Raw genomic sequence first — 246,699 nt, 5'->3', positions numbered from 1 at the left:
CTCAGCATTGTTGCAATTTTCATGGAAATAAGTAATCCCAACAATCCGTCCATGGAAAACAACTATGTGGTAATTACCACATAAAAAGTTTACTGCATGTGGCAATAACCGGCTTCCGTAATATAACATGTCGCCTCCTTCAATACGGGGCCCACAACATTTCAATCATCCCTCGTATTTTGATTCCCTTGACTTTAATAAACTTGACTGCCATTCACCATAGCATACAATAGCATTTATCATGTCCATATGCATACTGTCCAATCAGAAATCATTTAAGATGATAACATATTTAACCCCTCAAAGCACTGAAGGTGAATTAAGGTCTTTCATTTAAGTCCTTCATAACATCATCCTTTTGGTTAAATATCACGAATGTCATCATCTTGGTTACTGTGAGGATGCTTAGAATCAAGATTTAACATGTGACCTTGGAAGTGGGTCAAGGTCATTCCACTGAACAATCTTGATATACCTTCATTCCAGCATTCTACACACAAGATACTAATTGACCTTGGAAATGGGTCAAGGTATTTCCAATGAACAAACACGACATACCTTAATTCCGGTATTCTACACATGAAATATTCTGGTGACCTTGAAAATGGGTAAAGGTCATTTCATTGGGCAAAATATGCTAATCCTTATATTCCAGTATTCAAGTCACAAAATATCATGACCAAAAGCTTTCATTGTTTTAACAGTTACACATTAGACACGAAAAGATGATATTTGTAAATATTTTTATTGTAACTACAAGAATTTATTACATAAAACAGATTCCCATGAGCAATAGTCATGGAACAAACAAATCATTCATATTTTTGATAGGAAATTTATCAATTCAAAACTTAATTGTTTTCTGGCAACATTCAAAAGAGCCGATATTTTCAAATACATTGCCAATTAGAAAATACATATATAGGCACACCAGAAAAGAAATAAAATAAGCACGGACTCAATACGTCTTTATGGAATGTTAAATTTATCACAGTTATCACTATGTGAGTTGATTCTATATTTGATAGAGAATCAATATTTTGCTTACAGTAAAAACACGTGTTATTTTGGGAGGTATTTTTTGTGGCTGAAAATACTGGAAAAAAACTTTTATCGTTATGTTTTGCACATGAAAAAATTTGACCAAAAAACCATGTCCAGAAGGTCCCGAAATTGATGTTTGAAAATGAAAACTAAGATTATAACAAAACTTTGTTTGAAATTATTCTAGTAAATACTTAATGGTTAAAATGATTTGATAATTTAGTGTTTATAGTTAGCTTTAAAGAAAATAGCAAAATTACGTCTTCTTTATTTTCTTTGCATGTATATTAAACTCATCCGCAGCCAATGCTGATATTAGGATTTATCTAATATCTTCAAGCTTAGTTAATAAAATAGCATATGAAATATTTTTAAATGATCACTTTATCCTTTTAAAGTGGAAGCTAATTAATGTAGTATTTTATTGAACACTTCCCTAAACACAAAACAAACTTTCTATAAATGTTTAACCATGATCTTTCCTTATTCATTCCGAAAAAGAAAAAGAAAAAACCAAAAAAACCAAAAAAACAAGAGATCTTATATATACCGGTCATTCACAGGGATTTGGTAACAATACCCTGCCCCAGAGTCTGGTGTAAGTATTATACAACATACACATGGACTGGGTGGTTGGAAATTTTTGCCAAGTCCCTGTGATATACAGAACCAATCCCGATTTTATACTTCTACCATCTGTTTCATATAATTTGTTCAAATCATTCTTTTTTTACAGCAGTTTTATACACCATTGTATAGAATGTATCATATATATATATATGTGTGTGTAAACATATTGCTATAATATCTTTTTAAATTATGCATCAACAAACAACTTCAATATATCAAACATATATAGATTTTAGCATCACATTGAATGGGTGAATCCCAAAGAGACAGCATTTCGTATTGCATAGAACACATTTTAGAAAGCACTTATTACTTAGTATCACAGTCCGTTTTTCTGAAAGTTATTTATCTTATTTGAAAGGAATTTTCACCAAAACCAATACAGTAATATGTATGAGAATTAAACATTTTCTGATAGTGTAAGTCATAGGACATCAATAACCCAATAATGGATATCCTTCTTAAGAGTTATATGTAAATTATATCATTGTATTCATGAATAATACAGTTCATGAATATTCAATACTATAAATATTCATAAGATAGACATAATTTACAAGCACTCAATTTAATCAAATAATCAAAATTTATGTTAATATTATGAAGGATTTGGAAAATTTGAACCAAGATACCTGAATCTAAACAGAAAATGGACGCAGTGAATAGAAAGTAATGCTCTGATTGGTCAATTCAAAATCAAAATATATCTTTTTTTTAACAGATGCAACACAATGCAGTAGTGTATTTGGCATTCCGGCCAGTTGAGCTGAATACAATGTACATCGTAGAATTATTAGCCAAGCATAAAAATGTACCTTAATTTGTATGGAAAAGAATACATTAAGTTCATCAATGAATATAAATGATAATGTGAAATAAATGGAATGGATTAATTATACAAAAAAATTTGCTCCCACAAGTACACGTGTCCCACCCCTCCTTATCTGAGATCGAGAGTCATGTATGATTGCGTACATGAATTTACACATAAATGAATCCATGATATATGAGTAAAACTTTTTCATTGTTCATGATATTTGAAATTTAATTAGTCTGAGAACAAAGAGCCACAGCGGCGGTCTAAAAATGTTATTTTCTTTCGTTTGAAAATTTCAACAAGAACAATTTCCCCCATGCAAATTTTAAAAGGTAGGCAAGCAAGCATGCATGGCTATATTATGCAAACAGATATACTCAAGAAATGATCAGATTTCAAAGAGAGAAGAGGTAAAACATCCCAGACTCAACTGATAAGGACAGTTAATTAATCACTGATTAATATAAGATATCTCACAGCTAACACTTGGTTATATACCCTTGGTAAGTTAGGTTTGTTTTGTTTAACGTCCTATTAACAGCCAGGGTCATTTAAGGACGTACCAGGTTTTGGAGGTGGAAGAAAGCCGGAGTACCCGGAGAAAAACCACCGGCCGACGGTCAGTACCTGGCAACTGCCCCACGTAGGTTTCGAACTCGCAACTCAGAGGTGGAGGGCTAGTGATAAAGTGTCGAGACACCTTAACTACTCGGCCACCGCGGCCCCATGGTAAGCCAATCCATTGTTCCACCAATCAAAGTACAGTTGTGAAAATCGACAATGCTCCATGATAAACAAAAACACTCTAGCCTGTGGAGACCGATCACAAACTGTGGTAAGGATGAGCTTTTAATAATGGGATCCTTCAGCAAAACTTTGGTATATTTGTACAAAATCTCATTTCGCCATCCAAGTAAGAATAAAATTTTGGAATGAATTATTCATCATAAGACAGAACAAGAGATCCCAGAGGGATCTTGGTGCCCACATTGAATGGTCTTTATAGGTTCCATGTCAGATTGATCTTCTCTCTTTTCAAACAAGGGGAACCTATATATATGAAATTTGAGATTTAGCGATAATGGCCGTCTGCCCGGCCATGTTGTTTTTAGACTAGTCCCAAAATTCAATATGAGGGATCCAGGGGAACCTACATATAAAATTTGAGAAAGATCCCTTCAGTACTTTCTGAGAAATAGTGATAACAAACTTCATTGGTCAAAATCGAAGACGGCTGCCTGTCGGCCATGTTGTTTTCTGACCAGTTCCAAAATGAAATATGCATAACTAGGCACCAAGGGGAACCTACATATAAAATTTGAGAAAGGTCCCTTCAGTACTTTCTGAGAAAAAGTGATAACAAACTTCAATTGTCAAAATCCAAGATGGCTGAAATTACATACCAACTTTCACCAACATACTTTGAATCACGTCTGAGAAAAGTGCAAAAACTGAGTGGATGGACAGCCAGACAGACAGACAGACAGACAGTGAGGACTCTATAGTCACCCCGGTTTCACGAGTAGGGGACTAATAAAGAATTGTCTAATCAGATCAATTTATCCCACCCTCAAAACATTCTTAGCAAGACTTCTGCTTAAATATAAATATATTTACATTTTCCGAATATTATATTGTCAATACAAATAAACATACCTAATCCCATAAAATATTTGCTAACTACATAAGAAAAATCCTAGTAGAAATGGGCAAGATCATTAATCTCAACAGATACAACAGCAATAAAAAGATTATTCAATAGAGCACTTTTTATACTGGTAGTGTATAAATTTTGCAAATAAAAAATATAAAAATAAACAAATTGAAATGTGATAATCTCTATTCAAATGGCATATAAAAATTAAATTAGAGTATTCTCAAACCTACATTACTTAAAGAGGCTTACCTGCAGACGGACCGGTAAACGGCACATCTCCAATCACTAAATAAACTTCAGTACACGTTTCTATGTGACAAAATTAGAGGCTTTCCGACTTTATTTCTTGAAAACAATTACAGAATATGTTTTTAAAAGACGTTTTAAAACTCAACCTGAGAGGGAAATGCATGGAATAAAACGACAAATCTTCTTTGTAAATCGCCGCTGCCTTTGAAGTTATCACTGTGCGGCACTGTGCACGTGCTTGTTTCTTTGATGTGTCAATCAAATTAGACTTATTGCGGGTTGCGATTAAATAAATAATATTTAAAATGAGGTTTTAATATCACTTTTCAGCGTTTTATAAGGAAAATAAAATGAAAAACTCAACAATTCCAACAATCTGTCATGTGTAAAAAATCTTTTTCTATTAGCCAATTTTTCTGATCTCTCTGTGGGCAAGCCTCTTTAAAAATAAAAAATAAACCAATAAAATGACAAAAATATTTCATTTAAGATGTGACCATTGGTTTCTTTTTCTTTTCTCTCTTTGATAATTTTTTTTATGTCTGCATGATAAAGATTATATCAACCGTGCAATATACAAACAGATCATTGAACAAGAGGCTCAGAGGGTCTGTATCGCTCACATGGTTGAACATACAAACAGATCTTGGAAAAAACTCAGATCTTTTACTTCAAAATTAATTACAATGATACATAAAATGTGTTGAAAATTTTCCATGAGAAAAAAATTCTCCGTTTTCAATCCATCTATGAAGATTACAAGCGTACAGGACAATAACTGATGCCTGTATTATTTCAAGAGGACTGATATTGGCAATGGCAGTTGTTCAATCCTTTGGTACCATTATGTCTCGTAAAATGAAATTGATCAAAATGAATTACAGTCAAACTTCGATGTTCCAAGTTCAAGGGACTAACAGAAAAACTTCAAAACAGCAGGGCTTCAAATTATTCATGGTTGACAATAGATGGATGTTTTCTTGATAATGACCATAGCTGTTAATGTTACATTTCCTCGGTGTCTTCCTGTAGATCATCGCCTGTCAGGCTCACATCGAAACGTTTAGTTAATTTACCCCAAACCCATAAAAATACTTTTCATCAATTATACCTAAGCTTTTTTTAATCAAACAAACTATGTATCTGTTACAAAACACTTATATCACATTTAACAGATAAAGCAAAAGTACAATGCACACTTACGTTAACGTTTTTCTGCTAAAGACACGTGTGTTTGTGTTATGTGCATATAAAATACAGAATGCCGATCAGTTGGAGAATGTATGATTGAATGACAAATAACCGATTCACATGGATATTTATGTATAAGTTTGAAATGTGACACTTTGAATATGAGTGAAGACAACGCTAATTGTTTTTGTTTAAAATTGATCTGCTTGTTTTACTGTTCCTGAAATTCAATCACCAACCGCTGATTTCAATGGCGGCGGAGATCATCTGAAAGAGGACTACCGGTATGGTTTACCGGAGTGATTAAATGCCATGGCTTCTAAATACACTATTTATCTATCAGTTTAGTCTGACTATTAATTAACCCCATGATCGGAAGTGACAACGCACGCTATCGTTATCCCTATTGTCAGTCATGGCATTTGTGGGAGGGGTGTGAAATCTTGCCGCGAGGGTCACGACAAACACCTGTCCAGTGGTCAGTACAGGTAAATTTTTTGTTCGAATCATGAGATGTCAGTTACCTATAATATCCTAGCTAACGGGCCATAAAAAAAGTTTGATACAATGAAAACTTCGATTTATAAAAAATCAAATCATACATTGGTTCATTAATAGCGTTATATGGTGAGGAAATTCAAGACCAAGCAAAAATGTTAAAACAGCGAGAAATTTGAATCAACGAAGTTCGAATCATCGAGGTTTGACTGTAGGTTTTTTAGCTTCATTCAGATCACATGTTTCTATGGCTTCGGGGTAAGGTAGATGGGTACAACATTAGCCAGGTCAACGAAATCTGGACGTTTGTACACGTTCTGGTTCTTGAGGTTGGTCATTTTGAGAACCCAGGCCTCTGTAGACGGGAGCTGATTTGGAGAGATGCTTGGGAAGGCGATGTCGATGGTTCCGTTGACCGACTTGATATACTTAAGTTCTTTTCCTGGGACACCGAGCATCTCGATGACCGTGCTGGTCTGGGTGACTGGGGCCAACAGCTGGAGGGTGTTATTGGTGGGCCAGGAAAGGACGATGGCGTATACAGCAGTTATGTTCACCGTCTTTTTCATAGTGTACCTAAGGAAAACGGAAAAGATTATTAACTACAACCTGTACGTGTCATTGAAAAACAATACTAATAGAATCATTCACCCCCTTGGGGGTTAGACAAGGATTTCTTCCATACTTCACAGGGTTATCCGGCGGTTGCTAGGGAAAAGATTAATCTATCTTACACAGGGTGGGTAAAGACAGCCGACACACGCTTTATGATGCTGCTCACAATAACGTAATGTCATCATTTTACATTGAGTAACCAAGTCGTAAATGATGATGTCATAAATTTTGAAGCACATTTCAAGGAGCATTGAAGATGGAGTGATGAAAAACATTCTTAAAACCATACGTTTGGTCGCAAGTATGTGAGAAAATAATTAATCATGTGTCTGTTCCGCGAATAACAATAATATCTTAAACCTCGTGTAAGAGTTTGGCTGGCGAGCACTCGTTAAGCCTCGTGCTGACTGGCCAAACTCTTACACTTGGGTTGAGATATCCCTGTCCACGGAACAGACCCATGATAGATTCTATTAATCTCCATCCAAGGGAGAAGATTCTTAAGTTGCAAAACATGAGGCTTTCTGAGTGATTATTTTCTCTTATGTTTACCCTCTTATGTATCTAATTTGGATGTTACATCTATGCAAGGAAATGTTGACGTGGCATGATTGAAATTGTCAACAAGACGTAAAATGAAGACTTGACAAGTAGTGCAGGACAAGCCAAGACAGATATAAGTGTTGAAGGAATGAAAAGCAATCCAATCCTATTGTGCCCCGCCTCCTTGTTCTTGCTATGGAACTAATCAGGTCAGTCTACGATTGGAAAGAGTAAGTCTATCTAGACTGGGCCAGAAAATGTAGGTCTATCTGGGCCAGAAAATGTAGGTCTATCTGGGCCAGAAAATGGAAGGTTAGTCTAAGATTGGAAAGAGTAAGTCGATCTAGACTGGGCCAGAAAATGTAGGTCTATCTGGGCCAGAAAATGTAGGTCTATCTGGGCCAGAAAATGTAGGTCTATCTGGGCCAGAAAATGTAGGTCTATCTGGGCCAGAAAATGTAGGTCTATCTGGGCCAGAAAAGGTAGGTCTATCTGGGCCAGAAAATGGAAGGTCAGTCTATGATTGGAAAGAGTAAGTCTATCTAGACTGGACCAGAAAATGGAAGGTTAGTCTAAGATTGGAAAGAGTAAGTCAATCTGGACCAGAAAAAGGTACGATACAAGTAGAGGAAATGTCTGTCTGGGCCAGGTAAAGGTAGGTCAGTCTAAGATTGGGAAGAGTAAGTCTGTCTGGGCCAGAAAATGGAAGGTTAGTCTAAGATACAAGTAGAAGAAATGTCTGTATGGGCCAGAAAAAGGTTCCATAGGTCAGTCTAAGATTGGGAAGAGTAAGTCTGAATGGGCCAAGAAAAGGAAGGTTAGACTAAAATAGACTGACATGATGTGAATGAATTGATGATGTGACGTCGTATAATTGCATGGTGCCAATTTTTGTGAGAGTCTGACTGCAGTTCTATGCCAACATTCTTAAATCAAATAAAATATACTGATTTGTCAGCAAAGATTGCTAGTTTGGGATTTCCATAACTTCTTTTGAAAAATTTTTACGTTGCAAATAACATAATTTCACTACAGGTAAGTGATCACTGGAGACTTTACCTGTGAACCAATTTGGCGTCTGTCAGACGTTGTCACAGTTATGTGACTTTTTTAATTAATCCCTAGGGGTCAATTAGTGTCACTGACCACAGCTTTCATACTCTTTGTTGAGTCTGTATATTGGACAACACATAAGACTTATATACAGCACTAGATTTTGTCAAAAGTGCCGGTTTTGCATCCATGTTGGCGCATTTGTCGTAGAATTTTTCCGCTGATTGATTATGTAAAAACACCATTGATGATTGGAATTGATATCCTTTTTTCTGTTGTTAATCGATTCTCACTGATCAACAGTATCACACTAGTGTAAAAGGATGCTAAACATCACTGTGTATAATTGGTTGTCATGACAACCAAGCTAAAACCAAAAGCTTTGATTGGTTAAAATTCAATTATTGGTCGATTTTCACTAAATTTGGTGTACAGTTCTAACAGGGATACCAAACATCACTGTATAGGCTTTGTTGCCATGACAACCATGCTGAAGCAAATGACAACCTCTTATTGGTTAAAATTTATATATTGCCCTATTTCAGCTAAATTTTATATGTAGGTGAATAAGCTACAGGTATTCAAATAAATATTGGCCTCCGATTGGTTGAAATTTAGATATTGTTGGAAAAGGGTGGATTTCATTAAAGTTTGCAAAAGAATGGTTTGTGTGCTTGTACAGTGTTTTAATTTTCTATTTGACACTTATCTATGGGGTTATTAGATATCTTCAGGATGACAGTTTTAGTTGCCTGTGTTAAGTTGTATACTCATGGCATTTGAAAACAAGATATTCTACATTTTTTATACTTTCTTTATTAAAATTCTTTAAATTAACATTATTATAGTGAAATATATTATCATATAACAATTACTTTCAATTTTCTTTTGGTTAAAGTAAACATCAAAATAATCTTTATGTTCCACTTGCTAATATCTTTTATTTGTTGATGCATAATTATGTTGTGGGGATCTCGACTGCTTCAAAAATATAAACCAGAAACAAAGTCAAGATTCGACATAACTGTATTCAAAGAAACTAGAGTCACTTGGGAGGGGTAAAGACCCCAGGGCCTATTTTTACATCAGGATTGTGTTTATCTCTTAAGCTTGATGCCCAGGCTAATATGATTATGGGGTCGGGATCTGAATGGCTTCAAAGATACCATGGTATGGCATAATTAAGCTCACCTGATCCAAAAACAGCCTTTGCACTATGTTTATTATATAAAGAATATTTCAGACTCACCAGACGCCAAGCGTAGCATTATCCTGTTGTGTGTGCCAGGGTTTAGATTTATAGATGGCTTCTCCATTTATCTTCATCCAGGCTCCAAAGCCTCTAAGCCTTTCTTCGAATATAGGGATGATTCGGCCGTCAGCATTTGGACCCACATTCATCAGTAAGTTTCCTCCACAGCTTATCAGGATTAATGGTCAAAGTTCAAAGGTCAAAACATGTATATCAGAACAATTTTTATACAATGGTTTTGGTTAGGTTAATAAGAAAGCAATATATAACTAAGATTATATTTCAAAATGAGAGTAACACAGAGTGGATCAACCACATGCTATAAAGTGTTATTATATAATCTCATGCATTGAAATAAGATTCACATTTCCTTATAAATTGTAGCTATCACCATTCAATACAAAATCAAGCGTTTAATTTTCGAACAGTTAAGATTATAAGAATAATAATTGCAAACAATTTTATGAGTTGATTATAAAGTCTACAAAATTTCTAAGAAATTGGTTGAAAATTGTAGGATGAGATATTAACAAAAGTTCATGACAAATGACCAGACAACACCGTATCATGATACTCCCATCAAATTTGGCAGCCATAAAAAAAAGATCTTTCAATTTGAATTTACTGAAAGGACAATGCATTATGTACATTAAAAAGTTTACATCATTTACAATTGCTTTTGTTTGACAACTGTTTTTAAGTTAAATTAACTCCAATATAATTAAGCTCATAACTGATTTATCTCGCAAATAAAAAGGAGCAAGTGGTATTTAAGGACTTATGTCAAGTTGAAAACAGAAAAATACTTACCTAACAGTTTCCGCCAAGAAAGTCAGGATTTCATGCAGAGAAAGGATGTCACCTGATACAATATCGCGACGATGTGTCCAAGCGTTTCTATCTATGGTCATTGCATTTTCCCACTTGTGAGGCAAAACCTTTCCTATTGATTTAAAACAATGAAGAAGTTAGTAATAATATTTACAATGACAGTCCAATAGAAAGAAATGAACAGTGAATATGGTATCTATATTCTATTAATACAGTCAAACTTCGATGTTTCGAAGTTCAAGGGACTAACAGAAAAACTTCGAAACAGCGGGACTTCGAATTATTCATGGTTGACAATAGATCGATGTTTTCTTGATTTTGACCAAAGCTGTTAATGTTACATTTCCTCGGTGTCTTTGTGTTGATCGTCGCCTGTCAGGCTCAGATCGAAAAGTTTAGTTGATTTACCCCAAACACATAAAAATACTTTTCATCAATTATACCTAAGCATTTTTTAATCAAACAAACTATGTATCTGTTACAAATCACTTATACCCGTCTAATAGATCAAACAAAAGTACAATGCACACTTACGTTAACATTTTTCTGCTAAAGACACATGTGTTTACGTTATGTGCATATAAAATACGGAATGCTGATCAGTTGGAGAATGCATGATTGAATGACAAATAATCGATTTACGTGGATATTTGTGTATAAGTTTGAAACACGACACTTTGAATACAAGAGGCCCAATGGGCCTGTATCGCTAACCTGGCTCTACAGCAACTTTGAAGTTGATTGAGGTCATTTCTAAATATACTATATTGATTACCTCTTTATTCAAATATCATTTTAAGCTAGTTTTATTCACATTAAAAATTTTCTAGTCCTTCATTCCAGCATTCTATTGGCCTAATATCAGGTCTTGGAGGCTCTTGGCTATCGCAAAATTATTGTTTACAGATTTAAGCCGATTTCACCCCTGTGACCTTGAATGTAGGTCAAGGTCATTTATTTGAACAAAATTGGTAGCCCTTCACCCCAGCATGCTACAGGCCCAATATCAAGTCCCTGGGCCTCTTGGTTATTGAGAAGAAGTCGTTTGAAGATTATAGCCTATTTGACCCATGTGACCTTGAATAAAGGTCAAGGTCATTTATTTGAACAAACTTTGTAGCCCTTCACCCCAGCATGCTACAGGCCCAATATCAAGTCCCTGGGCCTCTTGGTTATTGAGAAGAAGTCGTTTGAAGATTATAGCCTATTTGACCCATGTGACCTTAAATGAAGGCCAAGGTCATTTATTTGAACAAACTTTGTAGCCCTTCACCCCAGCATGCTACATGCCCAATATCAAGTCCCTGGGCCTTTTGGTTATTGAGAAGAAGTTGTTTGAATGAAAAAGTTGACGGCGGACGGACGGGCAGGTGAGCTAATAAGTGAAGACATCGCTAATTGTTTTTGTTTAAAATTGATCTGCTTGTTTTACTGTTCCGTAAAATTTACCCACAAACCGCTCATTTCAATGGCGGCGGAGATCATCAAAGACCACTACCGGTGCAGCATGGTATTTTGAATCATGGTGAAATGACCCGGGGGTCAAAATACCATTATGGTGAAATGACCCCGGGGTCAAAATACCATTATGGTAAAATGACCCCCCTCATGGTGAAGTGACCCCCCCTTTCCCCGCTCATTCCCTTCCACTACTTTTACAATACTTTGATATATCTTTTTTACCAAAATTTTATAACAAGTTTACTTCACAAAAAATATAGTATTTACAATCTTAGATTTTGGTAGATCATTGCAAAAGCTGGGGCAGGTTTGGGTCACTTTACCATGACCGTAATGAAATACTTTTTTAAAAAACCTCAATTCCTTAAACTATACATTAAAACAAAACTAAATTGGTCTAAGATAAGTTTTTGATGTGATCATGTAAGGGGGAGGGAGGGGGGGTCACTTTACCATGGCCATTTTTGTGATTGCCTTTTTTTCACAAAAATATTTTTTTAAAAATTCAATTCCTTAAACTATCTATCATAACAAAACAAGATTTGTCTAAGAGAAGTTTTTGATGTGATCATGTATGTGTGATATGGTAGTGTAATAAGTAAAATTGATCAATATATATTAATCAATTTTACTTACTACGCTACTATATCCATAATGAAATAAAATATTTTACCCTTTTTTCTTAATAAACCTTAATTCCTTAATCTATACATTATAACAAATCTAAATTGGCCTGAGATAATTGATATTGATGTGAGTTATATAAGGAAGGGGGGTCGCTTTCCCCCACTCCTCACAGGACTCACACTAACATCACTTGTTGTTATAATGTTAACATCCAAACATTTTGTAGATGCTTTATGTTCTCACATATAGATTGATTAATTAATTGAAATAGATTAATGAAAACTTTGGTTAAATAAGTATTATTCTATACATCAGATCATGAAGTATCAACAGCATTGTATTGGGGTAGATCATTTCAAGTTGTGGCAGGTCTATACATTAACAGCAACATTATTTGGATGGCTATGGTAAAGTGACCCCCTCCCCCTCCATCAAGAAATAGTTTTTTGCCAAATCTTTCAGTAGTTTACTTCAATTGATTAACTGAATTAATTTTTAATTTAGAACATAAAAATCAACACAATATAAAATATTGTTAACTTTGTAGGTGTGTGTGGAGGGGGGGGGGGGGGGGGGGGGAGGTCACTTTACCATGGCCATTGTAAAGTGACCCCCCCCCCCCCCCCCCCCCCCCCCCAGCATAAATGACTCATCAAAATCAGACCAATTTTGTTGTTGTTGAAATTTATAGAATTTATATTGATGTATACTGATAAAGGTTTTGTGAAAATAAGTCCCTTACCATTACCAAAATTAATGATAAAAAAGTTTTATTTCTCCATTGATGTTCTCCATCAACTATTCACCTATATTTCACTCTATAGTCAACCTACCCATCGAAATTTGTACTTTTTATAATAATACAATATTGTTTTAATGAAAATATGTTAAATGATATATGAAAATCATGTTTTTAGTGACTCTAATATGGGGGGATCACTTTACCATGGGGGGGGGAGGGGGGGGGGGGGGTCATTTTACCATACTACACCGGTATGGTATACCGGAGTGATTAAATGTCATGGCTTCTAAATACGTCATTTATTTATCAATTTAGTCTGATTGTTAATTAACCCCATGATCGGAAGTGACAACGCACGCTATCGTTATCCCTATTGTCAGTCAGGGCATTTGTGGGAGGGGTGTGAAATCCTGCCGCAGGGGTTACGACAAACTCCTGTCAAGTGGTCAGTACAGGTTTAATTTTTTGTTCGAATCATGAGATGTCAATTACCCATAAAATCACAGCTAACGGGCCATGAAAAAAGTTTGATACATCGAAAACTTTGATTTGTAAAAATTTGAATCATACATAGGTCCGTTAGTAGCGTTATTTAGTGATGAAATTCGGGACCAAGCAAAAAGTTCCATACAGCGAGAAATTCGATTCAACGAAGTTCGAATCATTGAGGTTTGACTGTATATGAGAATATGGTAAATAACTTCACTCAAAGTAGAAGGTGAACATATTATTGCAGCAAAATAAAATAGCATTTTTAGGAGATGGGAGAAATGTGTGGGAGGAAATGTGTTGTAGGGGGTATCTTGTGTGGTAGGGTATCGTGTGGGGTAGGGGGGGTATCATGTGGGGTAGGGGGTATCTTGTGTGGTAGAGTATCGTGTGTGGTAGGGGGTATCGTGTGTGGTTGGGTATCGTATGTGGTAGGGTATCGTGTGTGGTAGGGTATCGTGTGTGGTAGAGTATCGTGTGTGGTAGGGGGTATCGTGTGGGGTAGGGGGGGTATCGTGTGGGGTAGGGGGTATCGTGTGGGGTAGGGGTATCGTGTGGGGTAGGGGTATCGTGTGGGGTAGGGGTATCGTGTGTGGTAGGGTATCGTGTGTGGTAGGGTATCGAGTGTGGTAGGGGGGTATCGTGTGGGGTAGGGGTATCGTGTATGGTAGGGTATTGAGTGTGGTAGTGGGTATCGTGTGTGGTAGGGGGGTATCGTATGGGGTAGGGGGTATCGAGTGCGGTAGGGGGGTATCGTGTGGGGTAGGGGGTATCGAGTGCGGTAGGGGGTATCGTGTGTGGTAGGGGGTATCGAGTGTGGTAGGGGGTATCGAGTGTGGTAGGGGGTATCGAGTGTGGTAGGGGGTATCGTGTGTGGTAGGGGGGTATCGTATGGGGTAGGGGGTATCGTGTCGGGTAGGGGGTATCGTGTGTGGTTGGGTATCGTGTGTGGTAGGGGGTATCGTGTGTGGTTGGGTATCGTATGTGGTAGGGTATCGTGTGTGGTAGGGTATCGTGTGTGGTACATATATGTAGAGTATCGTGTGTGGTAGGGGGTATCGTGTGGGGTAGGGGGGTATCGTGTGGGGTAGGGGGGTATCGTGTGGGGTAGGGGGTATCGTGTGTGGTTGGGTATCGTATGTGGTAGGGTATCGTGTGTGATAGGGTATCGTGTGTGGTAGGGGGTATCGTGTGGGGTAGGGGGTATCGTGTGGGGTAGGGGTATCGTGTGTGGTAGGGGGTATCGTGTGTGGTAGGGTATCTTGTTGGGTAAGGGGTATCGTGTGGTAGTGGGTATCGTGTGTGGTAGGGGGTATTGTGTGTGGTAGAGTATCGTGTGGGGTATGGGGTATCGTGTGTGGTAGAGTATCGTGTGGGGTAGGGGGTATCGTGTGTGGTAGAGTATCGTGTGTGGTAGGGGGTATCGTGTGTGGTTGGGTATCGTATGTGGTAGGGTATCGTGTGTGGTAGGGTATCATGTGTGGTACATATATGTAGAGTATCGTGTGGGGTAGGGGGGTATCGTGTGGGGTAGGGGGTATCGTGTGTGGTTGGGTATCGTGTGTGGTAGAGTATCGTGTGTGGTAGGGGGTATCGTGTGGGGTAGGGTTTCGTGTGTGGTAGGGGGTATAGTGTGGAGTAGGGGTATCTTGTGTGGTAGAGTATCTTGTGTGGTAGGGTATCGTGTATCATTGGGAAGGGACATTTGAGTGCAGATATCACATGTTTAAGGAAGGAGGTAGGGGGTATTGTGTGGCGTAGGGTATTGTGTGTGGTAGGGGGGTATTGTGTGTGGTAGTGGGTATCATGTGTGGTAGGGGGGTATTGTGTGTGGTAGTGGGTATCGTGTGTGGTAGGGGGTATTGTGTGTGGTAGTGGGTATCGTGTGTGGTAGGGGGCTATCGTGTGTGGTAGGGGGGTATCATGTGTGGTAGGGTATCGTGTGTGGTAGGGGGTATCATGTGTGGTAGGGGGTATCGTGTGTGGTAGGGGGGCATACATGTCAACCTCTGAAACCTCCAATGAGGGAGATCTCCCTCATTCCACATCTAAAATCAGGGTGATGTCCTCATGGGCATGCGCAGATGTAAATTACCTCGGGCTACATTTTGATATTTAAATTTGACAACAATGGTTAATTGTAAAGAATAACGATAATAAAAAAAAAAATAGAAGAAAAAAAAATAATTAAAAAAAAAAATGTTTTCAGAAATTTCATAGAAAGGAACTGTATTTAGTGAATTATATTATTAATGATGTAGTCACTTGAAATTTGCAACCAGTATACAAAGCAACTACTTATCTCCTAATTTTTTTTTTTTTTTCCATTATTTTGTTCTGAAATATTTCTAAATGTATCAAATTATCTCCCTTCCTTTCTCAAATAATAATTACACAGTAATTTATTTCTTTTTGTTTTACTAGTAGTTCTATTATGACATAAAACAAACTTCTTAAAAAGTCTTTTTATTTTTTTCTGACCCAAATTGAAATCCGGATTTTTGTGGCAGTTTATGACTTTATATTAGTATTGACCAATTAAAGATGGCGGCAGTACAAACGCTGGTATTATTAGCTTTCATGTGAGTAAATCTTGTTGGCAGATATTATCAGTGTTTGTTCTTGAAGTGATGTATCCTGGTTGTAATCACAAAATTAACTGACCATGTCAAATGAAGCCAAATACAGTTGTAATGTATACACCGGTCGGCACGCATGCATGATGACGGATGAGTGGTGACCGACTCCCCTCTCCCACCAAGCCCTAGGCCAGGGCAGCTACACAGGTGGTGGGGTTGTTTTGATTACATAATCAGTTTAGGGTCGAAGTGTCTGAGATTTCCGGGGTTTTATGAGGGATGACTGCTCAAATCCGGGAGAAATTTGTACCAAATCGGGATTTAGGGGAAATTTAATTGATTTTCCGGGCACTTCCAGCGTAATCCGGGAAGGTTGACACCTATGGGGGGGGTATTGTGTGTGGTAGTGGGTATCGTGTGTGGTAGTGGGTATCGTGTGTGGTAGTGGGTATCGTGTGTGGTAGTGGGTATCGTGTGTGGTAGTGGGTATCGTGTGTGGTAGGGGGTATCGTGTGTGGCAGAGGGTATCGTGTGTAGTAGGGGGGGGGTATCGTGAGGGGTAGGGGGTATCGTGTGTGGTAGGGTATCGTATGTGGTAGGAAATCGTGTGGGGTAGGATGTATCATGTGTGGTAGGGGGTATAGTGTGTGGTAGGGGGTATAGTGTGTGGTAGGGGGTATTGTGTGTGGTAGAGTATCGTGTGGGGTAGGGGGTATCGTGTGTGGTAGAGTATCGTGTGGGGTAGGGGGTATCGTGTGTGGTAGAGTATCGTGTGTGGTAGGGGGTATCGTGTGTGGTTGGGTATCGTATGTGGTAGGGTATCGTGTGTGGTAGGGTATCATGTGTGGTACATATATGTAGAGTATCGTGTGGGGTAGGGGGGTATCGTGTGGGGTAGGGGGTATCGTGTGTGGTTGGGTATCGTGTGTGGTAGAGTATCGTGTGTGGTAGGGGGTATCGTGTGGGGTAGGGTATCGTGTGTGGTAGGGGGTATTGTGTGTGGTAGGGGGGTATCGTGTGTGGTAGGGGGTATTGTGTTTGGTAGGGGGGTATTGTGTTTGGTAGGGGGTATCGTGTGTGGTAGGGGGTATCGTGTGTGGTAGGGGGGTATCGTGTGTGGTAGGGGGGTATCGTGTGTGGTGGGGGGAATCGTGTGGGGTAGGGGGTTTGTGTGTGGTAGAGTATCGTGTGTGGTAGGGTATCATGTGGGGTAGGGGGTATCATGTGGGGTAGGGGATATCGTGTGTGGTAGGGTGTTTGTGTGTGGTAGAGTATCGTGTGTGGTAGGGGGTATCTTGTTGGGTAGGGGGTATTGTGTGTGGTAGGGGGTTTCGTGTGTGGTAGGGGGTATCATGTATGGTAGAGTACAGTGTGTGGTAGGGGTTATCGTGTGTGGTAGGGTATCTTGTTGGGTAAGGGGTATTGTGTGGCGTAGGGTATCATGTGTGGTAGGGTATCATGTGTGGTACGGGGTATCATGTGCGGTAGGGGGTATCGTGTGTGGTAGTGGGTATCGTGTGTGATAGTGGGTATCGTGTGTGGTAGGGGGTATCGTGGGTGGCAGAGGGTATCGTGTGTAGTAGGGGGGGTATCGTGAGGGGTAGGGGGTATCGTGTGTGGTAGGGTATCGTATGTGGTAGGAAATCGTGTGGGGTAGGATGTATCATGTGTGGTAGGGGGTATAGTGTGTGGTAGGGGGTATAGTGTGTGGTAGGGGGTATAGTGTGTGGTAGGGGGTATAGTGCGTGTTAGGGTTTCGTGTGTGGTAGGGGGTATAGTGTGTGGTAGGGTTTCGTGTGTGGTAGGGGGTATAGTGTGTGGTAGGGGGTATAGTGTGTGGTAGGGTTTCGTGTGTGGTAGGGGTATCGTGTGTGGTAGGGGGTAAAGTGTGGGGTAGGGGTATTTTGTGTGGCAGGGTATCGTGTGGGGTAGAGGTGTGTGAGATAATGTTTGTGGGGGATGGAGGAGGTGTGTGGGATGACGTTTGTGTAGGATGGAGGAGGTGTGTGGGATGACGTTTGTTGGGGGAGGAAGGAGGGTTGTGGGATGATGTTTGTGGGGGAGGAAGGAGGTGTGTGAGATGATGTTTGTGGGGGACGGAGGAGGTGTGTGAGATGATGTTTGTGGGGGAGGAAGGAGGTGTGTGGGATGATGTTTTTGGGGGAGGAAGGAGGTGTGTGAGATGACGTTTGTTGGGGGAGGAAGGAGGTGTGTGAGATGATGTTTGTGGGGGAGGAAGGAGGTGTGTGGGATGATGTTTGTGGGGAGGAAGGAGGTGTGTGAGATGATGTTTGTCGGGGGGGAGGAAGGAGGTGTGTGAGATGATGTTTGTGGGGGGAGGAAGGAGGTGTGTGAAATGATGTTTGTGGGGGAGGAAGGAGGTGGGTGAGATGATGTTTGTGGGGGAGGAAGGAGGTGTGTGGATGATGTTTGTGGGGGAGGAAGGAGGTGTGTGGGATGATGTTTGTGGGGGAGGAAGGAGGTGTGTGAGATGATGTTTGAGGGGGAGGAAGGAGGTGTGTGAAATGATGTTTGTGGGGGAAGGAGGAGGTGTGTGAGATGATGTTTATGGGGGAGGAAGGAGGTGTGTGAGATGATGTTTGTGGGGCAGGAAGGAGGTGTGTGGGATGATGTTTGTGGGGGAGGAAGGAGGTGTGTGAAATGATGTTTGTGGGGAGGAAGGAGGTGTGTGAGATGATGTTTGTGATGAGATGATGTTTGTGGGGGAGGAAGGAGGTGTGTGGAATGATGTTTGTGGGGGAGGAAGGAGGTGTGTCAGATGATGTTTGTGGGGGAGGAAGGAGGTGGTCAGATGATGTTTGTGGGGGAGGAAGGAGGTGTGTGAGATGATGTTTATGGGGAGGAAGGAGGTGTGTGAAATGATGTTTGTGGGGGAGGAAGGAGGTGTGTCAGATGATGTTTGTGGGGAGGAAGGAGGTGTGTGAGATGATGTTTATGGGGGAGGAAGGAGGTGTGTGAGATGATGTTTGTGGGGGAGGAAGGAGGTGTGTGAGATGATGTTTGTGGGGAGGAAGGAGGTGTGTGAGATGATGTTTATGGGGGAGGAAGGAGGTGTGTGAGATGATGTTTGTGGGGAGGAAGGAGGTGTGTGAGATGATGTTTGTGGGGCGGAGAGGTGATGGATGATGTTTGTGGGAGGAAGGGTGTGTGAGATGATGTTTGTGGGGAGGAAGGAGGTGTGTGAGATGATGTTTGTGGGGCAGGAAGGAGGTGTGTGGGATGATGTTTGTGGGGGAGGAAGGAGGGTGTGTGAGATGATGTTTGTGGGGGAGGAAGGAGGTGTGTGAGATAATGTTTGTGGGGCAGGAAGGAGGAGGTGTGTGAGATGATGTTTGTGGGGAGGAAGGAGGTGTGTGAGATGATGTTTGTGGGGAGGAAGGAGGTGTGTGAGATGATGTTTGTGGGGGGGGGGGGGGGGGAGGAAGGAGGTGTGTGGGATGATGTTTGTGGGGGAGGAAGGAGGTGTGTGGGATGATGTTTGTGGGGGAGGAAGGAGGTGTGTGAGATGATGTTTGTGGGGGAGGAAGGAGGTGTGTGAGATGATGTTTGTGGGGGAGGAAGGAGGTGTGTGAGATGATGTTTGTGGGGGAGGAAGGAGGTGTGTGGAATGATGTTTGTGGGGGAGGAAGGAGGTGTGTGGGATGATGTTTGTGGGGGAGGAAGGAGGTGTGTGAGATGATGTTTGTGGGGAGGAAGGAGGTGTGTGAGATGATGTTTGTGGGGGAGGAAGGAGGTGTGTGAGATGATGTTTGTGGGGAGGAAGGAGGTGTGTGGAATGATGTTTGTGGGGAGGAAGGAGGTGTGTGAGATGATGTTTGTGGGGGAGGAAGGAGGTGTGTGAGATGATGTTTGTGGGGGAGGAAGGAGGTGTGTGGAATGATGTTTGTGGGGAGGAAGAAGGTGTGTGAGATGATGTTTGTGGGGGAGGAAGGAGGTGTATGAGATGATGTTTGTGGGGGAGGAAGGAGGTGTGTGAGATGATGTTTGTGGGGTTTGGAGGTCGTGTGTGGGAGGAACAGAGAATGTATCTTTACCAGGATTGTACTTGTCTTTGCAGTTCCAGTAGCCGCCATGTTTACAGGCTAGTCCTGATCCCCATCTGTCATTGGTCACAATGTAATCTTTTACGGGGCTACAAAAAAAAACAAATACATTATTGCTATGAAACCAATCAAAATCTCCATCTGACAAAGTGAGCTATAAACATGAACAAGAGGCCCATGGGCCTAAACGGTCATCTGACAAACACTTACAGCAGGAACACACCCCTCAATCAAGCATCATTACCATAAATTGTCTATACGCAGCCAGTTATATTTCAGATCAAATTTGGTTTTTATCCATTTTGGCTTAAGGAGAAGTAGCATCTTAAAACAAAATTTCATCCAAGTTCCTATTTTTGGGCCATGCCCCCCTCTCCCCATGGGTCAGACCAGCCTCATTTATATCAATTAGGATTGCCCTTCCATAATGATTTTTCATACGAAATACAGTATGGTTGTAATGAATTAAGGCATTAAGGAGGAGTAGCATTTAAAAGCAATATTTAAACTAATTTTTTATTTTGGTGGCCCGTCCTTCTTTCCCCAGGGGTTAGACCCGGCTCATTGATATAAATCAAGATTGCTGTCTTCTTATGATGTTTCAAACCAAATTTGGATTGTAATCTATTAAGGCATTAAGAAAGAGTAGGGTTTTAAAGCAAAATTTTGGCTAAGTTCCCCTATTGGGGCCTTGCCCCTCTGTCCCAAGGGGGTACACCAGCCTAGTTTATATCAATTATGGTTGCCCTCCCCAATGATTTTTCACACTAAATTAGGTAGCAATCCGCTTTGGGGTTAAGGAGTAGCATTTTGAAAGTAAAAGTCTAACGGTGCACATCGGACGACAATGGACAGAGCACAATGACTATAGGTCATCCTGACCCTTTGGATCAGATGACCTGAAAATAAAACATATTTTAACTTTTAAAACTGAAGCCATACATGTATATACATTTGTATAATAAAATGTAAATCATATTCATCGCACTTATGGATAAAGGTCATTAAATAAATCCTCTACACCCTGAAATGTAGATTACTGTGGTATATCAACAAAATTTCCTCTGTCAATAAAAACAATTTGCTATTCTTGATAAATTTTCTCTGCAAGTTCTCAAATTACCTTTTCAAAATTAGCAATATGGAAAAAATTAAATTTTTTACCTTTCGTTGTACAACCAAGCTAAAAATTGGGTGGAATTCCAGTAAGTGTCTGGTGCCATCCAGTCTCCGTCGGACCACAGGATCTCAGGTTTGTAATTATTGATAAGTTCATAAAGCTCTGGCATGGTCTTAGTCTGCAGTAATAAAAACACCACCTTTAACTTGAAGATTTCTTTTAATGTTATAGTCAAACCAGAATGACCTCTCGCTTGACCTTTTCGTGGAATATTCAAAGTGGGTAGTTCCATTTGTACACAGGTGTGGTAACAAAACATATTGATTAGGAATACTACTGTGTCCAGCAGGGTGCTGTTTTGGACCATTCATTTTTGTTACAATTTTATATTGACAACACAGGGATTGTATGATTTATTTTTGATGCATGGTTTAATTTTACACATACTCAAATGTGATCAATTGTTCACAAGTTAACAGTTTTGTCGCTAAATATAGACCAGTATAAATACAAATTATGCAGCTGATGACAAGGTTTGTTACATTATAAACAACTAACAGATATATACATGTATATATACACAAAGCACCTATTTCCCCCAAATGACTATATATAGACTCGTCTGTAATCAATATGCTAATCAAAGTTCAACACGACAGGTCATTCTGGTCAGACTTTATATTTATTCAAAAAGTAAATCAATATGTATGCCTGGTAATAAGCCCATGCATTACAGTTCAGTAGATATGCCATGTACAGTTCATGCTATTTTGTTGCCTTCTTGAAATACTAATAACTGTTTTAAGCTACAGGTACCCTTGTTTTCAATTCCAAGAATATTCTTATGGATATTTTATTTTAAATGAATGCCAATCTGACTGTATGAAGCATAACTGCAGCAGAGCATCATAAAATCCAAATATCTTCTTAGCCTGCACAGATAGAAGGATGAATGGACAAACAGATAAGCCTACATGTCTTTCTCTATTTTGATACCCACTGCCAACTCCTTCAGGGAGAAAAACTTAAAGACATTACTCAACTTGTCCTTAATTACAATTTAAGTTCCGTCATCCTGAGTGTAAGATTTAAGCATTAGATTCTAGGGAGGGTATATTTGTGAACCATTTTTAGCTTACTTTTAAAAATAAAATCAAAATTACATAATTTATATAACCTGTCAATTATGATTAAGATTTTACTTATATTAATTGATTTGTTGTCGTTTGATACACAAATAAATCCTGTCGCTAGGTGGGAGAGGAGTAAGCTTACATAGAATCATCATTGCGTTTGATGGGTATGCTGACATGAAGGAGACAGAAATTGAAGAGTTTGATTGAACATGACTAAACAGAAAGGCAATAGCATAATATGAAGACCTTGAAAGGTCTTAGCATAAAAAGATGGGGGCTTATTTGAGGACAGCCTCACAGGGGCTAACAGGGGATAAATACGGTACACTAAAACATGTACAGGATACATCAGTATGTCATAATCCAAGGTTTCTATTACAAAATTAAATGTTACCATGACAAATTCCTGAGTACGGTAATGATTTTGTTGATCTTGCAGGAAGAGTGGATTGTAAAACTCAAAAAGGGAATGGTAAACCCCAAAGTGGAGGTCTTTCTTCTTCCTCACAGCAGCAGCGAGCTCTCCTATTGGAAAACAAAATGTATTGATGATAGCCTTCAACTTTAACTCACAAATATCAGGAGCGACTGAAATTTTTTTAAGTTGACATTGTATATATATATATATATATAATTTTAAAACAAAAAAAATTAACAACGTTCTCTTAGCGCTTTCTCTCCATCTTGGGAGTTCTTCAGAGAGATTCTAGTGCTTTCTCTCCAGAGGAACCTCTCTGAAGAACTCCCAAGATGTATAGCAATTAAATATACTTAATAATTAATGTAATACCATATTTTACCTAGTATAGGCATGCACACCCCATTCTATTTAAAGGAAATAGTACGGGTATATGATATTGAAGTCCATAGAAATACCGTATAGCCAGTTATTTTCTGGGTTAAAAAAATGTGAGATTCTCATTTAAAGTGAAATAATTTAATAATAACGAATCAAAATTTTATGACTCGGCTAAAGGGATATCTAATTTTCACAAATATTGCTCCAAATTTTTAACATTTCAATACATGATTCTGTCTCCAATGTCTTATAATTTCATAGATTATATTTTCGCTAATGAATTGATTGGTCCCAGCATCCTAATCATCATATCCGTGGAAATTAACCGGCTATGTATAGGGCACCTTGCTTTACTTCCTCCAAAGAATAAAAAAACTTTTGATGTTGATGCAGAGAAGCAAAATAAATACCGAGTTTCAAAGAAATTTTTCTTCCTTTTTTTGCCAACCCAGATTTTGAGTTTGTTTTAAATTTTGAAAGTGCATTTTGTGGTTATTAGGTCATATTTGATCATTTGATTTATTGTTTTTTTGGGTATTATTATACAATTGGTGCAAGATATATGCGAGTGAATTTTGGGAGGCTGCGGTAAGTTTGTGTTTGTCTCCTTGTGAAAACGCAGAACTGATACAGACTATATATAGTGCTACCTCACTGAAGCATGCTGCTGAAGACACCCAGCAGGACACCCCACCTGGTCACATTATTCTAACAACGGGAAAAGCAGGTGTAGCAATGTGCTGCATGTACTGTTTTTAAAGACTTTGATATGTCACGGCCAGGGGACAGAACTATATTCCATATTAATTATTGGAGATAAATAACTTGTTCAGTCAGAGCAGAAAACATACCTATACATTATAACTTAATTTTCGATAGTGATATCAACTGTATTATAGCGTAAATTCATCTTACCCAGTAAATCTCTCTTTGGCCCAATGTCACCAGCGTTCCAGTTCCAGGAATGGTTAGATGGCCACATTGTGAAACCTTCATGGTGTTTTGTTACAAGAACAACATACCTGCAAAGTTAACGAACCATACTAGACTATAGTACAAATTTACTTCATCTTTAAAGTTTGTTTTGGGTGTAAGAGTCTTCACAACACCCAAGTTTACTTGAGGAACTGATGCCTAGAAGTATAAGTATCAAAGACAGAAGGCACCGAAAAAAAAACAAAAAAATATATAAAGGCTTTAAGTGTTGTAATTGAGGCAGAAGATCCTAGTGTTGGGTAATTGGTTGAACACGCCAACCGATGATCGGTTGTAATCGGATGATCTTGGTAACCGATTATAGGATTATAATCGGTTGTTATTGATTAGTCTGTTTGAAATTAAAAATGCAAACAAAATTGAACCAGAGAAGGCAACTGGCACTTACTTATTCATTTGCTATTTATATCTATGGGACAAAGAATGTACAATGCCAGTAAAACATCCTATTGAAATTTAAAATTATCAAACGAGTGTTTATAAAACTTGACAAGTTTATTATGACTAGAAAATACACACATGATTGCAGCTTGTAAGTTAACACAATACAGTTGTACTAAGTTAGCACTTATTATCACTTAAGCCAAATTAATAAGGTTTTGTTTTGTTTTGATGTAACATACTGCGTGTATATACATGTAAATAAATATGTTTCAGTAATATCATGGTTCACTGAGTTATGAGTATCAACTAGACAACTACATTGCCTCAATGATTTTTCAATACTGAAGGGCTTAAAGATTAGAGCCAAAGATGCCCAACTCATACTGGTGAATAAAGAATATTGAATTTTAATTGAATAGTGTCTTAAGAAATATAATTAGTTAACAATGAGAATAAAAATTCTGATGGCATTATATGTATATAAACATAGGGACCCGATTGATCGATTATACAAAACATGATCGATGATCGTAATCGGTAGACAATAATCAACCGTTAATCGATCATTCCCGATCATCGACACATCACTAGAAGATCCATTTTGATTTCTGCAATAAATCCCTTACATACATATGCATTTAGAAGACATGTACAGAAAGTCTGTGATTCTGCACATGGAACCTCTTTAATTGGTATCCTGCATCACCATCCAGTGAATCAAAGTACTGAAAGTACTGTAGGAGGCGTTAGTCAGATGTAAAAGGAGATATTTGAAATAAAGCAAGAATACAAATTAAACTGATATCAACATGACTAAACATTTCCACTTAAGTGTGTCAAACCAACCGGACATAATGGTTTTCACAGTCCTGATGAATGTAATGGTTTAGACTGTTCCGATGTACATAATGGTTTTAACCATCTTAAAGTTTCAAACCTACTTCTAAAAGTAGTTAAACATTTCTTATTTCAATCAAACCTTTACTTAAGAAGTCAAACATTTTATGTTTTTTCAAATCAACTTCTACTTAGGTACATGTCATTAACATTCATACTTTAAACCATCTTTTATACTTAAGTAGTTCAAAATTTGCATTAATGTATTTAAAACAAACTTATATTTTATAGGCCTGGGTATTAGAAAGGTCGAAACAATATGATACGCATTTCGATAAGTTATAACAATACACGATATGTATTGAAAATACAGGGAGTGTCTGCTACTTTTTTTGTTGAAAGTGTGCAATGTCTTTCAATATCTTGTAAACAAAATTGTTTATTCCTTTCTATTTTGATCTTAGAATAATATCAAAATTAGCTTTTAAAAATTATTACACTTTTTTTTCAACAATTCTCATTTTTAAGGACAATTATTTCAAAATTAGATATCAATTCCATCTATTTTAATAGATCCAATGTCAATATTAACAATAAACTGTGATTTGTAATTTGTTGCTTTTTAATTTACCACCAAGATGTAGATAATAGCCTAGTAGCTATAGGTACTGTATATAAATATACAGCGTTTTACATGCAAAATATTGAAGAAAACTTTCATATTTGATATCAATTCAATATGATTGTATAAGTCCCTTGGGGTGGGGAAAGAACCCTGGGCCTATTTTTACATCAGGATTGTGTTCATCTCTTGGTGTCCAGCCATTGTGGAGTTGGGATCTGAATGGTTTCACAGATAAAACAAGAGGCCCAGAGGGCCTGTATCGCTCACCTGGTTTTATGAGATATGAAACAAGAATGATGCTTAAGTTTATTTGTCGCTGGTATTTCTATGTCAATATATCATAAGCATTTTATATGGGTACATGTACATTGGTTTATTGTTATTCTAAAAATGTCAATTTAGCGAAATTGACCTCTTTTGGTCCCATCCTTCAGCCCCTGGAGGTTAACCCTTACATTCGTACAATTTTGAATACCCACCCCATAACCATGCTACCATACAAATGTAGGTTTTATACCAAATTGTGAAATTAATCCATGAAATGAAATTGACTTTGGGTACAACCCCATAGGGATTGCTACCACACCAATGTGAGTTATATCCATAACTTAGTTTCAGAGAAACCAATTGACCCCTTTTGACCCTGCACCCCTGGGGGTCAACCCCACCATTTTTACAATTTTGAATCCCTACCCAAAAGGATGCTACCAGTCAAGTATGAGCTATATCGATTGCTTAGTTTCAGAGAAAAAGTTGTTTATGTCAATTAAGCCAAATTGACCCCTTTTGAACCAACAATTGAATTGCAATTTATTGATAATTTTTAATTTTGGCAAGAAAACATTCTTTAAAGGGCATGTCTGCATCATTTTTAATAATTTGCCCTTGAAACTTCGCACACACCTTCATAAGAGCCGGTTCTTTAAAATGTGAATGAAGGTCAAGGTCAGAGATAAACTCAATATTTGTAGCCAGTCACACATGTTACATGTATCTGTTTGCCAAATATCCAGCCTTCATGTGTATGTGCATGCAGTTTTGGGTCATTTTTTAATTTAGGTAGGAATTTCTTTTTAAAAGTGCCATATCTGCGTTATTTTGATTATTTGACCTTGATACATTGCACACACCTTTAAAACGGCTGATTCTTTAAAATGTGACCCAAATTAATAATTTTGAAAGAACTTTGAATTTTTTTCATCATTTGACCTCCATGACATTGAATGAAGGTCAAGGTCAAATATAAATATAACATTTGTAGCCAGCCATACGTTATCGATGCGCCAAACATCAAGCCTTCATGTATATGTGTATATAGATAAAAGAGCAGAAACCTTTATCCTGCAATTTTGGATTATTTTTTAATTTTGGCTGGAGAAAATAGCTTTATGATTCTTTTCCAAGTGCCATATCTTTCTGCTATATTTTTTATCTGATGACAATAAAATATGCACATTCTGTTTCAGTGGACTATGTTCTTTCATATGAAATGAAAAAAATAATCAATTTGAGATTTTTATTTTTGACATTTGAACCCATCACAAGTCGTTGGCCTTGACATTCTCTGACAATATGTCATTGAGAAAAGTTTGCCCTAACCACGTGCTAACCAATTTCCAATGAAAATGAAACAAATTATGCTAAAATATGTGTGATATGTTTCCTATATAAACTATAGTAAAATGTCCTCTACCCAGGGAGAATGCGACACATAGGGGGCCATGAAATTAACAATTTTGATAAAACAGCTTAAGAACCTTTTGTACACCATTCTGCGATATCTTGGTCTTAAGAAGAAGACCGACGCATGACGACAGATCAAATTATAATGGTGTATATTAAGAGCTGAATGTCACTCTGAACAAATTTTATTATATTATCAGGCAGTCAGCCTAAATGTATGTTTCATACTTACCATATTAGAAGTTTGATGTTTTGTACGATATATATATATATATACTTAATTTTTACACATACATTAAAGGAGTTAGCTACTTTCATCAATTAAGATGTTTTTTCTAGAGTTCACTAGGCCGGATGAAATATGATCATGAGCAATCCGTATGGTCAATATGAGATTTGAGAAAATGCCTCTCGTAGGTCAACCACTCATGATCACTCAACTTCTTTTTGTAGGAGTCAATATTATATGTGCGAGAATTAAACTCTCGCGATGTCTGTTGCACATAAGTACAAAGAAATACAATATCACTTAAGCCGAAAAAATTCCCTCTTAAGTAGCAATAACACATAATAGTCAAAAACCCTAATATATGTGATCAGTGATAAGAAACAGTACTTATAAGCATTTTTGGCAATTTATCCTGAAACAGCCTTCCATATTTGACATCCCACAGATTGTTGCTTGTATATATATATAGTTTTAAAGGTCAACATTGGAAAATACCTAAATGGTTATACATGAATTCATAATAAATAGAATTATTGACAAAAAAGTTTCATTTATTTTCACACTTTCTGGAGACCGATAAGGAGATTGATGATTATTTTAAGGGATTTGTTCGTGACATGAAAATCAAACATTTTTAATTAAATTTCAAAAGCAAATATAGATTTATTTTGAAAGTTATGAGGAATATTGATATTTGAAAAAGTCTTATATTATATGGATTTGATATATATATCGATTGCCAATAGATATACATGTATTTATCATTTTACATGAAAACAACAAAAAGTTACACATGAAAACAACAAAAAGTTGTACTAATAGGTTAAAATGCAATTGGTATACATTTTGTTAATCTACAATTACTTTGTATTGTTTAAATATTCTATGTAATACAAACATTTCACAGCTTGGTGCATACAAATGTATATATATATATATTACATGAAAACATTTGAAAAGGTTGAATTGTGAGCTAAATAATATATAGGGAAATATAACGAAAACGAAAGTGAGAGATTGTGACGTCACAACTCGTAGGTGATTGTAATATGGCAGGCGTAAACGCCTCCATAAAAAGGAATTATTCAGTTACAAAGAAGCCCATGGGACCTTATAAAGCTCACCTGAGATTTCAATTTTTTCTGTCAATTTGACATCTTGACCCCACCCATCAGCCCCTTGTGGGGTCAGTCGATCAGGCCAACATTTACATACCGTATTTGACCTAATAAGGGCGCAGGGCGCGGGTAATTGACAGTGGGGGCGCCCTTATTAAGATTAGTTATTCTGAAGTTTTATGAAACAGACTATACCTTATAGCAGAATACCCAAGGTTGTGGAAACAGTAAAATATTCAGTCATAAAAATATTTCAGATGAAGATATCTAATCATTATCATATATTAAGCTTAAACATCATTTGATAATTATCAATACAACACTATATGATCAACACTTACACCATGATATTATTGTAAGTGTCTCACAAACAAATGTTTTAGATAAGCCATCTCTGTATTCTATAGTTTCTGGTTATATATATAGATTCTATGCCAATCATAAACTAGAAATATAGGTTGTTTTATCTAATTAAAATAATTTCACATTGAAATATCTGTTTTTAATGTTTCTGTAACAAACCTAAACAAATATATCATGTCATTAGTTTATGCTTTTATCATTGATTACAAATTGGTTATATCTCAAATCTTTCTTGGCACAAGTGTACTTAAATGTACCCAGTTTTTTACGCATGAAAATTAAAGCACACATATTTGTTTAGGCATGATGTAACATATATATTGATGCAATGTAACGTTAGCCTTGTATAATGCCAAACAATATTCGCATACAAACTATGTATTTGTAAATCAAATGGGCCAGAAATGCCTGCATATTATAATTATTCATGCGTGAATTTATAGTGAGCCTTTCAATGAAGGGGAGGAAACTCGCATATACATTAGCGAGTTCCTGAAATACAGAATAAAATGCAAATCATATATACTTGGCCCCAGAATCTTCAAAGATGTCGGCCCAGTAGTCTGGGTCGTAGAGGGAAGCGTGGAAGTCTGGAGCAAAGTCTGCATATGTGAAGCTGGGTGGGTAGTTGTCTTCCATGAATTCCACATACGATTTCTCCCTGTTATGCCAATAATACCAGAACCAAGCTGACTTGTATGCGGGGACGGAGAAAACACCCCAATGCAGAAATATTCCCACTTTCGCTTCGTCAAACCACGGTGGCAGCGGTCTGGAATCTAGGGAAGCCCAGTTCGGTTCATACTTTACAGCAACAGAGGCTGTTACTGCAAAAAGTATACAGACCAAACCAACACAGCCTCCTGGGGACTCCATTTTGTTTATTGTCACGAGATGCACATCGACGTCTCATATGTGTTTGTTTAAGCTATGCCTTTTAAGCGTATTAACGATTTAGATTTGATATGCGGACAAACCGGCTCGTAAGTTTTTAACAGCGTGTTCCATTTAACGGAACGTTCCGGTTGTGCCAACTAGGAACGGGTTCGCTAAATGGTACATGACGTTCCAATCACGTTCTGCGCACGCGAAATCCAACATGGCGGACATAATAATGATTGCGTCAGCGTCCTATACGTTTTTGTCGTTTTTCAACGAGGACGATGACGATACTGTAGAAACAGCAGCGGCGGTTTGTAATATAAGAAACGAACGTACCCGAATTTCTTTTTATGTACTGACCATTGTCAAATATTATGATGAACAGGAGTTTCATTATCATTTCCGAATGACCAGGAGTTGTTTGAATTTCATTTTTTTTAAATTTCATTTTTTTTTTAATTTCATTTTTTTTTTATTTAGAGCAAGGGTACGTAATTTCGCACAGTACGTAAATTCGCACACCTGACATTTTTTTGCGTTTTTCCTCCAAGTGGTCGAGGGCTGTGTTTTTTTGTTTACATGTTGACTAATGCCAACCTTTAGTGGAACATTTGCCGTTTTAAGTACATATTTTCAGATTTAGTTCGTTTTGAAAACAAATTTTAACTGATACGACTCTCGTCCGATAAAATGGATACCGGATGATTAAATATTTTATTTAAAATAATCCCAATTGTTGATTGGCATGTGAATTTGCAAATATTTAAGGAAAATATCATTTAATCAGATTATAAACAAAACTTATTACAAATCCACCAAGTATAACTAATAACAGCGCTGACCTGCAGACACCCCGTCATTTTCACCGCCTTGTTTACATTACCTCCGTAGGGAGCGGTCATTATTTAAAGCAAAAATGGCGGTAAATTGACACTTTCCAATTTTACATTATTTTGTTTTTAAAGATATTTTTAATCATGGCATTGGGCTTAATCTTAGTTTAGGATGTTGTTTGTCTACAAAATGGCTGAAAACTATTTTTACCAACAAAATTAAAGAAGTTAGATGGGTGTGCGAAATTACGTTCCCGATCGTCTTCAAACCCAGCAATAAACACAAGTTAACAACAGCTCCCTTGCGCAGTGATACGTGTGCGCATATCAGGTTGCACACTTGTATGTTACGAAGCATTTGTACATCTAACAATGTGAGGTATTCTTTCTTGATTTGAAATTGATTTGATGGAAATGTATTTAAATACATACCGAAAGTGTGCGAAATTACGTACCCCCACTCTATAAATCTGCTGGCATGATAAATGCTGCAATCAAGCATATTCAAAGTTTCAAAATTTCAACAAAGATGTACAGCCAGAATGATATGCGATTAACTAACAAATAGATTATTATCACTACTGTGTTAGACTTCCGACCCTATCAGACACTATCCAGCATATCTGATTGTCCCTGGATGTTTTGAAATCTTAATAGATCTTATTCATGGCACTGGTAAAGTGCCGGTCTATCATGAGCAGGGCCGCAGACCGTTTCGATGTCACTGTCAGTAGTATCGCCAGGACTAAGGCGCGAGTCATCATCGCCATAATGGAATATGATGAAGGAGTTCATCGTCTGGCCAACTGGCAAATAACACACAATCTACCTTTTACGATGCCATCTACTTTCACTTTTGAACTTGATAGAATATAATACAGTCAAACTTCGTTAACTCGTACTCGGATAACTCGAAAACCCCGTTCAACTCGAAGTATTACTCCGGTTCCGGCAAAAATCCTTTTTCTTAGTAATAAAAACTCTGATAATTCGAAAAACTCGGTTATTCCGAAGTAAAATATTGGTCGCGATATTATAAAACCTATGTAAAATGTACCGGTTATCCCGAAGTTGAAAACATCATTTTCAATTTTAAACAAAATGTGTCAACAAAATACTCATCGTACATTTGTACGTCTTGGTTAAATTGTTTACGATTTCGTGCACGGGAAATATCCAGTTTTTGTTTCGTTTTGTTATTAAATTACCTTTAACATATCTATTTTTACTGTAAAACCCGTCTTTTTTAAGATCCAACAGTATTGATGTTGACAAACAGAACTTACATAATCCCTTTGATGATTAAAGCAGTGCGATAATTATACCCAAGTTACACCCAAGCTGGCGCCTCTGTACAGCTGTCTAGGTTACCATGTGCGTTCAGGCGGAACTATCCGACACACCTGAAATCACAACTATGGCCGGGTAACGTGTGAATTAATTCCAGGACTTCGTTTATGATCGAACTATGATAAACTGCATTTCCTGCTGCTACTGCACTTGTCAACACGTGATCTGTGCCGATACATTTGTGTATGTATTATTTGCCGCAGACTTCGTATATTGTTTTTTTTTTATGATTTTTAACGATAATATAATTTTTGTACCACGACAGAAATTATTTAAATAGATTTTAAAGTGATGAAATTTTGTGTTAATCTTCTCGTCTTTCACTCACTTAGAAATGGCATGTCGGACCCGCCTCCCAATCACAAATATACTGGCTTACTGGATTTCAAAACGATATGATAGTATTGTATCATATATAATTTACTTTTTAGAAATGTCGTGTCTAGCATAAATAATAAATACGATTTTTTATAATTAGTATTTGGAATCAAATAGGCGTGTTTCTGTTAAGGATGCGTTTTTATGCAGAGATGTAAATGATTTTTATAGATATAATATACCAACACGTCTACCTTGAAACTCGGTTAACTGGAAGACTCGGATAACTCGAAGTTTTTCACGATCCCGACGACTTCGAGTTAACGAGGTTTGACTATAGTTTAAAATGGTCATTTAAATCTACTTACGCGGCACAACGCCGCAAAATAGGCCACAGTACATAGTCCTCGTCCTCCTATGCCGTTTCAGTCAATTCAAAACAATGCGGGTTGAAAGTTCACAAGAGCGATAACTCCTGCAGGTGCATTCGATCGACACAATATTACTAGGTAAACCTTGTCACATTCAAATTCGATGTAGCTATTAACAATTCCAGTTTAATTACCGGCAAGTGTTTCGACAGACTTTTTTTGAATCATCTGGATATCAGCAAAATCGTTAAGGAAGAAAATGATAGTAAATACAATAATAGAACATTCTGTTGTAAACGGTCTAATATTGTTTTTTAAGACTGGCCAAATCCAAAGACTCGCCCCGTTTCTTCAAATATCTGGTTTCATATTTCAATATACAATATCATTATTTAATTTACTAAATGTTAGTTTGATCAGAAATAAAACTATCAACAAGTCATTCCTAAATGCCTCAGATTAAAAAGAAATGGTTTTGGCTAATGATCATTCCAACGGTGGTTATAAAAACGTTATACATAAACGTTTATGTAGGTGTTGAACATCACTGCTCCAACATTGTGATTGGAAGTTTCTGATAGATACAGTAGCATCGCCAAACATGTCGAGAAGTAAAAAGTATTAATAAGCCATGATATTTAGAGATCTGAGGTATGTTTGTCTTCTCCCCTTAAAAATACCTTTCATTATATTTCACATTTAAATTAAATTTCAAGGAACTCGACGACAGATGGTCCAGGAAAAGTTCAAGAGGAAACATGTTTTATTTTAGAAATGCTTAATTTAAATAGACAGAAATATTGGTCCATTAGTACACGTGTATATGTATAGTCAGACTACCTTTGGAGGCAGAGGAGTAAGATCTATTCTCTGACCCGTGCTTTAGCCCTGGACAGGACTGACCAGTACAGCATGTATGCATGTGCAGATGCATGTATGTATGTATGCATGTATGATATATACACTTTAATGAAGTATCCACCAAAGAAGAGAAAAAGATTAATTTTATTACCCCTATTATCAATGAAGCCAGATTATTTCTAATCTGCCATCAATCTGTACAAAGGGACGAAATGTACCGAAACATGTTTTATTTTAGAAATGCTTAATCTAAATAGACAGAAATATTGATCCATTAGTACACGTGTATATGTATAGTCAGACTACCTTGGAGTCAGAGTAACAACATCTATGCTCTGTCTCCGAATAAAACTGCATTCATTTATACGTGTGTCCAGACCTTTCATTTTCAACACCACATCATTCATCTATAAGGTGAATGCTTTTCCCGGAGATGTTGGTGCCATTGACGGGACGCACATTTCCATAGCTGAGCCAAGCATTCATAAAACCTCTTACTTCAACAGCAAAAAAAATCTATAGTGCTACAGGTACAAAAACATTTTTTTTAAATAATGCTTTATTCATACCAGATTAAAAGAACTTTCTTTCAGTTCGGCGTTTACGTATCTTTTTTTCTAATCAAAAGTTGCTTGGGTATTCATTTTCAACGAGGTTCAATGATACGAACATGTTTTTAACCCAAATACATAAAAGAAATGAAACATGAACACCTGCTTTTAATGTACATTTTATATCTGTACAGACAGTGGTTGACCATATAGGATGGCCAGGCTCTGTACATGACGCCAGGGTTTACAAGACAGGCGCGGTTGGACCCAATGAGGATTCAATGTAACTTGGAAATTACCGTTAACATTGCATCTTTGACCCATATATATATACATATAAGTATATCTACTGTTCTGTGTGGCAAGTGCGTATGCGTGTTTTGGGTAGCCACACGCATGCATGTCGCACGCACGGCGGGCCGTCCTAAAATTGTACCTTTGCTGTTAATAGGACGTTAAACAAAATAAACCAAACCAAACTGTTCGGTGCACTTGTGTCGGCTTGTGTCAAGATGAAGATGTGGACTGCTTCGAAAATGACAACTTTAATCTATACATGAATAGGGCACAAGTAATATAAAATAAGATAAATTTTCTTTGATAATTTTACTTTTATGCCAAAATTATATGTGATGTTTTACAATAAACAGGATACGAATGAATTTAAAATGTTATACCAATATCAATATGTCTACAGCAATTATTCATCAGCACAAAACAGGTGTAGATAAATATATGTGTTGGCTGATGCACATACATGGTACCAAGTTTACAAATGCAATTGTATTGTGACAAGACTCGCTAAACTGGTAATTTAAGACACAATATGTTAATACCAAATATGTGTATGTTTTTTCGTATAAAAAAATGCCACAATTTCCATTTTTTGGCACCAACCAATGTAAGTGATTTGAAATTCTCCATTTCTTACAGGTATAACTTACATTAAAACCAAGCAAAAGACCAGTCTGTTGCTATCTACAACGTTAGCCTAGTTAACGTTAACGTCATTGTGTTGAACGAAACCGTCTGCGCAGGAACGTCGTCTACTCGATATCAAATCAATAACTTATGGATACTTTTAGGCATTTGTGATTCATTTGACACACAGTGGACTGAAAGTATTATAAATTTTGATCATTATTTTCACACGCTTTCATTTCTCCCGTGTTTGTTGACAAAAAACGCACTTCGCCCGGATATAGCCTAAAGAATAGAGGCGTAAAATCCGGCAAAATAATAACGATTTACGTCGTTGAGTTCGCCATGAAAGCTGAGAATACCTTAAATATTATGCAACATGTACTAATGCAAATTCATCGTTTTCTGTTGAAATTCGACTCAAAGATCTTTCAACGGCGGCCATATTGGTTCCAACATGGAACCCTCAAATGAAACGTGCCAGACGAACCGGTTCGTTCCAGCGGAACGTCGCATTCCATTTACCGGAACGGCCGGTTCGAACTGGAACAACCGGAACGTTCCGCTAAATGGAACACGCTGTAAATGTAATAGTTTCAAACATATCTTGACGGACCTGCAAATGTTAATACAGACCTTGGAAGTCTTCGCCAAGGCTCGTCTGAAAACAATATAAAAGGTCCGTCTTTATTTCATAAACGAAGTGTACACCGGTCCAACTGGTCCATGCCATAATAAAAATTTGATAGGCCTATATATTTAATTTTTTCCAAAGAGTTGAATTTGGATCTAATATGGTTACATCAGTTTCCTTATTAATAGATACATTAACCAGAGTAGATGCGACATGAACTATCTGATATTCCACTCGAAATAGCTTTTTGAATCTTCAATTGGTTGTTTGTCATTGTTAGATCTGTGTTTTTATTTTCTTGTTTTATCTTATTGATTTTATTTATTGCTAATTGTCACTTGCTATATTTGTAACTGAACTATATCGATCAACACGAATCTGAAGGTTTCTGATGCTTAACTGCCCATTCAAAAATCTTATATGGGCTCGTTCCATTATTGTTTGTATCAGAGGGGCGTAAATTAGGCTATATATGTGTGTGTGTGATCTAGTGATTTCAAACTGGTTTATTTTCCATAGGAACGTGTGTCAAACCCTATGATTTATAGAAGTATGGCCGAAATATATAGGCAAATTAACACGTGACCCCAGTGATTACACAAGTGCCATGGCTTATTAGCGCGCTGTGCGTTGTGAACGATTATGAAGTTAATAAGTAATATTTACATTTACACTGCAGCCCCACTATATAGAGAATACATGGTCAGTGTCTTAAAATATAAGCTGTATTTTTGGCGAGGGTAAAGAAAGACAAAAGTGGCGAGCCTTGGCGAGCCACTTTTGTCTTTCTGTCCCGAGCCAAAAATACAACTTATATTTTAAGACACTGACCATGTATTCTATTTATCCTGCAACAGTCATAAAAATACTCATAAAAATAATCATTTTGAAGTGAAACGGTGTCAAAAATGATAGAAATATGTTCGCCTTTTAAATGTAGTTTCACTTTGAAGTAGGTCAGTCGAACTGACGCACGTGCAAAGATTCCAAAATACAGCTGTTTTCCGTCACTGCCGTATACAACAAAAATATATACGGTGGGTGTATTCCGACAATGCGGTGGCAGTTGCAGGATAAATAGAGAATACATGGTCAGTGTCTTAAAATATAAGCTGTATTTTGGCGAGGGTAAAGAAAGACAAAAGTGGCGAGCCTTGGCGAGTCACTTTTGTCTTTCTGTCCCGAGCCAAAAATACAGCTTATATTTTAAGACACTGACTATGTATTCTATTTATCCTGCAACAGTCATGAAAATAATGATCAAAAATAATCATTTTGAAGCGAAACGGTGTCAAAAATGACAGAAATATGTTCGCCTTTTAAACGTAGTTTCACTTTGAAGTAGGTCAGTCGAACTGACGCACGTGCTAAGATTCCAAAATACAGCTGTTTTCCGTCACTGCCGTATACAGCAAAAATATATACGGTGGGTGTATTCCGACAATGCGGTGGCAGTTGCAGGATAAATAACTTTACCATGCTCACTTGGAAGTTATGGACTATGACGTCATTATTATAGTAACGTCATAATTGTAACGTCGGCGATAACGAAAGATGGCTGTTGAAAAGGCTGGTCAGTCTTTGATATTGTACATCAATCTAATTAAAATTAGACTTGTAATTTCCGTTCCTCTACGATACACTGCCATACAAGATCTAACGACGCCCCGTAGGAGGTCATCTCAGCATGACCTTTGAGCTCAGCCAATCAGTGCGTCGCCTATGAAATTTTCGGTGTGATTTCATTCTTCGGAAGTATAAATACTTACGTAACGTTCCCGAGGTATTCCGATGGTCGATAGCAACGTTAAACAACATGGCTTCACCCACTCCACCTCACCTCACCGAGAATACTTCAACAGATTTACATTTTTTAAGTAGTCTGGTGAAATTTTGCGTATTTCAAATCAAGCGCTGATTTGAGTCTTCAATACTAAGGAGACGCAACCGAAGACTCGTATAAGGCTGTTTGTCATTGGTTGACTGATGACGTCATTGAACAATTAACATTGGCTTATATTCAAATCTCAAAGGTCATGCTGAGATGACCTCCTACGGGGCGTCGTTAGATCTTGTATTGCAGTGTATCGTAGAGGAACGGAAATTACAAATCTAATTTTAATTAGATTGTATTGTACATGTAATACTATTTGTGTTGATACTGTGCATGTACACTGTAATACTATTTCGTGTATTGATACTGTTAATGTAATACTATTTCGTGTGTTGATACTGTACATGTAATACTATTTCGTGTGTTGATACTGTACATGTAATACTATTTCGTGTGATGATACTGTACATGTAATACTATTTCGTGTGATTATACTGTACATGTAATACTATTTCGTGTGTTGATTCTGTACATGTAATATTATATCGCGTTTCGATACTGTACATGTAATACTATTTCCCGTGTTGATTCTGTACATGTAATACTATTTCCCGTGTTGATTTTGTACATGTAATACTTTTTCGTGTGTTGATACTGTACATGTAATATTATATCGCGTTTCGATACTGTACATGTAATACTATTTCGTGTGTTGATTCTGTACATGTAATACTATTTCGTGTGTTGATACTGTACATGTAATACTATTTCCCGTGTTGATTCTGTACATGTAATACTATTTCGTGTGTTGATTCTGTACATGTAATACTATTTCGTGTGTTGATACTGTACATGTAATACTATTTGTGTGTTGATACTGTACATGTAATATTATATCGCGTTTCGATACTGTACATGTAATACTATTTCGTGTGTTGATACTGTACATGTAATACTATTTCGTGTGTTACTGTACATGTAATACTATTTCCCGTGTTGATTCTGTACATGTAATACTATTTCCCGTGTTGATTCTGTACATGTAATACTATTTGTGTGTTGATATTGTACATGTAATACTATTTCGTGTGTTGATACTGTACATGTAATACTATTTCGTCTGTTGATACTGTACATGTAATACTATTTCGTGTGTTGATATTGTACATGTAATACTATTTCGTGTGTTGATACTGTACATGTAATACTATTTCGTGTGTTGATACTGTACATGTAATACTATTTCGTGTGTTGATATTGTACATGTAATACTATTTCGTGTGTTGATACTGTACATGTAATACTATTTCGTGTGTTGATACTGTACATATAATACTATTTCGTGTGTTGATACTGTACATATAATACTATTTCGTGTGTTGACACTGTACATGTAATACTATTTCGTGTGTTGATACTGTACATGTAATACTATTTCGTGTGTTGATACTGTACATGTAATACTATTTCGTGTGTTACTGTACATGTAATACTATTTCCCGTGTTGATTCTGTACATGTAATACTATTTCCCGTGTTGATTCTGTACATGTAATACTATTTGTGTGTTGATATTGTACATGTAATACTATTTCGTGTGTTGATACTGTACATGTAATACTATTTCGTCTGTTGATACTGTACATGTAATACTATTTCGTGTGTTGATATTGTACATGTAATACTATTTCGTGTGTTGATACTGTACATGTAATACTATTTCGTGTGTTGATACTGTACATGTAATACTATTTCGTGTGTTGATATTGTACATGTAATACTATTTCGTGTGTTGATACTGTACATGTAATACTATTTCGTGTGTTGATACTGTACATGTAATACTATTTCGTGTGTTGATACTGTACATATAATACTATTTCGTGTGTTGATACTGTACATATAATACTATTTCGTGTGTTGACACTGTACATGTAATACTATTTCCCGTGTTGATTCTGTACATGTAATATTATATCGCGTTTCGATAGTGTACATGTAATACTATTTCGTGTGTTGATATTGTACATGTAATACTATTTCGCGTATTTTCTAATCGTGACGAATTAAAATCACATAGGAAATGACATATTTTATTGAAATTTAATTACAAAAGAATGGGCCACAACTTATATAACAGCCATTCCATATACTGTACAAAATATACACACATTTTAACATTTACTAGAATTGCCGAATCACAAAACGAAAGTAAAAAAAAAAAAAAATTAAAAATGATTAAAAATAGAATACATAGCTATAGAATTACTCAACGTTTAAATATTTGTGACTAGAAGCAAAATTTGCAACAACTTTAAAATAGCACGTTTAAAGAAGTTATGCACCTGAGCTTTATTTGAAAACAAGGTTGGATAGTATTGCAACAGCAATACAAAGTCCCCTGCCTGACCCAGGAGTGCAACTATTTATTTCCCATTTTTTAAACTACCCGTTATACTGATAACGTATACCAAGTTTCGTTAAAATGGGAGTAGTACTTTAGGATTGTCCGGACACGCCTCAACCATGCAATGAGAAGTCGGCGGCCATTTTGATTTTTTTTTCTTTTTTTTCGAAAAGAAAAATTGGGATGCACAACTACATGTTATACTGATCACGTATACCAAGTTTCGTTGAAATTGGAGTAGTACTTTAGGAGTTGTCCGGACAAGCCTCAAACAATGAGAAGTCGGCGGCCATTTTGAAAATTGGTTTTTCAGAAAAAATGTAGGATGCAAAACTACATGTTATACTGATCATGAATACCAAGTTTCGTTAAAATCGGAGTAATACTTTAGGAGGAGTTGTCCGGACAAGCCTCAACCAATGAGAAGCCGGCAGCCATTTTGAAAAATCAATTTAAAAAAGAACAAGAGATCCCAGAGGGATCTTGGCGCCCACCATTGAATGTTCTTCATAGGTTCCATGTCAGATTGATCTTTTCTCTACTTTTCTCTTCTTCTAAGTCTTACTAATCTGTGTAAATTCAGAAGAAACCTCTAGTACTTTTCAAACAAGTGAAACCTATATATAAAATTTAAGATTTAGGCACCAAGTGGAACCTATATATGGAATTTGAGAAAGATTCTTTCAGTACTTTCTGAGAAATAGCGATAACAAACTTCAATTGTCAAAATCCAAGATGGCTGCATGTCGGCCATGTTGTTTTCTGATTGGTCTCAAAATGCAATATGCATAACAAGGCACCAAGGGGAACCCACATATGAAATTTGAGAAAGATCCCTTCAGTGCTTTCTCAGAAATAGCGATAACAAACTTCAATGGTCAAAATCCATGATGGCTACCTGTCGGCCATGTTGTTTTCCGATCAGTCCCAAAATGCAATATGCATAACTAGGCACCAAAGGAACCCTACATATGAAATTTGAGAAAGATCCCTTCAGTACTTTCTGAGGATTAGCGATAACAAGAATTGTTTACGGACGGACGGACGGACGACGGACCACGAACGCAGGGCGATTTGAATAGCCCACCATCTGATGATGGTGGGCTAAAAATGTGGGATGCACAACTACATGTTATACTGATCATGTATACCAAGTTTCATTAAAATCGGAGTAGTACTTTAGGGGGAGTTGTCCGGACAAGCATCAACCAATATATTATATACACATGCGGATCATGTGGACCTTACGCCAACGTTGTTTTACAGTTCATGCTAACATGTTTATTTCTTATGTTGTTTAAAAACAAAATTTTGGGTTACATTTTGATCAGCATTTAAGCGTTTACCTATTTCATTAAGAAAATGATTAATTGTTCTTTACCTTAAGATGTATAACTGATGGGGATTTTACCTCTTCTTGTAATTAAAGAAAGTTAGCATATACACTATATTTATTGAATATCTTTATTGTGAAGAAAAATGTTTATAAAAAATAATTATTTTTTTGATGATTCGCAAATAAACCTATAATTTTTTGAAAAACATCCACAAGTAGATATTAAATATGGGTAGTGTTAGATGCTAATTACAGGTAGGTGAGGCAGAGGAGCCTGGCACAGCATGCTATAAATGGACCCCTGGGGGGTAATTGGGGACTTGACAAAACTATGGACAGGTGTTAAAACAGGCACACCTGGTCCTCATCTAATACATATATATATATATACTGTAGGTAACGTGTTATGGAGGTCCATATGGTGGTGGTGAGGTGGAGTTTGGGTCCTGGAGCCCAGGTGGTCATGACAACAGGTATGTCCTGAGAGTACCAATTATACATACAGGTACTTTTCGTGTAGATATTATATGTCTCTTAAGAACATAAATGAGAATACATGAAACTTCTGATTCTTGATTTTTGATTATATACCATGTAATGATTTCATGGTTGAATTAACAGATATTAGTGAAGTAACAATACATTGAATTTAAAAAAAAAAATTGTCTGATAAAATAATAAATATTAAAATATAATGTACATATACAGTGTACTTGAGAAAAAAATCTACAAAGAACCATCAAGGCCTAATTAAGGCAGAATTAATCATTAATATAAAATGTATATTAATTACATCTAAAAAAGAAATAAATGAAAAGCATCAAAATTTTGAAATCAGCAAGATAAACCTTAATTTTACACTACAATGAAATCTTTAAAAAAAACCATATAATGATAAAAAAAGCCACTACAAATCCAATTGATAGAGTTTTAATTCCTCTTGTGATAATAACTGCAACCAATCTTATTTTGAGGTAATATTAGATAAAATTTTATCAAATAAGGCAGTCAATTTACACAGGTCTGTATATATGGTATCTAACACAGGTGTCCAGTGGCACTGCCCATTACCTGTATAGGGGAATTTGTGGTCACACCTGACTGGACGTAGTGCACTACTAGTTTACCTGTAGCTTAAATGTAATGCACTACTAGTTTAAACGTAGTGCACTAGGAGTGCACTAGGATGTAAAGGTTAGCTTATACTCAACTGGATATACATTATGACCGAGGGTTTGGAATCTAGCTCCAGGTCCCTGTGGTACAGCGGGCAAAATAATGGTCAACATTGCTTTGATTCAACATCCCAGTCTACATTTACGTATATTTTCCATAAATTCTTCCCAATTTTCTATTCCACAGTTACACGTACTTTTTTGTTTTAAGATAATGCATTACCCGTGTGAATATCATGGACGGTAAACAAGCATAATCAGATAATCGGGAACTTTCGGTAATTTCCGTAAACAATATAACGTTTACGGAAAATAACGAAACTGCCACCCAAATCCACAAATATCTCTGATGAATTCTTACATGTAAGCCATGCAATTATATTGTTCATGCTTCATATCTGCACGTGTACATGTCATAATTATTCTCACATAGTGGCCATCTAGCAGCCATGTTGAAGCACCCATTCTTGTTGAAATTCGGCATTACAAAAGATGAAAAAAATGCTGAAGGGATTTCAGTGTAAAATATTTGTAAATCCTTGGAATACAAAGAAGGTTGAAAAGTACTGATAAAATAAATTATTGAAGCTGTAGATAAGAACATTTCCTCGAAACAAAGAAAAAAAATTCTTGTCATCTATCAAATATGTAAAGAATTCGGAACCATCCCGAAATATTTCGATGGCTACACACAGAAATGAATAATATGCAATCATAGAAAAGAAGTGAAATTCACATGAAAGAAAGACCAAAGCAGTAAAAAAATGCAGAAAGAAAGACAAAAGCAGTAAAAAATGCGGAAAGAAAGACAAAAGCAGTGAAAAATGCAGTTTCTTATTTTGGTATACAATATAACTGTATTTGTATCTATAATACGCGTAGATCAAGTTTCCCATGCCCCTTTGTGACACACCCACACATACGCCATACCGTCTCATCCCCACCACAAATACACAGAAACATCATATAGTAACTGAATGAAAATGTTGGAAAAGGTCGAATTGTTGACAGAATCGGCCGAGATGTTGACAGAATCGGCCGAGATGTTTACAGAATCGGTTGAGATGTTTACAGAAGTTGCCAAATTGTTGACAGAATCGGCCGAGATGTTTACAGAATCGGTTGAGATGTTTACAGAAGTTGCCAAATTGTTGACGGAATCGGCAGAGATGTTGACAGAATTTGCCGAGATGTTGACAGAATTTGCCGAGATGTTGACAGAATCGGCTGAGATGTTGACGGAATTTGCCGAAATGGTAAAGACCAACTCCGCGAAGTATCTGAATAAAAAACTGTTGACGATATTGGCCGAAATGTTGACGGAATTGACCGAGTTGTTGACGGAATTGACCGAGTTGTTGACGGAATTGACCGAGTTGTTGAGGAACTGGTCGGGATGTTGCGATTGAAGCAAAATGGTGAACATTTCTCGCTATAGTACATGTACATGTAAATCATTTCCGCCACAATACAAATAGTATTTAGCTTGAGGAAGGACCTTAAAGTTCTATTAACATCCAGGGTCATTTAAGAACGTGTCTGGTTTTGGAGATGGAGACCACTCCGGCCTACGGTCAGTACCTGGCAACTGCCCCACGTAGGTTTCGAACTCGCAACCGCGGCCCCCTCGGCAGTGTCTGTTTAAGTGGATCTCGACGCCTGTCATTAAGGTGTAACGAATATTTCTGATATCTTGAATATATATAGATATTAAAAGTATCAGCTTAACAATTTATTCCGAGTCCGAGACTTCTATCCAGAATTTCTTGTCCAGTAATCGAGATAGTCCTAGATCTCCTCACTTCCGGGGCTCCGACATCTGTCCGTTGAAGCTGGGAACAAATAAATAGAATAAATCGTTATTTTATTTATTTATCAAAGAGCAAAGCACAGTTAAACAAGAAACGAGGGCGGAAGGCTATAAAAAAATCCTCATCCGAAAAATGGGGGGAGGGGGTCCTGACCCCCAGAACACCCACCCATCCACCCTGGATCCGCTCTAGTGGGAACGATGGATTTGTATACAGCCGTCTAATACCAAAGATAATAAACATTCTCCAGAAATAACCGTTAGAAAATAACTGTTATGGGACTAGCCAGAACGTTTATGTTCTTTGAAAGCCTTAAAAGTAATCCGTCAGAAAATTTCCGCAGAAAATACGGAGGGACGGAGTATCTATTTATACAAAGGGCAATAACTCCAAAAATGATGGTCAGATAAAATAACTGTTATTCAGTTTGTCGAAAACAACATAAAGGTATTAAATTCAGTTTGGATATTCATTGTTTTTCAAATTTGTGGTGTTGAATATCTAGGAATCGTTATTCAAAATGTTAAGAGAACACTGTACAGCCAAATTCAAAATGAAGGGCCCTAACTCCCAAAATGAAAATTACGATTCTCTAACTTGTCCGTGTTCTCACGTTAACAATGCTGACGTTTCCATAGAAGTGTTTATGTGTATGACGTAATTGTGAGTTATTTTAACATTACAAAGCCAATCAAATCAACATCCTTTCTTCATTTAACATTAATTTACGGAATGAACTCTTGACTAGCGAACGTGACCCACTCCCGTTGATTTCGTGTTTAAGAAGAATAACACGTGAAAACAACTTCTGTGTGCAAATGAATATATATCATAGAGAGATAGACATACCACTGTAACCAAATCGATAGATAAAACCCCAAGACTTGATATTTTTACAGTTTATGTACAAGTATTTGGACTTATCCTCATGTGTGTATCACAGGGACTTGGTATCTTTATAATATATTCGTATTTGGACTAACCCTACTGTTTATCACAGGACTTTATATTTTTACAGTCTGTTTATTTGGATTTATCTTAATGTTTGTACCACTGGGACTTGATGTTTTTCCAGTCGGTTTATTTGGACTTATCTTAATGTTTGTACCACAGGGACTTGATATTTTTTCCAGTCTGTTTATTTGGACTTATCTTAATGTTTGTACCACAGGGACTTGATGTTTTCCAGTCTGTTTATTTCTCTTAATGTCATTACCACAGGGACTTGATATATTTTCCAGTCTGTTTATTTATCTTAATGTTTGTACCACAGGGACTTGATATTTGTCCAGTCTGTTTATTTGGACTTATCTTAATGTTTGTACCACAGGGACTTGATATATTTTACAGTCTGTTTATTTATCTTAATGTTTGTACCACAGGGACTTGATATTTTTTCCAGTCTGTTTATTTCTTTTAATGTTTGTACCACAGGGACTTGATATATTTTCCAGTCTGTTTATTTATCTTAATGTTTGTACCACAGGGACTTGATATTTGTCCAGTCTGTTTATTTGGACTTATCTTAATGTTTGTACCACAGGGACTTGATATTTTTTCCAGTCTGTTTATTTATCTTAATGTTTGTACCACAGGGACTTGATATATTTTCCAGTCTGTTTATTTGGACTTATCTTAATGTTTGTACCACAGGGACTTGATATTTTTTCCAGTCTGTTTATTTGGACTTATCTTAATGTTTGTACTACAGGGACTTGATATTTTTTCCAGTCTGTTTATTTGGTCTTATCTTAATGTTTGTACCACAGGGATTTGATATTTTTTCCAGTCTGTTTATATGGACTTATCTTAATGTTTGTACCACAGGGACTTGATATTTTTTCCAGTCTGTTTATTTGGACTTATCTTAATGTTTGTACCACAGGGACTTGATATATTTTACAGTCTGTTTATTTGGACTTATCTTAATGTTTGTACCACAGGGACTTGATATATTTTACAGTCTGTTTATTTCTCTTAATGTTTGTACCACAGGGACTTGATATATTTTACAGTCTGTTTATTTATCTTTATGTTTGTACCACAGGGACTTGATATATTTTACAGTCTGTTTATTTATCTTAATGTTTGTACCACAGGGACTCGATATATTTTCCAGTCTGTTTATTTGGACTTATCTTAATGTTTGTACCACAGGGACTTGATATATTTTCCAGTCTGTTTATTTATCTTAATGTTTGCACCACAGGGACTTGATATATTTTCCAGTCTGTTTATTTGGACTTATCTTAATGTTTGTACCACAGGGACTTGATATATTTTCCAGTCTGTTTATTTATCTTAATGTTTGCACCACAGGGACTTGATATTTTACAGTCTGTTTATTTGGACTTATCTTAATGTTTGTACCACAGGGACTTGATATATTTTCCAGTCTGTTTATTTGGACTTATCTTAATGTTTGTACCACAGGGACTTGATATTTTTTCCAGTCTGTTTATTTATCTTAATGTTTGTACCACAGGGACTTGATATTTTTTCCAGTCTTATCCTTACGTATCCTTACATTGTGTTTCTCGGGGACAAAAGACTTGTTACAAATCTAGATCTACATGTTGTATATTTGGACCTATCCTAGTGTATACAGCATTTTCATTAAAATGCCACATTTAACTGCGTTTACAAGAATATGACTCCAACATACATGTACATATACTTAGACTGCCCCTGTCTCTATAGAATATTGAAATTATAAATAAAATTGAGCTGTATGATTTTGTCCCTCCCTAAGTTTGAAACTAGGGGCAGATAATCTAGTATTAGAATTTAGCTTGACGAGCTTAGGTTTAACATATACTGTGCACAGCAAAATCTCTGATCCCTGTCGATAACATAAAACACATTTCCTTCACACCTATACCAAAATCTCTCCCAGAATACATTGCGGTTATACTCGTCATGAAGGATAACCGCAATGCACTCTGGGAAAGATTGGTCTATACCACAATTTACTTCCCCATCCCAACCCATAGGACCTTGGCACGAACCCCCGGTCCACGGTCCAAGTATCTAAAATATCTACTATATAAGTAGGAACAATATCTAATATGATAATTAACTGTGCTGTACACACCATACCGATTATACTTACTCGTATCATATGTTAAAAAGCATCCAAATCCATCATTTTTCACACCCTGGTGATTTGTATTACTGTAATGAGAAGCTTAAATACGGAGAGTTTGTTCTATATTGCAACACCCTAAAATATCCACTGTTATCAAATTAAAGATTTTTTGGTTTGTTTTTGTTTAACGTCCTATTAACAGCCAGGGTCATTTAAGGACGTGCCAGGTTTTGGAGGTGGAGGAAAGCCGGAGTACCCGGAGAAAAACCACCGGCCTACGGTCAGTACCTGGCAACTGCCCCACGTAGGTTTCGAACTCGCAACCCAGAGGTGGAGGGCTAGTGATAAAGTGTCGGGACACCTTAACCACTCGGCCACCGCGGCCCCAAATTAAAGACAGAGTAAAATGTTATGCCCTGAACAAAATTAATTGAAAATGACATTTGACCTTTAAATGAAGGTCACAGCAGACCGATTAGTTCAGACTATTTACATAACAGACATCTAGGAAACTATGGTGACTGATTTCTCGCATTGGGGTGCAGGCGCTATGGCGTGCTGGTGTGGTAAAATGTCGTTTTGGTGCGCGTGTTAGCGTTTTGGGGCGCGTGTTAGCGCTTTGGCGCCTTGTCGCAGTTTTAAAACGCGACAAGACGACATTTTCTCTCTTAAATCTCGCTTTGGCGCAGTTTTAAAACGCGGCCAAAGCCAACATGAGATGGCCGTAATCATTTCACCATAAGAAACTGATCCAACACACACGCATACACACACACCTCACACACACACACACTCTGGCACGCCCGCCAACCTCTATAGTGACTCATGCATTGAAATCACGAATACATATATTATTGTATCTATTACACAATATATGACGTATTTTACCGTGTCCTAAATTCTGACACAGGAAATTCTGCTTTCGATTTCTCCACATTCACTCTTATAAAGATCTCGGTTATCAAGGCCAAGATGGATGCTGCGGCGTAGTACTAACAAGAGGCCAAGGGCCTCGTAGCTCTCTGGACGTTGATTTGAAATCCAGCTTGTTTGTATATACAGTTACGTGCCAATTTTAGTCTTTCAATTTTTTTTAAATTTTGCTATATATTCTTTGTATTTTCAACTTTTTCAATGAATTTTCCTGACTTTGAGTATTGATCGTTTTAAATGAAATTTTGTACTCTTATAGAGAATTGTTTCCTGTTTCATCTCATAATATTTTCAGTTTTCCTATGTATGTGACTAGAGAAATCATATACATTTATAAGTCACCAAAGGTCACAGGTCAAATTGGTCATCAATATATATAGTATCAATGCGACATGCTTTCAGCTGGCACATTATCAATACATAATACAAATCATCAATATATATGCATATGACTATAATCAATTAGAAACCTATACTCTCTCCAAATTTGATTGAAATTATCACAAGTTTTCTTATATTTACCATATTTACACAAGGTACACTTTATACCCAAAACACATTTGTCAACAGTTATCAGTGATTTAAAGCTGTACACTGGGTAATGGGACAGATTTCATTACTAAGTAATAGCTCTGGAGATGGGGCTCCATTCCCATGCTTTCAAGAAATTAAGTTAATATAAACAATTGGAACTACTAAGAATACATAGTAATGTTTCATATCAGTGTTTGCCAGGGACGTATACACTGTAGCAGACGACATAATGTGTATAAAGTAACACGCACAGCAGCAAATTTTTGCAGCGGCACAGGGATACGTGTGTTTCAGCGAATTATTATATACACATAACAGTGGGTTGATACAGGAACTTTGCCTCATAACTCCTCAGAATATCGTTCGGCATGTCCCTGTGACACCGAGTATGTCCAAAATGACACCGTAAATTGACGATTACTCGAAAATGAAAACATTTAACAACTCAAATTTCTTGTCAAATCTAGTTCGTGTCGACCCCAATCATGTGTCTTGAAATCCATTCTGACAGTCCCACTGTTTCTGATATCCTCTGTCCACAAAATCTTAATAATTCTACTTCCGGCAAAAACATGAGAATGACTGCGTAAGCTCTCCTGGACTCCGTCCAGAGAGCTAAAAAAAGTAACCCCGTCATGAATATCTTGGCTAAAGGTCAGTATACAGACCAGTTTCCTGTACAGCTAGTAACGTTGAACAGCCAGATCAAGTCATATGCTTTATCTCTCTAGACAATATAGTGTGTAGCAAAGTTTAAGAATATACGTGGAAAATAAATAAAGAAAAGATTCAGTTAAATACGATTAACATATCCTCTTAATATTTCTGAAGAAAAAAAAAGTAAAAAAAAAAAGATTTACCCAACTCTAACCGTCAAGAAAGTTTGGAGTATTTTATGCTTTGTTTGATAAAATTTCCCCACAATCAGTGCCCATGATCCATCAAATTTATTACGTCGTTTGATAAAACTAAAAAAAGGAAAATATTTAAAAAGAAAGAGAAAGAAAAAAGAAAACCTACCTTTTGAGAACCTCCTCTAAATGCGACGCATTTTGCACATGGTACTTTCCCATCACATTTGCGATGTTTCTCTGTGATGAGCCACGAAGATAGAGTCCAATCGAGAGGATGATGAGACATACAGTTACCATTGACAACAGGACCACAATGTAGGTCAGCATATCACAGGGATCTGAAAAAAAATATTCTGCCTCAATTCAATGGAAACAAGAAATATCTTTAAACAAGAAATATCTTTAAAAAAAGATAAACGGCATAGTTTTAATGCTGGTGGTTATAATGTAAAACTACTGGTGAAATAAATTAACGAACTACACTGTAATTAATAAATGCGCAGTTTCAGCACGTATAACAAAATTATATCAATTTGAATCATTTTGGTGATAATAAGACTGGAAATGTGTCATTTGAATAGATGCATTCACTTATTCAGCTTGCATTCAATTCAAAAGGGACATCACGGTAAAAACGTTGCAATTTTCACTGAATGTACGCGTTTTGTTGCGTTCCAATGTTCACAGTCAATCCCTATGTCCAGCTTGACCACTCGATTTAGTTGGGAATCCCCCTCTAAATTTAGCGCGGAAAATATTTTTAGATCGTTACGTGACTGTTTTGAAGTCGTGGCAACACAAACACACGATAGTTTACAAGGCGATATCTATATTCCATCTGGGTTAGTTGGATAACGATATTATACACAGTGGTTTAAATGTTAAATAACACGTTCTGTAAATATTAAATCTGAATCGATGACACAAAGGCTTGTAGCAGTAAAGCAATGCATATTTCAGGGAGAACAGGGATTTCCTCGAGAGGGTAGGCGGTGACCTAGATTTTCGATCTTATAAGGCCGAGGGACGATTTTTTTTCAAATTAAGCATGCGATTGTAATACAATAATTTACTCGTCTATAATGAAACATTTGAATTAGAAATATCATAATCATGTCCACAAGTACCTGTGGTATATATGTCTCTGCTTTAACTTTTCGTTTTTAACTGTATATCTGCATTTTGCATTGACCGCTACATTGACCAATCACATACTTCATCTTGGCCAGAACGCCACCTGTCGCGTCATATCCGGGGCCAAAAGAAAATTAGACGGCTATGCCGAAAAACGGCATAGTTTTAATGCTGGTAGTTATAATGTAAAACTACTGGTGAAATAAGTTAACGAACTACATTGTAATTAATAAATGCGCAGTTTCAGCACGGATAACAAAATTATATCAGTTTGAATCATTTTTGGTGATAATAAAACTGCAAATGTGTCATTTGAATAGATGCATCAAAAGGGACATCACGGTAAAAACGTTGCAATTTTCACTGAATGTACGCGTTTTGTTCCTTTGCAGTTATGATTCTGTGCTGTCCCAATGTTGACTACATTGACCAATCACATACTTCATCTTGACCAGTAACGCCACCTGTCGCGTCATATCCGGGGCCAAAACAAAATTAGACGGCTATGCCGAATAACAAATTTTGACTTCCTCTATAGGGTCGGGTTCCTCTTCTTGTTTCAGTTACTCTATTTCTCCTTATGTCATATCTCTGCCACCCTAGCCCTTGGTAGGGGAAGGGGAAGGGGGAGGGTTTGGGTTGTCAGACGATGATATATTTACATAGATATAAATTAACCTGTGACTTGAAATACACTATTGATGTCATCAAGGTATTAACGTATTTCCCACTTTGATGACAAATTATCATACCGTGATGTATTCTGACCTGATATTTCATATCGACATTTTTCGGCATAGCCGTATAATATTCTTTTGGCCCCGGATATGACGCGACAGATGGCGTTACTGGTCAAGATGAAGTATGTGATTGGTCAATGTAGCATTCGATGCAAAATACAGATATGCAGTTAAAAACGAAACACAGTTAAGACTGAATATTCAAATGACACATTAATAAAACCCTATCCTGATTTAAATGCAGTCTTATTATCACCAAAAATGATTCAAACTGACATATAATTGTGTTGTCCGTGCTGAAACTGCGCATCTATCAATTAGTTCATCAATTTATTTCACCAGCAGTTTTACATTTTAACCACCAGCATTAAAACTATGCCGTTTAACTTTTTAAAAGATATTTCTTGTTCAAAATGATATTGCTTAAGAAGCGTCCGTAAGGGTGGGAAGTTATGCAAAATCCCTCTAGTTCGAGCATGACCAACCGTAAAACAACATATTTGTACCTTTACAAGCATCCAAGAGGTCTTCGCATCCAAGACGACAACTCCTGTCAGTGGCACAGAATAGATTCTTTCCACAAGGAGCGAATACTTCGTCACAGGCGGCCATTGTTTCTGTTTTAACTAAATCTAAACTGGACTCCACAGTCTCCTCTGCGCTATATGATGTAAAGTGTTACGTGTGATCTAAATATAGATATCCTGTGTTTTCCCTTTCGCTAAAAATAACTCCTTGTAATATTGAAGTAGATAAAAGTAATTATTATGCAAGAGACATAGTAAGTGGCCAGATCATCTGCTATCTAGGGCATACACGTCTAGTCCGAGTTTCCTCTGGCAAATAATATCCGATAGAAAAAGAGCCGTCCAGCGGCCTCTATGGTGTCAGGGCCAGAGGAAACTCGGGCTATAACAAGTCATATGTTTAAATAAGTGCAGATACAACAATGCTTTCTTATTTTGTAAGTACACAAGCTTATGATATCAAAAAAAATGTAGAACACTGTAAATCACGATACCAGAGTACATCGTGCATACAAACTTAGCATTCGAGCACAGGGTCTAGGCGCAGACCTACAAGACAAAAAATAATTGTCAGATACAAAAAAAATGGGTCATACACGGAGAGGCTATTTTTTTTATCTGATAATTATTTTTTTTTTTTTGTGTGTGTGTGACGTAGGTCGGCGCCTACCCCCACGGCCATGAGTAAATTAAAGCTACAAACTAATTTGTCGGGTAGGGTTAAAAATGATGTAAATATATTTAGTAACCAGGGCTGTTCGTGGTCGTCATAGTTACAAACTGAGTTGATATTTTGCTGTTTGATTTTCAATGTTATGATGGCTACATATAATAGTCAAGTCATTGTCAAGATGTGGAGTTAAATAACAACAGTAATAGCCTCATTGTCAAGATGTACAGTTAAATAACAACAATAATAGCCTCATTGTCAAGATGTGAAGTTGAATAACGATATTAAGAATGAAATTATCTATAGAAAGCGAAAGTAAGAAAATGTCTACGCTATAATTGTCACCATTGTTTCTTAGAACTGCTGAATTAATAGAGTTTGACGCAACCCAAGTCACACGACTTTTATGTAAATAGATAATGTAACGTTCCTCATTGGTTGGTTCGACACATTTTCTAATGAAAGATCTTAGTTTTTAAATACCTAAATGTAAGAACACACTTTTGCTGTTATAAGGAAAGCTGAATTTTTGTTTGTTTATATTGAAACTAAAGCCAACATTTTTAGCGCGAACTGATCGGACAATGTTTGTTAACAGAAAGAGAACATCGTCACTGACACTATAAAGGATCTAGGATCGGACAGTGTTTGTTGACAGAGAGAACATCGTCACTTATAAAGGATCTAGGGATCGGACAATGTTTGTTGACAGAGAGAACATCGTCACTTATAAAGGATCTAGGGATCGGACAGTGTTTGTTGACAAAGAGAACATCGTCACTAATAAAGGATCTAGGGATCGGACAATGTTTGTTGACAGAGAGAACATCGTCACTTATAAAGGATCTAGGATCGGACAGTGTTTGTTGACAGAGAGAACATCGTCACTTATAAAGGATCTAGGATCGGACAATGTTTGTTGACAGAGAGAACATCGTCACTTATAAAGGATCTAGGGATCGGACAATGTTTGTTGACAAAGAGAACATCGTCACTTATAAAGGATCTAGGGATCGGACAGTGTTTGTTGACAGAGAGAACATCGTCACTTATAAAGGATCTAGGATCGGACAATGTTTGTTGACAGAGAGAACATCGTCACTTATAAAGGATCTAGGATCGGACAATGTTCGTTGACAGAGAGAACATCGTCACTTATAAACAATCTAGGGATCGGACAATGTTTGTTGACAGAGAGAACATCGTCACTTATAAAGGATCTAGGATCGGACAATGTTCGTTGACAGAGAGAACATCGTCACTTATAAACAATATAGGGATCGGACAATGTTTGTTGACAGAGAGAACATCGTCACTTATAAAGGATCTAGGATCGGACAATGTTCGTTGACAGAGAGAACATCGTCACTTATAAACAATATAGGGATCGGACAATGTTTGTTGACAGAGAGAACATCGTCACTTATAAAGGATCTAGGGATCGGACAGTGTTTGTTGACAGAGAGAACATCGTCACTTATAAAGGATCTAGGATCGGACAATGTTTGTTGACAGAGAGAACATCGTCACTTATAAAGGATCTAGGGATCGGACAGTGTTTGTTGACAGAGAGAACATCGTCACTTATAAAGGATCTAGGGATCGGGCAATGTTTGTTGACAGAGAGAACACCGTCACTTATAAAGGATCTAGGAATCGGACAATATTTGTTGACAGAGAGAACATCGTCACTTATAAAGGATCTAGGATCGGACAATGTTTGTTGACAGAGAGAACACCGTCACTTATAAAGGATCTAGGATCGGACAATGTTTGTTGACAGAGAGAACATCGTCACTTATAAACAATCTAGGGATCGGACAATGTTTGTTGACAGAGAGAACATCGTCACTTATAAAGGATCTAGGATCGGACAATGTTTGTTGACAGAGAGAACATCGTCACTTATAAAGGATCTAGGATCGGACAATGTTTGTTGACAGAGAGAACACCGTCACTTATAAAGGATCTAGGATCGGACAATGTTTGTTGACAGAGAGAACATCGTCACTTATAAAGGATCTAGGATCGGACAGTGTTTGTTGACAGAGAGAACAACATCGTCACTTATAAAGGATCTAGGGATCGCACCATAGAGTTAATTTTTCTAGGCCATAGAAACGTGTCAGGTCCCTGTGGTTCTACCAGACTTTAGAACAGACATGACAGGGCGGTACATACGATGACATGATGAGGATAATACAGACGATGACATGATGAGGGTGATACATACGATGACATGATGAGGTGATACAGACAATGACATGATGAGGTGATACAGACGATGACATGATGAGGTGATACAGACGATGACATGATGAGGTGATACAGACGATGACATGAAGAGGGCTATACAGACGATGACATGAAGAGGAAAATACAGACAATGACATGATGAGGGTGATACATACGATGATATGAAAGGGTGATACATACGATGACATGATGAGGTGATACAGGCGATGACATGAAAGGGTGATACAGACGATGACGTATACACCTGACTATGCCTGTGAAGTATGGAGTACTCATAATGCTTTGGAAGTTGAAAAGGTACATTTAGAATTTTGTAAAAACTTACTGGGCGTTAAAAAATCTACCTGTAACGCTATGATTTATATCGAACTTGGGCGACTCCCACTGAAGAATATGCAACTTAATAGAATGTTAAAATTTTGGTTTAAATTGTTGAATTCTGATAATTGTATACTAAGAGAGGCTTACAACTTGCTCTACATGGAAATTGAGAAAGAGAATCCAAAACAGAATTGGCTCTTGCATGTGAAGCACAAATTATTTGAACTTGGATTTGGATATACGTGTATATGGTTACGTCAGTTGCCTTCTGATTTTGTTTATATGCCTATTATAAAAGAAAGAATTAATGACCAGGCCTCTCAGACATTGTTTAACTCATTACATATGTCGAGTAAATGTGATCTATACAAACATATGGTTAATAAAGTAACACTGCAATTCTACCTCACCAAATCATTACCAAGTCAATTGAGAAAAATGATAACAAAACTGAGACTTTCAGCACACAATCTAGCTATAGAATCAGGAAGGTATAGGAATATTCCCAGGTGTCATAGGTATTGCATTAACTGTAATTCTTTAGAAGTTGAGGATGAATTTCATTTTTTACTCGTATGTCAAAAATATTCAACTCTTAGAGGAAAATATATAAAGAAATATTTTTGGAAAAAACCTTCAGTCTTCAAAGTATTAGAATTACTGAACACAAATAGTCTTAAAGAATTGAATTTGCTAGGAAGATTTATCAAAGAAGCTTTTAGTTGCAGAATTGTGTAAATATACTCGGTTTGTGTAGGTGTTGAGTTTTGATGTAACACGTTATTGCATAATAGTGTGCTTATACATTGTTGAACCTCCCGGTGTCCGTCTGTCGTGTTTATCAAATGGTATTATCTGATACTTTGTTTTCCATGTCTCTCTGACTGACTGTTATAAAAGTTCTCCTAGAATCCTTATTCTGTAACAGTGTATTATAATTAGTATCAATTCTGTGATTGGGCGCAGCCCTTGTAAGATTAAGTGGTTACAATGTATTTTTTTTTTTTTTTTTTTTTTTTTGCTGATGTTGCCAGTAGACAATATGGTTGATTAATATTCCTCATAATATAGTACATATGTCGGTTAATCGGTTTCCGTATTTAATTATAATAAGTCAATTACGTTTTGTAATTTTATTATAATACATGTTGTATTCATATATATATATATACATATATAAATACATGTATATTAATTTATGTACTGATGGGTCATAGACCTAAAGTCAATAAATGAATTGAATTGAATTGAATTGACTAGCTACCTGTGTGCGGTGACGTATACGCCTGACTAGTTACCTGTGTGGTGACGTATACACCTGACTAGTTACCTGTGTGGTGACGTATACACCTGACTAATTACCTGTGTGTGGTGACGTATACACCAGACTAGTTACCTGTGTGGTGACGTATACACCAGACTAGTTACCTGTGTGGTGACTATACACCTGACTAATTACCTGTGCGTGGTGACGTATACACCAGACTAGTTACCTGTGTGTTGTGACGTATACACCTGACTAGTTACCTGTACATGGTGACATATACACCTGACTAGTTACCTGTTTGGTGACGTATACACCTGACTAGTTACCTGTGTGTGGTGACGTATACACCTGATTAGTTACCTGTATGTTGTGACGTATACACCTGACTAGTTACCTGTGTGGTGAGGTATACACCAGACTAGTTACCTGTGTGTGGTGACGTATACACCAGACTAGTTACCTGTGTGTGGTGACGTATACACCAGACTAGTGACCTGTTTGTGGTGACGTGTACACCAGACTAGTTACCTGTGTATGGTGACGTATACACCAGACTAGTTACCTATGAGTGGTGACGTATACACCTGACTAGTTACCTGTGTGTGGTGACGTGTACACCAATACACGCATTCACTTGTGACCCTTCATTCCTTTTTATGTTATTATTCATCACACATTTGTTGTTTGGATAGATTGATAGTTGAGAGAGAAAAATGCCAGCAAAACTATGTCATTGTAATTTTGAACGAATGTGACAAGGATTATTTAAATGCATATACATTTGTATTAAGTCCAGTTTTTCCGAGAAAAGCAATGTATTTCCCGTTTACTTTGACAAATTCAAAGAGCAGGGATTTAGATAATTGTTTGAGTTTCGTTTCCATTAGTACCATTTCCGACATTCGCTTACATGCAGCTTGCTTTCCTAAAATCGATTAATCATCTTTTTTCACGAAATAAACACTTGACAGATGCTTACGTATCATCTACTTAAGTAATCATGTGACAACATCCCATTCTTTTGATTGGACGGAGACGCAATGCATGATGGACTAGCAGGCGTTGTCATATGGCCTTTATAACCATCGACTCGACGTGATTCGCGCACAGCGTTCAAAGTTGTTCAGAAGACACACACGCACCAGGCCTTTCCAGTTTCGAAACAAGAGCCACCTCTGTCGGTACGCCCAGGAGCTAGAGAGACTGTGAAGTCGGTTTCGAAGACCTTACTGTAAGTAAAAATATTGAGATTCGGTTTCTGGTGAATTTTTCGTAAAATCTAAATTCAATTATATTCAAGGTTCACAAATATATTCGTAATATACATATATATAGTCATAAAGTTGTCTTCCTTCGTCATTTGTGTTACTATATCATATATCAAATATTTAGACCTATGTATCATATGCGCTGTGTTGGCGATCCGAAGATATGCATTTGAATTTCCTGTCGTAGTTGTACTTGATGAATATTTGTAATATGTGTACAATTCGCATCCGTGTACGTAAATACATTGCGACCAGGTATTCATATAATCTAATTGACGACTTCCACAATGATCATGTTAGAATATCGGGCCGACCATTACTGCGCCATTGAAACGTTCTTTTTTAAGAACGCCGATGTGGCGCAGCGGTATAGGCTGCGGATATTTCTGGCTAGGCGATTGGATGCCGTAGATCGTGAGTTCGAGGCCCGGTCAGGGTGCAAGTCAAAAAGCTGTCTTCCTTCGTCATTTGTGTTACTAAGTTATATATGTATTTATTAGCACAATGTATCATATACAATATGTTTCGTGATCCGAAGATATAGATTTGAATTTACTGTCGTAGCTGTAACGAGAGAAATATACTTGATATGTATATCAACTACATTTCTTTCATTATTCTTGTTCACAACACTAAGTTTGTAAAACTTGCGGTCATCAAATATTGCACAAAAATAAATGTCCACCGAATATGATACACTAGCATTTGCAAGTATTGCGCGAACTTCATTACCGCGAACTAATTTCGGCTGTGACAACCGCGAAATACGCGAGAGGCAGTGTGTAATCAGTGTGGTCTGTATGTAAGGAAGGCTATGTGGGGGAGTGTCTGTGTAAGGAAGGCTGTGTGGGGGAGTGTCTGTGTAAGGAAGGCTGTGTAAAGCTTATGAGTGGATGACCAGCAGCTACCTAGCTGTTATGGACTTTACTGGTCGGTATCCCACAGGCGGAGGGAATCCTGTTTTGGTTACAGGATTTTAAATTTTTTTATAAAAATAAACTGGATGAAATATATTAAATAAAATCGACAAATTATACTCGATTCAGAGTTGTCCCTACATAACTGATATCTCACTATATTATATATTATATGAATGATGTTAACATGTATATACTCATTGTTACTAAATGGAGAGAACTTACATAGGCTATGCCTGTTGTTCAATCCTTTTTCTTTCAGAAATATCTTCTTTGAGAAATAAAATTTGTTGAAATGAAAGTGTGGGGGAGGGTCTGTGTGTAAGGAAGGCTGTGTAGGGGAGGGTCTGTGTGTAAGGAAGGCTGTGTGGGGGAGTGTCTGTGTGTAAGGAAGGCTATGTGGGGGAGTGTCTGTATAAGGAAGGCTGTGTGGGGGAGTGTCTGTGTAAGGAAGGCTGTGTGGGGGAGTGTCTGTATAAGGAAGGCTGTGTGGGGGAGTGTCTGTGTAAGGAAGGCTGTGTGGGGGAGGGTCTGTGTGTAAGGAAGGCTATGTGGGGGAGTGTCTGTGTAAGGAAGGCTGTGTAGGGGAGGGTCCGTGTGTAAGGAAGGGTGTGTGGGGGAGGGTCTGTGTGTAAGGAAGGCTATGTGGGGAAGGTCAGTGTGAGGAAGGCTGTGTGGGGGAGGGTGTGTGTGTAAGGAAGGCTATGTGGGGGAGGGTGTGTGTGTAAGGAAGGCTATGTGGGGGAGGTCAGTGTGAGGAAGGTTCTGTGTGTAAGGAAGGGTGTGTGGGGGAGGTCAGTGTGAGGAAGGCTGTGTAGGGGAGGGTCTGTGTGTAAGGAAGGGTGTGTGGGGGAGGGTCTGTGTGTAAGGAAGGCTGTGTGGGGGAGGGTCTGTGTGTAAGGAAGGCTATGTGGGGGAGGTCAGTGTGAGGAAGGCTGTGTGGGGGAGGGTGTGTGTGTAAGGAAGGCTATGTGGGGGAGGTCAGTGTGAGGAAGGTACTGTGTGTAAGGAAGGCTGTGTAGGGGAGGGTCTGTGTGTTAGGAAGGCTATGTGAGGGAGGTCAGTGTGAGGAAGGTTCTGTGTGTAAGGAAGGATGTAGGCGAGGGAGAATCTGTTTATTTCTTTGAACACGCTAGTTTAGACCTATATTGATACTTTCCTTTCCATTCAGATAGTGCATTGCTTTGTTTTGTTGTTGTTTTCTATTGAACGGTAACGACACACTAAATGTACAAATATTTGTGTTGAGTCCGTTTGTTTAAAATTCAAAGAATTAAAACAAACTAACTTCATTACTAATATTTATGAATTACTGTGTATTACCGTCCTTTTGTGGTGAAGTAGTCTAGTTAGCTTCATCAAACATCAATTATCGATGAACCGAAAACAGCACCCCCCAAACCGCAGTACCGGGATTAAGGAAGTGTGTGCTACATCATAGATTTTTGGCGTCAGCAATTGTAACGCCATTTTTGGTATATATGAAGTCTCATTGTCCTGTTTTCATAACGTTATATACGGACAAGCACCCCGGCCTTTAATGACCTCAAGTACCTGCTACGTCCGTGCCATCGTCGCTGTGCTCCAATTTTGCAATTGTTTATGTTCTCTGAAATTTTAAAATCAAGTGTTTAGCTTTTCCTGTTTTTCAATAAATACACGATCGATTGAATGTTCTGATACGAATTACAAACAGAACGGAAGTGACGTAGGGGATGAGACTTATCACATGGGTGGCTATTCAAATTGCCAACACACAATCCTTGGCATCGCTGTTCACTTGGTCCCTATAGTGTCTCCACTCAATTCTAAGTCAGATCCGGAAAACAAAATAGCCGAGAAATCTGTGTAAGAAAAGGTCTGTGTTTAAGGGAGGCTGTGTGTTAGGAAGGGTCTCAGTGTTAGGAAGTGTGTGTGTGTTAGGAAGGGCCTCTGTGTGAGGAAGGGGGGGGGGGGGGGGGGGGGGGGGGTTGATGAAGGATCTATATGTAAGGAATGGTCTCTGTGTGTAAGGCAGACTGAGTGTAAGGAAGGGTGCGTATATAAGGAGACTACGTGTGTAAGCAGGGGATGTGGCAGGGAGGGTCTGTGTGGGGGAGGGTCTGTGTGTAAGGAAGGCTATGAGGGGGAGGTCAGTGTGAGGAAGGTTCTGTGTGTAAAGAAGGATGTACATTTGTAGGCGAGGGAGAATCTGTTTATTTCTTTGAACACGCTAGTTTAGACCTATATTGATACTTTCCTTTCCATTCAGATAGTGCATTGCTTTGTTTTGTTGTTGTTTTCTATTGAACGGTAACGACACACTAAATGTACAAATATTTGTGTTGAGTCCGTTTGTTTAAAATTCAAAGAATTAAAACAAACTAACTTCATTACTAATATTTATGAATTACTGTGTATTACCGTCCTTTTGTGGTGAAGTAGTCTAGTTAGCTTCATCAAACATCAATTATCGATGAACCGAAAACAGCACTCCCCAAACCGCAGTACCGGGATTAAGGAAGTGTGTGCTACATCATAGATTTTTGGCGTCAGCAATTGTAACGCCATTTTTGGTATATATGAAGTCTCATTGTCCTGTTTTCATAACGTTATATACGGACAAGCACCCCGGTCATTAATGACCTCAAGTACCTGCTACGTCCGTGCCATCGTCGCTGTGCTCCAATTTTGCAATTGTTTATGTTCTCTGAAATTTTAAAATCAAGTGTTTAGCTTTTCCTGTTTTTCAATAAATACACGATCGATTGAATGTTCTGATACGAATTACAAACAGAACGGAAGTGACGTAGGGGATGAGACTTATCACATGGGTGGCTGTTCAAATAGCCAACACACAATCCTTGGCATCGCTGTTCACTTGGTCCCTATAGTGTCTCCACTCAATTCTAAGTCAGATCCGGAAAACAAAATAGCCGAGAAATCTGTGTAAGAAAAGATCTGTGTTTAAGGGAGGCTGTGTGTTAGGAAGGGCCTCTGTGTGTGTGTGTGTCTGAGTATTACGGTCTATTTGAAGTAAAATAGTCTAGTCAGCTTCATCAAGCATCAATCAATGATAAGCCGAAAACAGTTCTGCCCAAACCGCACTATCGGGATCAGGGAAGTGTGTGCTACGTCATAGATTTTTGATGTCAGCAATTGTAACGTCATTTTTGGTAATGTAAAATTTGGCCAGGAAAGGGTTAGTCCGCAACAAGTTTGTCCAACATAAAAATCACCGCCCTTGTATATCAATCTACCGAGTTAAAAGCAATTTTAGATTTTGACATGAGTGATTCTCCTTCCTGATAAGTTTCATCCCATACGTCACTTCCGTTCTATTCATGAAATTCGATCGATCGTATATTTATTGAAAAACAGGAAAAGCTGAACACTTGATTTAAAATTACGGGCAAAATGAACAATTGCACAGTTGGAGCACAGCGACGATGGCACGGACGTAGCAGGTACTTGAGGTCATTAAAGGGGTGCTTGTGCATAACGTTATGAAAACAGGATAATGAGACTTAATATATACAGTCACACATCACAACATCAAGGTCTACACCTGAACAGCTCCCATGATGGGGTGAAAGCGGTTATTTGTGTCTGTGTATCTTTAAATAATTATCACCACATTTTGTCGTTCTATAAAGGAAATAGATTTAAACGTTGAACAGAAAAAATCACTTACAAGTCATCAGGGAGTTTCCATTGCCAAAACAGGAACCCGAATAAATCTGGTCTACACTCAGGTATCAAAGACCTTGATCATTCAAATACAAAAAAAATCCTATAAAATATTGTGATCATTTGGCATCTACTTTTTTAATTACACCTTGTCAGCCAACTATCACGAGATGGTGGGCTTTTCAAATCGCCTACGTCGTCCGTCCGTCCGTCCTGCCGTCCGTGAACAATCCTGTCATAATTATTTCTTCACAAGTACTTGAAAGTTGTTTTTTCTCTCTCAAACTTTATATGTAGGTTTTCCTTAGTCGCTAGTTGTACCAATTTGATTTAGAGTCTGATCCAGAAAACAAAATTTCTGACAGTTGAAATTTAGTATTGCTATGTCCCACAGGGATTTGGCACAAATTCACAAACCTCGGTCCATATATATCATACGGTCCGTAGGTAGGGACTTCGTGTCAGGTCCCTGTGCTGTTTCCTAAGTCCCAGAAAATTCTACTTAGCTCTCTGTTAGAAGAATTCATACGCAGGTTCCCCTTGTTTCAAACTGTATATGGACGTTTCCCTTGGAACTTAATTGTGCTTATTTGATCTGGAATCTGACCCAGAAAACAAAATTGACTGACAGTTGAAAATCATTGCTATTTAAACTACATGTATTTCTAATTCAAACAAAATTCTTCTTACGTTTAGATCTCTCTTGTATTTCATATTCTTGTTTTTAAACCATTTAAGTAGAGAAAATATATCAGACTTACAAAGAACCAATAAAGAACATTCAATGGTGGGCGCCAAGATCTCTCTTAGATCTCTTGTATGTCATGTTGCCTTTTAGCGGAAAAATGTTTATCACAGTACTTTTATATCAAACAGGCAGTACCTCCCCATCTCTCAAAGGACATCAATTTTCAACAAGAAGCCAGGGAACGGAGCATATTTGCTTTATTTCAAAGACTCCAATAAGCCGTGTCTGTAAGTATTGTGTCAAAATCTTTCTTTTTTTTTCTTTCTTTCTTTCTTTCTTTTTAGTCTCTTTCTCTAGCGTAAAGGTCCCATTCAATACAATAATTATATTTTGTTTCTTTTATCATCCCGGAAACAGCCATTCAGCTGGTAGCTATTCACTGTACAGTATACGAAAGATCGTCATATCCAGATCATTTATGGTAAAATGTCTTGACCATGGACACAGAACCTCCACATTTGTACAACTCCGTATCGAGGCCAATACAAAATAATTTGTACATGTACAACATATTATCTTGTACGTAGAAGATATCATCTTGTATGTACAACTAATTATCTTGTACGTAAAACTTATCATTTTGTATGTATAATTCATTATAATTTCTCCTGTCCGTGGGCTGACCGGTGTTCCTTATTTAGAAAAATAGTTTGGAGAAACCTTGACCCATTTTTGATGTTGTTAAATGGTAATTGTTTATTCGATAGAGAGTACATTTATTTTGGTCGGCCCTATACGAACGTTTTGATATCAATAACGACAGAACAGACAAGTAAATTGTCGAATTTTCGAGGCAATCTGCCCCTTTATCAAGACACAGGTAAATTACATACGGTCACATATAGACATATATATATATACGTATAACTTATCGAATATAATGTAGATGTTTGATATTAATTCTGACATTTCTTTGTTATACAGATACAGCAGAGGATTAACAACAGTCGCCACCTTTCAATCTTTTCCCCACAATTTTACATATATCTGTAACCATGGCAAACCGCGCACAAATAGTTATAAGGGAAAAAGGGCAGATAAAATGTGATGTACACAAAGATAACAATGTTATTTTTGTGTGCAAAACGTGTAATGTATTAATATGCACAACATGTAGCCTTACAAACCATAAAGCTCACTTCGACAGCTTCTGTGAGCTGTCGAAAATCAAAAATGAAAAAACAAATATTATAATGGACTTTATTAATGACACAGAAAACGTAAATATTCCAAAACTGAACGAGGAAATAACTTCATCTCGAACAAAATTATCTTCGTGTAAAACTGAGTACGAAAAACGTCGTAAAAACGTCATCGATAATAATGTGAAATGTAAAGAGGAATTAGATCAAATTACAGCACAGTACGTATCGATTTATAATAAGATGGAGGTGGCGGACACGGACCTCATCCAGACACACATCACAGACATGGAGAGGAGGTTGGATACTTTGAATAAACTCTCAACAGAATATAAACAGACTCTCCAGACAGGAACCGAAGTACTCGTGTACGACTCGGTATCAGAAATCCTGGAACTGGATTCCGTTATCCCACCGACACCTAACATAGACATGGCAGAATTTACTCCGGGAATAGACAGACAAAGTCATCTTAAACAGGCCCTCGGCAACATGAAACTCCCAACCGACCATCTCCAGGCAGGGTCAGCATCTGGTGGTCACTCCGACCAACGTCCAGTAGTCCGACCAAAAGAGTCTACAGAGGCTGGTCAAGCGTCCACTAGAGCACTCCGGTACAAACTTCGTGATCGTCCTAAGGTCAAATATCAGTTCTCATACCCGGATGACATCACAACGATCTGTCCTACATCTGATGGACGTGCGTGGCTGTGTGACTGGGGCTCCGACACAGTAAAGCTCATTAAAAAGAAAGGTCAGGTCATACAGACGATACGACACAATAGTAGGATACAGGGCATCAGTCTGGACCCCACCACAGGCCGTCTGTGGTTCTGTTGTTGGGATGAGAGGTCTATCTCTGAAGTATCTTCATTATTTACACCAGTCACGAGGTTTACTATAGAGGATTACCCAGCCCGTCTGTGTGTGACCAGGGAGGGACGGGTAGTGGTGGGTACAGAGGGTATACAGGAGTACAAGGTGATGATATACACTGTAGACGGCCAGGTGTTACATACACACATTGTGGAGGGGTCAGGGACGGGGGTAGTACAGTCAATATCACAATGTAGTGTTACAGGTAACATAGCTGTAGTGAGTAGTAAACATATCAGTGGGGACTACACTCCAGACAACTACAGGCGTCACATCATTGTGTACAACCCAACACTCCAGCCTCTGGTCCATTACCGGGGGGAGGGGATAGAGGCCCGGGTGGAGGGAATGCAGGTACAGAAGTCAGTCACACCAGACAAGTTTGATCCAATCACAGTTGTATATGACAGTAAGGGTAATATTGTTATTGCTGACGAGACAAGGGACACAATAGAACTGATAAGTGGAGCAGGGAAGTACATAAAAACACTTCACACAAACAATAAGAGACAGGGAGTAGTAGGTATACAGAAGGGTGATGTGTTGTGGTCACGCTTAGAGTTAGATACAGGAAGGCCGGGACTCAAACTCCTCAAGTATTATAGTGACTGAGTGACTCAACCTTGAGTGAGGATACAGACAATTTATATCAGTGGACTTATACAACATAAACTTTATATTTTATCATCATGGTCGACATTTCCCTCTGATGGATTCTGTCAACAATGTTAGAATGTGTGGACATTTTTCTTTCACTGAACTGTTGTTCCCATCATATGAATGTGATATTCATTATTGATTTAAAAACAATGTTTTATTTTAATTACGGACTAAGATGTGTTTATCTAAGTCCGTGATTTATAGTAAATGTATCAATGCACATTTATCTGACCGTGGGTTTGGAAATTCATGCCGGTTTCATATCAACCCTGAAATCAACATCTCTGTATCTGATTGAGGTGTATAACCTGACTTCCCTACCTCCTCCAGTGGATCGTCCAAAGCCTGTTTTACCCACAAAATACTTGGGATAACCCAAACAATTTTTTTTTTTTTTTTTGTAATAAACTAATTATAACAGACATATGACGGGTGACCTAACAAGGAGTCAAACGTACCATTGTTACTTTATAAATTTATAAATCACCACCCTGTCTAGTCATGTTGTGTACAAATCATTTGTAGATATCAATCATTGTTTTTTATGTAATAAAAGTTAATGAATTGTTAATTGGTGTCGTTTTTTTATCATTTTAACAAACTGACCTGACTGTTTCATCGTTTCCAATCGCAAAGCCAGGGTTTCTGACGGTTCTTCTTTGACCATACATGTGGTTATAACGATGACAATGACAAGATTTTATAAAGTGCAAAAAATGTTACGAAAGCCGATATTAGCTGGTCACTTAATTAAAAGTGTACCGGCCGGTTCTGGCTATGGTACACACTTATGTTATTTTGCTCTTAAAAGTATTACACTTTTAGATGGTACATATTTGACTGCTTTTTATACCAATTATGTATTGCGCCACAACATTTTATGTTAATACATTTGCCTTCTTTTGCTGTTAAAAGTGCATGTACCGTAATATACGGTATCTCGCGGCCGAGAATGACCACGGGACACTTTTTACCACAAAATGATCAACATTTCGTATACAAATGTGTCCCTGTTAAAATTTGTACCATAGTCGAAACCGGCCGGTACACTTTTGACCAAAGACTCGGAGTAATTTAAATTTGTACCATTGTCGAAACCGGTCGGTACACTTTTGAACAGAAAATAAGTTAAATATATGTACCGCAAATGAGTTACGCGGCACATTTTTAATTGAAAAAGTATTAAAATGTGTACCATGGTCGGTATAAGTCGGTCAGCGTAAAAAGGTGTTTAAAGTGTCCGGCCGATATCGTCCGGGAAACTGCTTTTCACCATTTTTTGCAATATACTGACTCTTCAAAGTACACATAGACTTCACAATTATCAGGTCCATGTGAGACGGACGGCCGGACGGACAACGTCATACTGTGACACATCCGTCAAATTTTGACGGGCGTATAAAATAATTAACTCGTACTGAAGATATTTAGACCACAGGGACTTGGGAATTTGTTTAGATATTTAGACCACGGGGACCTGGGGATTTGTTAGATATTTAGACAACAAGGACCTGGGAATTTGTTAGATATTTAGACCACAGGGACTTGGGAATTTGTTAGATAGTGAGACCACAGGGACCTGGGAATTTGTTTGATAGTAAGACCACAGGGACCTGGGAATTTGTTTAGATATTTAGACCACAGGGACCTGGCAATTTGTTAAGATATTTAGACCACAGGGACCTGGGAATTTGTTAGAAAGTAAGACCACAGGGACCTGGGAATTTGTTTGATAGTAAGACCACAGGCACATGGGAATTTGTTAGATAGTAAGACCACAGGGACCTGGGAATTTGTTAGATATTTAGACCACAGGGACCTGGGAATTTGTTCGATAGTAAGACAACAGGGACCTGAGAATTTGTTTGATAGTAAGACCACAGGGACCTGGAAATTTGTTAGATATTTAGACCACAGGGACCTGGGAATTTGTTAGATATTTAGACCACAGGCACCTGGGAATCCGTTCGATAGTAAGACCACAGGCACCTGGGAATTTGTTTGATATTAAGACCACAGGGACCTGGGAATTTGTTAGACAGTAAGACCACAGGGACCTGGGAATTTGTTATATATTTAGACCACAGGGACCTGGGAATTTGTTATATATTTAGACCACAGGGACCTGGGAATTTGTTAGACAGTAAGACCACAGGGACCTAGGAATTTGTTATATATTTAGACCACAGGGACCTGGGAATTTGTTAGATATTTAGACCACAGGGACCTGGGAATTTGTTAGATATTTAGACCACAGGGACCTGGGAATTTGTTCGATAGTAAGACAACAGGGACCTGAGAATTTGTTTGATAGTAAGACCACAGGGACCTGGAAATTTGTTAGATATTTAGACCACAGGGACCTGGGAATTTGTTAGATATTTAGACCACAGGCACCTGGGAATCCGTTCGATAGTAAGACCACAGGCACCTGGGAATTTGTTTGATATTAAGACCACAGGGACCTGGGAATTTGTTAGACAGTAAGACCACAGGGACCTGGGAATTTGTTATATATTTAGACCACAGGGACCTGGGAATTTGTTATATATTTAGACCACAGGGACCTGGGAATTTGTTAGACAGTAAGACCACAGGGACCTAGGAATTTGTTATATATTTAGACCACAGGGACCTGGGAATTTGTTAGATATTTAGACCACAGGGACCTGGGAATTTGTTAGATATTTAGACCACAGGGACCTGGGAATTTGTTCGATAGTAAGACAACAGGGACCTGAGAATTTGTTTGATAGTAAGACCACAGGGACCTGGAAATTTGTTAGATATTTAGACCACAGGCACCTGGGAATCCGTTCGATAGTAAGACCACGGGGACCTGGGAATTTGTTAGATATTTAGAACACAGGGACCTGGGAATTTGTTAGACAGTAATACCACAGGGACCTGGGAATTTGTTAGATATTTAGACCACAGGGACCTGGGAATTTGTTAGATATTTAGAACACAGGGACCTGGAAATTTGTTAGATATTTAGACCACAGGGACCTGGGAATTTGTTAGATATTTAGAACACAGGGGCCTGGAAATTTGTCAGATAGTAAGACCACATAACCTGGGAATTTGTTAGATAGTAAGACCACAGGGACCTTGGGAATTTGTTTGATATAGGACCACAGGGACCTGGGAATTTGTTAGATATTTAGAACACAGGGACCTGAGAATTTGTTAGATAGTAAGACCACAGGACCTGGGAATTTGTTTGATATTAAGACCACAGACACCTAGGGAATTGTTACATGTAATTTTTTATTTTATTTTTTTTTTTTTGGGGGGGGGGGGGGGGTCATGATTAATATTCGGTAAAAAAAACGAGGAGTGTCATGTTTACCGAATTTTAATCTGGCCCCCAAAACGTCTGAAAAATATGCTATACACACTAGGGAATGTCCGATTACACAAATATGTAACAAATTCTCGGGTCCCTGATATTAAGACTTGTTATCGGCGGTATCCTTGCATTTTGTATCTGTAATGCGTAAACCATGATGACCTATGACCTATACCAGGAGTCTCTAACACTGTTAACATCATCATCAAACTTTATTTCCTCCCAAAGGAGATAAGTGGAATACAACAAAATCGACAGAAAAAAAAAAGTAATATCAAAATAAGTGAAGAGTTCATTTAGCGCGCTTTCCATGAGTAGCTACTATGTAGCTTACTCACTATCGCGTACTTGCATCAGAATCAGGGCGAGAATAAGCGCGTGACGCTAACAACGAATCGAGCCGCCTTCATAAGGAAGCGATTCCTGCAAATATCATCATCAAATGGAATGTTCTTACTAGCGCCTAGTAGGACTTGAACAAATGATGCGTTGTTCTCGCATGTCACGATGTTGAAAACACGTGGGCCAAAATTGTTCAGAATATCTTGTAGGAAACGTTCACGTGATTCCCTGAAGTGGGGGCAGATGGAGCTGCTATGCACGATGACATCGCTGAAGGGCTGGTTGCACAAGACACACACTGCACTAACATGGCTTGAGGTCAATGTTGCACATAACGATTGAATTATCTGGGTGTCTGGTAGAGATTCTGCGACTTGCCACATAACGTAAGGACCATATGAGCAGTGGCACGCACGAAACAACTCAAAATCGCGATCAGATGCCATGCGATCCTGTGAGGCTTTGTTTTCGGTACTAGATATAGCCGCCTTTACTAGACGTTTCCATTGCCGTTTCGGAGGAAAGACGTAGGTTTGAGTATATGTAACAAGGTACGGAAATAGTTTATATCTCTGGAGCACATTGGTTATATCTGGGAAGTACCCGTTGGCGCGAGGGCATCCAGGTTTGAAGGCATGCGCACTCAGAAACGAATATAGTCGCGCTAAGAAAATCCTTTTAACCAGAAAAGAGCAGTCAAGGGAGATAACTTTCTGTAAGAAGCACAGCTTTCTCCTGTCAATTTCCGCAGATATTCTAAATAAACCAAGCATTGGTTCTACCATATCCGATCTGGCCCGCCGATGAACACAGAGAATAAGTTTGGTAATATCACTTACGGTAAGGTTTAACCAATGTTCACATCCGTAAAGAATAGACGGCAAAACGACTTTCTTATATAAGCTGGCCTTGATAAGAGGATTAATGGCGGTAGATGGGCAAATGCCAATTATCGAGTGGAGTGTTCTTCTTCCTTTGTCACACGCAGTTTGTACTCTTTCCATGTTGGACATCGTAGATGAGATTATTGTCCCAAGGTGAACCTGGGATACAGCTGTCTCTATGCTGTCAGAACCAAGCCTCCAGGCAAAGTTCGGGCGGATCGGAATAAAGTTACCAACTACAACAATTTTACATTTCGAGTTATTAAATTCGAATTTCCACTTTTCACTATAAGTCTGACATATATCCAGGAGTCTTTGAAGAGCTAGAGGTGACGTACTTATCAACGTAATGTCGTCGGCAAGAGTCGGATTACCAGTATTGAGAATCGCAACATTCGCACCGTTTTGACTATTTTCTAGAAGATCAAGAAGATTGTCTATGAATGACTGGTATAAAAACGTAGATAATACACCGCCTTGCCTAACACCAGATCCAACATAAAACCACTGTAACGTCATGCCATGCCACGTCACAGCACTCATCATGTCCGTGTAGGAGTCTCGTATGGTGTTAAAGAGATTACCAGTGATTCCGAGAACGTGAATTTTGTGGAGAAGTCCAGCGTGCCAAACAGTGTCAAAAGCCTTTTTGATATCCAAAAATGCTATAAAAACTTTACTATTCAGTTCAAGATTATGATGGATAGTTTCTTGCAGGGCATATGTGGCAGATGAACATCCTAGGGATTTTCTGAAGCCGTTACTACTTTTTGAGCTGACTCCTCCCTCCCAACCGTAATTGTTCATTTTAAAGAAATTAAACTATATTTCCTCTATTGGGCCCCACCCCTCTCAACCAAGGGGAGCCACAGTATCTGTGTATACCAATCGGTCGGGGAAATTTCCGAGTGTTACCGGAAATTTCCCCGAAATGTTACGATTGCTGTGTATTGTAATGTCTTGTGCATTGGATCTCTTTTGCCAAACAATGGTCCAGGCCAAATTTCACTTCCTCCACAAATTATTCTTCTCTCCAAGACGGTTTAAATGGATAATCCATCTACAGAAAAAATAAGATATTAAAAGTACTATAAATACAAAACAAGAAATATCTTTAAAAAAAATAAACGGCATAGTTTTAATGCTGGTGGTTATAATGTAAAACTACTGGTGAAATAAATTAATGAACTACATTTTAATTAATAAATACGCAGTTTCAGCACGGATAACACAATTATATCAGTTTGAATCATTTTTGGTGATAATAAGACTGCAAATGTGTCATTTGAATAGATGCATCCTCTTGTTCAGCTTGCATTCAATTTAAAAGAGACATCACGGTAAAAACGTTGCATTTTTCACTGAATGTACGCGTTTTGTTCCTTTCCAGTTATGTTTCTGTGCTGTCCCAATGTTCACAGTCAATCCCTATGTCCAGCTTGACCACTCGATTTAGTTGGGAATCCCCCTCTTAATTTAGCGCGGAAATTATTTTTAAATCATTACGTACCTTTTTTGAAATCGTGGCAACACAAATAGACGATAGTTTACAAGGCGATATCTATATTCCATCTGGGTTAGTTGGATAACGATAGTATACAGTGGTTTAAATGTTAAATAACATGTTCTGTATATATTACGGCACACATATTTATGTGTAAATAAGTGTAAACACTGTCCATATAGTATAGTGACAGTAGCGATATACTGGTACAGACTGTGTAAATATTACAGAGCTTGTGGAACTATTACCGAGTTTGTGTTAATATAACCGAGTTTGTGTAAATTTTACCGAGATTGTCATGACCTACTATCAAACAATCAAGCAGAATACGAGCGGCGTCCGTATTACTGCTGTTTTCATGTTTGAACTGTTACAATCTATTGTACTGCTTCCAAAGTTTAATTCTAGGATTGTGTTTGACCCATTTTCCTATTATTCTCTTCATTGCGGAAGCTGTTATCGTTTCCAACCGCAGTCGATTCACATTGGAAGCCATTTTTGTTTCCATGTGTTTAGTTTGTTGTGCACCTGCGTTTATCGTATATATGTCACAAAATTTGCATATTCAGAGTGATAACCTTTTAATAATTGATAATTGATGTTTTTATGTACATACATCATCAAATTCGAATGGTTATTGTTCAGAAGGTTATATGATAGAAAATACAAAATAAATATTGGTTTACCGTGATATCCCTCCAACTTTGTTTCGTTTTTAACTGTATATCTGCATTTTGCATTGACCGCTACATTGACCAATCACGTACTTCATCTTGACCAGAAACGCCACCTGTCGCGTCATAACCGGGGCCAAAAAACAATTTAAACATAGTTGATCTGACGTCTTCGTCCATTATAGAAATTGTCAGTTAAAAATTTATGAGAATTCCTATGTGCAAAGGGAGACAACTCCAACAAAAAAAGCGAGATACAAATTTCAAATTATACCGAAGAAATTATACACATTCAAAGTAAAAAAAATGATGTAGCAAGCGGCACCGAAAAAGAGTTAATTCTGAGAATTTGCTTTGTGCTAAGGGCCATAACTCAAGCGAAACAAATGTTTTGAACATCTATTGCTATAAAAATGACTTGTACAGACACTGTGTAGAGCTAGCAGTAAAGATATGACTTGTACAGACGTTTTGTAGATCTAGCAGTGTATATATGACTTGTATAGACGTTGTATATATCTATCAGTATAGATATGACTTGTACATATTTCATATTGAATTTTATGAAATTTGTTGTAATATAAACATTATTGGACATTTTACATTTGCCATAATTTTGGATTTTTTCGTCATCTAATTTCTCTTTGTAAAAAATGTTACACTTACAAATTATTTAATTACATCTCAACCAGCTGTCTGTCTTTTGAAAGTGATATGTATAATTCCCCTTTTCTCATTGTTATCGGATTAAACCGCGCAATATGTATGTACATTTTCCTTTTGATGTTAATTGAGTTAATTAACTGGTCTGGCCAGGTATGACACCTAGCCTCGGACAAAGGACAATTAAGCTTATTATCTCACCTGTCTGAAATGTGACCATCTGAGTACTAAAATGCCACCTGTCAATCATTTGTATTAACTCTAGCTTAAATACTATATGTAAGGTTTTGTAAAGTTAATTAGAACCTAGAGTTCGGACTGTACGGGTCGATTTTCGGATATTCCGTAAATCGCCTGCCGACTCCTAGAAAGTTTAGTGTAATAAATACTATATCTTGGACCGTATTTTAACATCTTTGGATTTTATATATATTCTACAAAAATATTACAACGACGGGGAAAATCGTTGTGATAAATTGGTGCGAGAAACCGGAGTAACTTGCCACATTAATCAAGTCAAGTTACGTACAAGATTCCTGGAACCTCTACTGCCAAGCAATATTCCCCCAAACAAGAGAAGAAACCGATCATCGGAATCACACGGAACTGGAACTACACCAAGACTGTGTTCGTCATATTTTAGAACTTTCCAGAATAACGTTATAACAGTAAGTCAGGATGACATCGTGTTATAGGTGTGGTAGACACTTTAACTCTAACCACCTGATACACTGTCCTGCAAAAGGATGTTACTGTTTTCTTTGTGGAAATGTTGGACATTTTTCAAGAATGTGTTTTGCACGGAGCAGACAATACAGCACAAATTGTGTTACATGATCGTTTTCTTGGACCAGGCAGCGTCCACAAACGTATCGACGTTCTGTTCCTGTCCGCATATCTTCGGACAGCGAGTCTGAGGTGCAGGTAACGCATCAGAAAAGGAACAAATCTTCCTCTTAACGGCGACGAGATTCCGAAAGGCTCAGGAAATTCCGAGACACGAAACAAGTACTTTCTGTTTTACCATTTTATTATATTTCTGCCGATGAATTTGACAACGAATTTCCGAAAGAATCTTCCTTCACACATCAGATTACCAATTTCAAATCAAAACTTGTACGTGCAAAGTCAACAATTTCAACTATTTCTGTAAAGTGCGCGAAGCTTGAAGAAACAAACAGAATTCTAGAAGAGGAATGTAGGCGTTTAAAAAGTGTCACCATCAACAATTACGTGTCCCAAATAAAAGAACTTGAAAAAGCTTTAGATAATAGAAAGAAAATAATGAAGAGCAAGGACGAGACAATAAACAGCCTTCACATAACAGCCAAAGAAAAGGAACAAACAAGTAGACAGATATCAAATTTAAAATCGAGGATTTCGGAGAAGGACGAGCAAGTCAAACAGAAACAACGGGTGATTTTGAGCCTACAAAATCAGCTTAGTGGATATCATGGTCAAACACAAAATAACAATTCACGACAACAACGATCGCGCATATCTTTGGATCATCGAACAGTTAACTTCCGGCCGAACTTTAGACATCAAGTAGTGGACAGCTAAGATAGATTTTAAACAAGTCGCGGGAAGCGACTTTACAGGAGCCGGATGGATATTTCATATTGAATTTTATGAAATTTGTTGTAATATAAACATTATTGGACATTTTACATTTGCCATAATTTTGGATTTTTTCGTCATCTAATTTCTCTTTGTAAAAAAGTTACACTTACAAATTATTTAATTACATCTCAACCAGCTGTCTGTCTTTTGAAAGTGATATGTATAATTCCCCTTTTCTCATTGTTATCGGATTAAACCGCGCAATATGTATGTACATTTTCCTTTTGATGTTAATTGAGTTAATTAACTGGTCTGGCCAGGTATGACACCTAGCCTCGGACAAAGGACAATTAAGCTTATTATCTCACCTGTCTGAAATGTGACCATCCGAGTACTAAAATACCACCTGTCAATCATTTGTATTAACTCTAGCTTAAATACTATGTGTAAGGTTTTGTAAAATAATTAGAACCTAGAGTTCGGACTGTACGGGTCGATTTTCGGATATTCCGCAAATCGCCTGCCGACTCCTAGAAAGTTTAGTGTAATAAATACTATATCTTGGACCGTATTTTAACATCTTTGGATTTTATATATATTCTACAAAAATATTACAACGACGGGAAAAATCGGTGTGATACATACGTTGTGTAGATCTAGCAGTGTATATATGACTTGTACAGACGATATCTCGATCTAGCAGTGTATATATGACTTGTACAGACGTTGTGTAGACCTAGCAGTATAGCTATGACTTGTACAGACGTTGTATATATCTATCAGTATAGATATGACTTGTACAGACGTTGTATAAATCTATCAGTATAGATATGACTTGTACAGACGTTGTATAAATCTAGCAGTGTATATATGACTTGTACAGACGTTGTATATATCTATCAGTAAATATATGACTTGTACAGACGGTGTGTAGATCTATCAGTATAGATATGACTTGTACAGACGTTGTATATATCTATCAGTAAATATATTACTTGTACAGACGGTGTGTAGATCTATCAGTATAGATATGACTTGTACAGACGTTGTATATATCTATCAGTAAAGATATGACTTGTACAGACGTTGTATAGATCTAGCAGTGTATATATGAATTGTACAGACGGTGTGTAGACCTATCAGTATATATATGAATTGTACAGACGGTGTGTAGACCTATCAGTATATATATGAATTGTACAGACGGTGTGTAGATCTAGCAGTATACATGTAGATATGACTTGTACAGACGGTGTGTAGACCTAGCAGTATATATATGTCTTGTACAGACGGTGTATATCTGTTTTTTATTTTGTTCGAACTTTTGCCTTAAATATGGTAGATGTTGTTTGATATTTTCTACATTAACAAACATCCAAAATTGTATCTTCTCTTTCTTTTTAAATTTCGAAATGAAAAAAATTGCATCTTAAATAATTTCTGGTTTGCCCTGTCACATCATTCTGAATGTTAATTTCTGTCATACTTCACTACTATATTGATAATAAGACAGAGATTATCGATTAGGGAGGATCAACCCAAAAAGTTTATCTAGACTTCATGAAAGCATTTGACACTCTTCCACATCTACATCTTATAACCAAATTAAAGACATACGGACTACCAGCAGAAATCAGTAAATGGGTTCAAAGTTTCTTAAAGAGGCTTACCCGCAGACGGACCGGTAAACGGCACATCTCCGATCACTAAATAAACTTCAGTACACGTTTCTATGTGACAAAATTAGAGGCTTTCCGACTTTATTTCTTGAAAACAATTACAGAATATGTATTTAAAAGACGTTTTAAAACTCAACCTGATAGGGAAATGTATGGAATATAACGGCAAATCTTCTTTGTAAATCGCTGCTACCTTTGAAGTTATCACTGTGCGGCACTGTGCACGTGCTTGTTTCTTTGATGTGTCAATCAAATTAGACTTATTGCGGGTTGCGATTAAATAAATAATATTTAAAAATGAGGTTTTAATATCACTTTTCAGCGTTTTATAAAGAAAATGAAATGAAAAACTCAACAATTCCAACAATCTGTCATGTGTAAAAAAATCTTTTTCTATTAGCCAATTTTTCTGATCTCTCTGCGGGCAAGCCTCTTTAAGATACCGGAAACAGCGTGTATCAGTAAGCGGGAAATTATCCAATTTGATGGAGGTAATACGTGGAATCCCCCAGGGAAGCGTCTTAGGGCCATCCCTTTTTTTTATTGAACATCAACGACCTTCCGGAATCTCTTAACGCAAAAACATAACTTTTTTTGCAGATGATACAAAAATTACAATAGTAATGATAACTCAAATCTACAAGCAGATCTAGATTAGCGCCAAAAATGGTCAGATAATGTGGTTTTGTTTTTGTTTGACGTCCTATTGGGGAGCACGAGAGGAGAAATGGAGTGAAGCTTAGACATATTTGTTAACACCAAACCCTGTAATTTTTGTAGGACGGAGGAGTTCCAGACCTTTCTATATATATGTCTATATGCGGTCTTGGACTTATAAACGTGCTTGGCACCTATTATTCGAGTATAAAAATTCACGGTAGGACATCACGTGACATACAAATTAACAAATGAAGGATACAATGAAGCTGTCACTGAGGGTTTGTTAATTCCAAACAATAACAAGATAACAAGAGGACATAGTCTGCCACTACTAAAAAGGAGAAGTAGACTAAATTTAAGAAATATTCTTTCAGTGAGCGGGTTCTTAACCATTGGAACTATCTTCCTAATGTTGTCGTTACGTGATGTTAATTTTCTACACCTTAATGTTCGGCAAACATCGTGGATGTATGATATACATATATATGTATACTGAAATAATTGCCAATGGCATGTATGCGTGGTGTTTGTTTGCGCAGCATCAATTTAATTGCTTTTCATAGCTTCATTTAAGTGTTAAGGGAATTTGATGGGGAAGTAATCAATCATTGTCAAACGATTATATGAATGAGACACAGGGAAGTCTTTTCAGGTTTTGGTTTGGTTTATTTTGTTTAACGTCCTATTAACAGCCAGGGTCATTTAAGGACGTGCCAGGTTTCGGAGGTGGAGGAAAGCCGGAGTTCCCGGTGAAAAACCACCAGCCTACGGTCATTACTAGGCGAATGCCCGACGTGGTTTCGAACTCGCGACCCAGAGGTGGCGGGCTAGTTATAAAGTGTCGGGACATCTTAACCACTCGGCAACCGCGGCCCCATTATTTATTTCAGATTTCCATATAAGGACGTAAACAAAGATTACGGTCATTAACAAGTGTACAGATTACATATCTATCCTTTTTTTTTTATATATATATTCGCTGAGTTGGATTTTTTTTTCAAAGAAAAAAAAAATCATTCTACTGAGACAATTTAGCATGGTATGACACATACTATGATATACTATATATACAAAACAGTAACACAAATGACGAAGGAAGATAACTTTCAAGTATGACTAGTGCCCTGACCGGGCCTCGAACTCACCATCTACGGCACCAAATCGCCTAGTAAGAAATACCTTATGACATGACATGAACATATTGAAAGTCGTCTATTAGATGATTAGAATGCCTGGAGGGCAATGTATTTATACACACATAGATGCGAATCGTACACATATTACAAATATTCATCACAGTAGAGACCTGCCAGAATGACCTGTCGTGTTGAACTTTGATTAACATATTGATTACAGACGAGTCTATAGTCATATACATGTACATATGTATATATGTTAGTTGTTTATAATGTAATAAACCTTATCATCAGCTACATCATTTGTATTTATACTGGTCTATATTAAGCGACAAAACTGTTAGCATGTGAATAATTGATCACATAGTTACTTGAAAACGTGTAAACCATGCATCAAAAATAAATGATACCATCACTGTGTTGTCAATATAAAATTGTAATAAAAACGAATGATCCAAAACAGCACCCTGCTGGACACAGTAGTATTCCTAATCAATATGTTTTGGTAACACACATGTGCACAAATGCAACTACCCATTTTGAATGTTCCTCGAAAAGGTCAACACGACAGGTCATTCTGGTTTGACTATACAATTACAACAGGAAATTAAATTGTATATCTTCGGGTCACCAACACATAGTGCATATGATACATAGTGCTAATAATTAGATATAGAACATTGTAACACAACTGACGAAAGAAGACAACTTTATTTTCCTTAGCCACTGCATCACTTCTCATAGGAAAAACTCAACTCTTGTATAAATAAATTTGCTTATATTTATTGGTAACTAGCGATAGGTATACGCCGACACATTTTACAAATACTCGAACTCGTACACTCATTCACACATTACAACATCATGTATGTACTATAGACCTCAAATTCCCCACTGTGAAAATCATAAGAATTATGAAATGCAATACATATATTTTACCAATTAATCCTGTATACATGTATGCCATCTTATATAAAATAAGCAATGACTTGGTCTCGGATATTATTTGCGTATACACGTGTGTCGCCTCTGGTCTACCCTCGCTCAATGACACACGTTATACCTAACACTATCAACTGCACGTGCAAATACCATGACGCCACCTATGAGAAAACTCGCAACCTAAGGGAAAATAATTTCCGTCTAATTCGCTCCGCTCAAACCACGGAAATTTTTTGACTCGTGCTCTGACCCACAGGCGCTTGCATAGAAATTATGATTTATTATTATGAATTATAAATATATGACGGTATGTGTACTCTGTAAAATACAAGGTTGGAAACTCCGCCACGAGCGAAACGACACACCACCATACTTTAATCGACAAATACACATTTATTCAAACTGACACGGCGCATACTATATATTACCGACATCTAAAAACATTCATCTTTAACCTACCGTGTCACTCGATACGAATTGTTACATCCAAAACACTATAATCCGTGAAAACATCGCCGAATTCCTCCAACAAAACACCATTTTTCAAACTGCTCCTTCAGCCTGTCCAGATTCTTCATTTACATACGGGTTGAAAGGTCACGTGTTTATATAATCTACTGTCAACAGGTGCACTTTTGGGGGTCATCTCGGCATACTTTATTTTACAGGTGCATGTACAGGACGTCGCTTGTGAGATCACGGACTAATTAGATAGCATGTTTTAATGCCAGTGATGAGATCGTCCTTTTCTTTTCTTCAACTGCATCATTTCGGTAGTTATTGAAACTTCGCTTTGAAATCGAAAGATTGCATGTAACGGTGCTCAATAACTTGTTCAAGACAGGGCCGGGGCATTGTACATATACCATGAACTAGCAGTATCGGTTGAATTTTTTCGAAGCTGTTCAAATTTGGATGGGGTAATAGCTGATAGTTGTTTGATATTTTATTTTCAAATTGAACTTGTCATCTATTTAGGGTTATGCTTATCTTAAATTTAAAAAATGGACCATTACATGACTAGTTAAAAATATATAGACCACACACAAAACCGGTAAGAATAAGAGGTTTAATTTTCTAGGCCTTGTTGAATATTGACTGTAGTTTTGAAATCAGCAGTTTGCAACCGTCGATTCATTATATTGGCTTTAAGAGATTGCTTTCCTTTTTATCTAATAATTTAATTTTGTATGAAACACGCATTTTCATTGGCTGAAATAATTTTGTTATACCTCCATAACAAAATTTTTGACGTTGCGAAATGTAACGTCATTTTTGATTGGCTGATGACGTTGCGTAATAATTTATCACAGAAAAGAGTTCGCCAAAGAAAGTGAAATATCTTGGTGTGTATAAGACGAAATTAAATTATAAGAATTAACATTAATTATTTTTTCTGTTATACAGTCATAACATAAAAAAACTGGAGTGTACTCTCTTCATAAACCGCTTCGCGGTTTATTTAGAGTACACTCCAGTTTTTTCTGTTATGACTGTATAACAGAAAAATAATTGATGTTAATCCTTGAATAATATAACTACTAGTTATACCTTTTAAAAAACCTTATCTTTCTCATTTCAACTCAGTTTCTTTATTCTGTAAGCCCTTCAGCCAGCTTAATTATTATTAAAGTAGCGTTGGATGCTTACACACTCAATTACACTTATTCAGCTAATTCATCAATACCTTATATATTATATACGCGATGTAAAGTGGAATTACATAGATAATCAGTATTACGAAGAATACCGCGTTAAATTCTTTGACATTGTTGACACTAAGCGGCAAAATGGTATCAAGTTTATGAAAATCGAAATCAAGTAAGCAAATAATAGGGTTTCAAAAATTTTAATAAAAAAGGGTTCAAAATAAAATTAAACTCATCCTCAATATTTTGATAATCATACAATCTATATGCAAGTCCCGAGTCTTGTATGTACTCATAAAATTTTGATGGAGCTCGAAAAATTTCTGTGAAATATTAAATCTAACATTGTGGGACTCATGAAAATGAATTAATGATGGATCACTGATCACAACGTACAAATCGTTTGACAAATCTGAAGCATGATATTTGATGATTTGACGACGACATGATATTTGTAAAAATTTGTGGAAATAAATGAACAGGTCTGAAGAAAGCAATGTTGGTACACAAGTATACGTTCCAGTAACCTGATGGCAGCCTTATTCGTGATACGTCAGATGTAGGACATTTTGATGTGAAGATATCAAGGTATGAGAACTGGGACGTGACGGTTGGACTGTCAGGAAGTTTGTACCTGAATACTCCAATTTTGTAACAGGAGAGGGGAAAATGTAGCGGCCAGACCGGGGTTCGAACCCGGGACCTCCGAACACTAGCCGGATGCTCTACCAATTGAGCTACCTGGTCACCGATGATCGACCCAGTCCAGTCCCGCCACACACCTCCCTCCTTTTTTTTCAAGTCTTCGCCCCCGAAGACACACGTACGAGACCCTTATACCACCACCGTGGGTATTTTAGTTGGGCGCCAATTTTGTAACATACTCCTGTGGAGGCATGACCAGTTTCTGCAAATTGTTTTTCTCTGCCTTCCGGACTTTGGTCGGGTTGACCACTATTTGCTGATCCTACCTGGCCAATGGCATACTTGAGATAACTACGCCTGTCTTGGCCAGTAGGAAACTCCACGTTACCTACCATAGGTGTCTTCGAAATGTCAATGTCTATGACTTGCATTTCTGATACCGACTCATACACAAGTACAGCAGTACCTGCTTGGAGAGTCGTTATATATTCTGATGATAGTTTTTCCAATGTGTCTAACCTCTCTTCGAGGTTTGTGATGTGTGTCTGCATGAGGTCTTTGGATGTCCCCATCATATTGTCACAGATCACCAAGTAATCCTCTGTTATTTTGTCTAAGTCTAATTTGCACTGATCACGCTGTTCCTTTATTAGTTCCGACAGTTTTTTTGTATTCATGTTGACAATTTTGAAGCTCTTCTATTTCCTCATTTAATTTCGGTATCTGGACACCAACTGTGTTGTTAACAAGATAGTGTAATTTCTTTTTCTGATCTTTTGTAATTCGGTTAATTTCAAGAAAACTGTGTGATTTGTGTGCGGTGGTAGAACACTCACCACACGAGAGTACCTGACAGTCTTTACATAAAAATGACACCTCATTTCTCCTATGGCTGGCACACTTACTGCCACCTTTCAGCCTGATCGGATACTGTCCCCGATGAATGGATCTATCAAATTGCTTTGACATGCCAGTGCTTTGTATGAAGTTGCACATGTCTACCTCGGTTACGCTTGGCACATGGAGAACTTGTGTGTACCTGTGTAAGAGGAATATCAAAATAGCATCAATAATGAATAAAATGTGTTAAAGTTCTACTGCTCCTGTTTAAATCTTTTACTAGACAGTGATATGGTACCCGATTGAGGAGGAATTCAGTCTAAATACAAAGTAAAAATTGATTTAAGATGCCCAGACGACCTTCATCGCTCAGCTCTCATGCAGTTAAGTCATAACCCCATTTCTATCTACCTCTCAGGACGATGAAAGAAAGTTCAGCTTTGTGTATCAATCAATGCTGATTCATTTGAAATCACTTATCTTTAATAACTAGGCTTGATTTATGATTCTTAACCTCAATCCTATGCCTTTGGGGACAAACGGGGTTGAGGATAAGCTGGATGTAAAACACAGATGACTAATACCTTTTAATTTTGAACTTTGAGTCTTCTTTCCTTAATAATGCTTTCAAGACTAAATACAAAAGGTATCAAAATTCATCCTTTCATCATCTGAGCATAATCTGCTTTTCTCGGTCCAGCCGTCTGCAACCATGGAAGCCAGGCGCTGTGTAGTATATAATATTCAGAATCCTTCATTCAATACTGGTCCAGACTAAATTTGATTAAAATGTTATTAGTTTTTCACGACTATGAATCTCGCCAGTATTTGCGTATCAGGTGAGCTAAAACATTCAAACCAAAATAAAATAGAACATTAAAAGAAACTCTATTTTGGCCTTTGGTCTTCTGCCTGGAGGTGATTCTTCCAATGGAGGTGGGATGCCGAGGTTTCGTTGGGCAGTCGATGTGGAGGGCACTTCGGATCATCGGTATCACAGGGCCAGAGAGGAGACAACTTATAGGACACCTGGGCAGGGAAGCAGAGCTGGCATCTATGTGGCTGTGGGGGAAGAGAAACGACAAGTGGACAGAAAAGACTGATCATTTAGACCAAGATAGTGAGATATATATAGTGCATAAAGACAGTGAGGAAAGACTGTGAATGAAGACCAAGACAGCGAAGTGACTTGATCACCCCAGTCGGCGCACCTCTGGAGATTGTAGTGGACAGCGCCGAAACGACCTAGAAAAGAGGATCCACCTGAAGACGGAATCATGAAGCATCTAATCCAGCAAGATGTGTACAGGTAATTGGCCTTTGGCCTTCTGCCTGGAGGTGATTATCTTTTTACCATTTCACATGAGTTTATATGAAAAATGAGAGAAAAAGTACGGGACCAGGTATTGGTTGACTTGGGCTAGGATTGTGGTTTGATTTAGTAAAGTATTGTTTAACGTTCAATCAACAACTAAGGCCATTTAAGGACCACCACAGAACCCAAAATCATTTCTTACAGCGCCTAATGCTTTGCTTAGGGCAGTGTCAAGGGTATATTCAAAAGAAGAAAGTTGTTTAGAAAGTAGGGAAAATATATGATCCCGAATTCAGTTGTCTCTTACGATCATGCAATGGTGGCATTTAGAACCAGGAAGACTTAAATGAGCAAGAGGCAACATGACCAATTAGTAACGAGGTTTTGGCGGTTACTTCGATTTTATATTGAAGTGCCACGCCATATCTCAATAGAGGTATAACGCTAAAACGTATATAGAAATATATGGAAGTATATAGAAATGACGAATAGCGATTTCATAATTTAGCAGAATGTTCTCAGCACGAAAGGAGCTGAAAGAAATAACGTATATTCATTTACAGTTTTTTTACTGATCGAACATTTTATAACAGACACAAAACAAATAATTTTCATTTAAATGTTTATTTAATAATTTAAATATTATCTAACCTTATCGAAATCATGTAGTCGTGGAAGTGGCATGACCTGTGACCGGTTCCACGGTGGTCACTTTAGGTTTTCTGAAGTGTCTGCATATCTCGCTTACTTCTTTTCGAAAACGTTCGTTTCCAATATAATATACCACAGCATTCAGAGAATAGCTCGTGTTCTGTAGTAGTTGAGAACAAGGCATTATCAACAGCATATTTTTCACAGGCATCAAGCTTCCTTAGATTGACGTGATTGGTAAAATGACAACGAGTGGGAATACACAAAGCAGGAATATCGCCGTAACAGTCATGACAAGCTTTGTCGTCCTCAATTCTCTAGACTGTGCTGGAGTCAGTGTTCCAGTAGAATTGTGTCTAGAACGAAACCTCCGTAACAACAAAATAACTAGTGTCAAATTACAAACGAGTACACCACCAATAGGCAGAGCGAAATAAACAAACACGGCAATCTCATACAGTACATCATATACTTTCTGGTCTAGCAATGTTTGTGGTAACTGCATTAGATATTGAACTTCATCTTCAGTCCTCTTGTTTAAAAGTACGAACTTGGGTTCCATGGCAAATGGGACGAGAGTCAGTGGAGCGATGATAGCGATAACGATGATGTATACCATTCCAACTCTTTTTGTGAAAAGAATTTTCATCCTGTGTGGCCACGCAACACTCACGATTCTCTCGATACTGATGAAGAGCAGCATCAAATTGGAATAATGTTTTGGAAGTCTTGTTATGGCATTAAGTATGGCGAAGTAATCGCCCTGGTTCCATCTCACGAAAATTTGAACACTCGCTATAGCTAATGGAATGGCACCAAGTAACGTAAGAAAGTCAAATACAGCTAAAGCATTCAATATCAAATGTGTTGCCGTAGTGGACGTTCGAACTTTTTTGCTGAAAAAGCGAATACTTAATAAAGTTCCAGGAATACCGCCGATAGCCACAAGGAAAACAGGAATGAATAGAAAGCTAAATGAAGCTAAAGGCGTGTCTTCCTCCAGGGAACTATTGGACGAGATGTTGGAGTAATTTACCATTATGTCTCCAGTTCGGAAAGCACTAAAAGTATAACACGTTTCAAGATCAACTCTAGAATGTGGAGCAAGTTTTTGCTCTTGAATATATACCTGATGTTCAATCAACATACATACGTTGCATCATTGATACGATCAGACGTTGAACAGTGCATATAAAGATCCAATGGTATATTCTTTTGTATTTTTACGGTACCTGTAAAGTAAAATCTAATCCGTCTAGTAGCACGGAAGATACATTTTCAATACAATTGATTAAAGCCAGCATCTATTGTGTCGTCGGAATCACAATCGATTCATCTTAATTGAAACGTACTTTTATATCATACAAGATAAGTTTCTATCCGGGCTTCCATTGCCATATATTCTATAGATGCCCACGCCATGGTTTTACATATATTGATGCAAAACGTCCAATGTTTAACTGATAGTTTCTCGAATTGTAACCGCAGAAATATCAATTTTCTATGGAATAACCCGATAAATGAAAGCATTTAATTTTGAGCAATTTATTTTAACCATTAAAATAATAATTTGTATTTTTATCATAGTTTGAATTCAAGAAAAAGAAGATCAATAAGTTCGTTAAAGCTAACCACACTCTGAACATCGTGTTTCTCATTTAAATGACAATATCTCAGTTAACTTTAATTCTTTGTTAAACTGAAGCTAATTGGATCAAGCAAAGCAATCCAAGTTCACTGACAGAAGGAACAATCTTCGTGATCAACAAGACGGATTTATGGTAACGATTTACTTTGCATGACTACTTGTCTGTACAGTCATAATCTTCTGATGAATCAGGAATGATACCTGTTTCAGGTCGATTTTCCATACACAGTGTTAAAAAATCCGATATTTCATCAGTGCTGTAAATATGACTTTTCCGTGTGAGTTAGCCCACCTATAGTGCGTCCATACACAATTCTTCAGATCGTTTTTCAGCTAGCTTACATGACAATTCTAGAATAGGGATGAGATAGTGCTATCTGGTTGTAACTGGTGTCATTTAGTATTTCACCAGATAGGGTACAGGAGGGGGTACGGTATTGTTTTATAGCCAATCGGCAATTTGAGTAGTTTAGGGCCAAACACCACCAGATAAGAAAGACGTTCATAGGAAGAAACACATCAAACTGAAACTAAAATGTCAAAAGGTAAAAATCACTGATGTCAAACATATATTTCTAGTACACATTGATAATCATCAGATATATGCAGAAATGTATCGAATAATCAGATCATAGAAAGTTTAAAAGGGGATTTCAAGAGCGAACGTGTACTTACTTCATGTCGCGCATCTTCTTTACCGCAATTTCATCAGGTTCGTTATCAGTAGTTTAAAATCGGAACAAATGACAATTTTGTTCAGACTGTTATCGAAACATCACACTGTTAAATGAAAAAACACCGACAATTATGTATTCCAACGCTCTACTGTTGTCGCCAACTCCAGACAACAGCTAACAATGTCGACAGGGAGGAAAGTGATATCCAAGTCGTTTTTTTCACATTTCCGATGTCTTATGACATCATTAACAGCCACATGTATTGTCAGATATACCAATCTTTTAACACTAAACTATTGGTTTTTTTTTTATATAGACCCCAATAATCATATTTAAAACTAAAATAATCGGGACGAAATGGTCATTCGTCAAATCCTACTAATTTTACCAATGCAACCGCCTGTGGGTTCTTCCACCCTTATTAGAAAATTGAGATTTAACCAATGATTCAATTTTCAATCTCAGTAGTTTTTCTAATCGAAAGTAAATCGGAGACGTCCGTAGGAAGTTTCATGAAAAAAGGTACATTTGAGTTGAACGCAGTTTTGCGCACGGGCAGGCAACATGGGTACGGGCCTGGAAAACACCGTGTGTCAACCCCTGGTAATCCATTCATCTATCCATTAGTTAGGGGTAGACCATGTTGCAGTCATGCAGGCATTTCTTCGTACCGAGATAAGGTATGTTTGTATGATGTCGATTTTATAGTGTTATCTCACAGAGGCATACTTATTACCAAAGTCATCCAGCAGGACACCCCACCCGGTCATATTATGCTGAAAACTGGCGAACCAGTCGTCCCATTCCCATAAGGCTGAGCAGGAGTAGCAATTACCATTAGACTCTGGTATGTCTCGGCATGGGAATAGAACCCAAAGCATTCATCACAGGGGCGAACGCTCAACTAGAGGCCAAAAATAAGGCAGTGTCAAGGGAAACATAAAGAAGAATTGAGTTGGCAGAAAGAAAAGGGAAAAAAAGAAGAAAATTCCATTTTGCAGTGTCAGCGGCAACATTAGGAAGAAGAAACAAGGGAGAAGATAAACACCCAAGTGTGGTCTCCTCTTTTGTTTCCATGCAATGGAGTCAGCAGGTACACTTTACGATCTACCTGCAGGGCATTGCTTAGCATTGTATAACGTCTTATCAACAGCTATGGTCATTCAAGAACGGAATCCCCTATGTGGAATGGGTGGTTCTTGCTTAAATGATACTATAACATGGAGGCAGAATGAGCATGCTGCAGCCACCTAAAACGGAAATACACTCTCCAAATTGATGTATATCGCACATATGAGACCATCCTTAAATTACCATAGTCTTCGATAGCATGCTTTGACAATACATAACTGAACAAAACTCCGCTGCAGGAAAAGCCTTTCCTTTAGCTAAATCGGTAGATAGGGCAGTTTGACAAGCTGGGGGCTGATTTCCGGATGGGACTAATAAGGCGAGGTGCTTTGAATGGTGCTACAACTGAGAAGATATAATTGTGATACTAGAATGGTCTTGTAAATGGTTAATACATACATGGTGGTCCTCTTACCTTCTTCACAAACTCGCCGAAATTTAGAGGCGTCCTGACAAAATGGGTATGCTAAGTTTGAACAGGTGCTAGTCGGCAAATGACGCGTCCTTGGTGAGACATCACTGCATTCCAGGTAGATTTTGTATACCTCTTTCACGCACTATCTAATATTAAAAAAAGTCTTAGCTCTAGAGTTGTGTCAGCAGTTATGGTCCGTTTCATATATGTAGTTTACCTGGTTTTAACCACTGTTATTCTACATTACCTGGTTTACACTTTCATAAATAGCATAGCTACACAACCTTTGAAACAGTCTTTTTGTAATGCATTTTAACCGATGGTTACATGCTATTTTATTCGATAAACTATACAGAAAACAGCAATGTGATATCTAAAATACTGCAGCAATCTGTGGTTCTGGTTGATAAGTACTAACGTGAGTAGACTTGACTTTATCACAACCAGTGTAGGAAATATTTATTTCAGAATGAAACTGAATGTCAAATATTGAGAAGAATGCTACAAGTGATTGAAATGATACGCTGTCATTTTCACTGTGATTCATACTGTATAGATGTTTAAGGTTCTTTCTTTATCAGTGTTGCTTATTTAACAATTAAACGCTTGGTAACGGGCGTCATTCTATTTATCTGTCACCCAGATTGCATTGATCTTTCCAATAAATACAATTTACCAAGCCTTTAATTGTTATATTTACATCAAGATACGTTAAACTTCACTTTCTCTTTGCTAAATCTGGGGTTAAAATTCAGCTATTCCCCTGTTAGTTCAATTGAAAGAACGGCACATGTGAAATCGTTTTCATTGTAGTGCTTGGTTTGCATTCAAATTCATGTGTAATACAAAGCCTCGGCGTGGCTATGATCAACACAGCACAAAAATGACGTCATATATACGCAATAGTTCTAAGTCGAAATCCTTGCTAGGTTCGATACAACCGCAATGCATTGACAAACATTTTTTGACGCTGACGGAAGTGACGTCATGTGATATGGGCTGCATTTAAACACAGGAGTAATGGGAGACTGTCACACAGAATGTAAATATAGGAAAATCAATACCAGCGCATATAAAGGGGCTTTTTAACATAATATCATAGTGCTATGGATATCAATCATGTATATCTATCTACATGTGTGTGTTTATTTCATCAATATGCTTAATTTCATAGTAAAAGTGTGTTGTTAGGTATGTATTGTTTTGTTTAACGGCTTATCGATAATTTGAGACATTTAGGATCAAACAACACCAGACAAAAGGGAATGCACAGAAAGACGACGCTAACTATTTGATAAGATAACTTTAATAATATCAAACGAACTGAAGGCAACACACGTTTTATTGCATTTTTGTCAGTGAAATACAGAAAATCATCAATCTAATAAAACTTTTATTTTCACTGCAGCGATGACCAGTGAAGATATCAGATTTTGCAGTGAAAATATATAGTGGATATTGAATGGTTTCCCGTTTAATTAAGCATTGAACTGCTTTCATTTGGAAGTTATGGGTTGATGAATGCCAACTGGACAAAGGCAAATTTAATGAAGCGCGCTAGCTCAATGCTTATATTTACATTTGACAACGAATTTGAAAGACTATATCCAGGTATTTTACTCTGATAATGAATAAACAAATTAGAATTGTCAAAGACGGAACAGCCTTTTCAACAGCCATCTTTCGTTATCGCCGACGTTACAATTATGACGTCACTATAATAATGACGTCATAATAAAGATTTGGAAGTTATGGACTCATAACTTCCAAGTGAGCTTGGTAAAGTTATAATAGTGGGGATGCAATGTAAATGTAAATATTATACCATATATTTCACGATACGAGAAACCATTCAATTTTCTTTTTATTGCATTTCATAAACTTAACAAAATCAAAAACATCGAAAAATTAATTATATAGTGTCAAAAAGTGCATGAGTTAGTAATGACGTCATCTCTTTGTGACGTTACTCCACGTCAACTTGACGGCGCCATTTTGAAAGGACTGATAAACGCAATATTTAAGAGTTTTCTGCTGTTATAGGAGAATCTGTGCATGAATAACTAACATCAAGTGAGAATTTTGTCAAAAACTAGTCTGAAAATTTCAGAAATAATGCAAGTAACCCATTTATCTATCACGATCTAAGTTTCAACGAGGTGAAAACAAAGGTACGCTCTGATTGATCAACCTAGTCATGAACATTGTATACTTCGCTGTCCCCATTGCATGGTCGTAAAAGGCGACTTAATTAGGGATCTTATCTTTTCTTTCTTCTTCCTAATGTCTCCCTTGACAACGCCTCACGTTTTGCCTATAATTGAGCGTTCGCCCTTGTGAGGAACGTTTTGGGTTCTGTCCCCTGGCCGAGACATACCAGTCTTTAATAATGGTAGTTGTTACTCCTCCTTAGCTCAGGTCTGAGTTAAAATAAATTTAAAAATTTATAAATAAATTGAAATAAATCTGGATTTAACACTGGCGTTGACTGGTAAGCATTTAACACTGTCGTTGACTGGTGTGGATTTAAAAATTTATAAATAAAGTTAAAATGAATTTAAAAAATTATAAATAAATTGAAATAAATCTGGATTTAACACTGGCGTTGACTGGTGTGCATTTAACACTGGTGTTGACTGGTGTGCAGTTTACACTGATGTAGACATACCAGTCTACACCGGTTTTAAATGACACCGGTTAAGCAATGCCTAACCAAAGCAATTAAACGAGTGTGGAGATGGAACTCAGAAAAGTGTGGAATAAATTAGTGTATAACATTTTAACAAAGACGTCAGGAAGGTAAGGTAGGCAAGACAGATATTGTATGACACCTCGTGTGTGAGCTCATTAATCGAAGAACTGAACTCGACATCACTTGGAGGGGTTAGAGAGCTAGAGATGTTTTTGACCATCAACGGACTTCTTGCATAATGAACTGATAAAATGATCGGTACTTACGGAGTATGCATTTGAAAAACCAGTAAACATTTGTATCCAAAGGTCAACAGGTGTGAGAAAAAACTCAAGTAATGTAGATTTCGCTACTAACCGTCATCTTTCAGGTATTATGTATGGTCGACTTGGACAATTAGAATTACAACATAGACAAACATTGTCATCGCCAATCAGATTCTTGGACGAGGAAGCCATATTGGATTCCGGATTATGTGGTTTAATGTGTAAACCAACATAAATCTATAATGTAGCGTCCTTGTCAGAAAATTGACTCAGTAGCTGTAAGAACATGTTCTCACTCAAAGTCCGTCACATTTTTAAATTTCATGTTTCTAATTTATTCAAAATTGAAACTTCTTCCCTCGCCTTTATGTTTGTTTTGATAATGTATTCAAAATTGTAATTTCTTCCTTCGCCTATTATCATGTTTGTTTAGTTTTCTATATAAAAAAGGGAATTGATATTGTAGCATCCCCTTCCAACCAAAATAAACATACATTTTTTTTTATTTTTTTTTTTGCACAAAAAGAGCGCAATATTCTCGCGTATGTACATTTTGGACTTTAATTCCTTTTTGTAAACCTAGGACTACGGAGACTACCAATAGAACATACAAATGTACAAGCTATCGTATTTGCTTCTTAGGCCCTTATGAAACTCCATCTTTACAGTGATGAAACAGTTCTAAAGTTGGTTCCATTCAAGTTGTACGTAGACTAAACCCAAATAGCCTAAATAGGTGGATTTGACTGTTAAATCATCAGATCAGAGTGGTTTAAGTTGGTAGTTGTGACTGAACCGGCCAAGGATGGAAGTAAAATGACCCGATTGGTCTTACAAAAAAATACAGACATGCAAAAGAAATCGAAATGGAAAAAAACAAAACCATAAAACAATGGATTAACAAGGACGTAATAAAGATTCCCATGGCGACCTTAACATACTGCAAAAAGAATAGGACAATGTGAGTTGTATGGAAAGCCGGTACGAAAGGCTAAATGTGAAATTTGGTTTAAGGTAGACCGACCCTTCGGGTTTCCTCTGATAGATCTCCTTAATTTTATTTTTATTTCAATGTTAATTATGCTCTTATCACAAAAGCCACATAAAAAAACATATGTCACCACGTTCGCTTTACTACCAGGGCCACATAAAGATACGTATTAATTAATAACTGAACCATATTTTTAAGGATTTTGCTAGATTTTATCTTTCCCCGATAATATTCACCTAAAGCACAAAAAGAAGTTTATATCCTATTTATATCATCAGTATGAGCAATATAATTCATAATTTTTTGATGTGTTTGCTTGTTTTTGTTTAACGTCCTATTAACAGTCAGGGTCATTTCAGGACGTGCCAGGTTTTGGAGGTGGAGGAAAGCCGGGGTACCCCAAGAAAAATCACCGGCCTACGATCAGTACCTGGCAACTGCCCCATGTAGGTTTTGATCTCGCAACCCAGAGGTGGAGGGCTAGTGATAAAGTGTCGGGACACCTTAACAACTCGGCCAGATTATTTACATTTTTTGTGACCGAGAATCAGTCCCCAATACATCTTACCACAAAGTAACTTATCAAATGTATCATGCTCAAAACGTGATTTTCTACATATAAACTACACTAATTTTACCCCCACCTTAAGCCTTTTCCATCTATGAAAGCCATATAATTCACAATTTTGGTTGACCTTTTGCTTCGAAAGGTTTGACCTTGAAAATAAGTTCATAAAAATACGAGGAATGTTTAGTCCGTCCGTCTATCTACACTTTTCCATACTGACACTTCATACTTGGGACAAAGGTTCACCTAAATAAAACAGTGTGTCGCATGCCAAAACTAGGTCACTCTGACCTACATTGTGACCTTTGACCTGCATCAAAGACAGGCTTTACTACTATTGTGATTGAGCCTATATACACACAAAAATTGTCTTACATGTATGTTTGTAATACTGTAGATATTCAGTTTCCATATAGTATGATCCTGATACATCTGTATGCACATTTAAGGTGTAAAATTTGGTTTTAAATACAATTTACCAGATTCGGTTATCAAATATTTCTAATTCAGGAAGCAGTATCAAAATAATACGTTTAAATTGGTAAAATACCAAATTCAAATAAGTTGTACTACCAGTTCACATAAGCACGATTGAATTTACACCCAAGAATGGGTGACAATTAACATTGACCACATTGCCTCTTTGAATTTTTCGCGTTCACATCCGAATCCCCATATAAAATTACCAGCATTACTCCATACCACCAAATAATAAACAGGTGTCACCAGATCCAATTTCTTGGTAATAGGACACCACTCATCAGTAAATATCCATCAGATTTATTAATCATCTGTGAATTCTTGGCATATAACTCGCTGAATTGGTCTTTTATACTTAAACTTGACCCCCTTAATAGTTTGAAAACGGGTAGTTTATATGAGGAAGCACCAAAGCACACTGACAGCATGCCATATACCTACTGTCAAAATATTTTGATTCCTTAATTTTTACCCCCCCAAAAAAAAAAAAATTCCGAGTAAGCACACCACGCCCAATATGAGCACTACATGAAAAACATGTTTATTAGTCCTGAACATTTAAAGAAAAATATTCACCTCTAGACTATATCAGCAATAGTAAGAGTATGGGCTAATGGTTTTTCCTATAAATACTAACCAGAAGCAGACGTCTGTGTCTGAAGTTAAGTTATTGGATGGAAACAAAGTTTGCATTTATAGTAATAGTGACATTGACCTCGAAACTCAAAAATAAATCCTAAGCAAAGAGTGTATGTTTAAGGTCACGGTTAGCCATAATAAGTCCAGGTGCGGATCCAGGAATTTGAAAGGGGGTTGGGGTGTCGTCCAGTAATTTATTTGCGAGGGGTCTGCGGGCCAAAATTTCGGAAAATCAAATGATTATAGCAAATTTTGCAATCTTTCGGTGATACGATTTTCGATAAGCGGGTAACCTGGCGGTAAACCCAGAGGAAAACCTACGGTCAGTACCTGGCAACAGCCCCACGTAGGTTTCAAACTCGTAACCCAGTGGTGGAGGGCTAGTGATAAAGTGCCGGAACACCTTAACCACACAACCACCATTCTATATTGTTACACTTAGTGACCTTGACCTTTGGACCCAAAAGGAAATCCCAAGCAAACACTCAAAATAAGAAAGCAATGTACACGTCTGGAGTAAAAGAGTTTGATCGATTCTAATTATTGTCCAGAAATTGTAACAAAGATGGACCGAGTTACAAGACAGCAGCATTACAATATTCCCTTCCGGTTATCGATCGGGGCGAGATAAATTCAGTTCTGACAAAGAATGGGTAGGAAAGATATCAAACAACACTATCATCATAAAAATTGCTTTGTAACTTGCTGTATTCAACATAGACAACCCAAGAAACCACTTCTCACCGTCTTTTGAACCATAAGTAAACATGGGCATTATAAAAATGGGTTACTAAGCATATATCATACATTTCTTACTAATGTCAAAATCCCTTCGTGGTATGAATACAGTGGACACTTAAAAAAAAAAAAAGAAAAAAAAAAAGATTTTGTTTACAAATTTGGCTATCAAGTTTGATTTGGTAAAGTTTGTTCTTGTTTAACGTCCTATTAACAGCCAGGGTCATTAAAAGACGTGCCAGGTTTTGGAGGTGGAGGAAAGCCGGAGTTCCCGGAGGAAAACTTAGTCAGTACCTGGCAACTGCCCCACGAAGGTTTCGAACTCATAACCCAGAGGTGGAGGGCTAGTGATAAACTGACGGAACACCTTAACCACTCGACCACCGCGGCCAATTTGTAAAGAAAAACAAGATTTTGATTAAGCTTTAAGAATCAGGTTTATTTAAGAAATCAGGTACTGTGATTACGTCTGGCAGGGTAGGCAGACACACGTAATATCTCGCTGTCTTCTTCACACCATTTATACCACACTCCGACATTTACAGCAGCCACTGCAAGTCAGCATGAACACCAGCACGTATTTTACTTTCTCAAAATGGCAACTGACATTCACCCAGGCAGTGTTAGATAGTAAACAATAATGACAGTCACTTTGATGGGTGATAGAGTAACCATGCTGTCGACTGACCGCCCCAAAACAGTGACATTCATTCCGACCCTAACAACATATTAATGTCCAATCCCAAGAATTATGTCCAATTGGGCAATCCACACATCAATTTCAGGGAGATAACTCTAGCATATATTTTCCTGGATTACCTCCCTTGACCGTGAAAAATAAACACAAGGCAAGAAACATGCAATGATCCATGTCCTTGCACGACATATTTGATTATATTTTTCACAAGCCCAAGAGTTAACTAAATCAAAACACATAATGTGTGCGCTGATAGATTGAACATATTCTCCAAGACTGCAATGATATATATAACATACACAATCTGCCCAATAGTCTTGTTTACCATGGAAACACAGCCTACAGTCTGCAGTAAGTATACACAGATTTAAACATTTCAATTATTATAACAGGAAATGATAATCAGAAAATGATACCTAAAATAATAATTATGTGACCCAAAACACAACAAATTCAAAATAATGCCTGTTGAGGAAGTTCTGTAACTATTTGAATCAGTTTTCCCCAAACATCTGTTATCATTATTAGGAAAAAAGAGGGAAACAACAATTTTAATGGACGATACATGCAAGTTGAACAAAATGGACATGATCTGTTACGTTACTTATAAACCGCAATTTCTGGACTACACAAAGAAAATATTTCAAAACATGAAAAAAAAATATCTGTAAAATCCTTCATGCATCTACCTGTATATGCAGTGCAGCAATCTCTTTTCGAGTGTTTAAAGAAAAAATAAATGCGAAAACATCTTCATTGTGAAATATTTTCCACTTAACCTAGCATATATACCCCATCGGCAATATGAACTGTATGAAAGAAAGATAAACTTTAACAGATACCATATATCAAGACAGAGACTGGGTATTACATGTCAAAATACTTTTAAGGCAGAGATTATATTTAACAATGACAACACAAAATTTATTCTTCAGAAATCAGCCAATTGATCTCGAGCAGTTGAATGTGGCTGCACCTTCTTTCTTTTCTTATTTTTAAATATTATATATAATACATACTGATAGTGCCCCCCCCCCCCCCCCCCCCCCCCAAGTCACTAATTAACAAAACAGCCAGTATCAAGATAAAAGTCCCTCACAAGTCGTACTGATCATTAATCAAATCCAAGAATTGTAATACACTGTACCAATTCATTCAAACGCTTAAACCTATAATTATCTTGGTCTTATAAAAAAACTACCAATAATGGTTTTACTTACTAAAACTTAAAGTTTCATATCCCCAAAAGTTGTAAAGATTTTTTTTTAACACCACCATTTTATGCAATATTAAGAAACAATAGGTAAGACATCCAACAAGATAATTTATCAGAATGACAAATAGCAATATGGCAATGAAAAAAAAAAAAGCATGAAGCACTTGACATATAGTACAATTGTACCAGCACTATGTTCTACTATATAATGATCCTCTACACAGAAATCAAAACTGTCTTCCATATATACAGGTCTCAAACACGCCATGTTGACCAGTCACATTCTATGTACAGTGTCATCTGGTCAGCAACTTATTATCGGTAAATAAATTGTTCGCAATTTTGCAAGTCAAATCTAACCAGTTTTATTCTGTCGCTATGAAAAAGGTCCCATACAATGAAACGAGATATCATTCTGTACTTTAGCATGTGACAAAAAAAAAAAAAAAAAACCCACATCTTTCCGACTGATGGAGGTGCCTCCAAAATATAGCTACAAGTTAGACAACTCTTTGAGTTTTTAAGACAAATTTTTCCTTGCAGTTTTGTTTTAATCAATGTACATGTACTTAAAATCTTTTCCCTGAAATAAAACAATACATTTTACAATTTACTGAATGTACATGCATTTGTGATAATGTTCACAGCACAATTCCTGAATTATCGAACTTGTACTGACAACAATCCAAATTCCTGCAGGACTTTTCTGCTAACACACATTTCATATTTGCCGGTTAGAATTTTTCAAACAAGGAATTGTACATGAACATGCATCACATTTGAGCTTTAAATACCAAAATAAAATATGTTTTTATCTTAAGTTGACTGCTTCAAAACTATTCAAAAATTCTATTTTGGATCTGTATGTGTAGGCTATTCTAATGTAGTCTAGATTGTGATAATTTTTTTTTTCCTTTTTCTTTTTTCAACTTTTGATTTCTCACCAAAATACAGACAATTCGACACTTGACAAACAACACTGTGGTAACGTTGTTCCCTTAGACAACAACAGTTATTGATGAAACTATTTGTCTTTACCTGGAAGTATTACCCAAACAACGACTACCAAATGTCATGCATCAAGTGTTACAAAGTAGTTCCATTTTCCAGATAATGACTCATCACTTATGGTTGATCACATCAGATTGATTTTATAAAACTGAAACCATTTTCTTTCCTACATGTGAAGAAAAACATATAAAATCTTACCCAAGTTATGTTTCTAAGGGACAAATAGGAGGGACTTGTTGATATCCGATACCAGGTAGCGGGGTAGCCGTTAACTGTTTACTTTTGTATGGTGATTTTCAAGACAGAAATAATGGTCGATTAAAGGATGAAAAAAAAAAAAAAAAAAAAAATAATTAAAAACAAAAAACTTTCCAGTTAGCATTATTTCTGAAATTTTCGGAAATAAAAGGAATTTATTTTGGTTTTCGAACATTATGATCCATGATTGCTGAAAACTGATTGTAATATGTAGATGTATGGTGTGTCAACTGTAAAAAGTGAAAAGTTACCTCCCTTCAGTCTGTACACGTTCATCAGATACCTAGAACTAGCTTCTAAATTATTGTATTCCCCCCCCCCCCCCCGAATTACATAGGAACTGACCCTTGTTTACCAAACTGAAAACACAGCAGAAAATTCACCAAGAAGGTATTCAACAAGTAAAATATCTTGTAGTAGTTACCTGAAGATCTTCTCAAAAAGGATCTATGCTTCAGCAAAATACTGTTATACCAGATTTACAGATTACAGCGATTACTTCACCTTTGGATTCCGGTTTCTGACGTACAGACGTGCAAATAAACTGTTATATGGAAGGGGTCAACAACAGTCGAATGAATAAATAAATGTGTAAATGCCTTCAAATGAAACATATATAATGATACCATGTTTTTTTTCTGATTAATTCTCACGAGCAAAGTAACAACGTGTTTCACGTACGTGTACACAAAAGAATGCATCTGTAAACGACAATTACATATTTACATCATTTTACAAGCACAGGTAAGACAAATTTCTTTTGGAATAAATCAAATTCTGGATCCATCATGTCCTGTATTTGATATAAAACTTATACACTGATATTGAAAAATCAAATCAAACAATTAAAAATAAAGTTTGTTATCTATATCAAACAAAAAAGTTCCTTTTGTAAATCCAAACTATCAGTCACATATCATCAAATGTCAAATACAGGAGAAGATGGTGCAATCATGGTCAAACACATTGCCGTACCAAAAGTTATCCTACATATGGCAATAGCTACTTCTCAGTCTGGTGTTGGCAAAACTTAGGATGGGATTCCAGATGTCCGTTACACTCAAGTGGACTGGGAGGCTAAAACAGCACAGTTTTTAACGGCACCTTATATCACAAAACCTCTTCATAATCTCGTGTCAAGTCTTCCAACAATTTTGACATAGACAAGTCCAATGGAAATTTAAAATCTACTTCTCAAATTCATATCAATCAAATATTTTGTTAACACATATATATGTTAATCATGAATCTTAATTTTATCTTAAATTAATAAACAATCCGATAAACTTTTGTTTGAACCATCAAGCATTGGGCTTTAAATACCATAAAACAGGTAACAAAAATGTGTGATGTGGATTGCATACATTTGCAGCACAGAAAAAATGGGTTTTTTAAAAATAAAATTCACCATGAGTCATGCCTCAGCTTTTAACAGCTGTCAGAGCTTATGAATCCTGCCTTTGTCAAACTTAATTGCTAATTGACCTCTATAATTAAAATACACTACCAAAATAGCAGTTGACATTGACATTCGACTACAGGAGATTACCTAGCTTTAGCACACCAACTTTACCATAATCATCTACAAGTTAGGACTGATGGCAAATAAATTCTAGACTGAAACATACATGTTTTTTTCATTAATTTGTCCAAATATGATCTCTAGGACAGCGAAATCTTCAGACTTTTGAAGCGAGATTTCTGATTTCTTTGAAGAAATTGTGCCAAGAGAACAACATGTTCATGACAAGACTTGTACCAAACAGACACATGGGTATGTAGGCAAGACTTAATGGAGAGAAATCTGCAAATTACCGTACTACGGACAGAATTCTCTCCATCAGAGTCTCGTGTCTGTTTAGCTTGCTCATATCAACAGACAGGATCTGTATCTTTATGCTCATTTCCAATCCAGCTGTTGCTCGTAATCCAATGTAATATTTCCGCTCTCTCTCTCTCTCTCTCTCTCACAGCAGACACACACACAAACAAACAGGCCAATCATTCCGTGACTAAGATCCTAATGTTATACTCTAAACCGGTCCCGGGCCGTAGATCCTGTTTTCGTCATGGTGTCTGTATGTGCCTGCAACAGATCAACGAACTCCCATTGACAAGAACACTTTTTCTTGGAAAAAAATTCTAAAATGGCATTTAAAAAACCGATGCTGCTGGACTCTGTTTTTTTTGTCTTTGTTTTTTTCTCCTGTTAATTCCATTATTTATTCCCTGTTCTACAGAACAGCCAGAAGTAAAAAATTTACCAAAGAGAACTCCAGATCAGAACAGGAACTACCAATACAATTGATTTAACTCAAACGATGCCATATATTACATTTTCTACTGCACCAACCATGCATAGTATTTCTTTATTTCTTAAGTCCTCCTGTAGGATATATATTTGTACTGGAATACTCACAAATCTAATTTATGTACGTTTTTTTTTTTTTTTTTATTATTTCACTCATAATTTGTCAATGATTTAGTTCAGTTTTGTGATATTTTCACTGAATCACTTTTAATTTTGCAAAGATCTTGTTTTACATTCAAAAACAGACAATTAATGGTCTGGTGCCTGCTTATTGAGACAAAACACTTACCTGGAAACCTATTGCAATTTTGATGGGTATTTTTAGACTGTCCTTTAATTTTTTCCTGAAATGTAAAAGTAAACAATCTTGAAAACTCAAAAATACATTTAACATTGCAAAAAAATTCATTTTCATTTTAATTTAAGAATTTAAATTCATGCAGAGTCAAAATTACAATATCTAATCACATGACTTTGGAAAGTCTCTATAGAATCTTAGTTTTATGATTCAAAACTGCTGTGTTTTATCACAAGCAACCCATTCCATGGCCAAATCATGTAGTAATTTTTAATCAATATCAGTAATAACAGCTTATATTAAAGCTCAGCTGGATCATACTTTGATTTAAGATGATATTCAAACTATTTATTTGCAAACTTGTACATCTAACAGTATAACTAAACACTAACAGAACTAAAGGCAAAGTCTAACCAAAGTCTGTTAACAGGTGGACCGACAAATAACAAGAAGCCCATGGCCCTTAACGGTCACCTTTTATATATCATTGTAATGGATAAGTGCGTGAGTGCTGTTTTAAAGAAATCAACACTTCAATAATGTCAGTACAGCCTATCGACTGTTGTCGACAACGGGGAAGAGGGAGCTTGAGCCAACAATGCTACAAAACGTGCCGCTCTTCAGAACTTTGTACAAGAAAGATTTGAAGGACACAATGTTCGTAGATTCACATCGATCCTACCCACCCTATTTTCATGATTGCGTCGGGCCGTGTAGCATCTCTCGTCCACAGACTGAGTTTGTCTCCCTTGTTTCGTACATTCACCACTGCACCGTTAACATCGTCGCTGTATTCCTCAAATGACTCGCCTATTAGACACAGTAACTGAAAACACAAAAGATTCACCGTTACAAATTAGAGCAAAGATATAAAAGACCAATATTTTCCAATCTGATCAATGAAAAGCAAGTTTTTTTTTAATTATAGGCCAACGTATGAAATGTGTTTGTAACCTAATTTGACCGTTTACCCTCTGGTGGCAACTAATCTCGTCCAGGTTAATCTCAATGTCTAGTGATTGTCTACTATTGGCAACAAGTATTAACATTCAGGGGTTAATCTAGGATTTGGGGAATACCACCCATTATGAAATTGAGGGGAAATGAATGGCCAGTTTCTTGAATTATTCTTTAAGTTTTAACATTTTACAGCTATTCTTTGCTATAATTCTTGCATAAATTTCATCAAAAGTTGGGGGATTTCCCCTCTTTTGGAGAATTTTTCCCGTTTCATGTGATTTTTTCTTGATGGGGAATTTGTTTTTGTTCAAAGGGGAAAACACCATCAGTTGGGAATACTGCCTAATTTTGGTAGCAAAATTGGTCTAGATTAACCTCTGACATTATAGCTCTGAAGACAATTTGGAAACTTTGAAAATAGAAAATGGTAAAATTCAACCATGCACATTACTTTGTGGCTGGGTATATGGGGGTTGTCCTACATTTTTACTAGCTAACATATACCATGTATTGCATGCAGAAATGATGTTTCCATAGAAACAATTCTTGTTTACATTATTGTGATCTATTTTCAATTACTTCAAAATAAAGCTCTGAGTGTCACAAATATCTACCACCTTATGTGTCACCGACACAGCGTGCCCCATCATGTACATGTGTGCAATTCACACATCAAACAATTATATATATGCCTACACAAACGCTTGATGCCAAGGGTACACTGCCCACGCATTAAAATGGATGTAAAAACAGAAAACATGACTTGAAAATCATTTAAGAATCAAAATTGTCTGAAGAAAATAGAATTTGACGACGAGACAAAGTCTTCCCGATCATTTCATGAGCCTGCTGCTACTGTCAGGAATCCTGTATTTTGATTGGCTAATGATGATGCGCAGGTCTAGGTTATTTCAGAGAGGGTACACTTTACCCTGATATGATAAAGTAATGGGACACGCTACTGACATCCCAATTTACTTATTTCACAAAGTCACAGATAACAATACAAGTGATTTCCTTGCCTCAAAAAGAGTATCACATACAGAAATCATCTGTAAAACAATCTATACAGGAATCTAGACTCACCGTTTCTAACCAGAAATTGTCCAGATCTGAATGTCTCTGTTGTTTGTTGAGATTGATTAACCATCGGCCTCCATCTTTGTTTTGACCATCTTCCCACATGGGCTGAATACCATCCTAGAGTAAGACATTGAAAATTAGTTACATTACTATAGCTATTTATCTAAATGCCTTTTTCCTTCATAAAGAATTTGTAGTTACAACAACAAAATTTGAATTCAGCATAAGGAAGACAAAATAAATAATTTCTCATATTTCACTGGCAAGACAAAACCTAAGTTTTTAATTTTGTATCAACATTTCTCATGCTTTCACTGGCAAGACAAAACCTAAGTTTTTAATTTTGTATCAATCTTTCTAATAATTTCACTGGCAAGACAAAAACTAAGTTTTTAATTTTGCATTATTATAACCATTCTAATAATTTCACTGGCAAGACAAAAAGTAAGTTTTTAATTTTGCATCATAACCTTTCTAATAATTTCACTGCTAAGGCAAAAATAGACTGGCCCCATTGTCTCTAGAATATTAAAATTATAAATAAAATTGAGCTTTATGGTTTTGATCCCTAGGATATGTCTGATTCTAGATTCTAAGTTTCAAACTAGGGGCAGATAATCTAGTATTAGGATTTAGCTTGGCAATTCTTAACAAAACAACTTAGGGTCTGGTGGCCAGTCTAAGGCAAAAACTAAGTTTTTAATTTTGTATCATTACGCTTCTCACAACTTTCACAATCAACAATACAAAGTTTGAAAGTATAAATTACACATTGCAGCAAAAGCTGCTGTATAGATCTGCATTTAAAGACTGATGTCTGTATGTGGGAATGTAGTATTATCTGCTTGCTGGCTTATATTAATCCCCTCGTAAACAGCCAGGGTCATTTCAAGTCTGTGTGGTAGTTGGCCATGGTGACTACCTCATTGAACAATGAACATACGGGATGCCCAGCACCTGCCATCCAAATGACCTTATAATCAGGGCAAACTAAAAGTGCCTTGCCCATGGACACCATCATAACAGCACAGACCCACCAGTTACTCAGCTTCCCGAGAAACACAAACTGACATGGGTAGCAAGTGTCGACCCACACACCTCTGATCTTAACCTGAGGTTACATAGAGCTAAATGCAAAGACTAATTCAGGCTGTTGTACAAAACAGATATACAGGAAAAACTCTACTGATAAAATATATACAAGAAATTCAATCATAACAGCACAGACCTGATAGTTACTCAGCTTCCCGAGAAACACAAACTGACATGGTTAACAAGTGTCAAAACCACACACCTCTGATCTTAACCTGATCATGAGGTTACATAGAGCTAAATGCAAAGTCTATCTAGCTTTTTTTGTTGTACAAAACAGATACACAGGAAAAACACTACTGAAAAAATATATACATGAAATTCGATAGGAAACAATTTATTGTCTTCAATGAAGCACACATCAAGACTCACATTGAAGTTTACTCATAATCAGATATCCAGTGATGGAGCTAATTGCATTATAGACCAATTACAACAGGCAGATGCATGCTTAAAATCCCTTCATTCCATTCAGGGGAAGCATTAGTATATTTAACAATAAAATAAAGATGCATTTGAATCCGAAAATTCTTGGACTCATCCCACAAGAATGTAGTTCTACAGAATGGAAAGGTTCTACATTACAAATCATAACAAAACCTATTTTACAAGGGACTTTACAAATTATAACATAACTTATATTAGAAAGGGCTTAAACCTCACCTTGAACAAAGAATAATCACAGCCTGATGGCAGCTTGCTAGCTTTCTGCACATGGTTGTATAATCTGAAAAAAGAAACATTTCTAATTTAGTTTTTCAAATCCTCTGTTCAAAAGAGAAATTCAATGTAGACCTCGTCTCTTACCAAATGTTTCCTAAAATGTTTGTCCACTTTCGATGAAAATAAAGCTAAAATTTCGACCTACATAAGGACAGATATGTTACAGGGCATCCAATCGCTGACCCTTAATATTCATCAATTTCAGAAGTCAAACGACCATTTTTCTGAAATCTAAAAGGTCAAGGTATGTCAAACACAAATGTTCTTTCAATTCAAGAGTCAATTATCATTTGTGGTAGTCAAAAACATACTCTTAAGGTTCTACTGGCCCCATGGGTGTCACAGTGTTTATCCTGTCTATATAACTGGGTGCCCAAAACAACCCCATTTCAGATGCATTTTAGACTCATTTTCCCCCAAATTTGAAAAAAAAAAAAAAAAAAAAATCCAATTGTCTGTAGATTAAAACTTATATATAATGGCAAATATTCCACAAAATAGATAAAAAAAAGGACCTTGACCCAAATACCCTGAAACTTACATACCAACTTTCACCAACATACCTTCAAGCATGTCTGAGAAAACTGAGTGGACAGAATGACAGATCTAGATGGACCGACAGAAAGACGGATGGAAAGGAAACCATTATATAGTCCCTCAGGTTTCACAGGTGGGGACTAATAAATTAATAATGTCATATGAAACTCTTGACTTACGCCCAAAAATCTTCCACTGTGTCGAAGGATGTGACGAGTTTCAAGTTTGCTGTCCATTCTTTTGTGCGGTCATTCTTGAAGAACCAGAGAGCCCACTTGTTTTGTAAGGGGTGTTTGATGAGGGCGTCTGGCGACAAAAGGGTACTGGCATTCTCTTCTGCAACTCCTTCCTCTTCTCCAGGATGAGAATCCTATCAAAATAATCATACATATTATTGCAACAACCAGGTTTCATGATGAAAATAAAACTAAATTTTTAAGTGGGACACAAATATAATCAAGGGACCAAATAAGTGCAGCATTTACAGTAGTACTGAGAATAGGGTTTAAAAAAAGGAAAAGGAAAAAAAAAACAAACAAAAAAAACCACCAGAGCATCCACTAACCAGAGACCTCGGGTCAATGACGCAGCAAAATTTAATTTTACGCACGACTTTTGCATGCCGTGCGTCAATCCGACGCTTCACATTTTGACCACCACTGTAATTAGTCTATGTGTTGTCCAATACCCAAGCTCAACAAAGGGTATATTTGCTTTAGCCAGTGACACTAATTAGTAGAATACCCATGGGAGTCAATTAAAAGAGCCACTCAACTGTGACTAATCCAACGGTCGCTACCGATTGCCAAATTGGGCCACCTATATCTCAATCTGTAATTTCATTTTGATGTTTAATGAGTTTCATATACATATAACAGGGGTTAATCTAAGATTTGGGGAATATTTCCCATTATGAAATTTAGGGGAAATGAACGGCCTCAGTGTCTTGAATTATTCTTTTACCTTAAATAATTCTTACATATTTCATCAAAATTTGGAGGATTTCCTGTTTTGCAGAATTTTCCTGTTTTATGGAATTTTTTCTTGATGGGGAATTATATTACTTTTTATTCAAAAGCGAAAATTAAACACCATCAGTGGAGTATTAAATAACTTCAGCAGTAAAATCGGTCTAGATTAACCTCTGTTTAAACTTTCACTTTTCATTTATTGAAAATATCAGAAAGTAAAATATCAAGAATGAAGATCAAAAGCTTCTTATACAGGATTGATATTCCGAGTCCCCTGTCTTCAGCCTCTTGCAAGTATTAGTGAAGAAATTAAAAGGAATTCTCAGTGCATAAGCAAAACAAGCTGATTTTGTGCTTGTAAATTGAAGGATGGAGATTTAGAGAACATTGAAGAAAAACACTCTGGCAATAAATTGAAAGTAAAGTCCTTTTTAATTCTGTTTTAATGTTTGTAGAGTGACATTTAAAAACTGATAATCAATCTCATTTTACATACTCTTAATCAATACATATCATTTTGTTACTGTAGTTTGAACCAAGGCGCTATATATCAAGTCATCTCATGATCAGTCACAGCTGCTTAAGGCATTTATAAATATTGAACTAGCTATAGGTACCTCAGATTGTGACGCAATTTGTAACAATATTTATAATCGCCTTGAAAGACCACTGAGCTGACAGGTTTTGAAATGGGGCAGTCCAAGCTACCAAAGGTAAAGCCTGGCCCCCTCTTGGGGGATTTGTTGGCATGTCCCTCCAGCCCCTAATTTAACCCCAATACTGAGGAAAAAATTGAATTCTAGATTAATTTCCTGCATTATCGTTCATTCTGAGCATAGAAATATATATAGTGAATTATCTGCACAAGAGTTCCATAAGAAAATATTTGAAGCAGGGATCATTTTGGAGGGGGCCGTGGGGCCATTGGCCCACAATTTCCTGAATGACCCACATGATTCGAAAAATCCCTTGAATTTCGAATTCTGTAAATGGCCCATAAATTATATCACAGTCTGGACACAGATACATGTAGTTCTTTTTCTTGAAAACGACCCATCCATTTGGTAACCCAAAATATATCCCTGTGAAGTAATTTTAGCTGAACATTATACATTTGGCTGAAAATGTTGGCAGCCAACGGCTGCTAGTCTGGACATTCTGGCAGCCCGACCAGATTTCAGACAGCCCAGGCCAGGGCTGCTGGGCTACTGTTAGTGTTGATCCCATTATAAAGATCAAACTCACAGTAACACTTCAACATTGCAATGTTTCTTAATCATGTTGTCTTTGTATTTATCAAATAACTGATTTATCAAAGAACAGATAGGGCCTACTGGTTTCATTATCTTTTGAGTACGTAATTACTCGCATCATATATGTGCTATCAGCAGAATTAATCCAAATCCAGAAAACACTTAAGCTTTAAATTTTGTTGTCTTACGAGTGTGATGATCCAAACATTCCAATGGCTTCAAATTAAATCAATAAGACTTGCAAAAATGCTTGAACCTGGAGTGCACAATGAAACATTCCTCTAATATAAAGTGGTTCATGTTTAGTTTTCACCACTGCAGCAGCTGCAAAATGTACCAGGGCAAACAAACTTATTTCAGTAAACATGCCTCAATATTTTGGGAATATCAAAGGACTTCCAATGTCCATTAGGTGAGTGTCAAAGATTCTACATATGCTATTTTACGATAGTGGACAGTTTACTGTAAATCTCTTATATTTCGCGAGTACTTAATTTCGCGAACTCACCTAATTTGACTTATTCGCGAATACATAATTTCGCGAATTCCGATCTCAAAATGACTTTAAATTCGCGAATAACGTTAACAGTCGGAGACATGTCCATGTTGGTAGCCATTTTGTTGATGAGAATCATGTGACGGTACAGGAAAAGTCATGTGATTCAATCATGTGATATCGGTGTCTGGTCATACTGAATTGTATTTACCGTACCTGTATACGTCTCTCGGCAATATACAAGTGGATTAAACAAAAGAAATGTGGTGTTCAACGTGCGTTTATATTTGGAGGGTGAAATGAGTTGTTTTCAATATAAATAAAGCTTTCACGCCCGCTCATATGTAGTTTAGTCTGGATTATTTCACGGACATGACCACGCTTACAAAGGCGGTGTCAGACATTAAACAAAACCCACGGCTCATTAAGAATGCCTGGGAGATGGCGGGACTACATTAGGTTGTGAGTAATTAACGTACATTGTAATTAACGTACGTGTGTATACAGTGATACCGATGAACAGTTCTCGGGACAGTCTATTTTGAATAATATATACCCCAGGCGATTATTTGTTCTGAATGTTTGAATTAAATAGATAATCTGTTTGATTTCAACTTTGTTGTGGTAAATATCTTTTCGAGAATAAAGCGTTGTGAAGTGCTATATATACATGTAACCTTACATAACTTACAACAGCGTGGGTAATAATGTACGACGTATTCCGGATGACCATCCGGGATCCTCGGGACCGTACCTAATTAACTACATGTAAAACGTCGTCAAGAAGTTAATTAAGTCCGAGTTCAACCACAATATTAGTGTTCAGTGGGGTTTTGTGTGCGTGAAATTTTGGTGTTTTGTGATATAAAATTACACTCTGATCTACATGTAAGTATATAATCTATCATTCTATTATTACTTTAATGGCGATGTCTGTTCACCAACTAAAGATTACGATCATTTCAAAATGGACGCCAATTATTCTTGTCATTTTTATACAAATATTCGCGAGGGATTTGAATTCGCGTTTGACTCTCCTCGCGAATTAACGCGAATATAAATCCCACGCGAAATATAAGTGATTTACAGTATTCCATAGAGCAGAAGCATATAGAAACTGAATTATGCGTATGCACTGCAAATGGAAGTAGGTTCGTCATTTAGTTCACTAGACAGAAGAAATCAAGCAGATGGTTCTTGTTACTCTTGCCAATAGAGGCTTAAAAACTAGGGGGTTGGGTTGGTTTACATCTTCGGCTTTTCAGCTTAGTTGGTAGCACGAGGGATTATCACACTTTAGACCAGAGTTTGATTCCTGTTGGGGTGTTTGGGTGGAATGTAATTCCCTGTTTATTCACATTGGCACCTAACTAAATACCTAACTAACATGCCATATGGAATATATGTCTGCATTCCATTGCGTTTATACCACCGTAAACGCACCATTGCGTTTATACCACCGTAAATGCAAAGATCTCTCTCTAGCCGAGTGGTATATAAGGGCTAGTACTGACCAGGGTTACACCCCCCCCCCCCTCCCCTTCAGGAAAGAACTCATTCTACATTTCTTGGGGTAACAGCAATGTACGTGGTTCCCACTTGAGTGTCAATGTAACAAAGCAAATGATTAATTAAATTCAAATCACTGACACTGCTAGGGATCAAACCCAGGACCTCTGGCTTACTAGACTTAAACTCAACCAATCAAGCTAAACTGAAGATCACTTTTGTCGAGCGGTATATTGCGGCTAGTATTTACCAGGGTTACATACATACTCTATAAGAAATTGACTGAAAGACATGCACAAGTTGAATCCAATGCGTTTGGAGGTTTTGCAGTGTTCATATGTGTAGACCTCCATAGGCACTTGTATCTGGTAATTAATATCCAGAGTTAAAATCCAATATCAGTAGGCCTACATATCCATGATAATTTTAACTCTGGGTGTAAATTGCCAGATGCCTTCATTATGGTTTCCTGTCAAATGACATCAGTTCTGCTTTTCACAAAGTCAGATACAACTATAGGTAAGGCTTTCTGAATGAACCCTCCTTACACACATGAGAGGGAGTGAAGAATGAGGAAGGGCATATGTAAAGCTAAGTGGGGAGCTCGGGAGGGAGGGGGTGTAAGAATGAGCAGTACGTCATCGCTCGACAATGCTGGAAGTTTCGGCGCTGATTCATGTGTGTATTGTTACAATACTGAAAAGTACGATCCACAAGATATGCACTAGATTTACTGAAAACATTGCTGATGTGTATATAGTTGTATACTGTTACTATATTTACTGTTTGACACCCCCTTTGTTTCATTCTAAGTCCATCCACGTCGTGTCGTACGGGAAATATTCCGACATAAAATTGACTTTCTGTCCGTTTCGATACTCCACATGGCATGTTTCCTCCTCAACTAGACTATCTCGTAGGCTATCATTTGACTATTGTATATTCCGATATCTGTCACTCAAACAAATATCATTCATATTACTTTGAAGAAGTACATGGTTCTACAACATGTCAATATTTTACCTCAGGTAACTCCACTTGCACTGAAGCCATGTTGTCCGAAATCCAATATGGGTTCCAGTCACATGGGGTACCGGCATCGAAAACGAGGCTGTAAAAGCACCTGCTTCTTTTTATAAAGGAATTATAGTAAATATGATATTCATACTCATTTTTCATTGCTATATGTTTTACATTATTTTTGTTAAAGATATGGTGTTATCGTTGATTATTATATAGCTATATTTGATTTTCGGAAGTGCCGATAATAGATCGTGTTTGCGAAGCAAGGGAGGTAACTAAAAATATGCTTACCATTTATGAGATCGCCTATATATTTTAAAAGTTGTCAGATCAATTTTTACACGTTATTAGCTATGTTAAAGAGTACAGACTCATTGCAAGTCAAGTTTTTTTTCGAAGGGTGTCATAAGATGTACATCCGACCCATAATCAAAACGTATCAATTAGCAAAACCTGTGCATTCTGACACTAGCTGTCTAATCCGACAGAATTAGCCGGATCTCAATATTATGTTTGAAATATAATATGCCTCAATTAAAAAGTAATAATAATAAAAGGACATACAAAAGAAACCATTCTTTGATATCAAAAATGTATTGTATATTTCTTATAATTTCAACATGACAACAGCATACTTATTCACTAGGATCAACACTATTACTACTAATTCATGCATGCCGTGATTAAAAGTTTACAGCAAGTGGTATTTGAACGATCGATCAATATGTTTGATTAAACATGAATAGCAATTCGTTATTCGAAGCAAAACCTTTGAAGCATGAGCTGCCATAGTAGTGTATAAAGTGTCCTTTTTAAAATGAATTTGAATTAATATTTGTCCATTAACAAAATAATTTCGTTATTTTCAAGAATGGATTCAAAGGTAATTATAAAACGGTCATCTAGGCTAATAATCATGTGCTTTCTTCCCGTGTAAAACTGCAATATTTTGTCTATTGTTATTTTATTTATCATATTTTTACCCGTACATCAATACAGAGACATATATACAGATATACTGTATATATGTCTCTGATCAATAGAATCGATTATATTTTCATAGCAACAGTGATTTTTTAATCTTAACTTTATTTACAACAAAAAAAAGACTAGAAATTCGTACATTCTTAAATGGATGCATAAATTAAATGTTATAAATTGAGATGAAAATGAATTCTAGACGCAATAAAATTAATTTTCAATAAAAAAATATCACATACGTTGTAGAACTAGTAAAATATCTTCCATTATTATGTAAAAAAAAAAAATTTAACAGGTGTAAAAAAAAAATTACGAGAAAATGTTTCGGTGAAGTATTTGTTTAAAAAATAGGATATAATATCCTAACTTAAATTAATTCATTTAAAACTTGCACACATGTACATTTCTGATTTTCCCCCACAACTGGTATAAAAAAAAAATCTTGTTTCGCCGTAAAATTTGCATGGCTTTCGGAAAGGAGGTCAACAGGGTGACCCATTTTCGCCAGTATCATAATCGTTCGACAGCGCTGAAAGTCACATCAAATATCAAATTGATGATAAAAAATCCTTATTTTCACATAATCTCTATTATATCCTCGAGTTTGTCCAGCACGGAATAACATGATGGTCGTTTTTTCGGATCCTCTACGGTGCATTCCCGGGCGATAGGATCAACCTCGGGGATAAGAAAAGTCTCCGAAATCTTGTCCACAAGGTATCCGACGGCGTAGAGGTCCGAGGCTGGTGTTGAGTGATACCCGTGGCGTATCTCGGGGGCGTAGTTCTCAAACTGTTCCAGATAGGCCGGTCCATTGCAGAATCGATACCCCCTTCTGTACGAGGCTAGCCCAAGGTCAATAAACCTATAAATAAATTTAGTTTAATAAACATAATTTATTTGCCAAAAAGTGACAAGAGATTTGATTGGCCACAAGTTTTACATCATCATTATCGCCCATTCCACAAATATATACATAAGATTGAGAAAATGGCATAATAGAGAGACGAGTGATAGATATAATTATAACAAAAAACAAAAACAAAAACAAAAACAAAAAACAACAAAAAAAAAAAACCCCCAAAAAACCCACAAACAAACAAACAAAACAAACAAAAAAGAAAAGTTGTCAACAGTCTCACAAGTGTTATGGATTTCTTAATAAGTTACTTATCAAATCTACCGCCGGTCTTTATAAATTTTTTGCACAATTTCGAAAAATACCATTGCTGATTTGAGTATCCGGAATATCGGATAATGTTTCGGATTTTACCGATTGCTACCCTCTTGTTTACAAATAGGGTATATTTTTTTCAATAAATAAATAAAAAATATGAATTTTTCATAAGAGATATCGCGGACTTTTGAAAATATACATGTGTATCAAAGTTCGTGGTGTCAATTTTTCACAATATTCATTTTTTTTTCGTGAACATTGATTTATCTTTTACATTTTCACTTCAGAAAATAGAAATATAAACAGAAAACTCGTAACAGTGAATACACTGGACCATGCAATTTGATCTATAATGTTGTCGAGGCTGATTGCTGTTGTTTTTGTCAAAAAAAACCCAACAACAACAACAACAACAACACCGTTTTAGTAGCCATGATAAAAAAAACCCAGCGTACCTCATGTTAAAATGTAGTTTACCAGAAAGAAATCTTTTTCTATTCTTTTTTTTTATCTTTATTTTTATTTTTATTTTTTTTGTCCTAAATTTGCGACAGTTTTACCAAGATGTCAACCCTCATGTTTAAAATGTAGTTGACCGCAAAGAAATCTTTTTGTATTCTTTTTATTATTATATATATATATATACATGTATATATATTTTTTTTTTTTTTTTTTTTAGTTTTAGTTTTACCACGATGTCAACCATCGGCACTCAGAAGAAGATGGACACAGAACACGGAACAAATTTGTCAGAGAAAAGGGAAAAAAAAAATGAAAATAAATCTAAATAAATCTAATGCCGACATGGAGATGTCAAAATACCAGCTGAAATCCTTACCGGATGTTGCTCATGATGTCACTTGAGTTGTAATCCACCAGAATGTTGTCACTTTTGATGTCGTTCAACAACACTTGTTTTTCGTGAATCATGTTTAGACCCCAGAACAGCTGGTAGCAAACCGCTATCCACTTCCTCTTGGAAGATACTAGGGGTTTATTCTTCAGCAACATTCGTAGAGTGCATCCATGAGCGAAACACTCTTGGACGAGCGAAAGGTCGCTGGATATGAAAGGTGATTCCATTAAGCCGAGACAGAGAGGGACGAACTTTGTCGTCTGCAGATAAATAAGGAGTTTTGCCTCATGGTGAATGTCGTAAATTGTCGAGGAATCCATTTCAAATTCCTTCACACAGACATCAAATGGGTACTGCTCGTGTTTCGCCAAGTAAACACATCCGAAACTTCCACTGCCAAGAACCTCAGACCCATTCTTGTCTTTTTTTAATACTACGTCTTTTGGGGAGACCACAGGAATTCTGATGTCTCTCAATGTCTGGGGAATATCTCCGATAATGTTATATCCAAATTTACTAAAAGGGGAGGTAGCTGACAAATATTTCTCGTTGTGCTTATAGAAAGGCAACTCTGCATGGTATCTGAAAAATGTATAATGCACTGCGCATGACAAGCTGTTATTAAATGTCAATGTGAAAAAATAAAGTAAAATAAAATGCCCCATTCATTGATTGATATATAACTTATCATATGCAAAGCATTTTAGAAAACGACCGGTGTCATTGATGACGTCATTTCCGCTATGTAGTTTTGCATCAACTAAGTATTTTATATTTTATTCAAAATATCCTTCAAATTAAATATATCATACCTGACACCGCCTTCGCCGGTCGTCATTTTCTGGGCGTTACTTTGAACTGACTGCTGTAAAAAGTCGTGTCGTTTTCTTTCTGTGTCAATAACATTTGGCTGCACGTGCTGAAGATCTCCACTTCCACAATTTGGAGGGAAATCAAACATCTCGAATGGAATATCTTTCAGCTCCATCTTTATGGCCTGATTGAGTGAGGCACTGTCGATACATATGAAGGGTAAGAGTGAAGAAAATGTATCTTTGATATAAAATCATACTGCATTTTAATCCAAAGTAAATTTTCGCAAGTCATGCTATTTCTTCCGCGTCAGCGTCAATTTCTGAAGGAAAAAAACCCCCATAAACTAATAAGAAGTATTCATTTAATATACTTTCAACTTTAGAAAGCGGTAAACAAAATTACAATGCTTACTTTCTAATCTAGTATTTTATGATTTTCTGAAATATTGGCTTGGGCAGTGCGTGATGATGTCGTAATGACGCAATGTCGAAATGTTTTACTTCACTGAGTAATCGGTCAGGAATCAACAGGGATATTTGGGGTAGGTTAATAGGTTTACACAGGATGTTGGGATATTCAGATATGTCAGGATAGACAGGACGGAGGGATACTTAGAGATGTCAGAATAGACAGGGCGGAGGAATACTTAGAGATGTCAGAATAGACAGGGCGGAGGAATACTTAGAGATGTCAGAATAGACAGGGCGGAGGGATACTTAGAGATGTCAGGATAGACAGGACGAGGAATACTTAGAGATGTCAGAATAGACAGGGCGGAGGGATATTAAGAGATTCCAGAATAGACAGAACGGAGGGATACTTAGAGATGTCAGAATAGACAGGACGGAGGGATACTTAGAGATGTCAGAATAGACAGGACGGAGGAATACTTAGAGATGTCAGAATAGACAGGACGGAGGGATATTCAGAGGTGTCAGAATAGACAGGACGGAGGGATATTCAGAGGTGTCAGAATAGACAGGACGGAGGAATACTTAGAGATGTCAGAATAGACTGGACGGAGGGATATTAAGAGATTCCAGAATAGACAGAACGGAGGGATACTTAGAGATGTCAGAATAGACAGGACGGAGGGATACTTAGAGATGTCAGAATAGACAGGGCGGAGGAATACTTAGAGATGTCAGAATAGACTGGACGGAGGAAAACTTAGAGATGTCAGAATAGACTGGACGGAGGAAAACTTAGAGATGTCAGAATAGACAGGGCGGAAGGATATTAAGAGATTCCAGAATAGACAGAACGGAGAGATACTTAGAGATGTCAGGATAGACTGGACGGAGGAATACTTAGAGATGTCAGAATAGACAGGGCGGAAGGATATTCAGAGGTGTCAGAATAGACAGGGCGGAGGGATACTTAGAGGTGTCAGGATAGACAGGACGGAGGGATATTTAGAGGTATCAGAACAGAAAGGACGGAGGAATACTTAGAGATGTCAGAATAGACAGGACGGAGGGATACTTAGAGATGTCAGAATAGACAGGGCGGAAGGATATTCAGAGGTGTCAGAATAGACAGGACGGAGGGATACTTAGAAGTGTCAGGATAGACAGGACGGAGGGATACTTAGAGGTGTCAGGATAGACAGGACGGAGGAATACTTAGAGATGTCAGAATAGACAGGGCGGAAGGATATTTAGAGATGTCAGAATAGACAGGACGGAGGGATACTCAGAGATGTCAGAATAGACAGGGCGGAAGGATATTTAGAGATGTCAGAATAGACAGGACGGAGGAATACTTAGATATGTCAGAATAGACAGGGCGGAAGGATATTTAAAGGTGTCAGAACAGACAGGACGGCGGAATATTCAGAGGTGTCAGAATAGACAGGACGGAGGGGTACTTAGAGGTGTCAGGATAGACAGGACGGAGGAATACTTAGAGATGTCAGAATAAACAGGGCGGAAGGATATTTAGAGATGTCAGAATAGACAGGACGGAGGAATATTCAGAGGTGTCAGAATAGACAGGACGGAGGGATACTTAGAGGTGTCAGGATAGACAGGACGGAGGGATATTTAGAGGTGTCAGAACAGACAGGACGGAGTAATACTTAGAGATGTCAGAATAGACAGGACGGAGGGATACTTAGAGGTGTCAGAATAGACAGGACGGAGGAATACTTAGATATGTCAGAATAGACAGGGCGGAAGGATATTCAGAGGTGTCAGAATAGACAGGACGGAGGGATATTCAGAGATGTCAGGATAGACAGGACGGAGGGATATTCAGAGATGTCAGGATAGACAGGACGGAGGGATATTCAGAGGTGTCAGAATAGATAGGACGGAGGGATATTCAGAGATGTCAGAATAGACAGGACGGAGGAATACTTAGATATGTCAGAATAGGCAGGGTGGAAGGATATTCAGAGGTGTCAGAATAGACAGGACGGAGGAATACTTAGAGATGTCAGAATAGACAGGGCGGGGGGATATTCAGAGGTGTCAGAATAGACAGGACGGAGGAATACTTAGATATGTCAGAATAGGCAGGGTGGAAGGATATTCAGAGGTGTCAGAATAGACAGGACGGAGGAATACTTAGAGATGTCAGAATAGACAGGGCGGAAGGATATTCAGAGGTGTCAGAATAGACAGGGCGGAAGGATATTCAGAGGTGTCAGAATAGACAGGGCGGAGGGATACTTAGAGATGTCAGAATAGACAGGGCGGGGGGATACTTAGAGATGTCAGAATAGACAGGACGGAGGAAAACTTAGAGATGCCAGAATAGACAGGGCGGAGGGATACTTAGAGATGTCAGAATAGACAGGACGGGGGAATATTTAGAGGTCTCAGAATAGACAGGGCGGAGGGATATTCAGAGGTGTCAGAATAGACAGGGCGGAGGAATACTTAGAGATGTCAGAATAGACAGGACGGAGGAATATTCAGAGGTGTCAGAATAGACAGGACGGAGGAATACTTAGATATGTCAGAATAGACAGGGCGGAAGGATATTTAGAGGTGTCAGAACAGACAGGACGGCGGAATATTCAGAGGTGTCAGAATAGACAGGACGGAGGGGTACTTAGAGGTGTCAGGATAGACAGGACGGAGGAATACTTAGAGATGTCAGAATAGACAGGGCGGAAGGATATTTAGAGATGTCAGAATAGACAGGACGGAGGGATACTTAGAGGTGTCAGGATAGACAGGACGGAGGGATATTTAGAGGTGTCAGAACAGACAGGACGGAGTAATACTTAGAGATGTCAGAATAGACAGGACGGAGGGATACTTAGAGATGTCAGAATAGACAGGACGGAGGAATACTTAGATATGTCAGAATAGACAGGGCGGAAGGATATTCAGAGGTGTCAGAATAGACAGGACGGAGGGGTATTCAGAGATGTCAGGATAGACAGGACGGAGGGATATTCAGAGATGTCAGGATAGACAGGACGGAGGGATATTCAGAGGTGTCAGAATAGATAGGACGGAGGGATATTCAGAGATGTCAGAATAGACAGGACGGAGGAATACTTAGATATGTCAGAATAGACAGGGTGGAAGGATATTCAGAGGTGTCAGAATAGACAGGACGGAGGGGTATTCAGAGATGTCAGGATAGACAGGACGGAGGGATATTCAGAGATGTCAGGATAGACAGGACGGAGGGATATTCAGAGGTGTCAGAATAGATAGGACGGAGGGATATTCAGAGATGTCAGAATAGACAGGACGGAGGAATACTTAGATATGTCAGAATAGACAGGGTGGAAGGATATTCAGAGGTGTCAGAATAGACAGGACGGAGGAATACTTAGATATGTCAGAATAGACAGGGCGGAAGGATATTCAGAGATGTCAGAATAGACAGGACGGAGGAATACTTAGATATGTCAGAATAGACAGGGCGGAAGGATATTCAGAGGTGTCAGAATAGACAGGACGGAGGGATATTCAGAGATGTCAGGATAGACAGGACGGAGGGATATTCAGAGATGTCAGGATAGACAGGACGGAGGGATATTCAGATGTGTCAGAGTAGACAGGACGGAGGGATATTCAGAGATGTCAGAATAGACAGGACGGAGGAATACTTAGATATGTCAGAATAGACAGGGCGGAAGGATATTCAGAGGTGTCAGGATAGACAGGACGGAGGGGTACTTAGAGATGTCAGAATAGACAGGGCGGAAGGATATTCAGAGGTGTCAGAATAGACAGGACGGAGGAATACTTAGATATGTCAGAATAGACAGGGCGGAAGGATATTCAGAGGTGTCAGAATAGACAGGACGGAGGGATATTCAGAGATGTCAGGATAGACAGGACGGAAATATATTCAGAGATGTCAGGATAGACAGGACGGAGGGATATTCAGAGGTGTCAGAATAGACAGGACGGAGGGATATTCAGAGATGTCAGAATAGACAGGACGGAGGAATACTTAGATATGTCAGAATAGACAGGGTGGAAGGATATTCAGAGGTGTCAGAATAGACAGGACGGAGGAATACTTAGATATGTCAGAATAGACAGGGCGGAAGGATATTCAGAGATGTCAGAATAGACAGGACGGAGGAATACTTAGATATGTCAGAATAGACAGGGCGGAAGGATATTCAGAGGTGTCAGAATAGACAGGACGGAGGGATATTCAGAGATGTCAGGATAGACAGGACGGAGGGATATTCAGAGATGTCAGGATAGACAGGACGGAGGGATATTCAGAGGTGTCAGAATAGACAGGACGGAGGGATATTCAGAGATGTCAGAATAGACAGGACGGAGGAATACTTAGATATGTCAGAATAGACAGGGCGGAAGGATATTCAGAGGTGTCAGAATAGACAGGACGGAGGAATACTTAGATATGTCAGAATAGACAGGGCGGAAGGATATTCAGAGGTGTCAGGATAGACAGGACGGAGGGGTACTTAGAGATGTCAGAATAGACAGGGCGGAAGGATATTCAGAGGTGTCAGAATAGACAGGACGGAGGAATACTTAGATATGTCAGAATAGACAGGGCGGAAGGATATTCAGAGGTGTCAGAATAGACAGGACGGAGGGATATTCAGAGATGTCAGGATAGACAGGACGGAAATATATTCAGAGATGTCAGGATAGACAGGACGGAGGGATATACAGAGGTGTCAGAATAGACAGGACGGAGGGATATTCAGAGATGTCAGAATAGACAGGACGGAGGAATACTTAGATATGTCAGAATAGACAGGGTGGAAGGATATTCAGAGGTGTCAGAATAGACAGGACGGAGGAATACTTAGATATGTCAGAATAGACAGGGCGGAAGGATATTCAGAGATGTCAGAATAGACAGGACGGAGGAATACTTAGATATGTCAGAATAGACAGGGCGGAAGGATATTCAGAGGTGTCAGAATAGACAGGACGGAGGGATATTCAGAGATGTCAGGATAGACAGGACGGAGGGATATTCAGAAATGTCAGGATAGACAGGACGGAGGGATATTCAGAGGTGTCAGAGTAGACAGGACGGAGGGATATTCAGAGATGTCAGAATAGACAGGACGGAGGAATACTTAGATATGTCAGAATAGACAGGGCGGAAGGATATTCAGAGGTGTCAGGATAGACAGGACGGAGGGGTACTTAGAGATGTCAGAATAGACAGGGCGGAAGGATATTCAGAGGTGTCAGAATAGACAGGACGGAGGAATACTTAGATATGTCAGAATAGACAGGGCGGAAGGATATTCAGAGGTGTCAGAATAGACAGGACGGAGGGATATTCAGAGATGTCAGGATAGACAGGACGGAAATATATTCAGAGATGTCAGGATAGACAGGACGGAGGGATATACAGAGGTGTCAGAATAGACAGGACGGAGGGATATTCAGAGATGTCAGAATAGACAGGACGGAGGAATACTTAGATATGTCAGAATAGACAGGGTGGAAGGATATTCAGAGGTGTCAGAATAGACAGGACGGAGGAATACTTAGATATGTCAGAATAGACAGGGCGGAAGGATATTCAGAGATGTCAGAATAGACAGGACGGAGGAATACTTAGATATGTCAGAATAGACAGGGCGGAAGGATATTCAGAGGTGTCAGAATAGACAGGACGGAGGGATATTCAGAGATGTCAGGATAGACAGGACGGAGGGATATTCAGAGATGTCAGGATAGACAGGACGGAGGGATATTCAGAGGTGTCAGAATAGACAGGACGGAGGGATATTCAGAGATGTCAGAATAGACAGGACGGAGGAATACTTAGATATGTCAGAATAGACAGGGCGGAAGGATATTCAGAGGTGTCAGAATAGACAGGACGGAGGAATACTTAGATATGTCAGAATAGACAGGACGGAGGGATATTCAGAGATGTCAGGATAGACAGGACGGAGGGATATTCAGAGGTGTCAGAATAGACAGGACGGAGGGATATTCAGAGATGTCAGAATAGACAGGACGGAGGAATACTTAGATATGTCAGAATAGACAGGGCGGAAGGATATTCAAAGGTGTCAGAATAGACAGGACGGCGGGATATTCAGAGATGTCAGAATAGACAGGACGGCGGGATATTCAGAGGTGTCAGAATAGACAGGACGGAGGGATATTCAGAGATGTCAGGATAGACAGGATGACGAAAAGTGTTTTGTATGTTGATATCGACACAGTAATCTTACATGAGGATGTATACCTTGTAAGGTTTGTATTGCTTTTCAGCACACATCTCACAATATCCAGGAATAGGTTAGAATCCCTCTTGTTGAGCTTCCTGGTAACGCCGTTAATTTTAATGGAGATGGGATTGTCCTCTTGTCCATTCAGTCTAGACGGTGATAAAACTACCTAATAACATACAAACAAAAGTTACTCTGAATGTTGATTAATTTCTGATCACTTAGTGAATCTTTATTTGAATATTGAAATGGCTTGCTGTGGTATTGATCATTACGGCTATAAATATCATAGAATGACATTTAATTGCTTATATTTACATTACTTGTTCTTCATCATTTCAGTCGTAATGGTGGTTTACAAAGTTTACGTGTATATATATATATATATATTTTTAAATTCGATAATATTCAGAAAGAATGTTATTTGTTTAAGCGATATTGTGTTGTCAAAAGCAAAACTTTGTTTTGGCATATAGTCCATGTATTAAGAACTGTAAAAATAAAAATGTGATTTTTATTTAGAGAATGGTATATTTATAAATGTGTTAGACACTACATCTAAGGAGATTCAATATGAATATCCACCTGAACTGTGACATGTTGCTGCCTCTGGCTAGAACGTGAAGTACAGCAGTCACTATGGTCAGTAGGGGTCACCTGTACCCCTGAGTCCATCGGTGATGTACATGTACCGGACTCATAGGTCATTGGCTTGGCCTGAACACCGCAGTCCGCGGTTCCTGGTTTTGCCAGCGACGCCACGGTTTGGGTTCTAAGACCACGCCAGTCTGTCTGTGAATGAGATTCCGACACTTGTGTCTTTACCTGTGTTCCACTGGAGGACAATGTCGGTCTCATCTAAAACAAAAACACCAAGAAAATACCGACATGGTAACTAAACTATCAACATATTTTCTACACGTTTTTACATGGAGACTCGAAAACAAGTACGAGGAGAAACACAGACAGGGTGTTTAAGAAGGACAAGAATCTTCTACTTTGTCGACACAATCGTCATGCATGTAAAATTTTAGGTGAAATCCCGGTAATGTAACGTCCTCAAAACTCGAACCAGGGAAGTGTGAAAGCGGAACAACGGGTATTATATTACTGTTCATCTACATCTCTAATTTTTATCGTGAACGGAAAGAAATTGTTTCGCGATAAGTATGACAAAATCAACCACAAAAACTCTCATCGTCATGTATCTTCTCCCACCAGGGACGTGATAGCTCAATCAGTTAGAGATGTTGGTCATATAATCTCAAGTGAGGGTCTGTGGTGAGTGGTTTTGACGCTCCCTACCCGTGTCGGTTTATGTTTGGCAGGGAAACTGCTCGGTCTGTGCTGTCATTGTTATGAGCAAGACACTTTATCCTAATTGCTCTGGCTGGCATGGGACGGGCCTCCCGTATGTTGTTTTGTGAGGTAGTTCCATTTGATATGGGAAAGATACTTTCAAGATTTAAAAAAAAACAAAAAAACATACCTTGTTATAAATTTGTTTCTGTATCAATTCAGGCATTTTCTCTGGAACTTTCCCAACTCCCAGTGCTGTGAGGCAGTCTTCTTCCTGGACTCTTTGTAGTAATTCCTGATTGAGCGCATCTTCGGGTTTAGCAATGCATTTCCATTGGACGATGTCAGACTCAATTTCATTTTCTACAGGCAGACACACGTTGAAGAGACCATCTTCACATCCCACAAACAGCTCGAAGCCATCGTCGTCACATGGTAAATATGATGAGAGGACATCATCAATAAAATTATATGTTGGAGGCTGAAAGCGATGGAAAGGTTCACAATTTCTTAATGGAGTCAAAATCTTAATGAAATACGTGTAGATATATCAACGGCGTTTTCATAAATTTTATGTAAAAGTTAAAAGCTGTTCATTTAAAATCCCACAATATTATGGTCAGCTTTTTCTCATAAGAGAATTTTATGTAAGTTAATTATCACTGTATATCTGCTAAAACACGTTCGTTTTATACAATAACAACATCTTAACTGTTAAGATCTAGTCAAGTTATGGCCGGGTATGTTACAAAAGAAAAGGTAAAGATAAAATTGTCATTTTTACCTTGAAAGTCAATATTTTTTTGGAAAATCGAAATCGCTATTTCATTTTGAAATAGATCTAGTACTGAGGTAGTTGACTAGTTAAGCCGAAGGGTTCTGATGTGAATATCGCCTTTAAAGCTGCCTTGTGTATATCTATGTAGTAAGATCGTCAGAAAATTCGAACTGTCTAGCCTACTAGTGTATCACAATAAGCTCGCATTCATGACAACTTATCTGGTTTGTTACCGATGTTTGCGGTCTCACCTTGTTCACTTTTGATGTTACAGAAGTTATTGAATGTAGGAACCCATTCATCTGGGTATCGCCACATTCAAATTCTTCTTTCCACATCAAATCCATTTGCTTAAGCCTGTTAGTGTTACCACATCCGACATCTTGTCATCTCCGGTCTTATTGACTATCAAGTTGTCATGGTGTAATTTGTATCTAAGCGCTTCTGAAACTACAATCAGAAGCAATAACGCGCTTGATTTTAATAGCGAAATGTAATCACTGTCAAACGTTCATAAGATAATGATTGTTATCTTGGTTACCAAATGCTGTGCAGAGCATAGTTAGCTTGGTCGACAAATGTTCGAATGATGATGTTGATAAATATTTGATAATCATATATTTCAGTTAAGCTTGGAGTGGTGTAATGTGCTATTATCATATCCTAATTTTCAGATTAAAAAATGAATTTAAATTTATTTATCATGCATAATTTAAGAGTTCTGTACTGCAGTAGGATAGACTACAGTGCTGTGATCCTAGTACTGAAACGCTAACAAGAAGCAAATATTGCACGATTTATATCATCCGCTGTAACTGGAAACTTGCATATATATGTTCAATTAAATAAAAAAATACATAATTACGTGGTCATATTCAAAAATAAGTTTTATGCGTCTCTGTGGGCGGTATATAAAACCATATTTCGACTTATTTTACAACGACAAGAAGATGAAATCGGTTCTTTAGAGTTATCGTTCTTAAGGGAGTTCTCCTGTCATAGAGGCGGGAAATCCAAACCAAGATGATGGCAAGTCAGTCGTGTGTCAAACAAAACTTCAAAGTTCCCGTAGGTCATATTGTTATTTGTGGGAAATGGCGAGGCTCTGATCTTGCTTCTGTTCTTCAAGGTAAATAGCAACTCAGCACTCGAGAAACAAAAAACGACTCCAGTTTGGGATGGCGCCTTATTAACGGCCCCCAAAAGCCCTGCTCCGTGCTCGGGGCGAAAGCCTCGTTTTTAGCAACTTAAGAATCTTCCCCTCGAGTTGAGTTTACCCTGTCTCACCCCAAGGAGGTGAAAGATTCTGTTAGTATCGATGAATAGCAAAATGTTTACAGTTTGGTAGAAATTGGACTGGACCAACAGCTAGATGTACTAAACACTCTAATAAAAGGCTTTATTTATTTTAAATTTCTTAGGAAGCGTACAAGTTTTATATGAAGACGATCTAGGATTGATTGACTTCTACCCAACGGGTAATCAGGGTGTGGTATATCTTCCCGAGGCTGATCTCATTACAAGTGGAACATACAAGAGAAAATTAGCCAAGCTGAGAAAGGTCTGTCGACGTACGCGTCCTTCTACAGTAAATTAAATAGTTGGCATCATTTCATATTTGTAAAGAAAAAATACTTCGACAGTTTTACGATCTTCTACAGTGCGTGCTGTCAAATCTCATTATCTCAAAGTAAGTAAGGCCATGAAATAAACGAGATATCCCAAGAGAAAATAAAGTACATTTTATATAGAATTTTTTTTTTGTAGAAACTGAATTTTTACTTTAAGATCAGCATAGTCTTTGAGAATTTATTTTGTGCAGAAATCTATTGATATATATATACATTGTATACGTAATTTTTTGTGATCTTACTTGGGAAATACATGGATCAGAGACTATATATGTATGATATACAAGTCTCTGCATGGATGTAGCAAGAAAAATTTATCTCCTTTGAATATAACAACTGTACACATTGTATTTAGATTACCAGGGTTATAGCATGTCAGCAAGCCATTGTTAGATAGTATATAATGCAATATGACATACGACAGGTGTGTATTGTTCTACCCTGTGCTACTTTTGTTATATTTATCAAATACAAAATTCATTATATCAGTTTTGTCTCCCTGACAGGCCAACAAAGTCTGTGTTCTAGTGATGGCTGAGAGAACTGCTACCAGTCAACAATACTATTCTCCTCTGCAAAACTTCTGTATGCTAGAGCTCGGCTTCTCGCTACTGCCAGTTCCAAGTCAGAGAGAGGCTGCTGGTCTGCTGATACAAATGGTGAGTCTAGTTCCTCTTTCCGGTCCGAGAACGAGGCTAAAACAAATTCATAAACAATATAATCCTGTAGACATTCCTTTTCCAGTCTTGTCAAGTTTCACATTTTTGCCTCCTGCCTCTACATACGGTTTAGTTGTTTGGGTTATATTGCTAAATAGCTGAAAAAATGAAGTACTTACACCCCAAGGTCCATTACAGCATTCTATAAAGTCTGTTAACTCTAAATAATTGTGAATCCTGTATTACTGAAAATACCTTGGTATTATATTTATCTTGAAAAATGCTGATGTTCACATTGAGTTTGGTTCACAGAATTGTCTTGAAGTATTCTACTGATTAAATGCTTAAAGAATTCAGTTTGATAATACAAAATTGATGAAATGTACAAAGTTAAAGCCTTTCTATGTTTTTGTTTATAAATGGGAAAGTTTATCAAGTTCAGCTTTATAATCCCCTTTGGATTAATCTTCATTTGATTTCCACCAAATCTGTTCAGATATGTCAACAATCGATAAGTAAGATATGTAACAGACATCTGGAAATTGAAGATGAACCAACCCTGCACGAACTGACTTATGTCCCGATGATAAACAGAAAAGCGTTTATTTATCAAATGCTGAAAAATTTTACTACCAATCTATGATGGCTTTTCAAGTTTTAAACTATTATAACTTTAATTTTTTGTCTAACAGACTCATGTTGACTCATAGATGATGTGATTTTATCCAATCCTTTTCTTAATTAGCCTTCACCGCAGCAATGGGTACGTCTGATCCACTTTGGGCAACTGATAAGTGCGTAAATCGTCAGTTTGCGCAAGCGTGGTGACATTTTAAGCAGCTCATTTAAATACAGAAAGTTGAGCACCACATGGGAGATTCCCCTTTAATTTATCAGTGGGTAGTTTCCCGGATTTAATCACATCATAATTTTTTTAATTTTGTCAAAATTTTTATGTTCCGAAAACATTGAGACTTTAATAGATTTTGATCGAATTTACAGTCTGATCACAGGGACATGTTACAATAGTAATGTACATTGTATGTTTATATCGACCCCCATATATTTTATACATACATTACTATTGTAACGTGTCCCTGTGGTCTGATCATAATTGATAATGAAATACTTTAAAACTTGAATGAAATAAAATAAAGTTTTCATCAGAAAAAAAAAATAGAAAAATGAAATGACGATGTGAAATTCTATATTTTCCTCCTCTCTATATATTTCTTAATTTTTCTGAGTAAAAATTGATAACCTATCTTTTTCTCACATTTTCTTTGTCCTACAGTTCATCACTAGGTATTCAATAATTTGATGTAATATTTGAACATAACTCTTGTTACTTTCACTGAACAGGATCTTCGTGTTTTCAGCTCTTTGTTATAATGATTTAAAAATATTTATCATTCTGTTGAGCTATATTGACATGTTTACTCCTAACCTCAAAATTATTTGCCTACAATATGTCAGAAAAACCAGGGATATAAATTCCATGAATTTGCTCTTTATAATGATTGTAGGTACATTGTGAAGGGAAGTCTCCAGAGTTGAACCCTTTCGGTAAGAAGAAGAAAGCCGTCCATCTTGACCCTGCCATCCTCACAACTCTACAGTGTGTTCCCAAGCTTGGAGAAGTCAAGGATAAACTTCTGCTTCAGACATTCAAAAGTAAGTCTGGAGCAAAACATCACATAGAAGTTTCCATTTCATATGAAATTTTGATCCCCCACAAAACTATGTTTCCAGAAAATCAGGCTCTGCCCATCTTTGACGAGTTTTTCTTGGCTATCATGTGAAAACCGTTCAGCCTGATCTTTCAGAGACCGAAATGCAGGTTCGATTCATGTAAAGATTGTTTTTTCCATTTTGCATAAATCATCTGGAAACCATAATCTCTTTCCACTGTATTAAAGCTAGACAAGTTGGAGTTGAAATGAATAATATATGATTATGCAAATTTCTTTGTAAACAAAGAATGAAAAAAAATTGGAAAGAACTTTTACCCAAGATCATTTTTCAGTGTTTATGATATGATTTGTCACCTGTCTGGGAAATTCCTTTTAGACACATTCCTTTTGCTTTTACAGACATCCAGAGCATTTCTGTAGCTTCTGTTGAGGTAAGTATGGTAAATCATGTCTAGCTCAAAAACTGAGAGACTGTAGATCTTAATTGTTTTATTTTATTACTTATTTTAGATGTCTATGTATATATGCGATAATAAACCTGTTTGTGCCTCAAGGGGCCGCGATGGCCAAGTGGTCAAGGTGTCCCGACATTTTATCACTAGCCCTCCACCTCTGGGTTGCGAGTTCAAAACCTAATTGGGGCAGTTGCCAGGTACTGACCGTAGGCCGGTGGTTTTTCTCCAGGTACTCCGGCTTTCCTCCACCTACAACACCTAGTACGTCCTTAAATGACCCTGGCTGTTAATAGGACGTTAAACAAAAACAAACAAACAAGTGTCTCAATCATATAATGCGTGAATTTAGGACAACGTTTAAAAACTGTTTTACAATTTTGTAAAGATGTCTGTTACTGAGAAACATTTCCTTTTTCTTCGTTAGGAATTGGCTGCTGTTATAGGAAAGGCAAGTGCTTCGCAAGTGAAGATGTTTTTCTCGGAGAGCGTTACATGAAATTCACCACAAACGGAAACTGAAGAATCCTATATACCAGGGGTATACAGAAATGTGTTATTCTCTGGGTCCACACCTGTCTGGTGTTTCTTGAGCTCCCAAGCATAGGCTGACTGTTTGTTGGTGCTAGTTTAATGACTGTTAAAGTCCTTTTACAACAGCTTCCATTTTATATGAGATTTAAGAATACACAGTATGATTTTTGTGTATAAGTCTTAGAAAAGCTAAAATGAAAATTCTGTGACAAAACAACACAAATACTCCTCATTTTCTGGAAATATTTTTATTTTGTTTTATTAACTTGTTTTTTGTTACAAATTGACATTAAATAGCTTATTGATGTCTTTGATAATCAAGATTCTCAATTATTCTATTCATAGAATGAAAAGCGGAGAAAAAAAAAAAAAATTGTAGGCACAGACACTCGTCAACAACAATAAAATTTGAGTGCCTTAAATCTGTCTTGCTCAATTCACATAAGTTTTATACCTGAGCTTGAGCATAGTAATAAATAACAAGTACAGTCAAACCTGATCTTATGACCACCGGTGTTAAAGGACCACCTGTGTTGAATGACCACCTTTGTAAAGGAATAGCTGTGTTAAATGACCATCTAATTCAAGAGGCCACCTGAGAAAAGAGTAAACTGGTGTTTAATAGGCTGTCTGTGTTAATTTAAGGGGCCACTTGTGTTAAGAGACTGTATTTGAATATTATTTCAATATGTGTGTAAAGGTAGGCCACTTATGTTAAAGGACCATCCTGTGTAAAGGGTCATCTATGGTAAAGGGGCCACCTATTCGAAATGACCTGTCTCAAGGGGCCATCTATGTAAAAGGACGATCTATGTCAAGTGGCAAGCTGTATTAAAGGACCTCTGTGTAAAGGGGCCATCTGTGTAAGGACATTTGTGTAAAGGGGCCGCCTATGTTAAATGACCTGTCTAAAGGGGCCACCTGTGTTAAAGGACCTCTGTGTAAAGGGGCCACCTATGTTAAAGGACCATCCTATGTAAATAGGTAATCTATGTTAAGAGGTTATCTATATTAAAACATTGACATTGTCAAGAGAACTCCTGTTAGGCTACCTGTCATAACTGTGTCGGAGATCTTTGAAATTTAACCTGTAGTAAGAGACAACCTGTGTAACGAGGCCACTATATGGTCTTCTTGAGGGTGGTCACCCGAGTCGGGATTGAACTGTACCACACCCACTCTCTCTCCCTAACAGACATTCATTCACCTCTCTATAGTGCTCAATGACAACAAAACATGGACCCTGATAAAAGTCCCACGATAGCAAACTTTCGAATGATTCTACTGGTGTGATATCTGAAAAACATATATACATACAACTTCATTTTAATTTGGCAAAACCAGGTCTAGCTAGATAGCTACAGACATTTCAAACATCTGGAAAGGTTGGGATATTCCAACATTGATATCTAGAATATTCTCGAGCATCTTGGTGTAAACAGGGACATTTAAATTAGCGAGTTTGGGATGATCCTAACATGAATATCTAGAATATTTTAAAATATCTTCAATCTTTACAAGCATCCAAGACTTAGGGACATTCTGCCAAGAAAATGCACCTCGGATATTGTACGGTATTTTACTATACATACTGATGGATATCTATTTGATTACAACTACACAAAGTACCTACGGTATAGTCTGGGGGTACAATGTATATATATCTAGGGCAAATATAATATTACTGGAATTCTAGGTGCATTCCAGACTAAGATTTCTAACAATATTCCAGAATATCTAGATATCTGTTGTGAGAGCATATCTAGATATATGTAGCTGTGATAGCATATCTAGATATCTAGCTTTGAGAGCATATCTAGATTTATGTAACTGTGATAGCATATCTTAATATCTGTAGCTGTGAGAGCATATATCTTGATATCTGTAGCTGTGTGAGCATATCTTGATATCTGTAGCTGTGATATATCTAGATATCTGGAAGTATCCTAGACTAAAAAAAATATCAGGAGACATTCTGCTAGCATTATTTTAATACCTACAACTATTGAAACACATCTAGATCAGTCACATATACCTTACCGTACAACCTTTTTCTACGCTGACAAGGTAATACATTTAGTTTTTTTTTTTTTTTTTTTTAATTTTATACGAGGGCTTTCTTGGGCTCTGCCTCTGCCCCTATTTCTTTTCGTATGCAAGCCATACAAAATAACACATTCTTAAATGAAATTTAAATAAAGTATGGTGTATATGTACAATATAACTAGGTAGACAACTTTGCCAACCTTTACAATTTTATGCAGTTACCTCCCTTGGCAAGGCTGTTGTCTAAAGGGTATTATGGGTAATCCAGTTACCATATATAGGGATTCCTCATATGAAAAAAAAATCATCTAAATGGTTACGATCTTTATGATACAAATTAACTACACTATGATCAAAACCTGACAGGATAAAACACAAACTAATGGTAAACTTTCACCCTGTCAAAGAATTCATAATTACCTGCAAAATAATTATTCATCCAATGTTAATTTTGTCCTTCACATGAAATTTCTTAATATAAATATGTATACAGTATGACGTTAAAAAATATTTACTGTCATGAAAAAGTTTGTGGTATACAGCAATACAATGTAAATAGAAACACGAAAAATGAGAATTTCTGTTTTAGAAATTTTCTTCTCTTTGTCAAAATGAGAATTTCTAACGCATTTTTGCTTTTTATGAAGCTAATGAACATGGAAATACTACTGGGACCAAAAAATGGAATTATGAAATCCGGTTTGATGGGTTTATTTAGGATATAGAAATGTGTTAAACACTACAACAGTTTTAAAATTGTCACAAAACACTATTTAATATGTCACTACTCACTTGGTGTGTTAAACATGAAGTACGACTGAACTCTCTAAAATTATCAACCTCACTTCGCACAGAATTTTGTGCAATGACATTTAGTCAAAGTGTGCACAGTTCAAAGCCAAATAAAATCATCTCTGAACTTTTTGTCTTGTGTGTTGTATCCATAATCAATTTGAATGCCACATTATTCAAGAATTTCATTATTTTCGATTAAAATTCAATAGCACTTTATTCTGACCTTACAAGGAAATTTCGTAAAACAACTTTGTGAAAAGACCTAAGAAATGTATTTTAAAAAAATTTTTTTTAATATCTTTTACCAATAAATGATAATTATCTACTAAACTACAAATACTAGAAAATATAATATTACACTAATACCTGGTAATAGGAAATGGAAATGTTCAAGGTCAAAGATCAATTTATTAATATGAAAGATGTAGAATTGACATTTTTATAATGATTGAACTTGCTGGAACAGATATTCAAATTTTAGATTGTAGAATTTTTTTTTTTTTTTTTTTTTTTTAAATCTATTTAAGGTCATGCAACAACGCTTGTCATTTTGTTCGATAAACAACAAGTTAAAGTGTCATGTATAAGGGAAATTGACAACTTGCTGTGTAACTTGCCGATCAAATGTAGCAATAAGCCAAGTAGTCATTTAATAATACTACCTCTTTGACACAATAATTACGATCGACTGAAAATCAAGAATAGGCTGTTGTTTAATTTTGTAGAATACAAAAAGTTTCATACTTTATTATGAGAATAAAAAAAAATTGAACTTCTACATTTATCTTTGAAATGGATGAAAAAATTAATTGCATCTAGAAGAAATTTTACTCGGCCTGTACTTTAGGACGGCTTCAACTAACTGTTTTCTTTTCGTTTAATGGTGTTATTTATATGTATATACATATACATGTTGTATATATAGGGTCTAGTAAGTAATAACGATGGTATAAACCAATATAGGTACTGGATCCTAACAAACAAATGTTGGATGCATATTACTAGAAATAGATATATGTCAAGTAGTAATAACGACAGTACAGACAAGTAAATTGTCGAATTTTCGAGGCAATCTGCCCCTTTATCAAGACACAGGTAAATTACATACGATCACATATAGACATAGAACATGGAACAGTTACACAAATATAGTAGGTATAAACAACAAAAAATATTGTAATGTTATAAAAACGATCCCCCTTTTAAGTTATATTATTTATTTATTTATTTATTTATTTACTTTTAGCATCTGTACACCACCTAAGATGTTTCCTAATTAATCATAATAGGCCCTCGGCGAATTAAGTATCGGCCGAGGGGGATCGTTTTTACAACATTACGATATTTATTGTTGTTTATACCTACTATATTTGTGTAACTGTTCCATGTTCTATGTCTATATGTGATCGTATGTAATTTACCCGTGTCTTGATAAAGGGGCAGATTGCCTCGAAAATTCGACAATTTACTTGTCTGTACTGTCGTTATTACTACTTGACATATATATCTTGGGTGCCATTTAATGAATATTTGAAAAGCATTGGATACATTATCAACATGGTAGCACATTTATATCCTTTTCAATGCTATAATATCTACAGTGTACAAGACTAATCAGAGGTAAGGGAGGCAACTCCTTAAGAGCTAATGCCACTTTGGAAACTTGACTCTAATAAATAAAATAAATTTACCATTCAGGTTTTGGAAGCAGTGCTATAGCCATATTTAAATTGTGCCTCAAGCTTAGGTTCAATATCACTTGGAAAATGTGTAATAAATATTTGTAGTCTCTTTAACACTATAAACAACGTCATGTTACACATGTACTTAAATATCTATGTACATGCAACTCCAAAACTGTGAATATTTTCAAAAAAGATTTAACTTACAATATTTATTATTATACATATCAGACTGATTTTTTTTACAATTTATGTACAAGAATTGGCAAATCCTTTCAGGGTTCTCACAAACTAGGAGTTTACAGTGTTTGGCACAAATGAAGAAACCCTAAACAGATTCCGCATTTTCATCACAACATATTCCATTTCATTTCAAATTAAAACTAGAACAAGAAATCACACATACCTGTACCAATCGCCTGCTTTTGACTCTTGAATATCTCATTTAAAAACAATTCTTCACGTCATCAAAATATACCTGTATTGCCTTGCTTATTTAAATGTGAAACTTTAAGAACTTCATGCTATATAAGTTGACCAACGGACAGGTGCCCTACCATGCATAGCATAATCATCCCTCTCAAGCTAGCCATCTTAGGAAAGTGGACCTTAACTTAAATAACTTAAAAGAAGGGTATGGTGTCAATAAAATTCATGCGTAACTTGTGAAAAGAGAAGTACCGGTAATACCATAATAAAACAAGAATATTGCATTCAGATCATATATGAAGACAACGTTTGACGTAGGAAAAACCAAATGCTTTTGTTTCTGTGTGAAGTTAGTCAATACAGTGTTAATTATACCTATCTTATTATCAATAAATTGATTAAAATAGTTTGTGAGACACAATTATCAATACAGTTTGTGAAAAAAAAAAAAAATTATTTCCATTTTTTTTCTTCTTGTTACCAGTAATTTTTCTTTTCCTCATCAGATATGGAGTAAGAGATAAAAAAAAAAAAAAAATCCCAAGTTAATCCTTCATAAATATTTGAATTGTATATCTACTATATTAAATATATATGTGCATGATGATATGACGATATGGATATCTTTAGGTTCTTCTCACACTTTGATATCATCATATAAATTATAAAATTATACAAGAGACGTGATCCTAATTAAAAATCCTTCCCCCCCCCCCCCCCCACCCCGAAGATTTAAGTTTTACTAACAGCTATCTTTTTTTACCTGTGATTCAGGAAAAGTCTCCCATAAAATACTGTATTATGGTCCTTTATCATTTTGTGAAGTTTGATCAAAATCAAAATCCTTTGAGAAATGAAGCCGCTAGAGCGTGACTGACAAAATTTGGTATTACGTACCAGGCTAACGGACAGGAAACCTATACATGTATATTCACCGGTTGGGGACTTATAAACCTATAATTTTAAGGATGCATGCCACCTTATATAATAACCAATTCATGAAAGAGTTTCTCCCTCTTTGTTGCTAGTCCATATATTTTCTTGATGTGGAACTCTTTTGTTAAATATTGTATGTGGATCCAAAGATTTGAAATAATTTAAGCATACACTCTTCAGTTTCGACTAGTGACTTACTCTTTTTTGAAGATCTACACTTTTTACACTTGCCAAAGTTAAACAGATTTGGTCTAGAAAAAAAATATGTAAATAAATATGTACAATTGAAAAAAAAAGAAGAAAAAAAAAAGTCATAATTTAAATACCGATATTAAATAGTTCTTAATATTCAAATATTAAATTAAAATTACAATCATACAACATATGCAGTGATTTATACAACGTCTTAGTACATTAATGTTTTACATGATTAAGGATTGATTTTAAAAAATAAATTAAAAATATTTGATGGAATACCTCAGGAAAATGTCCCACCTGAATTTTTACTGCGATATCATGATGATTTTATTGCTTGATTAACTCGGATAAGATTCCTAAAATCAAGTGGAAATCTGTATCATTTTACATAACGACCAAAACAAGGAGCTGTATTAACTTCCGACGATATTATATAGACATAACATTGACAATTCATTGGATTTTATCTTCCACATTTTGACTGAATCCAATCAAAATGTGAAGTTTTCTTAGTTCTATGATAAAAAGTGTCTTAAACTTGTCCATTCCAAGAAGTCTCACAATTTTTTTAAATTTTCTAGGCTTGGTACATGGGATCTCCTAAGAAATGAAACCTACTTTTGATTAAAGACCCTATATAATTTATACGAGATATATTGACAAAAAAATAATACATGTATTGAAAGGTTTTTACAATACAATATGTGCCTAACTCGGCCAATCAAACCTCTTTTTCTTGTATACCTGTTTAAATACTTTGTATACTCGGTAGACAAACTGCATCTAGCTTGGCCGTTCAATTATGTCAACATCATGCAATGTAAAAACAATGTTGAAATTCATCAACCCCAGCATACCCATTATATTTGGACAAATTGAAAAATGTTTGTATTCAACATGCATTTAAAATTCAGCCATTTAAAAAAAACACAATTTTGTTTAAAATAACTGATTAATCAAATACATACATACATATTGTAATTTTAAAAGTAGTCCATTAAAATATCTGTCATTCAGCAAAGCATTCTTTCTGAAAAACTGCAGAATTTTTCAGATTTCTAAAAAAAATAAATATACATTGTACATTAATTTCTCGCTTCTTCAAATATAAATCATAATACCTGTCTAATCTGACATCCATATGTCGTAATCACGTTTTCTAAATGATACTTGCAAAATTAAACCTGCATTCTGACACCTTGTCTAATCTGACCAAAATATTCCAAAGGAATATCAGATTAGGCAGGTTTCACTAATTAGTAGCAGTTTCTAAAGACATTAATTTAATATTGATAAACAGAAAATATCACATTTTTTATAAAGCCCTGGATTATTCAAATCAACTGATAAACGATGACTTTCATATTTGATCTAATAAGCACCATAGCCATTGATTATAGCAACATTCGAAAATTGGAATACAAAACTTTTTAAATTCTTTTTAAAATAACTCCGAAAAATGTGCAGAATCAAGAAAAGGATACGGTAATATCGGTATATGTTTTTTAATAAATGGATGTGTTTATTAGATCTAACATAGCATATTGTATTAGATTTTAGAAATCATGGTAGATGCATCTTGCATACAGCAATTATAGGCAATAATTACTGAATATTAATAATTTAATATAAATATATTTCATTGACGATAAAAAAAAACAAAATAATGGATACCGGTAATTATGTTACAAATTGTTCGAGACAAGTTCATTGGTCGTTAGTAACTGATTTCATTGGTGTTGAGTGACTGTAAATGGAGTAAAAATTTCTGGTGATTTAATTTTATCTCCTGGAAAACCAGCTTTATTTAACAAAACCAGCTCACAGATTGATAGTATCTTGTCATAAATATGTGGTGCTATACTTTAAATTAGTCGTATTGTTGTCACAATGCAGACTTGCAATACTTTTAATTAGTCGTATTGTTGTCACAATGCAGACTTGCAATACTTTTAATTAGTAGTATTGTTGTCACAATGCAGACTTGCAATACTTTTAATTAGTAGTATTGTTGTCACAATGCAGACTCTTTTCATATTAATCAAAATTTTAACATTCAGTAAATAATGGACGTGTACAGTAATTACAATGTGACCAATCAGTGGTCAATGAAAGTGATCATGACCACTTAATTAATAAGAGAAAAAGTTAAACTTAAAACCTCCAATGAGCTCATATTATTACAAAAATTCAATTTTCATTCATCAACAGATGAAGGAAAATTTTTGAATTTCATAACATTTTTTTTTCCTCAAAGAAATTATATGGTGCTTGAGAATAATAATAATATTTTACACCATATAAATTTGGTGTCTTATTTTATCTCTTCAAAATTGAAAATTGTTACATTAAGGCAGTTAGGCAAAACTTTTAACTTAAGGAGACGTAAAATGGCAAACAAACAGAGCAAAGTTCGTTTAAAATGTGATTCCTTTATTCTGGCAATTCACAGAAAATTTGAAATCTTCAAGATTATTGCATGATTTGGATGGACACCATATAACAACATGATATAAATAATTACATTTGTATGTATACTTATTTTTTTCCAACAAAAAGAGTTGAGAATACAGGCAAAAATGACCTAGTCTGTTAAATGGTAGCTATGCAACTTTATGTTTACAAAATAAGCCTCATAGTAAACCTATGTTATAAAAAGAAAATGGTTCAACATTTGTTTTACTTATATCAATAATGTAATTTTAGTTTCATATGCAGTCAATGCCTTCCTTAATTTCTTTGACATTTGATGCTTCATTAAAGGGGCATTCCTTCGTTTGGACATCAGAAACATGCACAATTTCTATTGATGAAATATTTGTCCAAACGAAGGTTATATGAGTGTCTGTGCCTTCGTGTAATGAAATTAACGCCGAAATGAACAAGAAAATAATGCCGAAATGAACAAGAAAAAGGCGTATAATGTACAAATACTGTAAGTCTTTGTGGTGATTAGTGATACTTCAGGTCCAATTTGAATTTTCAGGACTTAATACTGCAAGAACTTTGGTGCATCTTGATAGTAAAACTGCCTTATTGATTTAAAGATTATAACTTTTACTACTTGGAAAAAAATCCATATTTTCCAGCAAGTTTAATTTTAACGACCTAAACTTTATTCAAACTAAGGAATGCCCCCTTAAGGTAGAAATTAAAAAAACAGGAAATTGCTTTCTGAATGTGTGAAGTTACATAATCAGATGTCACACACATTTCACAAATTTCTTCAAAATTTTCATTTGAAACAGTGATCATTCATGCAGTTTACTTTAAATGGATGATTATATTATCATCTGTGAAAAGGTCAACAGAGGAGGTCAACAGAAGGAGAGGACAGGTCATGATCAACACTAACTCATTGTCAGGTCAAGGTCAATCAATGACCTATATTGTAGACTACTGGTGTGAGTGACAATGACTTGAGAGTACAATGAAAACTAATTTTGTTTATTCTATTGTTACAGAGAGTAAAACAGTTTTCAAAACTATGTACATGTATTGATGACAAATATTTAAAACTTGTTTTCTACATTTTTATCTCCCAACCTAATAGGTTTGCATTAGGAAAAGTTAATTTTCCTGGATGAATACTTTTTCAGTGTAAAAATCCACTTGTATTTTGTGAGGGAATGAAATGTACCAATATTGTGACGTATTTACAATTTAACAAAACAGCCAACAGACATCTTAATACAAGGTATTAGAGATGACGGCTTTCTGATATATATATATATAGTTTACATAAATAATGTTTATTATAATACAACAACATTCTAAATGGCTGGCATATTCATCTATGTAACATAAATCACAAGACAATTTTCAAACATAATTAAAACAACAGTTCGCATGGCACCATCATAAACTGTCGTAGCATCACAGATTGTGTTGAGGTATGATCTGTGTCACTTTAATATAGAATCTTATTTTCTGTGTTGGTCTGTTAATGCGTATACCAAAATAAATTAATTTCAGGTAGTTATGGGTGGATGAATTCTCCACCATATTGTTTTTTTTTTTGTGTCATTCCTGGTAAATCAATTCCCCAGAATTTTCTTTCTTGTGTATTGTGGATAAATTGACTCAACACAATGTTATTCCCTGTGGCCGATTGGGTAAATCGGCTCCACACGTTATTTTTTATGGGTAAATCAACTCGTCACTATGTTGTTTTTTGTGGGTAAATCGACTCGACACAATGTTGTTTTCTTTTGTGGGTAAATCGGCTCCACATGTTATTTTTTGTGGGTAAATCGGCTCCACAATGTTGTTTTTGGTGGTTTTGTGGGTAAATTAGAACCCCACAACATCATTTCTTGTGGTTTTGTGGGTAAAGCAGCTCCACACAACCTTGTTTCTTGTGGTTTTGTGGGTAAATTGCCTGCTTACAATGTTGTTTTTTGTGGTTTTGTGGGTAAATCGGCTTCACACAATGTTGTTTTTAGTGGTTTTGTGGGTAAATTGGCTCAACACAATGTAATTTCTTGTGGTTTTGTGGGTAAATCGGCTCCATACAACATTGTTTTTTGTGGCACCATGGAAGAATCCTTTCAACACGATTATGTATCTTATGTATTTTAGGTAAAATTGCTCCATGCAACACTATTTCTATGTTGTGTTGCAAGCAAATCGACATTCCATAATATTTTTTGTGATTTAGTATGTAAAACTGACTCAACCTTTCCGGTGAAAATCCGTCCACAACAGTTCATGCTGGTGTCAATGGAACACATATACAACAATACTAGCTAACGTTTCCCCGTCATTAGCTCGTTTCATTTGGGTCACCATATTTCTCAAACATTCCCTGAACATACCCTGCCAGGGTCGCGGAGTCCATTATTTTCTCCTGAGCTACAAATGGATGAGCCAGGAGTTCTTCATAGTTGGAACGAGCTTTCACATCCTTTAGCAAGCTGTTAACAAATTAATAAAAATTCAGAAGAACTACAAAAGACTTCAAAATAATATTTGAAACAAAATACTCTAAATATATCAAGCTGGACTAACACCGAAATTTCAGCAACAACAAAATTCTATTTATATTTCTAGCCCAATTTTATTTGCTGTATGTTTGATAATCTGCATTTTTAATAATTTCATTGTTTATGATTTCCTACCACTATTAATGGGGACACAAGCTCCCATGCCAAATTGAACTTTCATGCTTACCATTTTTTGACAAAGCAGTCAAACTCTGGTGAGAACTCGTCTGGAGGAAGATTTGGTGGAGGGTCCTGTACAACCTGTTTTAACTGCTCAAATGGTGTCTTCCACGAGGGGTATGGAAACTTTCCTGTCGCTAATTCAATCTGAAACAAATAGATTTTTATACATGTATTTATCCTGCAACTGATCATGACCAGATATATTTTTGCTGTATTCGGCAGTGACGGAAAACAGCTTATTTCAGAATCTTAGCATGTGTGTCAATTCGACTGACTTACTTCCATGTGAAACAACATTTAAAAGGCGAACATATTTGGAACATTGTTGATACCGTTTCACTTAAGAATGCTTATTTTTGATGACTGTTGCATGATAATAGATGCTTAGAGTCTTAAAATGTAAGCTGTACCTGTATTTTTGGCACAGGACAGAAATACGAAAGTGACGCACCATTTTTGTCTTTCTCTCTATACACACAAATTGGCATATTTCCATGTCTTGATAAGATGAAGGGGTAGGGGATAGAAGGCTTTGTATTAGCATAAAGTGCCCTTGTCAAATCAGGGACACTATAAAGAATCGCCTTTAATAGATGACAGCTAAAATCGGGCTCTATAACACCCATGCCATTTTTAGAGGTGATTGAAAGTTTTTATTTATAACATAGTGTCTCTGATTGACCATTTCTCCGTCTATGATGCTGCTAAATTCTGTCTCTAAATGTCCATTCTGAAGCAAGTTTGGTGAGATTCAGTGTATTAAACAAAGCATGATATACATTTTTGTAATCTAGATTTACCCGAAACTAATTTAAAATTGAAAGCAAACTTCTGGAAATTACTTTGGTTTGGTTTATTTTGTTGAACGTCCTATTAACAGCCAGGGTCATTTAAGGACGTGCCAAGTTTTGGAAGTGGAAGAAAGCTGAAGTACCCAGAGAAAACCACTGGCCAACGGTCAGTACCTGGCAAATGCCCCATGTGGGTTTCAAACACGCAACACAGAGGTGGAGGGCTAGTGATAAAGTGTCCAGACACCTTAACCACTCGGCCCCCTGGAAATTACAAACAATTCTTCTTTCTATATTTCTAATAAGAAGTTCAGGATTAGAGGGCAAATCCTGGTTAGGGTCAGAAAACCCAAAACGGACATAGATCTTTCGGCCTAATCACAAACATTGAAGATGGACTGGTTCAATTTCCTTTCATACAGTACTTGGAGAAAAATATGAGCTCGTCAGTTTTCATTTTAGGCCAAACTCACTATCATAACAAATGTAAATATTAACATGACATTAAAAACAGACAATTGTCTTTTCTCATATTTTCACTAGCAGAGATGACATCTGAAATCTAGCAAACCTTTCTTGAGGAGTAGTTTTGACAGATTTTGATCTCCCAAAGTTGATATTTCTTCCTGATACTTACCAACGTTATACCAAGACTCCATACATCAGATTTGATATCGTATGCCGTCTGTCCCTCTCCTGGGTTGATTCGTTCAGGCTGTAAATAAATTATAATTTATACATAAACAAGAAATGCATTGGCTTGGATTTCTTACTATCTGTACCATGTCAAGCACGAACAGGTCAATTCTTATGGTTTTTTGATGTGTTAAAGATGTTATTCTCCGAGAAAGAGTAATTACGATTGATCAAAGACAAAAACAAATTACGATTGATCAAAGACAAAAACAGACTATATTTTTTATGAAATACTAAAAGTTAAACACTTAACACTATTATCTCCTTCAAAAAAGTTTGAATTTTCTTTGTAAATTTACTATGAATAGAATAAAATGGTTAACTACATCCCAAAGATATCTGCCAAGGGTTCGTGGAGTGTAACTCAATAAAAAGCCTTGCCTAGCCAAGATAGGTAAACTCATGTTTAATACATAATATCCAGTGCTGTGCTAGCGCTAGCCAATGGTTAATCTTGAGATGGTTTGGATAACGACAATTGCTATACATATTTTCACTAGATTTTTAGCCAATATGGCAAACTAAAATAAAGCATTTCATGTGTTTTGGCTTAAATATATTCACAAAAATTAGCCAATTGACTACAAGAAATTGTATCCAATCAGCAGTGACAAGTAATGTAGGAGATATAGCCCGGACAAGATGAAATACAGAAAGTCGGAAGGACACAATAAAAAAAATATAGTTCTCCTCCATTTCTGGTGGAGAACTGATGAATTGCATAATTTAGTGTTTCTTAACAGAAACAGAAAATGTCAGCAATGTTTCACTTACTGCCATATATGGCTTGCAACCGGCATCCATCGTTTTGGCAACTGAATCGACGAGGTAGCCACTGATTCCAAAATCACAGATTTTCACCTGTCCTCTTTTGTTGATGAGGATGTTTGACGGCTTAACATCACGGTGTATGACACCCAGCTCCTTCTTTAGGTAATCTAATGCTTGTACAACCTGAAACGCAAAAAAAAAAAATATTACAAAACATTTATATTTGTATTACATCCAGCTTCTTTATGTAATCTAATGCTCGTACAACATGAAACGCAAAAAAATATTACAAAACATTTATAATTTCTTCCATTCAGTAACTAACCACACAACGTCAAAAGATGACACCGTGAGGTTAAAGGTCACAGTTAATTGACTAATCGCTGTCTTATTAAATTATCAGTCGTTCCCTAGACTTCAGGGCTTTCTGTGAGGGGTTTTAAGGGCCGGTTATGGGCCCCATTGCCAATTCAATTTTTTTCATCTTTAAGTCAAATTCCCTAAATTTTAAGATTACTCTTTTCCAATTCAACAATTTTCCTCCCAAAATGAGACAAAAAGGCCCCAGTGAGAAAAAGCCGTGGATAACAATGGATGAACCGGGTACCAGAGTCAGGTATTTTACGCTCGGGGCTTACCTTAGCTGTAACAACCATTTCATTCAAACGATTGTGGACACAGACAGTGACTTAACCATTTTGTTATACATTAGTCATGCACCTTGGATGCCACAACGGTTCACGGTTATCTATTGAGTGAGTCATCAAATTTTAAATCTTCTCCAGGATTTTCTGTCATTAGTCAAAAGTATTTCTCCAAATGTTTTTCAGGGGCAGTGATTAATATCTTGGTTTAAATCGACAATTATGTACCTAGAGCAAAGTTTAACATAAAGTCTTATTTGATTTAAGTACAGGTAGCAAGAATTTCTTTTTACACATTGCATGTATCACCGAGATATTCCTGAAGGCTTCAATAGACCACCAAAAACCAAAGATGTCAACTACTTTTACTCCCATGGGATTTTAGATTCAGAATAATTGGTAACAATAGCCATTTTATTCTTATAACTGGACAAAAAAATTGCAGAAAAAGGCCTCCAATTTCCGACATTTTATTTTTCAATTTTCACATTTTTAAATTCTGTCAAGATGATACTAACTGGTTGATAAAACATAGTGTCAACCTCATAAGAGGTTCATAACTGTTAAGTGATTGGGTCTAATTGGAAAACTCTGGAGATATATACTTACTGAGAAGGCTATGACTCTTACTACATCCTCTGGTATTTTGTCACCGTTCTCACAAATCTTTTTGTAAAATTTATCCAGGGATGCATCCATCACCTCCATACATATCCATACATCTCCCTGAAACAGCACGATCATTTCCATGATAATGATTTTTATGTTTATAGCAAAAGTGAATTTTATAATTTGAAAGGAAATTTATTGAAAAGTATTGGTGGTAGTTACCGTTGGAATTTGTGTAAGTTGAATCATCATTTAACCAAGTATGAGGTCAAATAGCGTTAAACACACAGAAAACTGGACCGATTTTTACACAATCTCTAAACAAGAATGTTGTTCTTGAATAATTTTTCCCATTGAAGAAGAGAAAGACTCTTAGACCATCTCTTTAATAGAAGATCTGAATATACACATGTGAGTTTAAACTTGATATCCCTAAATACGGGTCAAATGTTCTATTTATGTCAGTTATCGTGAGAGTTACCTCCCTTTACTTACCTCGCGGAACAAAGCACCATAGAAGGTGACCGTGTGAGGACAGGATCCACTCCGCATGGAGATGTCCAAATCCATAAGTAAACGTTTCTGTTCTTTACTATTTACAGTGACAGTGATTCTCTGTAATGAATAATGAACGATGTTTGTAAATATGAACGACATTTGTAAATATGAACGATATTGGTAAATATGAATGACATTGGTAAATTTTATATGAATGATATTTGTAAATATGAACGATATTTGTTTGTCTGTTTATCGCTCTGTGAACAGCCAAAGTCATTATGAAGATGGGTTCCCTTGTAGTAGTTTGTGACTACCTCATTGAACAACATACAGGGGGCCTGTCACATAACATCCACAGCAATAAGGGTAAAGTACGTGTCTTGTCCAAGGACAAAAAGCAGAAAACACAGACCGGCCCGTTTCTCATCTTCCCGGGGTGTGTGTGTGTGTCATTAGTACTGTTACATAATGTAAGAAAAGGAGTCGTTATACACAGGGGGGTCACTCAAGTAGTCTAGACACATCTAACTTTTATACCAATCTTGCTTTTTTTAATGTATAATTATACCCCGATTAATAGCTTTCATCACACTGACTTACCTTTACAGCTAAGATAGTATTACTTTTGACATGCTTCATTTCATCAACTACTCCGTAAGCTCCACGACCAAGATTCCTCTTCAATACAAGATCACTGGCCTCGATCTCAAACTCCTCATCGCGAATCTTGATGGTCGCCTTTGAGTCAAGGTCACGTGGGGGACTGTGGAAAGAAAAAATAAGTTTAACGATATAAATTCGCTCACGGAAAGAGATGATGCTGGGATTGGTGGTCGGGTGGCACAGTGGTGGCATACATGCCTTTCACCAAGGTGGCCGGGGTTTGATTGCCTGACCGAACGTGGAAATGGGTTTTCTCTGGTTTTCTCCCACGCTTCCATCCGGGCCAACAAGGGTAATTATTACAAGTTAGTGTAACTGTTTTCCCAAATCTTTGTCCAATATACAAAATGATGTTGAAGTATATATTGAGGGGACCTATCAGTTAAGACATCCATAATCTATTATCGGTTAAAATCGGAAATATCTTATGATGTAGTTTATTATCCGAGAACATGAATATATTCTCAGCTACAGACATATTGTAATTGTTTTTTTGTTTTTTAATAATTAAACTAAGAAATGCCTAAATTACCTGGAATTTATATAGGATGAAACATTTCAACAACAATTTGATTATATGTACACTGTTATTTCCTATGTTAGATTGCCTGCACAAGCCAAACTAATTGCTTTACAAATTAAAGTCTGTCGATAGCCCACGGTTTGTCCTCTACATTATGAAGTACAAGTTCACTATCAGGGGAATCCCCCGCTGTATTGAGCCCACACAGTTCGCCCGCAGTACATCGACAAGTTAACAGTGTTATCTAATGTTATTAGAGTCATTTTACTTGATATGTCCATGCACAGGTAAATTTATCTTTCATATTTTGGATGTCAACAGAGATGTTGGTACCTGACAATACACCAAGGAAACAAAAAATTTAACTTGAATTTGTCAACTGTCATAGAATCCGCAGTTTTTATGTTTTTGGAAAACATTTTTTCAGAGAGCAAGCTTCATCAGCTTTAGCCCACAGAAGACATTTTATAATGTTTCAAATCATAAAGGCAGCGGGCAATGCAATGAAATGAAATTCCCGTACCAAAGTATATATAGGCTATGGAATTTGTTTAATCTCAAATGAACCCAAGGAAATATTAATCAACTGGTAATTGATTATAAACAAGAAAATTTCTGTAAGACATAAATGCCCCAACTGCCTCTTGACATCCCAAAACACAGTTTGGTGAGGATCGCATCAGCAGTTCCTGAGATTAGCTACATTGCATCTGGACATGGAAAAGCCAGGACGGGAAGGGGGAGGACGGAGGACAGGGGACGGGGGACGGGGAACGGGGGACGGGGAACGGGGGACGGGGCGGGACAAACATGAGCAACACTATATGCCCCCCATTTCATGGTGGGGGCATAAAAATGACACTTGATTATCAGATTGATTACCAGGGTAATAAGCTAAATATCTCTCACCATCAAATATAACTACTACAAGGTACACAAAACATGTTACACATTCCATGAATGGCCATGTCAGTTCTCTTTTCAAAATTTCCTTTTTAAGACTTTGTCCTTGGATGCAAGCTTCTTTAAAATGCCAGAACGTCTATGGAACAATGGCGGCAATTCCGTGAGTTTTTTTTTTTACTGTGAAAAGGTTTTTAAAAATATTTTTTCCTGTTCATGGTTACTATAGACTGTATGTCCTTATCAGGGTGTAAATTAAATGAATCATTTGGATATCAATTTCATAATGGTAATTATATAATGACAACAATTTTCTCAATTTGTTTACAGAAGGAAGTACATAGAAAGGGGGTAATTTTTGCATTGATCTGCTCAAAAGTATCAAAGCTGTTAGATATAACAAAGCCATATTATCTCAATATTTGCCATTATGACCTTTGACCTTATAACACTGACCAATGACAACCGAAATGAGATCAGGTGTAGGCACACGGATGCCATAATATCTATTATTGAACTCTAAATGTTCACAATTGCTCTTACAGGCACAATGACAAAGCATTATATATTCCCAACCTCAACTTTAAGTAGGGGGCATAACATCCTACTTGCCCTATGTTGTGTAAACTGATTTATCAACACTGCTCATTCACACGCTATATTTAGTCTCCCCTTGGGTCTCGGCTGTGAGTTTACTAAATAAAGCAAATACAAAGTACAAACGCACCTGTCTATAAATATACAACCAGTTGAGATAGAACACCATTTTAAGCGAGCAGATATGAAAGCCTGTTCATGTCTGTACCTCATGGTCGTCGTCCTGAAATGACCTTATCTTGTGTATAAGATGTTGTAACATCTCCTCTACATTGTGGCAAGGACTTTCTATCAAGAGATTTGCATGTAGGGACAATTTATAGGGATGAATTATAGAGGATGGAAATCATGGGACTAATGGGTTAGTGGGGGGCTGGATAGTGGGACTAATGGATTAGTGGGGGCTGGATAGTGGGACTAATGGATTAGTGGGGGCTGGATAGTGGGACTAATGGATTAGTGGGGGCTGGATAGTGGGGGCTGGATAGTGGGACTAATGGGTTAGTGGGGGCTGGATAGTGGGACTAATGGATTAGTGGGGGCTGGATAGTGGGGGCTGGATAGTGGGACTAATGGATTAGTGGGGGCTGGATAGTGGGACTAATGGATTAGTGGGGGCTGGATAGTGGGACTAATGGATTAGTGGGGGCTGGATAGTGGGGGCTGGATTGTGGGACAACAGAATTAGTGGGGCTGGATTATAGAGGAAAACAGGATTAGTGGTGGCTGGATTGTGGGGGGCTGGAGAGTGGGACAACAGGATTAGTGGGGCTAGATTGGAGGACAACAGAATTAGTGGGGGCCGGATAGTGGGACTAATAGACTAGTGGTGGCTGGATAGTGGGACAACAGGATTAGTGGTGGCTGGATAGTGGGACTCATGGATTAGTGGGGGCTGGATAGTGGGACTAATGGATAAGTGGTGGCTGGCTAATGGGACAACAGGATTAGTGGGGCTAGATAGTGGGACAATTAGATTAGTGGGACTGGATAGTGGGACAACAGGATTAGTGGGGCTGGATAGTGTGACATCAGTATTAGTGGGGACTGGATAGTGGGACAATTAGGTTAGTGGGGACTGGATAGTGGGACAATAGGATTAGTGGGGGCTGGATAGTGGGACAACAGGATTAGTGTGGGCTGGATAGTGGGACAACAGGATTAGTGTGGGCTGGATAGTGGGACAACAGGATGAATGGGGGCTGGATTGATGAGGATGAATAGTAGGAAAGCTCGGTTAGTGGGCTGGATTGATGAGGTTGGATATTGGGACAACTGGATCGGTAGCGCTGGTTTGATGAGACTGGATAGTGGGACAATTGATTAATGGTGTTGTTGTCCCTACCCCAACTCCCACTTTGAGGAGATGACATACATTGATTTTGTGTGTCAAATAGGACTTGCTCACCATTGCATTTCACAACCTTATTTCATCAAGTTTTAATTTAAGGTGAAATTATCAAATAATCATAATTTTACTTGAATAACAGTTATATTTTCTTTAAATTTGAGATTTTGGTTTGGTTTGTTTTTGTTTAATGTCCTATTAACAGCCAGTGTCATTTAAGGACGTGCCAGGTTTTGGAGGTGGAGGAAAGCCGGAGTTCCCGGAGAAAAACCACCGGCCGGTACCTGGCAACTGCCCCACGTAGGTTTCGAACTCGCAACCCAGTGGTGGAGGGCTAGTGATAAAGTGATGACCATTGACTAGTTTAAAATGGAAGATTTATTGGACTGATACACTTTTTCATAGAAAGCATAAACATCTTTCTGTGTTACTCATGTCTGGTAATAAGCCCGTGTCTGGTAATAAGCCCGTGTCTGGTAATAAGCCCATGTCTGGTAATAAGCCTGTGTCTGGTAATAAGTCCATGTCTGGTAAAAAGTCCATGTCTGGTAATAAGCCCATGTCTGGTAATAAGCCATTTGTCTGGTAATAAGCCCTTTGTCTGGTAATAAGCCCGTGTCTAGTAATAAGCCCATGTCTGGTAATAAGCCCGTGTCTGATAATAAGCCCGTGTCTGGTAATAAGCCCGTGTCTGGTAATAAGCCCATGTCTGGTAAAAAGTCCATGTCTGGTAATAAGCCCATGTCTGGTAATAAGCCCTTTGTCTGGTAATAAGCCCGTGTCTGGTAATAAGCCCGTGTCTGGTAATAAGCCCGTGTCTGGTAATAAGCCCGTGTCTGATAATAAGCCCATGTCTGATAATAAGCCCATGTCTGGTAATAAGCCCATGTCTGGTAATAAGCCCATGTCTGGTAATAAGCCCGTGTCTGGTAATGAGCCCCATGTCTGATAATAAGCCCATGTCTGATAATAAGCCCATGTCTGGTAATAAGCCCATGTCTGGTCATAAGCCCGTGTCTGGTAATGAGCCCCATGTCTGATAATAAGCCCATGTCTGGTAATAAGCCCATGTCTGGTAATAAGCCTGTGTCTGGTAATAAGCCTGTGTCTGGTAATAAGCCCATGTCTGGTAAAAAGCCCATGTCTGGTAATAAGCCCGTGTCTGGTAATAAGCCCATGTCTGGTAAAAAGCCCATGTCTGGTAATAAGCCCGTGTCTGGTAATAAGCCCATGTCTGGTAATAAGCCCATGTCTGGTAATAAGCCCGTGTGTGGTAATAAGCCCGTGTCTGGTAATAAGCCTGTGTCTAGTAATAAGCCCATGTCTGGTAATAAGCCTGTGTCTATTAATAAGCCCATGTCTAGTAATAAGCCCATGTCTGGTAATAAGCCCATGTCTGGTAATAAGTCATGTCTGGTAATAAACCCATGATATACCTGGTAGCCAATCTATGTCTTTTGCAATTCAATAAAATTGCTAAAAAAACGGCTTCTGTAAATCACTTATATTTCACAAGGGATTTATTTTCGCATTAAAACAGGAGGAAAGTCAATCACTATTTCAAATCCTTAATGCTTATTTGTACAAAAATAACACTTTTGGATGGTAGCTATTAAGTTATATGGGCTACTGATTTAGGAGCCTTGTATAATTCTTGTCTTTAACAGTTCAATTTCGTGAATTTAAAGTCATTCTAGATCAGCCTGAGTGAAATAATTTATTCGTGAATATGTCTGAAGAGGTAAGTTCGTAAAATAAAATATTCCCAGAATCTAAGAGATTTACAGTAGTTGTTTATCCTGTAGGAAGTTAATCTCCTACAACATGTATATTCTCTATATGTCAAAGTTCATGCACATCCCCTGACCTTATTATTAGATATTTACGATAACATCTCAAAACAGTTATAAATATCTAAATCTGGGATACATTTTACGTTTCTTTTCCATTTTTTTTCACTTTTTTATTTTCAAATAAATTTAAACTTGAAACGAACAAACACATCTGATTCACAATTGTCGTCAGATAATAATTATACAAAACCTGATTAATAATTTAAATGATTTTAAAATTTTACTACATCCTTGCAGGTAAGCCACAGGTATGTCACCAGATGTTTTTTTTATATCACTTCAATCAAAAGGTGTTTGTTGACCACACATAACTGTTTTCTATCTAGACTGGGAAAATGTGTGAATACAACCTGTTATGAAGGAAGGTTTTGTTTGAAAAATGTGTAAATGACATATATACATAAGGTTAAAGATTGTTAATAAATTTGTACTTACGTAGGATTTGGCGGAGGTTCCGGTGTTTTGGGCACAAAAAACCCTGGGGGGCGTCTTTTCCCTGTTAAAATTGTAAGAAACAACAAAATGAATTATTCATGGTATTTTGGTATTTTTTTTTAATTATCATTCTAATTTTTCGTTCTTTTTTAAAAATTTCTTGAAAAATTACATAAATCGTTGCAGAAACATCATAAACGATTGTGGTTTATTGAATAGATCTTCAGCTACTATAGAATCACATACCCCTACTTTTCAGTTGTACACTACACTGGCCATGCCCACCAGACCCTTACTTTTTAGTTGTACACTACACTGGCCACCAGACCCTAAGTTTTTTTTGTTAAGAATTACCAAGCTAAATTCTAAGACTAGATTATCTCCCCCTAGTTTCAAACTCTAGAATTAGACATATCCTAGGGACCAAAATCATAAAGCTCAATTTTATTTATAATTTTAATATTCTAGAGACACAAGGGCCAGTCTAGGTGAACACCATAATGAGCAATCTTCATACTAAACTTGGGTGCTTTGGAAATTTTTTGTTCTTAGAAACCGGATAAACAAATCTTCTTAACACTGATGTGTGAATGCCGTCTAAAAAGAGTATCACATTATTGATATTTTCACTTTTGCCCCCATCAATGTCACCATGAGACAGAAATAAGCTACACAATGGCTTATTGTGCGACTGTATATAAATTATGTAGGTATTTACTTGTACACCTTTTGTACTTGTGACAGTGACATATAGAGATTAAAGGTCTTGGAAATGTGACATAATTATTCATATGTTTGATAATTATTTCTACACGGGTCAATCTAGCCCCAATTTATTTACCTACATCAGTAGATATCATAGCAGAATTGTCTTCCCTTTTGCTTTACAGATTCTTCTACAAGCTTGAAAAAAACTTCTTAAATGAACGGTTCAATATCATCATAATTTAATACAGGTTTTTTCCTTTGAATCATTTTTCAACCCCTTGACACCCCCCCCCTCCCCTTCCTCCTCGCCCCCAACCTGGCTATCAATCTTACCCTTGACCTACTAGGGGCCTGCACCAAGGAGTTTGAACCCAAATAGTTTTCCCCGAGATAGTAAGAAGGGCACATTCCCCCCGACGTATCCTGCCTTGTCCCCACTGACATCTTACAAAATTCATATTACGGTAGTATACATATTTGTTATAAAACAAATAAACATTTCCAGGAAAACTCTTATCGTATGAGCTTGAGGCTAAAATTATGCACTGCATGTACCGCCCGGTAATTGAGCAGTTTCATCTGATTTTTTTTTAAAAACATTTGCATTAACATAATGTATTATCTAATTCCAAGAAAAGAAGAGATTTCTGTGTGCTTTTAATATATCATCTGATAAACTACCAGGCAATCAGTCAAAATGTTATTTGGGATTTTTTGCGAATTGTTTTTTAGAGAATGTCTGTAATTGTAAGGCATAATTATACAAATGCCCCACCTGTCAATCAACACCCCGAAACAGAACAATGTCAGATCAGAAGTATACTCATTATCGACTTTAAATTTGTATAAAGTTTCATGAAAATCTATGAAGGAATGTACTTGCTAATTAATTAATTAACTCATTTACCCCTGAGCTTTCCTAATGAACCATTCCTACCTATGAATTGGAAGAGGTTAAATGTGTCTTTAGGGGTGAATGAGTTACATGCTTTTCAATATTTAGAAACAGTGATATTGGCCTTGACCTTGGAATCCTGAAACACAATTCAGAAGTATACTTATACTTGATCTATGTTTAAAGTCTGCGAAAATCTGTCAAAGAATGAAGTTGCTAGTTGTTAAAATTGAATTGGGACAAGACCACAGGCAATGCTATATATATATATATGCAATCCCCTCCCTCTCCCTCCCTCCCAATCCATTTCATGATGGGTGCATACATAATCAGACAATATCTAAATTTTGACCAATCAGGAGCCAATGTTTGCTGGCCATCTTCAATGCTACACCAGTATTTTTGTTTCAAATGAACATTGTCATGTTATCATGATTTTCCCATCAAGTTTCATTGTAATCGGTATAAAATAGAGCAAAAGTTATGACAAAATATGATTTCGGCAAATCAGAGGGTAATAAAGGGCAGCCATTTTGATTTTTCATCAAATTAACACTGCTTTCGTCTTGGTATAACATAACCACATGTACATGCCAATTTTCATTGAAACTGGACATTATCTAAATTTTGACAAATCAGAGCTTCCATTTGGTGGCCATCTTGGATTGTAATTCAGTTTGTTTTCGTTTAAAATAAGTGATGTCATGTTATCATCCTGCCAATCAAGTTTCATTGAGATCCATCAAATAGAACGAAATATGATTTCAGCCAATCAGAGGCTGAGGCAACCATCTTGGATGTTTGATCGGTTAAAGGTGCACAAGACATCATACTTATGTATGTAAAGTTTGGTGAGGATTGCATCAGCAGTTCCTGAGACTAGCTAGTTAGATTGCATCTGGACAAAACAGGACAGGATGGAACAGGATGGACATGGGTAACATAATATATGCACCCTCCCCATTTCATGGTAGGGGCATAAAAATGTAAAATTTTGCCAAAAATACACAAATTTTTGAAATATAATCAATCTTATATTACATTGACACCCAGGTAAGATCCTCCATCAATTAATGCATGGAAACTAAGGGCTTTTGTACAAAGCTCTTTGTTATACAAACAGAACTTTTTAAAATGAATGTGTGGTATTGTTTATAATTAACACAGGTAAGGGGTTTCAAATATGAATGGACATTACCTAAAAGTAATCAATGCAATTTTGAAGATGTACATTTCACTTTCATCAGTGACATTTTGAAGAATATGAATATTTATAACCATGATATGCAAAATTTATATTCTGCGCCAGGTAGATTCTTTCGGGAGATAGATCACTTAGAAATATTATTGCTCTATAAAACTCTATAATTTAAACAGATAATTGTTCCAAGGTTGGAACAATCCTACAGTTTAATTTATTCCTTAAAACTTCCAGGCTTATCAATGTTTTATTTCCTGATTTCACTAAAGGATATTTCATCCCTTGTCCCGGAATTTGAACCTGCCTTTGAAAATTTCCACCTGAATGAATAATTAATTAAATCTCAACATAATCATGACGAGTCTAATTAAATAATTATTAACAGATGGTTATGGGACGCTCTTGGCATACATATATAGCATTGTGCACATTAATTTTGACAAGTGAAGGTCTTATGCAAAATCACTGTTGCCTCTACAGTATGATTTCCTATTATAAAGCCTTTCCTTATGAACAGAAGAATTTATAAAAATTTATCGTAAAATAAGATATGATGATTCTGGTCTAATGCCCCCCTCCCCTTCCATTCCCAATTCCTTTTTGGTGAAAAGTGCCCCCTATCGTTATTTCAGGTAATCCAATTTACACTACACGAAAATACATTCAATGTACAATATATAGTATTTTTGAAAATTTTTAACAGTTGCCATCTTTCCAACACATATGGTACATAACGATATTAGTGCTGCAATGATAATCCGCGGGACGATATATATTGCGGTGTAAATGGTACGGTTCAGTTAAGTGTTTTTTTCGCACAGGTATATATGCCCACAGTTTTCTGGTGGCTTAATTAAGCGCTTTCGTCGAGTGACTGTTTAGAATTAAAAGAACCTCCTGCTTAATTTTAATCACATATTTAATTTGCAAACATTTCGGATTTCATGAAACTCAAACAGATGGTATCAAATTTATTCTATTAATTATACGTATCGTACCGTGATAAACGCGTATCGTTGTAGCATTAAACTATATATAATCTGTCAAATGCCTGTCACCTTTACTGGGAAGGGGTTGGAGTATTAATGCAGAATACGAATTAGTTACAAGTTAGTGCAGAAAATCTAGCATATTTTAAAACCCAACATGCCTAGCTCTGACAATAACTAGATTTTAAATGGCATTTTAATTACTAAAAGGTATTTAAAAGCTATTTAAAGTAATTATCTTACAATTCTTTGAGACCTACACTCCCTGAAGATTTTCATAGAAAAACTCATATTGATCCTCATAGATAAGTTTAAGTCAAAGAAGTCGGTGACAATATTGGTTGTACTGTATATATATTGGCAAACGAAAGTTTTTTGGTAAAATTTTTGAGGCACAGATTTTACCCTTCTGATTGAAATTTGAGGTCAGAGGTCACTTACTATAGCTAGAATTCAAATGGTGATACCATATACAGTCAAACCTGTGTTAACGGGCACCTCTATATAGCGGGCACCTGTCTATAATGGGCACTTTCAATTCCCCCCCCCCCCCCCCCCCCCGAAAAGTTTTACTCTTTATTGAATCTCTATATAGCGGGACCTGCTCAACGCGGGCCAGCGGGCACCTTATTCTCATATATGTATTATCAAAAATAAAGGAGGGTGTTATTTTTAAGTCTTTAATATCACACAATGCCAGAGCGACATATACAGAGAGGGAGGGTTGGGACAGAGGGGAAGAAGGGAGGGAGGAAGGAGAAAAAAATGTATGCATCTTTCAACAGTTGAAACAACAAAACCTGTATTTTCAATATAAATATTGTAGAAAAATGTATGTAATAGTTCATACACAGCTTAAATTAGCTTTGTACTTTTTTTTCTTTTTTGAAAATCTCAATCTCAACATTAAATATTAAGTAAATATTTCAAAGTTAGGAAAATGATGTATCAGTTTAAGTATGTATACAATCACCCGGCTCTCCTTTGTTTGGACATTCTGGTGTCTCAAGCATGACTGGAATGTCATAGCGGAGAAAGATCTCATGATGATTAATACAATTCGTAAGTGTAAGTAACGGTAATAGATATGTCACTGATTTTACACACATGATGCAAAACTATCTCACCGTGTACTGTATATATGTACATCAATAAAATAATGGTACACACATTGTCTAGGCTATTAATTCTCGTCTCAGAGCCAACAAGTTTTGTTTGTGAAATGTAATTTATAAATCTGCAGATCCCTGAAAATGATCACAAAAGGTACGTTTTATTTCAAAAGGTTTTTATATTTATTTTTCAGGATTTTTTTTTTTCAAATCATACATGAAAGATACATTTTTACATAAATTTACATAACAATTACACAAAAAATCAAATCAGTTTTCGCTTTTTCCACTTTGAGGTGAAGGTAAATTAAAATACTTTAAAAAAAAACTTTCCCAACACAATTTTGATATTGTTTGCAAGTGTTTATATAAATATATATGTTTCATGAAAACATTTGCAGTCGTTCAAGTGTGACAATAATCTTGATAAAAATTTAACAGACACACACATGCAAACCATCACAAACCATTGTTACTCTGCTGTACAACAGATGCTCTTTGGGAACTTTACAGAGCCCCAAAACCTCAACCTGTTGATCACAACTTACAGCATGTGTCTGGTTAATAATAAGGTTAGGTGAACCCCCCCATATACAAAACTTTAAAGATTTGAAATGAGTCAGCAGTTTGTACAGTACAAAAGACATCATGATCAAAAGCCAGTTCAAAAAGTTATTTTTAGATGCAAGTGGCTTATAGTGATGTACCAAGCAAGAACCGTAACAGCAAATACAAGGTATTTAATTACATTTAATTAAAACAATTCTGATTGTCATATGTATGTATATATATATTCTCTGATAATTAATAATTATAATTTGAAAATAAAGGCATAGCCAGTAAAAACATGTACCATATATATATGGGACTATGAAGTCACAATCTTGAGTAGACATTTATATGTGAACCTGTAAATTATGTTAGCCCCACCCTCAACTGTATTTTTTCAGTTGATGAATAATTTTACCTTTTTTCTTAAATTTCTTAACCCACAAACTGCTATCAGAATTTATATATTACAAAACATGAATTTGAAATCAGTGTGAAATTTCTTTAATAAAATCCAACAAAAAAACTTGATTTCTGTTTGACTTTTTTAAGTATTACAAAATACATTACACAATTATTGCACAAGTTACTGATGACTGTACTAGAATTACACATGGTCCTCAACACAAAAACATGTTACATGTTTATAAATAGCTCTGACACATGATATTTGAGGCGTAGTATTCACATGGTTACGGCTGAGTCCAAAGGATGACTCCCACACTTTTATATGGCTACCCTGGTCATACAGTAGACCTATATACAGTGGTCATTTAAATCCCTGTGGATCTAGAAAATCCAAAACAAACATGGCCTATTATTTAATTTAAGTAGCCACTTCCTGCCCGTCAGTGGCTGGTCAGGGCCAGGTGTCACTGAGAACAGTAAAATATGACAATAAACACTCACGCTTAGTATCCATATTAGAGCCCTGGGTTGGACTGTGTGACCTGTTTTTTAAACTTTCATGTCCCACTTTTAAATGATCGTATAAATGATCTGGCATCATTGTGGTTTCATCGATAACGGGAAATACCTCCGCTAGGCAACTTGATTATAATATAAAAAGTCCTTTCTTTCCACACTAAATTCCAAAACGCGATAGGTCACAAGATCTACAGTCGTAGTGCTGCAATGGAATTTCTGTTTACTACACAATACACATGTTGGCCCTAGCCTGCTTGCCTGGGCTACTCCAAACCAATTACACACAATCACATCCTTATGAATCATCCACTCCCATTGGCTGAAAGCAAATATGTATACCACACCAGCCATGAAATCCCATTCATAGATTGGCATGACTCAACAGGCTTCTGTAATCTGATTGGATGACAAATGTTGGGTTTGTATGTCCATGGGATTCCCCAGCTAGCCACATGTGACTATCTACTATATGAATGCCTTCACACAGGTGATACCTACTGAAGGAGTTAGTAGTATGTACACATATACTATTAGCCTTAATTAGCTAAATTATGAGAGAAATGGAATTGAAAGAAGCAAAGGAGATGGGGAAATTAGCAAATGAAGACTATCTATCTTTTCATACATACCAAATCATACATACCCTTATAATCCATTTTTTTTTTTTTTTTTTTTACAAATGTCTAATTGATTATATTAATGAACATTATTATTTATTTTAAAATATACATGGATAATTTTGGTGTGAGGGTTGCACAATGGAAGTCTTTTTTTACATTTTCTATACACAAGTACTGCAGACAAGTCCGACTGGACAAAAGAGGAATGGAAGAAAGTAGAAAGAAAGAAATTATGTGGTGAGGGAAGGACCGAGATGGTTGCTGTTGAGGACACCACAGGACCAATTTCAATCAAGAACTCACTTTAATTCTAGCCGATTAATAGTCATAGGCTCTTTATCAATGAAGAGTTGATCGGAAAAGTGTGTGGTTAAGAGGAAGATAAATAGACAGAGAATTCAAACAAAGAGGATATTAAATGAAGATAATTGGGGGTCATTCATTTCACTTTATTATAGTCAATGCTTGCTAGATTCAGTGAATTACAGTCTCACACCAGATGTGAATCAATTAATATATATACCAAAAATGAACAGATGATGGGTCAAAAGTCAAAATGTAGGTCACCATGACCTAATTTTGATACACAGCACACCAATGTGAACCTATACCCAAAGTATGTATCAAGTTCCAGTAAAAATTTAGAAGTGTAATAGAGCTCAAACAAACTTTTTCTTAGAGGTAAATAGGTCAAAGGTCAAAATTAGGTCAGAGTGACCTAATTTTGGTACATGACACTCTGCAGCCAGATCACCAAGGTGAACCCATACTGGTACCCCTAGTACGACGTTCCAGTCACACATAGGTAGAAGATAAAGCCTAGGCCTGGACAAGATATATATAGCGGAAGGAAGGACAGAAGAATGGACGGAAACAACATAAAACTATAATCGTTCCCCCTATTTTCCTGTTGTGCAAAGAAAGGAAAAGAATTCAAAACTAAAGGCTGATCACAACCAACATTATAAACTTAAGTTCTGGACTAACAGGTAAAAGGATGATTTAGAAATGATAGAAAGAAGAAAGGAAAAGGTATAAATAAGAGATAGGAAAAAGGGATTGAAAGAAGGCAGGTATAGAAAAACACAAACAGACAGAGACAGGAAATATAATGAAGTGTAAAGGGGATTATGTATTACACTGAGTAAAATCTAAGTTAAGAGGGTAGGAGGACTAGCACGCAGAAAACATTGATAAGAACTGAACTTTGGAAGGGAGATAGGTATAATGAAGCTAGAACTAAATTGAAGTCAACATCATTCATTAAATTCTTCTGCACATATATCTAGAATGTTTATCTGTTCTGTATTCTGCAGAGCGAAACAATTTGTTGTATACAACTTGGTATCATGTTTAAGAAGGATTTTAATCTTGTTCTTAAAATTAAAAAAAAAAGTCAAATGAAACACATTGTCTCCTCTTCATTATTTATAAATTATGACAACATGAAATTTTCAAGAACACGTGGTAATATTAATCGTAGCAACCTAACTGAGTTCCAGCTATTAACACTTCCTAATTAACCAAAAGGTTATCTGTTTTTAAAATCCATTTTGGCCTAATTGTGCGACTGCAAGTGCTATGTGGGGATTGTCAGATGCTCTATTGATAATATCAACGGTAATATTTTGCTGTCAAATGATTACCTTCTAAGAGAATGACATTTAAAATCAAATTAAATCTAGTGTTCAATTTGCCTCCAAACATTTTAACAAAACTGCAAACTGGTTCTCCCATTTTGAATTTTCCTCTTGATTTAATCCGAATCCCCTCCCCCCCCCCCCCCCCCTCCTAATACATCCGTTCTAGTGTAATTATGCATCTCATCAATCTAAAATTAAAATATATCCACTCATGAAATTGTTTTTTTCAGTTTTATATGGCTGGCTTTTCAATAGTTTTTTATTTCCAAAACACACTTAAGATTATTTTGAAATATATATAAATTGAGAAAACAGAAACAAGGCACTATTATGCAACTTTAGATGCAGTAAGTAACTTAAATTTGTATTCAAATTAATATTTAAATGTTTTTTTTTCAACCATGCAAGAACAAATAAGATACTATTATTATATATATTATAACATGATGCATTATATAATTACAATGATGTCAAAATATGTGCTTAAGGATTTAATCAGTTTTAACACTGAAATATTTTCAACTGCAGTAAAACCTAGTCACAAAATTCCTCTCCTTTCATAATCTTGTGTAATGCATGGAATGCAGAAGTTCAAACTAGTGCTAGAACAGTTAGCAAAAAATGCTAACCAGATAACCAGGTCAGGCTAACCGAACCGTAACTGCAGATAACCGCCCTCTGGTGCGGAACTCTGCTATGGGATGATCAATGTAAAGGAATATTGTAGTACTGTACAATACACAAAAGCTTATTGGTTCACACACTGTTCTATGAATACAACAAACTGGGACAGATATTGCTAATCATTAATTTCATTTAAGGTTAACATGTACTTCCAGGAAACTAACAACAAAACTGTACGTCAATACGTCAACAAGTGTGACATGTGCTGTGTAGTTCTAATGCGCATCCTACCTGCACATTCATGATTTCCATTAACTGACAGTACAAATCTCGCTCACTCATATGCTTGTTGGAGACAGACAAATTCGCACTGAAAAGTTTAATAATATTTACGTTATAATACTTAATATGATCTTGGCTGCTAAAATGTACATAAAAAGAAACAAAACCAGTAAATAGTTTTACTTCAAGAGAATGCTTATATTGTATGGATACAGAGATTTGAACAGTGGAGAAGGGGTTTGCGGAACCTTTTACCACAGAGGACATGTACTAATAAGGTTTTTGGATTTCAAATGATAACTGGATAAGACTTATATTCGGTAAGACCAAACCGAACTGTGAACCAGATATCCCTTCTGGCACTAGTTCAAACAATCTTCTTGAATAAAGATTTGCATCATAAACAAGAAATCCTTAATATTCGATGATGAATAGTTATAATGTACCTCAGTTTTGAAGACAGCATATAGTACCTAATTTATATGATCATTGTGTGCATGTGTTAAATGTCGGAGTGTGGTCTTTGCATAACTTAAATGCACAATGTGCTGATGGGTCTTATTTACGCTATTCAGTGAGGTAGCCACAAGCTACTACAAGGAGAACCCACCTCAAAATGACATTGGCCTGGCTGTCAATTCATAAAGTGACAATTTACTCAAATGCAATTTGTTTGTCTTCTTCAAAAAGAAAAACAAATAAATTGTAAGATTAAGGATTTAATTTGCAATTTCTGCAAATTGTGCCATATAATTCATGAAAATTCATCAAAACCAAGTTTATATTTTTCATAGCAGCTACACAGTCAACAGAGACCTACATGTGTTTGGCCGATATTAGGATATGGATAAGATGAGGTCAATAACTAATAGGTTAAGATCTACACAGGGAGTGGTGTCCTGGAGCTGTATAAATAGGTCAGCTGAAATCAATATCAAATGTGCTATTTATAGTACAGCAACCTATAAATACATACATAAGTACAACATACATGTCCTTATAATACCAGATGTGTCAATTTAATCTGTTCACTATATATTACACTATATATCAAATTCATATGTCTGTTGACCGTATTTATGGCTATTTAAGTATATATAGTTTGTACACAAAATCTGCTTTTTCACTTTAGCGTTGGCCTTAGCTTTTCCCCCCAATAATTTGGGATGGGGGGGGGGGGGGGGGACTTTTGGTTAGGCAAATGTGTAATTATGGTGAATTGGAAAGGAAATTTTGAAGAATTAACTACATGCAAGCGTTGGGAATTTGACTTAATTAAATATGAAATCATTGCAATTGGAAATGGGCAATGGGGACCTTCATATCACAAGCCTCAAAACCCCTCAGAACAAATCCTACAATTATACTGGACTGGGAAGGAAATTTTCAGCTGTAAACAGTAAATTTTGAGATTTAGACTTTTTAAACATTAAATAATTTAAATTCAGAATGATACGGTACATGTGTTGACCATGAAAATCCATCAGAGATGTTGATTCATTTCTGTACATTTCTTGATATAAATCTTCATACCAGTAAAAAATAATAATTTGTAACAGTTTGTGGCGTCTGTTAGCAATATATACATATTTAATATATAAATATATAAAAAGATTGACACATAACATAGTCTTCGTTAAGCATTAGCACTTGGTCCATATATAGTAAAAAAAAAAATGCCCTTTCTCTCAAACATGGAAGCTTTTCAGACTGTTTATATATAAACAGTGTGAAGAGCTTCCATGATGGATTGAAAGTATAATATAATAAAAAGTCTGTAGATCTCCCATAATGGAGCAAAGGCAATAATTTGAGTCTGTGTAAGTTTTTTTTTACTATTTTCAATACATATACAGGGCTTTTTCTAATTAATAAAAAAATTCCCAATTGAAATTATTTCATATTTAAGCCAAATTCCCAAAATTTGCAGTTAATTCCTGAATTTTTTTTCCTAATTCACCAATTTTCCTCCCAAAATGAGACAAAAGACTCTCTCCAAAACCAGTGAGAAAAAGCCCCAATATATGACATATATATATATATATATAAAAAAAAACCAACTTCATGACAAACGTTCTATCAATATAATGTATACGTAACCTAGATTTAGACAGATCTAGATTGATTGATGTTAAATTTCATATCTGGCTTAGTACAAGCATATATATATACTGACGTTCACATACACAGTATCGGAGCAAAATAGAAATATGGTGACACTTCTATACAAAAATTAATCAACGGCTACAGATTGTGTTGATGAATAATTTATACTACAATGCTAACGATCTTCATGATTTGAGATCTAGAGAAAGCCTACATAGATGAACTTGGAATCAGACATGATGTTCAGACACAATATGACAAAATTTTAGGTTTCAAAATTTTCCAGCAGCTCTTCAAATTCCTATCATCTGATGATGAACAGGAAGCTAATTATTGAATACAAAATGGTTTTAAGTAAATTCTTACTTCTGACCTAAAATTAAAATACCACAAAAATCAAGATGCAGGTTTTGGAGAATATGGTAATAACTTTTTAAAAGTTTAGATAATACTGAATAGCTATAGGCCAAAGGGACTCTCAAAAACAATAAATCTATTCATACTTTAGCTATAAAAAGCTTTCACGATGCATTCCTATGTAAGAAAGTTCACTTATACAGTTTCCGTAATGGTGGGATCAAGGTCACACATGACTGAATTCGGATCAGAGTCAATCCACGCAGACAGCTCTATTTACTTAGCACAGGCCTTATTAGATAAAATCTAAAACACTCGCCACAAGACCATCTCTCACAAGGAATATGAAACTGACGGAGTTTGATGATGGTGTATTTTATCCTTCATACATTTTCATCTAAAACTTAGTTCAGACAAAATAATTATTTAAAATTATATAGTAATTATAAAGTCAGTTTGTTTTTATTTATTTATTTAAATTAATTTTTTTTTTTTGCGATTTGATAAAGAAAAACAAAATAGATTGAATCTGCAAATTTGTTAAGGACGGACAAAAGTAAATAAAGAAAGAGCCAGCAGAACGTGCAAGCTCGGTATACAGCGGGGATTAATCGTGTTTAATATAATTAAATGTATTCAAAAAACTGCAGACTTCCCTAACATCTGAAGCAATGCTTAAAGAGTTTATAATAAAGCACATATGTATTTTTGTATCTTTTATTACAAAGTGATATCAAAGCCTTGTTAATTGTATGTACAGCTGATCTGAGCATGCACAGACTTGTAGGTACAATGTATGCATGTCTGGGTGTTTTGTGAAATCTAGGTCACTGGGGCAAACTGCTTGCAGAGCTGTGGGGAGGGGGGAGGGGGGAGCGAGAGAGAGACTAGAGCAAAATGACAAGAAATATGATGAGAATGAGATGCAACAATTTTATAAACATGACTTATGGATCTATAAAAAGGAAACGTAATTAAAATTATGTAATTAATCCAGACATAACATGCTTTAGAATAAACTTGACAATTAATTATTCAAATTCTAGATCTGCTGAAGAGAAATTTATAGAAACTTTAATGCATACAATAAATACACATACATTTACACAACCTTGGATTTTCTAATATCATGCATTAAAATCTAACAGATCACTGCTTTATTTATTTATTTATTTATTCTGATATTTTAACCTTGAAATTATACTTTAGAATTGGTTATTAATTACTTGCTTTTTCTTATTGCTAAAAAAGAATTTGTGAATCTTTGAGGACCTACGATATGTCAGCACATGTGATGCAGTGGAATAAGCTGCAGGCATTTCTGGCTAGGGGATTAGGTGCTATAGATTATGAGTTTGAGGTGCTGCTGCCAGGGCAGCAAGGAGTCAGAAAATTGTCTTTCTTTGTCATACAGCTTTACAAATTCATGCTAATGATGGGCCCCGCAATAATTCAGGTCAGTTAAAGTGCTGGCCACCTAGCCTCAGGTGAAGATCCAAGGTGTGTGGTTCGACGTCCCGAAATTTGTCGGAACATGCTTCTCAAGAAGCTGAGGAATGGGCCAGTCTGTACTGTCGCGGTCTTATAGTTGCTGTGGATGACATATGCGACGAGCCACCCAAATGTTGTTCAGTGAGGTAGTCACCAACAATTTCAAGGAGACCACGCATCAAAATGACCCTAAATGCATGTTCACAAGAGGATAAAAAACCCAGCAAACAAACAAACATGCTTGTCTAAAAATGCAATACTTTTAACTTTATGCATGCAAATTCAAATAATTCATTTAAAGTCTAAAATATTGCAAAATTCAAGTCTTGACAGACATAAAATTTGCTAAAACAAGGAAACATTTGGACCCTGTGACCTTGAATTTAGGTCAAGGTCATTTATTTGAACAACTTGATGGCCCTTCATCTAGCACTCTACAGGTCAAATATCAGATCTCCGGACCTCCGGGTTATTGAGAGGAGGATTTTAGCCTATTTGACCCCTGTGACCTTGCATGTGAGTCAAGACCAGTATTTTGAACAAACTTGGTAGCCCTTCACATCGGCATGCTACATGCACAAGTCTCTGGGCCTCTTGCTGATTGACAAAAATAGTTTTTAAAGATATTAGCATATCTGACCCCTATTACCATGAATTTGAATCAAGGTCATTTTTTAAACAAACTTGGTAGCCCTCCATCCCAGTATGCAACAGGCCAAATATCAAGTCTCTGGCCCTCTCAGTTATTGAGAAGTTGTTTAAAGGAAAAGTTGATGCCGCTGTCTAAACGGACAGACGCCATATATATATATACCACATCATATACTCACTTGCCCTTCAAGCAAGTGAGCTGAAAATGGCAATGACAGCCTCGTCAGAATATTTTTAAACAAATGTCTGCTGCCGGTCTCGGATGCTGACTTGATGTTTACCAATTCTGCTACATGTAATTTGTGGAGGCTGAAGTTTAGCCTATGAAAGCAGAAAGGCCTTGAGGAAAAGTCTTTTTTGTTGTTTAAACATGCAATATATTGATGAACTTTCAATGAATTATAGCCATTAGTGTTCCTTTTAGAATGAGATAAAACTTACAAAATGATTCACTGATAATTATTCATATTAAGAAAATGAATATTCATGAGTGAGTGACAATCAAGGCATATAAATCGATTGTAGTACTGGTAGTTGACACAAATAATATGCTGTGCATGATTTCTACAGGTATTATATATACATTTTTATTTCTGTTAAAAAGTCTTAATAGATTTTCCCATAAATGTATCCAAGAAGACAAGTACTTGCTATGAAATATACATATAAAAACTAAAGTCAAGGTAAGCGTCACCTATATTTCTGTATAGATCAATGACCTCCCATTCATATATATATATGTATTATTCTCTTGGGCCATTGTCATGATCACATGACCTTACACTCTATACCATGTATTACTCCCTCCTGGGCGATTGTCACATGACCTCCCTCTCTATACCATACTATTACTCCCTCCTGGGCCATTGTCACATGACCTCCCACTCTATACCATGTATTACTCCCTCCTTGGCCATTGTCACATGACCTCCCACTCTATACCATGTATTACTCCCTCCTGGGCCATTGTCACATGACCTCCCTCTCTATACCATGTATTACTCCCTCCTTGGCCATTGTCACATGACCTCCCTCTCTATACCATGTATTACTCCCTCCTGGGCCATTGTCACATGACCTCCCTCTCTATACCATGTATTACTCCCTCCTTGGCCATTGTCACATGACCTCCCACTCTATACCATGTATTACTCCCTCCTCGGCCATTGTCACATGACCTCCCACTCTATACCATGTATTACTCCCTCCTTGGCCATTGTCACATGACCTCCCACTTTATCTATACCATGTATTACTCCCTCCTCGGCCATTGTCACATGACCTCCCTCTCTATACCATGTATTACTCCCTCCTTGGCCATTGTCACATGACCTCCCACTCTATACCATGTATTATTCCCTCCTCGGCCATTGTCACATGACCTCCCACTCGATACCATGTATTACTCCCTCCTCGGCCATTGTCACATGACCTCCCACTCTATACCATGTATTACTCCCTCCTGGGCCATTGTCACATGACCTCCCACTCTATACCATGTATTACTCCCTCCTCGGCCATTGTCACATGACCTCCCACTCTATACCATGTATTACTCCCTCCTCGGCCATTGTCACATGACCTCCCATTGCAATACATGTATTACACATACATGTATAATTTCATTTCAAGGAAGGAAATACATAAATTCCATATATAGGGAACATAATCGACTGCATAAAGTTTTAACAAGTTTCTTTTTATGCATTTAATAAGGACCCTTCAAATAGATTTAGAAAATGTCTGTACAACACAAATGCGCCACCTCCTATGCATCAATATTAATGCATTCTGTGCAGAATGGGTCAAAGGTCATCTTTGATCCTTTAACCTTGACCAATATGACCACCAGAATATGTTCAGGTGTCAAACTTGACGTTATGATACTTCGGCAGGACTCTATAACATTTTTTGACAGACAGATATTTGTACTTGCACTTTTGAAACATGAGGGGTAAAATTTTGGCCGACATCTTTGAGTAATTTTTTTTTCTCAAATCACAGGTACCTCAAAGATACGTCAGTAACTCAAAACAGAGTGGTTGGATAATTCAAATATAGTACTAGTAGGGGTAATTATAGCACATGATGTTCACACAAGTTTTTAGAGGTAATTAGCAAATTTTATTGGGTATTTTACACTTGTACACAGCTTACCTGGAGTACCGCTGTGGTATAAGATATACATGTATATGTTGAGGGATTCTCGAGATATGTCACTGATTCAGAGTTGGATAGGATGCAGCGAGATGCAATGGGTAACTAGGGTAACACAAGTTTATTTATATACCTCTATAAAATGGCAGGGAGTGACGGGCATCAACAACAGTTGAACCAGTATTTCTGCCTAATCACAACATCATCAACTTTCTTTTTCGAGGATGAAGATACCAGTACACACAACATATTAAAGCAAATTACAATGCTTTTCATGTGTTTATGGTATCGGACTAAATATAACAGAAAAGGAATGCAAAGAATGGGACTCTAACCCAGGACATCCAAACTCTGGACATATCATGAGATGCTCTAAACATTCGAGCTACAATTGGCAAGATCCCTTACGAGTCACGGAGCAGAGCGAGCAGAAGGCCGCTATCAGTATATAGCACTGCAGGTTTCATACCATCGCCTACTAACTTCTTCACGCTAGAGGGAATTCCATTTAGCTGATCAGTCGGTAGAGCAGCAGACTAACAACACGAGGGACATGGGTTTGATCCCCGGAGGACGCACCGATTGGCAATACACGCTTTTCTGTTGAAAGTACAACTGGTATGAAACATGAACCATCTTGACCCTCAGGTTATGAAGGGAATTTCTACCGCTCACTGAAATTATCCCATACTAGGAAAAGGCATTATTGGAAGCAAGGAATAAATCTTTTGTTAAGGAATTCTGTGATTTTCCTAAGCTATGATCAAATTTCAAGGTAAGGAATTTCTTAAGTTTAGGAAATTTGATGAAACTGGGACTGGATAACGGAAAACAGTTTAATACCTTCATATATATAGGCCTATATATACATCTATGTCGAAGAAAAGGGTGCAATTAAAAACAAATGCCGACAGAGCCTAACTCGGATCCCGCCTAAAGTGAGTAAAAAATAACATATGTTCTATCATTTGATTGACAGAGAACATATTTAACACTATATTTGATATAAAGCCACACAGATCTGCTCCGTTTACACTGGAAAACCAAAGGCGATTGGTATTTTAAATCCTGATTTAATGGAGAATTGATTTTAATTACATATATAGCTTTCATAATTTCATAAGTGGTTGCAAAATCAGTCAACTTATCTTGAATAATGTCAATCTATGAATCATAACACATGCAATAGAGGTGCTTTATTATGTAATTATTTGTATTGCGCCATTACAAAAATAATGCCATGGTTACAGATATATTGGTGATATTTTGACAGATAGTTAAATGGTAATTTTAAGAATTATTTGAATAAGAAGACGAGACAGACATTCTGAATAGATGAATATATATATATATATATACTTGTCTGTACTGTCGTTATTACTAATTGACAATTATCATTACAATATAAAGACTTATGTCACAAATTATACAGGAGGGATTAAAATTAAAAAAAAATTAATTGACTTACACATAGTTACATGATACAGACAATTATTCTCCTTTATTTTGAAACAATTCATAAATAAAAATATTTAGAAAACACCTTATGAAAGTAGTCAAGGTATTTCAATATATAGCTTTACTGACAAGAATAGTTCATTATTTAGTAATACTAGGAAGTTGTATATTCTGTGTGTGTTTGGATTATTTTTAACTGACACGGTAAACGATCATTTATGTGAGAAGACGGCGTGTACGTTAAGTTGATTATGTAAGGTAAGTTTTCAGCAGTTACTTAAGGTGTTAATATTTCGTCAATTGACAGGAGACAGTGCGCAAAAGTCAGGGTGTGCGCACACACTACTGAGTGGGTCAGTGATCTTGACCTAAAAAAAATGGTGATCCTCTCTCATCTCGTGGCTAAAGTCTCGAATCTTTTTGCAAGAATGGAACAGTAGCTAGTGCAAATTTAGATAATGCAAAGTCATTTATGATACACGACTGCTGCAAACTAGCGTAATTCGAGCGTGCAGCCCCCACTTACCTGGCATCCTAAACGTCAGACGCTATGTCCCAAGTCATTCGAACCGACACGAGCAGCAAGCTCTTTCCTGGTTTCGGTTTTTCGCCGCACAGTCAGCGAGTTGACCTCAGATTGTCTCCAAATACGACAGCTGTGTAGTTGAATGTCTACTGAAATCAACTAGTGGATGCGATTGTGCAAATCCCGCTTCAAAATAGTAAAATATTGCCAAATATTTGGTGACCTCGGCGGCTCTGTTGCAAACGGATGCGCCAGTGTTCTGAAGAGGGAAACCCACTGACGTCACGCATGACTCACGCGATAGACGGGCTTGCCCTCCCTAAGCTGTCATGGGTTGCCTTAGCACTTGCATCAACAAACAATACCTTTTCGTGTTTTCTTTTTATTATCCTTACAAATCAATAATTTTCAAACATCTCCGATAAAGATAAAATTAATAAAATCACAGTTAAAACATTTTGTTTACATTTCTTGTTTTCAACTACGCGCACCAAAAGGAAATAATATCTGTCACGTGATTACAAAATGGAGGACAAAGATTTGTCAGTAGTCTGAAAACGGAGCTGTTTACAAAGAGTCACCAACAAGGATATAAATGAGCGCCCAGGACGGATCTATTAAGAATTGATAATTAATGTATGCTATGATAAATTTGTAACTATGTCTGAATTAGAAGCCACGGACTCCGAAACGTATATAAAAGAATGGTTTGTGGACATTCTCCATCAATTTCCTCATGTGGATTTTTCGTTCAAAACAGTCAACTCTACATTTAAGCCAGACAGTATCAGTTACAGAGAGGTAAATCAACGTATTTCTATATAGATATAGATATACTGGATACATACATGTTAATTTTTAATCATGATCACAAATACTTTTTTGAAGGATCCGATACACTTACAGTGGTGCTATTTTTAGCTCGTATTTAATTTTCGACCACTGTATGTAGTTCTACTGCAGTACAGTATATGCATATGGCTTCTGTCCATAAACTGATAGTTTTTTTGTGAATATTAAGTTGATTAATCAATCATAGCCCAAATGATTAATACAATAACGACTCGGGGGTCAAATTGATAAATATTAAAATGAAAATTATAATTTTTCCTACAACTAGATCTAGAGCTATTCATATCACTCAAAACTATGAGTAATTGATAAGATGAGTCAAGACTCAACAACAACCAGGAACTGTGATTCTGGTCACATCACAGGTGCCTGACTCATTTAGTGAAATAATAACATTGTATAAGAGTACTTACTCTTCATACAAGTACTCTTATAAGTTATATGTTATTATTTCGTAAAAAGGAGTCCGGCACCTGTTGTCACATTTGACGGGTTGAGAACTCACCCAGAAAGTCAAGACACTCTTGATTTCTCAGAGAAGTTTCTATTTTCAGATTGTGAGTACACCCTATATTTTAAAAACATCAAAATTTTGGATTAATTTTGCTATAATCAATTCTTAATTCGTACCTTTTTTGAAATTGCTAATAGTAATAATATTTTAATAATATATAAGACTTTTTGGTTTTTGCAGATTTTCACCAATTCTATAGTGTCCAAAATCATTTTTCGGAAGTTGGAAAACCCAAGAAATAAACAAGAGTTAGATATTGATAATATTAGCAAAGAGGTGGGGTTTTCAATCAAATATACCAGAGTATGAAATTTTGACATTTATATACTGTAGCTTTAATTGTGTGCCTTAATTTTGTTATGATTTAGAAATGTGCGAAAGTTTGAGTGCGCCAAAATTAATACGTTTACAGTAGGCCTACCTACCTGATTTTATAATGATTTTTTTTGCTCATTAAATGAAATTGTGGGTTATAATATTGTAAAGAACATTTCATGGGAATTATAAACAAATAACTTTTGTGCTGTTTTTTTCAGGCAGTATTTTTCCTATGCTCCCTACCCGTGATATGGTGTGTGATTTTTCTTCTGCTCACCTCATGTTGCCTCTGTCTACAATGTATCAGGAAGCCGCCACAAAAAACCGACAAATCAACGTGTCTCAGGGTATCCCTCTTCATCATCATCTTCCTGTCAATGTGAGTGTTTTTCCATGTCTCGTCATATAATACTATGTAATAGAGCATTCCATGTCTCCGTCATATAATACTATGTAATAGATTATTCCTTGTCTCCGTCATATAATACTATGTAATAGAGCATTCCATGTCTCTGTCATATAATTCTAGGAGTTTCTAGGGGTTGCAGCGATGCTTTTTCAAGTATAATGCTCCGTATAATTCCAGATTCCCTATAGCTACATGAGTACCTATGTAACAGAGTGCATAATTCATTAAATCTAAATCACTGCCTCTGCTAGGGATCGAACCTGGAACCCCTTGCTTACTAGACTTATGCTCAACCGTTAGAGCTAAAGAGGAGATGTCTGTAGCCGAGAGCTCGAGGTATATTAATATATTGCGGCTAGGATTTTACCAGGGATACCACAGTGTGTATACATATTATATAATTGTAGCCGCAGTGAACTGGGCTGGACACTGGTGACTAGCTAGATATAGGTAGCTCAAATAGTTAGTGTCTCTAAAAAAATTCAAGAGTTCAGCAGGTGCAGGGTTTGAGTCCCTGACTTAACTAAGCATCTGTCAATAGTTGTCCCTGACTTAACTAAGCATCTGTCAATAGTTGTCCCTGACTTAACTAAGCATCTGTCAATAGTTGTCTCTGACTTAACTAAGCATCTGTCAATAGTTGTCTCTGACTTAACTAAGCATCTGTAAAGAGTTCAGGAGGTGCAGGGTTTGAGTCCCTGACTTAATTAAGCATCTGTCAATAGTTCAGGAGGTGCAGGGTTGGAGTCCCCGACTTAACTTAGCATCTGTCAGGAGTTCAGGAGGTGCAGGGTTGGAGTCCCCGACTTAACTAAGTATCTGTCAGGAGTTCTTGAGGTGCAGGGTTGGAGTCCCCTGACTTAACCAAGTTTCTGTCAAGCGTTCAGGAGGTGCAGGGTTGGAGTCCCTGATTTAATTAAGCATCTGTCAAGAGTTCAGAAGGTTCAGGGTTGGAGTCTCTGACTTAACTAATTAGTTTCTGTCAGGCGTTCAAGGTGCAGGGTTCGAGTCTCTGACTTAATTAAGTATCTGTCAAGAGTTCAGGAAGTTTCATATTTGGAGTCTCAGACTTGATTGATTTCCCATGAAATGTGATATTGGGTCTAATATATGTCTTTTTGAGGTAGGAGGTTTTGTTGAAGGAAGGAGGGATGGTGCAGAACTGATTTGGGCTGAATACTCCAATGGCTATGATGTCCATCGAGAGTTTGGAGGTCCCTGGTTGAGTGATTTTGTAGGTCTGAACAATGATCATTGCATTATTGTCCTTTCTTACCGGTATTCCTCAGTGTTGACCTGTATTGGAATGAGAGGAAAGGAGTTCCACCGATGCACATGTATTGATTCTCACCTTTTTGTGTCATTAACAGAAAATTTAATTTCAGCAAAAAAATTCAGTCCAGGAAAAGTGTTGGCTGAATTCTGACTAAGATTATAGTTTACAGTATAGGTTATCAGTGCGAGTCCTTTAGATTTTTTTTATTTTATTTGTTCACTATTATTGTCTTTCAGCCTTTCATGATCAGCAGAGAAATGTCCTACAGAACAGGGCTAGACATAAATAGTAAATGAATAAAAGCAATGCAGTGTTTTTGGATTTTCGACAATACTGCTATATATAGACAGTATGTTTATTAAAAATTCTTTATTCATCTTTGCAGAGGAATTTTAACTCCTGGTTTCTATGGCAATGAACAAACGAGTAAAGGTGTGGGCAAATTTGTAGAGGCTGTAAAGGATACCAACGAGACAATAACAGAAGCGGTAGACACCGTAAGTCATATAATTTTAATATAACCATAAATTGTTTTAATTTTTGTCTCGCCAGGATGATGTCCAGGGGAGCTATTGCTATATTCCCCTGTTGGTGTCCCTAGACAGCTAGGTTAAGGTTTTTATATAACAGTGTTATGTCAATACTAATGAGGATACAGCTAAGATAATTGACATGTTTGCTCCTTGTGACAAGACCTTTCCATTGGTACTACAATTACGGAACTGCTGACCTTGACCTTTGACCTACTTTTTAGAAACTATAACCTTAGCCACTGTATATTTACAGAGCTTCCATATTTGACTGATGTTTTCTTGTGACAAGGAACCTGCTGACATTTACTTTGACCTTTGTCCTACTTTGAATAAAATCAGTTCCGAATTTCAACCCACCTGACGAGCTATGATCGAGCTATGTTGTCTTTTGACAACTTTTATTACCATAAAGTTTAAAAATAAAAAAAAAAACCAGATCAGATATGGATTTAAGTGGAAAGAACTTTAGATGATGATTAAAAAGGGTAAAGAATATCATAGTTTTTCACATTTGCAAAAATAGCGTATTAAGTTGAGCTCAACAACATTGTATGTGATGCACACTTGTAAATCAAAGCTTTGGATGTTTGTTTCTTCTCTGAAATAAATATTCTATGAACAGCCAGGGTCATTTTGAGATTGTTCTCCTTGTAGTAGCTGGTGACTACCTCATTGAATATCATATATATGGGAATCCTGTCACATACTGTCTAAACAACTTGTAAATTGACTGCCCATGGGGACACAGATGATTCATTGTTGATGTTGAGAAAAATTAATTTATGTGAAACTTAACTAAATATTTGGTGTTTGTGCTTTAGTTGGGTACACTGAACGACTTGGCTAAAAGCATCTCAGAGAGGAGTGTACTGGCCCTGGAGAATGTCATACGGCAGTACACAAACGAGTCTGTCAGGACATCACTGGAATCTCTCACCAACGACATCACAGAAGCCGCAAAGAAAGCAAGAGGTGATGTGGCCTCGATCAGACTAGCCACACCCAATATAACCCTGTATTATATAGTACAGGATACGACAGACTACGAATTTTACAGGTCAGTCTACCTTTGTTTCAGGGAGAAATGCACTTTAATTTATTGCTAGTGCAGGTCACCGGATACCCAGTTCACGGTTTGGTTGGAACCTCCCGATCTAAAGTGTTATCCAGTTAGCATTTAAACTATCCGATATCTGTCGCCTCCTGTATATGTACAGCAAAGGGCACCGTTCAAATATCCAAGTTTATTTAGTTACAATTTGTTGTTTTCTGAAGTACAGTGTAAACCTGAATGAAATTGACTGCTAGCAGTATCTGTTGTTTCAGTGGGTTGTACATTGTTGTATAACGAACAGCATATGATTACCAATGTGAATAGTATAGTTACGATTTTGACGTCCTACAGCTGGTTAAGGTTCAGATTGTCCGAGTCCGTTTTATAATACTGAAGGTATTGGTACTACAAACCTACCGATTATTATATGCTATTATAAGTGTTTGATAAATTAATCAAGCAAATTGTCATTGAATTATCTATAAGTTCACTAATAAATTAATAGGTTTTGTGTTTTCAATTAATATGGATTTTGAGAATTCCAATCTCTTCAATATAGTCTGAGATTTTAAAGGCCATTTTACAAATTAATGTTTAATTAAAAAAAATATACCATTATTTCAGATAGATTAGAAAATTTTGTATTTAAAATGAACTGAGACTGTCTGATCAATATCAGCTTCTCTATGATATTGCCTGAGATTTTAAAGACTATTTTACAATATTTAATAAATATATATCTTTATTTCAGATGGATTGGAACTGTTGTAGCTCTGTGCTTCACTCTGGGAGTCCTACTTCTGATCCTTATAGCTATATGGCAGAAATCAAAATGTATTGTTATGTTGTAAGTAAAACATATATTGAATTATCATTGTCACAGCGACCAAAATGATCGAGTCCTTCTTGTTGTTGGTAATGGCAGGGTTATCATCATTGACCAAATGATCCAATCCTTGTTGCCGTCGGTTAAGTCACAGTTATTGTTGTCACTGACCAAATGATCCAGTCCTTCTTGTTGTCGGTAAAGACATCATCATTGTTACAGATCAAATGATCCAGTCTTTTTTGTTTTCGGAAATGACAGGGTTTTTCTAACTTTAGTGTCAGGGTAAATGATGTATGTAAAGAAAAAATTGTATTTGAGAAATGAAAGACATAACCACACTTCCAAATGTCATCATGCTTTGATTGACAATTTAATCTCCCTGATGTGCTCTCTTATTAAAAAATAATGTATTTTCATTGAGAGCAACAATATAAGATACATATTGTGAGATTGAATTAATTTTCTTCATCTTTCAGATCTATATTTATTGGGTTCCTGACTTTGCTTGTGATTTGGGGCTCTGCTGGATTTTATCTAGGGGGGACTGTGGTAAGTATTGTTCCAATCTGATGATGTCAGATAACTCTCTACACCTAGTGTAAAAGTTAATTACCGTACTTACCCTCAAATAGCTCCCATCTCCTGGTGTAAAAGTCAATTATCGTACTTACCCTCAAATAGCTCCCATCCCCTAGTGTAAAAGTTAAGTATCGTACTTACCCTCAAATAGCTCCCATCCCCTAGTGTAAAAGTTAAGTATCGTACTTACCCTCAAATAGCTCCCATCCCCTAGTGTAAAAGTTAAGTATCGTACTTACCCTCAAATAGCTCCCATCCCCTAGTGTAAAAATTTAAGTATCGTACTTACCCTCAAATAGCTCCCATCCCCTAGTTTAAAAGTTAAGTATCGTACTTACCCTCAAATAGCTCCCATCCCCTAGTGTAAAAGTTAAGTATCGTACTTACCCTCAAATAGCTCCCATCCCCTAATGTAAAAGTTAAGTACCGTACTTACCCTCAAATAACTTCCATACCCTCAAATAGCTCCCATCCCCTAGTGTAAAAGTTTAGTACCATACTTACCCTCAAATAACTTTCATACCCTCAAATAGCTCCCATCCCCTAGTGTAAAAGTTAAGTATCGTACTTACCCTCAAATAACTCCCATCCCCTTGTGTAAAAGTTAAGTATCGTACTTACCCTCAAATAACTCCAATCCCCTAGTGTAAAAGTTTAGTACTGTACTTACCCTCAAATAGCTCCCATCCCCTAGTGTAAAAGTTTAGTACTGTACTTACCCTCAAATAACTCCCATCCCCTAGTGTAAAAGTTTAGTACTGTACTTACCCTCAAATAGCTCCCATCCCCTAGTGTAAAAGTTTAGTACTGTACTTACCCTCAAATAATTCCAATCCCCTAGTGTAAAAGTTTAGTACTGTACTTACCCTCAAATAATTCCAATCCCCTAGTGTAAAAGTTAAGTACCATACTTACCCTCAAATAATTCCCATCCCCATGCTTAAAAGTTTAGTATTCAAGTTTTGAGGAGATATTATTTGGGAACTGCTTTTAGCTTACTCTCTTCAAATTAATAAATGAAGTAGGCAAGTTTGTTTAACTTATATATACTGAGGGAGTTCTTTTTTATAATCATTTAACTACACATTAGATATGAAGCCATGTTGAGCATTATTATAATAAATAGAAAATTCTTTCCAAATTTACAATTTTTAGGTGCTGTGAAACAGCAACCTAAGCAGTCAGCGCCAAATTTCACTAGAACAAATTCATTCGGAACTCTCTCGGGAATCAAAATGTCACTCATTTCAATGATAAATCCCGATGAATTCAGGATGAGACCGGAAATAATTTTTTCCAAAAAAGGCTAACAACACACAATCTTGTCTCCTTCTGCGAAGTATTTGTTTGTGATTAAGTAATATGATTCACGCTTTTATATGTCTGAAGACATTTGTAGAATTTAAATAAGGTATAGAAAAACAGCTTAAATCGTACACAATGACCTATTTTATCACTGAGTATTCTGAACTTTTTTCTGTGCAAATTATTACCTTTGCTTCCTGGTTTGTGAGAGGGGAGGTAACTCGTATACACTTTGATGCGATATTGGCTCTTGGGTTGATAAAAATGGCCCTCGTCCATCGAATACTGTTTTTAGTCTGAGATTTTTCAAATTAAATTTCCAAGACAATTTTCTTCTAGCGAAAGTTGTCAGATCTCTAATTAGGATTCAGATCAGTTATTACACGGAGAGAAAAAAAACCCAGTAAATTGAGTACGATTTCAAAACTTAGGAACCAAAATAAACAGGGAGAGTAATTCACAGGAATCTTACATAGGGAATCGTGATGTGGTTTATCAAGAAACATGACGGACATCACAGATTATTTGATCTAAAAATTAAATTTGATCATAGTATGCCAATTCAAGGGAGGTTTTAAAACTTAATTCTTCACCATTCATCACAACTTTAACACAACCACAGCCTTTAAAGTCAATAAAATTCCTTAAAATGACATAGGATAATCATCAGTAAAACATTCAGGAATGCAATTAAAAAACAACAAAAAAGTACTTCTTATTACCTGTCATTTTATATTTATTTAATTTTTGCTTTTCTCCTGTATTTCAATCCCTCGTGCACAACACCTATGAGTGGCCGCGGCACTTTGATTTTTATTCAAAATGAGATATAACAGCCTCATTCCAAGTGAGTAAATAAAAGCCGAGTATACTAAATTATATATTGATTGTTCTTACAGGCTGGTGCTGACCTTTGTTACGATCCAGATCTGTTTGTGGAAAACGTAACCTCACAGAAGGTAGACAGAGGTAATATAATGGCTGTATTTATCCTGTAATAAGCCATAATAGTTAGGGGGGGGGGGGGGGGGCATATAAAATTGATTAAACTTAGTAGGTGGGCTTATTTCAGGACAAGGATAAGCATCATATAACATTATTGAACTGTAATAGACATAGATAGGCTAATTACCAGGCGTGGACTTCTTAACAGATATTGATTTATTAACATATGTGGGCTTATTACCAGATATTGACTTATTAACATATGTGGGCTTATTACCAGATATTGACTTATTACCAGACATGGGTTTATTACCAGATATTGACTTATTACCAGACATTACTTTATTACCAGATATTGACTTATTAACATATATGGGCTTATTACCAGATTTTGACTAATTATCAGACATGGCTTTATTACCAGATATTTACTTATTACCAGACATGGGCTTATTACCAGACATGGACTTACTACCTGACATGGGCTTGCCTTATTACCAGACATAGACTTATTACACAACATGGGCTTATTACCAGATTTGGGGTGATTACCAGACATGGGCTTATTGCTGGATAAATGTAATATCAAGTTTGTTTTGTGTTGCATGTATGTAATTGAGCTAGCTTTCATTGTCATACCTCTTTCATTTATTCACATAAAGAACCAGTAATTATCATGTTTGTTGTCAAAAATTGCATCTGAAGAATAAAAAAAAAACAGTGATATAGTACCTTGATTATCCAATCTGTAAAAATTACACAGTGTACTAAAACTTTGGCACACACCAAGATATGTATACTTTTAAGTTATATTGGATAGGTATTTCAGTATTTTAAGAAAAAAAATGCAATTCATCATGCAACATTCAAGTAAGAAAATGCTTTACAAATTATGGAAATGCTGCAATCTTTGATACGTTTTTCTTATCGTTTACAGCCATTGTGAAAGCCTATATTGAATGTCCACTTGGATCCACCGACCCAGACATGTTCTCACAGGTAAAAACTGATTTACAGATGAATAGATATTGCTGTTAATCCCCCTAGTTTTGCATTTGTCTCTCCATCTTTCTTCAATTTGGTTTGTCCGTACCCTATCCCCTACACTGTTTCTGGAACTTCACACTTTGACCATGGGTTCACCTATATAGACCTAAGGGAGGCAGTGGATCAGGTACTAAAATTAGGTCACCCTGACCTACATTTTGACCTTTGACCTACTTAAAAAAAAAGAGTTTGTCTGAGCTCCATTTCTTTTCTCTCACTCTTAATTAATGGATTAATCTGCAATTTATACAAAGAAAACTTACATTTTGATAATGTCTGCAAAGTTTGCAGTAAAAAGATATCTTTAAAAGAAATTGTGAAAAGGTAGAGGGGCTCACCTGCCAAACCACATGAGTTTTCCCAAGGTACACCGGTTTCTTTGTACAGTAAGACCCCGAGGGGTGTTTCCAACCCAAGAAGTATGATTAATATAAGTCAGTATGATTTGTTTCGCAATTATTGTAAAATAATTCAAAAGTTTACATTTACAAGAAATCTACAAAAAAGAGAAATTTGAACCACAACAAATTTCCCTCGTGATTGATACTACTCATGATCTATTGAAAAATTATAAATCAATTTCATGTTCAATCTTGATTTCTGTGAAGTTTGTCATATTTTTTAACTAGAATTCATCTGTATATTGTTCATATGTATTTAGATAAAAAAAAATAAGTCAAAGAAATATAGAAATGTGGATATTTTAGATCAAAGAATGAGACAGAAATGTGTATTGTTTGTGTACAGATTGATGCTTTAATAGTTGATATAATTTTGTTTTATTCAGAACATCAAAATGGCCAGAGATGCTGTCACACAAGCAAATAATACGCTGTACAAAATAAAGGCTATAGTGAAACCATTCAACATTCCTCAGGTAAAATTAGTACATTATGGAAATAGATCATTTCTAATCGAAAAGAGGACGTTCCTCCTGATTCCGCACAAATCAGCAGATGATTTTCTTTTAGATTTGCTGATAATTTTATTTTGTTGCACCTGACGTATACTTTAAATGTACATTTCTTAGCTGTCATCTTATTGTCACAAGTTATGAATGTGATTAAAGCAGTTTCTGTACATTGGTTTCCATGGTAATCATTCATCATGGCGCTAAGAGGTCGCAATAGCTCAGTTGGTTAGAACACAGGCCACCTTACCTCTGAATGGCATGCCTTGGGCCTCCTATGTAGGTCAATTAAGGCGGGTATCCTTATAGTATATACCACAAAAAAAATACTACGAGGATACTCGCTTCAAATTGACCCTAGTTAATGTTGTCCATGGGGAGATAACCCAGGAAACTTCATGCCAATAGATTTTATTCGGAAACTTTAGTGACAGTACTGAAAGGTATTTTGGAACCCGATTGTATTGTGCTTAATCTAAATTTTAAATATTCAGGAATTTAAGATTTAAAATTGTGTACAATGAAATGTTGTAAATCGCACTGTGTAAGATTTGCTCGTAATGATGGATGGGATTATTACTAAGCATGCAGTTATCACTGTTAAATTACAGTCGTCGAAATAAAAGATTTCTGAACAACTGTCATTGTACATGGTAATACTGAATCAGGATAAATTTGGTTTGTTTGTATCGACAGCTAATGGAGCCGATGCGAAGGGTTGCAGAGGAGCTAGAGTATTGTTCCGGTAACATCACAGTGTTAGCCGAGGACTTAGACTGTCGCGAGATACACAAGAACTACATCCAGGCTGTTCAAGGCATCTGTAACACTTCTATGTATGTATTAATCAACCTGTTTCACTTTTTGAGTGAATTTGCTTTTCTTAATGAATGTTCAACAGAATTTTACAAGCCATTCTTAATGAATAATCAACGGAATTTTACAAGCTATTCTTCTTGATGAATATTCTTAATGAATTTTCAACAGAATTTCACAAGGTATTCTTCTTAATGAATATTCAACAGAATTTTAAAAGGTATTCTTCTAAATGAATATTCAACAGGCGTTTACAAGCTATTCTTCTTAATGAATATTCAACAGAAGTTTACAAGCTTACAATTTTTTCTCTATGTTGTTCAGTGAGGTAGTCAACAACATCTACAATGAGACCTAGCCTCAAAATGACCCAGGCAGTTCAAGGGGTGACAAACCCAGCAAACAATCTCTGCGTTTAGAGCCTACTACTTATCGATTGCAATTTGCATTTTTTATTTGCGTCAGATTTTGGATTAATGTTATGTTTTATATTTTATCAGGCTTGGTCTGGTGTTTATCCTGCTGTGTCTGCCAGTGTCCGGACTGATGTTCATCCTCACCATGTGTCTGCTTCCGAGGTTCTGGAGACTCATCGGCAAGAAGTATGTACATGTGGTTCTTGTGTGGCAAAAATTCTAGCTTGTTTTGCTTTTCAGACTTGTCAAACCATTTCCACATTAACATCATTGCTCTACTCTATATTTCACAGTTAGTCAACACGTTGATGCATATATACTTGTATTTGATTTTGATCTTAGTTTTGTGAATGAGAATTTGGGAAAATTTCAACGTTGGAAAATTATCTGCTTTTAAACAGTCATAAATTCAAATAAAAAAATGATGGTTTCTAATTGCAAAATAAGTTGCATCATTTAGTTTTATGAATGGCTATTGTTGGCCCGCATGGAAACGTGTACTAGTCTTAATGTGGGAGGAAACCAGAGTACTCCGAGAAAATCCACATTGCCGGACAGGTGATCCTTACCTTTTCACATCCAATTGGGGAATCCAACCCCGGTCGCCTAGGTGAAAGACAAGTGTGTTACCACTGTGCCACCTGAACATCCATGCCGTTGATTTTTGATTAAGATCTGTAGTTGAAACTGTAATATGTGTATGTTTTTCAGGCGCGGCTATCGACCTGTGGATGACGCTGACCCCTTCTGTCCTCGACCTCCACCTTACAATGGGTATGGCAGTATACACCCGGACATCGGGTCATCCAACAGTTTTCCTAACGACCGCTCATAGTATGTGTTGTAATAATCTTAACCCACACGTCATACCAACATCATCTGAAAGCTTTACAGAAAGGGTTAAACGGGTCAAAAAGCGGTAAACACACTGATAGCTGTATGCTTGGAGAGTCACAGGGTGCATACAGTCTGGAAATGTCATTGAAAATATCCATGAAAAATCTTGAAATTACTTCAAGCCTTACTTTGGCCTATAAAAGTCCTTGAATAAGCAATTCAGTATTTTGAATATCATAGACACAGGTCAAAGTATGGGAAAAAGGAAATTTTAATGGAAATTGAAAGAGTGACTCTTTGTTTTAATATTGGGTCAATTGATAAAACGATAGGTTACAGTACATATTAAGGTAGAGTTTATTTTGTGTTTCAAACTGATGGACCTGGGAAGGAAAATGGACAAGTAAATGCTGAAAACATGTATGAAAATTGTGAAGCATCTGGAATTGCAAAAAAATCTAAAAAAAAAAAAAGTGTTAAAGTTCCTAGACTATTAATTGAAAAAAAATCATTAGGGCCTAGCTCGAAAGGGGTTTGAACTTGACTTTACCAGACCTGTATAAAAAGCTCATTAAACAATTTCATTATGGGGCCATGAAATGGGTTTGAACATGATTTGATTAGATCTGTATGAAAAGTTCATTAAACAATTTCATAAGGTGTATGAAATGGGTTTGAACATGATTTTACCAGACCTGTATGAAAAGTTCATTAAACAATTTCATTTGGGCCTTGAAATGGGTTTGAACATGTTTTTACCAGATCTATATGAAAAGTTCATTAAAAAATTTCATTGGGGCCTTGAAATTGGTTTTAACATGATTTTACCAGACTGTACGCACCCTAAGACGCTGAAAGTTTCCATGGTTATGCTTCAAGACACAGTCAATGATTGCAGATGACCATCTTACTTCAACATGAAAATGCCAGTGTATTAAAGATTGATCCTGACTTTTCTGTAAGGCTTTTGAATCACATTTGGTATCTAAATCACACTAGCTTAATCAAACCACAGCTATGTGCCACAAGCTTGGGAATTTTTTCCCTGAGACAAAGATATAAAGTATCGAAATCAGATAGCTTGCTGTAGAATCAATACACCGCAGTCATAATATCATAATGAAATCCAAGAGTTAATGAGACCTAGAATGTAGGTATGACCTGCACATATCGCGTACCTTCCACTCGTATTGTGAAATGCCACTCAACGCGTTGTCCTGGCTACTGAATGTACAGTGAAACCAACACATTTTAATTGCCTGAAGAAAAATCATGCCCTTACATTTAATTACACAATTTAAACATTAGATCGATGAATCATTATTGTCTGAATGATCTCAAAATTCTTAATATGAAAAACAAATTCTGATCTCCAGATTCTTAATTAAAAAAAATGCAAATTCAGATCTCTAGATTCTTTGTATGAAATACAAATTCTGATCTCCAGATTTTTTATTTAAAAAAATGCAAATTCTGATCTCCAGATTCTTTATATGAAACATGAATTCCTATACTGAATTTGTTTTCCCTATCCTAAATTTGGTCACAATTTGGTCCCTGTCAGATCAGCTATACACAGTTTCACTGTTCTGCAATAACTTCGACCAGGCTTGCTAGCTCTTTTTACAACAGGAAATTTTGCTTCATCTCAGCATTCTGTATTGTTTCACTATCAGTCTTTAAACTTAAACTCCTAACCTAGTTCAGTTTTGTGTTTCACAAAATGCTCAGATCAGAGATGAAGCTATGCTTTTGTGATTGTGTCTTTGGGCAAGACAAGTTGCTCCAACTGTAAAGCACTAACAGGGTTCCTATATGATGGTCAGTAAGTGAGGTATAGCCACCAGCTACTACATGACATCCCTCCCTCAAGTGACCCCGGCTATTTTCAGGGCTTGCAACCCAACATGCATACAAATATATAACCACAAACATTTTCACTATAGGTAACTTGTTAAGTCATCATAGCTTCATACTAAACAGATGAGATTTCGGGATTTTTTTTTTTTTTTTTACATGTTTTATTTTTTCTTCAGGATAATACATATGTATGACATTGGTAAATTTGCTGCTTATAGTAATGTCTGAAACAGAACTTGACACAGATTATTACTGTCCTGGTAAATTTTGCATGCTAATTTTTGTCGCAAAAATTCTGAGTGAAAATTCAACTGTCTTCCGAAAAATATATTATCTACACATTGGCGAAAAATTCTGTAAATTTAAAATAGAAATAAAAAAAGGAAATCAAAATAATTAAAAATAAAACAAAACAGCAAATGTCTCAATATCATACACATATGAAAAAAATTGATTCTGTACTCAAGATGTGAAGAAATTAATCTATTAAAATTAAATGTACTCAGATTTTTATCTTACACAGAAATTTTTTTGCTTGTTTTGTGTGATATTTTTATAGTGATAAATAAACATCACTAAACACACGTTATTGATCGTGTATGTTTATAATGACATTTGTCTAATTATGTGTGGGAGTGTGTTTTATGTTTTATTTCTTCAGACAACTTCACCGTCACCTGTATGTGTGTAACAGCTTGGCTAAGGATCACCAACCACAGTGTGTGTGATAGTCAAACTTTTGACAAACACTTGCCCCTGAAATGCCCTATTTATAACACATAGATACATGACATTGTACTTTGCAGATTCTCTTTGTGTAGATTGAGCTCTCTCGTACTAGAAATTTGCAGGTCGTTTCTGTTTTCCAACTTGATACAACACTTACTTGTCAGCTTTAGCTTCGCCAATCTTGGGCTGACAACACTTTGTTGTCAGCTTCGCCAGTCTAAAGGGGACAACATTTTATTGTAAGCTTCGGCCATCTTGGGGGACAACACTTTGTTGTTGTTGTCAGCTTCGCCAGTCTGAAGGGGACAACATTTTATTGTAAGCTTCGGCCATCTTGGGGGGACAACACTTTGTTGTAGTTGTCAGCTTTGCCAGTCTGAAGGGGACAACATTTTATTGTAAGCTTCGGCCATCTTGGTGGACAACACTTTGTTGTTGTTGTCAGCTTCGCCAGTCTGAAGGGGACAACATTTTATTGCCAGCTTCGATTTCGTCCATCAATGGGGGGCAGCACTTGGTCAGCTTTAATTTTGCCCATCTTAGGGGGAGAACTATCTAACTAGATGCAAATTATTCCGGGTTTCGATAAGTTCTGATTTATTCACATGTATACTAACTTAATCATTAAAATTTTCATGATTGGCACGCCCTTCTGACATTGTATGTTGGGTTAGTGCGACCTTTAGAGGTCAGTAAAGGTCAAAGTCATTGCCACACTTTCCAGTTCATCATTCATTTATAATTTCCTTAGTTTTATGTTTAAAGAATTTGTTTTCAGATTGCATACATACCACCTTTCAAAAGTCCGTACAGTTATCTAAACACTCTTTATGTTCATTTTGGGAGCTTCACTCAGATTAAAAAAGTACATATTTAAATTCTCAACGAATATCTTATAATATACAGTAAGGTTTTACACCCCAATGTGTTGATATAAAGTTTTTGGCAATTTAGGGAACTTGATTCTCTCATTTATTTCACCAGAACAGAAGATATCAATGGTACAATGACATTTAATATGAAATTCAATGATAATTACAGAGATAAGAGGAAGTATTTGTACTCTGTACAATCACATGAAGTGGTTTGTATTGTCCAGGAGGCATGGAAGTCTTTGTAAACAAGGTCAAGCTGAATTTGAATATTTGCCCTCGATGGTACAATACGACTGATAGCTGAAAGTTCATATCTTAATCAAATTGATCATACACTCGTGTGTGTCCTCACAGATATTTCCGTGCGATAAATCAAGTTCCATTGGGCAGATCAAACTCAAACTTCATGCTTATCTTCCTTATCACAAGTGCTTGCATGGGATTGCTTCTCAAGTCGGAGGTCAAGGTCACTTACTTCTGTGGTATTCTTGTCATATAGCTGCTTTAAAACTTTGAAAATTATGATTGATCATGGTTGGTTGTCTTTGTTTCACATTAAGGAACATTGGCTCTAATATAATGGATATTTCAGTAGAAAGGTTTGTTGGTGATATTTTTTTTCCAAACATTCTTTTCGGGAGAATTTTTATTCAACTAAGAAAAATATATCAGATGAGGGTTGTTTTTTTTTTTAGAGAGAGAGAGAGAGATGAGAGAGAGATGAGAGAGACTGCATGACTCTTTTCTTTGTATTGATAACGATTTTATTGTACTTGACGTCGTACGAGTAGTGAGGTGGAAGTAGCACCCTTGCATGAATATGATAAGTATGATATACAGTATATAGGTAATATATCATTTTATCAACCATACACAGAGCGATATAGACGTGGTAATGGTACATGTATAGGTGGCCTGAGATGTATGTTGTCCGTACACGTAACAAGACGGTAATATGGTGTAGGATTCATTCACCGACACATTGTGCATTTGTATTCAGCAGTTTGAACCCTGGTCCAGAAAGTGAGGTACTTCCTATGCACGGACCTTTGGCCGAGACGCCTCCACCTGCAGTAAGTTCTCACACCTGCTTGTCTGCATGTCTGTCACTCTATGCAACTGTGATACACCTATGTTATCGTATGCCCCATGGCCTCTCCAGGGAATTCCTTCATAGTTGTGATTTTCAGTTATAAGAAGACATTTGGCTGACAAATCCTATACATATCATTTTTGTAGTTATTAGGGAAAATAAACTGCAGTTTGAAAGTCCCGGAGCACATTGCTTGATTTAGATAAAAATACTGAGAATTCTTAGACTACTATATCATTCTAAGAATAAAACAGTGATGAAACTTTAAGATTTGAAGCATTTATTTAACATTACTATATTTTAGATGTTATTGCCTGTACCAGATTTGATTTTAATATTGAAATATTAGCCCCCAACTCCCATTTTATGGAAATTTCTGTAAATTAATTAGATTCAATAGAGTTTATGACTACTTAACTGATTTACTGTATCTACTGGTAAAGGTGATGGGGAATATTCATTCACTCCATAACATTCTTAATTATTTTTGTAAAACTAAAAAGAAAATTCTATCTCGGTGGAGGGGTCATTATGCTGTGCTTGTTACACAAGATGGAGGTCTGTCTGAGAAAATAAGGAGAGATTTATTTGGATGACAATATTGACAGATCACACTTACTGTTTGTTTTTGGTTGTTTTCTTGATTTTTTTTTCCTTTACTGCTTTCTTCCATCCTGACATGGATTACCTCCCTTTGATATGTATTTTAAGGTACTGATTATGTTAATTTGTATGATATCACAATATGTGTGAGCAATGGTTGCTACTTGAAATGTGTGTCTGTGAGTTTTAAGAAGTGTGATATTTCTGTATCTGCCACATATATATACATAATGATGTACAGTACTGTTGTGTGAGTTGTGACCAGCTTTATGTCGTTTGTTTATGCCTGCATGACCATTACTAACACATTAAAATAATACTAACTATGGATTAATATACAATGAAATCTGGTCTATAAAATCTATAAATATCTCAAGGGAGCAGAAAACAATACCTTTATAAACAGGTGGCTTTATATGGACGTTCATATGTAATTGTGATTATGAAAACTTCGGAACTTGTTCTTCAGCAAGACACTTTACCCTAATTGCTCTGGATGGCATGCGACGGTCCTCCTGTTTGTTGTTCAGTGAGGTTGTCACCAACTACTACAATGACATCTGCATCAAAATGACCATGGCTGTTCACAGGGCAATATATATATACCCAACAGACAAACAATGCTTGATAATCACATATGGTGCCTTTCTGATATAACTGTCCCTTTTTTCTATACCAAATTTTTTTTTCAGTCATTAACTAGTTAAGTTATCTATTGTAGGTCTTGAATGTGATATCTCCCACTCTATAGTAATAGGCTTTTATATATTACAAACAACTCGGTTATCAATCGTTATTTTGTAGTCTGAGGAATTAAAATATAATAAATCAATTAATTCAAAGGCCTGTACTGTCAGCAAGGTAAACCTTATCAGAGATACAACATGATTTGTGAGGAAAACATCGGTAAGGACCTCGGAGGTTGTCTCTTATTAAATTCTCATAAGAATACAGGCCTTAGATTCATCAATGCTCCTTCAACTTAAACATCTTTACAGGAAAGCATTGCAGAACTTTAAGGAGATTATCCCTGAAATCAGTTATGTTTTTCTATGAAAAAATTCAGTTAAAAATAAATGATTCAGGGGCAAGGATATTTTGCTTTCAGCTCGTATTGGCATACTGCCTCAAAATAAATGTCCTTAAATGAAATTGTATTATAGTGTTTTCTAAAAGAAAGCGTCCGTCCGTCCGTCCGTCCGTCCGTCCGTAAACAATTCTTGTTATCGCTAATCCTCAGAGAGTACTGAAGGGATCTTTCCCAAATTTCATATGTGGGTTCCCCTTGGTGCCTAGTTATGCATATTGCATTTTGAGACCAATCGGAAAACAACATGGCCGACAGGCAGCCATCTTGGATTTTGATAATTGAAGTTTGTTATCGCTATTTCTGAGAAAGTACTGAAGGGATCTTTCTCAAATTTCATATGTAGGCTTCCCTTGGTGCCTAGTTATGCTATTGCATTTTGAGACCAATCGGAAAACAATATGGCCGACAGGCAGCCATCTTGGATTTTGATAATTGAAGTTTGTTATCGCTATTTCTGAGAAAGTACTGAAGGGATCTTTCTCAAATTTCATATGTAGGTTCCCCTTGGTGCCTAGTTATGCATATTGCATTTTGAGACCAATCGGAAAACAACATGGCCGACAGGCAGCCATCTTGGATTTTGACAATTGAAGTTTGTTATCGCTATTTCTGAGAAAGTACTGAAGGGATCTTTCTCAAATTTCATATGTAGATTCCCCTTGGTGCTTAGTTATGCATATTGCATTTTGAGACCAATCGGAAAACAACATGGCCGACAGGCAGCCATCTTGGATTTTGACAATTGAAGTTTGTTATCGCTATTTCTGAGAAAGTACTGAAGGGATCTTTCTCAAATTTCATATGTAGATTCCCCTTGGTGCCTAGTTATGCATATTGCATTTTGAGACCAATCGGAAAACAACCTGGCTGACAGGCAGCCATCTTGGATTTTGACAATTGAAGATTGTTATCGCTATTTATCAGAAATTGCTGAAAGGATCTTTCTGAATTTCATTTGGAGGTTGCCCTCTGTGTCTAGTTATACATATTGGATTTTGAGACCAGTCAGAAAACAACCTGGCTGACAGGCAGCCATCTTGTATTTTGACAATTGAAGTTTGTTATCGCTATTGTACAGAAGGTACTGAAGGGATCTTTCTCAAATTTCATATGTAGGTTCCCCTTGGTCCCTGGTATTGCATTTTGGGACCAATCGGAAAACAACATGGCCGACAGACAGCCATTATCGCTAAATCTTAAATTTTATATATAGGTTCCCCTTGTTTGAAAAGTACTAGATCTAGAGGGCTGTTTCTGAATTTACACAGATTAGTAAGACTTAGAAGAAGGGAAAAGTAGAGAAAAGATCAATCTGACATGGAACCTATAAAGATCATTCAATTGTGGGCGCCAAGATCCCTCTGGGATCTCTTGTTTAAAATTATCACAGATGTTGCAAAAATTAATTCATGATAGAATATGTATGATGTAACAGCTAGCTTTGCATTCTTTCGGGTATGAATGCCAAAAATTTACACCTAGTCCCAATTTTAAGTATCATTATCCAGTGGTATCTATTTATTGTGTAAAATGTTCATCTTACTATTCCACACTTGTGTTTTACAGTATCGGCCGACAGGAACCTTTGTAGAGAACTACAACTTTGGCCCAAGTCGATCTCGCTACTCCAGTGAGACCTAGTGACAAATGGTGGAAACTAGAAGGGACATAGTCAGTATGTCAGTGTCAGGATCTCAATATATACCAACGAAACAAACAAAAAAAGAAACAAAAAAAAAGAAAAGACCGGAAATGATTATAAACTGTTTTAACAGACAATTGAAATGTTCAAGTTGCTCAACCTACAGTTTCGTCTTCATGGTTACAAATCATCAATGTTTTATACACCGAACATTTTTGCATTGGTAAGTGGCTTTTCTTTGTCGAAGGAAGCTGTTGGAATACTATCTGTGAAAATGGGAATTTACAAAATCGCATGGTTTAGATTGGAATAGATATGTTCTTTGAATTTTATTATACACCAATAACAATTTTTCTCTCAAAATAACCCCTTGGGAATATGTCAGGTATTTTATACGAAATGATATTTTTATATAAGTTTATAAAATTATATGTGCAGTACAGCAAAATAAACTCCCAGGGAAAAACGAAAAACATCGGAGAGTCGTACAATATGACCATAGTTTTACGTTACTGCAGCAGGACTTTCGTTTTCCTGATACTTTGTATTGACTGCAGCAGAACTTTCATTTTCCTGTAACATTGTATTGAGTGTTGAAAATGATCAGTATAATCTATATGGCATGCTTTTCTACCTATGAATTACATAATACTCATGACAATATATATTGTATATATGGTGGGGAATATGTTTCGGAAAAGTTAATCCCAATTTCTTAAGTAAGCCATACCATATCTTTATTTCCAACTCACGTTGATGGTACATGTACACGTAGTACAAGTTGTTTATATGTAATATTGTTCTATTTTAAGTAACAATATTTTATATACTTTTTAACCAGACACCTTTTAGACTAAATAGTTTTCAAAAATTTGAAACGAATCGATTGTTCTCCATGTGTTACTTATTGTCGTTTTAGAAAGAAAACAAATGTGTTGTAAATAAATTTTGGTACTCTAACCGCCCTTCTACTCCAGCTTCTATAAGAAATGTGATCTTCTTAAAAAAAATAATTTCAAAAAATAATTTCTGTTTAAATTTTGCTCTCTTTGTAATGCCTTGAACATGACCATTATCAATGTATATATAATATTGACAGTGTTTCCCAGTGAGAAATCAACATTAAAGGGAATATTATTTTGATTATAAAATCTTTCCCAATGCACAGCATAATTTATACATGTACTGGGAAAAAGATTTGTTTTCACCTTGACATAACAATATTTAAGACTAGAAAGATGGTCAGTTTCAGGTGAAATGTCATGTAATGATTTAACACTATGTAAAATTACAAACTTACTCAAACGAAGCCAGGCATATCATTTAGCGGTTATAGCTCTATGGCATTTAAAATTTACAACTTGCAGTCCATATGTATTGTAATTATACAGTAAACTGAGTATTTCTGGTGAAGTATTACATCATGAATGATTTGAAATATTAAATATCATCTATGCAATTCAGATGGATTTCGTATCCAGGTGTATTTTATAAAACCGAGTCTACTATATCATATCTGGTGGAAAATGAGAATTATTTCAAAGACATAACTAACTATTATATTATTGAGATATATAAACTACAACAACATTATCTTTGATATTGTTAACAACTGCATATGATTTTCGAATGTTTTTTTTTTTTTTTTTTATTTTCTTAAGAAATTATATGGAAGTAAATGAATAGTTAACTGGATTTAAAGAGGCATACAAGGTTTCTTGCTTACCAATGTAAAAAAGAGTATACCTTAACTGTCATTTTATTGTGGAAATTAAGTCTTTGTGGGTGTGTGTATGTGTTTCAGTAACCAGTACAGAATTAAAATATTAAATTTTGTGTATTTATACATGCATTAATCATGATCATGTCATTGCAGAATTGAAGATTTCTTGTTTTCCGAAGTAAAGAGAGACAATTGTGCAATTCCAATTCAGCCATATTTTATTCCCATTTATCTAGACTCGCCGTGTCAGGTTATAAGGTGAACTTCAGGACGGTATCATAATGTTCTTATGATTCTGAATTATTCTTATTTAGACTTTTTACGATTGTTTTTGTCGGTGATAAGTGTAAATATTGAGAAGGAATAAGAAGGTAGAGGGATTGCATGGGAAAAAAAATTAAGTATTAAAATTTCACAGGCAAATTTGAACTGTGCTAACTAGTGGTAAAGTATTGTCAGAAAATGTATGATATTTTGAAAATTAAATGTAAGGAATGTTAAGTATACAATATTTTTTTACCTAATATAATTACTTACGTTAGAATGACATCACAGTAATTATATTATAAAATAATCTAGATACATGACTCTATTACATTTATATAATTATTGTAAATACAATATCTATTTAGGATATTTAAAAACAAAAAAATGAAATTATGGAATATAAGACTAAATACTTACATTATAATTGTAAATATAGTAGTATTAAAGAAATAGATAAAGACTCTGAATACATGTAGGTATTCATTTTTAACATGATCATCAATGCTCAAAGAAACATTGTACAAATGTGGGTGTGAGAAGTTGCTTGTGCTGCTGTTAAAAAAGTGAAAATTTTACTGCTGAATAGGTGTGTGTATGTTCTGAGGGGGTGACACAATTTTTTTTATCAGAGTTTCAAAAGCATTACATGAATAGAGACTGAACGTATGAGTGATGACAGCTAAAAAAAGGTAAAAAAAATTAGAAGAAATTATTAAATTCAGCTCCATGTCACTGGGTCATGTGACCTGTTTTTAATTGGATAGAACATTGATAATGTCTTATCGTAGCTTATGAAATATTTTTTTCTGAATATTTATGTTACAATTATATCCTGGTGAGAATTGAAACAAAATATGACGAAATATTATAATATTTGTTTTAAAAGATATTGTTATGTTGAAATTTCATCTGCTAAAAAATACTACTAGTAGGTATACATGTATATAAAAAGCAAAGATTATTGTTGTAATTTTTTAAGAGATATTTTAATAAGAGAGGGTTGTTTAGGTGATTCCTGAGCTGGTTATAAACCCTCAGATAATGATCACAAATGGGATTTTTCATGCAGTTTATTTTTTGTAGAAATAGATTATATTTGTGTAGGCCGTTTTATCAGCTTGTTATAATTAGCTTATATTGTGCCATTAAGATCAGTGCTTCCCTGTTAAAACAGGTTTCTGTGTCTCAAAATAAATAGATTTTTATATTTTCTTCTTTGAATGGTCATTATACAAAGCGTTGGACTTCAGTTTTTTAAAACGATAAAAATTATTTGGTTTTTAAATTGTTTGTTGTGTGAATGTTTCCACGGTTACCCAAGTCTGATTATCACTTTAGTTATCCTCCCACCATTCTCTGTCAGGTCAAGGTCATGTGGGTCATATGAGTCAAGGTCATGTGGGTCATATGAGGTCAAGGTCAGCTTTGAAGAAAATATGATTGGGTGTCAAAATCATATACATTGATTTGACCTTTGATCTCTGGTGAGGCAAAGTTTGGAAATTGAAGTATATATACATCGTATACAGATCTTGACTGTGACCTTGAAATTTTAATGTGTAAATGAAAATTAAAAGGTGGGAGTGACTTTGATAACAAAGGTAGCTAAATCACAGAACATTTTACATGTGTAACCATATTTTCATGTAGAAAATATGGAAAGCTGTTATCATTGAAACATCCAATTCATTGTTTTTGGATATTCATTGTATGTGACCATTGAAAAAGAGGATATTTTCATCATTTATAAACAACTTCATTTGTGTCTATTGGAATCCAAATGTTACAGAGTTAAAACACCTTGTTTTATAATCCATGTATATACATAATTCTATTTAACTGTTTTATGTTTTTCATTCTTACCTAATCACAGTCATAATATGCTCATCGGGCCTTGGTACAAACTCTTTACCCAAGTTGTATGTAATTATATAAATGATGCAGACATGGACTGTGGGTTGAGGATTGGTGCCGAGTTACTGTGAATATGTTGGTTACTCCTTCTTTTGTCATGGGAGATAACCACCCTTCCCCCTCCCCTTATCAGGGGAGGTAACTGTGGATAACCCTTAATCATCAGGGGAGGTAATTGTGGTTACCAACTATCATCAGGGGAGGTAACTGTGGATAACCCTTAATCATCAGGGGAGGTAACTGTGGGTACTCATTATTCATAAGTTCATTGAGAATGTTTTGCAGGCCAGTTCATTATAATGTTAAATGCTTGACAAGAGAAATGGTTGATGCTAATTTGTCGACAAATTATCTACAGCATAATGGAAAAGAGGCACAGGGGCTTGTAGTTATACAACAGTATATCTATTAAAAGATACAAAGGTAAGAAAGAAAGAAGACCCTGTGATAATAAAGTGTAAAAACTGAACCAACTAGTACACCAATCGTGTCATGGATTCTAATTACAAATACATGTATGCATAAGATGGCAGCTCAGATCCTTGACCCCAGTTGAAAATCGCATTTGCTTTACATGTAAATCAGCTAAATTGCGATTTTCACCAGAGGCCAAGGAGAAGGCTCTTAGAGATACAGATTTAGAATATTGTATTACGATAGTCAAATAAGGTATTGTCACACCCTTATCATTCGCGTTAGATGCCTTTCTTTCTTCCTGTACTGGAAGATTTTTTTATAGCATTGTTAAACCAGAATATTTTTGTTTGTTACCTAACATATGTTACGATTATAGTTATTTTATCGTATTACACAAAGTGTGTTAAATTTACCTTTGTTACCAATGCCTGTAGGTACTTGCCATTGTGTGTTACAAGTATGTCAAATATATTGTCTTGTAGGGGAGGTGATTTGTACTGACACAATCTGCATTATTTAATAAGATTATGTATGATAGAACATTTCTGGATCAGTAAGATTTATCTCGGAAATTCTGAATACTTTCTTTCACGTCAAAATATAGAAAATTACAGGTAAGAACTCTTGAATATTTAAAAAACAACTTTAGTTGAATATATAAATATTTGTGCAATAAAAAAATATTATGATAGAAGACCTAGAAAAATGGAAAACCTCTGAACATTGTGTAAAATGAAAACCACTTTTCTTAAAATAATTTACTCGTTGGAAAAAGGCCATTCAGTCGAAGGTTTCAAGGTTGGTGTTGTACGTTTGAAGGGGACCGTGTGTGGTATGTATTGTAAGGGTGGGTTAAGGGTGGGCTAGGGGAATGGGTACGGAGGGGTTCATGTTGGAGGATGGTGAAGAGCTATTTCGTACAGTACCTTTGTTTACCAATAGAGATTTGCTTGGTTTTGCATTGTATACACGTTTCTTGACATTTTTGTATCATATTTTTTGTTGTCATTTCCCATTTAGTTTTATTGTGCATGTTATTTTTGTTTTTTATCTAAATTCGTAGAATTTTATAAAGTGTTGGTTGTGAATGTATTGTTTTCTTGGCTACCTGAAGCATTATCTTTGCATACCGGTATATGTAAGTTTGAACTTTTTTGCCAGGGTTTGTCAAGGGCAGAATCTTGTCAAATGAAATTTAATTATCTAAATGATACTTCAAGTCCAATTTTTAGCCCACCATCTCTTGTTTTAATTCAGTGTTTGAAAAATTGTATACCGAAATATGAATATTGCATGAAGGCATTTGATGCAAATGGACCCAGTGTATCGCTCATTAATATCAGAAGTCCCATCTCCACCAATCAAGCACAGCCTTATAGTAATCCAGGACAAAAGGTGTCTCGGAAGGTATTGTCAATTCTCATTGGATAGTTTTGAACAAACTGTTCCTTTTCAAATTTGAGGAGCTCCATGAATTTTGAGGGTGTACGCTATATTCTAGTATATTTACCATTCATAATATCACCATTCACATAGAGAAGCGTATAACCAGAATGGATTTTATCTTTTATTTCAAGTCGTGTCTTTTGATACAGTAGTTACCTAGACAAGGTTAAACATTCCACCCTATATAGTTATGCAGCTTCTCCTATTTAAATATTCTTATTAGATTATATTTGATCAATTTCAACAAAACAAGATGAACTCGGTCTTTCGCAGGTCAAAGTAATTTACTAGAAAAATCTGATGAGCCAATTTGGACTAGAGCGGAGTCTTGCTTCTAGATAAAATTCTGGCATCAATCGAGACATTCAGAGAAAGTGAAATTTGAAAATGTGATGTAATATTTTAATATGATATATGACAGTATATTGGCCAGATATGCCGAATAAATCAGCTTGAGTTTTATAACTTACAGATTATATTGGTAGATAATGACTTATGATAATTAAGTAGTGTCAATGTTGTCCCTGTTTGAGAACGCCTAGGTTGTAAATTATACCGGTATATGAGGAGACTTGTTTTTACTTTGTATCCTGCATGCATTTTATGTTATATTTCTTTGTTGTCAGTTTTAAAAATATTATTTGTATAATTAATCCAATTTGAAATTATTTTAAGCTAATATTTTGTTGATTTTATTCTTTAAGTTGAAAGTACATTATTTTGCTTTTCTTGAATGAAATATTTACTTTAAACATTTTTATACAGTATCAGAAAAATCCTAAATATATTCAACATTTAAAATAGTCAACCATTGCCAAAACAATAATTTTGATAATATGATCTGCAAAGGGAAATTTTATTCAATATTACGTTTTAGATACAGGGCGGGGATTTCGAAGTATCGAAGTAAAAATTTGATTGATCAATCAGTTTAGTCAAATAGCTCAAAGTATCTTTCCACAATTGTTTTCTTAGATTTATGATGAATGATTGTTTGAATTTTTGGAGATTTTTTTCAGATATAATTATCGATAAGTGATTTTCATAAATTGTCAATCGTTTTTTAAAATGAAAAGTTGAAATCAATAAGACTTCTTTAACAATTGAAGATTATCCTATTATGATAGAAAAACTACTGTGAAATCAAACTCATTTTCTTGTAAATAGTGTTACAAAAATGTCCAGGTATCTCCACTATTTTGCATGACTATAGTTTTTCGAAGTTATGTCAATGTGTGCTTTTAATATCACAAATTTATCACATGCAAGGGCGTCAAAGAATTCACAAACTCTGACATTTGATGATTGTTTCACAAATTTCAGTTTGATTTTTCTGAGTGCAGGTTATGATTCCATTGTACTGGACTTGTGTAATATGTATGTACAATGTATATGTAAAAAAAAACATTTATCATCTAATCACTTCACTGCTGGCGGTCTCATATTCATTCTTTGTCTTTCATTTTGTGTCTTTAAAGCCATTTTAGTTATGCAAAGTACTGTAAACCAACTTATTTTCGCGTATTTATGCCTAGCAACTTTTTCGAGGGATTTAATTTCCCAATTTACAGTCATCAAAGACCTAATTTCGCATTTTTATGCCTATCGACTTTTTTTGCGTCGGTTAACTTTCACAAGTTAGAGTCATAAAAGACCTGCTGTACCTCGGATTGATATATTTAGCAGTGATTAATTTTCACAAATTTAATAGCCCGCAAAATACGTGAAAATTAGTTGCCCACGAAAATAAGTTGGTTTGAAGTATTGCCCACGAAAATAAGTTGGTTTGAAGTATTAACAGTTGCTAGATTTCTAATGTTCTATTATACTTTTAGGATGTAAAATATCCGAAGGATCCAAGTGATTTACCTTTTCTTTACAAAAATTGCGCACAAAATCAAATTTCCTCTGGACACCTAGGATGATCTTGGCTAAGTTTGAAGGTCACATGCAAGAATTTGGTGTTAATAAAACAGAATTTAAAAAAAAAAATTCTTTGAGAAGGTATCAAAATGTTTCGTTATTGTCACGTTATAGCAGTACTTTCCAGAAGCTATAATTATTAGTTTGCCCACCTCTCTTCACCATAAGTGTCAGCTTGCATAATTATAGATTAATTATAAAGTACTGCAGAACCTCATTAATTAGGACCACTTTTCCCAAAACATTACCTTAACAGAAATTTGGATGTAAATCTGTGTAGAAAAAAAATTATATCAGAAATTTAAAAAACAATTTTCTATGTAAAATTTAATCTATTTTAGAATTTTGTGGTCAGAATGTAAATCTTAAGAAAATAAATATTATTCCAGAATTCTGTTTGGAAAACAATGTACCCCAGACTTAAGAGCTTTCTCTGTACTCCTCGTGTTTCAATATTACCTTGTAACATGTTGCATGCTTTTCAGTTGTACTATGTTTTAACTGTTTTAATATATCTGATGTTTTTCTTTGTTTATTTTGCTATTTTGATTTGTTGTCATTGGTCAACAGGGGATTAACAAGAAGAAATAATATCATATATCATTTTATCCTATGTCCACCAAAGAATGTCATAAATACATGAAATATTTTCTTTACATTTTGTGAAAATAAACAAAATATTGTATAAGTAAACAAGTTTTTTGTTATTTATATTGCTTTATCATGAATATCAAAATGGTTGACAAATTATCTGTGGTTACCAGTCCTTAACCCAAGTACATGTATTACCAGAAAGTCTGTCTTTGTCGTAGTACAGCTTCATGTGCTATCATTTTCATCAGACACTGAAGTGAATTGAAATATGGAAAGGTAACAACGAGAATTGTAAAATGAAAAATACTGCTAAGGTAGCATAACTACATTAGAGTCTACTAGATCCTACAAGATCCTACTCGGCCTACAAGGTCCTACTCGGCCTACAAGATCCTACTCGGCCTACAAGATCCTAAAAGATCCTACTCAGCCTACAAGATCCTACTCGGCCTACAAGATCCTACTCGGCCTACTAGGTCTTAGTCACCCGAATAGGTCCTACTCGGCCTACTAGATCTTAGTCAGCCCAATAGGTCCGACTCGGCCTACTAGATCTTAGTCAGCCTACAAGATCCTACTCGGCCTACTAGATCCTACTCGGCCTACAAGATCCTACTCGGCCTACTAGATCTTAGTCAGCCCAATAGGTCCTACTCGGCCTACTAGGTCTTAGTCAGCCCAACAGATCCTACTCGGCCTACTAGATCTTAGTCAGCCCAATAGGTCCTACTCGGCCTACTAGATCTTAGTCAGCCCAATAGGTCCTACTCGGCCTACTAGGTCTTAGTCAGCCCAACAGATCCTACTCGGCCTACTAGATCTTAGTCAGCCCAACAGATCCTACTCGGCCTACTAGATCTTAGTCAGCCCAATAGGTCCTACTCGGCCTACTAGATCTCTCACAGAATTTCACTGAAAAGTCACACACAACACAAATAAAACCTACGAAACAAATCGGATTTTGATAATATTTTATTACAAAACGTTGCCATGTTGACATTCTTGTCACACTTGTCACACACTTATGAAAAACATTTACATGTTTTACCAAACATAGAACTCATTATCAATCATCGCTCAATCGTAACCAGGATAATTATGATTGTACTAGACACAAGTATTTCTCCTAGTGTCCCGATACCTCTGTGATAACCTTAAGTGAACCTATAAGAAACATCTAGACCTGACAACAGGCTTGGTATATATGGTTTTGTATTGTTTAACATCCTATCAACAGATCTGGTCAAACAAGAGGCCAAATGGGCTTGTATTGCTCACCTGGTTTTCTATCAAGAACACATTCATTGAAATGGACTTTAATAGCATTTATCTACACATTATGCCTCCCACGTTGTCATTTATTTCTGCCCCATGTTTTGTCTGTCCGTCAGATTGTTCGGACATATTTTCCAATTTTTGATCTTTAGATCTTAGTTAGAAAGTTGGTCTGGATCAGCTGATTTGGAACCTTGGAACTTACAAGCTATTCATTCCAGTGTTATACAAATACAGGATATTGTTAGTACTCTTGATAATTCAGAAATATCTTCGACACATTTGATCCCTGTGACATTGAATAATGTTCAAGGTTATTCATCTGAACATTCGATATAATTTGGTAACACTTAATCCCAGCATGCTACTGCCAGAAGATCGTAATCCTATGAATCTTCGTAAGAAATCACATTGAAAGAATTTATGCTTTTGACACCTGTGTGACCTTGTAAGTGTATCAAGGTCATTTATTTGAACAAACTTAAGTGATGGCTCAATATCTTGTAATGAAGAGGTTTAAAGATGTTAACTAACTTGACCTGTGAAAACTTGAAAGTGGGTCAAGGTCATGCAATTTACAAACTTGATAACTCTTACAAGTAACCTCTGCTTGCTACTGTTACTAAGCCTCTTGATTACCAAGAGGTTTTTTGAACAATTAAAGTTCCAGGAACCCTCAGACACAATATATGAGGGGTTTAAAAACAATGAAATGATTCAGAAGTAAGTGATATATAAGCATGGAATGGTCAAAAAAATATATTCATTGCAGTTGAAATTTCCTAATATTAGCATCACAAATCTATGACGGACATAACACCACAACATCAGCTCACATGTTCGTCAGGCGATCAGGATGAAATTACGCACCATTATCTAATAGTCTAGTAATTAATGAAATTAATGACAACAAAAATATCATAATTACATAATTGATAGTTATACAAAAATGTCTAAGTTTTGTATTTGCAAAAATAAATAATATCACAAAGACCGAAGTGAAAAAAAAGTTTTGCAATAACACTGTTAAAGCAATATCCTTGTTTTTATTGTCACTAATTTCTACAAACTTTTATAATTCATGAATTCATGAAAAAAAACCATTAAATACTGTTAAAATTATGTCTAACGATCATTAATCTTATAATTAGTTATTTGATAATTAATAATGTCTTCAAATTATTTAATTGCACAATATTTATGCTTTATTGTTAGTAAGTGCAGGTGTCTATTAAATTTTGAAAATTTATTTAAACAATAATCAAATGAAAAGGTTTGTTTGAAATCCAGTTCCATGGTAAGTTTCTGTTTTGAATTAATTATACGAAACAAAAATCACAGGAGAATTGACAGGCTAACATTTAAAATATTTACATACCAACGCAGTTTCTGTTTTTACTGAATACTACATGTAGTTTGCTGTATATACCCAGTAAATATAATTTGTAATGTTACATTTGATCCAGCAGTGTTTAGGCTTAAAACCAAGTAAAAAAGAAAATGTGACAAAATATCATCTTAAATTAAAATCATTAACAAGCGATATCTGTATACAAATTTCGTCGTTATTTGATAAATACCACATACATGTAGTGAGTTTGCGAGTTTATTAAATACACTTGCAAGAAACAGTCATTGTATTAATTTTTTTTTCTCCATTACGATGATATTTTTATGTAAGAGGCATTCCAGTCAAATATATATCCTATAGAAGGATTTCAGAAATCAAGAAATTCTATACAAGGTGGGAGTGACTTACGATAATGTACAGTTTGAATTAGATCACACCTTTCCTTGGTTCTTTTTTCAGAAACCTTGAATTCTCCTGTTGGGTAGATCTTTTACCGTAATGGCCTTACCCAGGCATTAGAAATAAATGTTTCTACATGTTCCAGAATGAAGCCATTAAATAAATGTCTTCTACATGCTTTCCATGTAATGAAGCCATCAGAAATTAAGCGATTCTTTAGCTTTGCCATGAACCGATTCGGCATTTATTCCCTCTTGGCTGCTCTGGGAGAAATCGGCAGGGGATTCTGGTTCAGAATCTGTGTTTTCCAGGCTGCCATCGAACACCTTGATAATGTACTCATACAAGGTGACATTCTTTTTCCTAAAGAACTTGCTCACCACATTCCTTTCATACTGATCTATCAGCACCATGATATTACCTGTTGAAACAAGTAAAATTTAGCATATTTATAGCAGCAATTTGGACATGAATTAAGAATGTATTGGCCTTGATAATCATGAAGATCTTTACCTATAAAACCACTTTGACCTTCAATATTAGTCTTGACCTCTGACAGCCATCTTGACCTCAGCTAGTTGCCTTGATCTCTAAAAGTCACCTTTATTTATGAAAAAATTTCTGACCACTGACAATTAGCTTGACATTTGTGTCACTTTGACCTCTTAAAATCACCTGACCTCTACTAATCACCTTGACCTCTGCAAATCATCCAGGCTTTTGTCAGCCATTCTTCTTACAATCATCTTGACCCCTGACAGTCACCTTGACCTCTGAATGACTTTGACCTCTTAATCACCTTGACCTCTGCAGTCACCTTGACCTCTGATATTCACTGATATCTAGTAGTCATCTTGACCTCTGTATGACTTTGACCTATTACAATCATCTTGACCTTTGACAGTCACCTGGAACTCTGAATGACTTTGACCTCTTACAATCATCATGACCTCTGACAGTCACCTTGACCTCTGTATGACTTTGACCTCTTACAATCAACTTGACCTCTGACACACATCTTAACCCCGAAAAGTCACCCATCCCTTTATGCTATGACACCTTGAGGTGTGAGTCACCTTGAACTATCACCTTGACCACTGAAAATCAGTAGACTGTGAAGAACTTTGCTTCGCAATTTATATAGAGCTCTAAAACATAATAAATATATTCAAGTTAATCCTTAAAATTTAATTTACCATGCATAATCCATGTGAAAATCTACTTTGATTGACAAACTTTTTTCTCTTGAAAATTATTACGCTGCTGTATCGGTCAATGAAAGCGATGTCACAAACGGCAGCGTCATTTTTTATGTTATGGGCTGATAATGTAAGACAAGCAAGATCAAAATAAACACTTATATAATTATATAGTTTCTAGTAAAAGCTTTAACTGAGAGCAGGGAAAATAAAGTAACATTTATATCGAGTCATATGAAGAGTATGTAAATACCATGTTATAGTGGTGGGTCCATTGTCGAAATAATAAAAAAAGTAGAAAAAAAAAAGATCATCGATGACGATTTTGATAAGGCAATTAAACGGTAATTTATGGAAGAGTTTATAAATCTTCAGCTTCACATATTTTTGTAATGTTACCAAACCAAGCAGTATTTGATCTTATATTTTACCGATACGTTTGTATATTCATTGGTTGATTAAGGATTAAGGAGATTTTAATATGTCAATAACAGTTATATGCTTTGTTTGTGTTCAGTATTAAAAATATTGATAACAAAGGCCAAGAGGTGTAATAAATGTACTTAAGATGCACATAAATTTTCTACCAAAGGGCAATTCTTTGCTAAATTTAGAAAATCAATTTCAATTGATAATTGATTAATTTCACATTTCCAAATATTGATTCTGAAAGTGAAGCTAATTACCATCACTACCATGCACAGACAATAGCCTCTCTCCTTTGTGTTGAGACTTACTAATTCCTATAGGATTGACTTTGGTTAGAGACTTACTAATTCCTATAGGATTGACTTTGGTTAGAGACTCACTAATTTCTATAGGATTGACTTTGGTCAGAGACTTACTAATTCCTATAAGATTGACTTTGGTTAGAGACTTACTAATTTCTATAGGATTGACTTTGTTTAGAGACTTACTGATTCCTATAGGATTGACTTTGGTTAGAGACTTACTAATTCCTAAATGATTGACTTTGTTTAGAGACTTACTAATTCCTATAGGATTGACTTTGGTTAGAGACTTACTGATTCCTATAGGATTGACTTTGGTTAGAGACTTACTAATTCCTATAGGATTGACTTTGGTTAGAGACTTTCTTATTTCTATAAGATCGACTTTGGTTAGAGACTTACTAATTCCTATAAGATTGACTTTGGTTAGAGACTTACTAATTTCTATAGGATTGACTTTGTTTAGAGACTTACTGATTCCTATAGGATTGACTTTGGTTAGAGACTTACTAATTCCTAAATGATTGACTTTGTTTAGAGACTTACTAATTCCTATAGGATTGACTTTGGTTAGAGACTCTCTAATTTCTATAGGATTGACTTTGGTCAGAGACTTACTGATTTCTATAGGATTGACTTTGGTCAGAGACTTACTAATTCCTACAGGGTTGACTTTGGTTAGAGACTTACTAATTCCTATAGGATTGACTTTGGTTAGAGACTCACTAATTTCTATAGGATTGACTTTGGTCAGAGACTTACTGATTCCTATAGGATTGACTTTGGTTAGAGACTCGCTAATTTCTATAGGATTGACTTTGGTTAGAGACTCACTAATTCCTATAGGATTGACTTTGGTTAGAGACTCACTAATTTCTATAGGATTGACTTTGGTTAGAGACTCACTAATTCCTATATGGTTGACTTTGCTTAGAGATTTACTAATTCCTATATGATTAACTTTGGTTAGAGACTTACTAATTCCTATTTTATTGACTTTGGTTAGAGACTTACTAATTCTTGTAGGATTGACTTTGGTTAGAGACTTACTAATTCCTATATGATTGACTTTGGTTAGAGACTTACTAATTCTTGTAGGATTGACTTTGGTTAGAGACTTACTAATTCCTATAGGATTGACTTTGGTTAGAGACTCGCTAATTTCTATAGGATTGACTTTGGTTAGAGACTCACTAATTCCTATAGGATTGACTTTGGTTAGAGACTCACTAATTTCTATAGGATTGACTTTGGTTAGAGACTCACTAATTCCTATATGGTTGACTTTGCTTAGAGATTTACTAATTCCTATATGATTAACTTTGGTTAGAGACTTACTAATTCCTATTTTATTGACTTTGGTTAGAGACTTACTAATTCTTGTAGGATTGACTTTGGTTAGACACTTACTAATTACTATATGATTGACTTTGGTTAGAGACTTTCTAATTCTTGTAGGATTGACTTTGGTTAGAGACTTACTAATTCCTATAGGATTGACTTTGGTTAGAGACTTACTAATTCCTATAGGATTAACTTTGGTTAGGTAGTCATGTATCCGGTACAGTTCGTCACGTAGAGCTTTGTCATCAAAAGTGAAGTAGCAAAGGTCGCGCTTTGCCTGTGATGCTGCCATCAGCTGGATAAGAGCTGCAACAGGAAAAAAAAAGTCAGTCACGCCCACAGCAACACTTGTCCAGTTATTTTTCGGCATAGCCGTATAATATTCTTTTGGCCCTGGATACAACACGGCAGGTGGCGTTACTGGTCAAGATGAAGATTGTGATTGGTCAATGTAGCGGAAAATGCTAAATGCAGAATGCAATTAAAAATGAAACAAAGTTAAGATTGAAGGCAAGCTGAATAAGAGGATGTATCTTTTCAAATGATGTATTGTTTAGATTATAATCCTGATTCAAATGCAGTCTTATTATCACCAAAAATGATTCAAACTGATATAATTTTGTTATCCGTGCTAAAACACATTAGTTCATTAATTTATTTCACCAGTAGTTTTACATTATAACCACCAGCATTAAAACTATGCCGTTTATCTTTTTAAAAGATATTTCTTGTGTTTCATTCTTATTTAACTTTTTTTTTTTTCAATTCAATAAAATATTTGCAAAAAAAGATCATTTTGTGTTTTACGATCATTTTTTTTTCTGCTTAGTTTACAGAGTTAACAAACTTAGCTTAACAATCTTTAAGTTTTGAAAAAGTCAACTTCAATATCAATAGCCTATTATGATATAAATATGTGTTTCGACAGCAAATCCCACCTTTGAGTTGCTTGTCCCCTCCGAAGGCGCCACATCCCCAGTTTCCCGTACAGACAGCGGATAGGTTCTTGACCTCTTTAACAGTGCGGATGCACGAAGCCACAATAGGCCTGATAAATAGAAACCCACCAAAATTGTTAAAGTAAGTCGTTCATACAATTCTTTCATCGTCTTAATTAGTCACTACCATATCTAAAATTATTTGTTTTTCTTTAACAATGATCATGAGAATGCACTTCGAGTTTGAATCTTCATGTTAAATTAACCTTTAAAAAATTCCCTTTTTTTCCCCCTCCTTCTCATCTCATCAAACCCTACATAGGGATCTTTTTAATGAAGTCTGACATGCATGACCAATTTTCATTGGAAAACTGTTAACGTAGTTACATATTGCAGGGTAATCATATTTTAGAGTTTTTCACACTCGAAGTATTTCACTAATTCATAATTGCATTAATTGTATTTTCTTGATGTTGTCTCTGTACCAATAACATTGACAATATCAATTCATCATGAAGTAATTCTGTCTTTATTGAGTCCCCCAGATCAACCATGTTTGCAGTATCAAGAATTTGATTTTAGTCTTCCTTGTCAAGATTTGTTCAATGAAAATCTGTTTATACCATTAAAGACAGATACAATAAATTTGGTAAAATCACTGAATGACAGAGGAGAGTTCCAAAGACTGATCAAAGGGAGATAAATCGTCTTCATGAGGATAAACTGAATTAATAGGGAAAATTAATTCTTATTAATCAAATTCCTTAAGACCTTCTTTCATCCTATGGAACATTAAATATGCTACCAGTGTTACCTATGAAAATTCTGTTAGGAAAGTGTAAGTTTTTCATTCTTCATAATCATTGTATATTTAACAATACCTTGTCAAGCTCCCGGACCACAGAGCTAGCTTTGAATTGGCGTGGATATCCATGGAAGATGAGGGCATCTATCGCCACCACATCGGTACACAGTCGTCCCCAGTCGTCTCTGTCGATATAAACACAGTGTCAGTATACAGACATTGTCACATAAAAGAGGGTGAAGGTCATTCAAAGGATGGTTAAGATGTACCGTATTTATCCTCCATTAAGCCACTGTATTTATCCTCAAATAAGCCCCCTCCCCTAGTGTAAAAGTGAAGTACCATATTTATCCTCAAATAAGCCCCCTTCCCTAGTGTTACAATTTAGTACTGTATTCTGAAAATACTGAAATATTTGGTTTATTTGGTTTGGTTTATTTTGTTTAACGTCCTATTAACAGCCAGGGTCATTTAAGGGTGTGCCAGGTTCTGGAGGTGGAGGAAATCCGGAGTAACCGGAGAAAAACCACTGGCCTACGGTCAGTACCTGGCAACTGCCCCACGTAGGTTTCGAACTCGCAACCCAGAGGTGGAAGCTAGTGATAAAGTGTTGGGACACCTTAACCGTTCGGCCACCGTGGCCCCTTACTGAAATAACTGTTACAAAATTTTACAAAATATTTACATAAAACATACATGGGGTAGATTTTTTTTTCTCCAAAATATTAAATTCAGGATTAATACTGAAAACTATCACCCATGGCATAATAACAAAATCCAAGGGTAGCAGTTACCTACCTTGGTGTTTTGTCCACATAGTCGCTTTTCCACCTGAATGTTTTGGCATAACCATCATAGTCACTGAAACGCTCACAACCTGTCAGAGATTCAAGCATCTTATTAACCTAGTTAAACTCTAAATTGATGCAATTTTACAAACCATGCATTTATTATAGGCATACAGCCTATGCCAAATGTATACAAAAATCAGTATATTTCATCAAAAGATCAAGCATGCCAATACTGTATCCAAACTTATAAACACCCTGAGAAATATGGGATGACTGAAATGCCTACAAAACTTTCAAAATATTCAAAACAAAGCTAGAATGTAAATCTTTTTTTTTTGTGTGGGTAGAATGCGACATTTTGACCAGAAAAATTACATACAGAGAGGTCTTATAAGGAGTAGGACGTACATTTGGTTGAATTTGGATATTCTTGTGATGACAAAATGTCAAATTTTATGATTAAAATGACTCCAAAGAAAAAAAACAAAGATAGAATTCAAAGTTTCTGTTTACTACCGATACATGTCATACACCTCTTCTTTTTCAGTTTTACCACAGTCACCGTAGACATAAAGTTTAGAAGCTGACGAGGCCTATAAAAAAAACCCATACCTTTCATGATGAGGCACTCGTTTTTTTCAAGACACTCCGTGATGAGGCGGGACACAATCATTTCTGGGCAGATGAGAAATCGGATTTCCTCTTGAACACACCCCTGTCCTAGGACGCCCCCTCCAAGGTACTTGTTAGCAAAGTCCACCTTCAACACAAGGTTTTAAACAAATCTCAAAATATCATAGAATTCGAGTCAGGAAGAGAGTAGTTCTAAAATAAGTTTGTAAAAAAACTCGCACAACTAAATTAGCCAATCAACTGCTGTTTCTCCTGATCCAAGTCCCAAACGAAAATGTTTTCTGAGTTTGAAGCTAATTTTGTTTATAGTATTAAAAATTAACATATGGAGTAGGTACTTCCTATATACGAGAATAAAGAGTAATGTCTTAAGCTTGAAAGACAAAAACATATAATCCTACTGAAAATAGAATGACTTATAACAACATGTGAAAAAAGGTGGGAACTCCCCAGGTGGGGGAAGAAAAACCCTGAAAAAAAATCATGAAATATATCATTATTTTCATCCAATCACTGTTTATGAATACAGCATACAATCTGCAATACTTTTTAACAAAACCTCAAAAGCCAAACATTTTAAGTCCAAATCATATTTAAATTCAATTAATTTACCGCTTTATCTAATCGAAGCACAACATTGAATGTTTGACTTTAAATGAATGTTCACACAAAATATCAGCATCTCATCACTTTTACAGTATATTGGAATGACTGACAATGTGTAACATAGATGATGGTGAATTTATCAAAAGGATATTGTGTAGCACTCAGTTATAGGGACCCGCAAAATGATAATGCTTTTATGCCTAGGTCAATATATCATTCTCAATTTCATAAAACCCCATATGGACCTCATTTCAAGTTCATAATTGGTAAATAACTTTTACTGTGTGGGGAAAATTAACGATTTAACAGAAAGTTTTACTGGAAAAAAGCCAAACATCCTACTTTGAAACCTAAATATTTCATTGGACACAAATTAAACTTTCCATTGTTAATGATTAAAACCAGACAATATCACCAGAAATTTGTATGAAAGACTGTATTTTTCAGGGCACATCATACCTGTAGCATGCCTATCCCATCATCCTCTATGGTGCCCTCCGCAGACACATGTAAACCCCGTAGAGACGTATCTAGTTTATTCCATTCCGGACATTTGTCCACGGTCTGTCGAACAAAAGTCACTGTACCTGTGGGAACTGAATAGAGAATTAGGAAAATGTAATAAGGTTATGACTAAACAATCAACTGATTCAGTGACAGTTTGTTTATTTGTTTGTTTGTATGATTGCTGGATTTATCGTCCCATGAACAGCCAGTGTAATTTTGAAACAGTGTCTGATCTTTGTAGTAGTTGGTGACTACCTCATTGAACAACAAATGGGATGACTGTCACATGCCATCAGCAGCAAAAAGGGTAAAGTATCGTGTCCATGGACACAACCACAACAGTACAGACTGGAAATATCGCCATAAAATATAGGTGGAAAAAATATAAAATTGCAGTCATAAAAAGGCCATGAAAAAATTGTGAAAATTATCATGAAAAAATACCTTGAATTTAAGCCATGAAATGTCAGGAATTTTATCATATTGGCCATGAAAATTACTTTTTCAAGGTCGTGATTATTCAGGCTATTCATGACCCTGAAATGATGTAATGATGGAATGTGTAGAGACTTCATCAAGATATTTTCACGAAATATTCATGGAATATTCCTCCAGTAGTACTCAGACCGGCCCTTTTCTCAGCTTCTAGAGAACGGACACAGGTAGAAAGTGTCAAGCCAAGCACCTCTGATCTTCTCCTGAGATTACGCGACCAGCGCTCTAATCGACTGAGTTATCACCGGCCCCTTTCAGTGACACACAACAGAAAGTGTCTTCAAGTTGATAAATGTGATAAATATGCTATAAATTTAGCCATACTTTTTGTAAATTTGACTAATAATTCTTGCTTTTGCAAAATATTTGACAGACAAAAACAATTTAGACAGCATACACATTTTTTTGGAAAAGGTAAAACATCAAATAAAATTTTTCAAGAATGATTACTTGCATATATTTCAAGAATAATTGGACCTCTCATTTTTTAGTATTTTGATAAACAAAGCCACTATCATTGAGATACCAATTAATAATATTTTCACAAAGAAAGATTCATGTTACCTGCTGCTAAGAAAATCGCAACACATAGAAATCCAAACCCTATGTACCTGGACAATATTGATTAGCCTGAGATCTGACAGGTACTATATCTTGGGGCCCACCAACTTGAAAGCTCTTTAATTAATCAAGGTTTCTGTACGATTGTTCTTCGATCTTTTTTCCAATCTTCTTCATTTTTTTTTTCTTTCACTTTTTTTTCAAAAATTTTGATTTTTTTTCTCGATAACTTTCATATTTTTCACCATTTTTCCGGAATTGTTTTTATATTTTTCACTATTTCTCGTGCTCCAGTTTTTCTCAAGAAATAGTGATAACAAGGATTTTTTACTTTCACTTTTTTTTCAATTTTAGTTTTTTCTCTCGATAATTTTTGTATTTTTTCACCATTTTTTCGAATTTTAAAAATATTTTTCACCATTTTTTCGGATTTTTTTTTTTCATTTTTCACTATTTCTTGTACTCCAGTTTTTGTCAAGAAATAGCAATAACAAGGATTTTTTACGGACAGACAACAAACGGACCATGGACCTCAGACGAAGGGCTATTTGAACAGTCCACAATCTGATGATAGTGGGTCAAACAGTTATATACCTGTGGTTGTGACTCGTCGAAAATAGTTCATAATGCACCTCAGTTTTTCCAATTTCACCTGGTTCGGCGCACCGTCAAACAAGCTGCAGACAACAAAATTAACATCAACTAAATTAAGATCAGGAATTTGTAAGTTTACTTTGAGGTGGGAAGATAAAATAGTAAAATAAACAGGGCATTGTATGTGATGAAAGTCCTTTTGCTCCTGCAAACATCAGTTGAGAGCAAAAAATAACTAATTTAATAATATTCTAAATATTCCCATACTTTCATGTTGTACAAAAGTTTTCAAAATCCATTTAATTATATGAAGTTCAAGGAAAACAAGAGCACTGCAGGGCAGAACAGTATACCTGTTGAATGCCATATATTGTTATATAATATCTTGTATTGAGATAAGATTTGCATCTTCTTAAGAGTGGCTATATGGCATGCTAAACTTCTCACTTTTTACTACAAAGTCAATATTTAATTTTCTGTCAGTTTGAGGAAAACAAGTATTCAAGTCTTCAACATCAAAAAGTGACCACAATAACTTTTAAAAAAATAATTGAATCAGAATTTTTTCGATGAAACAAAACTTGACTCTAATGCTTTCTAAGTTTCAAAGAAATTGGTCGAAAACATTGGAGGAAATCTCCAGACAAAAATCAAATACTGAAATAAACAAAGGGCATGTAATAATAACATTTCATAAATCGTTGAATCAAAATTCTTTTCAGGGAAACATACCAACATACCAAATTTATAAAGCATACTAAAATTCAAAGAAATCAGCACAAAAATGCAAGAGGAGATCTCCTGTTAAAAAGAATTGAATACTCAAATAAACAAAGGGAAATAACTTCTGCAAGAACAGTAGAATCAGAATTCTTTTTACGGAGACACAACTTCACATCATAATCATAATATATACAAAGTTTGAAAGAGATCGGTTGAAAAATGTATAAGGAAATTGCCTGACAAACCAAAGTTTATGACACACGGGCAGACGGCCAATGCCATACCATGATATTCAGTCAAATTTGAGGGTCTTATAAAAACAACAAACTTCATTCATTCTACAAAGCATTAATTGGAAATTTTAAACAAGACACTATATATACTAATCACTTTTGTTTGACTGCCTGGAAGCGCAACCAGAGTACCCAGATAAAACCCACAGGGTCAAGGAGATGACCCCATACCTTTTGAACAGAAAGGAATATCTACAAATTCAATAATATCAATACCTGTTAAAATTGATGGAAGGGTAGTTACTATACTCAGATGTCTTTTGTCTGGCATTTCTACGAGGAAAAGTACAAAAGAACGCATTCGCTAACAAACAGGAAAGTTGCTGTTGGCTGAAGGTGACACTTCGACTCTTTCCTTTCTTCAAAAGTGGTATCGGCTGAAATGTAAATATACCCAATTTAAAGTCAATGTTTTATGCTTCTATAAGGGATATTAATTTGAATGAAGTAAGCTTTTTTTAATTTCAAATGTCAATTTTGACCTTTTACCTTGATATGGGCATGAAATTAATCATTTAACTTTGACCACCAACTACCATAATTTAATCAGGTATAAAACTTGAGATTATGATCATACAGTGTTAATATATCTAACTAAATTGGTTAAGGTGTTCATGAAATAAGAATTTTGCATTTACAAACAATCTTCCATTTTTACTACAGTTCTTCGTACATGAAACCTTAGAACAAATTCATTGTTCTAAAAGTACGAGTTTTGGGAAATTTTAGGAAGTACAATGTAATTAATTTTAATGAAATACCTGGTAACCCTGAAATTGTTTCATTTGAAATTGAGGCAATATTGGTTCCACAAAAAATGTGTGGTCTCTTACCTGCGTACAAAGGTTCGGAAGGTTTAAAGCTAACGTAACCATTTCTTTTAATGTTTTGTTGAAAAAATGATTCCTCTCCTCCTTCTCAATTTCCTGCAAAATGAAGGAAAACAATGCTTCAACATGATATGTATACTACAAACATTCATTGTCTGGCCTAGTATTACGATTATTAAAACATTTTTTATTCAACTCTTTAATTCATGAATTTCTGACAGGGCCTTTTTCATTTTGGGAAGAAAATTGTCCAATTAGAATACAGTATTTGGAAATGAAAAATGCATCATTTTTACACCTCAAATTTTGAGCAAACCGTAAAAAATTGAACATCTTAAAAAAAAAGCAGTCTTTACACTTTACTGAAATAATATAATAAAAAAAAAATGAATACTTACTTCGCTGAAGAAATAATGAAGTGTTTTGAAGTCCCATCGATCTGAATACCTTGAATTATATGTTAGAATGACCTCCTGGAATAAAAAAAAAAAAAAAAATAAAAACATTTTTAAGGATGAAATGTTATATAATGCCAACCCTTGGAAGAGAATTCACCTTAAGTTCATGTTGCTTATGTTAAAATCGATTTAAAAATTTACTTGAAATTCTGTAACATTCGAAATGAAAGCATTATTGAACAAGAGACCCATTTAGTTACAAGGAAACCAAAATCTAACAGACTCACAGATGTTTCTCTATAATACAAAACAAAACTGACAAACCTCCAGTTCGTACGGGCCAGGGATGTCGCAAAGCAAGACTTCAGTGATCATATCCCATCGTCTCCGTACCGCCTGCTTTCCGTCCTATAAAACACAAATGAAAGAAAGAATTTATATCTTTTATCATATTTTTCCCAAAACAAAAACAACAGAAAGAATTTATTTCTTTGACCAAATTTTTCCAAAAACAAACAAAAATTGAAGACAAGTGAAGCAGAAATGAATTTGTTTATTTGTTGACAAATTGTTGTCTTTGAAGAAAAAGATTTGCTGCGCTAATCTACCCAGCTATGTAAATGGGTAACTCTGTGCAGGGAAATAATTTCAGTCGACAAGCAGCACCCCAAGTATTGGAATTTACAGTGCTTCCTCCTTAGATTCTACACATTTTTCTGTTTTTAAATTCTCACTGAAGATGTTAAAAAGTAAAAATTCTAATTGATATTCTTATTAAAATCTCCATAATTCTGAAAAATTAAATTGACAATTAGAAAGTCAGATTGTGACCTACATATGATTATACAACTCACAAATTACAGATTCTTTATTTGTTAAAAGAGTATATGAGAAATGAAATGATAACAGAATGAAGATCGGGTTGGTTTGGTTTTGTAATTTTTAATGTCACGTTACAAGTTATGGTCAAAGAACGCATGTGGTGAATGTTTGTGTGTTAGGATGCTGTGGATAATTTTATATTGTTAACCTCCTATCAACAGCTATGACGGTAAGGATGGCCTCTAATGTGTGTGAGATGCACGCAGTGATCATGAGTATGTTTGAGTTTTGAGAGCAGTGATTAACCCTTTCAAACCTAAGAAACTTTAGTGGACTCTGCAATTAATTCACCATTTGAAGTCCAATATGGTCAGTAGGGGTGAAAGGGTTAATCTATGATTTGGGGAATACTACCCATTATGAAATTTAAGGAAAAGGAAGGGTTGCAGTCTCTTAAATTATTCTTTAAACTTTAACATTACGGCTATTCTTTGCTATAATTCTTACATATTTCATCAAAAATTTGGGTGATTTCCCCTGCTTTGGAGAATTTTCCCATGTTTTATGGAATTTTTCTTGATGGGGAATTTGTTTTTATTCAAAGGGGAAAAACACCATCAGTGGGGAATACTACCTAATTTTGGTAGTAAAATTGGTCTAGATTAACGTCTGGGGAGGCTATGGTATGTTCATGGTTGGTTCCCTGAGATTACATGGAACCAACAAAAGTTCCAGCTGTTTGAAGAAATTGCAGACCCTGGAATCTAATAAGCCAACTTTATAGTGCTACCTCACTGAAGCATACTGCCAATAACACCCAGCAGGACACCCCACCTGGTCACATCATACTGACCAACTGAGGTTAACAATATATGTCCCCATCCTATGAATAAAACGGTGGCCGTCGCAAAAATAAAAATTGAAATCACCTACCTTGCCCCTGACTGGGTATTCATTGAAGTTTGAACACGGCATCCTCACATGTTCATTGTCCCAGCGATCCTTGAAGCTTGATGGGAAGGGATCTGGGGGCATACCACTGTACTGAAACTGTAAGATAAATATTGGAATGTCAAAACTTTGGCAAAAGTCTATTTTACTTATCTATATAGACAATTCTTTCAAATTACTAGAATAATATCAATGTTTCAAGTTACACTATTATAAACAGCAATACTACACCAGAATCAGTCATATTAAAGTTTACATCATTTGTCCAAGACATATTTTCAAAGGCGTACGCAGCTGCATTTACAAGGATTCTGAAGCCAAAATGTCTTAAATTAGTGTCAAGGGCAATTAACTCTTGCAAATTTTCCAATCATTCTTTCATATACATTTGTATATAATTTGCATTCACCATGCATATGCCAAGTTTCAATGAAATTAAATACACTGTGTAGGAGGAGTCAAGCTTACAAAATTTCTAGAACAGAAAATTTGTCAAGGGAAATAACTCTGGCAAATAGTTGTCAATTCATAACTTAACTTTATGTGATGACCTTCCCCTGTGTCAAGTTACAATGAAAACTTATACACAAAACACAAAGAAGAATGTGTGTATAAGGTTTTGTGAGCAGGCAGACAGACAGAAAAAATAATTTCTAGATTACCCATTACACATACTCACAAAAAAAACTTTTTGGGTACAAGTTTTTTGGGTACAACAAGTATTTTATTTCAGTTAACTAATTTTAAAACTTTTCATCAAACATCTGTTTTAGTTAAGGGTTTCTGGGAAGAAGTCACAAATGTAAATTGTTGACAGATGACACATTGACCATCAATGTCAAACAAAAGGCATTTTCCCAGAAGTCTAAAAATAAGTCAACTTCATCTCAGGTGACCTAAAAACCAATTTTTTAAACTTTCAAAATTTCCTTATTTTTCTGATTTGGACACAAGATTTTTAAACGGGAAATTGTTTAGAACAGGAAGCTGTGAATAACGTACTCTGCCACATATTTCCACAAAATCAACTGTGTATATATTTGTTTGCTTCCTTTTCTAAGTTACAGTACAATATGAGAATATACTGTATAACCTAAAGTACTTCCCTTGTTCCAATGGGCTGTATGTGTGATTGAATCAAAAAACATCCTCATACTTAAACCATCTAAAGTCACATCAGCTTGAAAACGAATTACTAGTATCACAACAAGAGGGCCTGTATCGCTCACCTGGATTTCATGAGATATGAAACAAGAATGATGATTAAGTATATTTGTCACTGGTATTGCTATGTCAATATATTATAGGCATTTTATATGGGTATGTGAGGTTTTTATGCCAAAAAATGCATTAATCCAGGAAATGAAACTGACTTTTGGCGCAACCCCATAGGGATGCTACGACACAAATGTGAGTGATATCCATGGCTTAGTTTCAGAAAAGAAGTTGTTTAAACCAATTGACCCCTTTTGACCCCGCCCTCTGCACCCCGGGGGTCAGTTCCTTCCTTTATAAAATTTTGAATCCTTACCCAAAAGGATGCTACCAGTCAAATATGAGCTGTTTCAGAAAAGAAGTTGTTCATATCAATTTAGCCAAATTGACCCCTTTTGGCCCCACCCCTCAGCCCCCTGGTGGGGTCAACCCTAAAATTTGTACAATTTTGAATCCCACCCCATGACCATGCTACCATACAAATGAGAGTGATATCCATTGCTTAGTTTCAGAGAAGAAGTTGTTTATATCAATTTAACCAAATTGACCCCTTTTGGCCCCGCCCCTCAGCCCCAAGGGGGTTGGCCCTGTCATTTGTTTAATTTTGAATCCCCACCCAATAGTGATGCTACCACGCAAATATGAGCAATATCTATTGCTCGGTTTCAGAGAAGAAGTCGTTTATATCACATTTGGCCACGCCCCTCAGGGCCCTGGGGGGTCAGTCCAATCATTTGTACAATTTTGAATCCCCACCCAATAGTGATGGTACCAGGCAAATACGAGCAATATCCATTGCTCAGTTGCAGAGAAGAAGTCGTTTATATCAATATAGCCCAATTGACCACATTTGGCCCCGCCCCTCAGGCCCCCAGGGGGTCAGCCCCATCATATGTACAATTATGAATCCCCACCCCATAGGGATGCTACCAGGCAAATATGAGCAATATCCATTGCTCAGTTTCAGAGAAAAAGTTGTTTATATCAATATAGCCCAATTGACCCCTCTTGGCCCCACCCTTCAGGCCCCCGTGGGGTCAGCCTCACCACTTGTACAATTTTGAGTCCCCTCCCAATAGTGATGCTACCAGGCAAATATGAGCAATATCCATTGCTCAGTTTCAGAGAAGAAGTCGTTTATATCAATATAGCCCAATTGACCACATTTGGCCCTGCCTCTCAGGCCCCCAGGGGGTCAGCCCCATCATATGTACAATTATGAATCCTCACCCCATAGTGATGCTACCAGGCAAATATGAGCGATATCCATTGCTCAGTTTCAGAGAAGAAGTTGTTTATATCAATATAGCCCAATTGACCCCTCTTGGCCCCGTCCCTCAGGCCCCCGTGGGGTCAGCCTCACCACTTGTACAATTTTGAGTCCCCTTCCACATAGTGATGCTACCAGGCAAATATGAGCAATATCCTCTGCTTGGTTTCAGAGAAGAAGTCGTTTATATTAATAGAGCCAAATTGACCCCTTTTGGCCCCGCCCCTCAGGCCCCCGTGGGGTCAGCCTCACCACTTGTACAATTTTGAGTCCCCTTCCACATAGTGATGCTACCAGGCAAATATGAGCAATATCCTCTGCTTGGTTTCAGAGAAGAAGTCGTTTATATTAATAGAGCCAAATTGACCCCTTTTGGCCCCGCCCCTCAGACCCCTGGGGGGTCAGCCTCATCATTTGTACAATTTTGAGTCCACACCCCATGGGATGCTTCTGACAAAATTTGGTCAAATTCTGATCAGTGGTTATGGAGAAGAAGTCAATTGTTGAAGGACGGACAGACGGCGGACGACAGACGACGGACGGACGGACGACGGATGCAATGGTATGACATAAGCTCACCTTGGTACTTCGGACCAGGTGAGCAAAAAATGACATTGAAATCCATTGAAATCTAAACTAAACGTGCTTTGAATATCTAGCTCCTGAAAACAAAAATTTGAAATTTTCCCTACGTCTACTGAATAAATGGTAGTTATTGTGTTATTTTGAAATTTGAACTATAATTGTATAATTTTTGAAATTACAACATTGTGCAATCTTTGTAGCATTAATCAATTACAAAAAGAAATATATATTTCCAAGTGTGTCATGAATTAGATGAGAAATCAAACCCATTAAAACATCATCAGCTTCAGAAGTTCCTCTGTAGTGTGTTGAATTAGGTTTTGTTTATTTTCTTTAATAGAAAAGTCCCTATTCAAGAATGGCTTCAAAGTTTAATACAGCAAAATTATAAAAAGATCAAAAATTTTGGAAAGCTTTCTTAGCAGCCAATATTTGTTGATAAATAGAAGGATGGACATGTGCACACACAATTGGAAAGATGTATGATGGATTGGATATATATTATTGAAAGTCTAGATTGACAGATAGGTGGGCAAACAAGACGGACAGACATACAGACACATGGACTCTAGACAGATGGATTGGAAGCACAAATATTAATAGTCTAGACGGAGAGAAGGACAGAAAAGACAGATGGACAGAGGCATAAACTCGGGACGGACAGAATGAAAGACGTACATTATAGATAGTCTAGATGGAGAGAAGGACAGATAAGACAGATTGACAGAGGCATATATATACTCAGGACAGACAGAATGATAGACACACATTATTGATAGTCTAGATGGAGAGAAGGACAGATAAGACAGATTGACAGAGGCATATATATACTCGGGACGGACAGAATGATAGACACACATTATTGATAGTCTAGATGGAGAGAAGGACAGATAAGACAGATTGACAGAGGCATATATATACTCAGGACAGACAAAATGATAGACACACATTATTGATAGTCTAGATGGAGAGAAGGACAGATAAGACAAATTGACAGAGGCATACACTCAGGACAGACAGAACGATAGACATACATTATAGATAGTCTAGATGGAGAGAAGAACAGATAAGACAGATGAGCAGAGGCATATACTCAGGACGGACAGAGTGACAGACATGCATTATACATAGTCTAGATAGAGAGAAGAACAGATAAGACAGATTGACAGAGGAAATGTGTTGACTTACAGGAACTTTGAATAAGACTGTGTGTGTGTTATTAGATGTGAGGGGCTGCAGTCTCTCCAAGCAGTTGGGACTCTTGTTTAGTTTGGCTATTGGTATCCCCTGGAAAACAAAAGACAAATTTTCATTCACTACTTTACTGGAAAAGTATTATAGCAACACTGTAAATGAAAAAATGTCTTTATTATACATTAACATTTATAATCATAATGTAAAAAAATCCACACAGAAAAAATGCACATATTAATATAAAATTTTAAAATTTCAAATTTATTTGTAGTAATTATACAGTTACCTAGGTACTCAAGTCTTTATATGTTAGACTTGTACAGGATTTTAAAGATTTTTTTTTTGAAGATTATGGGATGTACTGACTCTAATTGTGCAAAACCTAATACATTTCATTTCCCCTCCCTAATGTACATAATGAGAGTTAATGCCACTGAACACAAAGTCCTTTTTACATGAGTTATCCTCCACAATTAGTGTTTCCTCTCTATTGTTTAACAAATGAATTCTATTCAGAACTTTCCTCTCACTGACTTGACAAATACCACTTCCTCACCGACTAGAACCATGTAAGTTAGCACTGGAGCAACATCCCGTTTTAAGCCCTAATGAGCGATATCCCCGGAACACATGTTTAATCTTACAAAGTTATAGCTAATTACCTCCCCCTACCTGCTATTTATCTCCCCTGTTTGTTAGTTATCTCCCTTGTGTGTAAATTACCTCCCCTGTATATGAAATACCTCCCTATATGTCCATTTGCTACACAATATGTTTATTATCTCCCCTGTATGTTGATTATCTCCCCTGTATGTTATCTCCCGTGTGTTAATTATCTCCCCTGTATGTTGATTATCTACACTATGTTAATTATCTCCCCTGTACATTGAATACCTACCCTATATGTAAAATACCTCTCAGTATTTTAATTTGCTACCCAATATGTCTCCCATGCATGTTTATTACCTCCCCTGTATGTGAAATACCTGTAATGTATAGAAGTTGCTACTCGGTTTGTAAATCATCTCCCTTCTATGTTAATTTATACCCAGTATGTAATTATATCACCTGTATGTTAGTTACCTCCCCTGTATGTTAGTTACCTCCCCTGTATGTTAATAGCTTCCCCTGTATGTTAATTACCTCCCATGTATGTTCCCCTGTATGTTAGTTACCATCCCTGTATGTAAGTTACTTCCCTGTATGTTAGTTACTTCCCTTGTATGTTAATTACCTACCCTGTATGTTAGCTACCTCCCCTTTATGTTAATGACCTACCCTGTATGTTAGTTACCTACCCTGTATGCAAGTTACCTCCCCTGTATGTTAATTGCCTACCCTGTATGTTCGTTACCTCCCCTTTATGTTAATTACCTACCATGAACACACAGTCTTTTTTTCTCTCACTTGGTTTCCGTGTAGGAATATCAAGAATATGTTCTTCACTGTCCTGTCCAGATGGCTCTGAGCTGCAATTTATTCAACAGGAAGTTGTAAATTCTTTATTGCTAAAAATTTTCTTCAAAATTATTACACTTGTATGTCATTAAAGTTTTATACTCATGTTACACCTAGAATAGAAATGAACAAAGCAAAAATCCTGCAATAAGCTCAGTGGCTCAACTAATAATCTCTCACTCTAAGTCTGGGAGGGATTATTCCAGGAGAATGAAATTATCTGTGATGTATTCGAAATTTTAACACATTTGACCTTTGTGACCTTGAAAGTAAGACAAGGTCATTCCCTTAAACAATTTTGCTAGTCGTCCATCCCAACATGCTACTGACCCAATATCCAATCCTTGACCTCTTGTTAAATGAAAGTTGTTAAAATATTTTAACATATTTGACCCCTATAACAATTTAGAAAGGTCAAGGCCATTCTTTTAAACAAACCTTGTAGCCTTTCATCCCAGTATGCTTCTGCCCAATACCGTGACCTTGGGTGACTTCATTATTGTTTAATACAAATATATTTCTAAAATGAATTAAAGAAAAACCATAGACTTACTCTGAGAACAGAAGCGGAGAATCACAATCCATTGGAACCGTCTCAGCTTCGTTCTTTTCCCCATGAATGGCAGCCGCAACAGAGGATGAACCTGTCAATATACAAAATACATGATAACTACCAACAACAATAAACGCCTCATCATTGACACCAACCTTTAGTAATCTTATATAGCCTTCAAAACCTTGAATGAATTCAAGTATTTTTTTAAATTATCACTGAATAAAACATCCCTCTATCGCAATTTTCCTATCTTAATGTATTAAAACGTGATATTTTAATAATATTTTCATTCTTTCAGTTTTCCATATTTTTTTTTTATTTAAAAATTTCAATTTTTATCAAGGGAATGAAATATCAGTTTATTTCAGGTTTTAACAGGTCATGATAAGTCCAATAAAAAAGTTTATCTTGACATGTGATTAGTCCATTGTGATACAATAAAAATATACCTTGAAATGAAACTGATCCTTTGTGATTGCTAACAGATGATGTTCCCGCATGACTGGTTCCCGCATGACTGGTTCCCATATGACTTGTTCCTGCATGACTTGTTCCACTATTACTGGCTTCCGCATGACTGGTTCCCAAATGATAAAGATATACAATTTGAATTTACAAACAGGAGAGTGGAAATGATAATTTCCAATGATATGGGATTTGTTCCATTTGTAATGAAATTTCAAAATGAAGTTCAGCAACTTTTGTTGAAATATGAGAACGATATACCGTCCACGTTTATGGGGAAAAAAATCTCAAACAGCTATGTGCAATTTGATATTACTCAGCAGAGATTTTCCTACAAGTTTTCAACTGGGTCCAGGGTCCATTGAATTGGGAACTTCTAAGCGACAAAATGTGATTTGGGAAAAACAAAAAATAGCGAATTTCAGATAAATTTCAGTTTTTCTTTGAAAATATTGCCTTTAATTTTTCAAAATTGCCTAATATAGGTCTTTTTATATAAAACATACTTAATCATTCAAAAGAGACTTCAAATTGGGAATTTTTCAGTGGCAAATTGGGAATTTTCAGAAGATTTTTTTAGAGTAATGGGTCCTTTTAACGAACCCTATTTCTATTAAAGGAAAATCTCTGACTTAATATCGAATCAACTAGATTTTACTACAATTTCATATCAAGTTTTGAAAGGCTCTTGATCCAGATTTATGAAGGGAGTTTTGATGAACCCTTCCAGAACACGTGGTTTTTTAATTCTATTTATATAAAAAAAAAAAAAAGCTTACCTTGTCGTCTGCTGATTGCCTCCAGACAGAGTCTTGGTCAAAGGAAGTTTAACACTAACTATAGGTTTTGCTGGATTGTTAGCTTTTCCATCAGCCATTTTTCCCTTGCGTGTTTTGGTATCCGGTTGATCTGTGAATCAAATTTGATTTGCAGATATTAAACTAGATTATTTTATATTTCCCAGTAGCATTACTCATGTGAAACCTGAATGTTTTGGTTTCAGAAATGTGTAACTATTTCAAATGTATTGGGTTCAGGAACCAGAACTTTTTCAAGTTCAGATCACATAATCATAACTTTTTAATTTACAGTTTTTCTGTATCATCTAGGCTTTTATCATTTTTGTTTATTACATCCATTATCTATTTAAAGCTCTCGTCTGAAGAAGCAACAAGTAATAAGTTTCATACCAATAAATCATAATTTAAATAATGTAAACTTGTTTGTGTAACTTATATTCTATAAACATAAGTTACAAAAAACAAGTTTACATTATTTAAACACAAAGAAATATCAAATGTATTCCCATATATAAATCCCATCTAAATATCATTGCTTGTGTATATATGTTTAATTAAAAACTTTGCATCAAAATATATATCAGATAAAGAAATACAATATACTGTACCTTGGTCACATTTGTTTTTTTTAAAGAAATCTAAAATGGTTTTCTTTCTCTTTGCAGGTGGCTCACTCATTCTACGAATGTAGAATCTGCAAAACAAGAAACATTATATTATTTCACGAGTGAAATTTTTTTGTAATAAGTCAAATCATACCATCTCTAGAACACTTATGCAATAGATTTTATAATAAGGTTTGTGATAGTTATTTGAAAGAATTCCATATCGTGACAGAATGTCAGTTGATTTAGATACTCTAAATGAATTTAATTTGAACGCATTCAAATTTTAGCGCAAATCCATATTAAAACAGATAAGCGGTATGATGAATTAGCACACCAAGAATGATTGCCATAGAAACCAATGTAGACAAACAATAATTGGCACAATCTTAATTAATCGGAATGCTTCCAGCCAAAAATGTTAAAATAAGATTACTGCTAAAATATGTACATTTACAGTAACTGGAAATTTGGACTATGGTCAGCTGAGCATGCATGCATATGATGGTCAAAACATTTGTATGGTACACAATAATTGATGACACACTGATCATGAAAGCTACACATACACAAGAACTGATGACACATTGAAAGGTACACAAGAATTGATGATACATTTGATACTACTGTACACAAGATCTGATATGATTTCAGTTTTTGAAAGATACACACGAGATGATGACATATTTGATAAGTACAAAAGTATTGGTGAAACCTGTGACAGACATTCATGTACACAAGAAATGATGATACACTTTACAATTTAAAATGAACAACAGAGTTAATTACACATTTAATACCGGTAGGTACAAAAGCGCATACAAAGTTAAATGTAAAGAAGCATTCAAGACAAACGAAATAAAAGATAAACTTTTTTATACTGATCTTAGCAGATTACCTCCAAGCCAGATTGTCATACAATGATTTCAATTCTAGGAACTGGTCCCTAGACTAGGTTCACAGTAACTTCACCGCAAAGATTCATGCTTCAATAGCTGATAGTTGGAAAACTGGAAAACAAATAACATAATGTCATACACATACATGTGTATTTGTACATGTTTTCACTGTTCAGAGTATACATCTGTACTGGAAACAATTACAGAATTCAAAATTATTTTTTTTAGCAAATCACTCATGTCCTGTTGAATAAAGATGAAGTTGACCAAAAGCTGATAAAATTGAAATTATTTTTTCACTGCTGATCCTAGTGACCTATTACAGATTTGGTGTCACTGACCAACCGAAGTCTAATTAAAGCTTTTGGATATTGAGAGACTTCCTAAGCTGGAGCCAAAGAAGATTGGATGTAGTTGTTTTCACATGGGTGAATGGCCATAATAATGGGTAGTAGAATTTAAACAGGACAGTATAATTGAGGTCATTGATTACATTGTAGCTCAGATAAAGCTTAAGCTGACGACAGAGTGAGGTTGCTACATGTAGTTCAAAACCTATCTTTGGTGCGACATATTTTCATTTCAAATACTACTTCCAACTAAAGTACAGTACTAATACTCCTCAACATGATATAGGTAAAGACCTGTAAATATTGGAATTATTTAATAAAGATTGATGATTATAAGCATTTACTAGAGAGCAATATGATGACTCTTGACCCATATTGTGTGTCTGTCAGTTTTCTTGTTTAGTATTTAACATTCCTGTGACATCAAAATTCATAGAAAATATAGATACCTTGAGATACATCACAGCAATTTGAGTAAATAAAGGAACAAAATAAAGTACATTTGCTAATTAACTTAAAATAAATTATACAGTATAAGAGAGCGCAGCTCGAACGGGCGAAGCCCGTTCGTGTAGCGAACTTAATGGTAGAGATGTCTCGGAAACCCCCCCCTTTTCCCCCCAATATACTTAGAGTTCAAAAACTATCTCAGTAACCGGAAACAGGAAGTCACGACAAGATCCAGTGTTGCGCAAGACTGTATTCAAAGTCACATTCTCGGGAGATTACAAAATATCAAGATTTTAAAAATATGCAAATGTTTGACTTCACACTAGTTAGAATTTGTTAATAAAATTTATCACGAACAAGTTCTTAATTTTTTATATTCAAAACGTAACGGTATAATTTTCAACGAAAATATTTCCGGTGTTTTACGAGTGCAGCTCCGGTCCGTTCGAGTTGCATACAAGTTTACCAAATATAGCACATAAAATAAAGAGGACTTCCAAATTTTTTTGTTGTCGTCTGCGAGATCTGCTGTCCCGTCACCTTGTCATCGCTTAATCAGTCTATTTTAAGACTTATTCTACATGTACGATTAGTTTTTGTAGTAAGTTATCTAAATCATAATTCTTGTTGATATATACTTTATTACAAACCAGTGTATAGATCTGTTGGCAATATATTCATTTTGTAACGTGGGATTTACTATTCTAGTACACTAGATTATGTGTGCTTGTTTCTCGAATTCCATGGGCACCGGGATTGCTGCGCTCTCACATAGGCCAATGCTAAAATTATATTACATCTTTGCCTGTCAGTTTTTTAATGTGTTAATCTTAACAATATTTCAATTTGAAAGATATGTAAGCAAATTCTGATACATCACAGTAAATTAAGGAACAAAATAAAGTACATTTGCTTATTCAACTTAGCATAAATTAACGTTATATTACATATTTGCCTGCCAGTCTTTTTTTTCAAATTTGTCAATCTTAACAACATTTCGACTTGAAAGAAATGTTAGTAATTTCTGTATACAGTGTATCTTGAAAACGTGCTTACAATTTGAACTGACACACTCAAAAAGGCTGTAAGCGATTTATACATCGCTAAGCGAAAATGAAAGTAGGTCCAAATTTTCTTTATCGTCCTGTAGTTTCGATTTCCGCATCAACATTAAATATATCGCAAATTAGGCATACTCAAAATGTCTTACTGTATGTTAATCAAGCTTTCGTCAAATGTATACATACTAATCACGTCGTTGCTTTGCTTGCCGGCTACTGACAAAGCGTTTTCCTAATCCGAATTACACTTGTTTACTGTAGCTGCCATCTTTGTTGGTGATAGCCTTAAAACAAACAAAACAAATACCATTTTTTCAAAACCTGTACATATATCATATGTTCATTATAATTTTCTGGTTAATTATAAATACAAATGGTATTCGTATAGTTTACGTTAATTTATATGCTAAATTAAAAGGAATAAATTAAAATGACTTTGTATTCAATTCACATAATTCGTTTCCGCTTCCGGCCTTTTCCGTCGTCCATTGCAAAACTGCAAACATGGTACGTTCGATGCACATAGATAATCGGACATAATCCAAGATGATCAAAGCTTTCCATACCGAAAACGAACAATTTTCAGATGGAAAAATAAATAAAGAGCCATTTGGATATCTTATTTCACTCGTATTCTTTACACCGGTAAAGATGTTAAGCTGAAATTATATAGGGTTTAGGCTATCGAAGACTTGTTTACTGTACTGTGACTGTCAATAAGATGCTAAAAACACAGGCGATATTGCTTATACTTGTAGTATATAGCTAAATGTTAGTATGATTTCACGCCACCCAAAAAATAACACAACGATGGAGTCGTGAACCGAGATAGGTCCAACTCGTTTGCCTCCATACCCGGTATCTTGCTAATATCCAGACTCGAGAACGCGAGTACTTGTTTAGGGTACTGTAGAAAATTTGCACTTGGGCTCACAAACTTGGCCATGGCCTGGAGTCTGAAACTGGTATATATCATACAGATCATAAACCTTGTATTATTTGTGTACGATCTACAAAACCTGTCGAAAATGATTTGCTTTCGACCAGTCTGTGAAAAATGCGATTATTGTGATGAGGTTGGGGAAGACCACGAACTTTTGTATAATATGTAAACTTGACTATTATATGTCAATTGAGGTATAACATAGGTACTTGTGTCAGGTAATTATCACCAGAGTTTGAATTGTTATGGGTATAGCTTTGTTACTAAATAGCTCAAATCACTTTCAAATTAGGCTAGCCGTTTTTAATGTTTTCATCCAAGTCACATTGAATATGTCTTGAAGAAAGATACAAATGAAAATTATTACTGAACATGGGAAAGTACCAAAAATTGATGCAATTCTTACAGTGAGGCAACATTAAGTTTCTAAGAAGTCAACGCTCTCGGTTAACATCTTTTAGTAAAATATTATTTACTTTGTCATAATAAGTTAATGTAACAATAATATGTTGCTAAGTTTACTGTTTTAAACGGTTTTGCTGTTTTTAGTAACCAAACCATCCTCTCACTGGCGTATACTTGGCAAAAAAATTGTTAATAAAGTGCAAGTTTGTGGTTTTTACCAACCTGATGATTCCTATGTGAATTCATAATTTGAACAAACAAAGCTAGAGCACATTCACAATATTTATAATGATGCATATATTTTCAGAATGAAGGGGCGGCTACCATCCGTACAAGGAAGTTTATGTCCAATCGTCTGCTCTCCCGGAAGCAGATGGTAAGAAATTTATTCAATCCATGAATAATTGATTCCTGTCATTTTTGCAAAAAATATTAAAATCTTAATAGTAAAGAGGTTTCATCAACCAGTGATTTCAAATAATGTATATAAACACATAGACTTGTGTTGTGTAGATTGTTTTTGCGAGTTTGCTTTTGAAGTCCTAAAAATGATAGATTCTGTTATGAGTGTTATTGAGGATTGCGCATTGGGCAATTCTTATTTGAATGTTTCCAGGTTTTGTAGCCCAACATGTGAATCGTTGCCTACACTCAAATTTTTTTTATCAATTCTGTATTTTGTTATTCTTGCTGCTACATAAATAGTTCTATCATTATGCCAAGTTATATTCCATAATTGTATTTGTAGATCGTCGACGTCTTGCATCCGGGAAAAGCCACAGTTGCCAAGACAGATATTAGGGAAAGGTTGGCAAAGATGTACAAAACAACCCCAGACACAATCTTCTGCTTTGGATTCCGCACCAAGTTTGGCGGTGGCAAGACGTCCGGATTTGCTCTCATCTATGACAGTTTAGACCAAGCCAAGAAGTTTGAACCCAAATACAGACTAGTTAGGGTTAGTCTTATTTAGATCAATCAGTTCTGATTATCTGTCATCAGTGATGCTTTGACAGGAACATGTAAATTTTCAACTTGAGAAACTTCAAATTTATTTTTGCTAAATATTGACTGTTCAGGTAATAAAAATCAGGAATTGGGAAGGCCAAGTCTATAAGTATGGGCAGCTGTTTACTTACCAAACCTTCAGAAATACTTGCACAATTTTTGAATTTGTTAAGATATATCTATGCAAGATTTTGAAATTACACTATTGGTCTTTGAATGTCCCAGCCCCTCTGAAATATATTTTATTAAGTCTCCTACCATAATCTGGAATCTTGTCAAGCCTGCATACTTGTCACAGGGACTTTATCATTTCGGCTGGCATAAGGCAAAGGTGAGCTAGCGTGTCCTCTATCACGCTGACCTACATTTTGAACTTCGACCTTCATAGAAAAAAGTTTGTCCATTCTTGGCACATCTGGTGGGGGAATGTAATTTTGCTAAATTGTCTTGTTTATTTATTTCATGAATTGGTTTGACAGTTTTTAAGTAACTTTGAGACCTAATCTGAACTGACCAATTGCAATAGCCTCAAGTCGGTCATCGTCCATTGTTTACATTTTAGACAAGTTCACCGGAACCTGCCAACTAATTTCAATGAAGTTTTGCAGAAATCTTCCTTGGCCATAGGTCAACTAAATATATAAATCATACAGTCCCTACCCCCTCAGTACCCCCTCAGAGGCCTGAGGGGTGGGGCAAAAAGTGTGGACTGAAATTGATAAAATCCTCTTGAATCCAAGATTTGGTAGGATCAAGTACTGTTGAGTGTTCATGGATCTATAAAAGGGTCTTGTGCTTTATCAAAATTACAAATTTCATGACCCTGGGATGTCATGTTTCCCCTTGGGGGAGGGGGTAACATTTACTTCAGTTCATGTATAGGGAAATCACATTTAAGAGCTTTCGCTTGTGAATTTGCCATTTGAAAATAACTCAACTTTGGTTAGAGGTATCAGTATGGGATGGCAGTTTTTGATGGTATGCACATATTGGCCCAGATTTACCCAGTGAATCCCAAACACCGTAGGATCACAGCATGACCAGTAAAAATCACGAAGTCCAGTAAAAAAATATCTATTCCCGAACTGCCAGTCTGGCAAACATCTAAAATTAGATGCAACCAGATCTTGGTCTTTGTTTCATGTGCAATCCCTGGAAAACCCATTTATAAATCTGCAGCAACTCGCTCGCGTACAAAAAGTTGTCCGACACCATTCTGAAGACTGACGGCATGCCATAGCATATATATATATATATAAGTTCCCAAATTCTTTGGACCAGGTTAACAGGGATTTTGCCAGCTATTTTGGGAAAGGGTCCCTGAACAAAAATTGGGAAAATATCATCGGCATTTTCCACAAATTGGGAAAATACCATCGGTGTTTCATCAAATTTGGGAATATATCATAAAATTGGAAAAATATATTAATTATACAAGCTTAGCTGTTTCTTTTCATAATATTTGTACAAATGAATACAAGTCAGCATCTCTTTTCAGGATATTTTACTTGAATTAACTTTCGTTTCAGGTTGGAGATCGTCTGAAGCTGCCTGACTTTCAGATTGGGAATCATTTGGTGTAGTAATACGTGTTACTGTAGCTGTGGTTTCGCTTTCAGTTTTACTTGAATTAACTTTCGTTTCAGGTTGGAGATCGTTTGAAGCAGCTGCCTGACTTTCAGATCGGGAATTACCAGTATTTTGTTTGAAAAAGCTCATAACGTTCATTAAATCTTTCGAATCTTTGAGCAAAATCTTCTTTGCGTAATATTTGGAATTGTGGGACATCGTCCCGAGTCCAGTACTTGATTTGACCTCGGTAAATAGATGAGTCAACGTACGTAAACGCTTTGCATTAAACTCCTCTTTAAACGGGAGATTCAAACGCAGATATGATATGACTTCAATAAGACTATCCAAGCGCATGCGCGCATCGCAAAACCAACAACAACACGATGACTCACGGTAACATTTTAACGTTGACAAAATAATGACTGGAAGCTCGTATAAATCCAAATTTTTAGGTTGTCTTATGTTAACAGCGATTGGGAAAATACAGACCGGAATTGGGAAAATATAGACCGAAATTGGGAAAATACGTGCCAATTTTCAATTGGGAATGGGTCCGTGTACCGGACCCAAAATATGCCTGGCAAAAACCCTGGTTAATAACCCAATTTATCTGCTGGTATGATGGTATCATACATGAACTGCAGAAGGTGACTTGGGTTGTTGTATAGGTTTGGTCAGGGTCATTTATAGGGAATCTTCCTTCTGAAAGACGTGTATACTGTTGTAGAATTTTCTCTTAATCTTGATAGTATAAATAAATACATAAACAATCATGTACAGTTTCACATAATGGGTAATGCCTTTTTTTAGAACCACAAGTTCTTGGAATGTATAGTTTTGTAGCTATCACATTAATAAATTGGTGGAACATAAAATTGTCAGCCGTCTTCGGAGTTGAAGTCTCTTGTTGCTTCAAATTCTTCCTCAATGTCTGACACATTATGGTATTAAGTTAAAACCATTGCCTTACTAGGTACCAGGAGTATTTTCAGCACAGGGATGTAATTATGTGCACAGTAAATCTTTTTGAACAAATCACATTTTGTGTGTCACCTTTATTAGTTTGAAGTAGAAAAAACTGCATATTGTTTGATAAAAAGACTTCAGATATGATATATTATTATACTATTATTAAACACCAGATCTGATTCAATAGATACAAATTCCATTTGTTGTATGAATTTGTTGTATATATTTCTTATTTAAAGGACCAAAATACCTGGTCTGGTCACATTTCATCTGGTCAGGTCAAAATATAGCTATTTACCAGGCCAAATGTCCTGTAAATTTTCTAAGAGTGTTACGCATTGTCTGATTTGTTCCCAACGTGCTGGTAGGCAGCAGGACCGAAATTGGTCAAATTGACTGAAATATAGCAGAACTCCGGTAACTTACTATTAAGGCCCATGGGCCTCTAACTACATGGGCCTCTAACTACAAGGGCCTCTAACTACATGGGCCTCTAACTACAAGGGCCTCTAACTACAAGGGCCTCTAACTACATGGGCCTCTAACCACATGGGCCTCTAACTACATGGGCCTCTAACTAGTTGGTAGCTCAAGCTCAGTTACTTTCGGAATCTGTACATGTACGCAGCTTTAATAATGGTCATGTTCTTTATTGTAGCATGGTTTATTAGAAAAACCAAAGGGTGGAAGAAAAAACAGGAAGGAGAGGAAAAACAGACAGAAGAAAGTGCGTGGAACGAAAAAAGCCAAGGTTGGAACAGGGAAGAAGGTAATAATCATTTGTTATGATTTCTCATTGTACAAAAGTTCAATATGTAGAAATTAAGGAGAGAAAAATAATATTGAAAATGAAATCTCGTATTTCTATTCCTTAAAGTAAATATTTAAATAATAAGTTTTGAACAATCTTTATAGGAATGTTTCCTGATGTTTTTAAAGGTTAATAGAAAAGATATATATATGTCGTTTATGTTGGGAGAAATATGTTGTTCACTAACTTTGGGATACTGCTTTACAGAAGTAAAGATTTTAAGAGAAATGGTAAGACCCTTATGCACCCTGTATGATGTGTGTGAACTTTACTAAATATTATCAGCTTTTGTGTCACTAGAGCAAATCTGATTTACTAGTGTGACTTCGTCATTTGTGGCTTTTCTTTCTGAAATAACAAACATTTTCTCATTTCATCATCTTGTATACCGATCTGTCTCTTATTAACATTCTGGAAATAATAATTGATATCATAATTCAAAAAGTACTTCTTCCAAAAGCTTGATACAGTAAAGCCTTGTTACATTGCCTCCATTTCTCTTTTAAAAGGGTTTTATATATGAAGGGTTTGTTTGTACATGTACACAAAGAAAATAAAAGTATTAAAAACAACAATTAATTCTTGTTGCTATGGGAAATTCTTCCTATATCATGTAGATTGCTGTCTGCTATTACCATCTGACTGAGATATTTCAAAGTTCTGTGAATGTACTTAATTTAGCATGCTCAAATTTTAGTGCAAAAGGTTATTAAAATGGATAACAGTAATGATGAATTAACACAATCAAAATTTAAGATTAAGATTACCAGTAACATATGTACGTTTAATTACAGTAATTTCAATTTCCAAATATTCTTTCAACAATTTCATTGGCCTGTTTGTAGTGGAAACAAAGATGGCAGTAAAAAAACACCAAAGTTTTTGTAGACTTGCAAAGAAAATGTTTTAAGCAGCTTTAATATATTAGAAAACCATATTTTCAGCTACTTTGCAAGTTTGATACGGATGGTCATTTTAAAGAATTAAGTTTGGGAGGATAGATTTTGATGTGATTTGGAACAGTGTCAAAGATCTTTGAATTTTAAAGTAAAAAGAAGAAAGTAAAAATTGAGCATGGGTATAGGGAATCTGCAGGCAAAGACTTGGATATAAAATGGGGTGGCAAATGAAGGTCCTGTACAAGGTTTTGCTGTAGATAGGATATAACAGCTGAAATACTACACAATGTGTTTCCTTATATAAATTATATCTACTAAAAAAAACTGGTCAATTAACATTTTAGCATTATATATATATATCGCCCTAATTTAACAACAGTTGGTGTAGCAGGGTTGTAACAGATGTATTTCATATTGAGAATCAAAGGGGAATTATCTGATCATGATGCAGTTTGGTCATTTGCTTTAGCTGTACAATAACTGCTTAATGCCATACCAAATATTAATATATGGGGAGATTGCACATCCATGTCTTGAATTCCAAATTACATTAACAAAAGAAACATTTTGAAAACCATGAAGAAAAGAGCGGAAAAAAAAACAGATTTTGAAAACAGCTATGAGGCTAATACGGTGAAAGAGTCCAAGCATTTGTTCAGACAGAAAGATGTAATTTGGAATTTTGTTGTCTCAATGTGCAAAGCGATTTTAGCAATATGCACTAGTGCTGGTCAGCACCTTTGCTCTATTGTAGCTAAGAAGTTTAAATGTTTGTGAATTTATTTTTTGTTTGTGTTCTTTGAATTTCGATTTTTAGCATCTTTGTTGTCTTTCTTCATATTAAAGTTTGTAAAAATCACTAGTTTATATATACCAAATCTATTGAATATTATGGTTTTCCCCGTTACATTTGTCATGCAGTGCAGTGCTTTCTTCCTTTTTTCCAGTTCTTTTTACTGTGATGCTGTGATTATTACATTTTTGACTTGTGCAAAGCGAATTCTGCATGTCTTTATTTTCATTTTTCTTGCAGTGCTGTATTTATATTCCAAGAATGCTATTTATATTCTTTCCAAAAGGTCTAATTTTCTTTTATTACCTCTTGCTCACTAACCACACTTTCCTAGAATTTGTATCAATATACTAATCATGTAGTGCTCAGCAAATAAATCTGTAATTTCTCATTGTTATTCTGTTGATCTTCCTTTGATTTAGATAAGACGCAACGTTTTCTAATACTGTGAGAAATCTGTATTTAAACATAAATATCATTATGTACAGTATAATTGAATGAAATCCATTGAACGAGATAAACATAGATTCATTGGTTGTTAAAGTAGTTTTTGTTTGTGTAAAAAAAAATATTGGAAATCAGATGAAATAGTACTGCAGTTCAGCTACATTATAGTAGACGAAAATGATATCCAGTAATGTTGATTATGTTTGATACATGTACATTTGCATGAATAATTTTAGCAAAGACATTTTACATTACATCTACCAGGTCTGATAAGGTTTTACATCTTCAGGTCATGTGACAAAGCAGGATGAAGTCCCTTCAGTTATTAGTGCCCAACCAGTAGCAATTTGCTTTCCTCCATCAGAGCATGTGTCACTTGGTCAAGACAGTGTTTTCCGGGCCAAACTTACTAGAAATTAAGAATATTATTTTTTTGCAGCAGAACTGCAAAATTAGGGTCCTCGCATGAATGGAAAGAAGACTTTATGACTTTTGAAATTTTAGATAACTTCATCAGGAAGAAAATAAATAACATTCATGTTTGGAGCAAAATTTATTGGCACCATCTGCAATGGTCATAAATATCATTGTTGTACTTCTACATAATCTTCTGAATTTTGTAATTTTGCTCCTTATTATACAGTTAGATACAGAGATATGATGCCAGATTTTCTTCAGAGGGTGTGTTGCTAAAAAAAATTCTTGCTTGTCAATTTACTAATATTTTGTTTTATTATCTTTTCAGTAAGAGGATCAACCAGAAGAGAAGAAGATCGTTGCGGGGGTCGTCGGTACATACGCTATGTAATAAAATACATGTGGCTAAAAAAATATAGTTGTTTTATTTGTGGCTTCAAAGGAGGTGTTTATATACCAGTATTTGAAGATGATCAAATGGCAGGTATAATTAAGTCTCCGAAAATTACACATAATCAGGAAAAATCCTGGAAATTTCATACTGTCAACATCTAAAGACACTGAATTATAGAATTGTGATAATAAAAATAATCGAAATAAATGATCAGCAAATTGATTAGGGGTTATATTTATAATGAAACTGCATTCACAAAAATGTTTGGAATCATAATTACATGTATTGGCTCATTTGTATTTGGAAAAATCTAATTCAAGAAGAAACTATTTCCGGTATTGTATGATATTGTGTAATTGAGATTTGATGGGTTTACTAAAAAAGTAAACTGGTCAGAATGAGGGATTCAATAAACCTTTTGAACATGGAGTAAAAATTGACACCTTTGCATCTATGTTATTGCCGAGATGGAGAATTTAAGACCATGATGGTGGAATTTAAATTGTCCTGCGTCTTAACAACCCTTTCCATTATGTAGGTTCCTTTTTGTACCTAGTTGGTGCCAATTCAATTTAGATTTTTTATCAGATAAAAAAAATGTCTGGCAGGCGACCATCTTGGATTTTGAGAATTTTATTACCTCGCCTGGTCCAAAGGATCAAGGTGAGTTTGTGCTATAAAATGCTGTCGGCTTTTGTCTGTCAACAATTATCTTGTGAACACAATAACTTGAGTAAATATCAACAAAGTTTGATGAAACTAAAACTTTGTATGCAATCAGATATCGTAAAGGTCTCGGACGAGATGGAAAATGGGAATTATTTGACAGTTACTGGAGTTACTGTCCTTGGTAATAATATTATAAGACCTTTTGAACTCAAGTTACAGGAGTAAATATCAATCAAGTTTGATGAACTTTGTATGCTGCCATATATTGAGATCTCTGACAAGTTTCAAAATAGAAATTATTCGACAAACTTGCAGAGTTATTGCCCCTTGTATTGTATTGTACCTTGTGAACACGATAACTTGCGTAAATATCAACCAAGTCTGATGAAACTCTGCAGATATATCTGACAAGTTCGAAAATGGAAATACTCGACTGTAACTTACAGAGTTGTTGCCTTTGTATTATATTATTATTGGACCTTGTGAACACGATAACTGAAGTTAATATCAACCATATATTGACGAGTTTTAAAATGGGAATTAACTTGCAGAGTTATTGCCCTTGATAATGATATTGCTCATTGTGAACACGATAACTGGAATAAATATCAACCAAGTTTAACGAAATTTTGTATGCTGCCATATATTGACAAGCTGTCAGACGAGTTCGAAAATGGAAAATATCTGCCAGTAACTTCGATGCAACATATCGACAAAATTTGACGAGTTCTAAAATGGGCATTATTAGACAGTTACTTATAGGGTTATTGCCCTTTATAATGATATCATTAACTTTTTTTTAGCTCGCCTGGGCCAAAGGGTAAATATTTTTTTAAACGCTGTTAGTACTGAACAACTAACTGGATTTTGATGAAATTTGGTCTGGAAAACTATTTGTGTTGTATAAATGAAGGGTGTGACACACTTAGGGCAGGAGAAATGGGGTCCAATAGGGGTAATATAACAAAAAACAAACAAAAAGAATGATATGATTTAATCCACTTGTAGTTTGGACCATTGTTGAGAGAGGCAGTTCAAAAGAAGGAAAACAATTGAAATATAACTTAAATGAGTATTTGGCAATATTTACTGAACTGGCCAGGTAACCGATTCTGGGCCTCTTGTTGCTATTTCTTGAAGTGCTGCATTATTATTTCTCAAACTTCGCACGTAGTTTCACCTTTGTACCTTGTTGCGCCAATTCATTTGGGATTTTTTTTTATCTGAGGCCGACAGGCGGCCATCTATGATTTTGAGAATTGAAGATTGTTATCGCTATTTCTTGAAAAGAACTGGAAGGGTGTTTCTCAAACTTCACATGTAGGTTCCACTTGTTCTTGTAATTAAGAAAGAAAGAAAGAAAGGAAAAGTAGAGAGAAGATCAGTCTGATATAGAACAGTCTGACGTAAAAGTGTAGCGGAACTGGACTTGGATGAACGCCGGCGACCAGGACCGTTTTCGTTGGACCGGTGTTGTTCATTTATGAAAGAAAGACGGACCTGGTGTTTTTATATTGTTTTCAGACGAGCCATGACAAAGACTCCCAATGCCTGTATTAGCATTAGCAGGTCCGTCAAGATATATGTTTGAAATAGTACATTTAAAAACTGACGAAATAAACGAACGGGCCCCAGGTAGCTAAATTAGTAGAGCATCCGGCTAGTGTTAGGAGGTCCTGGGTTCGAACCTCACTCTGGCCGTACAGTACCTTTCCTATTCCATACAGCGCCCAACTGAATACCCACGGAGGTGGTATAGGATCTCGTGTGTGTCTTCGTGGTCGAAGACTTTGTTGAAGGAGGGAGGTATGTAGCGGAACTGGACTGGGATGAACGCTGGCAACCAGGTAGCTCAATTGCTAGTGTTCGTTAGTCCCGGGTTCGAACCCCAGTCTGGCCGTGCATTTACCTCTCCTATTAAAGAAGCAATAAAGATCTTTCAATGGCGGCCACAGGGATCTCTTGTTCTGAGCAAACGTGTTAAACGTGGATGAGAGTCCCACGATGCATGCAATAAAAACTCTTTATACAGTGTCAATCTATGATTCAACTTTCCTTGTAATTAATTTTTCTTTGTTTTCATGGTAAATACTCAAATGTAACTACGCAAATGTGATTGGTCGAAAAATTCGTTTCATTCTTCTATGAAAGAAATTCCGAGAATGGCGCGAAAAATGTCACAGTAGGACAATTGACGTTGCGTATTGATTTCAGAAAAAGAATCCCATTTAAAACCAGTAAAATTGTACATAAAACATGTTTTAAATTAGAAAATCATTTTCAAAAATTAATTATAAGCGTTGATGTCAATTATGTTTTAGTTTCATCGGGGTATGAAACAAATTTTGTTTGCAAACTTCTGTAAGAAATCCGCTACGCGGATTCATACAGTTTGCAAACAATATGACATCAATGCTTAAATAAATTGCTACAAAGAGTGTTTACACTTAGTGTTAAGCTAAAGTTAATTCAAATTCCGTTCGGAAGTGATTTTTTATGGTTAATTTAAAATAAGATATAGCAAACTAGTGTTGCAGTATTCAACGGTTTTGTTTCTTCATTTACGAATGATTTTAATTTTCAAAAAAGTGAATTATTAGCCTTTGTTATAAATGATTAAATTCTTATCACGGCATAATTGTAAAGACTACTACAAATGCGTTTAGATTACCGTAAAGTTATGATATCTCGTTATAGCCCTTGGTGTTTTGGCGGCAATGATGTGCTTTCGTCACGAATTGAAATGTACATTTCGCTTCAATCAAATGACGTGTCATGTTACACCCGAATCTGATTAATGTACCCACGCATGCGTATATGCATTTAAGTTTGCAGACGATAGAAGAATTGAAAGGCGGCCATGTTTAAAGTCGCTAAAGAACTTTTGAACAAACTGGAGGAGACGACGGGAAAACTGAAAATTAAGGTAAGAAAATGAAAAGTAATTACACTGTCAATTTATTAAAAAAAACATGTTGAACTGATACTTTGCCACGCATAAATGATTTACATGTAATTATTTCTATGAATTGTGAAATGAGTTTTAAAACCAGGACAGATTTCACCCTGTGTATTTAATGACCGCTGGAGTGAGAATTCGTGTCAAGTCCCTATGGTTTGAAATGAATAAAAAAAATTAAACAGAAAAAACAATACATATTTTATTATCTATATTCCAAGCCTTTATGATAATTAAACTAAAATTTCGAACAGTCAATGATTATGTTAATTCAAATGAAACGTTGTTTATGACAAAAAAATACATCTGAATTTTTCCATAGCTTTCCATTTCACAGTTCTTGAAGACACAACTTGCTGTTCATCAGAAATCTATTTTGTATTGTAATGCATCATGCTCTTGCCCTGACCATAATATGAGAAAATAATTCCAAAATCATTTACTAATAATAGTCAAATTTTGAGAATTAATTGACACAAAATATCACACACAAAAATCTGACATTTCTCATTCGTGATGTGCATCTTCGATTTTCTGCTTATAGGTATTAATTTATAATTCTGCGCGTGCATATTAAAACAACATGTGGTGTTGTTAACATTTAATCAAGGTTCCAATCAATAACAGAACTACACAAAATACGGCGAAATTTCCCAACATCTTCAGATGCTTGACCTTCGTCCATGGTCTATCCGACCATATTGTAAACAACTACAATGTAGTTTTAGTTACCGTCTTCTATGGACATGCTGGTTTAGGATGAAATACTTCAACAAAACCCCATTAAATGCTTTTGAAAAAATCAAAGTACCCTACTTCCATATATTCCAGGATGTAGAATTAAATGCGAAATGTAATAAATGTATTCCATTTCATTGGCGCTCTTATCACAATTTGCAATGAAAATAAGACTTATCATAGTCTGCTATATTTAAGCTGTCTTTGATTGAGCAGCCCAAACATCTAATAAACGATTTTAAGTGGGAAGCATATTTCACGAGGGAAATCATGATTATGAATCAAAATGAATCGAGTTTCATTTTAGGTCGTAATTTTACTCGTAAACGTAGCCTAGACGAAAACTTGTTCCGCCTATGAAAAGTGGCTGAGATACTGTCGACAGAGGGCATGAGAAACAAATGCATGACGTCATAATGCAGTCTCGTGACTTGGTAAATATGACGTCACACGTAGTTACATCGGCAACTAGTGTAACTTACTACAGCGCGCTTTTTCGGATCAACAAACTATCACAGAAAACTCTTATGTTTGAAAGAAACGGAAAGATTTTGTTTTCAAGAAAATATCCCGAGATAACTTTGAAGATACTCAACCATTTTTACAGGAACACAATGGACGAGGTATGTATAAGTCTTTTCATACTTTAATTACTAAATTAGTACTTTGTTTTACTCATATTTTAATGAATTTCGCTCTTGATATACTTGTGTACGTGCATTTAATTTACCTTCATTACATCCTGTTAAATCGTAAATTTTCGTGGGTTTGTTTTAGTTTATTTCGTTGGTATTCTTAAAAAGCTCGTGTGTCAAGAATGTTATCAACTTTTGAAATTTTAAATAAATTATTTACCTGCTGTATTACTGTATAATAGACTATTCGCCGGAAGTAACGGGAGGAATCAATTTAACTATTGCACGACGTCCATTCCCTTGTAATTTTTGTCTAAAAAGAAATGTCATGTGTTTCTTTCGACAGCAGATTCCTCGTCGTCCAGCCAGTCAGTCTCTTGACATTCACCCCAGAAAGGGACAACACTATGATACAGCATACGACCAGACTACATCTAATGGAGGCAGCAACAGCGGAACAGTCGGAGCCACATACTATAACACAAACACTGGAACTGACCAGCAGTTCTCTAACACCAACAGATACAACATTGGAACACGAACTGACCAGCAGTTCTCTTACACCCACGGATACAACTTTGGAACAGGAACTCACCAGTACCTTCAAAACAACAACGGACGGAAGCAATCGCCAAACCACGACTTGGCCGCCGGAGTGGTGCCAGTATGCCCGTGGTACGTAAGAGAGACCAATGTTGCCGACGGTCAGAACGGCGAATTAGGATGGTATATGTACAACCAAACGTCAGTCGACGCCAATAATTACAACCGGAACCAGACTGGTCCGTCGTACCAAACTATTTATGACGTTAACAATACCAATGGACGCTGTGATGGATCGTACCCGACACTCATCTCAACAGCAGTAAAGGGTACCAGCCATCATGTCAACGTAACATGGACAAAAAGCTCCAACGATTGGAGAAATGAAATGGGGTGTTACGGCAATACGACATGGGCAGACAACAGGAAAGGGCAGAGAATCGCAAAACCAGCACAGGGGCACGACGCTTTATCTTGTGACACCGCTCATGGCAATGTCCCAATTAATGGACCGGGAACATGGAACAACAGGCTCCTGTGTTGCGAGTGTCACCAACACCAAAGTTGTCAATCACAGGTAAAACATTATTTAGATCTTCAAGAAAACTTAACACGTAGGTTCAGTTATACAACCAATACAATGTTCGGGATGATGTCTGGTCATTGCAATAACTGCGTAGCATGTCGGCTATTTATTTTGATTGTTAACTTTCTCCGCTCTTACGTTAGAATAACTTTTTATTTTATTTTACAGAAGGCCAAGGCTGTTTTACGAGCAGAAGAGACGCTAGGTGCCGCTTCACGTAAACGTAAGGTATTTGGTGAAACCGAGACCACACCAAACACATATGTCACCAGTGCACCAACAGTTGACAAGCGCGCCCTTTATAGTAAATTTCGTGTGGTGAAGAAAACAGAGCGATCGCCATCATGCACCGAAAGTTCAAAAGTTACACCGATGTTGTGGCGATCCAAACTTGGTGACAGAAGCATTGTTGACGTCAATTATGATGATGGTTTACCAATCAACGCAAAAATGGCGAAGACTGTACCAACCTTGACCCCTGTCAAGGAAAACGAGGCGTCCGCATCCATCGGGAACATACAATTCATCACGCTGGAAAACATGAAAGTCGTTCGGAGGAAGCTGGAGGTGGTGCTGGCCATACAACAAAGAGAGGAACGACGAGAACGCCTCAGGTTAGAGGCCAAGGTTAGAGCCAAGGTGAAGGTCAATGCTAAAGAGAGGGCGAGAAAGGGCAAGAAATGCAATGACCGCAAACGTCACGTGGAGATTTAAGCTTGAAAATGTAGTAAAAATGATATTTTAGAAGTTTACAATTATCGCCTTTATCATTATGGCCGAATTTGAAGACTAATATGTGGGGCCTTCATTTGATTTTCAATGAACGGCCTTAAACATTTAGAAAACAAAAACAAAAACAAAAACAAAAAAACAATCTCAAATTTTTGAAATTCCTTTTCTATATTTTCTATTTTCCTTATAAATATACTCTATAACATCCGTTTGTACTTATTTATGGACGATACCTTACTTTCAGATAATATCAGATATATATTTGTGTCTTATGATGTTTTCTTTTATATAAAAAGTTTATTGTGGCATTGTTATTTATCTTGTTTTTTGAGGACAGTATGAATCAAATCCAAAACAGAAATATGAAGTAAAATGATGTTCATCTACTTACTAGGTTTAAGCCTGATTAAGCTTAGTGACCCAGGGCTCATAAATTCTGTATAGGTCAAAAGTCAAATTAAAGTGCCGTTTGGACAAGGGTTACATCGTCTTCCCATGACACTCACAAGTCCAATATCATGGCGTACATTAAATATTTTACAAACATATGCTGACTATCAGTATTTAGCTAACATCTCAAACAGATAACCAAGATGGCTATACTACTGGCCATGGACACTCTGTAGGGCTGAACAAACGTTACGGACAACTTGTGGGTGGGTGTATTCTGAAGGGATACATACCACAATGAAATGGAATCCCGATGCTAAAGTAAACCAAAAAACACGCACAGAGAGTTAAAATGATGACGAAATACGGGTTAAACATCGTCTCGTATAGGCGACGAAGGTAATTTTGGCGGAATAAATTGATAAATGCAACCGAAGTAGTATTGTAATGTCTGTAGTATTGTGATGTCAGTAGTATTGTAATGTCTATAGTATTGTAATGTCCGTAGTATTGTAATGTCTGTAGCATTGTAATGTCTATAGTATTGTAATGTCAGTAGTATTGTAATATCTGTAGTATTGTAATGTCTGTATTATTGTAATGTCTGTAGTATTGTAATGTCTGTAGTATTGTAATGTCTGTATTATTGTAATGTCTGTAGTATTGTAATGTCTGTAGTATTGTAAGGTCCGTAGTATTGTAATGTCAGTAGCATTGTAATATCTGTGGTATTGTAATGTCCGTAGTATTGTAATGTCCGTAGTATTGTAATGTCTGAAGTATTGTAATGTCAGTAGTATTGTAATGTCTGAAGTATTGTAATGTCAGTAGTATTGTAATGTCCGTCGTATTGTAATGTCTGTGGTATTGTAATGTCCGTAGTATTGTAATGTACGTGGTATTGTAATGTCTGTGGTATTGTAATGTCAGTAGTATTGTAATGTCCATAGTATTGTAATTTCCGTAGTATTGTAATATCTGTAGTATTGTAATGACCTTAGTATGGTAATGTCCGTAGTATTTTAATGTCAGTAGTATTGTAATGTCCGTGGTATTGTAATGTCAGTAGTATTGTAATGTCCGTGGTATTGTAATGTCAGTAGTATAGTAATGTCTGTGGTATTGTAATGTCCATAGTATTGCAATGTACGTGGTATTGTAATGTCTGTGGTATTGTAATGTCAGTAGTATTGTTATGTCAGTAGTATTGTAATGTCCACGGTATTGTTATGTCTGTGGTATTGTAATGTCTGTTGTATTGTAATGTCCGTGGTATTGTAATGTCAGTAGTATTGTAATGTCCACGGTATTGTAATGTCAGTAATATTGTAATGTCAGTAGTATTGTAATGTCCGTAGTATTGTAATGTCTGTATTTTTGTAATGTCTGTAGTATTGTAACGTCTGTAGTATTTTAATGTCTGTAGTTTTGTAATGTCAGTAGTATTGTAATGTCAGTAGTGTTGTAATGTCCGTAGTATTGTAATGTCTGTTGTATTGTAATGTCAGTAGCATTGTAATGTCTGTAGTATTGTAATGTCCGTGGTATTGTAATGTCCGTAGTATGGTAAGGTCCGTAGTATTGTAATGTCTGTAGTATTGTAATGTCCGTAGTATTGTAATGTCTGTAGTATTGTAATGTCCGTAGTATTGTAATGTCAGTAGTATTGTAAGGTCCGCAGTATTGTAATGTCCGTAGTATTGTAATGTCCGTAGTATTGTAATGCCCGTGGTATTGTAATGTCAGTAGTATTGTAATGTCCGTAGTATTGTAATGTCTGTAGTATTGTAATGTGTGTTGTATTGTAATGTCTGTAGCGTTGTAATGTCTGTAGTATTGTAATGTCCGTAGTATTGTAATATCTGTAGTATTGTAATGTCCATAGTAGTGTAATGTCAGTAGTATTGTAATGTCAGTAGTATTGTAATGTCAGTGGTGTTGTAATGTCCGTAGTATTGTAATGTCAGTAGTATTGTAATGTCCATAGTATTGCAATGTCTGTAGTAGTGTAATGTCAGTAGTATTGTAATGTCCGTAGTATTGTAATGTCCGTGGTATTGTAATGTCTGTAGTATTGTAATGTCTGTAGTGTTGTAATGTCTGTAGTATTGTAATGTCAGTAGTATTGTAATGTCTGTTGTATTGTAATGTCAGTAGTATTGTAATGTCTGTTGTATTGTAATGTCTGTAGTATTGTAATGTCCATAGTAGTGTAATGTCAGCAGTATTGTAATGTCAGTAGTATTGTAATGTCAGTGGTGTTGTAATGTCCGTAGTATTGTAATGTCCATAGTATTGTAAGGTCCGTAGTATTGTAATGTCAGTAGTATTGTAATGTCCGTAGTATTGTAATGTCAGTAGTATTGTTATATCCGTAGTATTGTAATGTCTGTAGTATTGTAATGTCAGTAGTATTGTAATGTCTGTAGTATTGTAATGTGTGTTGTATTGTAATGTCAGTAGTATTGTAAGGTCCGTAGTATTGTAATGTCTGTAGTATTGTAATGTCCGTAGTATTGTAATGTCTGTAGTATTGTAATGTCTGTAGTGTTGTAATGTCTGTAGTATTGTAATGTCAGTAGTATTGTAATGTCAGTAGTATTGTAATGTCCACGGTATTGTAATGTCAGTAGTATTGTAATGTCTGTAGTATTGTAATGTCTGAAGTATTGTAATGTCAGTAGTATAGTCATGTCTGTGGTATTGTAATGTCTGTAGTATTGTAATGTCTGTAGTATTGTAATGTCCGTAGTATTGTAATGTCAGTAGTATTGTAATGTCCATAGTATTGTAATTTCCGTAGTATTGTAATATCTGTAGTATTGTAATGACCTTAGTATGGTAATTTCCGTAGTATTGTAATATCTGTAGTATTGTAATGTCCGCAGTATTGTAATGTCTGTAGTATTGTAATGTCCGTAGTATTGTAATGTCTGTGGTATTGTAATGTCCGTAGTATTGTAATGTCTGTAGTATTGTAATGTCAGTAGTATTGTAATGTCTGTAGTATTGTAATGTCTTTAGTATTGTAATGTCCGTAGTATTGTAATGTCTGTAGTATTGTAATGTCTGTAGTATTGTAATGTCTGTAGTATCGTAATGTCCATGTTTGTTTGTTCGTGACCAATCTGGATACTAATATCTGTACCATATCTTGTTTGTTCATCGTGTGTACCTGACAAATTTAAAATTATTAACTAAAAAAGTTCTCTGAACTTCAATGATAAATTTTGACACTGAAAGGAAATGTACTATATATTGTGTTCTTATACTCTGATCCAATAACGGAAATATTTTTTGTAAAATGATCATTTCATGATTGTTATCTTTTTTTTAAAAATGACTATATTTTTATTGAATATAAGTTTATCTCTGGTGTTTATAACACAAATGTAGGCCACTGTATTGGAGGGCATACGTACAAGTGTTGTTTATAAATACAACCTACGGTTTTAGAAACAAGTATGAGTTTGCTCCCTGCACTTAGATGAATAATGGGACTGCAGTATAAATACAATTTAGCCGTGTCGAAAATGAGAAAATAAACATTTTACATAAACAAATTGCGCTGACACGCGTTAGAATGCATATACAGGTGTACACGAGTTTCTCGTTGTGCTATGACACTCGACTGCAGGTATATACACTCCATGGAATTGATATTAGGTAGAAATTGACATTCTGACATAAATATGAAACTTCTCCGCCGAATTGAGACGGATGGAAAGACAGTCTATGAACCGATATAAGTCATGTCTTTGATAGATTCGTACATATCTACTTAATGCCAATAACCGTATTCTACGGAAGCCGTGGAGGGACTTGCTGACTTGTGACTTTCGATTTTTGAGTAAATATTGCGTTAGTCGAAGTGAAAAATAAAAAGTCAAAAGTCGAAAGTCAAAACGTCCCCTCACGGCTTCCGTAGTCTAATACACAAGTACATGTATATGTACTTAATAAAATGATCATCACTTTGAAGGGACGTTATCATGAATCCTTAACTCATCGTCTCACATGCATGGTTATCTGAGGTGTGATAAGTAAAGTACTGTTACAGTATAGAGTTGAAAGCACTATTCACGTCTCGGTGTATCCTCCGTTTCGAAGTAATCACTACAGCTACAGTTCTGCATTCATCCCGGGAAACTTCGATCAGCTACAGACAGTACAGGTAAAACGATCATGGTATTGGATTCTTTACTGTTTAGCTTGATTCATTTAAAGTTTTAGAGTGTCTTGCCAAAGACACAGCAATGGTATCACAAGGCGATCTATAATTTTACCTTCGTGTAAAACATAAATCACCCTGGGTAGGGACCGAGTTCTGCACCTTGGATCTTCACCCGAGGTTGTCTAGCCTAATACAGATTTACGTTTTTAAGTGACTTTTGTTTAAATCTTACTCTGGAGTATAGAAGCTGGGCTTTTGTTTTAATCTGTGGAAACATGATAATCATGTTGCCGCAAACTAGGCTTTATTACACTGGCAATGTGGAGACATTACAAGAGGCCCATGGGTCAGGCGCTTACAATGGGATATTTTAGTGGTGACGTAGATCAAAGGAACGGTAAGCGTATATCGTAGTATGGCGTGGCGTCCGTTGTCCCTTCGTCAACTATTCCCAGAGAAGAGCTACCAGAATCCAAGATTGCTGCATGTTGGCCAATGTCCCCCCCCCCCCCCCCCCCCCCCCCCCCCCCATATCAGTCTCAAAATCAAGCATTCACAAGTAGGGACCAAATGAAACATAAGGAAGATCAATCAAGACCCCTTTTAGAAATAGTGATAAACAAACTTCGATTGGTGCATTTCTCACCTGGATATTTCGGTGATTGTTGCAAAACATTCCTTAAGTTAATAGCTCACCTGATTCGAAGGACCTGTGAGCTTTTATCATGACGTGCCGTCCATTTTCGTTCATCAGTTTTTCCTTAGAATTGCTAGTCATCATGAAGGACTGGGTTCATAATGACCATATTGGGTCTGAACCACCTTATGGTGAAGGGGAAATGGTGAGTCTGGCCTCTTGGGGGCCTGACGGATTAGGCTCAATAGGACAAATCTTTCAAATTATTTCATCTTCTTCTAAAGGAATTAAAGGATTTGATTCATTATACTGAACCACCCTCATGGGTAGGGATCCAGCTAGGGGCTGGTCCAAATAGGGACATAGAGAAAATATAGCAAATTCTTTAAAATCTTCTTTAGAAATCGAAAGAATAGTCAATTAGCCACCTTTCATCCTAGACCAGAGGGACAGGGCCCTAAAGTTTAGCCATCCTTGGCGGCCAGATGTGCAGAACCTAAAAGTTTAGCCATCCTGGGGCCAGAGAAAAGGGAAATACTGCAAATTCGTCAAACCCTTCTTATGTAGGAATGACAGAATTTTGCCAAATTTTGTCTGAAATATCCATATCTTAAACAGTGATATGCCTGAGAAATTTCGTATCAAAAAGCCCAGAGGACCTGCATTGCTCGCCTGGCCATGTCAGTGATAATGGCACAAATCTACAAGTATCAAATATGTTTCCCCATTTTTGGATCTGCCTATCGGTACCATGGAAAAGAGACAACACTTTCCTTAAACTAACATTTAGTTTTCTGGTTCCAAAGAAGATTTAAAGCAAATTAAGTTGAGTGGCCAAGCAACATTAATTACCAATTAGTTCAATTAAAGTATGTCATTGACTCTCGTTGAAAATCTATATATACAAAGGTAGCAAGTTTCTGGTTCCCGACACCAGGTATATTCCCATGGCGGAAACAAACAACTTCTCAGTAACCAATCTGAGCTTATGATACTGAACCTGTAGCTTGCAGGGATGAATCCTTAAATATACCGTACTTTGTATATCTGTAGATTTATACTTTACAAAACAAACACATAAAACATAACAAATAAATGGTTCACTTAAATAAATGCCAGGTGTGCGATACAGGCCCATTGGGCCTCACTTTTTCTTTTAGATTAAATTACACTGATCAAAATGCTATCTTTAACGATAATTTTCTTCTGTGAAAAAAGAGTGTACTTTTAAAATCATCGTTTTTCACGGAATTTTATCGTTCAATAATCCATATGCACCGTTGACTCGTTGAAAGATTACTAAAGGTATATTCACTATTTAAGAAAGTTGTCAAATAAAATTGTAATTTTCAACTTTGCAGTAAGTTTTGCTGAGTTTGCGGAGAGATTCCGTATAAAAAAAGTTAGGCCTAAGGGGGTCAACATTTAATAGTAGTTCCAATGTGTTAAATTTTGAATTTAATAAAAAGAACTAAACTTTAAAAAAAAAAAAAACAGTGTGTATAAAAATACCGTCAGTTTCTAGTAGGACGTAATCCGATATTTCATTTCAGTATGTATCTATTTGGAACCCGGAAAATTTAACCCGCTATCCACTCGTCATTTTATAAAACAAAGAAAGGATCCGGTAGCAGACGATACAAGAACCATGCTAAAAACAAGTACAGAAAACAATCAAAGGTAAGTATATCATTTCCATACTATTATATTTTCCTGTTTTATGTATTGTGTGTCGTTTTACCTGTTACCTGACTCTAAATTGCTTTGTATATGTTACAGAACTGTCTGTCCATCACATGTTCACCAGTTCCATTCCCATTCATTCAAACAAAAAGACATCTTGTTGCAAATTAAGAACTTCTAAGAAACACAACATTCAACAAAA

The 246,699-nt window shown here is 36.1% G+C and overlaps 12 protein-coding genes across 20 annotated transcripts in view; 6 read left to right on the top strand and 6 right to left on the bottom strand.

Moving 5' to 3' along the window:
* Positions 1–4,991: 4,991 nt before the first annotated feature.
* LOC117338096 (alpha-L-fucosidase-like) lies at positions 4,992–30,527 on the bottom strand. The gene is made up of 8 exons (XM_033899296.1): positions 30,159–30,527; positions 24,313–24,419; positions 22,993–23,123; positions 21,507–21,640; positions 20,334–20,431; positions 10,360–10,492; positions 9,547–9,717; positions 4,992–6,662 (listed from the first exon to the last, which is right to left on the bottom strand). The coding sequence occupies exons 1-8, from the start codon at positions 30,506–30,508 to the stop codon at positions 6,332–6,334; spliced, it is 1,455 nt and encodes a 484-aa protein (XP_033755187.1). The 5' UTR covers positions 30,509–30,527; the 3' UTR covers positions 4,992–6,331.
* A 14,116-nt stretch (positions 30,528–44,643) lies between these two features.
* Positions 44,644–52,878, bottom strand: LOC117328653. The gene is made up of 3 exons (XM_033886134.1): positions 52,705–52,878; positions 50,491–50,662; positions 44,644–44,936 (listed from the first exon to the last, which is right to left on the bottom strand). Exons 1-3 carry the CDS (start codon positions 52,808–52,810, stop codon positions 44,903–44,905), a joined length of 312 nt encoding a protein of 103 aa, XP_033742025.1. The 5' UTR covers positions 52,811–52,878; the 3' UTR covers positions 44,644–44,902.
* A 5,483-nt stretch (positions 52,879–58,361) lies between these two features.
* On the top strand, positions 58,362–66,926 carry LOC117338086. The gene is made up of 3 exons (XM_033899284.1): positions 58,362–58,470; positions 63,970–64,068; positions 64,766–66,926. The coding sequence occupies exon 3, from the start codon at positions 64,837–64,839 to the stop codon at positions 66,469–66,471; it is 1,635 nt and encodes a 544-aa protein (XP_033755175.1). The 5' UTR covers positions 58,362–58,470; positions 63,970–64,068; positions 64,766–64,836; the 3' UTR covers positions 66,472–66,926.
* Positions 66,927–95,681: 28,755 nt separating this feature from the next.
* LOC117338079 (eukaryotic translation initiation factor 4E-like) lies at positions 95,682–110,768 on the bottom strand. The gene is made up of 7 exons (XM_033899273.1): positions 110,702–110,768; positions 105,629–105,819; positions 104,853–104,916; positions 103,101–103,214; positions 101,741–101,880; positions 101,046–101,100; positions 95,682–100,531 (listed from the first exon to the last, which is right to left on the bottom strand). The coding sequence occupies exons 1-7, from the start codon at positions 110,729–110,731 to the stop codon at positions 100,472–100,474; spliced, it is 654 nt and encodes a 217-aa protein (XP_033755164.1). The 5' UTR covers positions 110,732–110,768; the 3' UTR covers positions 95,682–100,471.
* A 545-nt stretch (positions 110,769–111,313) lies between these two features.
* On the bottom strand, positions 111,314–123,738 carry LOC117338063. The gene is made up of 7 exons (XM_033899249.1): positions 123,521–123,738; positions 122,682–122,972; positions 121,778–122,050; positions 121,210–121,361; positions 114,528–114,728; positions 113,698–114,297; positions 111,314–112,547 (listed from the first exon to the last, which is right to left on the bottom strand). Exons 1-7 carry the CDS (start codon positions 123,614–123,616, stop codon positions 112,259–112,261), a joined length of 1,902 nt encoding a protein of 633 aa, XP_033755140.1. The 5' UTR covers positions 123,617–123,738; the 3' UTR covers positions 111,314–112,258.
* Positions 123,739–124,281: 543 nt separating this feature from the next.
* LOC117338072 (Fanconi anemia core complex-associated protein 24-like) lies at positions 124,282–131,357 on the top strand. Its single transcript, XM_033899261.1, has 6 exons — positions 124,282–124,398; positions 124,691–124,830; positions 125,407–125,559; positions 127,086–127,233; positions 127,653–127,684; positions 128,133–131,357. The coding sequence occupies exons 1-6, from the start codon at positions 124,293–124,295 to the stop codon at positions 128,202–128,204; spliced, it is 651 nt and encodes a 216-aa protein (XP_033755152.1). The 5' UTR covers positions 124,282–124,292; the 3' UTR covers positions 128,205–131,357.
* Positions 131,358–133,653: 2,296 nt separating this feature from the next.
* LOC117338058 (dual specificity mitogen-activated protein kinase kinase 6-like) lies at positions 133,654–168,398 on the bottom strand. 2 transcript variants are annotated; one of them, XM_033899237.1, is made up of 9 exons: positions 168,124–168,398; positions 149,828–149,888; positions 144,106–144,268; positions 143,500–143,619; positions 143,005–143,121; positions 141,755–141,934; positions 140,922–140,999; positions 139,498–139,637; positions 133,654–139,241 (listed from the first exon to the last, which is right to left on the bottom strand). In XM_033899237.1, exons 1-9 carry the CDS (start codon positions 168,128–168,130, stop codon positions 139,091–139,093), a joined length of 1,017 nt encoding a protein of 338 aa, XP_033755128.1. In that variant the 5' UTR covers positions 168,131–168,398; the 3' UTR covers positions 133,654–139,090. The 2 variants fall into 2 exon arrangements, with proteins under 2 accessions (XP_033755128.1, XP_033755117.1); XM_033899226.1 differs by lacking the exon at positions 168,124–168,398 and adding an exon at positions 156,191–156,555.
* Positions 168,399–168,452: 54 nt separating this feature from the next.
* On the top strand, positions 168,453–197,038 carry LOC117338010 (protein tweety homolog 1-B-like). Of its 7 annotated transcripts, XR_004534949.1 has the most exons (15): positions 168,453–168,924; positions 170,026–170,186; positions 171,878–171,989; positions 172,847–173,082; positions 173,831–173,926; positions 174,385–174,457; positions 176,692–176,761; positions 177,675–177,736; positions 178,572–178,661; positions 179,391–179,530; positions 180,011–180,112; positions 180,638–180,760; positions 185,228–185,300; positions 188,580–192,762; positions 192,796–197,038. XR_004534949.1 is itself a non-coding variant. In XM_033899199.1 (14 exons), exons 1-14 carry the CDS (start codon positions 168,784–168,786, stop codon positions 188,652–188,654), a joined length of 1,491 nt encoding a protein of 496 aa, XP_033755090.1. In that variant the 5' UTR covers positions 168,453–168,783; the 3' UTR covers positions 188,655–197,038. The 7 variants fall into 7 exon arrangements, 6 of the variants coding, with proteins under 6 accessions (XP_033755090.1, XP_033755083.1, XP_033755077.1 ...); XM_033899199.1 differs by having other exon boundaries at positions 180,638–180,700; positions 185,231–185,300; positions 188,580–197,038; XM_033899192.1 differs by having other exon boundaries at positions 180,638–180,700; positions 188,580–197,038.
* A 1,335-nt stretch (positions 197,039–198,373) lies between these two features.
* On the bottom strand, positions 198,374–224,366 carry LOC117338004 (poly(ADP-ribose) glycohydrolase-like). Its single transcript, XM_033899167.1, is given in 22 exon segments — positions 198,374–200,385; positions 203,413–203,544; positions 204,177–204,256; positions 204,258–204,286; positions 205,058–205,166; positions 205,780–205,858; positions 206,385–206,532; positions 207,471–207,607; positions 209,169–209,251; positions 210,401–210,561; positions 211,018–211,110; positions 211,413–211,487; positions 211,737–211,820; positions 213,168–213,284; positions 217,444–217,542; positions 218,828–218,918; positions 219,461–219,551; positions 219,913–220,040; positions 220,708–220,837; positions 221,337–221,422; positions 222,232–222,343; positions 224,280–224,366. Coding segments are annotated over 20 exon segments (2,160 nt in total). The 5' UTR covers positions 221,407–221,422; positions 222,232–222,343; positions 224,280–224,366; the 3' UTR covers positions 198,374–200,161.
* Positions 224,367–224,549: 183 nt separating this feature from the next.
* On the top strand, positions 224,550–232,771 carry LOC117337988 (40S ribosomal protein S24-like). Of its 2 annotated transcripts, XM_033899152.1 has the most exons (6): positions 224,550–224,600; positions 225,749–225,817; positions 226,190–226,399; positions 229,649–229,759; positions 230,009–230,031; positions 232,686–232,771. In XM_033899152.1, exons 1-5 carry the CDS (start codon positions 224,598–224,600, stop codon positions 230,012–230,014), a joined length of 399 nt encoding a protein of 132 aa, XP_033755043.1. In that variant the 5' UTR covers positions 224,550–224,597; the 3' UTR covers positions 230,015–230,031; positions 232,686–232,771. The 2 variants fall into 2 exon arrangements, with proteins under 2 accessions (XP_033755043.1, XP_033755050.1); XM_033899159.1 differs by lacking the exon at positions 230,009–230,031.
* Positions 232,772–237,544: 4,773 nt separating this feature from the next.
* LOC117328518 lies at positions 237,545–239,797 on the top strand. Its single transcript, XM_033886083.1, has 3 exons — positions 237,545–237,740; positions 238,099–238,872; positions 239,050–239,797. Exons 1-3 carry the CDS (start codon positions 237,558–237,560, stop codon positions 239,593–239,595), a joined length of 1,503 nt encoding a protein of 500 aa, XP_033741974.1. The 5' UTR covers positions 237,545–237,557; the 3' UTR covers positions 239,596–239,797.
* Positions 239,798–246,440: 6,643 nt separating this feature from the next.
* LOC117337971 (alpha-(1,3)-fucosyltransferase C-like) overlaps positions 246,441–246,699 on the top strand; it is a 12,567-nt gene continuing 12,308 nt past the window's right edge. The window contains exon 1 of the mRNA XM_033899141.1: positions 246,441–246,494. Within this exon, the coding sequence (XP_033755032.1) occupies positions 246,463–246,494 (32 nt within the window). The 5' untranslated portion in view covers positions 246,441–246,462. The remainder of the gene's footprint in view (positions 246,495–246,699) is intronic.

The sequence above is a fragment of the Pecten maximus genome, chromosome 1, assembly GCF_902652985.1.
Source record: "Pecten maximus chromosome 1, xPecMax1.1, whole genome shotgun sequence".
NCBI classification, from domain to species: domain Eukaryota; kingdom Metazoa; phylum Mollusca; class Bivalvia; order Pectinida; family Pectinidae; genus Pecten; species Pecten maximus.
The sequence above is the reverse complement of the archived record's forward strand: the minus strand, read 5'-3'. Positions and strand labels throughout refer to the sequence as shown.

What these genes read in the sequence shown, in the direction of transcription:
- LOC117338096 (XM_033899296.1), bottom strand. Translation starts at nt 30,508, where the DNA reads ATGGAGTCCCCAGGAGGCTGTGTTGGTTTGGTCTGTATACTTTTTGCA. An exon ending in CAAAGACAAGTACAATCCTG is followed by an intron (nt 10,493 to 20,333) that starts GTAAAGATACAT and finishes TTAAATCAATAG; the next exon opens with GAAAGGTTTTGCCTCACAAG. An exon ending in AATGCTACGCTTGGCGTCTG is followed by an intron (nt 6,663 to 9,546) that starts GTGAGTCTGAAA and finishes CGTTTTCCTTAG; the next exon opens with GTACACTATGAAAAAGACGG.
- LOC117328653 (XM_033886134.1), bottom strand. Translation starts at nt 52,810, where the DNA reads ATGGCCGCCTGTGACGAAGTATTCGCTCCTTGTGGAAAGAATCTATTC. An exon ending in CCTCTTGGATGCTTGTAAAG is followed by an intron (nt 50,663 to 52,704) that starts GTACAAATATGT and finishes ATTTTTTTTCAG; the next exon opens with ATCCCTGTGATATGCTGACC. An exon ending in TTAGAGGAGGTTCTCAAAAG is followed by an intron (nt 44,937 to 50,490) that starts GTAGGTTTTCTT and finishes ATTTGTTCCCAG; the next exon opens with CTTCAACGGACAGATGTCGG.
- LOC117338086 (XM_033899284.1), top strand. Translation starts at nt 64,837, where the DNA reads ATGGCAAACCGCGCACAAATAGTTATAAGGGAAAAAGGGCAGATAAAA.
- LOC117338079 (XM_033899273.1), bottom strand. Translation starts at nt 110,731, where the DNA reads ATGGCTTCAGTGCAAGTGGAGTTACCTGAG. An exon ending in GTGATTATTCTTTGTTCAAG is followed by an intron (nt 103,215 to 104,852) that starts GTGAGGTTTAAG and finishes GTCTTACTCTAG; the next exon opens with GATGGTATTCAGCCCATGTG. An exon ending in ACAATTTCTGGTTAGAAACG is followed by an intron (nt 101,881 to 103,100) that starts GTGAGTCTAGAT and finishes TTGTGTTTTCAG; the next exon opens with TTACTGTGTCTAATAGGCGA.
- LOC117338063 (XM_033899249.1), bottom strand. Translation starts at nt 123,616, where the DNA reads ATGGATTTGATGTGGAAAGAAGAATTTGAATGTGGCGATACCCAGATG. An exon ending in AGCAATACAAACCTTACAAG is followed by an intron (nt 114,729 to 121,209) that starts GTATACATCCTC and finishes ATGTATCGACAG; the next exon opens with TGCCTCACTCAATCAGGCCA. An exon ending in ACCGGCGAAGGCGGTGTCAG is followed by an intron (nt 114,298 to 114,527) that starts GTATGATATATT and finishes TACATTTTTCAG; the next exon opens with ATACCATGCAGAGTTGCCTT.
- LOC117338072 (XM_033899261.1), top strand. Translation starts at nt 124,293, where the DNA reads ATGATGGCAAGTCAGTCGTGTGTCAAACAAAACTTCAAAGTTCCCGTA. An exon ending in TCTGCTTCAGACATTCAAAA is followed by an intron (nt 127,234 to 127,652) that starts GTAAGTCTGGAG and finishes TTGCTTTTACAG; the next exon opens with ACATCCAGAGCATTTCTGTA. An exon ending in TTTCTGTAGCTTCTGTTGAG is followed by an intron (nt 127,685 to 128,132) that starts GTAAGTATGGTA and finishes TTTCTTCGTTAG; the next exon opens with GAATTGGCTGCTGTTATAGG.
- LOC117338058 (XM_033899226.1), bottom strand. Translation starts at nt 156,290, where the DNA reads ATGATGCCAGATCATTTATACGATCATTTAAAAGTGGGACATGAAAGT. An exon ending in GAACCTCCGCCAAATCCTAC is followed by an intron (nt 144,269 to 149,827) that starts GTAAGTACAAAT and finishes TTCTTTCCACAG; the next exon opens with TCCCCCACGTGACCTTGACT. An exon ending in GACTGCTTTGTCAAAAAATG is followed by an intron (nt 139,242 to 139,497) that starts GTAAGCATGAAA and finishes ATTTGTTAACAG; the next exon opens with CTTGCTAAAGGATGTGAAAG.
- LOC117338010 (XM_033899175.1), top strand. Translation starts at nt 168,784, where the DNA reads ATGTCTGAATTAGAAGCCACGGACTCCGAAACGTATATAAAAGAATGG. An exon ending in TTTATCTAGGGGGGACTGTG is followed by an intron (nt 174,458 to 176,691) that starts GTAAGTATTGTT and finishes TTGTTCTTACAG; the next exon opens with GCTGGTGCTGACCTTTGTTA. An exon ending in CCGAGACGCCTCCACCTGCA is followed by an intron (nt 185,301 to 188,579) that starts GTAAGTTCTCAC and finishes TGTGTTTTACAG; the next exon opens with TATCGGCCGACAGGAACCTT.
- LOC117337988 (XM_033899152.1), top strand. An exon ending in TGCTCTCCCGGAAGCAGATG is followed by an intron (nt 225,818 to 226,189) that starts GTAAGAAATTTA and finishes TTGTATTTGTAG; the next exon opens with ATCGTCGACGTCTTGCATCC. An exon ending in CCAAATACAGACTAGTTAGG is followed by an intron (nt 226,400 to 229,648) that starts GTTAGTCTTATT and finishes TCTTTATTGTAG; the next exon opens with CATGGTTTATTAGAAAAACC.
- LOC117328518 (XM_033886083.1), top strand. Translation starts at nt 237,558, where the DNA reads ATGACGTCACACGTAGTTACATCGGCAACTAGTGTAACTTACTACAGC. An exon ending in ACAGGAACACAATGGACGAG is followed by an intron (nt 237,741 to 238,098) that starts GTATGTATAAGT and finishes TTCTTTCGACAG; the next exon opens with CAGATTCCTCGTCGTCCAGC. An exon ending in ACCAAAGTTGTCAATCACAG is followed by an intron (nt 238,873 to 239,049) that starts GTAAAACATTAT and finishes TTTATTTTACAG; the next exon opens with AAGGCCAAGGCTGTTTTACG.